Source organism: Cygnus olor, chromosome 30, assembly GCF_009769625.2.
Source record: "Cygnus olor isolate bCygOlo1 chromosome 30, bCygOlo1.pri.v2, whole genome shotgun sequence".
Taxonomy (NCBI): domain Eukaryota; kingdom Metazoa; phylum Chordata; class Aves; order Anseriformes; family Anatidae; genus Cygnus; species Cygnus olor.
Window position 1 is genome coordinate 499,549 of NC_054087.1, and position 261,744 is coordinate 761,292.

The 261,744-nt window shown below is 56.9% G+C and overlaps 24 protein-coding genes and 2 long non-coding RNA genes across 58 annotated transcripts in view; 13 read left to right on the top strand and 13 right to left on the bottom strand.

Moving 5' to 3' along the window:
• On the bottom strand, positions 1-3,506 carry ICAM1 (intercellular adhesion molecule 1). 2 transcript variants are annotated; one of them, XM_040542510.1, is made up of 8 exons: positions 3,430-3,502; positions 3,033-3,394; positions 1,808-2,083; positions 1,412-1,729; positions 1,066-1,335; positions 716-991; positions 386-628; positions 1-301 (listed from the first exon to the last, which is right to left on the bottom strand). In XM_040542510.1, the coding sequence occupies exons 2-8, from the start codon at positions 3,082-3,084 to the stop codon at positions 90-92; spliced, it is 1,647 nt and encodes a 548-aa protein (XP_040398444.1). In that variant the 5' UTR covers positions 3,085-3,394; positions 3,430-3,502; the 3' UTR covers positions 1-89. The 2 variants fall into 2 exon arrangements, with proteins under 2 accessions (XP_040398444.1, XP_040398443.1); XM_040542509.1 differs by having other exon boundaries at positions 1,412-2,083; positions 3,430-3,506.
• A 4,536-nt stretch (positions 3,507-8,042) lies between these two features.
• Positions 8,043-15,210, bottom strand: MRPL4 (mitochondrial ribosomal protein L4). Its single transcript, XM_040542463.1, has 8 exons — positions 15,184-15,210; positions 12,408-12,706; positions 10,194-10,245; positions 8,970-9,087; positions 8,759-8,865; positions 8,528-8,637; positions 8,347-8,417; positions 8,043-8,251 (listed from the first exon to the last, which is right to left on the bottom strand). Exons 1-8 carry the CDS (start codon positions 15,208-15,210, stop codon positions 8,106-8,108), a joined length of 930 nt encoding a protein of 309 aa, XP_040398397.1. The 3' UTR covers positions 8,043-8,105.
• A 4,560-nt stretch (positions 15,211-19,770) lies between these two features.
• S1PR2 (sphingosine-1-phosphate receptor 2) lies at positions 19,771-27,958 on the top strand. 2 transcript variants are annotated; one of them, XM_040542493.1, is made up of 2 exons: positions 19,771-19,835; positions 25,858-27,958. In XM_040542493.1, the coding sequence occupies exon 2, from the start codon at positions 25,915-25,917 to the stop codon at positions 26,965-26,967; it is 1,053 nt and encodes a 350-aa protein (XP_040398427.1). In that variant the 5' UTR covers positions 19,771-19,835; positions 25,858-25,914; the 3' UTR covers positions 26,968-27,958. The 2 variants fall into 2 exon arrangements, with proteins under 2 accessions (XP_040398427.1, XP_040398426.1); XM_040542492.1 differs by lacking the exon at positions 19,771-19,835 and adding an exon at positions 24,577-24,706.
• A 1,519-nt stretch (positions 27,959-29,477) lies between these two features.
• DNMT1 (DNA methyltransferase 1) lies at positions 29,478-45,368 on the top strand. Of its 11 annotated transcripts, none has more exons than XM_040542484.1 (34): positions 29,478-29,598; positions 32,807-32,849; positions 33,322-33,429; positions 33,528-33,792; positions 34,045-34,117; positions 34,301-34,391; positions 34,514-34,554; positions 34,814-34,865; positions 35,162-35,245; positions 35,331-35,440; positions 35,537-35,655; positions 35,776-35,868; positions 36,457-36,608; positions 36,702-36,889; positions 37,191-37,380; positions 37,800-37,897; positions 38,029-38,176; positions 38,262-38,377; positions 38,502-38,703; positions 38,803-38,936; positions 39,035-39,208; positions 39,721-39,942; positions 40,554-40,746; positions 40,880-40,970; positions 41,564-41,698; positions 41,850-42,132; positions 42,219-42,360; positions 42,594-42,760; positions 42,841-43,018; positions 43,343-43,538; positions 44,180-44,343; positions 44,426-44,542; positions 44,618-44,708; positions 44,887-45,368. In XM_040542484.1, the coding sequence occupies exons 1-34, from the start codon at positions 29,540-29,542 to the stop codon at positions 44,931-44,933; spliced, it is 4,566 nt and encodes a 1,521-aa protein (XP_040398418.1). In that variant the 5' UTR covers positions 29,478-29,539; the 3' UTR covers positions 44,934-45,368. The 11 variants fall into 11 exon arrangements, with proteins under 11 accessions (XP_040398418.1, XP_040398417.1, XP_040398414.1 ...); XM_040542483.1 differs by having other exon boundaries at positions 29,497-29,598; positions 38,800-38,936; XM_040542489.1 differs by lacking the exon at positions 29,478-29,598 and adding an exon at positions 32,116-32,394.
• A 104-nt stretch (positions 45,369-45,472) lies between these two features.
• EIF3G (eukaryotic translation initiation factor 3 subunit G) lies at positions 45,473-48,715 on the top strand. Its single transcript, XM_040542494.1, has 11 exons — positions 45,473-45,585; positions 45,822-45,871; positions 46,318-46,410; positions 46,501-46,589; positions 46,745-46,804; positions 46,993-47,097; positions 47,181-47,370; positions 47,469-47,576; positions 47,690-47,826; positions 48,415-48,521; positions 48,642-48,715. Exons 1-11 carry the CDS (start codon positions 45,566-45,568, stop codon positions 48,655-48,657), a joined length of 975 nt encoding a protein of 324 aa, XP_040398428.1. The 5' UTR covers positions 45,473-45,565; the 3' UTR covers positions 48,658-48,715.
• Positions 48,716-48,783: 68 nt separating this feature from the next.
• On the bottom strand, positions 48,784-54,240 carry LOC121062462. The gene is made up of 13 exons (XM_040542464.1): positions 54,136-54,240; positions 53,078-53,248; positions 52,863-52,964; positions 52,554-52,604; positions 52,304-52,474; positions 52,152-52,228; positions 51,914-52,021; positions 51,707-51,830; positions 51,518-51,596; positions 51,301-51,430; positions 51,069-51,226; positions 50,533-50,847; positions 48,784-50,136 (listed from the first exon to the last, which is right to left on the bottom strand). Exons 1-13 carry the CDS (start codon positions 54,151-54,153, stop codon positions 48,818-48,820), a joined length of 2,823 nt encoding a protein of 940 aa, XP_040398398.1. The 5' UTR covers positions 54,154-54,240; the 3' UTR covers positions 48,784-48,817.
• Positions 54,241-55,311: 1,071 nt separating this feature from the next.
• On the bottom strand, positions 55,312-60,370 carry RDH8 (retinol dehydrogenase 8). Of its 2 annotated transcripts, XM_040542495.1 has the most exons (7): positions 59,975-60,370; positions 57,212-57,345; positions 56,573-56,734; positions 56,297-56,476; positions 56,129-56,222; positions 55,867-56,050; positions 55,312-55,764 (listed from the first exon to the last, which is right to left on the bottom strand). In XM_040542495.1, the coding sequence occupies exons 2-7, from the start codon at positions 57,315-57,317 to the stop codon at positions 55,540-55,542; spliced, it is 951 nt and encodes a 316-aa protein (XP_040398429.1). In that variant the 5' UTR covers positions 57,318-57,345; positions 59,975-60,370; the 3' UTR covers positions 55,312-55,539. The 2 variants fall into 2 exon arrangements, with proteins under 2 accessions (XP_040398429.1, XP_040398430.1); XM_040542496.1 differs by lacking the exon at positions 57,212-57,345.
• Positions 58,702-77,322, top strand: COL5A3 (collagen type V alpha 3 chain). Its single transcript, XM_040542498.1, has 67 exons — positions 58,702-58,849; positions 60,337-60,504; positions 60,601-60,814; positions 60,907-61,069; positions 61,527-61,649; positions 61,757-61,903; positions 62,703-62,816; positions 62,897-63,058; positions 63,213-63,260; positions 63,376-63,417; positions 63,494-63,556; positions 63,743-63,817; positions 63,896-63,979; positions 64,057-64,113; positions 64,248-64,301; positions 64,380-64,433; positions 64,579-64,632; positions 64,716-64,769; positions 64,843-64,896; positions 64,981-65,025; positions 65,222-65,275; positions 65,393-65,437; positions 65,594-65,647; positions 65,730-65,774; positions 65,857-65,910; positions 66,022-66,066; positions 66,154-66,207; positions 66,324-66,368; positions 66,591-66,644; positions 66,843-66,950; positions 67,055-67,108; positions 67,181-67,234; positions 67,397-67,441; positions 68,750-68,803; positions 68,887-68,931; positions 69,102-69,155; positions 69,238-69,291; positions 69,375-69,428; positions 69,550-69,657; positions 69,789-69,878; positions 69,969-70,022; positions 70,192-70,299; positions 70,409-70,516; positions 70,918-70,971; positions 71,114-71,167; positions 71,326-71,448; positions 71,544-71,588; positions 71,718-71,771; positions 71,859-71,912; positions 72,031-72,084; positions 72,238-72,345; positions 72,487-72,540; positions 72,723-72,776; positions 72,913-72,966; positions 73,072-73,125; positions 73,264-73,371; positions 74,360-74,413; positions 74,492-74,545; positions 74,645-74,752; positions 74,865-74,918; positions 75,163-75,198; positions 75,328-75,381; positions 75,498-75,741; positions 75,845-75,957; positions 76,100-76,168; positions 76,267-76,503; positions 76,630-77,322. The coding sequence occupies exons 1-67, from the start codon at positions 58,783-58,785 to the stop codon at positions 76,774-76,776; spliced, it is 5,322 nt and encodes a 1,773-aa protein (XP_040398432.1). The 5' UTR covers positions 58,702-58,782; the 3' UTR covers positions 76,777-77,322.
• Positions 77,323-77,769: 447 nt separating this feature from the next.
• Positions 77,770-90,730, top strand: OLFM2 (olfactomedin 2). Of its 3 annotated transcripts, none has more exons than XM_040542536.1 (6): positions 77,770-78,006; positions 86,149-86,298; positions 87,126-87,281; positions 88,472-88,694; positions 88,997-89,103; positions 89,797-90,730. In XM_040542536.1, exons 1-6 carry the CDS (start codon positions 77,950-77,952, stop codon positions 90,472-90,474), a joined length of 1,371 nt encoding a protein of 456 aa, XP_040398470.1. In that variant the 5' UTR covers positions 77,770-77,949; the 3' UTR covers positions 90,475-90,730. The 3 variants fall into 3 exon arrangements, with proteins under 3 accessions (XP_040398470.1, XP_040398468.1, XP_040398469.1); XM_040542534.1 differs by lacking the exon at positions 77,770-78,006 and adding an exon at positions 82,480-82,677; XM_040542535.1 differs by lacking the exon at positions 77,770-78,006 and adding an exon at positions 82,483-82,677 and having other exon boundaries at positions 88,475-88,694.
• PIN1 (peptidylprolyl cis/trans isomerase, NIMA-interacting 1) lies at positions 87,774-124,257 on the bottom strand. Of its 2 annotated transcripts, none has more exons than XM_040542545.1 (4): positions 124,106-124,257; positions 122,359-122,559; positions 116,264-116,374; positions 87,774-88,121 (listed from the first exon to the last, which is right to left on the bottom strand). In XM_040542545.1, the coding sequence occupies exons 1-4, from the start codon at positions 124,224-124,226 to the stop codon at positions 87,943-87,945; spliced, it is 612 nt and encodes a 203-aa protein (XP_040398479.1). In that variant the 5' UTR covers positions 124,227-124,257; the 3' UTR covers positions 87,774-87,942. The 2 variants fall into 2 exon arrangements, with proteins under 2 accessions (XP_040398479.1, XP_040398480.1); XM_040542546.1 differs by lacking the exon at positions 87,774-88,121 and adding an exon at positions 111,804-113,087.
• LOC121062505 (microtubule-associated proteins 1A/1B light chain 3C-like) lies at positions 97,424-99,075 on the top strand. The gene is made up of 4 exons (XM_040542549.1): positions 97,424-97,526; positions 97,628-97,683; positions 97,971-98,077; positions 98,533-99,075. The coding sequence occupies exons 1-4, from the start codon at positions 97,475-97,477 to the stop codon at positions 98,750-98,752; spliced, it is 435 nt and encodes a 144-aa protein (XP_040398483.1). The 5' UTR covers positions 97,424-97,474; the 3' UTR covers positions 98,753-99,075.
• Positions 124,258-124,512: 255 nt separating the features above from the next.
• UBL5 (ubiquitin like 5) lies at positions 124,513-126,643 on the bottom strand. Its single transcript, XM_040542553.1, has 5 exons — positions 126,579-126,643; positions 126,149-126,210; positions 125,616-125,699; positions 125,466-125,503; positions 124,513-124,743 (listed from the first exon to the last, which is right to left on the bottom strand). The coding sequence occupies exons 2-5, from the start codon at positions 126,202-126,204 to the stop codon at positions 124,700-124,702; spliced, it is 222 nt and encodes a 73-aa protein (XP_040398487.1). The 5' UTR covers positions 126,205-126,210; positions 126,579-126,643; the 3' UTR covers positions 124,513-124,699.
• On the top strand, positions 126,149-128,820 carry FBXL12 (F-box and leucine rich repeat protein 12). 2 transcript variants are annotated; one of them, XM_040542548.1, is made up of 4 exons: positions 126,149-126,211; positions 126,611-126,793; positions 126,997-127,069; positions 127,160-128,820. In XM_040542548.1, the coding sequence occupies exons 2-4, from the start codon at positions 126,675-126,677 to the stop codon at positions 127,931-127,933; spliced, it is 966 nt and encodes a 321-aa protein (XP_040398482.1). In that variant the 5' UTR covers positions 126,149-126,211; positions 126,611-126,674; the 3' UTR covers positions 127,934-128,820. The 2 variants fall into 2 exon arrangements, with proteins under 2 accessions (XP_040398482.1, XP_040398481.1); XM_040542547.1 differs by having other exon boundaries at positions 126,155-126,210; positions 126,573-126,793.
• A 1,924-nt stretch (positions 128,821-130,744) lies between these two features.
• Positions 130,745-133,515, top strand: LOC121062463 (hepatic lectin-like). The gene is made up of 6 exons (XM_040542465.1): positions 130,745-130,787; positions 131,599-131,745; positions 132,007-132,081; positions 132,380-132,531; positions 132,852-132,964; positions 133,172-133,515. The coding sequence occupies exons 1-6, from the start codon at positions 130,745-130,747 to the stop codon at positions 133,305-133,307; spliced, it is 666 nt and encodes a 221-aa protein (XP_040398399.1). The 3' UTR covers positions 133,308-133,515.
• Positions 133,516-134,419: 904 nt separating this feature from the next.
• On the top strand, positions 134,420-157,425 carry LOC121062500 (LIM homeobox transcription factor 1-alpha-like). Of its 2 annotated transcripts, XM_040542538.1 has the most exons (9): positions 134,420-134,561; positions 135,061-135,126; positions 138,245-138,431; positions 152,834-153,066; positions 153,574-153,731; positions 153,825-153,902; positions 154,566-154,698; positions 155,116-155,274; positions 155,642-157,425. In XM_040542538.1, the coding sequence occupies exons 2-9, from the start codon at positions 135,069-135,071 to the stop codon at positions 155,794-155,796; spliced, it is 1,161 nt and encodes a 386-aa protein (XP_040398472.1). In that variant the 5' UTR covers positions 134,420-134,561; positions 135,061-135,068; the 3' UTR covers positions 155,797-157,425. The 2 variants fall into 2 exon arrangements, with proteins under 2 accessions (XP_040398472.1, XP_040398473.1); XM_040542539.1 differs by lacking the exon at positions 134,420-134,561 and having other exon boundaries at positions 135,041-135,126.
• Positions 157,426-163,000: 5,575 nt separating this feature from the next.
• Positions 163,001-164,985, bottom strand: CHCHD5 (coiled-coil-helix-coiled-coil-helix domain containing 5). Of its 4 annotated transcripts, XR_005815577.1 has the most exons (6): positions 164,846-164,981; positions 164,638-164,778; positions 164,276-164,427; positions 163,539-164,094; positions 163,196-163,455; positions 163,001-163,078 (listed from the first exon to the last, which is right to left on the bottom strand). XR_005815577.1 is itself a non-coding variant. In XM_040542552.1 (4 exons), coding segments are annotated over exons 1-4 (246 nt in total). In that variant the 5' UTR covers positions 164,848-164,985; the 3' UTR covers positions 163,001-163,438. The 4 variants fall into 4 exon arrangements, 2 of the variants coding, with proteins under 2 accessions (XP_040398486.1, XP_040398485.1); XR_005815576.1 differs by lacking the exon at positions 163,539-164,094 and having other exon boundaries at positions 164,846-164,983; XM_040542552.1 differs by lacking the exon at positions 163,539-164,094 and having other exon boundaries at positions 163,001-163,455; positions 164,342-164,427; positions 164,846-164,985.
• Positions 164,986-165,054: 69 nt separating this feature from the next.
• ATP13A1 (ATPase 13A1) lies at positions 165,055-179,853 on the top strand. The gene is made up of 26 exons (XM_040542532.1): positions 165,055-165,404; positions 165,945-166,034; positions 166,338-166,528; positions 166,885-166,957; positions 167,253-167,408; positions 167,816-167,885; positions 168,513-168,619; positions 169,245-169,374; positions 169,642-169,697; positions 170,331-170,457; positions 170,730-170,867; positions 171,365-171,485; positions 172,102-172,259; positions 173,025-173,200; positions 173,490-173,600; positions 174,127-174,252; positions 174,583-174,691; positions 175,278-175,477; positions 175,842-175,938; positions 176,337-176,518; positions 176,838-176,952; positions 177,239-177,435; positions 177,873-178,015; positions 178,605-178,716; positions 178,961-179,104; positions 179,454-179,853. Exons 1-26 carry the CDS (start codon positions 165,093-165,095, stop codon positions 179,562-179,564), a joined length of 3,552 nt encoding a protein of 1,183 aa, XP_040398466.1. The 5' UTR covers positions 165,055-165,092; the 3' UTR covers positions 179,565-179,853.
• A 264-nt stretch (positions 179,854-180,117) lies between these two features.
• MVB12A (multivesicular body subunit 12A) lies at positions 180,118-182,593 on the bottom strand. Of its 2 annotated transcripts, XM_040542543.1 has the most exons (9): positions 182,445-182,592; positions 182,272-182,364; positions 181,720-181,816; positions 181,511-181,637; positions 181,276-181,413; positions 181,022-181,119; positions 180,601-180,665; positions 180,463-180,513; positions 180,118-180,357 (listed from the first exon to the last, which is right to left on the bottom strand). In XM_040542543.1, exons 1-9 carry the CDS (start codon positions 182,535-182,537, stop codon positions 180,295-180,297), a joined length of 825 nt encoding a protein of 274 aa, XP_040398477.1. In that variant the 5' UTR covers positions 182,538-182,592; the 3' UTR covers positions 180,118-180,294. The 2 variants fall into 2 exon arrangements, with proteins under 2 accessions (XP_040398477.1, XP_040398478.1); XM_040542544.1 differs by lacking the exon at positions 181,276-181,413 and having other exon boundaries at positions 182,445-182,593.
• Positions 182,594-182,690: 97 nt separating this feature from the next.
• Positions 182,691-200,060, bottom strand: DSN1 (DSN1 component of MIS12 kinetochore complex). 2 transcript variants are annotated; one of them, XM_040542541.1, is made up of 12 exons: positions 200,056-200,060; positions 185,913-185,949; positions 185,775-185,820; positions 185,327-185,584; positions 184,839-184,912; positions 184,484-184,556; positions 184,010-184,097; positions 183,619-183,678; positions 183,367-183,438; positions 183,100-183,247; positions 182,944-183,031; positions 182,691-182,845 (listed from the first exon to the last, which is right to left on the bottom strand). In XM_040542541.1, the coding sequence occupies exons 2-12, from the start codon at positions 185,937-185,939 to the stop codon at positions 182,760-182,762; spliced, it is 1,020 nt and encodes a 339-aa protein (XP_040398475.1). In that variant the 5' UTR covers positions 185,940-185,949; positions 200,056-200,060; the 3' UTR covers positions 182,691-182,759. The 2 variants fall into 2 exon arrangements, with proteins under 2 accessions (XP_040398475.1, XP_040398474.1); XM_040542540.1 differs by lacking the exon at positions 200,056-200,060 and adding an exon at positions 186,041-186,179 and having other exon boundaries at positions 185,913-185,960.
• On the bottom strand, positions 186,250-201,034 carry PBX4 (PBX homeobox 4). Its single transcript, XM_040542537.1, has 9 exons — positions 200,790-201,034; positions 197,221-197,294; positions 189,868-190,109; positions 189,319-189,509; positions 188,869-189,004; positions 188,460-188,616; positions 188,157-188,263; positions 187,445-187,531; positions 186,250-187,069 (listed from the first exon to the last, which is right to left on the bottom strand). The coding sequence occupies exons 1-9, from the start codon at positions 201,017-201,019 to the stop codon at positions 186,977-186,979; spliced, it is 1,317 nt and encodes a 438-aa protein (XP_040398471.1). The 5' UTR covers positions 201,020-201,034; the 3' UTR covers positions 186,250-186,976.
• Positions 201,035-213,292: 12,258 nt separating this feature from the next.
• Positions 213,293-231,788, bottom strand: LPAR2 (lysophosphatidic acid receptor 2). Of its 5 annotated transcripts, XM_040542476.1 has the most exons (4): positions 224,198-224,933; positions 221,317-221,423; positions 219,236-219,978; positions 214,570-215,104 (listed from the first exon to the last, which is right to left on the bottom strand). In XM_040542476.1, the coding sequence occupies exons 3-4, from the start codon at positions 219,966-219,968 to the stop codon at positions 214,803-214,805; spliced, it is 1,035 nt and encodes a 344-aa protein (XP_040398410.1). In that variant the 5' UTR covers positions 219,969-219,978; positions 221,317-221,423; positions 224,198-224,933; the 3' UTR covers positions 214,570-214,802. The 5 variants fall into 5 exon arrangements, with proteins under 5 accessions (XP_040398412.1, XP_040398410.1, XP_040398411.1 ...); XM_040542478.1 differs by lacking the exon at positions 221,317-221,423 and having other exon boundaries at positions 213,293-214,953; positions 224,198-224,945; XM_040542477.1 differs by lacking the exons at positions 221,317-221,423; positions 224,198-224,933 and adding an exon at positions 231,726-231,788.
• On the top strand, positions 231,725-236,804 carry LOC121062470. Its single transcript, XR_005815567.1, has 3 exons — positions 231,725-231,849; positions 232,591-232,780; positions 234,471-236,804. It is a non-coding gene; the product is annotated as an uncharacterized LOC121062470 (long non-coding RNA).
• On the bottom strand, positions 232,251-257,187 carry LOC121062466 (GEM interacting protein). Of its 5 annotated transcripts, none has more exons than XM_040542470.1 (22): positions 254,894-255,004; positions 245,103-245,196; positions 244,952-245,027; positions 244,067-244,130; positions 243,270-243,395; positions 242,941-243,005; positions 242,393-242,503; positions 242,072-242,152; positions 241,541-241,729; positions 241,285-241,422; positions 240,702-240,892; positions 240,283-240,395; positions 239,424-239,510; positions 239,081-239,179; positions 238,856-238,995; positions 238,395-238,583; positions 238,157-238,294; positions 237,855-238,051; positions 237,005-237,299; positions 235,427-235,547; positions 234,471-234,926; positions 232,251-232,780 (listed from the first exon to the last, which is right to left on the bottom strand). In XM_040542470.1, the coding sequence occupies exons 1-22, from the start codon at positions 254,970-254,972 to the stop codon at positions 232,620-232,622; spliced, it is 3,210 nt and encodes a 1,069-aa protein (XP_040398404.1). In that variant the 5' UTR covers positions 254,973-255,004; the 3' UTR covers positions 232,251-232,619. The 5 variants fall into 5 exon arrangements, with proteins under 5 accessions (XP_040398404.1, XP_040398405.1, XP_040398403.1 ...); XM_040542471.1 differs by lacking the exon at positions 254,894-255,004 and adding an exon at positions 251,452-251,695 and having other exon boundaries at positions 232,253-232,780; XM_040542469.1 differs by lacking the exons at positions 232,251-232,780; positions 254,894-255,004 and adding exons at positions 255,035-255,172; positions 255,944-257,187 and having other exon boundaries at positions 232,788-234,926.
• LOC121062471 lies at positions 254,425-257,815 on the top strand. Its single transcript, XR_005815568.1, has 2 exons — positions 254,425-254,523; positions 257,124-257,815. It is a non-coding gene; the product is annotated as an uncharacterized LOC121062471 (long non-coding RNA).
• Positions 257,272-260,662, bottom strand: NXNL1 (nucleoredoxin like 1). Its single transcript, XM_040542479.1, has 2 exons — positions 260,046-260,662; positions 257,272-259,441 (listed from the first exon to the last, which is right to left on the bottom strand). Exons 1-2 carry the CDS (start codon positions 260,369-260,371, stop codon positions 259,144-259,146), a joined length of 624 nt encoding a protein of 207 aa, XP_040398413.1. The 5' UTR covers positions 260,372-260,662; the 3' UTR covers positions 257,272-259,143.
• A 210-nt stretch (positions 260,663-260,872) lies between these two features.
• SLC27A1 (solute carrier family 27 member 1) overlaps positions 260,873-261,744 on the top strand; it is a 10,293-nt gene continuing 9,421 nt past the window's right edge. Inside the window, exon 1 of one of the 2 annotated variants that reach the window (XM_040542504.1) lies at positions 260,873-261,174. In XM_040542504.1, coding sequence (XP_040398438.1) covers positions 261,008-261,174 — 167 coding nt within the window. In that variant the 5' untranslated portion in view covers positions 260,873-261,007. Of the gene's footprint in view, positions 261,175-261,255 lie in introns of those variants that run through there. The other variant, XM_040542505.1, reaches the window with a different exon arrangement.

Consider the following 261,744-nt stretch of genomic DNA (forward strand, 5'->3'; position numbering starts at 1 on the left):
TCCCCGCTGGCACCCGGTGCCACCACGGCGCTCGGCACCCAGGGGTGCCCCTCAGCCCGCTCCCTGTGGCAGCTCTGGCAGCGGCGCGGCTACGGTTGGCTCCCCGGTGCCGAGCCGTTGATGCCGACCGTCTCCTCTGAGCGCAGCTTCTCCATCTCCATGCGCCGCTGTTGCTTCTGCAGCTGGTACTCACGCATCTTCTTCTTGCGGTAGTAGATGCCGTAAACAACGCCGGCGATGACCAGGGCGCCCAGTACCACCAGCACCAGCACCACAATGAGCACCACGTCGACGTCGTGGTCTGTGGGATGGCACGAGGGGGGTCAGCAGCACCCACCTTTCATATCCCCCCCCTCCCAGCACCCAGCGCCCAGTCCCCACTCACACTGCACCCACACGGTGATGCTGCGCTCGGCCGTGCCCAGCGCGTTGCTGGCCCGGCACCGGAAAGTGCCGGTGTGGGCGCGGGTGGCCACGTGCCGCAGCCCGGGGGTGACGGACGTCCCGTCCTTGTCACAAGCCACATGGGGCCGGGGGTTGCCCCGCGCCTGGCACCGCAGCGTCACCTCCTCCCCTTCCGTCCAGTTCTGGCTGGGGGGGCAGCTCCTGTCGTCCATTCTGGGCAGGGCTGTGGGGACACCAGGGGACATTACTCCCCCCCCGAAATGCGCCACGACGTCCCCGCAACCCCCCAACCTGCCTCCTGCGCACCCACCAGTGACACTGAGCCCCACGGGCGTGCTCCTCTTTGTGGGTTTGTTGCCTGCACGCATCCTGGCCTCACAGACCAGCTTGGTGTTGTCATCCTCCTCCGACGCCGTCCATGCAAAGGCCAGCGGGGACGGTCCCCAGGCAGTCAGGACGCGGGGACCCGCTGTCACCTGCAGCTGCAGTTCCGGGGAGTGCCCGGGTGGCAGGACGCAGCGCCCGGTCACCTCCGTCCCCTCCATGGGGACACTGGTGCTGACGTTCAGCTGTGGCTGGGGGAAGCCTGCGGGTGACAACGGGGGACACCTGAGGGACGCCGTCCCCGCCGCGCCACCCGCCTGACCGTGATGCACTTACTGTAGACGTGGACCGACGCCTGCTGCTGCCGCTCCTTGGGTCCCACCCGCACGCTGCAAACCAGCCCAAATTGTCCCTGCTGAGCGTGGGACACCTCGGCCACCGCGCGGAGCCCGTCCTCGGTGACATGGAGCGGCAGCGGGTGGCCAGCCAGGGAAAGCTCAAAGTGCGCCGCCGGAAAGACATGCCGGACGCTGCAGGAGACGTTGATCTTCTCATCCGTCTCCAGGTAGATCTCACCCATCTCCAGCTGGGGATCCTCAGGGAAATCTGCAGTAGGGGAGCAAATGGTGAGACACGGCCACCGCCGGCTTGGGGACGCGCGGTGACACCGGCGCCAGCTCACCGTAGACGTCCAGCACCTGCGGGGAGGAGGTGGTGTTGAAGTGGACGTTGCTGGGCCACAGGTCGAGCAGCGCCTGGCAGGTGATGCTCTGCCCCTGGTCCTCGCGCCGCGCTGTCACCACGTGCGTCACCTCCACGTCCTGCGGCTTGTTCTCAGCTCTGTGCTCGAAGGTGGCGGTGTGCAGGGTGGTGGCACCGCGGCGCAGGATCACCGTCAGGTTCTGGACGGGCGCCACGCGGGGCACGCGGCACACCAGCTTGTGGCTCTCGCCCACCGCCAGCTGCGGCACTGGCTCCAGCACCGCCTGCTCCAGGGGACCTGGGGGGGGACAAGACGTGGCGTGAAGGGGACGCTCAGTGCCACCGGGGCTGGTGGCGCCACCCCAGAGCCGCTTACGGTAGGCGATGAGGGTGGCCGACACCGTCTTCCTCTGCTTGTTGCAGGAGTAGAAGCAGAGGATGTTGGAGCTCCACTCGGTGATGTTACGCAGCTCCACCACCGTCTCGCCCTGCCCTGACGCCTCAAGCCGGTGCTTGAAGAAGGACGTCTCCACGTCGCCCGTGGCGCTGGGGTCCTGGCACGTGGTCCTGCACTTGAGGCGCACCGCCCCGCCGTGCTCCACCACCAGCACCGGTGGCTCGATGAACACCTCGAAGGAAGCGTGCAGCCGCCCTGCGAGGCGAAGCGAATGTCCGTGAGGGTCTGCAGGGCGCTGGGGACCCCCCAGGAGAAGACAAAGGTACCCTCAGGTTTGTCCCCAACCCATCACCCCAGGGGGAAGCGTCCCCGTGGCGGCAGCCAGGGAGAAGTGCAGAGCTTCTGAGCTTCTCCTTTGCTGCGGGAAGTGCCCTTGAGGGCGCGTGGGGAGGGCAGGATCCATCCGTTTTCCCCCCCACCACCACCATCTGCCAACCAAAAAAAATGAGCAAAAAGGGCAGAAGGTATGCGGAGAGGCGTGGGGCGCGCCGGCAGCTCGCAGCAGCAGTCCCCAGCCGGCGGCCAGATCCTCAGCACGGTGACAGTCCCGTGAGGGTGACAAAAGGCAAACCCCTTCCTGGCAAAGCTGGGCTGCGGAGCCCCCGCTCTGGAAGAAAGCCCCCCCGGTGAGTCAGCGGCTGCGCCCCACCGCTGGGGGTTCCCCGAGGTTTTCCTCGGCCGCCCTGGGCAAAGTCCTGCCCTTTCCCAGAATAACCGGCGGAAGCAAGGGAAAAATTCCTCGGAATTGCCACAAGACAAACAGATTTCGCAAGGGCACCCGGGCTGGGCTGCGCCGCGCCCCCCGCTCTCTTCTTGCTCGCCCCCAACTCGCTTGGAGGAAACGCGCTCCCAAAGGGCTTCGTCACGGGGCAGGGCACGGTGTCACCGATACACTCGGAGTGACACACTCGCTCTGCCACGCTTGTGCTCGCTCCGACGTGCTTGTGCTCGCTCTGACATGCGTGTGCTTACCCCGATGTGCTCGTGCTCGCCCCAACGCGCTTGCACGCTCGCCCCGACGCACTTGCACGCTTGCCCCGACACGCTGGCACCCGTGTTCTCCTCCCCGGTGCCACACCCCTGGGGACACGCGGGTCCCCACCGCCCTCTCCCCACCACCCCCGTGCCCCCCAGTGCCCCTCACCTGCGAGCATGGTCACGGCGCACAGGAGCAGTGGGAGCGCTGCGGGGCGCATGGCGCGACAGCCACCGGGGTGGCACCGGCACCGGGCTGGTTCGGAGCTCCGGGAACACCGGGGAGGGACCCGGGGGGGGGGTCTCCGTGCACACCGGGATGGGGCCGGTCCGAGCAATCCGTGCGCAGCGGGCTGGGGCCGGTCGGTTTCTCGAAAATCTCGGTTACCAGGGCGATCGGGCTCTCCGTGCGCACCGGTACCGGCTCCGGTTCGGGCTCTCCGTGCACACCGGCGTGGATCCGATCGGGCTCTCCGTACGCACCGGGATGGCTCCGCTTTGGGCTCTCCAAGAACACCGGTCCCGGCTCCGGTCCGAGCTCTCCGTGCGCACCGGGTGTGGCTCCGCTTCGGGCTCTCCAAGAACACCGGTACCGGCTCCGGTTTGGGCTCTCCGTGCGCACCGGTGTTGCTGACTCAGGATCCCCGCTGTGCTCCCGCCGCCCCGTAGGCAGGCGCTTTATGAGCTCGGCACAAGCCCGGCCCCTCCTTGAGCCCCGGGGAATTCCGGTGCTGTGGGGACTTCGGCGCCGGGGTTCCCCCGGGCAGCCGGACCCCGGCCGGGGGCCGTGGGACAACCCCACAGCCCTCCAGCCCCACTGCTCTCCCACCCCGGGACGGGGCAGTTTTCCTGCTCCATTGCCCCGGGATGGGGCAGTTCTTTAGCCTCCCCCCTACCCTACTGCCTCTCCGCCCTGGGATGGGGCAGTTTTTCTGCCCCACCGCCCTGGGGTGGGGCGGATTTGCCCCAGATGGAGCGGCCCTCCTGCCCCACTGCCTGGGAAAGGGGCACCTTTCTTACTGCCCCGATCGAGCAGCCCTCTTGCCCCGCTGCCCTCCTGCCCCACTGCCCTGGTATGGGGCAGCCCCCCCAAATCTGCCCCACTGCACTCACTCCAGCCCCGTGCATCAGGCACAGGCACCAGGGCCCCCAACTTTTTTGGGGTCGGAGGGAGGACTCAGCCCCATAAGACAAATTCGGGGCTTCCTGACGCCAGCCCCCCCCCCCCCCAGCACAGGATTTTTTGCGGGGGCCTGGCCAGGGCTGGGTTAAGGAGCCGGGGGGGGGCCTCGGCGTCAGCATGAGCGCGGTGACCTCATCCCGAATGCATGGGGACAAGCAGCCAAGCTCTCCCACCCGCGCGCTCCGCTTCCTTTTTTCTCTTCGTGTTTTTGTGGAAGGGAGGGATTTTTCTCACCACGAGGAGCCGGGAGGGCGGCCAGACCCCATCGGCGCTGGGGGGCCAGGATGCGGCCGCCCCGGCTCTTGGCACGGCGGGGGCCGCTGGCTTTCCAAAGTTTTCCTTTCGGGACAAAAGGACCAGGTTGAGAAACGCCTCCAAGCAACACAACCCCGACCGACCCGGGGACGAAGCGCAGCCCACGCCGCTGGCGCTGGCGCCCCTTGTCCCCCGGGGTTTGTCTCCGCGCTGGCGGCAGAGGAAAGTCCGGGGCCAGCTCCCGGGGTTTCACTTCTGCATCCCGCAGCGAAACCCCGGAGGCTTTATAAGAACTGCGTCGGGACCGCGGAAACCACGTGGCCCTGTCCCCACCGGGGCCACCATGGGGCTGCGTCCCCTTGTCCCCCACGGGGAAGGGGGAACCCGTGCGGCGCCCCACGGCCCCGCCGTCCCCGTGCACGGCTCCTCGTCCCCAAGGCCGCCCCCCTGGAGTTGGCGGGGCGGGCGGAAGGAATTCCTTATCTTCCCACGGCCATGGCCTCACTGGCGCTGCACAAAGGGCATTTCCTGCGCGGTCAGCAGCACTGGGATGGGGACATGGGGACATGGGGCACGTGGGGGGGGGACGTGGGGGTGCAGGGAGGGGTTGGGAGGGGCATGGGAGCAGGGGGACGGGGGTTAGGGGGGGAGGACGTGGGGACGTGGGAATATGGGGACACAGGAATGGCTGGGGAGGGACATGGGGACGTGGGGAGGGACATGGGGACGTAGGGAAGGACATGGGGACAGGGACAAGGTGGAGGACTGGGGGGCACACGGGGGACATGGGGCTGGATGGAAAGAGACCTGGGGACGGGGACAAGGGGGACACAGGGATGGAAGGGGAGGGACACGGGGCACAGGGATGTGGGAAAGGACAGGGGGACAGGGACAAGGGGGTGCACTGGGGGGACATGGGGGACATGGGATGGATGGGGAAGGAGGGAAGGACACAGGGACATGGGGATGGATGGGGAGAGACCTGGGGACAGGGACACGGGGGACACAGGAATGGAAGGAGAGGGACACAGGGACAGGGACACTGGACACGGCGGTGGACTGGGAGGGACATAGGGACCAGGACACAGGGGACATCCCAAATCCCCTCCTCTGCTCCGCCGCTCCCACGGCTCCGTCACCGTGCGGCACCCTTGGGGACACTGCAGGGACAGGGCAGGACATCCCCGTGTCCCCATGTCCCCGTCCCCTGACCCCACAGGGTGGCACCCCGCAGGGTGGTGGCCGTCCCAGAGGGTGCCACCCCGTGCCGAGGGCTGGCGGCATGGCCACTGCTGAGCAGGCCGCGCTTAACGAAGGCGCTAACGAGGCACCGGAGGCCCTGAGGGACCGCGGGGACAGCAGCCACCGAGCGTCCCAGCCCTGGGACATCCCCGTTGCATCCGACCGGGACGGGCTCAGGCGCCAGCACGTGTCACCTCTGGCCCCGCGCTTCCGACGCTGGAGGGGGACAACAAGCAAATCACTGCCCCCGGGGCAGGATATGGCCCCCGGTGCAGGACGTAGGCCCCAATACAGGATACGGTGCCCGGTGCAGGATGCGGCCCAGCCCGTCCGGTCCTGCAGGACCCCCCCCCCCACACACACACACACACACACGCCGGTGGCCTCGCGCCTGCCCCGAAATGTCCGGAAGCCCTCGCGCGGGGCGGCCACGCGCCAGCTTCGCCGCAGGAAGGGGCCCTCCAGCTGCTGCCTTCACGCTCCCACCGCAGCCGTCTCGGGGTGCTGAGCCCCCTTGCACGCCCGCTGCAAGCTCCAAGCCCCGTTGCACACTCTCTGCAAGCTCCAAACCCCGTTGCATGCGTGTTACGGGCTCCAACCCCCATTGCACACTTGCTGCAAGCTCTGAGCCCCATTGCATGCACTTTACAGACTCCGAGCTGCATTGCACACGTGTTACGGGCTCCAAGCCCTGTTGCACTCTTGCTGCAAGCTCCGAGCCCCGTTGCATGCATGTTATGGGCTCCAAGCCCTGTTGCACACTCACTGCAAGCTCCAAACCCCTTTGTATGCATGTTACGGGTTCCAAGCCCCGTTGCACACGTGTGTTATAGGCTCCAAGCCCCGTTGCATGCATGTTATGAGCTCCAAGCCCTAGCGCACACTCACTGCAAGCTCCAAGCCCCATTGCACACTCACCGTGGGCTCCAAGCCCCTTCGCACACTTGTTACAAGCCCCAGACCCCTTTGAACGCTCGTTACAATCCCCAAAGCCCCTTTGCACGCCTGTTACAAACCCTAAGCCCTCTTTGCACACCCATTACAAGTCCCAACCTCCCTTTGCACACTCGTTACAAGCCCCAGGCCCCCTTGCACACCCTCTGCAGGCTCCAGGCCGTTCCCCCCTACATCCCCCCCGCTGCCTCCCTGCCCGCTGGCCCCGTCCTGGCCCCGTATCCCATGAACGCGTCCCACAAACGTGTCCCACAAACGTGTCCCACAAACGTGTCCCGCTGACGAGCCCGGTTAACGAGCCCGTGCCCCGGCCGCTTTCTGCTCAGCCACGGCACTGCCAGGAAAGGGCCGTGCCCGGGCCCGCCCCAGGCTCTGGCACTTGGAGCTGCGGCGGTGCCAGCGCCGGGAGCGGTGCCAGTTGGCGCCGTGCCCTCGTCCCCTGCGCGGCGCCCGATGTCCCCGGGGGCGCAGGGACGGCGCTGTCACCCCCCCCCCCCCCCCGAGGTGCTCTTGGTGCTCGTGCACAGCGGGGACGGGCTCAGCGCCGCTCGCTCGTGTCCCGTCCGCGCCTCCGGCCTCCGTACGGCCACCCCGCGGCGTGACAAGTGCCACCACCGTGGCCAGTGTCACCACCGCCGTGGCCAGTGTCACCACCACATGGATGAGGACGCTGCGGAGGAGCCCGCGGCAGGGGACGAGGCGAGCCGGCCCCGCACGGTGGCACCGATGTGACACCACCACCAGCCCTTCTCCATCTCTGTCCCTTCCGCGGTGTCCCCAGCCCCGCAGCGGGACCTGGGTGCCACCAGATGCCACCAGGTGCCACCGCTCACCTCGGGAGAGGATGTACGTGCCGGCAGAGCTGGCCCCAAAGCCGTTCTGGGCAGCCTGGATTGTCCCCGAGGGGTGGCTGTATGTCCCCATGTCCCCAAGGGGTGGCTGTATGTCCCTGATGGGTGCCTGTATGACCCCATATCCCTAAGGGGTGGCTGTATGTCCCCGTGTCCCCGAGGGGTGGCTGTATGTCCCCATGGGGTGGCTGTATGTCCCCATGTCCCCAAGGGGTGGCTGTACGTCCTCGAGGGCTGGCTATGTGTCCCTGTGTCCCCAAGGAGTGTCTGTATGTCCCTGAGGGGTGTCTGTATGTCCCTGTGTCCCCGTGGGGTGGCTGTGTGTCCCCATGTCCCCAAGGGGTGGCTATATGTCCTCGAGGGGTGGCTGTGTCCCCATGTCCCCAAGGGGTGGCTGTATGTCCCTGAGGAGTGTCTGCATGTCCCTGTGTCCCTGTGGGGTGGCTGCATGTCCCCATGGGGCGGCTATGTGTCCCCATGTCCCCAAGGGGTGGCTGTATGTCCCCGAGGCGTGTCTGCATGTCCCTGTGTCCCCGTGGGGTGGCTCTATGTCCCCATAGCGTGGCCGTACGTCCCCCTGTCCCCACGGGGCAGCCGTACCACGAGCCCAGGAGCCACCCGAACCCCAGGAGGGGGTCTGCAAGCGCCCCCCCCCCCCCTCCCCCCGCCCCTTCCCACGACAAAACCCGAGAGCTGGGGACGACCTCACTTTAATGGGGGGGAGGACGCGCAGCGCCCCCAGACCCCGTCCCTACGGCTACGGGATGTCGCTGTAGGGCATGGAGAAGGGGTAGAGCGGCGAGTAGCGCGTGTCGTGCCACAGCAGCTTCTTCTCCAGGAAGTCCACGGCGGCCACCGTCAGCACCAGCGTCTGGTGCTTGAGCATGCTGTGGACGTTGAGACCTGCGGGGATCACGCGGGGACGTCGGCGCCCGGCGCGGGGACACTCCGGGGACGCTTTGGGGACGTTTTGGGGACGGCGGCTGCGGGGCTCTCACCTACGACGGGGATCAGGGTGATGGTTTTGAGGCCGGCCACGGCTTTTTCGATGTTCTCCGGCATCTCGTCGCTGGGGAGGAAAGGGAGAATTACGCCTTGGGGACACCGGGACGGGGCGGGGGGACACAGGGCGGGGGGGACATGGGGGGGGGGGGGGGGGGGACACACGCGCGTGCTCACACGTCGACGATGAGCACGGAGCTGCCCCAGTGGCGGTACCGCGCCAGGTCCTGCAGGTACCGGGGGTCGGCCGTGGGCACCTCCAGGTTGTCCACCACGTGGAGCTGGTCCTGGAAAACCCAAACGTCACCTCCCATGTCCCCACCTGGGGGGGGGGGGGGGGGGGGGGGGGGGGGGGACGGGGACACACACCGAGAAGCCCCCCCCTCGGTGGGTTTGGGGTCCCCGTACCTGCATCAGCTTGACGGTGAGCGCCGTCTTCAGCCCCAGCACCCGCACCTTCATGGGCAGCAGGTAGTAGTAGCTGGTGGGGCCCCGCGGGCCGTGGGCGACGCCGCCTGCGGGGGGTGAGGGGGGGGAGACGGGACGAGGTTGCGGGGGGGGGGGGGTGTCCCCAAAACCCCAAACACGCCCCCCCCCACAACCCCTTGGGGTCACTCACCCCCTCGCCACAGCGGGGAGCGGATGCTGCCGTGGCGCGCGCGCCCCGTCCCCTTCTGCCGCCACGGCTTGCGCCCGCCGCCGCGCACCTCGGCGCGCGTCTTCACCTTGGCGTAGCTCTGGGGGGGGGGGGGGGGGGTCGGGGGCGTTAAATATCTCCCCCCCCCCCCCGGCACCGGGTCCCCCCAAATCTCCCTCAGTATCCCCAGACCCGCCTCGGTCACCCCAAAGCTTCTTCATCCTAAAAAACTCCCTCTTTGCCTCCCCGGAGCGCCTGTTCCTAAAAATGTCCCGCTGTCCCCCAAAGCTCTCCCTCTCACCCCAAAAACCTCCCTCTCACCCCAAAACCTCTCCCTCTCACCCCAAAAACCTTCCTCTCACCCCAAAGCTCTCCCTCTCACCCCAAAGCTCTCCCTCTCACCCCAAAAACCTCCCTCTCACCCCAAAACGTCGTCTTCTGTCCCAAAACCTCCGCCGCAACATCTCCCTCTGCCCCCAAACCTCTCTTCCCCAAAACCTCTCCCCCAAACCTCTCCCTCTCACCCCAAAACCTCCCCCTCTGCCCCAAAACCTCCCCGTCTGTCCCCAAAACCTCCCCCTCTGTCCCCAAACCTCCCCCTCTGCCCCCAAACCTCCCCCTCTGCCCCAAAACCTCCCCGTCTGTCCCCAAACCTCTCCCTCTCCCCCAAACCTCCCCCTCTGCCCCCAAAACCTCCCCGTCTGCCCCAAAACCTCCCCCTCTGCCCCTAAACCTCCGTCTGTCCCCAAAACCTCCCCCTCTCCCCCAAACCTCCCCCTCTGTCCCCAAACCTCCCCCTCTGCCCCCAAACCTCCCCCTCTGCCCCCAAAACCTCCCCCTCTGCCCCCAAAACCTCCCCCTCTGCCCCCAAACCTCCCCCTCTGTCCCCAAAACCTCCCCCTGTCCCCAAAACCTCCCCCTCTGCCCCCAAACCTCCCCCTCTGCCCCCAAACCTCCCCCTCTGTCCCCAAAACCTCCCCCTGTCCCCAAACCTCCCCCTCTGTCCCCAAAACCTCCCCCTCTGCCCCGAAACCTCCCCCTCTGCCCCCAAACCTCCCCGTCTGTCCCCAAAACCTCCCCCTCTGCCCCCAAACCTCCCCGTCTGTCCCCAAAACCTCCCCCTCTGCCCCCAAACCTCCCCCTCTGCCCCCAAAACCTCTCCCTCTCCCCCCAAATCCTCCCCCCAGACCCCAAACCCCCACTCACGATCCTCTTAAAGTTCTTCTGCCACATGGCCACCGCGTGCAGGATGTCCAGCCTGCGGGACACGGGGTGGGGACGTCACCCGGGGGTCCCCCAGTGCCCCCACACCCCAAAAGGGGACCCCAACACCCCAAATAGGGACCCTCACACCCCAAATAGGGACTCCAACATCCTAAAGGGGGGCCCCAACACCCCAAATAGGGACCCCAACACCCCAAATAGGGACCCTACACCGCACATAGGGACCCCCACACCCCAAATAGGGACCCCCACACCCCAATGGGGACCCTCACACCCCAAACAGGGACTCCAACATCCTTAAGGGGGGCCCCAACACCCCAAATAGGGACCCCAACACCCCAAATAGGACCCCTACACCCCACATAGGGACCCCAACATCCTAAATGGGGGCCCCAACACCCCAAATAGGGACCCCCACACCCCAAAGACGACACCTTCACACCCCAAACGAAGTACAACACCATAAAGGAGCCCCCCCACACCCTAAATGGGGACCCCGACACCCCAAAGAATACACCCCCACCCCCCAAAGGGACCCCAGCACCCTACATGGGGACCCCCGACCCCAAAAGGGGACCCCAACACCCTAAATTGGACCCCCATGCCCTAAATGGGGACCCCAACACCTCAAATGGGGACCCTAACACTCTAAATAGGGACCCCCACATCCCAAATAGGGACCCCAACATCCTAAATGAGGACCCCAACCCTAAAAAGGGACCCCAACACCCTAAATGGGACCCCCACACCACGAATGGGGACCCCAATACCCCAAAGGGGACCCTCACACCCTAAATGGGACCCCCACACCCTAAATGGAGACCTCAACACCCCAAAGGGGGCCCTAACTCTCTAAATAGAGACCCTTCACCCCAAATACGGACCCCAACACCCCAAAGGAGACCCCCACACCCTAAATGGGGACCCCAATACCCCAAAGAGAACCTCAACACCCCAAATAAGGATCCTACACCCCGAATTGGGATCCCAACACCCCAAATAGGGACCTCCACACCCCAAGTGGGCACCCCGACATGCCAAATAGGCCCTGACCCCAAAAGCCCTCCCCCTGACCCCAAAGCCCCCCCCACCACAAAAGCCGCCTCCCCTGACCCCAAAAGCCCCCCCCCCGACCCCCAAACCCACCCCCCCAACCCCAAAAGCCCCCAACCCCCCCCGACCCCAAACCCACCCCCCTGACCCCAACCCCAACCCCCCCCACCCCAAAAGCCCCCAACCCCCCCCCCGACCCCAACCCACCCCCCCAACCCCCAAAGCCCCGACATCCCCCCCGACCCCAAAAGTCCCCCCCCAACCCCCAACCCCCCCCAGACCCCCAACCCCCCCCACCCCAAAGCCCCCCCCGACCCCAACCCCCCCCAGCCCAAAAGCCCCCCTGTCCCCCAAAAGCCCCCCCGACCCCAAAAGCCCCCCAGACCCCCAATCCCCCCACCCCAAAAGCCCCCCGACCCCAAAATCCCCCCTGACCCCAACCCCCCCATCCCAAAAGCCCCCCCCATCCCCCAAAAGCCCCCCCAGACCCCCAACCCCCCCACACCCCAAAAGCCCCCCCGACCCCAACCCCCCCCCGACCCCAACCTCCCCCACCCCAAAAGCCCCCCCGACCCCAACACCCCCCCACCCCAAAAGCCCCCCCCGACCCCAACCCCCCACCCCAAAAGCCCCCCCGTCCCCCAAAAGCCCCCCCACCCCAAAAGCCCCCAACCCCCCCCCCGACCCCAACCTCCCCGTCCCCCAAAAGCCCCCCCAGACCCCCAACCCCCCCCACCCCAAAAGCCCCCCCGTCCCCCAAAAGCCCCCCCACCCCAACCCCCCCCAAACCCCCCCCCGACCCCAAAAGCCCCCCCGTCCCCCAAAAGCCCCCCCAGACTCCCAACCCCCCCCCACCCCAAAAGCCCCCCGACCCCAACCCCCCCCACCCCAAAAGCCCCCAACCCCCCCCAGACCCCAACCCCCCCCACCCCAAAAGCCCCCCCGTCCCCCAAAAGCCCCCCCAGACCCCCAACCCCCCCCAACCCCCCAAAAGCCCCCCCCAACCCCCCCAACTCCCCCCCTTCCCCCCCCAACCCCCCCCAACCCCCAACCCCCCCCCCAACTCCCCCCCTCCCCCCCCTTCCCCCCCCCCCCTCCCCAACCCCCCCAAACCCCCCCCCCCCCCCCAAGGAAAGGCCCCACCTGGGCGCCACGGCGAAGACGTCCGGGTGCAGCTGGGCCAGCCCCAGGCGCTCGGCAGCCGGGTGCCGCAGGGAGCCCAGCCACGCCTGCGCCCCGACGCGCCGCGGGGCCACCGGGACGCCGCACGCCCGCAGCACCGGGGACGGCGACGGCGACGGGGACGGGGACGGGGACGATGGGGACGGGGATGGGGACGGGGCCGGGGGCGACGGCGGCGGGGCCGGGAGCTCTGCTGAAGGAAGAGGGGACGGGGACCCCGATGTCCCCGCCGTGCGCGTGGGCTCGGGTCTTGTCCCCAGGGGCGTCCCCGACCCCACGGCCAGCCTGTCCCCAAGGATGTCCCCGACCCCACGGCCAGCCTGTCCCCAGTGTCCCCAGGGGTGTCCCCAACGCCACGGCCACCCTGTCCCCAAGGATGTCCCCGACCCCACGGCCAGCCTGTCCCCAGTGTCCCCAGGGGTGTCCCCAACGCCACGGCCACCCTGTCCCCAAGGATGTCCCCGACCCCACAGCCACCGTGTCCCCAAGGATGTCCCCGACCCCATTGCCATCCTGTCCCCAGTGCCCCCAAGGATGTCCCCAAGGATGTCCCCGACCCCACAGCCACCCTGTCCCCAAGGATGTCCCCGACCCCACGGCCAGCCTGTCCCCAGTGTCCCCAAGGATGTCCCCAAGGATGTCCCCAACCCCACAGCCACCCTGTCCCCAAGGATGTCCCCGACCCCACGGCCAGCCTGTCCCCAGTGTCCCCAGCCCCACGGCCACCCTGTCCCCAGGGGTGTCCCCGACCCCATGGCCAGCCTGTCCCCAGTGTCCCCAAGGATGTCCCCGACCCCACGGCCAGCCTGTCCCCAGTGTCCCCAAGGATGTCCTCAAGGATGTCCCCGACCCCGCAGCCAGCCTGTCCCCAGTGTCCCCAGCCCCATGGCCACCGTGTCCCTAAGGATGTCCCCAACCCCACAGCCACCCTGTCCCCAAGGATGTCCCTGACCCCAATGTCATCCTGTCCCCAATGTCCCCAATGTCCCCAAGGATATCCCTGACCCCACGGCCAGCCTGTCCCCAATGTCCCCAGGGGTGTCCCCAGCCCCATGGCCACCCTGTCCCCAAGGATGTCCCCGACCCCATTGCCAGCCTGTCCCCAATGTCCCCAAGGATGTCCCCGACCCCACGGCCAGCCTGTCCCCAGTGTCCCCAGGGGTGTCCCCAACGCCACGGCCACCCTGTCCCCAAGGATGTCCCCGACCCCACGGCCAGCCTGTCCCCAGTGTCCCCAAGGATGTCCCCAAGGATGTCCCCGACCCCACAGCCACCATGTCCCCAAGGATGTCCCCGACCCCATTGCCATCCTGTCCCCAGTGCCCCCAAGGATGTCCCCAAGGATGTCCCCGACCCCACAGCCACCCTGTCCCCAGTGTCCCCGACCCCATGGCCACCCTGTCCCCAAGGATGTCCCCGACCCCACAGCCACCCTTGGCCCCAATGTCCCCAGGGGTGTCCCCGACCCCATGGCCAGCCTGTCCCCAGTGTCCCCAAGGATGTCCCCGACCCCACGGCCAGCCTGTCCCCAGTGTCCCCAAGGATGTCCTCAAGGATGTCCCCGACCCCGCAGCCAGCCTGTCCCCAGTGTCCCCAGCCCCATGGCCACCGTGTCCCTAAGGATGTCCCCAACCCCACAGCCACCCTGTCCCCAAGGATGTCCCTGACCCCAATGTCATCCTGTCCCCAATGTCCCCAATGTCCCCAAGGATATCCCTGACCCCACGGCCAGCCTGTCCCCAATGTCCCCAGGGGTGTCCCCAACGCCACGGCCACCCTGTCCCCAAGGATGTCCCCGACCCCACGGCCAGCCTGTCCCCAAGGATGTCCCCGACCCCGCAGCCAGCCTGTCCCCAATGTCCCCAAGGATGTCCCCAAGGATGTCCCCGACCCCACAGCCAGCCTGTCCCCAGTGTCCCCAGCCCCACGGCCACCCTGTCCCCAAGGATGTCCCCGACCCCGCAGCCAGCCTGTCCCCAATGTCCCCAAGGATGTCCCCGACCCCACGGCCAGCCTGTCCCCAATGTCCCCAGGGGTGTCCCCAATGCCACGGCCACCCTGTCCCCAAGGATGTCCCCGACCCCACAGCCACCCTTGACCCCAATGTCCCCAGGGGTGTCCCCAATGCCACGGCCACCCTGTCCCCAAGGATGTCCCCGACCCCACGGCCAGCCTGTCCCCAATGTCCCCAGGGGTGTCCCCAACGCCATGGCCACCCTGTCCCCAAGGATGTCCCCGACCCCACAGCCACCCTTGGCCCCAATGTCCCCAGGGGTGTCCCCGACCCCACGGCCACCCTGTCCCCAAGGATGTCCCCGACCCCACAGCCAGCCTGTCCCCAGTGTCCCCGACCCCATGGCCACCCTGTCCCCAAGGATGTCCCCGACCCCACAGCCACCCTTGACCCCAATGTCCCCAGGGGTGTCCCCAATGCCACGGCCACCCTGTCCCCAAGGATGTCCCCGACCCCACGGCCAGCCTGTCCCCAATGTCCCCAGGGGTGTCCCCAACGCCACGGCCACCCTGTCCCCAAGGATGTCCCCGACCCCACAGCCACCCTTGGCCCCAATGTCCCCAGGGGTGTTCCCGACCCCACGGCCACCCTGTCCCCAAGGATGTCCCCGACCCCACAGCCAGCCTGTCCCCAATGTCCCCAAGGATGTTCCTGACCCCGCAGCCACCCTTGGCCCCAGTGTCCCCAGGGGTGTCCCCGATCCCATTGTCATTCTGTCCCCAATGTCCCCAAGGATGTCCCCGACCCCATGGCCCCCCTGTCCCCAGTACCCCCCCGATTCCCCCTGTCCTCAATGTCCCCATCGCCCCCCCAATGTCCCCAATGCCCCCAGTGCCCCCCTGGTCCCCCGTCCTCAACGCCCCCCCCGTCCCCATGCCCCCCCCGTCCCCCAGTGCCCCCCTTGTCCCCCCAATGTCCCCAGTGCCCCCAGTGCCCCCCTGGTCCCCAATGCCCCCCCCGTCCCTATGATGTCCCCAATGGCCCCCTGTCCCCAGTGTCCCCAATGCCCCCCATCCCCGCCATGTCCCCAATGTCCCCATGCCCCCCCATCCCCCCAATGTCCCCAATGCCCCCCCTGTCCCCAATGTCCCCAGTGCCCCCCAGTCCCCATGGCCCCCCTGTCCCCAATGTCCCCATGCCCCCCCCCCATCCCCCACGTCCCCAATGTCCCCCCATCCCCGCTATGTCCCCAATGCCCCCCCCGTCCCCAGTGCCCCCCCTGTCCCCAATGTCCCCATGCCCCCCCCGGTCCCCAATGTCCCCCCCCCGCCCCCGTGCCCCACCCCCATCCCCCCAATGCCCCCCCTGTCCCCAATGTCCCCATGCCCCCCCCAATGTCCCCAATGTCCCCATGCCCCCCCCGGTCCCCAATGTCCCCAATGCCCCCCCCCGCCCCCGTGCCCCCCCCCATCCCCCCAATGCCCCCCCTGTCCCCAATGTCCCCATGCCCCCCCCATCCCCCCCAGTGCCCCCCCGGTCCCCACGATGTCCCCACTGTCCCCACGACCCCCCCCTCCCCCCCGTGCCCCCCCCCCCGCCCCTCCCCCACTCACCGCCGCCGCTCCCGGTGCCCGCCGCCACCTGCGGGGTCGCGGCCGTTAGCGGGACCCCGGCCCCCGGGGACCCCCCCCCAAGCCCCGCCCACCTCCCCGCACAAGCCCCTCCCACCTCCCCGAGCCCCTCCCACCCCCTCCAAGCCCCGCCCACCTCCCCCCAGGCCCCGCCCCTCACCCGAGCGGCCCCGGCCCGGCCCCGGGCCCAGGCCCAGGCGGCGGCGGCGGCTCCGCGGGGCCCGGCGCGGAACATGGCGGCGGGGGGGGGGTTGGGGGGGTGGGCGTCTGGTGATGACGTCACGGAAGGGGGGAGGGGCCTGGCGGGGCGCGCGCGGCGGCTGGTGATGACGTCAAGGATTGAGGCGGGGCGGGGCGGGACTTCCGGGGAGGCGGGCTCAGTGCTCCCAGTACGGCCCAGTGCTCCCAGTATGGCCCAGTGCTCCCTATAACCCCACATCCCCACTGCTCCCAGTACGTCCCAGTGCTCCCAGTACGGCCCAGTGCTCCCTATAACCCCCCATCCCCACTGCTCCCAGTACGTCCCAGCGCTCCCGGTATGGCCCAGTACCCCAATAACCCCCTGTCCCCAGTGCTCCCAGTATGGCCCAGTACCCCCAATAACCCCCCATCCCCACTGCTCCCAGTACGTCCCAGTGCTCCCAGTACGGCCCAGTGCTCCCTATAACCCCCCATCCCCACTGCTCCCAGTACGTCCCAGCGCTCCCAGTATGGCCCAGTACCCCCAATAACCCCCCGTCCCCACTGCTCCCAGTACATCCCAGTGCTCCCAGTACGGCCCGGTGCTCCCTATAACCCCCCATCCCCACTGCTCCCAGTACGTCCCAGCGCTCCCGGTATGGCCCAGTACCCCCAATAACCCCCTGTCCCCAGTGCTCCCAGTATGGCCCAGTACCCCCAATAACCCCCCATCCCCACTGCTCCCAGTACGTCCCAGTGCTCCCAGTACGGCCCAGTGCTCCCTATAACCCCCCATCCCCACTGCTCCCAGTACGTCCCAGCGCTCCCAGTATGGCCCAGTACCCCCAATAACCCCCCGTCCCCACTGCTCCCAGTACATCCCAGTGCTCCCAGTACGGCCCGGTGCTCCCTATAACCCCCCATCCCCACTGCTCCCAGTACGTCCCAGTGCTCCCAGTATGGCCCAGTGCTCCCTATAACCCCACATCCCCACTGTTCCCAGTACGTCCCAGTGCTCCCAGTATGGCCCAGTACCCCCAATAACCCCCTGTCCCCGCTGCTCCCAGTATGGCCCAGTACCCCCAATAACCCCCTGTCCCCAGTGCTCCCAGTATGGCCCAGTACCCCCAATAATCCCCCGTCCCCAGTGCTCCCAGTACGGCCCAGTGCTCCCTATAACTCCCCATCCCCACTGCTCCCAGTACATCCCAGTGCTCCCAGTACGGCCCGGTGCTTCCTATAACCCCCCATCCCCACTGCTCCCAGTATGTCCCAGTGCTCCCAGTAACCCCCCCAATGCTCCCAGTACCACCCCCGGTGCTCCCAGTACCACACAGCATCCCCCTATCCCCAGTGCTCCCAGTACGTCCCAGTGCTCCCAGTAACCCTCCACTGCTCCCAGTACCACCCTCAGTGCTCCCATTATCCCCTAGTACCCCCCAGTGTTCCCAGTACCCCCCCAGTGCCACCCAGTATCCATCCAGTGCTCCCAGTATCCCCCAGTGCTCCCAGTACCCCACCAGTGCCATCCAGTACCCCCAGCACCCCCCTATCCCCAGTGCTCCCAGTATCTCCAGTAACTCCCAGTGCTCCCAATACCCCCTATTTCCAGTGCTCCCAGTATCCCCAGTGCCCCCCAGCATCCTAAGTACCATCCTATCCCCAGTGCTCCCAGTACCCCCCCAGTACACCTCCCCCATCCCCAGTGCTCCCAGTACCTCCCCAGTGCCCCCAGTACCCCCCCAACCCCAGTGCTCCCAGTATCCCCAGTGCCCCCAAGCAGCCCCCCACTGTCCCTCAGTGCCCCAGTACCCCCCAGTGCTCCCAGTTCCACTATTGCCACCCAGTATCCCCCACACCCCCAGTGCTCCCAGTATCACCCAGTGCCCCCCCAACACCCCCCAGTGCTCCCAGTACCCCCCAGTGCCCCCCAGTGCTCCCAGAACCCCTGGCACCTCCAGTCCCCCCACTATCCCCCGTGCCCCAAGTGTCCCCAGTGTACCCAGTGTTCCCAGTGCCTCCCCCCAGTATCGCCCAGTGCCTCCAGTATCCCCAGTACCCTGCAGAACCCCCGGTGTCCCTGTGCTCCCAGTATCCCCAGTGCTCCCAGTGCCCCCCAGTGGCCAAGTGGCTCCCAGTATCGTTCAGTGCCCCAGTACCCCCATGTCCCCAGTGTCCCCAGTGCTCCCAGTGTCCCCAGTATCCTCCAGTATCCCCAGTCCCCCCAGTATTCCCAGTACCACCAGTGCCCCCCAGTGGCCCAGTGCTCCCAGTACCTCCAGTGCCTCCACTATCCCCGGTGCCCCCAGTCCCCTCCCAGTCCCCCCAGTATTCCCAGTACCACCAGTGCCCCCCAGTGGCCCAGTGCTCCCAGTACCTCCACTATCCCCAGTGCCCCAGTACCCCGCCCAGCCCCCCCAGTATTCCCAGTACCCTCCAGTGCCCCAGGTACTCCCCAGTATCCCCAGTACCCCCAGTGTCCCCCAGTAACCCCACGTACCCTCCAGTGCCCCTGGTACTCCCCATTCCCCCCCAGTATCCCCATTACCCCCTTCCCCAGTATCCCCAGTATTCCCAGTACCACCAGTGCTCCCAGTAACCCCAGATACCCCCCGGTACCCCCAAGTCCCCCCAGTCTTCCCAGTACCCTCCAGTCCCCCCGGTGCTTCCAGTACCCGCCAGTCCCCCCAGTACCCCCCCCCCCCAGTACCCTCTAGTTCCCCCAGTACCACCAGTGCTCCCCAGTTCTCCCAGTATCTCCACTATTCCCAGTGCCCCCAGTCCCCCCAGTATTCAAGGAACCCCCAGATACCCCCAGTCCCACCAGTATCCCCCAGTGCCCACAGTTCCCCCAGTACCCCCCAGTTCCCCCAGTGCCCCCAGTACCTCCCAGTCCCCCCCAGTTCCCCCAGTACACCCCGATACCCCCAGTGCCCTCAGTGCCCCCCAGCACCCCCAGTATGGCCAGTATCCCCCAGTCCTCCCAGTCCCCCCGTTTCCCCAGTGCCCCCAGTGTCCCCCAGTATTCCCCAGTTCCCCCAGTACATCCCAGCCCCCCCAGTACCTCCCAGTCCCCCCATTTCCCCAGTGCCCCCAGTGTCCCCCAGTACTCCCCAGTTCCTCCCAGTCCCCCCAGTACCTCCCAGTCCCCCCGTTTCCCCAGCGCCCCCAGTATCCCCCAGTACTCCCCAGTCCCAGCCCCCCCCCCCCCCCAAAAAAATCTCCCTCCGGAAGCGTGAAATCCCCCGATTTCCACCCAAAAATCCGGGGGGGGCGGGGTGTGTGAGGGGGGGGGTGGGGACACACCCCCTTTCCCCGCCCCCCCCCGGGCCAACGCCCCCCCCCCCGTTCCTTATGGGGCGGGGGCTCACAGGGCCCCCCCCCCAAACCCCAAATCCCTCCCCCCCCCCCCCAAAAAAAAAGATGCTTCAACACCCCCCAAAAAAAAAAAAAAACGGGGGGGGGGGAGATGGGGAAGGGGGGGGTGGGGGGGTGTCACCGCGCCCCCCCCCCCCGCCTTGGCCTCGCCCCCCCCCCCCCCCCCCCCCCGGGGGGCGGGGAGGGCCCCGGGGCCGCCCCACCCGGAGCCGCCCCCGCGCACATGCTGGGAGCGGAGCGCAGCCGGTAAGAGGCGCCGCGAGCCCCCCCCCGTGGCCGTGCCCCCCCCCCACCCCCGACCCTTTACCCCCTTACCCCCCCCCCCCAAAAAAAAAAAACAAACAAAAAACTTGGGGTCCCCCCCCCCTTCCCCCCCTCCCGGTTTCCCTAAAAACGAGGCGCAAAGCTCGCCCCCCCCCCCCCCAAAAAAAAAAAAATCCGGCCCACGCGTGTCTACGTGGGTGGGGATTTTTTTTTTTTTTGGGGGGGGGGGGGCGGGGAGAGGAGGGGAGTCAGCCCTGGCCCCGTTTCGGTGCCCCCCCCCCCCCCCCCCAAAAAAAATCCATGCAGATTGCAGCTGCCCCCCGTTTAGGGGGGGGTGCCCAACTTTAGGGTGCGCCCCCCCCCCCAGGGAAGGATCCGCCCCCCCCCCCCGGCTCCCCGCATCCCCCCCCCCCCCAAAAAAAAAAAATTACGGGTGGCCCTATCCAGCCCCCACCCCACCACGATGGAGCGGGACCCACCCCTTCCACGAGTGTCCCCCCCCTGCGTGTCCCCCCCATGTGTGTACCCCCCCCCGGGTGTCCCCCCCTCCCCGGGTGCCCCCAGACCCCCAAAAAATCCGGGGGGGGGGGAGGGGGGAACACACCACATCCACCCCACAACCACCCCACCCCATCACGGGGGGGGCCCACAGGGACCGATCCTGCGGGGGGGGGGGGTGTCTTAACAGACCCTCATCATCTTTGGGGGGGGGTCCTGGTGTGTGTGTCCCCCCCCCCCCCCCCCCCGCGGTGCTGGGGCCGCCGCCAGCCCCCATTGTTCGCCCCCGGCCCCGCTGGGACGGGGCGGGGGGCGGGGGGGGGCCTAATCCGGACCAGCTGCTGCGGCCCCCGCCGACATCTGCCCCGCAGCTGCGGGCCCCCCCCCGGAGCTGCGGCCGTGGGAGCGGGACCCTTGCACGCCCCCCCCCCCCCCCCCCCCCCCCCCCCCCCCGTGCGTGTGTGTGTGTCCCCGCTCGGTGTACCCAGGGGGCCGTTGGCCGGTTGTGCAAGGCGTAACGGCCGCGGCGCTGGGCACTGGGTGCTGGAGAGGCTGGGTGCTGGTGCAAGGAGGGTGGGTGGTGGTGGTGGGGGCACCGGTACGGGTGTGCAAGGGGTGGGGGCACCGATATGGGTGTGCAAGGGGGGGTGGCACCCATGTGTACGGGTGTGCATGGAGTGCTGGCACCAATATGGGTGTGCACGTGGTGCTGGCAGCTGTGTGGCATCACTGGCACCGATACGGGCGTGCACGGGGTGGGGGCACCAATATGGGTGTGCAAGGGGTGGGGGCACCCATGTATATGGGTGTGCAAGGGGTGCTGGCACTGATATGGGTGTGCACGTGGTGCTGGCACCCGTGTGGCATCCCTGGCACCGGTACGGGTGTGCACAGGGTGGGGGCACCGATATGGGTGTGCAAGGGGTGGTGGCACCCGTGTGTACGGGTGTGCATGGTGTGGGGGCACCCGTGTGGCATCCCTGGCACTGGTACGGGTGTGCAAGGGGTGGTGGCAATGGTATGGGTGTGTGCAGGGTGCTGGCACCCATATGGCATCCCTGGCACTGCTACGGGTATGCACAGGGTGGGGGCACCAATATGGGTGTGCAAGGGGTGGTGGCACCCGTGTGCACGGGTGTGCATGGGGTGCTGGCACCGATATGGGTGTGCACGTGGTGCTGGCACCCGTGTGGCATCCCTGGCACTGGTATGGGTGTGCACGGGGTGGGGGCACCGATGTGGGTGTGCAAGGGGTGGGGGCACCTGTGTGTACGGGTGTGCAAGGTGTGCTGGCACCTGTGTGGCATCACTGGCACCGATACGGGTGTGCATGTGGTGGTGGCACCCATGTATATGGGTGTGCAAGGGGTGCTGGCACCCGTGTGGCATCCCTGGCACTGGTATGGGTGTGCACGGGGTGGTGGCAATGGTACGGGTGTGCACAGGGTACTGGCACCCATATGGCATCCCTGGCACTGGTATGGGTGTGCACGGGGTGGGGGCACCAATATGGGTGTGCAAGGGGTGGGGGCACCCATGTGTACGGGTGTGCACGGGGTGGGCGCACCCGTGTGGCGTCCCTGGCACTGGTACGGGTGTGCATGGGTTGCCGGCACCGATATGGGTGTGCACCAGGGTGCCAGCACCCGTGTGCCATCACTTACACCAACAGAGGCGTGCACAGGGTGCCGGCACCCATGGGGCACTGATATACAGGTGTGCACCGGGGTGCTGGCACCCACATGCCATCGCTTACACCAACACGGGTGTGCACAGGGTGCCGGCACCCACGTGGCACTGATATATGGGTGTGCACTGGGGTGCCGGCACCCGCGTGCCATCGCTTACACCAACACGGGTGTGCACAGGGTGCCGGCACCCACGTGGCACTGATACATGGGTGTGCACCAGGGTGCTGGCACCCACGTGGCACCAATATATGGGTGTGCATCAGGGTGCTTACACCAACACGGGTGTGCACTGGGGTGCCAGCACCTGCGTGCCATTGCTTACACCAACACGGGTGTGCGCAGGGTGCCAGCACCCGCGTGGCACCGATATATGGGTGTGCATCAGGGTGCTTACACCAACACGGGTGTGCACTGGGGTGCCAGCACCCGTGTGCCATCGCTTACACCAACACGGGTGTGCACAGGGTGCCGGCACCCGCATCCCGTCACCCTCCCGTGCCCTCGCGTGCCCCCATGGGTGCCGACACCCCGTTGCACACCCGCGTGCCAGCACCGTGGCCCCCGCGGCCCCGCTCGGCAAACACTCGACGGCGCCGCGCAGCCGGGGCTGGCACCGCCGGCCCGCGACGGCCCCGAGCCCCAAGGGGGGGTCCCCAGAGCCGGGGTTTTGGGGACGGTTTGGGGACACGGGGGGGTGGGGGGGGTGGGATTCGGTGGCCGTCCGGTGCCCCCCCCCGCCCCCCCCCCCCCCGGGGCCGGATCCTGCCATCTGGCCCCCGCCTCCGCCGGCCGCTTAAACCGAGGCCGCCCGGGGGCTGATCCAATTTGCCGGGCGCCGCGGGTATTTCGGGAACAAGCGGCCCTGTGTTGCGCGGCCCCGCTGACCCCGCTCCGTGCCCCCCGTAACCGGGGGGAGGTGGGGGGGGGGCCCTGACCCCTGCGTGTCCCCGTCCCCCCCCCCCCGGTGGGATGCCTCGGGGGCCAGGGCCTTGTCCGGGACGCCCCCGATCCCTTTTGTCTGGGCCCTCTGCATATAAGGTGCCCCAAATCCTGCCCAGGATCTCTCAAAATGCCCCAGGACACCCCAAAGTGTCCCAGGACCCCCCACAATGTCCCAGGATCCCCCAAAATGTCCCAGGATCCTCCAAAATGTCCCAAGACCCCCTAAAATGCCCCAGGACCCTCCAAAGTGTCCCAGGATCCCCCAAAATGTCCCAGGATCCCTCAAAATGCCCCAGGACACCCCAAAGTGTCCCAGGGTCCCCCAAAGTGTCCCAGGATCCCTCAAAATGCCCCAGGACACCCCAAAGTGTCCCAGGGTCCCCCAAAATCTCCCAGGACCCTCCAAAGTGTCCCAGGACCCCACAAAATGTCCCAGGACCCTCCCAGCCCCATCCTGCTCTGCCCCCCCTTGCTCCCAGGCCCCTCCCCAGAGCCCCGTGCCCAGTCCTGGGGTGTTCCCAGTATGGGGCCGGGCTCGTGCAGCTCAGCCCCACACCAGTATGGGGGCACGGGGGGGGACAGGAAGGAATCCTGGTGCTGGGTCCCGCTCTGGGGTCCTGGGAGAGGGAAGTGGTGGGGGGCCGGGTGCGGGATCCCGGGAGAAAATCCCAGTTTGGGGTCCTGGTTTGGGATCCCAGTTTGGAATCCCAGTTTGGGGTTTCAGGAGAGAATCCCAGTTTGGGATCCTGGTTTGGGATCCCAGTTTGGGGTCCTGGTTTGGGGTTTCAGGAGAGAATCCCAGTTTAGGGTTCCGGTTTGGGGTTCCAGGAGAGAATCCCAGTTTGGGATCCCGGTTTGGGGTCCTGGTTCAGGGTCCTGGAAGAGAATCCCAGTTTGGGATCCCGGTTTGGGATCCCAGTTTGGGGTTTCAGGAGAGAATCCTGGTTTGGGATCCCAGTTTGGGATCCCAGTTGGGGGTCCTGGTTTGGGGTCCTGGTCTGGGGATCCGGGAGAGAATCCCAGTCTGGGGCCCCAGGAGGGAGTCCCAGTTTGGGGTCCTGGTTTGGGGTGCTGGTGCAGGATCCCATTGTGGGGTCCTGGTGTTGGTCCCAGGAGCAGATCCCAGTGGGGCTCCCAGTTCGGGGTGCCAGTGCAGGGTCCCGGTGCAGCAACCCGGTCCTCCCGGGATTTTGTGTCCCGGGGGAGGATCCCGGTGGGGATCCCAGTTTGGGATCCTGCTGGGGGGTCCTGGATTTGGGTCCCGGTGCTGGCTCCCGGTACTGGGACCCGGAATTTGGTCCCGGGGGAAGAATCCCGGTGGGGATCCCGGTTTGGGGTCGCGCTTTGGGATCCCGGGGGAGAATCCTGGCGTGAGGACCCTCTTTGGGGTCCCGGTAGAAAATCCCCCTTTGGGGTTCCCCTTTGGGGTCCCGCTTTGGGGTCCCGGTGCGATCTCCGGGGCCGCCCGTTCCCCTTGCTCCGCCCGATGCCGTTCGGCGGCCGGTAACGGGGCCCGGGGCTGCCGGGAGCGGGGCAGGGGAAGGGGAAGGGGAAGCGGCGGCCCCTCGGCTCCATTTCACCGACCCCAACCACTGGGGGGGGGGTCCCCGGGGGTCCCGACGACCGAGGGGCGGTGCCCGGGCACCGGGCGCGGCTGCGCAGAGCCCGGGCGGCGGCGGGAGGCAACGCTCGGCGGGGCCGGCACCGGCACCGGGACCGGAGGTGGGGGGCACGCGTCCCTCTCCCCCCCTTTTCCCCTCCTGTCCCCCCCCACTTCACCCCCTTCCCTTGGGGGAGGTCCCAGGACCGGAGGCTGGGGGGTCCCGGGGACAGTTATGGGGTGGGGGTCCCGGGACTGGTTACGGGGTGGAGTCCCGGGGCCGGTTACGGGGGGGGAGGGTCCCAGCATCGGTTGCATGGGGAGGGGGTCCTGGGACTGGTTGCGAGGGGGGGTCCCGGAATCGGTTGCGTGGGGGGCGTGGGTGTCCCGGGACCGGTTGCGAGGGGGGGTCTCGGGAGCAGTTGGGCGGTCCCGGGACCAGCTGGGGGGGGTCCCGGTAGTGGTTGCATGGGGGGGGGTCTCGCAACGTGTCTGGGGGTCTCAGCGTTGTTCCAGCCTCGGGGGGGGGGACGGGGACGCAGCTCCCGGAGCCCCCCACGTTGCTTAGAAAGCCCCGCCCCACCCCAAAAAAAAGGGGAAAAAGGGGGTGCGGTGTCGCCATTTGGGGATGCGTGGGCCTTATCCTGATGGGGGGGCAGCGCCGTGCCCCCTGTCCCTATGGGGAGGTGACGGTCCCCATCCTAACTGGGGGGGCGCAGTGCCGCTCCCCCCTCCCTAACTAGTGGGAATGGGGCGGCGGTGCTGGGTCCCCTGTCCCTAACTGGGACCAGCATGGGGTCCCCGTGGTGGGATGGGTGCTGTGTGGGGGGGTTCTGCGTGCCCTGTCCCCTCCGGTGTCCCCATCCCCACGTGTCCCCATCCCCACCAGTGTCTCCGTCCCCACCAGTGTCCCCGCTGGTGTCCCCACTGGTGTCCCCGTCCCTCCTGTGGGCTCTGGTTCCTCTTGGCGGTCTGCGCCGGTGCCTCATGCCGGCCCTAAAATGTCACCTCCGGCGTCAACGGGGCCACCCACCGTGTCCCCAGCACCACAGCAGCGTGGGGACGGATCCAGTGGCCCCGCTCTGCACCCCGGGCAGCTCGGAGGCGCATCTCTTATCGCTGCCATCCGGATTTCCTCTCTGAGTCATTTCTGCTCCATTGCGGCCACCAGGCACCGAGCGCGAGACGCCGTGTGCGTGCCCGTACCGTGACGCTCGGCGCGCACAGCTGTGCGTCCCCGGTGCCGCCAACCCCGGTGCCTTCCTCCCCGCAGGTCTCCGCCGGGCGCCGCGTCCTGGCGGCGCTGAGCTCGCCGGGCGGGCGGGCAGCCATGGGGAGCATCTACAAGGAGTACTTCAACACGGAGAAGATCCGGGAGCACTACAACTTCACCAAGGAGGAATCGGAGAGCTCGCCCAGCGCCTCGCGGTGGGCGGTCTCCATCCTCATCGTCGTGCTGTGCTGCTTCATCGTGCTGGAGAACCTGCTGGTGCTCATCTCCGTCTGCCGCAACAAGAAGTTCCACTCGGCCATGTACATCTTCATCGGGAACCTGGCCTTCTCCGACCTGCTGGCCGGCTTGGCCTTCATGGCCAACATCCTGCTCTCGGGGGCCACCACCTTCCACCTGACGCCGGTGCAGTGGTTCGTGCGGGAGGGCACGGCCTTCGCCACGCTGGCCGCCTCCGTCTTCAGCCTGTTGGCCATCGCCATCGAGCGCCACGTGGCCATCACCAAGGTGAAGGTCTACAGCAGCGACAAGAACTGCCGCATGGTGCTGCTCATCGGCGCGTGCTGGGTGATCGCCGCCGCCATCGGCAGCTTGCCCATCATGGGCTGGAACTGCATGAGCGACCTGCACGACTGCTCCACCGTCCTGCCCCTCTACTCCAAGCGCTACATCCTCTTCGTCATCACCATCTTCACCCTCATCCTCCTCACCATCGTGGGGCTCTACAGCCGCATCTACTGCATCGTGCGCTCCAGCCACGCCGAGATCGCCAGCGCCCAGACCCTGGCCCTGCTCAAGACGGTCACCATCGTCCTGGGGGCCTTCATCATCTGCTGGCTGCCGGCCTTCATCATCCTCCTCATGGACGCCTCCTGCCCTGTCCGGGCGTGCCGGATCCTCTACAAGGCGAACTATTTCTTCGCCTTCGCCACCCTCAACTCGGCCGCCAACCCCATCATCTACACGCTGCGCAGCAAGGACATGCGCCGGGAGTTTCTGCGGGTGCTGTGCTGCTGCGGGGCCGGCCGGGGGAGCGAGCCCCCGGGGCGCTGCATGCTGCCGCTGCGCAGCTCCAGCTCGCTGGAGCGCTGCACCCAGAAGCACGAGCTGCCCACCTCGCCCATCACCCGCGAGTGCACCACCTCCGTCTGAGGGGTCCCACAGACACCCCACGGATGCCACGTGGACACCCCATGGACATCCCATGGACACGTCACGGATGTTCCATGGACACCCCATGGATATTCCATGGAAATCCCATGGATACTCCATGGACACCCTGTAGATGCTCCATGGACCCCCCATGGACACCCCATGGATGCTCCATGGACACCCAGGGACACCCCGTGGGTGCCCCATGAACGCCCCATGGATATCCCATGGATATCCCAGAGATGCTCCATGGATATCCCAGGGTTGCCCCAAGGACAACCCATGGAAACCCCATGGAAACCTCATGGATACCCCATGGGTGTCCTGTGGATGTCCCATGGATACCCCATGGACACCCTATGGATACCCCATGGAAATCCCATGGAAACCCCATGGGTGTCCTGTGGATGTCCCATGGATAACCCATGGAAACGCCATGGATACCCCATGGAAACCCCATGGACACCCCAAGGATTCCCCATGGAAACCCCATGGACACCCCTGGCCCCCCACGGCCCCACAGACACCCCACAGCGGGCACAGCGGTACGAAGGGCGCCGTTTCGGGGGCCGGGCTTCCCTTTCCAGGTACGGACGGACGGACAGATCCCCCCCACACCCTCCCAAACCCCCTCCCCGTCTCCTCACCATCCCGTGCCGCGTGCGTGTGCGCGGGCACGGCCACGCGTGCTCCTTCCCACGCCCTGCCCGAGCCCCGGGGCCACCGCCGGGACCCGTTGGACGGGTCGGCGCGGCACCGCCGGCGCCGGTGGCGAATTCCCTTCCCCGTGGGGCTCCCCGGGCTCAGGAAAAACCCAGCCCCGTGAGAAATGCCGTGGGGTGGAGGTGAGGGGGGGGTATTTTTTTTTTTGGGGGGGGGGGGGACACCAGTGTCCTCCCACCGCGTGCTGGCACGCGGATGGGGCCCCGCCGCGGACCCCCGACCCCGGCACCCGCCCACGGGCAATGTTTGTATTAAAACGTGGCTTTTCCACCCACCTCCGTCTCCTTCGTGGGTGGGGATGGGGTTTTTTTTGGGGGGGGGGATGACACCCAGAGCTTGGATGGGGGTGTTTTTTTTGGGGGGGGGGGGCGGGGACGGCACTGGGGACACGTCTTGGTGCTCCCTGGGCGCATCGTGCCGTCGCCGGTGCCGAAAGCAGCCCTGGGGCTCGCTGCGGTGGCGGGAACGGGAAGCCGGGGTTTTCCTGCGCCGGGGGGGCTGGGGGCGGCCGCCTTCTGCTTTCTGTTCCTCTGGGACCCGGGGGCCAGACGGGAACGGCCCTGGGGGGAGGCGGCCGGTGGCGGCGGGCCTGTGCGCACGTATGTGCGCGGGCGTACGGGTGTGTATGGGTGTGTGTGCGTGTGTATTCTTGTCTGAGAGTGTGTACACGCATATATGTGTGTGTACAGGTGTGTATGTGTGTGTACGGGTGTGTATGGGTGTCTGTGAGTGTGTACACGTGTGTATGTGTGTGTGTACACGTGTCTACGGGTACGTACGCCTGACTATGAGTGTGTACGGCTGTGTATACGTGTGTACACGTGTCTATGAGTGTGTACGGGTCTCTATGAGTGTGTACGTGTGTGTACGTGTGTGTATTCATGTCTATGTCTGTGTACATGCATGTGCAAAGACGGACGAGGCCCCGTAGGCCCCTGCTGCCCCACGGCCACCTCTGGCCCTTCAGGGGGCCCTAGGGGCTGCACTTGGTTGGGCCTCACCCCCCCCCCCCAACCCCACAGTGGTAGGACCCCAATCCCCCCCCAGTCCCAGCAATGGTACGACCCAGAGCCCCTCAACCCCACAGTGTTTCAGCCCATATCCCCCCCATCTCTGCGGTGGTACGGCCCAACCCCCCTATACCCACAATGGTATGACCCACGCCCCCTCCACCCCTACAATTCCCCCCCAAATCCCCCCAGTGGTACATTCCACCCTCCACAATGGTCCACCCCAACCCCAATCCCCCCCTCCAGTGGTTCAGCCCCCATCTGTACCCCCCCCCAAATCCCCCCAATGGTACATTCCTCCCCAATATCCCCCCCCCAAACTCCCACAATGGTACATCCCACCCCCGAATCCCCCCCCAAATCCCCACAATGGTATGTACCACCCCAAATATCCCCCCCAAATCCCACACTGGTACGCCCCACTCCCCCCACCCCCCCACCCCGCAGTGGTTCAGCCCCCCCCCCCCCGTGACCCCCCATCCCCATAATGGTACAGTCCACCCCCCACCAGTACAACACCCCACCAAACCTCCCCAATGGTACATTCCCCCCAAATATCCCCCCTCAAATCCCACAGTGGTACGCCCCACTCCCCCCACCCCCCCCCGCAATAGTTCAGTCCCCTCCGTTCCCCCTCCCCCCAAATATCCCCCCCTAAATCCCTACAATGGTACATCCCACCCCAGCTAGTTCCCCCCGCCCCACCCCCGAATGGTCCCTCCCGGTCCCCCCCCCCTCCCTCCGCTTCCCCACCCCCCCCGGAATGGTCCCGCCCGGCCCCGCCCCCGCCGTTTTCCGCGCGCTCCCGTCCCGGCCCCGCTCCCGCCGCCGCCCTCCCGATGCCGGCCCGGGCCGCGCCGCTGCCCCCGGCCCCGCTGCCCGCCGAGCTGCGCCGACGGTGAGTCCCCGGGGCACCGGGGGGTACCGGCACCGGGAGCACCGGGAGCACCGCCGGGGCACCGCCGGGGCACGGCCCGGGGGCGCTGCTCAGGGCTGGCTGCGGCGGGGCGGTGCGATGCAACACGGTGCGGCGTAATGCAACGGGCTGCGATGCAACGCAACGGGTGCAATGCAATGCAACGGGCTGCAATGCAACGGGCTGTGATGCGATGCAATGGGTGCAATGCAACGGGCTGCAGTGCAATGCAACGGGCTGCGATGCAATGCAACGGGCTGCGATGCAACGGGCTGCGATGCCGTGCAACACAGTGCAATGCAACGTAATGCAATGCAACACAGTGCAGCGTAATGCAATGTGCAGTGCAATGCGATGGGCTGCAGTGCAATGCAACGCAACGCGGTGCGACGTAATGCAACGCAGCGTAATGCAACAGGTTGTAATGCAACGCAGCGTGATGCAATGAGCAATGCAACGCAGCGGGCCACAGTGCAATGCAACACGGTGCGATGTAATGCAATGGGCTGCAATGCAGCGCAGCGCAGTGCAACGCGATGCAACATGGCGCCACGTAATGCAGTGCAATGCAACGGGCTGAGGTGCAACGTAACGTGGTGTAACGTAATGCAATGCAATGCAACAGGCTGCAACATAATGCAATGCGATTCAATATGGCACAGTGTGATGCAACGCAACGTAATGCAATGTGTTACAGCAAGCTGCAATGCAATGTCATGCAATGCAATGTAACGCAATGCTATGAAGTGCAGTGCAATGCAACAGGCTGCAATAAGATGCGATGCAATGTAGTGCGATGTAATGCAGCGTAATGCAATGCCTTGCAATGTAATGCGATGCAATGCAACGTAATGCAGCGGCCTGCAATGCAATTCGACTCAGTGTAGTGCCATGCCGTGCAATGCAATGTAATGCAACGTGGTATGACATAACAGAATGCAATGCAATGTGGTGCAAGGCCATGCAATGTAATGCGACATAACGCAACGCAACGTATTGCAATGCAATATGATATAATGCAACGTGATGCAATAGCATGTATGCGCTGCATGCAATGTAATGCAACACAATGCAACGCACCACAAGGCAATGTAATGCAACGCAATGCAACACAGTGACCCCCTCCACTGCTCTGTGCATTGACCCCCACGTGCTTTGCAGCCCACGCTGGGCACAGCCCTGACGCCCGGCAGCGCCCCGCACCTTGCTGTGTGGTGCTGATAGCGCCCAGCAGCGTGGTGTGGTGTGGTGACAGCACCCTGCCTTGCCCTGCACTGACAGCCACCCTGTGTTGCGTCGCACTGCGCTGACACCCCCCTCATTGCACTGCGCTGACAGCCCCCATGCTTTGCATTGCCTTGCACCGCACTGACAGCTCTGCTTTGAGTTGCACTGCACTGTGCTGACATCTCTGTGTTGCACTGCACTGCACTGCACTGCCACCCCTGCTTTGCACTGCCCTGCACTGACACCCCGCTCATTGCACTGCATCTCGCTGCATGGCTCCGACAGCCCCGGGCCGGGCACTGACCCACGGCACTGTCCTGCCCCCCCTCCCCCCCCCCCCCCCCCGCCGTGCAGAGCATCGCCCCCAGGCAGTGCGAGGATCCCGATGCACTGCACGGCCCCCCTCTTTGTCCCCCCCCCCGCACTGCATTTCCCCCATGCACTGATCTGAAGTCCCCCGTGCAGTGCAATGCCCCCAGTGCTGTAATAATACCCCCCAGCACTGCAATAACCCTCCCAATTCTCGCCCTGATCCCCCCAGGACTGCCATAAACCCCCCAATTCTTGCTGTGACCCCCCCAATTCTTGCCCTGACCCCCCCCAGCACCTCTCCACATCCCCAGCCCCAAGCACCGCCATGGGGCACGGTTCCCTCCACTGCGCCCACTCCCCCTGTTGCTCCCCCCCCCCCCCGCATGGGGCAGCCCAGACCCCCAGCATTTGGGGGGGTCACTGAGGACTGGGGGGGGCAAACGCCTGCCCCGCGGCTGGGCCCCACGTGGCAATGGGGGCGCCCGCCCGTGCCCCCACGTGGCTTTGTCCCCGCGCTGCCACCCGGGGCAGGAAGAAAGGTTTGTTGGGGTTATTTTTTTTTTGGGGGGGGGGGGGGGGGAACACGCACACCACGCTCAACCCCATCCCCTCGTGGGGTGGCAGCATGGCGGGGAGGGGGGCACGGAAATTCCTGCCTTGATTTCTCCCGGTGGGGGGGGGGGGCGGTGTTGCGGAAGCGGGACTCCCGCCTTCCTCCGGGGAGCACGGGTTTGGCGCCCGCTCCCGCTCTTGTGGGGTGTGCGTGTATATTGGGGGGTGGGTGGGGGGGCTTCATCCTGTGCGCGTCCCCCCTGCCCCCCCCAAAAAAAATCCCCGCTCGCCCCGTGTCCATGGGGAGGGCGCCCGGAGGGGCTGGCGCTTCCTGTGCCGCGCTCCCCAGCCGCTATTGTCCCTTCCGCTCTCCTCCCGGCATCCCCCGGCCGGTGGCGAGGGGGGGGGGGGGGGGGGGCCCCCAGCGTTCACCCCGCGCGTGTGTGTGTGTGCGTGTGGTGTGGCGTGTGTCCCCCCCCACCCCCCCTCAAAACCCCTCCCCGTGTCCCGTCCCCCCCCCCCCCCCCCCCGCCCCCCCCAACAAACCCCCCACCCCTTTTCCCCACCACCACCCCAACCGCCCCTGCGAGTGCCGAGCCGCTTCGCTCTCCGGTTCGGCCGCCGTTCTTCCGGGCACACCGCATCCGGCTCCCCGCGCCCCGGCTGCATGGCCGGCCCCAGCTGCCGGTGAGGGGACGCATCCTGCCCGGGGCGAGGGGGTCTTGGGGGGGGTGGGGTGGGTGGGAACGGCATCGGGGGGTCCCCCAAACGGGGGCCGCGGGGGGCTCGGGGGCGTCCCGGCGCCGCTTTGTGCGCCCGCGGGACGGCGACACGTGGCTGCTGCCCCGGCTTTTCGGCCGTGCCCGTGCCCATCCTCGCACTTTATTCCCCGTCCCCGGAGCCGTTTCGGGGCGTAGATTTTGGGGTACGGCGCCGTTTTCTGCTCGCGCACGCAAGGGTGACCTTCCCGGGGGGGGGGGGGGTTGTATGTGGGGACACGCACACACACGGACGGACACACGCGATTTCGGGGCGCAGCCGCCCGTCGTTCCTCCCCGCCGCGGGTCCCCCTTGACCCCCTGCCTCTCTCCTCTCGCAGGCTGCAAGATTTGGAGCGGGATGAAGAGAGCCTGAGCGAGAAGGTGGGTGCCGGGTGCTGCCGCCGCCGGCGGGAAACGCCTTTCCGGGCCCCCCCAACCTCCCCCCAGCGCGCGCCTTCGGCTCGCGGTCGGGCGCTCGGTGCCTCTTTCGCGCGCGGTGATTCATCGGCGTGGCACGGGAAGGGAGCGCTCGCGAGGCTCCGGTTTGGGGCCGGCCGCGGCGGCGGGCTCACCCCGGGCAGGGCGGGATGGGGACGGCGCGACGGGCAGGCCAAGTGAGAGCCCGTCTCCCCTTGCTGGCCCAGCTTTTCCCCGGACACGTGCCCTGCGGTGAGGTCGGGGTCCCGGTGCGGTCCGTATGTCCCCGCGTCCCCGTTGTCACGGATCTCGCCATCATGTCATGTCAGGAGGTCCCCCGGCAGCTGGGTGAGCGGCGCCCGGGTTCGGAGCCGAGCCCCCACGGGGAGGAACCCGCGTCCGCCCCCGGCCCACGCTGTCCCCTCCGTCCCCGCAGGAGAGCGTGCAGGAGAAGCTCAGCCTCATCCAGGGCTTCTTGCAGGCGGATGTGCAGGACCAGCTGAGCGAGCTCGAAGCCAAGCTGCGCTGCGAGGAGCTGTCGGAGGTGAGACCCGGTGCCCGGTTTCGTTGCGGGGGGGGGAGCTCGGCTCCATTTTGTTCGTGCCCCGTTCAAACCACGCCGATCCCCCCCGCCCTCTGCAGGAGAGGTACCTGGCCAAGGTGAAAGCCCTGCTCCACCGAGAGCTCTCGGCGGAGAATGGGGACGCGGCGCCGCTGCTGCGGGCGTCCAACGGGTGCTCCAAGAACGGCGCCTACGGCAGCGACGAGGACTCGGAGCGGGCAGGACCCGACGGGGAAGAGGACAGTGCGATGGAGATGGAGGAAGCGGCCGCCTCTTCCTCTTCCTCAACCCCCATGCCGCGGGCGCGCAAGGCCAGGAGGAGCAGATCCAACGGGGAGAGCAAAAGTAACGGCTCAGCTCTTGCAGCCGCTTAAAAGGCAGCGGGAATCGCCCGCCGCGATTCAACGCGGAGCGGGAGCGCGGCGGTTCCCGATGGGGTGGAAAACACAGCCCCTCCGGAAGGGGTTTTGGGGTCTCTTTGCCTTGCTCGGGGCTGGGGGTGTCAAGGAGGGGGCTGTTGGCTGCCTGGGGGCCGCGGGAGGTGCAGGGCAGCGGGTCCCGCGCCGCTAACGCCGACCCTCGCTGTCGTCCTAACAGGGTCTCCTGCCAGCTCCCGGGTCACCCGCAGCTCCGGCCGGCAGCCGAGCATCCTGAGCATGTTTTCCAAAGGGTCAGTACGCGGGGTGGGACCTGCACCTCCTTCAGGATGTCCCCGGGGAGCCTTCACCCTCCTCTCTCGATCCCCAAACCCGCCGGGCTCCCACGAGGAGCCGGAGCCCGTCGGCGCCCCGAAACGCTCGTTACGCCCGGCGTGGAACCCCGAGGGCTGACCCCGTGCATTTGAAACCATCAGGTCCAACAAACGGAAATCGGAGGAGGTGAACGGGGAGGTGAAGCAGGAGGTGAGCGCGGAGAAGGAGGATGAGGAGGAGCTGGAGGAGAAGGTGGGTGGCGGTGCCCGCGGGGGGTGAGCTCGTGGCCGGGGGTGCTCGTGCGTGCGCGTTGTTCCCGAGGCCGCCGCGTGCTCCGTCCTCATCCTCGTACACCCCTTCGTTTCTCCCTCAAGGAACAAGACGAGAAGAGGATTAAAATCGAAACCAAAGAAGGGTGAGGAGCAGAGCCTGCCGTACGAGCGTTTTCCGAGCGGACCCTCGGGACCCTGCCGCGTTGGTTCCGGCCCCGTTGGGGCTGCAGGGTCGGGGCCGTTCGGCCCCATCAGCACGGGGAGGAGCAGGGGGAAGCAGGGGGTTTCGTGGGGAAGCGGGGGATCCAGCCTGCTCCACGCTCACGCTGCCTTCAGGGGCCACCGGGGACGTTTCTCTGCTCTGTGCCTTCATCCCCCTTCTTTGTGTTTTCTTACTCCCAGGTCTGAGATAAAAGATGAAATTACTCAGGTTAAAACTACAACACCTGCTAAAGTAAGTCGCTTTTCCAGCCTGCACCCCAGCGTTTTTGGTGCTTTTTTATTCTTACGGCTCTTCCACGTGGTGGCTGGGGTTCTCTAAAGGAAGGGGGAAGCCCTTTCCAGCACGCACAGCTGCCCCAAACCAAAACCCGAGCGAGGTGGGGAGCAGCGCGGCCCGCGAGAGCTGCCTTGGCTGCTTTCAAAGAGCCTGGATGCTTTGGGAACAAGAGCACGGGGAAGGAGCTCGGAGCCCGAGGCTGGTGGAGGAGAGGGGAGAGAAGAGCTCATGCCACCTCCCGTGTCTTGCAGACCACCCCTCCCAAGTGTGTCGACTGCAGACAGTACCTCGATGACCCTGACCTCAAATTCTTCCAAGGGGATCCCGACGATGCCGTAAGGAATCGGCCCTATTTCGGGCGCGGGGTGCTGCCACGCGGGGAGCGCTCCTCCAACGCCCTCCTCTCTGTGTCTCGCCCAGCTGGAGGAGCCCGAAATGCTGACCGATGAGCGCTTGTCCCTCTTCGACGCTAACGAAGATGGCTTTGAAAGCTACGAGGACCTTCCGCAGCACAAAGTCACCTCTTTTAGGTGAGCTGGGGGGAGAGCAGGCTAGGAAAAGCCCCCGGATTCACAAATCTGGTGGAAAAAACAACACAAAACGCAACCTGGCTCCGTCCCCACCAGCGTCTACGACAAGCGAGGTCACTTGTGCCCGTTTGACACCGGCCTGATCGAGAGGAACATCGAGCTGTATTTCAGCGGAGCTGTGAAGCCCATCTACGACGACAACCCTTGCCTGGACGGTGAGCGTGGTGCGGAGGAGCCCAGGGGTCCGCGGGGCCGGCGACCCCCCCATGGGACTCAGCTCTCCCCTCTGCAGCTCCTTGGGTTTTGGGCTGACGTCTGCGGCTTCTCTCTTGCAGGTGGGGTGAGAGCCAAGAAGCTGGGGCCCATAAACGCCTGGTGGATCACGGGGTTTGACGGCGGGGAGAAAGCCCTGATCGGCTTCACCACAGGTGGGTGAGCCAAGGCGGCGGGCTCGGTGCGGGGAGCGCGCCCGTGTCAGCGTTTAAGTCCTTGCTTCGATCAGGGATGGGTCAGGGTTGCTCCCAGAGAGGCTTTTCCATTTGCTCCTGGCCTGAGCTGGGGGAAGAAGCTGCTTTTTTGGGGTTTGAAAGCGTTTCCCTTCCCCATTTCTGCAAGGAACAGGAACGTCACCCTTCCCGTAACCTGTTCTGTTCAAAGCAAAGGTGGCATCAGAGGAGGACGTAGCTCCCCTGTGCAGCAGCAAATGGAGCTTGTAGTGGCGAACAAACCTGGGGTTGTCTTTGCTTTCTAATTAGGTAGCAGCATGCCAAGAATAAAAGACAAGTCCATGGGTAGCGCGCCGCTACCCTGCTTCCTGCCTCGAGCTCCTGCTCGCCCTGCTCTGGTGTCAGTAGCTGTGAGCGTGGGCAGAGCTGTCCCTGGGCTTCCACGTGTGCTGAGGTCCCTTGTAGCCGTGTGGACGGGCTGGCTTCCCCCCGAAAAAACATCTGCTGCGGTCCTAGCTCGGTCCTGACCGCCCGGTTCCCTGGTTATTTACCTCCCGCTCTCGGCCGCAGCCTTCGCCGACTACATCCTGATGGAGCCCAGCGAGGAGTACGCGCCCATCTTCGCCCTGATGCAGGAGAAGATCTACATGAGCAAGATCGTCGTGGAGTTCCTGCAGAACAACCGCGACGTCAGCTACGAGGATCTGCTCAACAAGATCGAGGTGAGCAACCCCCAGGGGAGCGCCGGGCCACGGGGAGAGGGCAGGGGGTTTGCTCCGCCGTCCTCTCCCCCCCTAACCTGCCCGTCCTCGCAGACCACCGTGCCTCCCGCGGGGCTGAACTTCAACCGCTTCACAGAGGACTCGCTCCTGCGGCACGCTCAGTTCGTGGTGGAGCAGGTGGAAAGCTACGACGAAGCCGGGGACAGCGACGAGCCCCCCGTCCTCATCACGCCCTGCATGAGAGACCTGATCAAGCTGGCTGGGGTCACCCTGGGGAAGAGGTGAGCCCCCCGGCCTTCCCCGTACGGCCGTGCAAACCCAAAGGTTTGCTCCCCGGCAGCTTTGCGGACAGGATCCTCCCAGGATGTAGCCCGGTGCTTGCTCCCAGCTGGGAGAAGTTGGGGATTTAGCCCTGATGCCTTCGTAGCATGGGCAGCAGCGGGAGATAGCATCAGAAATCCTCCCAAAACTGGCCCAGAGGGAATCTCTTTGCTCTGTGGGTGACGGGGTGCTGAGCTGGAGCGCGTGGCGGGGCTCTCGGCGGTCTGAGGCGCGGGCTCACAGCTCTCACCTTGCCCGCAGGCGAGCCGTCCGGCGGCAGGCCATCCGGCACCCCACCAAAATAGACAAGGACAAGGGCCCCACCAAGGCTACCACCACCAAGCTGGTGTACCTCATCTTCGACACCTTCTTCTCGGAGCAGATCGAGAAGGACGAGAAGGAGGATGACAAGGAAAACGCCATGAAGCGCCGGCGCTGCGGCGTCTGCGAGGTAACGGCGGGCGGGCGTGTGGGGCCAGGCGAAATGGTGCCATCCCCGGCTCTCCTTCCACCCCGAACGCCCCCAGCCCCATTTGGGGTTGCCACATTACGAGTTCGCTGGCTCCGTCGGGACAGAGAACCGCGGAATGGTTTGGGTTGGAAGGATCCCCTCTGGCCAGGGACGTCTTCCACTAGATCAGGTTGCTCAAAGCTTCGTCCAAACCAATTCTGAACGCTTCCAACGCTGGGGCATCCACAAGTTCTCCAGGCAAAAACTGTTCCAGTGCCTCACCGCCCTGATGGTGAAGGATTTCTTCCTTAAATCCAAAGAGGAGCGATTCCTGAGGCCACCCCATAGCCCCTGCCCCTCCTGCCTGTGGCGTCCCTGCTGCTCCTGCCTGCGCTCAAGCTGATTTCTCCCTGCTGCAGGTGTGCCAGCAGCCCGAGTGCGGCAAGTGCAAGGCTTGCCAGAACATGGTGAAGTTTGGGGGCAGCGGACGGAGCAAGCAGGCCTGTTTGCAGAGGAGGTACGTCCCTACCGAGCCACCCTGGTGGCATTTGTCCCCCTCCGGAGAGAGGGGACGGGGTCTGCAAAGTGCCAGGTCCGTCCTGGTCCCTGCACAACCGGGCTGCAGCCACGGTCCTTTTGTGTCCCCAGGTGCCCCAACCTGGCTGTCCGGGAAGCTGACGAGGACGAAGAAGTGGATGATAACATCCCCGAAATGCCGTCACCCAAGAAGATGCTGCAGGGCAGGAAGAAGAAGCAGAACAAGAGCCGCATCTCCTGGGTGGGCGAGCCGGTCAAGGTGAGGCTGGGCGCACGGGGCTGCAGCGGGGCTGTGTCTCTCGTGGGGATTTAAAGCTCTCCCCGACCGTCCCGTGCTTCTGCAGAGCGATGGGAAGAAGGACTACTACCAGAGGGTGTGCATCGACTCGGAGACCCTGGAGGTGGGAGACTGCGTCTCCGTCAGCCCCGACGATCCCACCAAGCCCCTCTACCTCGCCAGGTCGGTCCCTGCTCATGGTTGCTGCCAATTAGGGAGCCCTAATTGCTCCCCTAATTGCTCTGGCGAGGCTCAGAGCAACGCGGCCCCCTCCTGGTGCCCCGTAACCCTGGCTCCTCGCCCGCAGGGTGACGGCCATGTGGGAGGACAGCAGCGGGCAGATGTTCCACGCGCACTGGTTCTGCCCGGGCTCGGACACCGTCCTGGGGGCCACCTCCGACCCCCTGGAGCTCTTCCTGGTGGACGAATGTGAGGACATGCAGCTGTCCTACATCCACGGCAAAGTCAACGTCATCTACAAGGCGCCCTCGGAGAACTGGTCCATGGAGGTGGGTGACAGCCCTGCAAACTCCGGCTGGAATCGGCGCCTGGTGGCCGCGGCAAAGAGGCAGCGGCGCCGCTCCCCGCGAACACCTCTCTCCCAGCAGGGCGGGCTGGATATGGAGATCAAGATGGTGGAAGACGACGGGAGGACGTACTTCTACCAGATGTGGTACGACCAGGAGTACGCTCGCTTCGAGTCGCCGCCGAAAACTGAGCCCACGGAAGACAACAAGTACAAGTGAGCGCGAGCAGGGCGGCACAGAGGAACCGCTCCTCGCCAGAGCCGCTGGAGCCTCCCCGCGGCCCCGTCACTGCGCCCCTGTCCCTGTCCTGCAGGTTCTGCATGAGCTGCACGCGTCTGGACGAGGTAAGGCACAAGGAGATACCCAAAGTGGCCGAGCCCCTGGAGGAAGGGGATGGGAAGATGTTCTACGCCCTGGCCACCAAGAACGGAGTGCAGTACAGGGTGGGAGATGGCGTCTACCTCCTGCCGGAAGCCTTTTCCTTCAGGTTGGTGCTCGCAGGGGGCTGGAAGCACTTCTAGGGATGCAGTTCTGTCGATCCCACAAACTAAGCACCCAGCGCCCTGATTTCCGAAAGCTTTAGCCCTGATTTCACCTCCCATTATTGAACGGAGCGACGTTGCTCCGAGAGCCGAGCTGCCGCGTTTTGGCAGACGAACCGAAATACTTCGCGTATTGTTTTCCTTCAAAAGAAAGAGCTTGGGTGGATGAAAGAGGAAACAAGACCCTGCCTGCTGCTTTGTAATTAGGGGAAGAGAAATAGCAAAGCCCTTTGGGAAGAGGGCTGCAGCGTGCAGGCACCTTGCTTTGCAGCTGCGCGCTCTCCTGGCCGCTCGTGCGTGCCCCATTCTGGGGTGGCTCGGTGCCCGCGCTGCAGCGAGGGGAGCAGAAGAGGTGGAAGCAAGCAGAGAAGCGGGAGGAGGATGCGCTGGGCTGCGGTATTTTATTTGGGGCACAGGAAAGGGGCTCCCCAACGTGTTTTGTCTGCCTGCTCCCCAGCATGAAACCCGCCAGCCCGGCCAAGCGCCCCAAGAAGGAGGCGGTGGACGAGGAGCTGCACCCGGAGCACTACCGCAAGTACTCGGAGTACATCAAGGGCAGCAACCTGGATGCCCCCGACCCCTACCGCGTGGGCCGCATCAAGGAGATCTTCTGCAACATCCGCAGCAACGGCAAGCCCAACGAGGCTGACATCAAGCTGCGGATCTTCAAGTTTTACAGGTGAGCAGTGCCGGGAGGTTCCCACCGGGGCTGCCTGGCATTTTGGGTGCCGGGAAGAGCTCGGTGGCGTCGGCACAAGGTCGCTGCGGAGCCCGCTGGTACCTCAGGCACCTCTGCAGGGCCGGGGAGAGCAGCGTGGGCACTGCCCGAAGGGGTTCGGGACCACCGGAGCCTCCACTGCGGCGTGCTGTCAGCGCCGTCCCGGGGTGTGGGTGTTTACCCAAACATTTGCAGGCTCTTAGTCATCTCCCGCGCACCACGGGGAGATGTGTGCGAGGAGCCTTGGCAGCGGAGAGGAGCGTGCTAACGCTCAGACCACGTGCTTGAAGCCTTGCTTCCAGATCTCTCTGTCTTTAAATTTGCTTAGCTGCACAGCGCTGGCTTCCCCTCTCTCCCCCAAGAAAACCCCCAAAGCTCCTTTTGGTACGAAACAAGTCATCCCTTCGGTGCTGCGCCCAGGTCGTGCTAGCAGACATGTGCTGTGGGAGGAAATAAACCCGCTTCTCTCCGCGGAGATGGAGCTGTGCAGCGGGGGAGCACCACAACCTGGGTCAGACCAGGGTTAGGGTTTGCCCCGAAGCGTTTCCCCTAACCAGGAGTTCTTTCTGCAGACCCGAGAACACGCACAAGTCCATGAAAGCCAGCTACCACGCGGACATCAACCTCCTGTACTGGAGCGACGAGGAGACGACCGTCGACTTCCGTGCTGTGCAGGGCCGCTGCACGGTGGTGTACGGCGAGGACCTGACCGAGAGCATCCAGGACTATTCCGCTGGCGGCCTTGACCGCTTCTACTTCTTAGAGGTGAGGAGCACGTCCCCAAGGGACCTGAACAGATGCACTGAGCTCTGCCAGTCCGTGCCTCCCGTTTTGGCGACAGCATCTTGGCGAGGAAAGCTCTTTGTGTTCAAGTTTCCCAAACTCCTTCTCCCCCCAGGCTTACAACGCAAAAACCAAGAGCTTCGAAGATCCTCCCAACCACGCACGGAGCTCCGGGAATAAAGGGAAGGGGAAGGGCAAAGGGAAAGGTGAGTGTCTGGGGGGGGGGGGTGGCGGCAGCTTGGGGCACCCGTTCGCGCTTGCCGTTAGGTGCTGCAGAGCGGAGATAAGACTTGCCACCAGCCAGATGTTTCTGTGCTCTTCTCCCGCTCCGGTGCTCTCACAGGATGCAGCCCTGCGGTCTGTGGCTCTTTTCTTAAGGGACAGCTGTGCAAGGCCTCACCTCTTTGAAATAAACCTCTCGGCAACAGCATCTGGCCCCCCTTGAAGTTTTTTTCTTGCTGGCATCCCTCTGCTGGGGCTTGCTGCTCTCTAGCGTAGGGTTTTGTACCCTGCCAAGGCAGGGAGCTGCTCCACGAGCTCCTGCTGCTCTGGTCTGAGCCTGAAGCTGTCTGACTGCATCCACGGGCCGTTGGGTGGAAAGGGATCGCGCAGGGAAAGAGGAGAGGCTTTCCTTCCAAATGCAAGGGCGTATTCTGGCAGTGGCAGAACAATTACGGGTAGAAAGGTGCTTTAAGCCGATGTTTTAACTGCTGCGGAGGAGGGCAGAAAAATTTGCCTCGTAAGCACTGAGAGGAGGAAATGACTTCGCCTTTTGATGTGAGCGGGGCTCTGCTTGCAGGCAAAGGCAAAGGGAAGTCGTCTGTCACCTGCGAGCAGAGCGAGCAGGAGCCGGCCGAGCTGAAGCTGCCCAAGCTGCGGACCTTGGACGTGTTCTCTGGCTGCGGGGGGCTCTCCGAGGGCTTCCACCAGGCAGGTGAGCGGCAGAGCGGGGGGAATCGGCGCTGGCCGTCTCGCTGCTCGCTTCCTCCATCCCTTATCCTGGGAGCCCCGGGCTGGATCGGGGAGCACGAAGCGGCGCTCTGCTCATCCAAGCAAGCCCAAGACGCTCTGCGTCGTCTCCCCAGGCGTGTCGGAGACGCTGTGGGCCATCGAGATGTGGGAGCCGGCCGCCCAGGCTTTCCGGCTGAACAACCCTGGCACCACCGTCTTCACGGAGGACTGCAACGTCCTGCTGAAGCTGGTCATGTCCGGCGAGAAAACCAACTCGCTGGGGCAGAAGCTGCCACAGAAGGGGGACGTGGAGATGCTGTGCGGAGGCCCCCCGTGCCAGGGCTTCAGCGGCATGAATCGCTTCAACTCCCGCACCTACTCCAAGTTCAAGAACTCCCTGGTGGTCTCCTTCCTCAGGTAAGGAGGTGGCGGGGTGCGGGCTCGTCCCCAGGAGCCTCGACCGCTGCTCCATCCTCGTTCGTGGTCCCTCTCCCTCCCGGCAGCTACTGCGACTACTACCGGCCGCGGTTCTTTCTGCTGGAGAACGTCAGGAACTTTGTGTCCTTCAAGCGCTCCATGGTGCTGAAGCTCACCCTGCGCTGCCTTGTCCGCATGGGTTACCAGTGCACCTTCGGGGTCCTGCAGGTAGGTTCGGGGCACGAGCTCGGCACCCCGAGGCAGTTAACGAGAGCAAAAACCCTTTGACTCCAGCCTGGCTCTGCTCTGAACCATCCCCTCCAAAGCGGTGCCGTTTGAGCTCTTTGGTTTCCTTCACTCCTCCGCGGCAGAGGGAATTTCCCAGCTTTTTAAGGGTGCAGACTAGACGGGGATTGCCAGACCCCGTTGCTGTCCCCTCAGGCGTGTCCCTTCCTTCCCAGGCTGGCCAGTACGGCGTGGCCCAGACGCGGCGGAGAGCCATCGTCCTTGCTGCGGCTCCCGGTGAGAAGCTGCCCATGTTCCCCGAGCCCCTGCACGTGTTTGCGCCCCGTGCCTGCCAGCTGAGCGTGGTGGTGGACGACAAGAAGTTTGTCAGCAATATCACCCGGTGAGCCTTCGGAGCGCCGCGTGGCTTCTCGAGGGGCAGGGGTAGGGTTTAGCTGCTCACGGCTTGCTCCGCGCTCCCAGGACGTACTCCGGCCCCTTCCGCACCATCACGGTGCGGGACACCATGTCCGACCTGCCCGAGATCCGGAACGGTGCCTCTGCCCTGGAGATCTCCTACAACGGGGAGCCCCAGTCCTGGTTCCAGCGGCAGATCCGGGGCTCCCAGTACCAGCCCATCCTCAGGGATCACATCTGCAAGGTACGCGGGGTGGGTGATGCTGCGCTAGCACCCGCCAGACCCAGAGATTAGGGCAGCGATGTTTTGTGGGTGCTGAGCAAACGGGGTGAGATCATCCCCAAGCAGTCCCTGTGTGTTTATCCCAAAACTTGGCAATTTGAGAGGAAAAGGAGGCTGGTGGAGCTGCTGGGATCTCTCCCTCTCCCACAGCCTTCTCCAGTGATAGGAATGGGGCCACAATCCTGGTGCTGGGCTGACCGGTGTCCCTCTGAGTCCCTTGCCCTGCCACCGAGCGCTGGGGCACTCTCCGATGGTGGGAGGTGACAGCAGGCTTGGCGTTTGCAGGACATGAGCGCCTTGGTCGCGGCGCGGATGAGACACATCCCCCTGGCCCCCGGCTCCGACTGGCGCGACCTGCCCAACATCGAGGTGCGGCTGTCGGACGGCACGACCACGCGCAAGCTGCGGTACACGCACCACGAGAAGAAGAACGGCCGCAGCAGCTCGGGTGCGCTGCGGGGAGTCTGCTCCTGCGCGGAAGGTAGGCGTCAGCACCCCAACGTGGTCTCCTGTTGCTGCCCGTGGACTGGGAGATGTTCCGCACCTTGCGTGGTGGGACGGGGGGGTTAATCCACTGCTAACCTTGCTAATTAGGGGTAGGTAATTCAGCCCAGCACCCCGTACGCCCATTCCTTGCCACGGACATTGTCCTGGTGTCCCCATCCCCGCAAAATGAGCTGCTCCCTGCTCCGCCGTTGATGTAAATACTTGCAAAGCCACTTTTCCCTCTGCGGCTCGAATGTATAAAGTAATGCCTTCTACTCATCCCGCTTCAGCTGTTATTTGCTTTTTTAAACCTCCCGAGTGCAAATTTCCCAGCCTGCTCTACGAGCTTTCATTCTTTAATTTCATCTGCTGCAGCCGGCAAAGTTATTTCATTTCCACGCTTTCCAATGACACGGATGTGGCCGTGTTCCTCAAATGCTTATTTATTATTGCTGGCATTTACGGGGCCGCCTCTGATGGGAGCTGCTTGAGAGGCGTTTTGCAGCGAGCTGTGATAAAATTTAATCGGGCTGGTGGCGCACGCGGCCCCACAGGGCCAGTCTGGGGAGAGAGAAGCTGATTGATAGCTTTTGCTGCTTTTTTTATGTTTGGATAATTGCTCCCCGTCTCCCCCAGGGAAGCCCTGCGACCCTGCGGACCGGCAGTTCAACACCCTCATCCCCTGGTGCCTGCCCCACACCGGCAACCGGCACAACCACTGGGCCGGGCTCTACGGGCGGCTGGAGTGGGATGGCTTCTTCAGCACCACCGTCACCAACCCCGAACCCATGGGCAAGCAGGTGGGTGCCGCTGGATCCGGCCCCCCCCAGACGAAGGGTGTCCCCCTCGCTCGCTCTTGAACTGCTTCCTTTGCCGCCGCAGGGCCGGGTGCTGCACCCCGAGCAGCACCGGGTAGTGAGCGTGAGGGAGTGCGCCCGCTCCCAGGGCTTCCCCGATACCTACCGGCTCTTCGGAAACATCCTCGACAAGCACAGACAGGTGAAGCGCGGCCGCTTGTGCGCAGCCCCGTGGCACCGCCGAGCCCGCGCGAGCGTAACCCTACTTCTGTCGCAGGTCGGTAACGCAGTGCCTCCTCCTCTAGCCAAAGCCATCGGGCTGGAGATCAAATCGTGCGTGTTGGCGAAGCTGAGGGAAGACACCGCGGGTAGGTGCGGGCCGGCGGTTCCTACACCTCGCCGCCGCGCCTCGCTGGGGGGCCCGGGGGGTTAGGACCGGCGGTTCTGCTCGATTGAAGCAGAAGATGGGGGAGATGGAGAATTAATGGGGGCAGTAATGGGGGCTCGGGGAGCACCGCCGCCATCGCCCACCTCCTCTCCCCACAGCGCCCAGCGCCCCGGAGAAGATGGAAACGGTGGAACCGGCTGACTGACGCGCCTCCGGCACCGGGACTCCCAAACATGCACTGATTTATTTTATCCCCTTTTATTTTTTTGTTTTGTTTTGTTTTGATTTTTTTTTGTTTGTTCGTTTTTAAAATTCTCGGTCCGTGGGACCTTCCCTGCGGCTGTGCTCGTGCCCACGTCTCTGCCCTCCGCCGCTGTCTGTGATGGTCGAACTCCACTACCCCCCCGGTTCCCCCCCCGGTGCAGCCCCCCCCCGGCCCCGGCAGGGCGCCCACGGGGCCCCCAGCACCTCCGGCAGGACCCCCCAGGTCCCGGCCCTGCCCCGGCCCCCCCCCATCTCCCGTTTTTACGCCGCATTGTATTGAAAATAATCGGCCGCTTTGTACAAGTGGGAATTGATACTTTATGTAGTTTTTATATGTTGTAATATTTCTTCAAATAAATCTCTCCTATAAATTATAGCCCCCCCCCCGCCTTTCTCAGGCTTCGGGGGGCGCAGTAGGCCTCGGCCCCCCCCACCCTGCGCGGGGCGTTGCTTAGCAACCGCTTTCCCGGCGTGCACCGCGCGGCCGGCCCCCGGCGCCGGAAGTGAAGCCGGGCTGGCCGGAAGTGAAGCGCTTCCCTTCCGGTGGGGACGCGTGAGGGAGGCGGCGGGGCGATGCCGACGGGCGACTACGAGTGAGGGAGCGGGGCCGGGGCCGGGCCCGGGGCGGCGGGAGGGGGCCTCGGGGGGGGGGGCTCGGGGCTCGGGAGGCGGAATCGGGGGCCGGGGGAGGGAATCGGGGCCCGGGGGGGGGGGCGGAAATTGGAGGGAACCGGCGGGGAATCGGGGCCTGGGGGGGGGGTTGGGGGCCTCAAAATGGCGGGGGGGGGGGGGAGCGGGGCCGGTGCCTGACGCTGTGCTGTGTCCGCAGCTCGAAGCCCAGCTGGGCGGACCAGGTGGAAGAGGAGGGAGGAGAAGACGGTGAGTGATCGGGGCGGGGGGGCGGCTCGCCTGCCCTCCCCCCGCCGCCCCCCCTGCTTTTTTTTTTTTTTTCAAGAAAAAGAGCTGTCGGGCCTCAAATCCCCCGCAGGGCCTTGGTTCGGGGCTCAAAACCTCGACTTCTAGGGCAGAGAGAGAGAGCAGGCTGTGCCAGGCCCGTGACAGGGAGCAGCGCTCCGCTCGCCACCCATATGTCGCCCATTTTAGGGGCGGAGGAAGCCCGGCGGTTGCAATTTTAAAGCTTTTTGGCTTCTTTTGTGCCCGGGAGAGAGAGCGGGGCTCTTCTCACCTCTGCTGGGAGAGGCCCTGCTTCCCAGGATCCCATAAAACCAGCGACCAGACCCCACAAAAGCAGCGGGGTGCTTTCCCCTTCTGCCGTGCTCGCTCCGAACCCTGGCAGCGACGATTCTCCGCTTCTCTTCCCGCAGACAAATGCATCACCAGCGAGCTGCTGAAGGACATCCCCCTGACGGGGGTGCTCGGGGGGAGCCTGAGCGCTGAGGCCGAGCTTCTGAAGGGAGGTAAGAGCCGCCCAAAAGCTCCGGGGGGGGGCTCTTCCCCTGCCCGTAAACCCCCCCCGGGCAGCCCCGTCACTGCTCCTCGCCCCGCAGGCCCGCTTCCCTCCCCGAAGGAGCTCATCAACGGGAACATCAAGACCATCACGGAGTACCGCGAGGAGGAGGATGGGAGGAAGGTGAAGGTGAGCGGGGCCTGGATTTAGCCTCTCCCTGCTGCCTCTCTTCCCCGGGAGAGCAGCTCCGAGGGGGCTGCTCCTTCCAGCTTGGTGTTTGGGAGGGCGTCTGCCGCGCTCGTGGCTTTTTGCGGGCGTTAGTCGTCTCTGTTGCGCTTCTCCAGATCATCCGCACCTTCCGCATCGAGACCAGGAAGGCCTCCAAGGCGGTGGCGCGTCGGAAGGTGAGAGTTTTTTTTTTTTTTTTTGTGGTGAGGGTACCAGCGGGAGGGATTTCCTTCCGCGGAGAGGGGAAAAATGGAATGCAGCGCTCCGGCGGACGCTGTTTTTTCACCCGGTCCGCGTTTGGCGCGGCTTGGGAAGGGAGCGTGAGTTCGGGGAAACTTCCCGAGCGGCCTCGTTTTGCCCCCAGAACTGGAAGAAATTCGGCAACTCGGAGTTCGACGCCCCCGGGCCGAACGTGGCCACCACCACCGTGAGCGACGACGTCTTCATGACGTTCATCACGAGCAAGGAGGTGAGGACTTGGGGGGGGGGGGACACACCGCGGGGAGCCCCTGAGCGGGGCTAAAAGGTGCCGAGCCCTCTCCTCGTGCCCAGGACCTCAACTGCCAAGAGGAGGAGGACCCGATGAACAAGCTGAAGGGGCAGAAGATCGTCTCGTGCCGCATCTGCAAGGGCGACCACTGGACCACGCGCTGCCCCTACAAGGACACGCTGGGCCCGATGCAGAAGGAGCTGGCCGAGCAGCTGGGGCTGTCCACGGGCGAGAAGGAGAAGCTGCCGGGAGGTACGGCACCCGAAACCTTTCCGTTGGGGCTCTCCCCTGCCCGAATTTTGGGGCGGGCGCCGTTTTACCGGGGCGCCCGTCCCTTTTCCTGCCCGCAGAGCCGGAGCCGGTGCAGGCTCAGCAAAGCAAGACGGGCAAGTACGTGCCGCCCAGCCTGAGGGACGGCGCCAGCCGCCGCGGGGAGTCCATGCAGCCCAACCGCAGGGGTAAGGCTCGGCCTCTGCGGCCTCCCGTCCCCTCCCCCCTCCCCCCCCCCCGAGCCTCCTGTCCCTGCCCCCCACCCCCCCCCCCCCTCACCGAGCCTCCCCTCTGTCCCCAGCCGACGACAACGCCACCATCCGCGTCACCAACCTGTCCGAGGACACGCGCGAGACCGACCTGCAGGAGCTCTTCCGCCCCTTCGGCTCCATCTCCAGGATCTACCTGGCCAAGGACAAGGCCACGGGGCAGTCCAAGGTGGGGGCAGGAGGGATTTGGGGGGGGGGCAACACCCCCGGCTCTTCCTCCCGGCGCCCCCCCCCGGCTCTTCCTCCCGGCTCTTCCTCCCGGCGCCCCCCCCCGGCTCTTCCTCCCGGCGCCCCCCCGGCTCTTCCTCCCGGCGCCCCCCCGGCTCTTCCTCCCGGCGCCCCCCCCCGGCTCTTCCTCCCGGCGCCCCCCCCGCTCTTCCTCCCGGCCCCCCCCCCCCGGCTCTTCCTCCCGGCGCCCCCCCCGGCTCTTCCTCCCGGCGCCCCCCCCGGCTCTTCCTCCCGGCGCCCCCCCCCCGGCTCTTCCTCCCGGCGCCCCCCCCGGCTCTTCCTCCCGGCGCCCCCCCCCGGCTCTTCCTCCCGGCGCCCCCCCCGGCTCTTCCTCCCGGCGCCCCCCCCGGCTCTTCCTCCCGGCGCCCCCCCCGGCTCTTCCTCCCAGCCCCCCCCAGCTCTTCGTCCCTCGCGCCCCCCTCTTCCTCCCCGCGCCCCCCTCTTCCTCCCCGCGCCCCCCTCTTCCTCCCTCGCGCCCCCCCCTTCCTCCTCACCCCCTCCCTCACTTTTCTCCCCCCCCCCCCCCCAGGGTTTTGCCTTCATCAGCTTCCACCGCCGGGAGGACGCGGCCCGTGCGATCGCCGGGGTGTCCGGTTTTGGCTACGACCACCTGATCCTCAACGTGGAATGGGCCAAGTGAGTACGGGAGGGTGCCGGGGGAGCACCCAGGGGTGCCGGGGGCTTTGCGTCTGGCTGCTCCCGTCCTCACCACGTCTTTTTTTTTTGTTGTTTTATTTTTTTTTTTTCCCTCCGCAGACCCTCCACCAACTGAACCCGCTGCCTCCCCTCCGCGCAGCTGGCACCTCTAAATAAAAACTACTACGGCACTACGCCGCCGCTTTCCTCTCTTCCTGGCTTTTAAAAAGGAAAAAAAAAAAGGCAGTTTGGCCCCAAAAGCCACGCCGTGAGGCCCACGCTTAACGATTTAACCTTTAATCCCCCGCGTCACCGCCTTCTCCGGGCAGGGAATTTCGATCCTGGGGCTCTGGGGCCTCGCCGCCGCCGTTTCGTGCTCCCGCCGCGCTCCTGGGCCGCAGCTCCAGGCGCTCGCCCCGCTCCTCGCGGCAGCAGGAGCAGGAGCAGCAGCAGGAGCAGCGCACGCTGTCGGCCAGCGCGGCGTAGAGCAGCGGGTGCAGGCAGACGTTGAAGTTGACGAGGATTTTGCCGAGCTGGGCGGCGGCGTGGACGGCGCGCGAGACTCCGCAGTCCTCCAGGGGCGGCCGCAGGCGGCAGCGGCGCCACAGGTTGAGGTTGCGGAAGGCGTGGTAGGGCAGGTAGGAGAAGGCGTAGAGGGCCACGCTGGCCCCCGCCAGCACCCCGACTCGGCGTTTTTCCAGCGGGCCGAGGCGAGGGTTGCGGAAAACCACGCGGGCCACGGCGCCGTAGCAGAAGGCGGTGAGCAGGAAGGGCAGGGCGCAGCCCAGCGCCGCCAGCAGCAGGCTGTAGGCGAGGAAGCGCGGCAGGCGCTCCCGCGACGCGCTCCCCAAGCACTCCGCCGCGCCGTCGTCCTCCTGCAGCTCCGAAAAATACAAGGTGGGGGCCGAGAGCCCCGCGGCCAGCGCCCAGACGGCCGCGCTCAGCGCCTGGGCGTGCCGGGAGCTCAGCCGCCCGCGGAGCCGCAGCGGGTAGACGATGCCCAGGTAGCGGTTGAGGGCGATGCAGGCGACGAAGAAGGTGCCGCCGTAGAGGTTGCAGTTGAAGAGGAAGCGCTCGAGCTTGCAGAGCGCCGCGCCGTAGCTCCAGCGTTTGGGGGGCCGGTAATACGCCGCCAAGGCGGGCAGCGAGAGCGAGTAGAGCGCGCCGCTGAGGGCCAAGTGGAAGGAATAAACCACGGGCACCGGCCACGGGCGCTCGCGGGCCAGGCGGAAGACGGCGAAGGCGTTGCCCAGCAGCGCCGGAGGGAACTGAGCCGCCAGCACCGGCCACAGCACCTCCTGCGAGCGGCTGAAGTTGGAGCAGGGGCTGCCCGAGGTGGCGTTGGCCATCCCGCGGGGGCTGCCGGCGTCCCCCTCCCGGAGGAGGGCGAGGGGGGCGACGGTTTTAGGGTCGCTGCCTCGGTGTGGGGCGGTTGGAGGCAGAGCGGGGGAGGCTGGGCGAGCCCCCTGGGGCGGGGGGGTCTTCCGGGGACAGGATGCGTCCCCTTGTCCCGCTGAGCACCCCGAGGATTGAGTCGAGGGGCTGCGCCTCGTCCCCCCGCAGCCCCGAAACTCGGCCCGCTCACCCCGTCGCGGCCCTGCGCCCGCTCCCCGGGCTCACCTCCGAGGTGGCAGCCGCGCTCTTCCTCGCGCTGGGGACCGTGCTCCTCTTCCTCCCAGCACGCCACCCCGCGCACCGAGGCTCAGGAAACGGGGCAGGGACGGGAGCTTCCCCTTCTCGAGCCACCTCGAAACCGCAGTCGTGAAGGCCCCGGCCCCTTCCCCCTGGCACAAGCAGGCAAATGGAGCTCCGCCCGATTAAATCACGCCCCACGTTAATTAAATTAAGCTGACCCTGCGGTTTTTCCTCCCCCCACGGCCAGCACGGCGCCACGTGGTCGTTCCAAGCGTGTATTGCCCAGGAGCAGGAGTGGGGGGTCCTCCCCCCCCCCCCCGGTGCCCACTTCCTTCTCCCCCCACAGTCTCGGCGCGTGGCAGACGGCTGCAGCCTCAGCGCTTCCCCTTCTTGACGTGCCCGGGCCGCCTGAAAATCGTTTTTCCCCTTGTCAGCAGCTTCCCTCTCCTCTTGGGGCCGTGGCCCCGTCCCTCCCGGGCCGGCCGCTCGCTTCCTCGTCCCGCTTTTCGCCCGGCTGCTCCCTGGGGCTTCGAGTCCGTCCGCACCGGACCCTTTTTTCGCGGCTTCCCCGGTGCTGCCGGGCGAGGTTTCGGGGCTCCGGGCTGCTCCTGCTGGCTGCGCCGCCGGCGTTTCCGCGGCACGGCGGAGCCCGAGGGGCCTCGCGGCTTCTTGGTGCGGTTGGGAAAGAGGTCTGGGCAGGCGGATGCCGAAAAACCAAACCAAACCAAAACAAAAAAAACACACAAAAAGGGGAAATTCAGCGGGGCAGAGGGGTTGGCCACGCGGCGCTGGCGCCGAGGGAGGTGTCAGCGCGTTTACTTGGAACCGAGATCACGGCCAGCTCAGGGTTTTCGCTTCATCAGCCACGCAGGGAGGAGAGAGAGGCTCGGCCTCGGCCCCTCGCGGACTCACCTTCGTCGGGCTCCTCGCCCACCTCCTGCCGGTAATACTCGGCGTCGCTCTCGTCCGACTGCCCGGCCGGATCCTGCTGCTCCGGCGCCCCGGGGTCCTCGGCGTCGCTGTCGCCGTCCCGCTGCCGTTTCCTCCGGATCCCCGCCAGGCTCTTCTCCCTGCCGAGGCGGGTGTCGGTGCCTGCCCGGCCTCCTCGCCTCCGGCCTCGCCTCCGCCCTCCCTCCCGCCTCACCGGTGAGCCTCCCGCTGCTGCCGCTTGCGCTCCACGGCCGCCTCCTGCTGCCGCCGCCGCTCCGTCTTCAGCCGCAGCTTCGCCTCCTTCCGCGCCAGGATCTCCTGCACCTCCGCCTCCGTTTTGTGAACTGCCGGGGAGAAAACGGAGCCTCGAGGCGCTGGCCTCAGCCCCCCCGCAGCGGAGGCTCAGCAGGGAGAAGCCCGGCGGCACTTACTGAAGCTGTGGAAGAGCACGTCACCCTGCGCCAAGCCCTCCTCCACCTTCACGAGCTGCAGCGTCATGCGGGGCCCGATCTACGCCAGGCGGGAGCAGAAAACCCGCTCAGCCCCGAGCTCCCCGCGCGGGCCGGGGACAATCGCGGCCTCCACGTCGCCGCCGGGAGGCCGGACGCCTCCCCACGCACCTCGGTGAGGCGCACGGCGCTCTGCTGCGCCTTCATGTTCCCCCGGCCGGCGTAGGCTTGCGGCAGCTCCAGGATGTTGTGGGTCCCGTCCTGCTCGGCCTCGCTCTCCGACAGGTTTATGTCTCTGCCCGGGAGGGGGGTGGGGGGAAAAAGGAGCGTTGGGGCCGGCAGGAAGGCGCCTCCGAGCCCTTCTGGCCCCGCACGCACTTCACCAGCAGCTCGCTGATGTCCTCCAGGCGGCTCATGTTGGGGAATTTCTCCTGCAGCAGCTTCTTCAGGCCCTTGCTCACGCCCACGGGCACCACCTTCACGCTGCTGCGGGGAGAGGAGGAGGAGGAGGAGGTCAGAGGAGGAGGAGGAGGAGGAGGAGGAGGTCAGCGGGGCCTGGCGGCGAGGAAAAAAACTGGGGAAAAAAGGATTTCCAGACCCACGGCGCCGCGCTTACTAGTGTCGGAAATCCAGGAGCTGCGTCTCGGCGTCGTAGCTGACGAGCAAACACCTCTTGATGCTGTTGAGGTTGACCTGGGGGCAGAGGAGGAAGAGCTGGGACCAGAAACGAGCCCCCGCGGGGGCTGCCCGGAGCCGGAACCCCCTCACCTTGTGGACGTTGATGGAAGGAAACATGTTCTGGAACATGCTGGCCATCAGCTTGACGTGGATCTGCTGGAGGCCGAAGTTGCTGAGCACCAGCAGCGGGTGCTGGGTGAACTGCTGCTCGTGCATGCGGTGCCGCTTGAGGGACGAGACCACGTCCTTGATCAGCGAGTACTGCGGGGGGGTGGGGGGAAACGGTGAGACGCTGCTCCTCGTCCCAACGGGGCCGGGACCGGCGCGTGCGGACACTCACCTGCGTCACCTTGAAGGTCAGCGTCGGGCCCCCGGGCAGCCGAAACAGCTTCTGAGGGGGAAAAGGGCAGCGCTGAGCGAGGGGGGAGAGGCGCCTCTCACCCCACCCCCCCGCAGGAGCGCCGCAGCCGCATCAGTGCGTTTACTTTGCACGAAATCAGCGCAGAGACTCAGCAGGAATTGGTCATCGCCTGCAGCTGCCAGCGGAGGGAGGAAATCCCCCCACAAAATCATCCCCCCGAACCCGTCCGTCCCCGTCCCCGTCCCCCCCCCCCCCCCAAAAAAAAAAAAAAACCTCGCAGCCACTCACGAAGTTGATGCTGGAGCTCGATTTGCTGAAGACCAAAAAATGCGTCACCCCCAGCGGCCCGGCCACGGCCACGAAATCCTTCATCGAGTTTTTCTTCCGGACCTGCAGCGGGGGTAGGGGCGAGCGCCCTGAGATCTCCTGCACCAAACCGGGCCCCGAAAGGCTCCCGGTGAGCCCGGTAACCGGGCAGGATCCCCCGTTCCCCGCGCGCTCACCTTGAGGGCCCGGGCGGTGTAAGGCTCCATCACCCTGCGCACGTCCAGGATCAGCTGGCGCACGTTCTTGCCCACGCGGCCGCGGTGGAAGACGAAGGAGTGGGGGACGGTGCCGAAATCCTGCTGCGCCTGCTGCAGAGCCGCCGCCCGCTCCTTCTTCTGGTTCTTGGTCTGCGGAGGCACCGGTCAGGACCGGGAACGGCCCGGGAACGGGGGCGCAGCCCTCCCCGGGATCCCCGATCCCTGCTGTGCCCCCCCGGAAGGACGGAGCCCCGTTTCTGGGGATGCTCAGGGGGTGCTGTGCTCCGGGGGCTGCCCAGCTCCGGGTTCCCCGTTCCCTGAGGCACGGTCCTGCCCTTTCCCCCTTTCATGAAGCCCATTCCTGGCCCGTTCCCCGAGGCCAGGTCCCAGCCCCTTCCCCGGTTCCGTGCCCCAGTTCCCTCGTTCTGGCCCCTTCCCCGTTCCCCAGCCCGTTCCCGGTCCCTTCCCTTGTCCCATGACCCCCAAGACCCGGTCCTGGCCCTTTCCCCGCCCCCCTTCAGCCCATTCCAACCCTTCCCCAGTCCCTGAAGCTGGGTCCCGGTCCCTTCCCCGGTCCTGCTCCCAGTCCCTTCCCCGGTTCCACGGCCCCCGAAGGCCGGTCCCGGTCCCTTCCCCGGTCCCCACATCCCATTCCCAGCCCCTTCCCCGGTTCTGTGGTCTCCGAAGCCGGGTCCTGGCCCCCTTCCTGGTCCCGGTCCCTTTCCCGGCTCCCCAAGGCCCGTTCCCGGCCGGTTCCCCGGTCCCCGGGGCCGGCTCCCGGTTCCTTCCCCGGTTCCCCGAGGCCCGGTCCCTTCCCCGATCCCGGTCCCAGCCCCTCCCCGCTCCCCAAGGCCCGTTCCCGGCCCCTTCCCCGGTTCCCCGAGGCCCAGCCCCGACCCCCCCCGGTTCCCCGGTCCCAGCGACTCCCCGAGGCCTGGTCCCGGTCCCGGCTCCGGTTCTCCGGCCCCATCCCCGGTCCCCCAGGCCCAGTGACTCCCCGAAGCCCGGTCCCGGTCCCGTCCCGTCCCCCCCCGGACCTTGCTGGGCCGCCCCATCTCCCCGCCGCCGCCGCCGCCACCATGCGGCCACCGCCACTTCCGGTGCCCAGCCCGCAGCGCTCCCCCGTTGCGTCACTTCCGGCCGGTCCGCCGTCCGACGCGCCCCCGCGCCGGCGCCTCGCGTTCCGCCCGCTGTTGCCATGGTTACGCGGCCCCCCCAGAGCCCCCCCAAGCCCCCCCCGGAGGCCTCCGAGGTCCGGGGGCACCGGGGGGGGCCTCAGCCGGCCCCGTCCGGCCCCGCCACCACCCCCGGCCCGGCCCCGAGCCCCCCGTGTCGCTGCCGGTGTGAAGCTCAGTGCAGAGGGGGGCGAAGTCACAGCTTTAATGGAGCCCCCCCCCCGGGGCCCCGAAACCCCTCGGGGCTCCACAACGTCCTCAGAGCCCCCCCAGGGCTCCGCAATACCCCCAGAGCCCCCAACATCCTCAGAACCCTCTCCTCAGAGCCCCCCGAAGCCCCCCCAGGGCTCCCCAACACTCTCAGAGCCCCCCCCCTAGGGCCCCCCAACATCCTCAGACCCCCCCTCAGGGCTCCCCAAACCCACAAAGCCCCCCTCAGGGCTCCTCAAAACCCTCAGAACCACCCCCCCGGACCTCCCCCTGACACTACTCCAAACACCCCAAAACCCCCAGAGTCCCCCCAGGGCTCCCCAACACCCCCAGAGCCCCCCCAGGGCTCCCCAACATCCTCAGACCCCCCCTCATGGCTCCCCAACCCCTCCAAAACTCCCTCAGAACTCCCCAAAACCCCTCCAGAGCCCCTTCAGGGCCCCCCCAACCCCCCCCCTCCCCCCGAGCCCCCTCAGGCCTGCTCCTGGCACTACCCCAAACACCCAACACCCCCAGAGCCCCTTCAGGGCTATCCAACCCCCACCCCCTCCCCATTCTCCCTCAGGGCTCCGCAACACCCCTAAAACCCCCCAAAGCCCCCCCCCCCAAGAAAAAACAGAGACCCCCCAGGGTCCTCCTAGGGCTCCCTGAACCTCCTAAAGCCCCTCAGAGCTGCCCCCCAAACACCCTCAAACCCACAGAAATGCCCCAATGCACCCAAATACCTCCAGGTCCCCCTCCCCTCACTCCCCCTAACCCTTCGAGCCCCCCCCATATCTCCCCCCACCGGTCCCCAAGCCCCTTCCCCAGCTCCTCGCTGCCCCCCGAGCCTCCCCGACCTCCTCCCCACACCTCAGGGTGCCCAGCCCCGCAGGACCCCCATCCCTCTACCGTCCATTTGTCCCGCTGCCCGCAGCCGAGGTGCTCAGGGCAGCGCCCCCACCACGTCCCCAACCCCATCCCCGCAAAGGGGGGGGCCGCCGTTGGACCGAGACCCCCATCCCCCCCCTAACCCCCCCTCCCTCCCAGCCCTTCCCCAGCAAGACGCCGCCGCGCTCAGAGCGGGGCGATCCTGCGACGGAAGCAGCCGCAGGTGAGGCACCGCAGCGCCGCCATGCTGAGGTGGAAGAGGGTCCCGTAGTGGAAGAGGAGGCGGTGGTAGGTGCGCACCGACAGGTCCCCCGAGGGGTCGGCGTACTTGAGGGCCACCAGCGGCGTGTAGAGGCCGTTGGTCTGCGTGCGGAACGCCGGGCGCTGCGCCCCGATGACGCTCGCGATGGCCTGCGGACGGAGCCGGCTGAGCCTCGGGGGCGGCGGGGGGGTCTCGAAGGCACGGCCCCGTGTCCGTGTCCCCCCCCCCCCCTCATTATCCCCGCCTCGCACCTCGGCCACGGCCGCCGGGCTCTGCCCCAGCGTGGTGAAGATCTCGTGCGAGGCCGGCAGGTAGACGTCCTTGAAGTAGCGCACCGTGGCCTCGTCGGCGCCGGGGAACTCGGATCGCGACACCTCCTCCATCAGCTTCAGCTCGAAGTCCGTGTTGACGGGGCCCGGCTCCACCATGGAGACGCTGCGGGGCCGCGGGGAGCTCAGGGGGGGCTCTGCGGGGTCCCCCCCCCATCCCCCCCGCACGCCCCCTCGTGCTCACAAGACGTTGAACTGCAGCAGCTGCACGGCCAAGCTCTCGCAAAACCCCTCCACGGCGAACTTGGAGGCGGCGTAGACGTCGTTGAAGACGATCCCTGAGGGAAGAGAGGGGCTGGGGTGGGCGAGGCCCCCCCCTAAAACCACCGTTCCCCCCTCTTCGAGGCCTCACCCTGCAGCCCCATGACGCTGCTGACCACCACGATGTGGCCGCTCCGGCGCCGCTTCATATCGGGCAGGACGGCCTTGACCATCCTCACCGCCCCGAAGAAGTTGGTCTCGAAGACGCGCTTCATCTCCTCCACGCTGATGCTCTCCACGGGGCCCACGTGCCCCACGCCGGCGTTGTTCACTGCGGCGTCACGGGGTGGGGTGGGGGGTCTCAGAGCCCTCCCCCCCCCCCCCCCCGGCCCCGCTTCCCCGTGCCCCCCGGCCCCGCCGCGCTCACCCAGCACGTCCACCCGCCCCCCGGGGATGCTGCTCAGGCACTCGGCCACCGAGGTGTCGCTGCAGACGTCGAGGCGCTGGATGCTCAGCGTCTTGCCCAGCGCCGGCCCCGCCGCCTCCTCCAGCTTCTCCTTCTTCCGCAGGTCCCGCATGGTGGCGATGACTGCGGGGAGCCCCGTTACAGGGCCGAGGGTTGGAGAGCGAAACCCGGGCGGCCTTTCTGCCTAAGCTGCTTTGGTAACACGGCCTTTAATCCTCCCCCCGGGGACTAATCCCCACCGTGGGGTCGGCGACGGGGCGCACGAGGCGAGGGGACGCGGCAAGCGGGCGGCACGGGGCCGAGGACAGGGTGCGGGGACCACGCGTGGGTCCGCTCGGGTGCTGCGAACACCGGCCCCAAGCGTGGTGAGCGCCGCAGGTGCTGTCCCCGTCCCCATCCCCACGTCCTCGCGTCCCCAGGCAGGTGGGGGACACCTCGGTGAAGGGGGCTGCGCGCTGGGGCATTAAATTTTGAGGGGGCTACGGGGAGGAAGAAGCCCCAAGGGTGCCCTGCTGGGGGTGAGCGCAGCTGGGAGGGACCCCAAACCCTTCACCCTCCCGACCCCAAAGGATTTCCAGGGCCGAGGGTCCCCCTCCTCACCCTGGAAGCGGCGCTGGGGGTCCTGCGCCAGCCGCACGGCCACGGCCAGGCCGATGCCGGAGGAGCAGCCGGTGACGAGGACGGTGCGGGGCGCGGGGCCGGCCATGGCTTCGCTGGCCTCGAGTCCAAAGGCTCTTATGAGATCAGGACCCGGCGTCACGTGGCGGCGGGATCAGCCGCCCCGAGCCCATAGCGGGGTCCCACCACCCGCGGCCCCCGTCCCCTGCCCAGCAGCCCCCCCACCCCCCCCACCCCCCGAAAAACCCCCAAACGGGGCACGCGTCGCTGCGGCCCTATAGCGAGGCGCCCACTCTGCGCCCCGCGGCGCTGGTGGGGGGAACCCCGCAGCCCCCCCGAGCGGTTTAGGGGCGCTGCGAGAAGGTGGCCACGGGGTTGGGGAGGGGGCTGCGGTGCCGTGTGGGGCTGGGGGCTCGGCTGCGGGGACAGGGGGCGTCCGGGGGGGCCCTGTTACTGCAGAGACCGCGGTAAATATTTGCCAGGAAATGGGAAAACGGGTCAGCGGGGCCGAGGCGCCGTGACTCAGGCGATGAGGCAATGGGGTGGCTGCGGCCAGCCGGGCCCCGGGGGCCAGCACGGGCGAGCGGCAGCTGCGGTGTGGGGCTGGGCGCCCCCAAATCCCCCCCCTTTAATCCCCGGCCCCCCCCCCGGGCTTTGTCATGGGGCTGGGAGTACCGGGGGTGGGGGTGGGGGTGGAGGGGGGGGGCTGTGCACCCCAAAACCTGCTGTCTTTGCTGTGGGGCTGGCAGTGGGGTTTTGGGGCTGTGTGTTCCCAATCCTGTTGTCCTCGCTGAGGGGCTGGAAGTGGGTGGGGGTCTTGCACCCCTAAACCTGGGCGTTTTTTGGGGGGGGGGGGGCGTGCACCCCCAAACCTGGCTGTGGGGGGTGTCTTGCACCCCCAAACCTGCCCTTTTGTGGGTTTTTTTTTGAACCCCTAAACCTGCCCGTGCGGTCAGAAGTAGGATGGGGGGCTCTGCACCCCCAAACCTGGCAGGGAGGAAGGGGGTGCACCCCTAAACCTGCCTGTGTGGGGGGGTCTTGCACCCCAAAATATGCCCCTGGGGGGGTCCTGCACCCCCAAATCTGCCCGGGAGGGGGCAGTGCACCCCCAAACCTCCTCATGTGGGGTTTTGCGTGCCCCAAGCCTGCCCGTGGGGCTGGGAATGGGGTGGGGGCCGTGCTCCTCTAAACCTGCCTGGTGTGGGGGGGGGGGGGCTTGCACCCCCAAATCTGCCCCTGGGGGGGGACCTGCACCCCCGAACCTACCCATGGGGGGGGCAGTCCTGCACCCCCAAACCTCCTCACGTGGGGTTTTGCGTGCCCCAAACCTGCCCGTGGCATCTCGCACCCCCAGCCCCGTTTTTGGGGCCGTGCTCCCGGACCGGGGAAGTGGGGGGGGGGGGGGGGGGGCGTTAAATTAACCGTGGGGGGGCTCCGCCCGGGGGCCGGGCCGGGCTGGAGGCGGGGGCGCTGGGCGGGCCGGGGTTCCCCCCGCCCCGCTGGGCTCGGCACGGCGGCGGCAGGGCCGAGCTGTGCTCTCCGGTACCGGGGGCATGGAGCCCCCCCCGCGCCCCGCCGCCCTCCTCGCCCTCCTCGCCCTGCTGCCCGCGGCCACCGCAGGTACCGCACGGCGCGTGGGGGGGGGGGGTGGGAAACCCGGGGGGGGGTGGGAGGTTTTTTTTGGGGGGGTTCCCCACTCCCACGCGTGTCCCCTGCTCCGCACCCCCCCCCCGTCCTCCCGTGGTCACGCGTGGGTGCCCCCCCCTTGGGGTTTGGGGGGGTCCCGGTGCCTTCAGCACCACGGACAGGGGTGGGGGGGTGGGGGGGGGGAGTGTCCCCCGGGGGGGGGCGGGCAAGCACCCATTTTTTGGGGGGCACCCGCCGGGAGGTGGCTGCGGGGGTCCCCCTGGGCTGGGCGAGGGAGCGGTGAGTGCGGGGGGGTGGGTCACCGCATGGGGGTCGTGCCCCCAGGGTTAAGGGTGCCCCCCCCCCTCTCCCCCCCCCAATTATGGGGTGCCCCCCACCCTGGTTAAGGCTCCCCCCCTGCAGCCCAAGGGACCTGGTGTCCCCAGAGACCCCCGTGTCCCCTCCACGGTGCGTGGTTTGGAGCAGGTGGGACACGAAGCCGTGTCACTCGGGGGGCTGTTGGGGCGGGGGGGGGGGGGTGTGCATTTTGGGGAGCCCCCCAGGGTGTGAATAACGGGGATTAACCTTCGGCTTTCCCACGCCCGCACCCCAAAACACCCAGGCCAGGCATCAGTGGGGCCGGGCCGGTACAGCCGCTGCGGGGCCACCCACGACTGCTGTGCCGGGAAAGGGGTGGTGGTGGTGTTTGGTGGGGGGGTCCCGGCCTGGTGGGGGGGTCCCGGCACGCCACGAACCCTCCCCGGGGAGCACGGGCAGGAAACCGGACCCATGTGCCGGGGTCAGGAGGGCCTGAGATTCGGCACGGCCGCGGCGGGGTCAGCCCGTTCCCAGCCCCGGCCGTGTCCCCGCTGTCACTTAGGGTGCCCCAGATGGGCTGAGGTGGGGGGGGGGGAGGGGGGGGCACAGCGTGGGGAGCCCCAGGAGGAATTATCCCCCCCCCACACCCCTCCTGCACCCGATTCCCCCTCCCCAGCTTGCCCGGACAGGCTTCTCCGTGCATCTGCCGCCCGGGGCGGGGGGCCCGGTGCTGTCTGATGTGGATGCATTCAGCCCCCACCCCAAATCCCACGTCCCCCCCCCCAACACACACACACACACCTGGCGGTGCCGGGATTAACCCTCAGCACGCCCGGCTCCTGCTTCCTCCCCTCGTCGCCCAGCCAAGCGGGGCGCTCACGGGGTTGGGGGGGTGGGGTGGAGAGGAAAAGGGGGGGGGTCTCCCGCCCCTTGGGGTGCTCCCGTGCCGCGGGGGCGGAGGAATGCGCCGGAGGAATCTGGCGGCCGCGGACCGGACCTTGGGCCCACACAGCTGCCTGGCACCGGCCCCGCTTTGGCAGGACGCAGGCAGGGGGATGGGGACGCGGCGGAGGTCCCTGGCTAAAAGCACCGATGGGGGGTTTTCCGGGGGGGGGGGGAGGGTCCCGAAAACCCTCAGGGGGGGGTCTCTTCTCGCCCCGCAGCCGTGCCCGTGGACGTGCTGCAGACGCTGGGCATGAAGGACGGCCGGGACGGCGTCGCCGTCACCGCCGGGATCTGCACGCAGCGCCCCGGCACCGAGGACCCCGACTTCGCCTTCCGCGTGGACAACCGCACGCAGCTCAGCGCGCCCACCAGGCAGCTCTTCCCCGGTACGACCCTTTTTGGGGGCGCTCCGGGGGCAGCGAGCATCCCTAGGGCTTGGGTTGAACGACCCCCCCCCCACCCCGGTTCCTCCCCTGCTGCAGATTCCTCCTTCCCCGTGGATTTCTCCATCCTGGCCACGGTGCGTGCCCGGCGCGGCAGCCAAGCCTTCCTGCTCTCCATCTACGACGAGCGCGGCGTGCAGCAGCTGGGGGTGGAGGTCGGGCGCTCGCCCGTTTTCCTCTACGAGGACCAGGACGGGCACCCGGCCCCCGAACGCTACCCCGTCTTCCGCAAGGTGAACCTGGCCGACGGCAGGTGAGCGTCAGAGCCGCCGGGGGGGGGGGCGGGGGGGGGGGGATGGGGCCGGATCCTGCCCCTTTCTCCCCAACCCAGCCCCGTCTCCGCAGGTGGCACCGCGTGGCGCTGGCCGTGGAGGGCACCAACGTGTCCCTGCTGGTGGACTGCCACCTCCTCGCCACGCTGCCGCTGGAGCGAGGACCCCGGCCCGTCGTCAGCACCGAGGGGGTGACGCTTTTCGGGGCGCGCCTGCTGGATGAGGAGGTGTTCGAGGTGAGTCCCCCCCCTCCCCCCCGCCAGAAAATCCCCGCGCCATCGTCCCAGCTGTCACGGCAGCGGGGTGCAGGAAAATGGGGGGACCTGGGAGCTGCGGTCGCTTCTGCTGGGGGCTGCTCCCTGTCCCCGTTCCCCTCCTTGCATTCCTGCCTGCTGCAAATGTCAGGGGCCACGGGCAAAGAGGACGCTTTGAGGCAGCGAGGCGACTGGAGCTGGTCGTCCCCCCCCCCGCTTATTTTTCCCCCCAGGGAGCAGACAAGGGTGCCTTTGTCTGCTTGCCCCCCCCATGCCTGCAGACAGGGCCAAGGGGGTGTACGTGCTGGCTGTCCCGAGCTGTCCAGGGACAGGGCACGCATCCGGGGCGTCCTGGGAGGGGGAATAAAAAAAAAAAAAAAAAAGAACAACCCCCCCCCCCGCCCCACTTCCACCCCCTTCACCCTCTCCTTCGCCGCAGGGCGACATCCAGCAGCTGCTGATCGTGCCGGACCCCGCGGCCGCCCACTCCTACTGCCAGCTCTACATGCCAGCCTGCGACCAGCCCCTGCTCTACCCGCTCCTGGCCCCCTTCCCGGAGGAGGTAGGCACCCAACCAGGGACGGCAAAAGGTCGGGGGGGACCCTCGGGAGTTCCCCTCCTGCCGATGCCCCCCGATGCCCACGTTTTTCTCTGCGCTGCCCCTTGCAGAGCGGCCCGGAGCCCAGCGCCGCCCCGCGTAGGAAGGGCAAGAAGGGCAAGGGGAAAGGCAAGCGCAAGGGGAAAGGCAAGAAGAGGAGGAACAAGGAGCTGCAGGAGCAGCACGAGGCCTCTGAGCCCTCTGCCGTGGCCAACCAGGTAGCGAGGGTGACCAACTCGGGGGAGCAGCCGAGCCCCGAATCTGGTTTAAATACGGAGCAGCGTGCGTGGCCTGAGGGACCTGGATGCGTCTCTGAGCTGGCAGTGCCTCGGCACGGTGCTCGCGCCGTGCTGCACGCAGCCCTTTGCATCCAGAGCAGCTTCCCCGCCTCGTCTTTGTGCAATTCGGGGCAAAACGGGCCGGCTCCGGCAGCGCTGGCCCCGGCGGAGCCAGACCTTTGGGTCTGTTGGACGTGATGTTGGCAGGGTGCTGGCCATGCCGGCTCCTCCCCGCGCCTGCACGGACGCCGGTCCCGATTGCACCTGGGGCTGAGCCGTCCCCACGGCTCCTGGCCTCGTCCCAGGACCCGCTGGGGGTCCCCTGGGGGCAGCCCCCTCTTCGCCTTCGTCCTCCCTTGGCTCTGGAAGTGGGTCAGGGCTGCAGCTGGAGGCCGTACGCTGGCCAAGGGCCGTGGTCCCTCCTGCCGATGACTCAGCCTTGGCCGGGAGGGAGAGTCCCGGCGAGGGGTGGCCGTGCTCCAGGTGCTGCTCCGAGCCAGGGGCTGCGCGGCCCCGACGTGCAGGGGAACGGCAGCCCCGGCTGCCCAGCCCTGCCTCGCCTTCCCCTGGGTGCCGCGTCCTCCCCAACGGCTCCGGCGTCCAAAAGCTGGGCTGCGGCAGGGTGGGGACACCCCAAAATCACGGCGTCGCTGCGGGACCCCGTGGGGGTCGCGGGCCAGCGCCTCCCTCTGCTGTAGTGCTGAGATCCTCACCCCCTGCCCTTTCCGCATCGCCCAAGGCCAGCGCGCCCACGCCGCCGCCGCCGTCTGTGGAGGACAGCTCCCCGCCGCCGGTCACCTCCAGCCTGGCCACCACCGTGAGCGTCGCCCTGAACCGCACCGACCCCTTCGAGGTACCGCCGAGGCTGGGAGCAGCAGCGGGCAGGGGCTCCCCAACGTCTGTGCATCCCCAGCATCTCCCCCTGCCCCTCAGGACGCTGGCGAGGGGCTCGTGCTGGAATCCGGGGAGGACGGAGCCGCTGGGGCTGCCAGCGCCGAGCTGCCAGGCTACGAGGACTACTACGACGGGGACCCTGCGAGCCCGGAGCGGTTCGGCCCCGCCGAGCGGGAGGAGACGGTGATCCGGGCTCCCCAGGTAACGCTGGGGACGAGGACCGGGACCCCCTCCAGCCACGGCCGGACGAGCTGGGGCCACGGTATGGGGTCCGGGGGCCGTGCAGGCAGTTCGGAGCTCTGCCCCGAGCTCGCGGCCGCGTCCCCTCACCGCGGCGCCGCGCTGCGTCCCGCAGGAGCCCAGCCTGAAGGGGGACAAGGGCGAGCCGGCCGTCGTGGAGCCGGTGAGTGGGGTACGGCCGCTCGGGGACACGTGGCGCCCTGCTGCAAGTCACCTGTGGCTGGCGGCTTGCAGGACAGGGCGCAGGGACGCGCCGTGCTCACTCCCTTCTCTTTTAGGATCGGCGATTTGAGGGGCCGCCGGGACCCCCGGGCCCTGCGGTAAGGAGCAGGGGGCGCTGCAGCGGGGAGGGCTTGCAGAGGCCCAAGCATTAACACGCCTCCGTGTCCTCCGCAGGGGGAAACGGGACCCCTGGGACCACCGGGGCTCCCAGGGCTGCCCGGGGACCCCGGAGAGCAGGTATGGAGCAGACGGGGAGGGAGAGCTGCCCCCCACCGGGGCCGGCTGTGGGGCCGCAGGCGTCTCGGCGGCCGTGCCGCTGCATGCCGGGGCGTGCGGGGCGGTGGAGCTGCAGGCCCTGACCTGACAGCCCAGCTTCTGCTGGCGTGATGGTGATGAGCACCCCTCCCCTTCCCCCCCTGACAGGGCCCCGCGGGACGGCCGGGGCTGCCAGGAGCCGACGGGATCCGCGGCCCGGCCGGGACCACGATCATGCTGCCGGTAGGTGCTGGGGCGGCGCAGGGACGTGGGGCTGGGGGCAGGTGGCTCCCCGCTGCCCTCACTCCGCTCCTCTCCCAGTTCCAGTTTGGCGGAGACTCCCTCAAGGGCCCCACCGTCTCCTTCCAAGAAGCCCAAGCCCAGGCGATCCTGCAGCAGGCGAAGGTGAGGACCCCCGCGCCCTCCCCAGCGGCTCAGCCTCCCCGCTCCCGCCTCACCCCTCTCCTCCTTTCTCTCCCCAGCTTGCCATGAAGGGCCCCCCCGGCCCCATGGGGCTCACCGGCCGGCCGGGTCCGCTGGTGAGTGCTGCTGGCATGGGGGCTGCTGCGGGGCCCCCCGGGGTGCCCACCCCACCAAGACACCTCGCACCGGGGTTTTTGGGCACCTCAGCAGACCCTCATGGCGGGGGCTCCACGCTCTCCTGTTTTTCTAGGGTCTGCCCGGACACCCGGGCCTGAAAGGGGACGCAGGGGACATGGGGCCGCGGGTGAGTCTGGTAAGGTTTGGGTCCAGGGGTCGTTGGAAGCCTTCCTCTCCTCTGACACCTCTCCTTCTTCTCCATCAGGGTCCCCGGGGACTGCAGGGACCACCGGGACCACCGGGGAAGCTGGGCAGACGGGTAAGCGCTGTGGGTTTTAATTTCAGCCCCCCCCAAAACGTCTTGCCCTGCTGTCACGTACAGCCAAAGGTGCCACCAACTGCCCCTCGCCCCAGGGGGCACGGAGCCTTTCGCCCCTTCCTTACCCCCTCGCTTCCTCTTGCAGGGTCGCGCTGGAGCAGATGGTGCCAGGGGTCTCCCGGGGGACACCGGACCCAAGGTGCTTGGGGTGCCAGGACGCCCACGTCCCCTTTGCTGACGGGGGCGGGGACGTGGCCTCATCCTGCCCCTTGTGCCCCGCAGGGTGACCGGGGCTTCGATGGCTTGCCGGGGCTGCCGGGGGAGAAGGGCCACAGGGTAAGCGCCGCCGCGCCACGTCCCCTCCTGCCACCGCCCGTCCCGTTGTCCCCTCACCTCCTCTGTCCCGTAGGGTGACGTGGGGAAGCCAGGACCAGCGGGCACCCCCGGGGAGAAAGGCGCCAGGGTGAGGAGCGTGGGGAGAGCTGGGGAAGGATCAGGCCCCGGTGGCGTGGGCAGGACGCGCTCAGCTCCTCTCTGTCCCTTCCAGGGCTCGGATGGCTTGCCGGGACCGCGGGGGCAACCGGGGGAACCCGTGAGTATCCGTGGGGGGCCTGGCCTCGGTTCTCCCCCAGCCCCAGGAGCTGGGGGGGGGCACGAAGAGCCAGGACACCCACGCATGGGGGGCCTCGGCCCATGGGATTCCTCCCCGCAGCTTTTTGGAGGGGAGATTTGGGCTCCTGACACAAATATAGGGTCCCCTGCTATAACACCTCTGTCCTTGGCCCTAGGGCATGCGAGGGCTCATCGGCTCGCGCGGCTCCCCCGGCCCCCCGGGACCACCGGTAAGGGGCAGTGTCCTCTGTCCGTCTGTCCGTCTGTCCCTACCTTGTGCCGAGGGGCTTTTTCTGCGGCGTCGCCTTTGGGTGCAGCGCCCCTGAGGCTCCCTCCTTCCCCTGCAGGGTGCCAGCGGCATTGACGGCGCGCCGGGACCCAAGGGCAACGTGGTGGGTGTCAGCGGGGGGAGGGGGGGGGGGCCCTGCTGGGAGCCCCCACCCCGAATTAACCGGCGAGAGGCTGGGATGCCCCAAGGGAGGGGAGGCACGGGAGGGTGCCTGCAGGTTTTGGGCTGTGCTGATGGATTTCCTCTGCGCCCCCCCCAGGGAATCCAAGGGGAGCCGGGCCCCCCGGGACAGCAAGGAAACCCCGGTCCGCAGGTACGTGGCTGTGATGGGGGGCCAGTGGGGTGTCCCCGTGGGGCTGGGGGTCCCTTCTCAGCACCCCACTGTTCTCTCGCAGGGTCTGCCCGGCCCCCAGGGCCCCGTCGGGCTGCCAGGGGACAAGGTGAGTCTGGAGCCAGCACGGATGAGGGGGGGGGCCCAGCTGAGGTCCCACCGCATCCCCCACACGTCCTCCTCTCGCCCAGGGCCCGCCGGGGAAGCCGGGAATCCAAGGGGTGGCTGGGGCCGACGGGCCCCCGGTGAGTACCGGCGAGGGGATTTGGGGTCGCACTGGTCCCCAGCACCGCGGGGACAACGGGGACGGCGTCACCTCCCCCGGCTTGGGGCTCATTTTTGGGGCATCCCCGCAGGGTCACCCTGGCCGAGAAGGGCCGGCCGGAGAGAAGGGCCTCCAGGTAAGGGGACGGTCCCCAACCCCGTGTCCCAAGCACGGCCATGGGGTCTCGTCTGGTTTTTTTTGCTGATGCTCAGTCTGTCCCCAGGGTCCTGTGGGTGCCCCAGGTCCCGTCGGCTATCCAGGACCCCGTGGGGTGAAGGTAAGCCCACATCCCCCTCCACCACGCGCTGCGTGGCCGTGCAGAGGCACGATGCGGGGGCCAGGGGGTGTCCCCCAGGCTGGGGTCCTCCTTCCGACCCCTTTTTGTCTCTGCAGGGAGCTTTTGGGGTGCGGGGCCTGAAGGGCAGCAAAGGGGAGAAGGTAAGGGGTGCGGTGGCGAGGGGACAGCAGGGGACAGGGGTCTTTGTCCCGTGGTAGCCCCTGGTTTTGGGGGGCACTCATCGCTGCCCTGTGATAGCCCTGGGGTTGGGGGATCAGGGCTGCAGCTGGAGGCAGCCCCTCTGCATTGAGATTCGGGGCTCAGCCCCACACTGCGGCCCCGTCCGCAGCCCCAGCCCCCCCAAAACGTGCTGCTCCCTTCAGGGTGAAGATGGATTCCCTGGCTTCAAGGGGGACATGGGTCCCAAAGGCGACAGGGTAAGCGGGGTGCTGCGGGGGGGGGGTGGTTTCTCCTCCTCAGGGCTGCATGGGGAAGCCCCACGGGGCTGCAGGATTTGGGATCATACGGGGAGGGATGGAGCCAGGGGGAGACGACTCGGGGGGGGGCAGTCGGGGACCTGGCAGCAGCCCCGTCCCGCTGGCAGCGTGCTCCCTGCACCTTTGCCTTGCCTTCAGGGCGACCAAGGCTCGCTCGGTCCCCGTGGCGAGGACGGCCCCGAGGGGCTGAAGGGACAGACGGGTCCCGTGGGGGAGCCGGGTGCTGCTGGCCCTGCGGGCGAGAAGGTGAGCACCGGCCCCGTGTCCCTGTCCCCATGTCCCCACACCCCCATCCCCGTGTCCCCACGCCCCCCGTAGCCCACGGCTCAGCTCTGCTCTCTCCTTTGCAGGGCAAGCTGGGGGTGCCGGGCCTCCCAGGCTACCCCGGGCGCCAGGGCCCCAAGGTGAGTAAGGGGGGGTGGCATTTGGGGTGTCCCCAGGTGCCCCGGGTTGTGACCTGTGCTCTCTGTCCTTAGGGATCCGCTGGCTTCCCGGGTCCCGTGGGGCTGGCAGGAGAGAAAGGCAAGAGGGTGAGTCCCCTACATCACGCCAGACAACCCCGCTGGGACGTTCCCCGTCCCCCACGTCCTTCTGGGCCACCCCCTCGTGGCCACGCACGCTCTGCCCCCCGGGGAGGCTCAGGGGGGCCACCCCGTGCGCTGCCGTCCCCCCCACCTCGTCTCTCCCCACAGGGCAAGGCTGGCCAGGCCGGGCAGACGGGACAGCGAGGGCCCCCGGTGAGCGGCCGCAGCCCCGGCCCCGAGCTGGGGGTGATGGGGCTCGCCCCGGGTGCCGTGATGGGGATCACCCTGGGTGCTGTCGGGAAGCCCAGTGGGGCCGCTTGTACCCCACAGGGACCATCACAGGGCCGGTTATATCCCACAGTGACCATTGTGGGGCTGGTTGTATCCCACAGTGACCATCATGGTGTCCGTTGTATCCCACAGGGACCATCGTGGGGTCGGTTATATCCCACAGTGACCATTGTGGGGCTGGTTGTATCCCACAGTGACCATCATGGTGTCCGTTGTATCCCACAGGGACCATCGTGGGGTCGGTTATATCCCACAGTGACCATTGTGGGGCTGGTTGTATCCCACAGTGACCATCATGGTGTCCGTTGTATCCCACAGTGACCATCGTGGGGTCGGTTATATCCCACAGTGACCATTGTGGGGCTGGTTGTATCCCACAGTGACCATCATGGTGTCCGTTGTATCCCACAGTGACCATCGTGGGGTCGGTTATATCCCACAGTGACCATTGTGGGGCTGGTTGTATCCCACAGTGACCATCATGGTGTCCGTTGTATCCCACAGGGACCATCGTGGGGTCGGTTATATCCCACAGTGACCATTGTGGGGCTGGTTGTATCCCACAGTGACCATCATGGTGTCCGTTGTATCCCACAGTGACCATCGTGGGGTCGGTTATATCCCACAGTGACCATCGTGGGGATGGTTTTGTCCCACAGTGACCATCGTGGGGCTGGTTATATCCCACAGTGACCATTGTGGGGCTGGTTGTATCCCACAGTGACCGTCATGGTGTCCGTTGTATCCCACAGTGACCATCGTGGGGTCGGTTATATCCCACAGTGACCATCGTGGGGATGGTTTTATCCCACAGTGACCATCACGGGGCCAGTTGTACCCCACAGTGACCATCATGGGGCCGGCTGTACCCCACAGCAACCACCCCAGGACCGATTGTATCCTACAGCAGCCATCCCCGGGCCAATTATACCCTGTGACAACCATCCCAAGGCCGGTTGTAGCCCACGGCATCCATCCTGGGGCCATCCTTAGGTCCTGCCCTACCCCACAGCCGCATGCCCTGGGTCCCACCTGCGTCCCATGGCAATTAGGATCGGGGGGGGGGGGGGGCGGGGGCTCTCATTTCCCACAGCAGCCAGCCTCAAACTTCCATCTGCGTCCTACGGGAGCTGCCCTGGGGACAGCCGTGTGCCATCCCCCTCCTGTCCCCTGTCCCCTGCCCTGCTCCCAGCCCCACGGCTCCTCACGCTGCTCTTTGCCTCCCCACAGGGCCTGCCGGGGGAGCGAGGGCTGCCCGGCCCCACAGGGACACCCGGCCCAAAGGTTGGTGGGAGCCTGGTTTCGGGGTCCTCCTTGTCCCCGCTGTCCCCCCAGCCGCCACCCTCAGCCTGCTTCTGTCTCCCCAGGGAGATCCTGGCCACGACGGGGCCCCCGGAGTGGTGGGAGAGAAGGTAAAGACGGGGCGGGGGGTGCACAGCCACGGGGTGCACCCCTGCAAAGGCACCCTGGGAAGGAACGGGGCCAAGCGCGGGGGTAACGGGGCACCAGGCTTGGGGAGGGCACCGCAGAGCCGTGGCGGAAGCTCCAGTGCCGCCGCCGCCGTTTTCCCTTCTTCCCACAGGGCCCTCAAGGTCCGCAGGGTCCCCACGGCTTCCCGGGCACCAAAGGGCCCCCTGTAAGTGGGGGGCAGCGTGGGGAGAGGAGCGGGGTTGGCGTGTCCCTTGTCCTCCCCCCCACAACCCCCTGCTCCCGTCTAGGGCCCTGCCGGGAAGGACGGCTTGCCGGGACACCCGGGGCAGCGCGGCGAGCCGGTGAGACCCCCGCCGCACCCCCTGCCCCCGTAGGGGACAGCTGGCCAAACCCAGTGTTAACCCCTCTCCTTTCTCCTCCGCAGGGATTTCACGGCAAAACCGGCCCCCCCGGCCCCACGGGGGTGGTGGGACCTCAGGTGAGGGGGGCAAATCAGCAGAGCTTTGTGCGGGAGCGAGCCCGGAGGGATGGGGGGACACCCGCTCCCCCCCCCCCCCAAAAAAAAAAAAAAAAATGCTCACCCTGCTTTCTGCCCGCAGGGTAAATTGGGCGAAACGGGGCCGGTGGGCGAGAGGGGGCACCCAGGCCCTCCTGGCCCCCCCGGGGAGCAGGGTCTGCCTGGGGCTGCTGGCCGAGAAGGAGCCAAGGTAGGAGCGGGGCCGGGGGTCCGCACGCCCACCCCCTCTGTGAGCTCCGGGGGGGGGGGGGGGCTCGAAGGCTCTCCCCCGGCTCTCTGGGGACGGAGCAAAGCCCTCTGCTCCTCCTGTCCCCCTCGCAGGGAGACCCCGGCCCGGCTGGCGTCGCCGGTAAGAGCGGCCCCCCGGGTGTCCACGGCTTTCCAGGCACGCGGGGGGCACCCGGAGAGACGGTGAGTGCTGCCCCAGGCGCGGGCACAGCCCGATACGGCCCCCCGGGAGAGGGGAGCGGGCTCCTTCCTAACTCCCCTGCCCTCCCGCAGGGTCCTCCTGGCCTGAAGGGTGGCGAAGGCCCCCCCGGCCCCCCTGGGCCCACGGTGAGTACAAAGCGTTTGGGGGGGGGGGGTTCATCACGAGTTTTGGGGCTTCCCTCGTACGCTCTTCGGGGAGCAGTTTTGCTTCGGTGAGGAAGAGGAAGGCCTCTTTGAGGAAGAGGAAGGCTGCTGAGCCTTTCTCCCTCCATCCCTGCCTCCCTCTTCTCCCCAGGGTTCCCCCGGCGAGCGAGGCCCCACGGGGGCTGCGGGAGGCATCGGCCTGCCCGGCCGTGGGGGGTCAAAGGGCCCCCCCGGCCCCCTGGGCGAGAAGGGGTCCCCGGTAGGTGCAGCAGGGCGCGGGGGGCGAGGCAGGAGGTGTGGGGCAGCTCCGGGACGAGCTGCGGGGCCCAGCTGGCCGCTCCCTCAGCCCTTCCCCTTCCTCCCCGCAGGGCGAGCGGGGTCCCATGGGTCCGGCCGGGCACGACGGGATCCAGGGTCCCCTGGGGCTGCCGGGGCCCCCCGGTCCCCCCGGCCCCGCTGGAGAGGATGGGGACAAGGTGAGTCGCGGGAGGGGGATGCAGCTCAGCACCTCCAGCAGTGTTTTTTTTTCCACATTTTGCTGTTGATATCTCGGGGGGGGGGGGTGGGGGGGGGGCGCTGGGGACGCGTCCCCATGCAGAGGATGCGTCCCGGGGTCTGGGGACCTCCCCGATGGGTTTGTGGCTTCCCGGGAGCGGGGACGTCCCCGGGTGGCAGCAGGCTGGCGGCGCTGGCAGGCTTCCTTGGCACCGCCTCGCAGGTGGTGGCAGGTTTCCCTGGTGCTGGGATTTTCCTTGGCCCTGCTTCCCCAGCCGTGGCCGCTTTCCCTGGCTGCGAGCGCCCCCGGCTCGTGCGGGTGAGGCGGGGACGGGGGTGGGGGGGTGGGACAGGAGTTTGTCACCGTGTCCCCTCCGTCCAGGGCGAGATGGGGCTTCCCGGACAGAAGGGCAGCAAAGGCGACAAGGGCGAGGCGGTGAGTGCCGAGGGGCTGCTCTGCCCCTGGAGGGGTCCTGGAGGGGCAGAGCAGCTCCAGGAACGGGGGAAGGTGGGAGGAGTAAGGGGAGAAGGGTTTGGGGGCTCCCCCGAACCCCACGTGGGTGCTGCTGTCCCCGCAGGGCCCTCCAGGACCGCCAGGAATCCAGGGACCCATCGGGCACCCCGGCCCTGCGGTGAGTGTCTCTGGGGACCCTTCCCACCCCGTTTCTTCCCCCCGATCCCACAACCGAGCGCTTGCCTGCACCACCTCCCTTCTCAGCTCCATCCCCTGCCCTCCCGGATCCCCCCACCGGGGTCTGCGGGGGCTTGACCCCGACCTCTTCCTTGGCAGGGAGCGGACGGGGAACCGGGGCGCCGCGGGCAGCAGGGGATGTTTGGACAGAAAGGAGATGAGGGATCGCGGGGTCACCCCGGCCTGAGCGGCCCCCCCCGGACTGCAGGTAAGGAGACCCCAGCTGGGGGCCTGCTGGGCCAGCGGGGACACCACAGCTTGGGAACAAGGGACGCGAGGGACCCTGGGCTAACCCCTGCTCCCACAGGGCATGCCAGGCCCCCCCAGGCGAAAAGGGCGAAAACGGAGACGTTGGCCCCATGGTGAGGAACCCCCCCCGGCCTCATCGCTCGGACCGCAGCCCCTTCCGAGTCCCTCACCCCCCATCTCCAGCTCCCCACGCAGCCCCCCGTTGCTCTTTGGGGTCTGACCCTGCTCTGTGCCCCCCACAGGGACCCCCTGGAGCGCCAGGACCCCGTGGGCCGCAGGGACCCAGCGGTGCCGAGGTGAGTGCAGCCCGGGGGGGCTCAGCGAGGGCTGGAACTTGGGCTGCCAGCAGGTAACCCCCCCCCCCCCCATCCTCTTTCTTTTAGGGTCCCCAGGGAATGCCGGGCGGCGTGGGACAGCCAGGAGCCGTGGGAGAAAAGGTAAGGCCGTGGCTGGGAGGGCGACGTGGGTCTCGAGGTCTGGGCAGTGGGGTGGGGGGAGCTGCGTGCACCTCCCGGCGCCCAGCAGCGTCTCTCTCCTTGCTTTTCTCTTGGGTAGGGTGAGCCCGGTGAAGCCGGGGACCCCGGAGCCCCTGGGGAGCCTGGCCCACCCGTGAGTATTGCAGAAATGGGGTGTCCCGGGGGGGCAGGACGCGGCACGGCGCGGCGAACGGGGGGCAGAAAGCAGGGGCAGACCGCCCGGCGAACCTTTTCCTGCCCGAAGCGCCCCGAACCTCGCTCTGACGTGCTCCCCGTCCCTCCGCAGGGTGTGAAAGGAGACGTGGGGGAGAAGGGAGACGCGGGGCCGTCGGGGGCAGCCGGACCCCCCGGCAAGAAGGGTCCCCCGGGAGAGGATGGAGCCAAAGGCAACCTGGTAAGCGGAGGAGCGAGACGCGGGGACGCGGCCCCGAGCCCTCGCGCACCCCGCAGGCACCGAGCCCGTTCCCTTTCCCGCTGGACCAAGCTCTGGGGCTCTCTCCCAGCCCCACTCTCGTCTCCCCTCCTCTTTTTCTAGGGTCCTGTCGGCTTCCCAGGGGATCCCGGCCCCCCCGGAGACCCCGGCCCACCGGTGAGTTTTCACTGGCCACCCCCCCGCGGTGCCCCAGTGTCACCCCCTGTCCCCACCCTGGGCTTGGGGGTGCGGGGACACCGCTGTTCTCCCCCTGGCTTTGCCTCGAGGCATCCCAAAACCTCAGGGAGGGGGTTCAGGGGGGGCAGCAGCGCGAATGCTCACCCTGCCCTGTGTCTCAGGGTCTGGACGGGGCTGTTGGAGAGAAGGGTGACGGCGGGGACCCTGGCCTGCCGGTGAGTGGGACAGCGGGGGGGGGCTTAAACCCCCCCATCCCCGGGGGTCTTGCACATCCGTGCTCCCCCCAGTCCCCATTTTGGGGCCGTTTTCACCTCTTCCCCTCACCCCAACCTCCCTCCGGCTTTGTTTCAGGGTCCGCCAGGCGCGTCAGGGGAACCGGGGCCCCCAGGCCCCCCCGGGCGGAGGGTGAGTAGGGGAAGAGCAGGAGGATGGGGCGGGACAGCGTGGGGCAGAGTGGGGCTGCAAGCGGGGCCAGCCGCAGCTCCCGGTGTCCCCCCCCTCCTTGTCCAGGGACCCGTGGGGCCCGTGGGGCGCGAGGGCCGTCAGGGCGAGAAGGGTGCCAAGGTAGGTGGCCCCCCGGCCCCCCCCGGGGGCTCCCCAAACTCACTCCCCTCCAGAAGGAGAGGCTCGAGCCTCCGCCAGCCTCAGGCAGGACGCAGCGCGGGGCCAGCCTCAGCTCTCCGTGTCCCCCCTTGTCCCCAGGGGCAGCCCGGCACCGAGGGGCCGCCTGGGAAGACGGGACCCGTGGGGGCGCAGGGGCCCCCGGGGCGGCCGGGCTCCGAAGGGTTGCGGGGGATCCCTGGCCCTGCGGTGAGTACTGGGGACGGGGACAGCGGGGATGGGACAGCGGGGATGAGGACAGTGGGGACGTTGGGGATGAGCTACAGGGATGGGGACAGTGGGTATGGGGATAGCGGGGATGGGGACAGCGGGGACAGGGGCATTGGGGATGGGCTACAAGGATTGGGACAGTGGGGATGGGGACAGTGGGGACATTGGGGATGAGCTGCAGGGATGGGGACAGTGGGTATGGGGACAGTGGAGACGGGCACTGGGGATGGAGAGTGAGGATGGGGACATTGGGAACAGGGGCACTGGGGATGGGCTACGGGGATGGGGACAGTAGGAATGGGGACAGTGGGGACGGGAATCAGGGATGGGATATGGGGGTGGGGACAGTGGGGATGGGGTCAGCAGGGACAGGAGCATTGGGATGGGATACGGGGATGGGGACAATGGGGATAGGGACAGTTGGGGACATTGGGGATGAGCTACAGGGATGGGGACATCAGGGATGGGGACAGCGGGGACGAAGGCATTGGAGATGGGCTACAAGGATGGGGACAGTGGGGATGGGGTCAGCAGGGACAGGGGCATTGGGGATGAGGTACTGTGATGGGGACAAGGGGGATGGGGACAGTGGGGACAGGGGCGTAGGGATGGGATACGGGGATGGGGACAGCAGGGACAGGAGCATTGGGATGGGGACATCATCGGGGAGCGATCAGGAGGCATCAGGAGCAATGGGGATGGGGACAGCGGGGACAGGGACATCGGGGGTGAGCTACAGCGATGGGGACAGGAGGGATGGGGTCAGGAGGGATGGGGACAGCAGGGATGGGGACAGCAGGGACAGGGGTAGTGGGGACATTCCCATGTGGCCGAACATGTCCCCGAAACCATGGCTTGGAGGCGTCCCCTCGGCCCCCAGTGCCGCAGCCGGAGGCGACGGCAGCTCGGAGGGGCGTTCCGGGGGGGCTCACCCCCGTGCCCCTCTCCCACACCGCGTCTCTTCCAGGGCGAACAAGGCCTCCTGGGGGCACCGGGACAAGCGGGACCACCCGGCCCCCTGGTAAGGCAGGGCGAGGGAGCGCTGCCATCCCCGCCGGGCGCAGCGCGGGCAGCGTGACGCCCTCTTTGCCTCTTGCAGGGCCCCGTGGGATTGCCCGGCCTCAAGGGAGACCCCGGCCACAAGGGAGATAAGGTGGGACGGGTCGTGGGGGTGGGGCGGGGGGGTCGGGGGGCTCGGCTCCAAGCCCTGCTCCTCGGGAGGTGGCTGCCTCACCGTCCCTTTCGTCCCCAGGGCCACGCTGGCTTGATTGGGCTCATCGGACCGCCGGGGGAGATGGGGGAGAAAGGAGACCAGGGGCTCCCCGGCGTCCAGGGCCCCCCGGGACCCAAAGGAGACCCCGTGAGTGTTTGGGGTCTCCCCTGAGCTTCAGGGCTGCGCAGCTTGTGGGGGAGACGAGGCACAGGTAGGGCGCAGCCCCCTCGAGTGCGGGGCTGATGCTAACTCCCCACAGGGTTTGGCTGGCCCCACCGGCCCCACCGGCCCCCCCGGGCCCCCCGGGCTCTCGGTGAGTATTTGCCTGCGCTGTTGGGGTGCTCCAAGCGTTACCTGCGCCTCCTCCTGCACGTCCCAGCCTCTCCTGCCTGCCTTTAACTCCCCTACAGGCCCTGGGGGGCTTTGTCCCCAGGATGGGAAAGGGGCAGGGGGGAGCACGAGCCCCGTGGGGGGGGTCGGGGGCAGCGCCGTGGGACCGCTGCATGCCCAGGGCTGCTCCCAGCCCGCGCCGCTCCCCTCTCTTCTCTTCCCCGCAGGGTCCTCTGGGCCAGAAGGGCTCCAAAGGCTCGCCGGTGAGTGCTGGGGAGGGATGGGGACGGGGAGGGGGCTCCCATCATGTGCTCCCATGGGACCACCCCCCCCCGCCCCCCCCGCTGGGTGGCAGCAGGGAGCGAGTGCCGTGTGGCCGACTCCTTTTGCAGGGTGCTCTGGGTCCCCGAGGTGACACGGGCCCCCCAGGGCCCCCAGGACCACCGGTAAGGGATGCTTTGGGCACGGGGACAACGGGGGGCTCTGCTCCTAAGCCCTCCCCCTCCCTCATCCTGCCCCAAACACCCATCCGCTCTCACCCCTTTTTCTGTGCCCTCCCCAGGGCCGCCCGGCTGAGCTGCTCGAGCCGCTGCCCTCGAGCCGGAGCGGGAGGCACCGGCGGGCAGCCCAGGGGGCTCGGGGCGAGCAGGGCACCCCCCCGGACTACGAGGGGCTGGAGGAGGTGTACGCCTCGCTCAGCTCCCTGCGCACCGAGGTCGAGCAGCTGCGGCGGCCCCTGGGCACCCCCGAGAGCCCCGCGCGCGTCTGCAAGGAGCTGCAGCTCTGCCACCCGCACCTGCAGGACGGTGAGGGCTTGGGGAGCGGGCTGCGGGAGGGCGGGGGGACGCCAAAAGCAGGGAGCTGGACCGGCTCCGTCCGTCCGTCTGTCCTTCCTGCCCTCCTCCCCAGGCGAGTACTGGATTGACCCCAACCAGGGCTGCTCCCGAGACGCCTTCAGGGTTTTCTGCAACTTCACAGCCGGCGGCGAGACCTGCCTCTTCCCCGACAAGAAGTTCGAGGCCGTGAGTTCGAGAGGGGAGGACAAGGGGTCCGAAAATGCTCTCCGCCAGCTGGGAAACCAGATGGGGGGCATTTTGGGGCTCGCTTTTCCCTGTGCTCTACGGGGCCGGGGGTTCGAGGCTTTGCCTCCTCTGTCGCCCCCAGGTCCGCCTGGCTGCCTGGAACCGGGAGAAGCCAGGGACGTGGTACAGCACCTTCAGGAGGGGCAAGAAGGTAGGAGCCACGGGCACAAGGCTCCTCGAGGGAGGGCGAATCCTGCGCTCGGCGTCGCCCTGGCCCCTCGTCTCAGCCCCGCGCTGTCCCCCCGGCAGTTCTCCTACGTGGACGCGGACGGGAACCCGGTGCCCGTGCCCCAGCTCACCTTCCTGCGCCTCCTGAGCGCCAGCGCCCGCCAGAACTTCACGCTGACGTGCCAGCACGCCGCCGCCTGGTACGACGCCCACGCCGCCTCCTTCGCCCGCGCCCTGCGCTTCCGCGGGGCCAACGACGAGGAGCTGGGCCACGACCACCCGGCCGCCCCCGTCCGTGCCCTCCGCGACGGCTGCCAGGTGAGGCCCCCAATTCCCCTACCCGCCCTCCAACCCCCTCCCCGCGTCCCCCAGCACCCCGTTTGCTGGGTTTTGGGGTGGGGGTGGGTGGGGTTCCCAGCCCCTCGACCCGCCCATTCCCCGCAGGAACGCCACGGCCAGGAGCGGACAGTGCTGGAGGTGTCCTCGTCCCGCGTCGAGCGGCTGCCGCTGATGGACGTGGCCGTGGCCGACTTCGGGGACGCCAACCAGAAATTCGGCTTCGAGCTGGGCCCCGTCTGCTTCGTGGGCTGAGCGCGGCCCCCGGACACGGGCGGGCGGGGGTCTCCGTGCCCCCCCCCCCGCCGCCCCCCACGCCAGGGACAGTGACCCAGGCTCTGCTCTGGCATACTCAGGACTCGGAGCTGCCGCAGCGCCGTCCCCTCCTGCCCTCGTGGGCCCCCCCCTTATTTATACTGCCGGCTCCTTGAGGCGGGAGGGGGGCAAAGCTGGGGCAGGGCACCCCAGATTGTAGGGAGGGGGGGCTCGAGCCCCCTCCCCGTGGTGCTACAACGCTCCCTTAGTGAAGCACTGGACGTGCCCTCGGCACGGCGACACCGAGAGCCCCAACCCGCGGGGACCGGGGGGCACCGGATCCGCTGTCCCCCTCCCGGTGCCATCGCGCCGTTGCCAGGCCGGGACCCGATTTTACCGTGGTCCCCTGCGGGGGGAGCCCCCTGCCCATTTTTTGGGGGGGGGGGGGGGGGGGGTTGGTGTCCCCATTTCACCGTGGGGCAGAGCTGGGGAAGCTCGGCGCCGGTCCCGGTGCCGTTACTGTACGATAAACCCGACTGTATGGAAGCTGGCTGCCCCCCCAAATCCTTCCCGATTTCCATGGAAATGGGGCGGGTGGGGAGGGGGGGGGGGCCCACACTTCGGAGGGGGGCCCCCACACACTTCGGGGGGGGATTTGCCTCGGGTGGCCCTGGGGGGGACGGGGTGGGGGGGTGAGGGGGGGGGTCGGGGAAGGCTTTGTCCCCCCGAGGAGGAAGGGGGGGGGGGCTCCAGCCTGGCCGCGGCGCAGCGCCCACCCGGTGTCCCGGGGTCCCCCCAGCCCGGTACCGCCCGCAGCATCCCGGTGCCCCCGCACCCCGAGCATCCCCGGGGGGGGGGGGGGGGAGGGGACACGGGGACACACGGCAGCCCCCCTCCCGGTCCCGGCGCCGTTCCGCCCAGCTCAGACCGCTTCGGTTCCGCCCAGCACGGCCCGGCCCGGTGCCTCCAGCCTCCCCTACCGGGCGCGCCGCGCCCTGCACCGGGCCGGTGCCGCGGCTGCAGCCGGTGGCGGCGGCGGCGGCGGCGGCGGCGGCGGGGCCCGGCCGCGGGGATGCGGCTGCGGCGGCGCTGAAACGGGCGCGGCTCCGCTCCCCGCTCCGCTCCCGGTTCCCCGGCGGAGGCTCCGGTAGCGGCGGAGTCCGCGCCTCCACCATGCGCCTCTTCGCCGGCCTCCTCCTGCTGCTCTCCGCCGGGTCCCCCGCGATGCAGGTAAGGGCGGGGAGGGGAAGGGGGGGGGGGGGGGGGGGAGAACCGGGAGCTGTCCTCCCCCCCCCATGTCCTCGGGACGCCCGGTTTGGCACCGGGGAATCCCCCAGCGCCTGCCCCCCCGGGGTGTCCCCGGAGGGGGGGGTGGGGTGGGGGGGGTGGGGGGACGTGACATCGGGCACCCCAAGGTGTGGGGACGCACGGGGTGGGTGCCGAGCGTCGCCCCAACGTCCCGCCAGCCGCCCCGCCTCGGGGGTCCGGGGACGTGGGGGACACGGGGACGGTGCTGCGTCCCCCCCCCTCGGGGTGATCCCCAGGTTTGGGACCCCCCGTAGGGTGGCAGCGGGGACGAGGCGGGGGCCACGTGGGCGACGGGTGGCTCCGCAGGGACGCGCCTTCACACGTGGCCGCCGAGCACGAGGGACACGGCGGCGGCCTGGATCCGGGTGCAAGGAAGGGTCCCCCGGCTGCCCCCCCAGCTTGGGGACACCCGTGGGGGTGCGAGCGTCCCCTGGGGATGGAGCCGGGGGTGGTGGGCGGGGGGGGTGACACCCATGGGTGCTCCCCAGTGGGGTTTGGGGACGGACGTGGGTGGCTCGGGTCCCCCGGGGTGGCACAGGACCACGTGCCATCACCCAGCCGATGTCCCAGCACCCACGCGCCGCTTGGCCTCGTGCCGGTGCCAGTGGTGGCGCCGCCATCCCCGAGGGGACGAGGACACGAGGGTGGTGGTGGGGGGGTGTCTGTAAATTGCCCCCGTGTCCCCCGCGTCCCCGTTGTGCCACCCGCAGCACCCTCCAACCCACCCTGGCCCAGCTCAGCACGCGGCCGCCGCAAGCTGCCGCAGGAAGGGACCGGGGTTTCCTGGAAAAACGGGGGTCCGGGGTGTCCCTACCTGTCACCCCCCCCCCCCCCCCCAAAAAAAAATAACCCCAGGCCCACGGGTGGGCAGCCGGAGCCTCGTGCCGGGCCTGCCTTTGCAATTAGGCGCTTCGTTATGAGCTGCTCGATATTCGGAGGAGGTTGTGCAGCCTGTTGAATATGCATGAGCCCGGCTTGCGTGGGTGGGGGGCCGCAGCCGCATCCCGAACGGGGGGGGGGGGGGGGGGGGAGTTGCTTTTGTGGGGTGCCGGGGCGATGCCCGGTGGAAACGGGGCTGGTTCCAGGTGGGATTCGGCGTCTCCGTCCCCGCTCGTGGCCCCTGCGTGGGGACGGGGCTGGGGGGGGGGGGGCCCAAAGCAACCTCGGGGTCCATCCGGGGGGGCAACGACGCACGGATGGGACATGGGGACCCAAGGGTGCGGGGGGCTGCGGAGGGTTCCCAGCCATGTCCCCAAAATGTGCCGCCCCCCCCCCAAAAAAATGGCCCCCGCCGCACCTCATGGGGTTGGGTTTGGGGTGCACTCGGTAACGAGCGGGGCTTAACGAGCGTTTTGTTCCCGGTCCGCGCTGGATGGGGACGCTGCAGCAGAGTAATAAAGTGGGGAGGATTTTGGGGGGGAGCCACTATGGGGTCTCCCCATCCCCTGGCTGCGCGATGCCCCCGGGGTGAAGCTGCCACCCCAGAGGTGAAGACCCCCCCCCCCCCATCCTGGGCGTCTGCCAGCACCGGGGCCTTGTCCCCAGACCCAGGGGACATGGGGACACGGGGACATAGGGACACGGGGACACAGGGACATGGGGACAGCCGGCCCTACAGGCGCTGCCCCATCCCCTCCATGGGGCCCGGTGTTTGCAGCGCAGAGCCCAGGAGCGCGCCCCAACCCCCCCCCGCCCTGTTGGTACCAGGTGGGGCTTTTTTTTTTTTGTTAGCCCACCCATGGGTGCCAGCGTGGGGGAGCCTGTGCTGTGCGTGGCCGTCCCCACGCGGTGGCACTGCGTGACCGTGGCGAGGCCCGGAGCCGGAGGCCATAAAACGGGCTCAGAGCCTCGGTGGGGCCTCTGCACCGAGAGGGTCGGGGCTCTGCACCACTGCGCCGAGCAGGTTGAGGCTCTGCACCACTGTGCTGAGTGTGTGAGGGCTCTGCATCGCTGCGCTGAGCGTGTCGGGGCTCTGCATCACTGCGCTGAGTGTGTCAGGGCTCTGCATCGCTGCACTGAGCGTGTCGGGGCTCTGCATCGCTGTGCTGAGCGTGTCAGGGCTCTGCATCGCTGCACTGAGCGTGTCGGGGCTCTGCATCGCTGTGCTGAGTGTGTCAGGGCTCTGCATCGCTGCGCTGAGCGTGTCGGGGCTCTGCATCACTGTGCTGAGTGTGTCAGGGCTCTGCATCGCTGCACTGAGCGTGTCGGGGCTCTGCATCACTGTGCTGAGCGTGTCAGGGCTCTGCATCGCTGCACTGAGCGTGTCGGGGCTCTGCATCACTGTGCTGAGTGTGTCAGGGCTCTGCATCGCTGCACTGAGCGTGTCGGGGCTCTGCATCGCTGTGCTGAGTGTGTCAGGGCTCTGCATCGCTGCGCTGAGCGTGTCGGGGCTCTGCATCGCTGTGCTGAGTGTGTCAGGGCTCTGCATCGCTGCGCTGAGCGTGTCGGGGCTCTGCATCGCTGTGCTGAGTGTGTCAGGGCTCTGCATCGCTGCGCTGAGCGTGTCGGGGCTCTGCATCACTGTGCTGAGTGTGTCAGGGCTCTGCATCGCTGCACTGAGCGTGTCGGGGCTCTGCATCGCTGTGCTGAGCGTGTCGGGGCTCTGCATCACTGTGCTGAGTGTGTCAGGGCTCTGCATCGCTGCGCTGAGCGTGTCGGGGCTCTGCATCACTGTGCTGAGCGTGTCAGGGCTCTGCATCGCTGCACTGAGCGTGTCGGGGCTCTGCATCACTGTGCTGAGCGGGTCAGGGCTCTGCATCGCTGCACTCAATGTGTCGGGCTCTGCATCGCTGCGCTGAGTGTGTCAGGGCTCTGCATCGCTGCGCTGAGCGGGTCAGGGCTCTGCACTGCTGCACTGCTGCACTGAGCAGGTCGGGGCTCTGCACCACTGCGCTCATTGGGTCAGGTCTCTGCACCGCTCCATTGCTGCACCGAGTGGGTCGGGTCTCTGCACCAATGCATGGAGCAGGTCAGGGCTCTGCACTGCTGCATCAAGCGGTTCGGGTCTCTGCATTACTGCACTGAGCGTGTCGGGTCTCTGCACCGTTGCATGGAGCAGGCTGGGTCTCTGCACCGCTCCATTGCTGCACCGAGTGGGTCGGGTCTCTGCACCAATGCATGGAGCAGGTCGGGGCTCTCTCTGCATTACTGCACTGAGCGGGTCGGGGCTCTGCATCGCTGCACTGAGCTGTTCAGGTCTCTGCACCCTGCGCTAGGCAGGGAGCTCGCTGGTGAGGGGACAGGCACGAGGAGGAGGTGAGGATTTGGGGGAGTTTGGGGGGGTCTGGAGCTCGGGGGGTGGCTGCAGCCTCAAAGCAAGTTGGGGTGCAGAGGTCACTGCTATCACAGCTGGGGGGGGGGGGGCAAGGGGGCTGGGGGTCCTGCTCCCCAAGTTGGGGGGTTCTGGGGGTCTTGCTCCTCAAACCAGGACCTGGGGGTCCTGTTCCCCAAAGCAGGGTCTTTGGGGGTCCTGCTCCCCCAAACCCGGGGGTCCCTGGAGGTCCTGCTCACCCTGAACCGTTGGCTCTAGGGGATCCTGCCCCCCCCCCCCCAAAATGAGGGGTCTCTGGGCTTCCTGCTCCCCAAAACAAGGGGCTCTGGACATTCTGCTGACCCCAAGTGAGGGGCTCTGGGGGTCCTGCCCCCCAAAAGGGGGGGTCCTTGGGGACCCTGCTCCCCCCAAACCATTGGCTTGTGGGGGGGAGGCTATCCTGACCCCCTCCTAAGTGGGGGTCTCTGGGTTTCCTGCTCCCCCAAACCATTGGCTCTAGGGGATCCTGCCCCCCAAAACGAGGGTCTCTGGGGATTCTGCTCCCCCAAACCATTGGCTCGGGGGGGGAAGGGGTCCTGCCCCTCTCCCGGGTGAGGGTCCCTGAGGATCCTGCTCCCCACCCCCAAAAGTGAGGGTCCCTGGGGGTCCTGCTCCCCCCAAACCATTATCTCCGTGGGTCCTGCCCCGCAAAACCATCATCTCTGGGGGAGGGGGTGTCCTTCCCCCATCCCAGATGAGGGTCCTTTTGGGGAGGGGGGTTGGGGTCCTTCCCCTAACCCCCCCCCCCCCCCCCCCCACACACACCCGTCCCATCCTTTTCCATCCCTTACCCCTTTCCCATTCCAACCCCCGGGGCGGGACAACCCCCACCCCCAAAATTTAAAAAATAAATAAATAAATAAAATAAATAAATAAATAAATAAATAAATAAAATAAATAAATAAATAAAAACGTTTTTTTAAAAAAAAAACAAAAAAAAAAGCCCGGGACCACCCCGTGCCGACGTCACGGCGGCGCTATAAGGCCGCCGAGAGCCGCTCGGGCTCCGCAAGCGGCGGGGGCCGGTGCGGGGCTGAGCCCCCGGTGCTGGCGGCGGCGGCGGCGGCGGCGGCGGCCCCGGGTTTGCGGGGTGGGGGGGGGGGCATGCGGCGGCTGCGAGGTGGGGGGGCGGCGGCGGCGGCGACATGACGGTGCCGCTGCTGAAGATCGGGGCCGTGCTGAGCACCATGGCCATGGTCACCAACTGGATGTCCCAGACCCTGCCCTCGCTGGTGGGGCTCAACGGCACCGCCGTGTCGCGGGCGGGGACCTCCGAGAAGATCGTGAGTGGGTCGTGGGGTTTTTGTTTTTTTTTTGGGGGGGGGGGTGTGTGTGTGCTCTAAAGAGTGGGGGGCCACGGATGGGGTTTGGGGACTGGGGAGGTGAGGAGCTGCCCTTGGGATGGGCAGGGTCCGGGATGCAGAGCTTCCCCCCCCCCCCCCCCCCCCCCGCAGCCCGTTTATAGGGACCCCAAAGCATCGGGACATCCGCCCCCCCCCCCCCCGGTTAGGGAGCACCGGGACCTCCCCCCCCATCCCCTTCACGGGGACCCCAAAACATTGGGACCCCCCCATTAGGGAGCACTGGGACCCCCCCCCCTCATTTCTGGGGACCCAAAGCATCAGGACCCCTCTTACCCCCCTTCATGGGGACCCCAAAGCATTCGGACCCCCCCCCAAATAGAGAGCACCAGGACCCCCCCATCCTCGTCATGGGGACCCCAAAGCATCGGGACCCCTCTCCCCATTTAGGGAGCACTGGGACCCCCCCCCCCTTATTTCTGGGGACCCCAAAACATCAGGACCCCCCCCCGGTTAGGGAGCAGTGGGACCTCCCCCCCCCACACACTTCATGGGGACGCCAAGGAATTGGGACCCCCCCCTGGTTAGGGAGCACTGGGACCCCCCCATCCCCTTCATGGGGACCCCAAAGCATCGGGACCCTCTGATTAGGGAGCACTGGGACCCCCCCCCCCCCAGTCCTGGGACCCCAAGGAACAGGGATCCCCTCCCCACCTCCAAACGTATCGGGACCCCACTGCCCCCCCCCCCGGTCAGGTGCAATGGGACCCCCCCACATTAATGGGGACCCCAATGCACTGGAACCCCCCCACCCCATGCAGGGAGTGCTGGGGACGCCCCCATATTCGTGGGACCCCAAGGCACTGGGCCCCCCCTTATTTCTCCCCCCCCGGGTAGGGAGCACTGGGGATTCCCTGAGTTTGGGGACCCCCCCCCGGGTATGTGAACCCCCCCCAGGCATGGGGACATCCCTTAGATATGAGGAGCCCCCTCTGATTACAGGACACCCCCCCTGTTATGGGGACCCCCCCCCCGTGTATGGAGAGCCCCCTTCAGATATAGGGACCCCCTCTGGGTATGGGCCCCCCCCCCAGGAAGGGAACCCCCCCCCAGGTATGGGGAGCCCCCCACTTTGGGCACAGAGCCCCCAGCCCTCCCCCCTCTTGGGCAGTGCACACCAGGACCCCCCCCTCCCCAAAAAGAAGCCCGGAGCCCACGCAGGGAAAGAACCCCCAATTTTTTTTTTTTTGGGGGGGGGGGGGGGGGGTCCTGGCCCCCTACAGGGTGTCCTGTTCCCCCCCCCCCAGACACAAAGCAGCCCCCCCGGCAGGACCCCACTGCTCCCTGCAGCTGGGGGGGGGGGGGGCTCCAGGGAGGTTGCTGGCCAGGGGAAGTGAGTGACCCCCCCCCTCCATTTTCAAGTCCCCAAGCTGGGGTCCCCCCCCCACGTGTCCCCCCCCCCCCCCCAAATTTATGGCATTAAAACCTGCGTGAGGAGCATGAAAATAAGTTGGGAGCAAAGCCGGGGGGGGGGGGGGGGGGACACGACAGGACACATTTTTTTGGGGGGGGTCTGCAACCGCAGCGACAGGGCTGGTGATGCTGCAGGGGGGACCCTGGTGATGCGGGGGGGACACACACGACCCTCCTGTCCCCCCCCCCCCGATCCTTCTTGCCACAACCCCCCCCCGCCCCCAGCATCCCACCCCTCCCCGCGCTGCACCCCACTGCGGGGGAAATCCCGCTGGGTGCTGCGGGTGCTTCGGACACCCCCTTTCTCCTCCCCCCCCCCACCTTGTACCCCCCCCATCCAAAAGGGTACCCCCCCCCCCATCCCAAAGGGTCTCTCCCCATTGCCCTCGCCCCACAACCGCTATGGGGCAGGGGCAGAGGCTCCCTTGGGTGCCCCACCTGGCCGAGCGTCTGCGGCGGCCGAGGATGAGCGCGGCGGCCTTCATCACCGCAGCCCCCCCCCCCCCCCCCCCCCCCCCCCCCGCGCGGGCCGCCTCGTGTCGCAGGGCAATTAGCGGCGCTGGGGGGTACGCGATGTTAATTGGCTAATCATTAGGCACTCTTTGGTGGTGGTGGGAGAAAAATCGGTTATCGGCGGGACCGGGAGCCGTGGGGAGCGGGCGCAAGGAGTCGCAAAGCGCCGGGAGGTTTTTCTAGAAAACGTTGGTTTTGGGGGGATTTATTATTTTTTTTTTGGGGGGGGGGGGGGGGAAGGGATTAAATAATAAAAGTGGAGGTTGGAGGTCGAGGGCTGGGTTCGGCCAGGCCGGGGTGGAGGCAGCGAGGACGCTCGTCCTCCCTAGGGGTTGAGAGGGGACCGGTGATGCTTGGGGACCCCCCGGTGTCCCCAAAAGGATGGAGAGGGGCTGGTGGCCCCCCCCGGCCCCCCCCAGCCAAGGGTGTCAGCAGTTTCTCCTCTCCCGAGCCGCGAGCAGGCAGCTCGCCCGAGGAGCTCTAATTAATAACCCTGTGACAGATTGCACAGGCCCTCGGCCGGGCTGCGTTTAACCCAATAATCCCGCCGCTGCCGCCACGATCCCCTCTGCAGCGGGCAGGCGCCGGCTGCCCCCCACCTCCAGCCCCCCCATGGGGCACGAAGCATCCTCACGGACTTCCCTCCCCCCCCCCCCCCCCCCCCCCAAGCTTTTTGGCTCTCGGGATGCTCGCGGCGCCGCGCGAAGCCCGGTGTGGCGGCAGGAGCGCCGCTGCCAGCTCGGGGTTTGGCGGCTGAATTATGCATCGAGCCCTCCATGAAGAATTTATGGCTGCTCGCTGCGGCCGGGGGGGGGTCCCGGCTAAAGGGAAACGTGGATCGCGGATGCTCTGCGTGGCAGGGGGTTTTGTTAAGTGCGTCACGGCGCGCCGTGGCATTTTCGGGGGGAGAGCGAAGCTTTCGGGGATGCTCCCTGCTCGTTGACGCTCCGCGGGGCGGGTGCTCGCCCATGGGTGCCAGCCGAGCGCTCCCTTCGCCTCCCCCTGCCACCGTTTGGGATCGTGCTGCGGTCGGGGCGATTTCACAGCGCCGCCGGCTGCTTTCTCCCGGAGGTTCGAGCGCGGCGTTCGGCCACGGCCGTGCCCAATAAATCCCTTCCCGCGGGAGACACCGAGCTCAAAGCGCCGCGTGCGAAGCGAGGCAGCGTCCCCGGCTTGTTGCAGGGGACGGGTCATTTATCTCCGCCCGGCTCGGCGCGGAAGCCGCTTGGAGAGAGCTGAGCTCGCCCTCGATTTTCATAATTAATAATTATGAATTAGGCATGAAACGCGAAATGGCCCGGCACGACAAAACGCCGCTTTGTGGCGTGAATAAATCAGGGGAATCTCCCCTTCAGCTTCCTGCCTTAAAATTTGAGGGGGGGGGGGAGGGAAGAAAAGGGAATAAATGCCCTGGCTGGTAGGCCAAGAGCAGGAGGGTGAGCTGCTGACCCCCCCTCTGTCCCGCAGACCCTCTTCCAGAGCCCCGACGAGGGCTGGCAGGTCTACACCTCGGCGCAAGCCCCCGACGGCAAATGCCTCTGCACCGCCGTCATCCCCGTGCAGGGCTCCTGCTCCCGGGACCTGCGCAGCCACCAGCTCCGCCAGCTGACCGAGAAGGTAAATAATTCCCCGTAATTCAGAATAATGATGGGAAATTTGGGGTTTCTTCTTGGGGCGGGGGGGTTTTGCAACGCCTGGGTGCGGGGTGGGCTGCGGTGGGCGCATCCCTTCCCCTGGGGCAAGGATGCTGGCGGTGATGCTCGCGCTTGGCATCCTTCGTGCTCCTCCAGGCAGCCAGGCGCAGTCACTGGTAGGGTGGCTGGGAGGGACTTCCAAGGAGGAATAGTCCAAAAAAAAAAAAAGGCAGCAGAAGCTATCAATCAGCTCCTCTCTCCCCAAACCGACCCCGTGCGGTGGGGATGGGGCCGCGTACGCCACCAGCCCGATTAAAGTTTGATCACAGCTCGCTGCGAAACGCCTCCCGAGCGGCTCCCATCAGAGGCAGCCCCGTAAATGCCAGCACTAATAAATAAACAAGCGTTTGAGGAACACGGCCACGGCCGCGTCATTTGAAAGCGTGGAAATGGAATAACTTTGCCGGCTGCGGCGGATCAAATTAAAGAATGAAAGCTCGTAGGGTGGGCTGGGAAACATGGGCTCGGGCGGTTTAAAAAAAAAAAAAACAAAAACAAAAAACAAATAAGAGCTGAAGCGGGATGAATAAAAGGTATTACTTTATACATTCGAGCTGCAGAGGGAAAATTGTTTTTGCAAGCGTTTACACGAGCAGTGGAGCGGGAGCAGCTCGTTCTGCAGGGACTGGGACACCAGGACGACGTCCGTGGGAAGGGTCGGGTGTATATGGGTGCTGGGCTGAATTACCCGACCCTAATTAGCAGGGTGGATTGGGTCCCTGGCAATTAACCCCCTGTCCCGCCACGCAGGTGCAGAACATCTCCCAGTCCATGGAGGTGCTGGACCTGCGGACCTACCGGGACCTGCAGTACGTGCGCAACACCGAGGCGCTGATGAAGGGCTTGGACTCGAGGCTGCGCGTGGCCGCTGAGAGCCAGAAGAGCCTCAACGCCAAGAGCTTCCAGGTGAGCCCGACACCCCTGGGTGCTGCTGGGGATGGCTGCAGGGGCTGAGTGCACGGCGCTGTGGGGTGGGTGCGTGGCCTGGGGGGGTCATTGGTGGTGGTGGGCCCAGATCGTGAGCCCAGAGCCCAGCATGAGCATCCTCGTGGTGGTCCGGGTGTGTCAGCATCCCCGTGGTGGTACCAAAACCGAGCATCCCTTTGGTGATCCCAAACCAGGCATCCCTGCAGGGATCCCAGAACCGAGCATCCCTGCAATGATCCCAAAACTGAGCATCCCCGTGGTGGTCCCAAAACTGAGCATCCTCCTGGTGGTCCCCAAACTGAGCATCCCTGCGGTGATCCCAAACCGAGCATTCCTGTGGTGATGCCACAATGCCACGCGGCCAGGATGAGCCGTGCCGGTAGCAGGACGGCTGCGATGGCCAACTCCCAGCCCAGCCAGCCGCAACGAGTCACCTTTAATTAAATGGCCACCTTTAATTAAACGCGACGTGGCTCTTCCCCAGCAAAGGCCCGATTCCCACCTGGTGAGGGGCAGCTGCGAGCGCCGGCTGCCAACAGATGCAGCCCACACGCCGATGCTGCCGGCCCCACGCCCCTCCAAATCCTATTTTGGGATTATTTGGGTTTATTTTGGGAACCTCTCGGCTTCATCCTGACAGCTAAGGAGTGTTTCTGCCTCGGGAGGGGCTGCTTCTTGGCACTGAATCCGGCTGGAGGAGGCTCGGGGCCCTGCCAGTTGCAGGGACAAGGCATTGATTAAACACCGGGGCTGCAGCAAAACTCACCGGTTTAATTGCTGCAGGAGGTGTTGGCCCCCGGACCGGGATGTGATCCTGCCCTAAAATGACAGGCAAGGAGGGAGAAAAGGCACAGGGAAATCAAGTCATTGCCTGGCCGAGGTCAAAGCGCCCTCAACCTTTTCCTCGGGCTAAAATAAGCAGATTTTTTTACATCCCGGACCTGGTGGAGGGGGGAAATGCTGCTCCCATTCCCGCATCCCTCGCTGCGCACAGCATCGCTCCGATCCCACCCCATGCGCGAAGTGATGGTGAATTTCCACCCACCCGTATCACCAGGCAAACTTTGGGGTGAACCGGGGGCCGTCCCGACAGGCGGACATCACGGGGCAAGCACAGCCTTAATTTAAGGGATGTTTCGCTTTTTTTTTTTTTTTTTCGTCCCCCTAAGCAGGAGCTCAAGGACAAGATGACGGAGCTGCTGCCGCTGCTGCCCGTGCTGGACCAGTACAAGGCGGACACGCGGCTGATCGTGCACCTGAAGGAGGAGGTGAGGAACCTTTCCGGGAGCCTGCTGGCCATCCAGGAGGAGATGGGCGCCTACGACTACGAGGAGCTGCAGCAGCGGGTGCTGATGCTGGAGGCGCGGCTGCACGCCTGCATGCAGAAACTGGGTATGGCGGCATCCCGGAGCTCGCCACTCTCACGGGTTGCTTCCGCTTGGGGGGGGGTTTCCTAGGGGGGATTTTGGGTGGGGGGGTTCTCCCAGCCCTGCTGACAGCAGTGTCCCCTTCCTGGTTCAGCCTGGATCCAGCTCCCCCTTTTGGCAGCTTCCCATCCCTCTGCCCCATCCCCGTGTCCCTGCGGAGCTCCAGTTCCTCGCCGCCTGCTGCGGGATGCCCTGGGGACCAGGGGAAGCCGCGGTCCCCAAATACCACCCCCCCCCCATAACCCTGCTCCCTGTCCCCCTCCCCAGGCTGCGGGAAGCTGACGGGCGTCAGCAACCCCATCACCATCCGCGCGTCGGGCTCCCGCTTCGGGTCGTGGATGACCGACACGATGACGCCCAGCGCCGACAGCCGGGTGAGTGGCAGGGACAGCCCTGGGGACAGCGGGGACAGCCCTGCCCGGGCTTCCCGTGGCTCCAGCATGGGTCTTTTGTGGGTGTCTTGCCCCAAAAACCCTCCCAGCCCAAGCAGAGGGGGGGGTTCTCAGTGGTCAGCCCCCAGCTTGGCAGGGTCGGCTCGGAAGTTTTGCAGAACTTCTGCATACAATTTGGGGTGCACGCTGCCTGTGCACCCATGGTGCAAGCTGCCTGGTGTGCAACACACCTCGGTGCATGCTCCCTGGGGTGCACGCTGCCTGTGCACTCAGGATACACGCTCTCTGGGTTGCACACCTGGGGGTGCACGCTCTCTGGGGTGCACACATGCTCTCCAAGGTGCATGCTACCTGGGTTACACCTGCATGCCCCTGCTCTCTGGGATGCATTCCCCCTGGTGCATGCTCTCAGGGGTGCATACACCCTGTTGCACACTCTCCGGCGTGCACGCCCCCTGTTGCACGCTCTTCAGGGCACAAGCCCTCTGCAACGTTGCTTGCAGGACACGTGCTGCCTCCACGGATCACCACCAAGTGCTAATGCAGGGAACGGGGCCGTGCAAGGTGCAGGGGGGCCGTGCAAGGTGCAGGGGGGCCATACACATCCTACAGCCCACCCCATCAGCTCGAGGCCAGGCGTTTGGGCCGCTCACCCTTCACCCTCTCCCGCTGCAGGTCTGGTACATGGACGGCTACTACAAGGGCCGGCGCGTGCTGGAGTTTCGGACGCTGAACGACTTCGTCACGGGGCAGAACTTCGTGCAGCACCTCCTGCCGCACCCCTGGGCCGGCACGGGCCACGTGGTCTTCAACGGGTCCCTCTACTACAACAAGTACCAGAGCAACGTGGCCGTCAAGTACCATTTCCGCTCGCGCAGCGTGCTGGTGCAACGCAGCCTGGCCGGCGCCGGCTACAACAACACCTTCCCCTACTCCTGGGGGGGCTTCTCCGACATCGACTTCATGGTGGACGAGAGTGGGCTCTGGGCCGTCTACACCACCAACCAGAACGCCGGCAACATCGTGGTGAGCCGCGTGGACCCGCAGACGCTGGAGGTGCTGCGCAGCTGGGACACGGGGTACCCCAAGCGCAGCGCCGGCGAGTCCTTCATCATCTGCGGCACGCTCTACGTCACCAACTCCCACCTGGCCGGCGCCAAGATTTACTTTGCCTACTACACAAACACTTCCAGCTACGAGTACACGGATATTCCCTTCCACAACCAGTACTCCCACATATCCATGCTGGACTACAACCCGCGGGAGAGGGTGCTCTACACCTGGAACAACGGCCACCAGGTCATCTACAACGTCACGCTCTTCCACGTCATAAAGACGTCAGGCGAGCTGTGACCCCGCGCTGGACTCCTCCGCTCGCCCCGTTCCTGCTCTTTATTTTTCTATGCCTCTCTCGGGGACGGAGCCTTCCTCCTCCTCCTCTTCTTCGATGATTTTTTTTTTTTTACATTTCTTTGGTTTCTCCCCGCGGTTCATGGCGCATGGATCTCTTCTGCCTTCATTTGAGCTCGCCTTGGTTGGTTCTGTTTTTTCTTTTTCCCCGATTTTCTTTATTTTGACGGCAAATAAAAGCAGTCTCTTTGACATTTGATGAAGCTCGTGCTTTTATTATTATTTTTTCCCCCGCTCTCTTTATGATCTGGTGCTCAGCAGCTCGGTTGTCTCTCCTGCGTCCCCTCTACAGCCGGCTGCGCTAGCGGGGCCGTCTCCTCCAGATGTGCCGGAGCCGTTGTTTACAGGCATGTTTAATGCATGCGGGTGCGGCGCCGGGGAAATGACAGCAGAGCCGAGCAAGGCAAAGAGGAAGGGAAAATGCAGCACAGCTGCGGCGAGTGGCTGGAGCAGGCTCTGCAAGGGCAGCGAGCCCCAAAATGGGCACCCAGAGGGGTTGGGGCAGCAGGAACCTGGCCCCGGGGTGGGGGGGAAGGATGGAGGGGTTCAGGGGATGGAGGGGATGGCAGGGTTCAGGGGATGGCAGGGTTCAGGGGATGGAGGGCTTCAGGGGATGGAGGGGCTCAGGGGATGGGGGAGATGGAGAAGATGAAGAGATGAGGGGATGAAGGGATGGAGGAGGTGGGGATGGAGGGGATGGGGATGATGGTGAGGATGGTGGAGATGGAAAGGATGAAGGGGAGGAAGGAGATGGAGGAGACGGATGGCGTGGATGGAAGGAGGGAAAGGATGGAGAGGATGGAGGAGGTGGGACAGAGGGGCTGGTGGTGACAGCAAGGCCAAAGGGGTGGGGGACAGGGGGGGACCTGTGGGTGGAGGTAGCAGAGGGGCTGGTGCTGTCACCAGGCCTTGGCAGGAATCTCCCCAACCTGGCAAACCTCCAGGGGTGGATTTGGGCACAGCCCAGCCCGCTCCAGCCTCGATGATCAGTTTGTTGTGCGGGGGCTGCAGCCCTGGCCCTGAGACAGCTTGGGCAGGGGGGGACCAGCAACCCTGGGACCTTCACATAATGAAATTGGGGCAATCAAGAGGTTCGGAGGTGGGCAGACCACCCCTTGTGGCACCCCTTCTGCAGTGCATCATTGGCACCGGGGTGCTCCAGGTCTGGGTGCTGCTCCCCAACAGCGCCTCCTCCCCAGCCCCAGTGACTGGGATGCGAGCGGGGGCTCAGCCAAGCCCCCCCTCCAGCCCCATTTGGCGCCGTGGCTCGAGGCTCGCTCATGCAGGGACTTTAATTTGCTGCCGGGGCCGGCGGCCAAGAGCGAGGCACGACCCTGGCACGGGCAGGGCGGGCATCAAGCAGAGCCAGGGGAGGAGGAGGAGGAGGACGGGGCTCGGCCCCGTGTGCGATGCACAGGCGCCTGGCTGCTGGCTCCAGGCAGCGGATGGCAAATCTCCTGCAAGGGTGATTTAGCAATTAATGCCTGAGCAAGGCTCCCCGCCTCGGTGAGGCCGTATCCAAGCGACCCGTGGGCCGCAGACATCAATGCGGGGCCGGGCTGCAGCACGGCTGCTGTGAGGAGCCCTCGTTTGTCAGCAGCGGCTTCCAGCAGCGCCGGGGGCTTTTCTCCAGGCTGCTGAGAGCGGGGTTTAGCAAGGCGTGCAAGCCCCATCCCATCCCAATTGCCATCCCCTTCCCCTCCTCATCCCATTCCCATCCTTATCTTGTCTCCATCCCCATCCCATATCCATTCCATCCCCATCTCATCCTCCTCCCTATCCCCATCCTCATCCCCCTGCCCATCCCATCTCAATTTAATCCTCATCCCTACCTCTGTCCCATCCCATTGACACCCCATCCCATCCCACCCTATGCCATCTGTAATCCCCATCCCCTCCCATATCCACATCTCATCCCTGTCTCCATCCCCCATCTCTTTCCCTATCTCCACCCCATATACATTCCCATCCCCACTGCATCATCATCCCTATCCCTATCCTCACCCCCATCCCATTCCTATGCCCATCCCATCCCCATCCCAATGCCCTTGCCCATCCCATCCCATCCCATCCTACCCCATCCCATCCTCATCCCCATCCCATCCCATCCCATCCCATCCCACCCCCATGCCCATCCCACAGAATCACAGAATCACAGAATCATCTAGGTTGGAAGAGACCTCCAAGATCACCCAGTCCAACCTCTGACCTAACACGAACAAGTCCTCCACTAAACCATATCACTAAGCTCAACCATCCCATCCCCATCCCCATCCCCATCCCATCCCATCCCATCCACATCCCATCCTGATCACCATCCCCATCCCATCCCCATCCCCATCCCCATCCCCATCCCATCCCATCCCCATCCCATCCCCATACCCATCCCCATCCCATCCCCATCCCCATCCCATCCCCATCCCCATCCCCATCCCATCCCATCCCATCCCACCCTACAGCCCCAGCCCCTTCTCCCCAAATTCCCTTCCACTTCTCCATGACCACCCCCGACGTCCAAACCCATCATAGATTCTCCTCCTCCGAGGCCACAAAATGCCACCAAGCCCATCAGCTCGCTAACGAAGATTAATGGGGCTGAGCGAAAGCTCTGGGGGACAGCAAGGGCAACGTGCCCTTATCCCCGGCACCAGCACCTGAGGCATGCATCCTGCATCGCTCAGCATCGCATGTAGCCCCCCTCAGCACACGGGGCCGAGCCGGTGGCCCCGTGGGAGCGGAGGCGACGCGGCGAGTGCTGCAGTGCAGCTGCCGGTGACGGCGCGTTCGGTTGGGGAGAAAACGATGCCTTGCCTCCGTGCCGTCGGAACGGCACGCTGCGAATGGGGAAAGTCGGGGGGGGGGGGGAGGTGCGAAAAAAAAAAGAAAAAAATAAATAAAAAAAACAAACGCAGGGTGTTTAATAACCTGACACGTGGAGAAAGCCTGCTGGAAACCAGCCTGTCTCCCTGCCCGAAATCACTCATCCTGCAGGCTGGGTTTTTCCAGCCGATTGTGATTCCTGCGATGGCGCAGCCCGGCCGGGAGGCGCATTGGTTATTCCACTGCCATCCCGGCTGGGGACTCAGCATCATGCTGGGAATTTTCCCCTGATATTTCCCCCAATAATAGGAGGGTTTCTTCACTCTCCCCCCTCCAATGCATACAAAAAGTGCCCCGAAACCACAACAGCCCCCCCAGATTGGCTACGAGGGATGCGAAAGTGGTGTCCCAAGGCTCGCCAGGCACCAGCCCTCCCGTTACTAACGAGCTTCGTCATTAAGCGTCAGCAGATCCACACCCCCGCACCCGCCCGAGCCGGGGATTCGGCGCTAATCATGTTTACTGCAGAGACTTATTGTGGTGTTCGCAGCCACCGCTCCCGTCATGGCCCGCCGGGGACTTTCCCCCGAACGAAAGGCAGCGGGAGCTCGATAATTGAGGCTTATTTATGGAAGGGAAGCGGGGAGCAGCGGGAGCTAAAACCGGCCGCCGAAAAAAAACGAGCGCCGGGCTCCGCTCCGCCAGCCTCTGGTGCACTGAGATTTACACCTCGGTCTCCCCACGGGACCTCCCCGCTCCCCGCTCCGGGCTTTTAGCATCCGCCGGGAGCAGGAGATGCGGCCCCGGGTGGATTTATGGCCGCTGGGGATAGCGGCGAGGTCGGGGGCTGCTGATGGAGGAAGCCATTCGTCAGCAGCCTCCAGCCTCCCCGGGTGGAGGCCTCCTCGGGCCTCCCACCAGCACCACTGCGCTCGTGGGCAGCTGGTCAGGGATAGGTGCCGTGGCTCAAACAGGCAGCGAGCCCAAGCGTAGTGCGCACAGACATTTTGTCTATAATGCACGGAGCTGCACCCTAAATTGCGTCGTTAGATGGGGATGGGGATGGGGTGGGGATGGGGGAGGAATTGGGATGGGATGGGGTTGGGATTGGGGTTGGGAAGGGGTTGGGATTGGGATGGGATGGGGGTGGAGTTGGGATTGGGATAGGGTTGGGATGGGGTTGGGGTTGGGATGGGGATGGGATGGGGATGGGGATGGGATGGGGATTGGGGTGGGGTTGGGATGGGGGAGGGACGGGGATGGGGATAGGGTTGTGTTGGGGATGGGATGGGAATGGGATGGACATAAGGATGAGAATGGGATGGGACTAGGGATAGGGACAGGGATGGGGTTGGGATGGGAATAGGGCTGGGAATGGAGATGTGGATAGGATGGAGACAGGGATGAGGATTGGGATTGGGAAAGGGGTGGGGTGCCATGGGGCAGCCAGCAGCTGCCTCTTACCCCAACGCCCCATCAACACACCCCAGAGCCCCCCAAAACCTCCCACCCCCCCCCAACCCTTGGGCAGCCTGCTCCTTTAATATTTAATGTGAGATTAAAGCCAAACCTAGGGGGATATTTTTTTTTTTAATTCCAGTGTATCACGAAATGAGCTATGAATAAAACTTAACTTGGGCAGAAGAGGATTTATTTATGAGTTTCAGCTGAAATTTGCTCCGCCAGGGCCCCAAGCGGAGCAGGCAGGAATACAGATGAGCTCCTGCTTCCAGCAACGCCTGCCAGCAGCTGGGGAAGCTGCAGGTATAAATTTTACCTCCGCCTTCCTTCCTCCCCATATCCCGGCCCCGGCGCCTGCTTTTTGTCTTTTATTTGGATTATTCCGGCGCTGTTTGCTCTCCGAGGAAATTACAGTCGGGAAGCTCGGGGGCTCCTCATGGACGTTCCTCGTGCCCCCTCAGGGCAAAAGCCACCGCCACAATGGGGTTTTTCCCCCCGTTTCCCCCAAATCGAGCCCCCCCCGTCCTCATAGGATGAGCACCCCAAGGCTGAGCATGCCCCTCCCCCCCAATCAGGAAAACCAATTTACCTCCATCTTTAATTAATTAGCTCGAGCTAACGAAAGCATCGCATTTCCACAAAGACCCAGGATCCCAGGGTCCAGCCCAGCATCACAGCAATATTTGGAAATTAAACCGATAAATAATAGATGCTCACCGTTAATGAACTGATTTTAAATGGAGATACTTTATTTTTATTTTTTTTTTACTTCGCGACTTTTCTGCTCTCAGGAAAGTCATTAGCACCTGCCTGGGAGCAGAATTAAGTCGGAGAACAGTAATCGATTCCTTTTATTAGCAAATTGAGAAGCGCTTTAATATTTATCGGTTTATTGTTCAGAAATCATCTGGGAGGAAAATGCCCCTCTCCCACTCTGAATCCCACGCAAAGTTTCGAGAATTAAATTTATTAGGGGTATAAATTTATAATGGCCTAACTCGCTACACAGATGGAATATATATCGCTAATGTAATTTTCCAAACCAGTGATGAGCGTGTCTGAGGGATTTTTTTACGGCAAAGTAATACAGTCTAATATATTGCAGAACAGCAAAATATATTAGATATGTATATGAAACACATCCAAAAAAAAAAAAAAAAGGGATGATGGATTGTGCTGTGCTGCACCCGAAGTGCCGGGGAAGCTGCTTGGCTGAGATGCTCGGCGCCCACGGGGGACCGCGTGGGGACAGCGGCAGCCAAAGCACGGGGTGGGGGAGCTGCTGATCCCCCCTGGGACCCTGAGTGGTCCATGAGTGTCCCGGGACCCCCAAACCCCAGCCCCTGGCTTCCTGCCTCCCTCCTGCTGCTCCTCCGAAGCCAGCGCCTTCCTCCCGCAGCCCGAGATGGCCTCGTTATGCCAAAGAGCTCATTTAAGTGAGGCCAATTTCAGTCCCTGGCACGTCTAAATGAGCTGGGCTGCTTCCCTCTCCTCCTCGCTTCCCAAGGTTAGCGCGCGCAGAGCGGTGGGAGCCTGCGGAGCACGCATGAGTGGCTCTGGAAAAAGCAGGAAAAAAAAAAAAAAAAAAGGAGGAAAGAAAAAAAGAAGATAAACGGGGTCTAATTGGCGTAATGGGGGCCAATTTGTTTTCAAAAGCCGCCTCTCCCCTGACCCAGGGAATTGGCATTGCCTGAACAACACCGGCAGCGTGCTCTCCCGTGGGGACCGCGCTTCAGCGTCTCCTCCTGGTGGTGCCGGCACTGGCAGCACCCAAAGGTGCGAGGCTGGGTGCTAGGGTGCGGCCGCTGCCCCCCGCAGGGACCAGCCCCAGCGCTGAGCCCTCGCCTGCTTGGAACCCCCCAACCACCCAGCCTTCCCTTCCTCCCTCCCTCCCTCCCTCCCTCCCTCCCTTCTTCTCCCTTTCCTTCCTTCCTTCCCTCCCTCCCTTCTTCCATCCCTCCCTTCATCCCTCCATCCTTCCTTCCATCCCTCCCTCCTTCTCCCTTTCCTTCTTTCCCTCCCTCCCTCCATCCATCCCTCCTTCCATCCATCCTGCCTTCCCTTCCTCCATCCATCCATCCCTCCTTCTCCCCTTCCTTCCTTCCTTTCCTCCTTCCATCCTTCTTTCCATCCTTACCTCCCTCCTTCTGTCCTTCAGTCCATCCCTCCTTCCTTCCCCCCTTCCTTCCTTTTCTCTTTCCATCTGTCCTTCCTTGCATCCATCCTTCCATTCATCCTTTCCTCCCTCCTTCTCCCCTTCCTTCCCTTCCTCCCTCACTCCTTCCATCTCTTTCCATCCCTCCTTCCTTCCTTCCCTCCTTTCCTTCCTCCATCCCTCTCTCCCTCCCTCCTTCTCCCTTTTCTTCCTTCCTTCCCTTCCTCCTTCCGTCCTTCCCTCCCTCCTTTCTTCCATCCTTCCATCCATCCATCCCTCCCTCCCTCTTTCCATCCTTCTTTCCATCCATCCCTCCCTCCCTCCCTCCTTCCATCCATCCATCCCTCCCTGCCTGCCCAGCAGAGCCCAGACCCCCCCCCTCCTCGCCCCCCCCCCCCCCCAAACTCCTCCTACCCCACGCAGCTGGGGCGGCCCCAGCCCTATATCAGCAGCAGCTGCCCCACTCCAGCAGCCCCTGCCTGCCCTTACTGCCCCTCCAGCCCTAAAATGCAGCAGGCTGAGAGCAGCACTCGTCCCTTCAAGCAGAGGAAGAGCCTCGGTGGGTCCCTGGGGGGTGGAGGAGGAGGAGGATGAAGATGAAGATGAAGGACAGGGATGGGTGGTGCTGTGCTCACTGCTCCCTCCTTTTCTCTCCTGCAGCCACCAGGATGCACGAGGTGACGGAGATCCGCATCAAGTACCCCAACAAGATCCCGGTGAGGGCTGCGCCCCGCTCCCTTCCCAGCCCCCAGTGTGAGGCTGGGGGCTTTCGGGCTCTTCCCCAAACCTCAGCTTCTCAAAGGAGTCCCCTGTGGCCCCCCCCCCCCCCCCCCCAGGACCTCGAAGCAGCCACAGGGGTGGCACCTTCTCCCCCCAGGGGGCTAAAAGCAAGCCAGGAGCAGCTTCAAAGACCGGCTCTGCTTCCCTGTGCCCCCCTGCAAGCCCCGTGAGCTGCCCCCCAGCCCCTGTCTCGCCCCCCCCCAGCCTCCTCTCCCTGCTGCAGGTGGTGGTGGAGCGCTACCAGAAGGAGAAGAACCTGCCCCCCTTGAGCAGGACCAAGTTTCTGGTGTCCCAGGACCTGCCCCTGGCCCAGTTCGCTGTCACCCTGCGGTAAGCGGTGAAGGACACAGGGGGGTCTGGGGGCTTCCTTTGGGCGGGGGGGGGGCATCGACACCCCCATCCGGATGCAGCTGATCCTGCAAAAACAGCCCGACTTGGAAGCTGCTGCTTCAGGCATTTGCCCCACCGGGCACACATTAATTAGCCTCAACCTGATGCAATTAGCCTTTGCAATTAGCCAAGAGTGTTTCCTTGCCAATGTTTCCAACCTGCCCCAGCCCTGCAAGAGAGCAGCATCTGGCCAAGAGCTTGGGACCTGCGGGGGGGGGGGGCTCCAGCCCTACAGGCAGGACACCCCCCCCCCTGCTGTGCCCCATCTGCTCCAGCTTTAGCGGGCTGGGGGAAGGATGCAGGTAAGCTCTGCACCTCCCCTCTGGGTGTTTTTTGGGTCCTGCCACCGCCAATTTGCCGCAAAACTCACCCGGTGCCTCCCCTCCCCTCACCAGGACGCGTCTCTGCCTGGCCTCCTCGCAGACCCTCTACCTGCTGGTGAACAACAGGGGGCTGCCCAACATGACCGTCACGATGCAGGAGCTGTATCGCGACAACAAGGACGAGGACGGCTTCCTCTACCTCACCTACGCCTCCCAGGAGATGTTCGGGGGGCTCCTTCCCCGGCAGACCCCGTCCAGCCCCGACCTCGCCTTCTCCCTGGCCGTGGTTTGATGGCCGTGGCTCTGTCCCGGTCCCAACCCCGTTGCCGGCTGCTCCTTAATCCTTGGGATTTAGGCCCGAATCGCTCCCCTGGCGCAGCAGGGGCTGGTGCTGGCTCGCTCGGGGCCACGCGGAGGTTGTTTTTTTCCGGGGGTTTTGTGCAAGGCTTTGCAGCCCAAGAGCAGGCCGGCTGCGTGGAAACCTTGGGCTTCTCTAAGCCACTTTGCTCTCCTAATAGGATCGGGGCTGAGGAGTTTGATGGGTTGAGGAGGTTTTGTGCTAAGCTGCTGCTGGAATAAAGAGAATAGGAGCGGGCCGGTTCCCCTGGTCATCAACCTGGCTTCATCCCTGGCTTTACTGGGGAGAAAACACAGAGAGGAGCAAGGATTTTGCTCCCCCCCACCTCCCCCATCGGATATGGGGCAAAAGCAACGCCTGGAGCAGCTCCCCATATCCCTTCCCTGCTCAGAGCCTGGGGTTGAGCCCCCCATTGCCTCCCCCCCTCCCCGACAGGGCACGGAGCAAAAAGCTGCAGCAGAGCTTAAAAATGCGCTCGAATTTTCGCGTCGTGCTGTGAGTCAGGCACCGCCGCTTCCTGCCGCCGATGCTGCAAAGCGCTGCTTAAATATTTAAGGCTTCCCTTGCGAGAAAGTGCCTCGTCACCCTGGGTGAGTATTTCATGCACGTTTTACGGTTAAAACGTTAATAAATAAGCTCTAAAACTAGCTGCCACCAGCAGCAGGAGCTGGGTCCCTGATGTGATTGGGGGGGAGTGAGTCAAGTTCTCCCCCCCCTCCTGCACAAGGATGGAGAGAAGGGGCTGGGGGCTGCCCCTTGGTGCCACCCGGGTCCCTCCGAGCCACCTCTGCCCCCCCAGCAGTGCAGCACCCGAGGTTTTGGGATGGGGCGAGGCATTTCCATGGGTGCCAGCAGCCGGGGAAGCACTTTGGGGCACTGTTTGCCTCTTGAATGCTTCAGGAAGCCGGCGCGGGGTGCTTTTGTTACAAACGTGTATTTAACCTGTCAGCCCGCAGCTGATCCAGCTCTACCCCAAACCCTGCTGAATAGGGAAGGGGCTGGCGCACCTCGCTGTGTTTGCACACTCCCGTTATCTCTTGGCATCTTGTAATTAAGACCGCGAGCTCGTCAGGGCGAGGACTCCGCTTCACCCACGTGCGTAACTCCACGGGGCTGGCTCGGAGCACCCCGGTAGCTCCGTGCTGAACCACCTCGTGTGAGCACGCTTGTCTTTTATTTTTCCAGAGACCTGCCTGGAAGCCTTCAGGCTAGGAGCAAAGCAGAAAAGCACCACGTGTGGTACGAGGGGGCTGGGGAGAGACCCCCCCCCCCCCCCTTCCATCCATCCTCTCCTTCCCTTCCCTACCCTCATCAGAGTGGGATGGATGGGGCTGGCATCTGGGAGATGAAAGCGCATTCTTCACCGCTAGCGGGGAGAATCGCTTCCCAGAAAGCGTCTGCAGCCAGGAGAGGCTGAAAGCAGGGAGGACCTGAGCTGCCTTGCAGCTGTGCTCCCCTGCAAATCCCCCCCCCACGCATCCATTCCTCCCACACCAGGTTGTGTAGTGGTTGCAGAGGGATGGGGTGCCCTTCCCTGCCAGGAAAAACTCTCAGTTACCAGCTGGAGCCAGTGCTCAGTTAAATCCAGCACCCTGGGAAGCCTCCAAACCCTTCTGCGGGGTTGCACGATGCCCTGGATGGGGAACTGGGCTTTGCTGCTTGATTTGCACGCGGCTGCTCGCAGATGTGAGCTGCTTGCGTTCTTCTGCAGTATCTTCTGCACTAATTGCTGCTTGCACTTCTGCACTAATTGCTGCTTGCAATTATTGGTGGATGCAGCCAGGAGTGAGCTCAGGGCCAGAGCACTGGAGCAGAGCATGGGGGTGAGTGCTGACACCTGGGGGGGGGGGGGGGTGTCTCACTGCTGGCCACCAGCCCCTTCCCACCATGCGGGATGTGGTTCTACCCCCAGCATCCCCAGTTTGATTTGGGAAGGGGTCTCTGAGCATGGCAGCTGCTTGTCCCACACCCCGATGCTCGCTGAGAGGAGCCCCTGGCCCCTTTAGCCCCTTTGTTCTGGCTTCAGGAAAAGGATGGGGCTGGGGGAGATGGGCAGTTCATCTCAAAATGAAAGGGCATTTTAAGGGCAGAAGCTGCCTGGAATTCCGTTTCCCTTCCCAGAACAATCCCAGGCTCCAGCTCCATCATCCCCACCCTCCCTTTCCCCTTGTTCCTTCCCAGGTGATGCTGAATCCCTCGCTCTGGCCCTGAGCTGTGCCAACCTCCCTGTTACAAAAACTCTCCTGTGGTTTAATCGTCGTTCCCCGTGTGTTTGGACCTTTTTGGTCCTGGTGTGCTCGGTGCAAAGCTGCTGCCAGCCCCATAACCGGGGAAATCCCTCCAGGGAGCAAACCACACGTGGAGGAGACGCATCTGGATATGGACCAGTGTTAACCATGCTCCGAAGGGCATGGGGAGGACGGGGGGCTTTGGGCTCTCTGCTCGCTCCAGATCCAAGCACAGACATAAAGCGCTGAGGAGCCTGGCGAGGATTACCCAAAAGTGGCTGTTTATCCTATAAAAAGGCTCCTCGGAGGGATAGAGCAGCTCAGGGAACGTGGCACATAAGCGTTTGACTTCTTCCCATTACAAATCCCTGAATGGAAGCAGCTGGGAGATGGGGTCCCCAGGGACCCTGCTCCCCAGGGTGGGTTTTCTTGGGGAAAAAAAAAAGGCATTTTTAATTTTTAGGGCCAGTGGGAGGCAGCTGATGTGCCCTGTGGGATGAGGAGCTGCGAAAGGAGCGGCTTGAAGGCATTTTAGCTGCTCTGGGTGGCCTCAAAGGGCACCCAAGGAGCGTGGGTGCAGGTGGTGGGGGAACTCGGGTCCATCTTCATCACATCCTGCAAAGAGAGGGAAGCTTGTCCCCGGGGGGTGATGCTAAAAGATGCCACCTGCCTTCCATTTGGTCCATCAGGAAAATGAAATAAAGCAACTGGCTCGGAAGGGGCTGCTGACGGACTTTTCGGCTGCTTCGTTTATTTTGCTGGATGCCATTTGTAATCATAAGCTGTCCCTCCTCGTACAAATATAATCACATATTTATTGCCGAGACAATTCTGAGTTAATTATAAGGCAACTAATTTTCTCAGCAGGGCCTTGCAATGTTTGGGTGTGAAGGAGCCAGCTGTAACGCCGAGCACTTCTCCTCCCCGTTTCTTACATGCAATGCAAGTTACTCAAGTTCCTAAAACAGAGCAAGACGAAACATGGGCCACCAGTGCCCTTTTGGGGCACAAATCCCTCAAAAAAAGTGAGAACAAGCTGGTGGCCGTGTCCTGAGCCCAAGCACCAGGGTCCCCCAGCTGCCCACCTGCACCAGCTGGGCAGGATTTTGCCCCTTGCTCCTCATTAAGGTCCCTTCGCAGCTGGTGTGTGGCTTCATCAGCAGGGAAACATCCCTGCTTGGGCTCTGTCGGGTGGGAGAAGTGACGTGCCTTTGTTTTGTAAATCGGTCTTTCATCTCTGAAGGCGCTGTTTGTGTGGGAAACACTGCTCAGCACACTGGCTCCTGATTATACTCAGCTCCTTTTGTCTCACCCTTGAAGAGATGTTTTCCATCAGAGCCGGGATAACGAAGCCATCTCCACATTGAGGTGATTAAGCCCTCGCTTACACCCGCTTCCTCCGCCTGCTTTAAGCCCCCATCCAAAATTTGGGGGCTCCGTACCTGAAGCTTCTGCCTTGGGTTTCAATCCTGTGGCCACGAAGCGATGGAGAAGGCTCAAAGGCTCCTGCACCATCCACTGTCCCCCAAACCCATTTTTCCTGCACCTTGCTGCTGTAATTGGGATGGGGGGGGGGGGGGTGAGGCTGCTTGATGCATCAAAATAGCCCCAAATGGAAAAAATTAAACCCCCAAACCCCCAGAAGAGGGTTTGCTGCCCGGTGGGACACGGCACCTCTGCGCATTTTGCAGGGCTTGAACGGCTTTGAAGGGCTCAGCGAGCCCAGCCTCGACGTTTTCACTTCTTCGGAGCCATTTATTCCCCTTTATTTATCCTGGGATCCCCCAAGGCTCTTTAATTTCAGCGCTAAATCCAGGTTGATCCGGCAGAGGTGATATTTCCTGCCTGCATTCCTCCCCTCCTCATTACTTTATATTAAAAGCGGTTTCGCCGCAGTCACATCCCGCGCTATTTATAACCCGCAGGAGGGAATATTTCAGACCGGAGCTGGCTGCACCCAGCCTGGCTCCTCGCCTGCACCCTGAGCATCCGAAGGCACCGAGCCTTTGGGGGATCGCAGGATTTTGCTCGCCCTCGTCCATCTCAGAGCTGGGTTTTGGCCGGCGCTGGCCCCCCAGCGGGATGAGTAAGGGCAATGATTCACCTTCCCTATCAAGCAATTAGCACCAGGTCTGCAACTAATGAGCTGTCCTGGCTCGCTCCGGGCAGAAGGAAGAAATTAAAGAGAGGGATAGGAGACAGCAGCGCTGCCCTCCCAGCACAGCACGGGGGATTTTTGTCGGTTACGGGAGGGCTGCGAGAGGCAGGGGCTGCAGGACCCCAGCGGCACCCCCAAAAGAGGGATGCTCCAGGCCGTGCAGGGGGGGATCCCTCGCAAATCCCTCCGCTTCCCAGCCTGAGCAGGCTTTTAGGATCGGGGGGGGGGTTGGGGGGGGAAATGCAGAAGGCATCGGCTCCTCTGATGGCATCTCGGTGGCGTTAACGTGATGAACTTCTCTAATTGACGCTCATTACGAATAGAAACCTTCTAGGAATCCAGCCTCGTCTCTGGCTGCTTTATTAGCACTGATCATCAGGCTGCCTCTCAAAATAAAGGCTTGGATGTGACGGGTGTGTGTGTGTGCGTACCCTTTTTCGGTTTTTTTTTTGCAAAACGAGAGGCAGAGGTGAGAAAGGAGGCGCAGGAGGGCAGAGCAGGGGGGGGAGCAGCTCCGTTAACACCGCCGCTAATTGCGTTCCTGCTGTTCGGCGCAAGAGCAGCCAAAAAATAAAAATAAATAGAAAATCGCTATTTTGCTCCACGATCCCGGCTTTGCCTGAATTCTCCCCATCAGCAGAGGCCCCCTTGGTGCCCGGTGATGGAGCAGAGGCCGGAGAGGGGACGCGAGGACACCCAACTGCCAGCACCCAGCCAGAGGAGCACCTGGGGGCTGCCTCTGATCCAGCCCAAAGAGCACATGAGAAAAGACGAAGGGAGAAAAGGGAGAGGAAGGGGAGCGCCCCCCGGCTCCACAAGGATGCTCCGGTGGAGCTGGAGCTGGAGAGGAAGAGGAGGCTCTTCCCAAGGACCACGCTGCCTCAAACACGCTCAGCTCCACCGCGAGCTCCATCACAGCCTCGTGCGTGAAGACGGAAACCCTGCCTGGCCCTGAAGCCTCAAATAATTCACCGCTTTCTCCGTCCGTCCCCCGAAACCAGCAGCGCTGCTTTGTTCGAATTAAAGATTTCCCCCAGGACTGCAACCTGGCTCCTGCTTTGCAGATTTACAGCTGCTGGAAAGGGATAAAAAAATGTGCTTTTTTTTTTTTTTTTTTTTTTTTTTGATGGCAAGTGCTCCTGGTAGGACGCCTTGACGTCTGGGTAATTTCGTTATCCGGGCACGAGGGGCCCCTTCCTTCTGCTCTGTCTCTTCCAGCACTTTGCATAATAAATTCGCAGAAAGCAGCAGAGGACTTTTACCTTCTTTCCGAGCGTCGGAGCGCGTGAAGGAGCAGGGAGGGAAGGGGATTCCCCACCAAACAGCCCCGCGGCGATGCCAGGTGGGAGGAACAGATCTTGGAAACAGCTGGACGGCCGCGAAGCTCGCCCTCTCTCCGCCGTCGCCTCCCAGATATCTGCAGGCAAAGCAGCCAGACAAAACTCCACCACAATAAATAAAACGCCCCGCCGCGCGGCGGCTCTCCCTCCGATGCGAGGAGGAAGGAGCCTCGTGAACAACCTGAATTACCCCTGCCCGAATCCAGCAACAAGGGGAAATCCATCGCCCGAATCCGCCGGGGCTGAGCGGAGAATCAAGGTCGTGACTTTTTTTCCCCCATTCGTGGGTGGGGGATACACTCACGCTGTGAAGCCCCTAATTAAAGCCACGCTTCGTGGCGTTGCCAAAATAAAATAAAAAAAAAAAAATAGCATTACATTGCGCTAAAATTGGAAGGGGACAAGGGGAGAGGCACCTGGCCGGAGGCAAAGCTGCTTCTGCCCACCAGGGCCTCATCCTGCCGGTGCAAGCACGCTCATTCTGCATTAGCAGCACATTCCCTGGAAGTAATAGCAGCCCCTCCGGTCATTAATATGGAAATGTATTCCCGCTCCACGGCAGCGAGATGTTTGTGCAGATTGGAAGCAGCTTGCTGAGATTCGCTTCTGAATGCGTGGACATTAAAGCTTCCCCATTACAATGTTGATGATTTCTTCCCTTTTGATGAATAGCCTGCCATAAATAGACTCTGATTAATTGCGGCTGCACTTGGAGGGCTGGAAATGCATCATTTGCCTCTACGGATTGGGATAATGGTCATCATCTGCCTTTGAGAGCCATTCAGCAGGAGAGGGCTCGGCTCTGCCGGGGAAGCCAGGTGGCTGCTCGCGAGTTTTTGCGCCAGACACCCAGCTCCCAACAAAAGGCTCGGGTGCCTCGCCGCAGGCTGGCTGCGAGCTAATTGCAGCTCTTTCCACTCTTTGCTCTTATTTATCATCCCTGCTTCGGGGCGGGATGGTCAGCGGGAAGCAGAAGGGACCGAGCGTCCTAAGGAAAGGGGCAGCTTTCGGGAACCGAGTTGCGAAGGGGACGGAGACGGGCGCAAGATCATTTTTTTCATTAGCTTGCCGGAGCCACGCGCGCGTCCTCGCGCGCTTGAATAAACCAGACGGAAGGAACGCAAACCGCGGGGCACCCCCCGAGCTGCAGACAGACACCCGCGAGCACCGCGCCGTGCCCAAATGCTGAACCCGCTCCGGGCAAAGCCACCCCCCCGCCCTAAAGGGCTGCCCCGAATTGCACGGGGTAGGGAAGTAAATGCCAAAAGGTCGGGGGGGGGGGGGGGTGATGCCAAGCTGCTGAGCCCTCCCCAGCGCGGGCGGAGGAGGCGATGCTGAGCCCCCCTCCCAGCACCGCAGCGGCAGCCTGGATGCTCGGGGAGTTGCCATGGAAACCCGGGAGCTTTGGGATGCAGCTGAGCATCCTTACGGGGTGGGACGGTGCAGGCGGCGCCCTGCAGTGGGGCGCGGAGGGCTGCAGCCCCAAAACTCAACAGGGATTCGGGCACCGGTGCTCCCCGCAAACAGGGGGACAGCCATTCCCTGCCTCGCCCACCGGGCTTTACTCCCTGCTCGTTAACGGGGCTGAAATGAGCTAATTAGGCAGGGCTCGCAGCCCTGGGGTGCTGCTCCTGGACACCCCGAAACAGCCGATGGGACCAGGCTGGGAGACAGGTCCCAGCAGGGCAGAAACCCGCGGCTCAGGAAGGAGTAATAGGATTTTCCAGCTCTGCTGGCTCAGTGGAGGCAAACAAGGGCTCAGCGATTAAAGCCCGTAAGTGAATTACGGCAAGACGGCCCCGCTGCTGGGCCCACGGGGCAGGAGCTGAGGCAGCACGACGTGCCGGGACGGCCGCTTACTTGGGGTCCGTTCATCCAACTTCAGCCTCAGCCGCTGGCTTTTCATTTTGGGGGGGGGGGGGGGGGGGGGTGAGCTACGGCAGGTTATCAGCGTCGTGCTTGATTTAATGCACCCAAACACCAAAGGCGCTGAAATAAATCGTGAGCTATGCATAACGAGGTCATAAAGGGTGAGAAACAGCAGACTGGGGCACATCCAGGGCTGGATGCATCCCAGGGTGTGTTACCGCAGCGAACAGCAGGCGCGCAAACCATCTCTGCTTTGTATTTCTCTCGTTCCAGCTCCCAGCCCTTGCATCTCACCCTGGCTTTTCTCTGCTGACCTCAGAGCCACGGGGATGCTTGCCCAGGGGCAGGAGAAGTCTCCTTCCACCCCCCCCCCCCCCCCCCCCCAAGAGAACGATCCCTCCTGGCGCTGCAGGTTTCCAAATATTTGTTTGAAGGGACCGCGTTTAATGGGCCAACTGAAGAGCGTAAAACCAGGCACTAATTGGCTCGGCGTAAAGCTGAGCTCCGGCCGTTCTGCAGCTCCCATCACTCCTGTCACCCGCCGGGGCTGACGAGGTGCAGCGTGATTCATCATTACAGCCGGGGCTGCGAGAGGGAGGAAAAACAAACAAACGGCCCACGGGGCAAACCTGCTGGAAGCTGGCGAAGTTTCTGACTCATCTGGAATGACGAGGAACGGCGGCGGCGCCGCCGCCTGCTGCGGTGGGCCAGGTTTGTGCAAAGCTGCTCCCACCTCCAGGGGCCGTTCCTCCGGCTCGTGGCTTCCCCGCAGCAGCTCCCAGCAGGGCGAGGAGGCAGCAGTCTGCAGGAGCAGAGCCCGGCCGTTATCCGTGGCCAAACCTTTTGGAGGAAGGAGGTTTAATTCAGGTGGCTGAATGCCACCGTGCACAGGAGCCGGGCAGCGCTACCCCACCCCAAAGCATCCCTTTGTAAATTCCAAAGACGAGCAGCTTGCCCAGGCTCCCGCCATCCCAGCACGCAAGCACCGGGTCCTGCCGGCCCCACGTGCCTGATTTCCAGCCACGGGGAAGAAAACCCTGGGCACTGCCACGGGATTTACCAGCCCTGTGGCCACACACGCCTTTGAAGCACGTTGGGCTGGATCCAAATAACGCCGGTGACGCTCACCCGTCGTTAGTTCCCTGCCCAAATCCTATAGGAAGCAGAACTACGAGAAGGAAAGCAGCTGTGACGCATTTGGGATGGAAAAACGGTTGCTTTTAAAAAATAATAATAATTAAAGAAAACAAAGCAACACTTTTAAAAGCAAAAGGGGAAGTTTGGCATCGCGCAAGGGCAAATGGCTCCCCACGCTCGCGGCTCCACTGCCCGCAGGGAGGCAGGAGGAGGGGGACAAGGAGACCTCGCTCTGGTGAAGCCGCCGGAGTCTTTGTCACATTTAAACTTTCTCCAAGCCCTTTCGTGGAAACAGCGACCTGAATCCTCGCCCGTGCTGCTGCACATGAATAAAGCATGCTCCCCATCCATTATAGAGCAGCCAGGCGGCACGCGGCGCCGCCGGCTCCCCACTCGGGTCCTTCCCTGCTGCTCACGTGGGCAGAGACCAGAGGTGGCGAATGCCCCAAGGAATTTGGCCTCAGCTGCGTTTCGAAGGCAAGATTTCCCTCCCCCGCTCTCCAAGCACGCAGCAGCCCCTGCGACTTGCTGCTCTCTAATAATTCGCCGCTGCAGGCACGGCTCCTGCCCTTCCAGCATGAGTTTGCAAGCCTGTTAACGCCCTGCGAGCCTGGCCGGGCTGCAGTCAATGTGTTTTGGGCTAAAATATAGAAAAAAAACCCCACCTTGGTTCTCTCTAGCCCCTTTTGGAGGAAGAGCCCGGTGCAAAACATCGCGTCCCTCCAGGCTGCACCCGTGCACGCTCCCCGTCCCGCGCCCTCCGGCCAGGCCACAGCAGCGAGAGCTGGCTGTCCTTTAAGCTCCCTAAAAATAATTAGCAGGAAAGTTCATTACAGCAGGGCTAAATGCTCCGGCGGCGTCCTTGGAAGCTGCCAGCAGCTCTCCCGCAGCTGGCAGCGGGCGCGCACGCCGCTCGGCTGCCCAGACCCGTAATGAAGCGCGGGGGGGGAGGCGCACTCGGCAAATTAGATCCAGTTGATGATCCAATTAAGGGTATGTTTGCAGAACTATTGGAAGCAAAAGATGCTCCCTGGGCAGACGCCACGCTGCGAGGCAGCTTTCACAAAATGGCCCCGCAGGGAGAGGCCTCTCGCTTCTTATTCGTTGCAACAGCTGCAGCCAGAGGTCCGGGCACCCTCCGAGCCGAAAACCGCGACCGGCTAACGAGGGAGATGGCTCCTGGCTGGAATATTTGCAGTCCGAGCAGCGCATTTCCTCATCTGTAACAGATATAATAGCTCACGTAAGCAAAACGCGAGCGCACGCAGCAGGCGAACGAGCCTGAGCACACGCAGGTCCTCTCCGGGCCAGACTTTGCCTCCCCCAAAAGTCCTTGCACCGGTGCCTTTATAAGGTTAAAGGAAAAACGTGTGGTGCCAGGAGGGGAAGGAGCAACCTGAATGTAAGGGATTAGCCAGGAAACCTAGCAGACTTGTTAAATGAACGCAGAGCAGCATCAGGGCAGCTGAGAAAGGGGAGGAGCGGGCTTCCGCGGATGCGAAGAAGAGGATTTTGCGGCGGTTGTGACAGTCCTGGGGAAAAGGATCTGAGGGATCAAGGTATTCAGGAAGAGGGATTAGTTGGAGCCCAACACAAACAAACAGAAAACGTGCACGCCTCAGCAGAGCTCCTCTGCCCCTCGGTTTTTACAGAAAACCCAGCGATGTGCCAGCAGAGCCCTGGGAGCAGAGGCACCGAATCGAGCCCCCGAGCACGCAGCCCTACCGCTTTTATCCAGAAAAGGCGATTTTTGTCAAGCCTCCATAAAAACCGAACACGTTGGGATCAAACCACTCAGCAGCACAAGCAATGAGCGCTGTTTCAACACAACCACCACCAGAACCTCGCCCCAACGTGGCCGTTATCCCCTCGAGGCTTGGAGCCATGAGCTCGGACAGCGCTCCACGGTGCGCTCGCTGCATTCCCAGGGCGAATTTTGGGCTGACCCGAGCCCGATTCCCTCCCCAAGCCCCTCTCCAGGGCTGGAAGCGGGGATCCCCAAGCCGGGCAGCCCCACTTTAATATCGGGTACGAAGCGCCCGCTCTGCCTCCAACCCAGCTCCCGATCTCCTGGGATGTGACAGCCTCCTCCTGGAGAGCAACCAGAGGAAATCCCTTAAATGATCCTTCCGGAGAAGTGAAGGCTTCAAACGCGGCACCGTCACAAGCGGTTACCGTCAGCGTCACCGCTCCGGCGCCGGCGTCCAAGGGCTGACACGCGCTCGGAGGACGGAGCCAGAGCCCCTGCGGGACCAGGAGCCGCGCCGCTCACCCGTGACTCACCCAGGAATGGTGCTGGGAAGGGAAAGGCCCCGAATCCAGGCCACGACGGTGTGCCAAATCAGGTTACTGTATCACAGATGCTCACCGAGCGCAGCAACAAGCGCGGGTTCCCTGGGGAAAGGGCAGGGGACCAAGGCAGCTCCTGGTTTGTCGCCCCTGCGAAGAGGAGAGCGGGCGCAAACAAGGCAAGGATGCGGCCGCGTCGGGATGGAGGAGCCGGGGGCTTTGCCACGGGGCTTTGGGAAACATCGCTGGTGCTCCAGGCACGTCCCCCTGGTCATCCCGAGCCTGTCCCAGCCCCTCCAAGCTGCTCCACGGCCACCCCAGCGCTGGAAGGGCTCCACGGGGGCTTCAGCAAGCACTGCCCGCTTGGGCTCGGGTTTCCCCTCTTTCAAAGGGCTGAAGATCACAAGCCGAGGCGGCAAGGGAAGAGCCACCAGGCTCCAGAGAAGCAGCAATGAAGAAGTCGTCCCCTCCACGTCAAGTGGCAGGATTTCCAGCGGAGACACTCGCGGGCAGGTCCTTCCCCAGCCCAGCCGCTCGCCTTGCTTTAGCAGCGCGTCTACAAACGGTTGTCCCCTACCCTCGTCTCTCCACCTCCTGCTCCGAAGATCCAAGAGATGTACAAACGGAGAGGAACCGCTGGGGAAAACAACGACAAACTTCAGAGGAAGAGCCTCGCCGAGCAGAAACGCCAACCCCCATCTGGAGCTGCAGGCGAGCAGCCCGTAAGCGAGGTATCGACCAGATCCTGCCCTGAACCCCTTTGGGTTTGACACCTGCTTTGTTTTCAAGCATATATATGGCGGTACAAACCACGTTTTCGAGGATTTATCCCTGGTGGCATAAATCCCGAGGACATTTATTGTCTCGTGCTGCTCGGACACCGTCGTACAGCAGAGCCCCAGCGGCGTAACGCTTTAGGGAGCTCCCAGCGGTAGGAAATACCCCGCGCCCGCTACCCGCGTGAGAAAACCCCACCACCAAGCACTTTTTAGAGGCCAGCTCCCTCTCGCACAACCTCACAGAGGTCCTGCTCCGTTACAACCCACCGGCAGCACCTTCACCCCCCACCCCAAAAAGCTCCCCCCATCTCTCTCATGGCCACTGGTCCCAGTTCGAAGCCTGTGCTGGGACTGGCACAGCACCAGCACCAACTGGGAAGCAAAAACCCCTGCAGCAGCAGAAAGGCACTCGCCTTCTGCGTTTCCAGACAGAACTGACATCTCTGCTCTCATTCATTTACCTTTGATCCCGCTTTCATGATACCGCGCGGTTATTTGAGGTAATTTCCCTTTTTAAGTCCTCACCTGCTCATCACCCTGTGCTGGATGTGTGTTTTTTTTTTTTAAATCGATGCATTGCTACGGAAACCAACTTTTATCTGATGCACAAAAGCCTTCCATTTCCCCGGCATAACCAGCAAGGGTAAAAGCAAAAGCAGAAACGCCAGCGATATTCGGATGTTTGTTTTAGGTGAGCACGATAATTGGAGAGAGTCGGGAGGAGACGTTGCCTTTCCCCAGCTCTAAAATGGGAGCTCTTTGGAAAAAAAGCACACTGAGGAGCCGTCGCGGCTGGTTTTGTACTGTGAACGGGACACCTACGTTTGCAGAACTCGGGAGGGAAGGATCAGTTATCAAATCGCACTTTTAGTACTTTTTTTTTTTTACCCGAATTAGCAGCTTATAGCGGGATTTGAACAGTTCTTACAAAACGAGACATCGACTCGACGCTAAGCACGTGAACCCAACGCCAAGGGAGAATAGAGAATATTAGCTTACAGCTTAAGACAGAAAATTTGAGAAGTTTTTCTTAATACCACGCAAGCCCCATTTCCATTTTAAGGATTAAACCAATCGGCATCAGCCAACTCAGCAGATATTGCAGAGGTTTTCATTTGCAATAGGAGCAGCGAGATCTCTACAGACAGAGGAGGAGAAATAATCAATACCAGAGCTCCTGAAATGTTTAATTGGAGAGGGCTTTATTTTCTGCTTACGAGAACGGGAACTTTACAGCTGGTTTGCACTGGACCAAAGCTGGGATTTATTTATTTATTTTTTCTGTTTTTATTTTGCTAAACATAAGCAATGCAGTGTAACTGGAAAACAATGACTTAACAGTGTCTAAACCACAAGTGGATCGAGAGGAACTTGAGAAAAAAAACAACAACAAAAAAAACAGCCTTCTAGCTAAAAACTGAAAATCCATAATACAGTCCGCCCTACAGGATGGCACTGCCTAACGAATGGAGCGACCTCGGGCTGGAAGGGGCAGCACGCAGCACCCTACGGACCGCTACGCAGCTCGGGCTGCCTACCGCTCTCCCTGCCGCGGGAACTACTGGCCGTGAACCTCTCTCAGTTGCTTTCAGGACCAAAAGGCATCTTCAAGTTTTAGTCAAGAGCGGCGGCAGGAGCCGGGGGTGGGGGGAAGCTCCGGGTGCCACCGCGGGACGGGACAGAGGGACGATCCTCGCGGGGAGAGCTGCAGAGAGGGAAGCTGGGGGGAGGCGCGGGTGCCCCACGCCAACTGGCTCATCGCTTGCTATCTTACGGTCAATTTACAACCGGCTTGAGCAAATCGCTTCTACAAACCGACGGGCTGGACTGCAGAGCAAACACAGTTTATTCTGGTTAAAACGTGTTTGAACAAACATGCAGAGGGGCGGGGAGTTCATTCCGTCATAGCACCAGAGTTCACAAGTCAGCTTCACCATCGTCAGTGCCGCGCTGCAATAAATAACTCTGCGTCTCTAACGGGGAGGAGGTGGGAAGCACTGAAGTGTGACCTTTAGCATTGACAATTCCTCGGCTTAGGAGACATGTCAATATAACTCAAGCAGCTGTGGCATGCCAGAACTGTTGTTTTTAACATTCTGTCTGCTCATGAAAGATGCTACTGTCTCGTTTTGATTGCGTTCTCACCCTTGGCTAACCATGCATCTCTGCAGGTGAAAAACATTGTGTCAGGTGCCACAGGAGATATTGAGATATGAAATGAGCTTTTTTTTTTTTTTCTGTTTGTTTTGTTTTTAAACTGGATATGAAGTTCATCTGGGAGAGTGCAGGGTTGGAGTAGGTTTTTTTTTTTTCCCTTTCTTCCCCTCGCCCTTTCCTTTCTACGTGTCACCAAGGCACTTCACTCTGTGCGTAGGATGATGTGGATCCCTGATTCTGTGAAAACTGGTCCGCTCATCTCGCCCGCCCTCAGCGCAAATGAGGCATCTTCAAAAGGTTTCTGCATCTGACCTGCAGAGAGCAGCAACGAGAAAGTTCAATTAAGCCCAGCAAAGACTGGAAGATCTTTCCGAGCAAGCAAGCTTCAAATGAAGACAGCTTCCAGGCAAACAACAAAGTCACCAATTAACAACTTGCAGGGGGTGTTTGTTTTTGTATACTCCCAGAAGATGATCCAAAACAACTCATTCACACATGCGTGTACACGCTTTTTTTTTTTTTTTCCCCCCTCTCCTTGAACAGAGATTTTGTTCAGATCCTGCAGACATCACTGCAGCAAGGGAAGATAGTCAGAGAGCTGCAGACTCGGAAGGCAGAGGAAATCTGTTCTGCAGACTCACCGGCACAAGGGGATGTTTGTCTTGCAGCCTCACGCGCCCTCGAGGTGCGCAGGGAGAGTGGATGCGGTGTGCATTACAAGCTGCGCTAAATAATTTACAAGGCACACGTGGCTAATGTCATGACCTAGATAAGAGCTGCCGTTAGGGCTCCGAGTCACCGACTTCTAGGAGGTTCAGTAACCCGGGCTCAGGAAAGCCAGAGGAAGTTCCCCACGAGGGCAATAACGAGCAGAACGAGCGCGGCTCTGCAGGGAGCAGAGAGAATAAGCGGCACGGGGATGGCATTTGTGCCTGGTTTCCTGTAACAGAAGTTAGAGCGAGGAAACTGGCAAACCCCAGCCAAAATAACGAGGCTCCGCCGTTACCGAAAAGCTGAAATCTCACTGGGGGGACTCTTGGCAAAAGCTGAAGCAGCAAAAGGAGATGCCTGTGAGGTGACAGCTCCCCGTGCAAAGGAAACCCTCGCTCTATGCTCGCAGCGCTGACCGCGTCCGTGGCACTTGCCTGCGGAGATGTACAGAGCGGTGCCTTGCCAAAAACGCAGCATAAATCTCCTGGTGGTTTACGACCCCTGCCTCCAAGCTTCAAGGCAACGCTGTGGCTTTGGATTCTGCTACACGCGAGGAGAGGGCTGCGGAAAGCTTACAGGCTGGATCACCAGCAGACGTTTCACCAAAATACTGGTCTTTTTGGAAATTAAAGCTTCCCAGCCCGCTCGGTGGCCACACATCCGAGAGGCACCGCGTGTAGCCAAGCAGCATTGCCAGAATTTACGTTTTATTTCAGGTCCTACACCCAGCCGTACCCGTTTCTCTAGCGAGGCTGCTAAGATGCCACAAGAGCTCAACAACTCCCTTTCAGGATTAGCCCGAACAGCTTCAGCTTGGTGCTTTCCCCATCCGAAAAAACATTTGATTACTGAAGTGATCCGATGCCTCTGACTTTCCCGTTTCACTTCTCTCTCTTCAGCATTTAAATTGCTAGGGGAGGCAAACAGCTTGCCTGGCTCCCAGGCTCCAGTTACAAAGCCAGTGTCAATCACCATCAGATAAAAACCACCTTGGCACCTCAGGTTTTCGGTTCTTTTCTCCTAGGACCTGAAATCTTTACTTCAGCTGAAGTAACAGCCTCTCCGCTACCCCGCAGCGCTTATTCGAGCAGAAGGCAAGACTTATTTGAAGGGTTTCAGGAAGATAAATGGAAATGTTTTAATAACTTCACCTCTGAAGAAACCAGTGTTCCAAGTTCTAACAAATTACATTTTCAGCCCAGTAAGAAAAGCGGCAGAGCTGGGGACAGCGTGACAGCTGAGGAGTTTGGCCACCGCTCATAGCTCTAGTGTCATCTAGTGGAGACTGCCTCTTGCAACATTCCTTTAGGTTCTGCTGCAGCCAGGAAAAAAAAAATACATATATATATTTTTTTTTTACTGCACTCCTCCAAAGACCACAGGGAGCTGAGAGTTTCTACTGAACCTACCCTCCCAGGGCGGATGTTTTGTTGTATGCGAACCCAGAAAATATCATCGTTTTGCCCTATGACTGCAGAAGCAAGTGCTGCTGAACTGTAGCAGCACCGGACCCTAAAAAGGAGCAGTGATTAAATAAGTGGCAAAAATATTGCCAATATATTGGCAAAAATATAATGAAAAAAGAAACCAGAACCTACACTCTTGAACACAGTTTCACCTGCAAAAACCAGGCGGGCTTCGGGCAGCAGGGGCTGAAGCAGCAGCTCTGGAGCCCCTTCCAGCATCACCCCTGCAGCAGCACGCCCACCGGTGCCTGAAATATTCTGGGGCTCCCCGCCCGCGTGGGTGACAGCCCTGGGGGGCAGCTGTGCAGGCTCCTCCTGCCAGGTTCGTGTGCTCGCCGCAGGGTAAGAGCCTGCGACGAGCTTCTGAGCGCTCCAGCCTGCTTCCCACCAACCCCAAGCGTGAGCTGGGGAAAAACACTTCCACCAAAACGACAGGCTTCGACGCGCTGTTTGCCGTTTCAGACGTGGGCAGCTCTTACTACAGATCCTCCTCTGGGATTGCTGCAAGTTCCTGCGACTCCGGGGCACGGATTATAACGACAAATATAGCGTTTTCTCTCTTTGACAGGTACCTTTCTCGACCTTCTTCAAATAAAATATGCATGGACACCCTCGCTGCAAAGATTTGGGTTTGTTCTTTAAATACTGTAGCTGTACTCATGACATCATTGCTTTTATATTTTGCTCCTAGTGGAAATTACTGCAAAAAGCACCGGTGAGATAAAGCAAGGCAGGTTTCAGTGCTCCGCTTTCCCATCCCAAAGATCATTCCTCCTGCCCTCGCAAATCTCATTAACGAGGACGCATCCACGAGCTTTTTGTTATCGCTCCCTGACTGCGCCAATCAATAACCCTGTAACGAATTCTCTCGCCAGCAACATTATTTTGGTGGGCTGCGAATCGTTCCCATTTCCACAATTTGTTAATAGCTTTCTCATTTAAGACTGGAATGCCAAATCATTTATCCAGCATGTCCTTCGCGAGGCTTAACCGCTTCTTCCTTATCCATGGCCTGTTACACTGGGAAACTGGATTTCCACTCAGCGTAACCAGAGAAATCTTTTCCTAGAGGGAAAAGCCAATTCCAACATCCCCTCTCTGCCTGGAATAGCATTATGGTTGCACTGCTAATTGGTTTAACTTCTAGGCAGCAAGCTACATTTCCTGCACAGCAGGCCGCTGAGCACACGGATCCGTTTCTGTGTTCGTTCCCCCGAAGCAGGGTGCGTTACCAAACCTTGCTCCCTGCCAGGGAGATCGGCACCCCCTCGGGAATCTGGTGCTGGTGGCGCTGGTCCGAGCTCGACTCACCTCGTCCGAAGGCGCCCAGGTCGCCGCCCGCTTTCGCCGAGCTGCAGTCGCTAAACTGGGAAGCGAGGGATTCAAAGTCTTCTTCTCCCGATTTTATCTTCTGGATGTAGCCTGTAGATACAGGGAGTAATTCGGTCAGGAGAGGGAAAACGGGGAAAAAGATAAAAAATCAACACCTCCGCCCCCCAAACCCGATCAAGAACAGTGCAAGAGAAACATTCCCAGCAAAGAAGGGGACATCATCGCTTTTCAAAGGTGCCTTAAGCATTGCATCCCACAAGAAAAGGGGCACAGAGAACCACGTCTGCACAGCGTTCGATATTCCCCGCTCCACACAAAGCCTTTCAAGCCCGAACGAAGACAGAGCCAAACTTCCCTAACACCCCAAAAGCAACTGTCACAGGTTTTTATTTTGCCGAGCACGTTTCCACCTTTGCCCCAGGGTCCATTTCTATTTAAGCTTCTGTTAAAAGAAAAAAAAAAAAAAAAAAAAGTTAATTCCACCTACTGCTACCCCTAAAGCACGGGAATTTATTATTGGGCTTCAAAACAGATGAGCTTTCGACTTCGGAAGGGCTCGCCTCGGTGGAAGACCAAGCACAAAGAATCCCCAAGGAGCGAGTTATTTGCAAAGACAGCTTTTTAAAAGGTCAGTAAAGAAATATTCGTAGCCTTAACCGAGAGCCCTGCCTCACTGATCCAGATCCATGGAAACCCCCGTGTTAGCTCACAAGACAATCCAGGAGCTGGTTCACCTGGCAGAACACATTTTCCAGTTACCGGCGTGCCAGCAGGACTGGGGAGCCAGTAATTACAGAACCTGAGCGTGTGCAGCCATGAGCGAAGCTCAGATGCCGCCGCTGCATCCCTCAGCCTTTCACGGATGGCTGAGACGAGGAGAAAACCCCGTGCAGACTCCTGAGGCTCGACCGGCTTCGGCTCCATCACGAGCGTAACCGCTCGGCCAAAGCCCAAGCCAGCGTGGGTCCAGCTGACTCGCAGCCACCCCCTGCCGAAACGCGGTTTAGCAGCGGCCGCAGGAAATGTTTCTGCATGAGGACGGTGGCGTAAGCTGGGATTTTGGGAAGCCCTCTGCCTTCCCAGGACAGCCTGTTCCTGCCAGGAGAGCTCGCTTTCTGTGCCTCAGAGCGTAGGCGAGGAATTAAGACGAAGTCACACTGAAAAAAAAAAATCACTCGTCCACATGTTTTAAGCAGGGGAACATCTCCAAGAGGAAGCCAGGAAGCAACGGAGCCACAGATCCCTACCCCAGAGGAACGGCCCCAGACCAGGGCTGGTGAAACCTGGCTAAACCGATTTCTCCTGAGAGCTTTGCTTAAATCTGAAATCCCTCCTTGCAGAAATCTCCTCTCAGCTTCCGAAAGAACTGGCAAAGCCATCTTCCACGTCTGACCAAGGCAGTTCTTCCACCTCCAGAAAGGAACACGAAGAAGTCGGTAGCAGTAGCAGCACCACTTGGCTAAAATTTTGGCTGAATTAAAAACGGAGTGAGTCTGGAACAGGGCAGTAACAGCAGCTCGCGTTCCTTAACGAGAAATCAAGAGGAAAGGAACGCAACCCCAAACACTGAAGCTGTTAAGGAGGGATCTGGAGGGATGCTCTCAGGTGGTTTCTGCCGCAAAGGATGAAGAAATCAGTATTTCCCAGCTCGATTTGATGCCACATAGCTGAGGAAATACCTGGGAGAGCAGCCAGAAAACGGGAGCGGAGGTTGCCTCTTAGTAGCTGAAATAGCAAAGCAAGTTACCTTCATTCCTGAAGTCCCTAACCTGCTTTAACGGAAATCACCAGGATTGTTACCAAAGTGAGATTATCCCACCCGCCCCGCGCGTACAGGCAGGAGATACCCAAAAGTCTGAAACTCGACAAGGCTTCAGACAACAGCTACGTATCCTGCGCTAGGAAAAGGAGGAGGATTATTTATCCGGGTGGCAGGCAGTTCACAGCAGTCACACAGGGACGCTCGAGGAAGGAAACCGATGCTGCTCATCCTATTAAACTAAGCTGCCTGAGCACGAACAGGCTACTTGCTGACAAAACAGAGTTTATCCTAAAATACATATTTGCACCACCGTAAATACACATCTAATTGCATAAAGCTGCCAGTCCCCAGCAAGTCCCCATCATCCCGGTACACATCACATCCCGAAGAGCCAGGAATTACGCTTTAAAGCAACAAAGCGCCCAAATTAAGGATCCGAGCGTCTACATTTATGCGTTTCTCTCTTAAACCGCCCACGCTGGTCGCATCAGCTGGGTCCTAGTGGTAGAGCCTTTCCCAAGCTCGCAGAGCAAACAGTCAATAACGCACTGAAAGGGAATTTGGTCGTTAAAACTTCCTAATTTTACACGAGCAACCAGCCTGAGAGCAAAACCTGCCTCTCAAGCGGATGAGGGTTTTCCTGGGTAAAGCCTAAAGCTGACAGTGCTGCTTCACGTCCCCTCTATGAGGACGAGACGCTTGCATCGTGTCCGAACTTGGGCTCTGCGAGGAGGGATTCGTGAGCCTTCTCCCCAGTTGATCTCAGCTGTTTAAAAGAAATCACCCAGAAAAAAAAAGGTACTGCCTTGAATAAATCCCCCCCTAAAAATCCCTCGGGTGTCAGTGAAGACAAACGGCGGGAGACCGGCGCAAGAAAAGCGGGATGAAGGACGGCGGCGGGTTGCGCTGAAATGGAACGGGGAGAAGTCTGGGGGCTGAAATTTTGGGGGTGAATCCTGGCGTTTCGCGAGCCGCTTCTGCAGCACGAAGCAGGGCCAGGCTAACGGAACGCGCACAGAGGGAGCTGGAGGGCGGGGAAGCGCTGTCAGCAGAAAGGAGGACCGGAATACTAAACGTGCCCTGAAATGACCAAGCAAGATTCGACGGCGCCAAGCGAAGCGACACACGCACGCGCAAACGCGGCGACAGCTTCTGCTGGGGGCCGAGAGCTCGACCAAGAGGAGGACGTCAGGTACGGGGTACGCAACCCAGCAGAAATCGGGCAGCGGGGCTTTAACGGGGAGGCACGCCGCACCGAAGTCGCGGCATCTCCACGAGAGGAGGGTAATATAACGGCAAATGCCACAGGAGAAGGCACTGCCAAGAGCTAACGTGGAATGCTGCATCCCACGACGAACCCGTGCTCAAGGAAGATTAATTGGAAGTGAAGCGCAAAAAAGGGCTAAGAGTAGAAACAGCAGAACGGATGACCTACATTGCCAGCAGCTAAAAGCCTGGCTGGCTTCGCGGGCAGGAACAGGCTGGTAAAAAGAGCAGGATGCTACAAATCCACTGGGAGGTCACCATCAGGAAGAAACTAAATTTAATTAAGTAATAAAACAGCTCTAACGCAAGAAACAACGGGGAGAAAGTGATCATAAGCAGCATTTAGCTGGAAACCGGGCTTCCACGCATCGGAGCGGAGACGTTCCGGAATAACCTTCAGAGCAAACACAGCGAGGAGAAACAAAAAGCCCTCAGTGCTTCCTAAACGGTGACTGATCAAGCTTGCGAGAGGGACCAAAAGGTTTCCTCACCCTTAATAGGGAGGCCCAGCCTCAAGTCACCAATTTCTTTCTGTCAGCGCCCATCAGAAAGCACCTGGCAAGGGCCAGGTCCTCCAGCTCTGGCAACGTGAGGCCTAACCCACGTTTAATCCTCCGCTGCCCCTTCCTTAATGGATGAAAAATTATTCGTGGCCAACGCACCCCTCCAGCTCTCTCGGCTCTCCTCCGTTTTTAGCGGAGGAAAGCCGTCAAATGGAGTATTTGACGTTAATTGAGCTCACCTACCTAAAACATTTATCTTTAGCACCGTCCCCTCTCCTGCGGGAGCGGAGAGCTCCCTAATCAAATTACCTTCTCGGGTTTTTATTGCGTAAAGCATTAACGCCAGCGCTAGATATCCCAGACAGAAGCGGTCTCCAAACAAAACACGGAAACGTGCGGTACTGTGCCTGTCAAACAAATCCCTCCCCAGAGATCTACTTAGCCAATTCCACGCTATAATTACATCCAGCAGGTACAGCACATCTGCTCGGGGAAGTTCAGCGATGCCTGACTGACGAAAGCCGTGGCAGAGCTGAGCCGTGCGTCCTCGCAGCGAGTTTTAGCTGTTCTAGAAACTCTGAGCGCTTGCGAGAAGCCGCGGAGCTGATGTTCCCTACGACCTTCCCACCAATAACGTTTACCGGGGACAAACACAGACGGGAACAAAAAAAAAGACTCCTTTCGATGCCGGCATCCCAGACTTAGGAATGAATTCCCTAGTGGCTTTTAGGGAGGAGGCAAACAGGGTGTTTACACAGTTTGAAGCACAACTTTCCCCTCTTCAGGCACCACAGAGAGGCTGGGAAACGTAAGATCTGCTAGCAAGGGGGCTCGGGAGCTGCGGAGCTTCGTCGCATCCTTTGGCACCGGGGGAAGATGAAGCTGTTTGGGGTTTTTCTGGCATCGCCTTACAGGGAGCAAAGAACCGCGGCAGCTCAGAGAGAGAAAAGCACCTAAAGGAAATAAAAACGGTGACAACTGTTGAGCCCAAAAAACGCTATCCAGGCTCCTAAAGACAGCCAGTTCACAGAACTCTAACTATCAAAAAACCTACCCGGTCACGAGCTCCTGAAACACCTCCTGATAGCTCTGCCTGAGAACCTTCCCTCCTAAAACACCACCGATTCCCTCTGCTGCCGAACCAAGTTCACCCATGCCAAGAAGAGAGGGGACTAAAAGAGTTTTGTCCTTCAAACACAAAAAGGAAGAGAGAGAGAGAGAGAGAGAGAGAGAGAGAGAGAGAGAGAGAGAGAGAAAGGAACTGCAGGCTTGCAGCTTGGCTGACATCTTTCAATCTGTTTATCTTTACACCACTCTCAGCGCCCTTGGCACAAATCTCCACGCCAGGCGTGCATCCTGCTTCATTGCCCCCCCCTCCCCGGCCACGCTTCCTCAGCCACCCTAACCTGACAGAGACAATTCCCTGAGAAAATTCCCATCTGTGCCAGCTATTTCAGCTCCCCTTCCAGAAGGCCTGCACACCACCTGCTGGTCGCTGCCTCCCTGCTTCCGATTATGCAGCAGGGGGAGATTTTCCCCACCCGAGGCTTTCAAACGAGACAGTCCTTCCATTTCTTGCTGGTCAGGATCAAGGCAATAAATAAAGCACGCTGCCTCTCTCCTTCCCCTCACTGCTGAAGCCAAAATAGAAAATAAGGCAGCTCCAGGACGGCAGAATCTGTCTGCGGGCTCGTAGGGTCTGGACAGTCCCCGGCCTTTGAAGAAGACGGCGCCGCCCACTAGAGAGCACGGGCTCATTTCTTAAATTAATCAGCGGGTGTGATTTAAACCTCACCTCGAGCCCCACGTTTCTCACCCTAAGAGGAAAAAGCCAGCAGGAAGAGCAGCGCTTTCAACGTGCCTCCAGAGGAGCAAAACCCGAGCACCGAAAAGGAACACGACATCAACTCAGTTCTACTGCCAGAGCTGCAAGGGAAGAGCCAGGCTGCGAGGATCAACGCCACCGACTGCGGAAGACGTGCAGGACCCTTGCTCCTAGACCACGCCACGAGCCAGAACGCATCGGGGAAAAGCCCGGGCTGACAAAAATCAGCCGCACGGCCTCGGCAGGGCTGACTGCCTCCTACAAGCAACTCGGTTTCAAGCGGAGGTTAATCGGAACTTAGCTGCTCTCAGGGCAAGGAGTCGAGTGACGTTAAACAAAAAGAAAATGTTTAAAGAACATTTTGTTTTAGCTTTAAATAATTTTATTTTTTTTTTAATGGAGAAGTACACGTTTACAAAGAAAATACAAACAAACCTGAGGTAACATCACAAAAAAAAAAAAAAATGAGGGGGAAGACAGATGGGCTGGGACCTATCTTTACATCATTTAATCGTGCTGAGCAAACCACAGGGCAAAAAGGGTTTCTCCAAGTGGCTGCGCCACGTGAAAAGTCCACGTTCAAGCCTCTTGGCTTAAACACTGCTTCAGTGAGTCCACGACACACTGAGCCACTTAGCTCGGGGTTAAGTCTAGCCTTAAAAGGACTTTTCCCCGACAACGGTACCGTTCTCTCTCTCTCTCTCCTGCATTTACTTGCCATTTATAAGCTCCAGTGCCTCATCTTTGGTCCGCGTGATCTTTTCCTGCCTCCACGACGAGGGCCTTCTGGACTGGTTGTGCTTCACCAAGAGATGCGAACACCGCACCTTGCTGGGCTCCCCTTGGCCGTTCTTCCCGCTGCCGCTGGGGCGCTCCCACTGGCTGGCATTGGTGATGTGGTTGAAGTAATAAACGCGGCCTGCGGACAGAGAAAAGGCTGGGGTTAGCACAAACCCCCCCCGAAGAACCAGCTCCTCGTCACGGTGGGCACCACGAGCTGCGCTGCCGCAAGCAGCCGGCCCCATCAGCTCGAGCACGGACGGAGGAAACGACGCCTGACAGCGCCGTGCTGTTTCCTACGCGAGTCGGGAACAAGCCTGGCTTTAGTCAAAGCAAAAGCTCCGCGCGGGAGCGGCTCCAGCTGCCTTTCCCGGTGCCACAGAGCGGTGGCAGAACACCCACGGGCACAGCCAGGACCACAAACGCTCGCAGGCAGCACCCTGGTGGACGGCGCCGTGGTGCTGGCCTCGGGAGGTACCGCTGGCACCGGGCGGATCTTGGCATGGCACGAGGTTTTCCTCCTGAAGTCAGCTTTCCACCAGAAAACGCGACCTTTCTGGAGCAGGAAGCTCTTGCGAAGAACTTCTCAAAGTGACTCGGTCAGCGTTAAGGCCGGGTAATGCCGGTATCCTGCCTGAAATCCACCCGCAGCAACTCAGCGCCGAGACCATTTCTGCTCTCCTCTGCCCCAGGGCTCACCCCAAATCACTCCACTGACGCCAGGGGTCAAGAAAAGAGCCGAGCGAAGCATGGTGAGGGATCACACCGGCAACTGCACCTCACGGTGGCGGGCAGAAAGCCAGGACCTAACAGCAAGGCGCAGGATTTCCTAACGAATCCCCAGCTAATGAACTGTTAATTCCACAGAGCCACAACGCTGCCCCTCTTCAGGACGCAGCAACCGCAACGCTTCTGGCAAAGCAGGGCCACGCACGCCCTTTTTTCCTCCCTCATCCCCCCCCCGCAGCCAAACGAAGGATAAAACCGAGCGTGAGCTGCTGGGAGCCCGTTTTCGAGCCCCTAAACCCTAAAGCTCTTGGTGCAGAACAGCAAACCGTGCTGGAAACGCCGCCCTGCCCCAAAACTTCCCCCAGCCACGCTCCGTTTCAGAGCATTATTTACCGGGAGCGTCTTTTGCTTTACTGGGAGCGTCTTTTGCTCTTATTTACTTTCCTCTGAGGGTGACGGAGCACGGGAATCGGTTGCTCTGAGGGCTTTTGGAGTCTCCATCCCCGGAGACGCGCAAACCCCCGCCTGGATCCTGTGCGAGGTGCTCGGGGCGATCCTGCCGGTGACCCTCACGGATCCCTTCCAACCTCGGCCGCTGCGGGACCCACCCCGGGACCAAACGGCCGCGCCCCCCCCACCCCGGGTTACCGGGCCCCGCACCCACCGCCCCCCCACTCCCCCCCCCCCAGACCCTGCAGCCACCGGCACCGCCCCACGCGGGGACCGGGAGCACGGCACCGGCCGCTCCGGGCCCGGCGGCCTCCAGAGCCCAGCTCCGGGGCCCTCCGCGGGGCTCGGCCGCTGGGGGCTGAGGGGAGAAGCCGCCCGGCCGCGGGCCTCGGGGCCTCTACCGGTGCCTCGGGGCCTCCCCCGGTGCCTCGAGGCCTCCTCCGGTGCCTCGGGGCCTCCCCCGGTGCCCGCCGCCCGCCCCCCAGTCCCCGCCGGCCGCCCCGTACCGGAGCTGCGGCTCATCCGCTTCTCCCAGCCCGCGGGCAGCTTCTCCTCCTCCGCCATCTTCCCTCGCCTGCGCCTCCCGGCCCTCATTGGTCCCTTTCGTCCCCCCCTCGCTCTTCCCATTGGTCCGCTCGGCCACGGGGCGCCGCCCACTCGCCGCGCCATTGGTGGGAGCGCGCGTCACTCCGCTGGCTACAGGAAGGGAGGGGGGTGTGCGGTGAGGTGGGACGGTACCCCGGCACGTGATCAAGGAAGGGACGGTGGCCGCCGAGGGTCAAAAAGGGTAAACGCGCTCGTTTTGCCCCCCCGTTCCCCGGGGCACCGATCGCGGTCCCGGGGGGCACCGATCGCGGTCCCGGGGGGCACCGATCGCGGCCCCGGCTCCCAAAAGCACGCAGAGAGCAGCGAGTGGAGGGAGGAGTTTATTAGAAACAAGAAAAAAAAACCACCCGTGGGGACGTTTAGAGCCTCGGTGGGGCCGGAGCCCAGCCGTGCCGGGGGAAAGGAACGGGGGATCCCATGGGGGGACACTGGTTCCACTGGTGGGGGGGAACTGGGAGCACTGGGAAGGGCCGAGGAGGCCGCTGGTGGCCCGGCTACTGGTAGTACAGCTCCAGGTTCATGCCGTCGTGGATCTCATCTGCAGGCTGGAGTTAAGGAGAGGGGGAAGGAACTGACCGTGAGCCGGCCGCGTGTCCCGGTGGCCAACGGCACCGTGGCTCGCGTCAGGGACAGCGCGGCCACCAGGAGCAGGGAGGTGATCGCCCCCCTGTACTCAGCTCCGGTGAGGCCGCACCTCGAGTGCTGGGTTCAGTTTTGGGCCCCTCACTACCAGAAGGACATCGAGGCGCTGGAGCGTGTCCAGAGAAGGGCTACGTGGCTGGGGAAGGGCCTGGAGCACAAAAGGGAGGTGTGGGGAGCTGGGGGTCGGCCTCTTCTCGCAGGTAACCAGGGACAGGACCAGAGGGAACGGTCCCAAGTTGTGCCGGGGGAGGTTCAGGTTGGAAACGAGGAGACATTTCCGCTCAGAAAGAGTGGTCAGGCGTTGGGACGGGTTGCCCAGGGAGGTGGTGGAGTCGCCGTCCCTGAGGGTGGTCAAGGGAAGGTTGGGCGCGGTGCTTGGGGACACGGTTCGGTGGGTGACAGCGGTGGTAGGGGGACGGTTGGCCCTTGGAGGGCTTCTCCAACCTTAATAATTCCACGAGGTGGCTGTGACGGGGGTGACAACGCCCCCATTCCCCGGTTGAACCTCCCCGCCTGCTAACGGCACAGAACCAGGCAGCCACCCTCACCCCCCCCCCCCTATTTAACGGGAACGCGCCCCCGGAGGGAGGCCACCGAGACGCCCCGCGGGAAGGATACAGTCCCCGAGCGTGACGTGGTCCTTGAAGATGGTGTACCTGTTGGGAACGCGACAGTGAGGCGCGGGCCGGTCGTCACGGCCCCGTCCCGAAGCGCCCCGGGGACGCGGCGGGTGCCCCACGCCCCCCCCCCCCCCCCACGGCCGCTCACCACTTCTTGAGCACGATCTTGTCCCAGCGGGTCCCCGTCTGCGCCGCGATGAGCTTCTTCAGGTCGCGGATGGAGTCCTCGGTGCTGGCGGCCCCGTTAAGGAAAGCAGAAGCAGGAGGAGCCCCCCCGGTGCCCTCCGGTGTCCCCCCAGCACCCTCCAGTGTCCCCCCAGCACCCTCCTGGTGCTCCTTGGTGCCCTCCCGGTCCCCAGTACCCTCTCGGTGCCCCCCCAGAGCCCTCCTGGTGCTTTCCTGGTCCCCTCCCAGTGTCCCCCAGTCCCCCCCCAGTGCTCTCCCAGTCCTCCGGTGCCCCCCAGTCCTCCCCAGTGCTCTCCCGGTCCCCCCTGGTCCTCCCTCTGGTGCCCTCACAGTCCCCTCCCAGTCCCCCAGTGCCCTCCCAGTAGTCTCCTGGTCCCCTGGCACCCCCCTGGTCTCTTCCCCGGTGTTCTCCCGGTCCCCTGGTGCCCGCTGGTGTCCCCCCCCGGTGCCCCCCCGGTCCCCCGGTGCCCCCCCGGTCCCGGTCCCTGGGGATACTTGCATTTCACCCGCACCTTCTTGCCCAAGCGGTCGTTGCAAACGACTTCGATCATGGTTGCTGGGGGAAGAGAGGGGTCACCGGGGGGTGCTCGGGGGAACGGCGGCGAAAGGGGGGGGGGGGGGGGGGCTACCGGAGGGGGAGTACCGGGGGGAGGGGTTACCGGGGCTGAGGGTTACCGGGGGTGGGGTTTATGGGGGGGGTTGGGGGTTACCGGTGGCGGGGGGTACTGGGAACAGGGGTTACCGGGAACGGGGGTTATCGGAGGGGGGCTTACCGGGGGAGTAAGTTACCGGAGGCGGGGTTTACCGGGAACGGGGGTTACCGAGAAGCGGGAGGATTGCTAAGAGTGACGGGAGAGACCCCGGGAGGGTTTATCGGGTTTATCGGGGCTAACGGGGGACACACGGGGGGGGGGGGGGGGTCCCAGCACCCACCGCTGCCGTTCCCTGCGCAGCTCCGCCGCCGCTTCCGCCGCACCGGAAGCGGAAGTGCGCGGGGCCGGAAGCGCCGCGGCGCCCCCTAATGGCGGCGCGCAAAATGGCGGCCAAGATGGCGCCCAAGATGGCGGCGGAGGTCCCCGACTCGGTGCTGCTGCGGGTCCTGGCGCTGTTGCCGCTGCGGGATCGGCTCCGTGCGGCCAGGTGGGGCCGGCACCGGCGACCAGGCCTCTCCCGCGGCCTCCTGCGGAGTCCTGGCCGCTTCCTTCGGTCTCCAAGCCCCGACTGCCTCCTTCCCCGAGGGTCCCCGGTCCCCCGGCCGCCTCCTCCCCGGTCCCCCGGGGGCTCGGCCGCCTCCTCCCCGGTACTCCGGCCTCCTCCGTGACTCCTTTCTCTTTTCCCTGCAGGGTCTGCCGGCGTTGGAGGCAGCTGGTGCAGGACCGGGTGCTGTGGGCAGACGTGGACCTAAGCCCGCACAAGGTGGGCTTCTTCCCCGGCTGGGGTCCGCACCCCTCCGGCCCCCTTGTGTGATCGCCCCCCTTTTTTTATTTTTAATTTTTCTCCCCCCAGCTCAGCTCCAAGATCCTGTGGCAGCTGGTGCGGCACCGCCTGGGCGACAGCCTGAGGACGCTGCGGGTTCGGGGCGCGCTGCTTGCCGGCGGCAGGGAGCGGCTGCTGACCCCTGCGCTGCTGGCCGCCCTGGCAAAACGCTGCCCGCGGCTCACAAGGCTCTGCCTGGCCGAAGCCGACCTGCGCCCGCTGCCCTACGAGAGCTTCCCCGATTCCATCACGGTCCTGGAACTGAGCTGCTGCGAAATCCCTGCTGCCTGGTTCTGCGGCTCTGAAGCCCAAGCCCTGCCCCGGCTGCAGCACCTTGTGGTCCACAAAGTCCCTGCGTTTTCCAACCAGCACCTGCTGAACATCTCTTCCCGCAACCGCCTGAAGACGCTGACCCTGTCGGGGACCTACCGCGTAACAGACGCGGGGATTCAGAGCGCAGCTCCGCACCTGGAGGAGCTGCAGCGCCTGGTGCTGCGTCACTGCGTCGTTACCGACTCGGCCCTGCACTTCATCGGGCGCCACATGAAACATCTCCGGTTCCTGGAGATCAGCAGCGCTTACTCCCTGACAAACATGGGCCTGGCTTGTTTAGCAGCCCTGAAGTGCCTGGAGATGCTGCACCTTGACCACTGCGATAAGTTTTCCCCAGACGCCATTGCCGCTTTGTGCCGAGCGCTTCCCCAGCTGAGGAACCTGAAGCTGGACGGGGCTGACTTTGGAGATGAGGCAATGGGTAAAATTCAGGCGAGCTTGCCCAACTGTAGCTTCTCACACACTCTTTGAACAGCCCAAAGCGGGAGGGCGTTCACCACTCATTGCTGAGCTTCCAATTCCACTTTTTTGGGGTAAAACCTTATTACCTGGGAGCTGCTGTTCACATTTTGGGGAACAGAATTATTTAGGGGCTGAAACAGTGAGCCAAGCTGGTCTGGCTGAGGCTAGAGGGTGTGTGCGTGGCCAGTTTACAAGCTAAAGCTCTGTTTGCTCCTCTTCCCCCTGCTGCTGAGCATCAGGCAGCAGCTTAACCCATGCCGAATTGCAGGAGTGAAGCGAGGCGGCCTCCTGCCGCAGAGCCCAAAGCCCAGACGTCCAGTTAATGCCTAACCCGGTTGCCTCACCGCCCCGCATGTAGGCTGCAAGCTGTGCTGAGGAAGAAATATTTCAGCCACACGTGCCAGGGCTGTGTTCTTGGAAGAGCTGGGGTGATCTGCCCAGACAGCGTTGTTGTCACAGGCCAGGCTATCATCACACTGGTGCCTTCCCCCAGGACTGGTGTTTGAAGCTGTTCTCCAGGAAGTTTTGGTCCTGAGGCTTCCTAAATAGTGCTAAGAACAACATGTGGCCACAGGTGGACTGGCGTGGGCTTGCAGGCATCGTCGAGGCTGCCATCGCCTCTCTTGGCTGTCCTGGGAGCAGCCACGTTGCCCTGTCACTTTTTATTGTCCCCGATCTCCTCCCACCTGCAGTGTTGTAACCCCAGGTAATGGACGTTGTGGCTGTAGCGCTGTGACATTGCTATTCTTGGATCCCGGAGTCAGCCAAGGGCATTTTTAAATCAAGTATTGTATTTATTAAATAAATAAAAAATATTTTGACTTATGTCTCCTCCCTGCTGCAAGGTTTTAACTGAACTAAATAAAATAAAGAAGTCAGGCAGCTTCTGACACCAAGCAGTGCACTCGGGTATTAACAAAGCTGCGGTGAGACAAGGTGCCTCGGGGACACCCAGGGATTTGTCTCCCACTTTAGCCACCCTTCCAGTCCTAGGGAATATTTTCCTTTATGGTAGGGACAACGCATGGAGATAGCTCGAGCAAATGTCCAGGCCCAGGAACCTCTAAGAGATTCTCTTGGATGTTCACATCCCCTCTGATACGAACCGGTTTCCTGCAGAACACAAGTACCTCAATTTTTTTCCCCACTGGGAGCCAGGAGAGACAATAGAGAGATTTCCTAGGAAATGCAGTGGGAGGAAGGATTAACGGCTCAGCTGAGCCTCTCTCCTACCAGGTGCTGCTTCGAGACGCGGCTCTTTTCACCCCCTGCACCCCCTCCCCTCCATTCAGCTGCGGGTTGTGCAACGAGCTGCTAGGTTTTGGCCAGCCCTGGATGGCACTGACCCCTGTGACGAAATCCTCCTTGCTGTGCACCTCGCTAGCAGCCGGTCTTTGTGCCCTGGCCTCATTCTGCTTTCCTGTTCCTATACACAAACAATCTTGCTGTAGCTTTGGGGCAAATAAACAGTGGTAAATGCCCCAGCTCTGCTTTGGAAAGCATCCCAAGGCTGCCAGCTTAATAACCGCTGCTACGTGTTTATCGCAGGCCCAGAGATTTACGCTGGAGTAATTAGCGTTATTAAAACTTCAGCACTATCTGTCCCAGCACTCTCTGGGCTCAGAGAGCGAAGGTAAAACAGCAAAAGGGAAAATTAAAACCAGCCAAATTTGTCAGTCAGTCAACGTGCAGCCTGATGCCGGGAGAACCTAAATGTTCTCCCGATGTTTGCAGTGGGATGTTTGCGAGCCTGATGGCACAGCGCACCAAACAACGTAATTTAATATCTGATGGTCCCAACTTGCCCGTTTTCCATCATCTCTGCAGAATGCATAATTTCTGAACGTGGAATAGCACAGAACAGCAATTGCAAGTCCACACGCCTCAGAGCAGCCTTCCCGCTGCATTAAGTTTTGGCTGCTGGCTATCGCCTGAGGGGAACTGTGAATATTGGGTGACCAGAGGCAAAAAGTAGGAGTAAAGGACTGGACGGGCCCTCTGAAGTCATCCATCGATGCCCCAGCAGCACAGCATTGCCCCTCCTCATCCATCACCTGAAGCATTTTCTCCCCACAAGCTTTGGGGAGCTCTTCCAGGGCCTCATTTCTTCTCAGTCCCAAGCTCGGAGGGGTCTGGTCTCCACGTCATCTTTGGCCATCACGTAACTCCTTTAGCTTGCATGGTTCTTCCCCCAAGCCCACCTCACTGTGTGCACACCCCAGAATCAACCCCCTACGCTTCTTAAATGAGGGCCGAAAGACTTGCAGAAAGCCAGCTACAACCCCAGCAAAGCCAGCGTATGGAACAGGAGACGGGGTTGTGTCGGGGCTCAGGGGAGTGAAGGCCACAGCCCCCAAAACAAAAAGAATTCACCAGAGAGAGGCCCTGAACTCTGGGTTATCGATGAATTCAGGGAGCAGCGCTTCATCAGAAGGCTGACGTTCCCAAGCAGCTCCTTCCCAAACCGGAGTCTGTTTTCCAGACCTGCTCTGGAAGCGGCGCGTTCGTTCCCTTCCACTCGAGGGAACCGCCACAGGAAGCCGACAATTTGCCCTTTTCACTCCACAGGGATGTTCAACCCAAACGGGCGCCCAGCTCGGCTGGCCGAGAGCCCCCAGACAGGCGGGTTATTGGAAGTGGACGCGATCCAAGCTGCTATTTTGAGAGCAGGAGCCAATAAGAGGCAGCTCGAAAACCTGCTGGTTAAATGCTAACCTTTGGACCGAACGTCCCCAGAGGCACTGCGCGTCCTCTCCTCCAAACACTCTGATGACCAAGCTCCTACCTACGTGCTCCTAGGGCCAGCCAAAGCTCGTGGCGATGGACGAGGAACATCTCCACGATGACCTGCACATCTTTAAAGGTAAACCTCAGCCCCGCTAAACCCTTCGATCCGCTGCTTCATGGAGAGAGGCACCGAGCCCCGATCTCCCGGCCTGGTCTTCCCCTGCCAAGGCGCCTGGTTTGTGAGGAAGAGGAAGGTCTGGTCTTCAGGGCACCCGTTAGGGACTTTGGCTAATTGGATCTAACGGGCTTGATTGGTTGGTGTGAGGAACCCTGCCCTAAGAAGCTGCTCCCTGAGTTGAGGCTCAGCTGGAGAACGGGCGAGGGGGGCAGTGAGGGGCTGTGGGTGCTGGGGAGGAGCCGGGTGCCCACCCAGCAGCACCCGAGAGTGGGTTCATTCAACCTGGAAGGGACCTGGGGCCCCAAAATGGGCTCCCAGCACCCTCACAGACCTCCCAAGGGTGGCTCTGACCCCCCCTCCGAGCCCCCCAGCACCAGTAAGGGACAGCAAAGACCCCCCAGAGGGCTGTCACTAGGGAAATCCATTTTGCTTTTCCACCAGGCAGCCAGGAGGGTCTAGAACATGTCATATCCCAAAATACACAGCATAAAAACATCATTTCTGTAGAGGAGGCACTGGTTTGGTTCCGTTTGTGTGATACCTGGCAGAAAATCACCTGCCCTGCCCCATAACACGGGGCAATGCTAGCACAAGGCACCGGCGTGACAGCCGTTGTGCCCATCGCTGTGCCCCAGAGGGGTCGGGACAGGAGCTACCACCCAAATTTTGCCTTCTGTAGCAAAAAGTTAACCATTCCAGGTTATTCATTAACCCTTCTATCAATGGAGCCCGAGGAGCTATGAAACTCAAATTAATCCGGTGGCCAGAGGGGAACCGTTTTTCACATCTCTTGTGTTTTATTTTAAAGACAGAAGCTTCTTCCAGCAGAAGCTGAGGTCCTTTCTCACGATTTACCTTCTGCTGGCGCTCTCCTTCTTGCTGATGATCACCCTGTTTGCGGTGTCGCTCTCCAGAGGTACCAAAGCCCCTCTGAGCGGGTGGATGCTTCATGCTAATTCACGCTAATTAATTAGGCGGGTAGGACCAAGAGATGCATGAGGTTGTGGGGCTGGGGGCTGGCACCATGCTGGGGGCTCGGACCTCCACGGAGACCTCCAAAGGATGAGGCATGGAGCAGGGAATGGGTTAAATGCACCAGAACAGAGCTCATCCTCATCCCTGGCCGATACCAGTACAACCAGTACCCCACCGTGTCTCTCTCCCTCTCTCAACGCAGTTTCTGCCGTCTCTTCTAAACTCAACGAGGTGCACACAGAGAAGAAACTGAACTTTTCCAACAGGGATTCCCTCTGTAAGTCCTGCATGCTGCCCAGACCCACGGCTTCGTACCCCCCTTCTGCGCTTTCCCTAAGCTGGCACCTGCACAGACAGGGCTCCAGGAGGGCTGGGTGGTCCAGCGGGGTCTGCTCTCCTGCCTTCTGACAAGTCTTTTTTCCATTGGAAATAAAAATCCACCTTGTAGTAGAGGCATCTTTTAGGTGCTTTTGTGGGAACCCAATATACAGCTGCAGGATTGTGCCCATACCAGTTTGGCACTGGAGCACTGCTGGGAAATCCCTCCTGACTGCCCCCCATCCTTCTTCCCCCAGTGTTTCCCTGCGGACCTGAAGCCAGGGAGTGGGAATACTTCGATGGCAAATGCTACTACTTCTCCATAGACAGAATGAGCTGGTACAAGGCAAAGACCCAGTGCGAGGAGATGCACTCGCGCCTGGCCATCATTAACAGCTTCGCCAAGCAGGTAAAGACCCCAGCAGCCACCAGTTAGACCCAGCTCCTGTCTGCATCCTTTGCTCCGTGCCCCACGGCCCCAACTTTGGGATGCCGGAGCGTCCCAGAGCCTGCTGTTGTCCTCGGCAGCAGCCAGCAGAGAGCAGGCAGAACTCGCGCTGCCTGCCCGCCAGCCCGGGCTCCGCAGCTCTGCGGGATGCTCTGGTCCCCATCCCGCTCCTCCGCGACCCCAAGGAGCAGCCAAGCGCAGGGCTCGGCTGTGCCCCGAGCCCGCTCGCTCCCGGAGCCCTTTCCTGGCGCTTTCCCTCCTGATCCCTCTCCCCGCTGCAGAATTTTGTCATGTTCAGGACAAGGAATGAGCGCTTCTGGATTGGGCTGACGGACGGGAACTCGGAAGGGGAGTGGGAATGGATCGACGGGACCGACTACAAGAGCACGTTCACGTGAGTGCCAGCCTGCCCCGCTGGGCACCCCAAAACCGCAGCCTGCTGGCGCACCCCTGTTTCACATCAGGTCTAACACAGTAGCAGAGCCAAGCACAGCATCTAAAGGCGCCCAAAATCATCCAAAATCATCCAAGACAGGCGTAGCTAGTCCCCACCCCACGCTCCCTGCATTTCCCTCACCCAGTTTGATGTTTCTCTGCCCAGATTCTGGAAGGAGGGCGAGCCCAACAACAGCGGCAACAACGAGGACTGCGCCCACGTCTGGACCTCTGGGCAGTGGAACGACGTCTACTGCACCTTCGAGTGCTACTACCTCTGCGAAAAGCCTGTGCCCAACTGAGCGGTGCCGAGCAAAGCGGCGTGCCGGTGCCCTGGCACCCCAAATGTTTCCTTTCTCTTCTTAATTTATACTATCCTGCCCGTTTCCTGCCGGTTCCTCTCGACCGCCCTGTCCTGCTGGGGACGGGGTTGGACTTCCATGGTCCTAAGCAGGAATCCAGCTTCTCCATGGGGAGCTCGGCCGAATAAAGGAGGATTATTGCTCTGGAGCAATGGTTAACGTGGCCTCTCTGCTCTGGGGAGGCCGAGCTGGGGCGGCGGCGGGCACAAAGGGGATGCAGGGTGCGGGTCAAGAGCTGTGTCTGGGGAGTTGGTGCCAGCTCAGTTTTCCTATCAGGGGAAAAAAAAAAATATCGTCATTTTGGGAACTTTTCTTTGTTTTTTTTTGTTTTTTTTTTTTATAATTTGGATACCACTTTGCAAAACTGCCCGGCCCCCGCTTGGCATCGGCTGAGCCCAGCTTTGCGCTGTGCCAAGAGGGGCTGCTGGCACCAAAGGGTGGGCGCCCCCCCCCCGCCATGGAGCCCCCCCGCCATAGCGCCCCCCCCATAAGGACACCCCCCCCCCCATAGGGACACCCCCCCTACAAGGAACCCCCCCAACAAGGGCACCCCCCCGCCGCGCCCCATCCCGGGGGTCCCCTGCCTCCTTGTCGCCCCGGAGGAGCCCCCGGGGTTCAGGGGGTGGCCGGGCCGGGCAGCCCCCGGGGGGGTCCCCACCGTTCCCCCCCTCTCCGCGCTGCCGGGACGGTGCCGGCGGCGGATTCGTTTGGAAGCCGGGGGAGGGCCGGGGCCATCGAAGCGGGCCGAGCCCGGGCACCGCGACCGCCCCGACGGCGGGAGGACGCGCCGCCGCCTTCCCTGTCGGCGACACGGCTGTCGCGACAGAACCGGCAGCCCTTCGGGGAGCGGTAAAGCGGCGGATTAACGCGCCGGGCTGCGCGGAGCCCCACGACTGCCCTATTCCCACGGAACCCCGACCTCGGCGCCAGCGGGGAGCGCCGCCTCTATCGCGACAGTCGCCGACGGGGCTCCGCGAGCAGCGGGCTCCAGCTCGGGGGGCCCGGCGGGATGGGGCCCCCGACGCGCTCCCGGCTCAGGCGCGCTCCCGGGGGAGGCGGGGGGCGGCGGCGCTCACGGGCACGGGCGCGGACACGAGCGGGGGCTGCGCGCTCTGCCCCGCGCACACTCGCGCCCCGCTCCGCTCCCCGAAAAGCGCCGGTGCCGGTACCGGTGCCGGTGCCGCCGGTGCCCCGGTAGGTGCCGAGCACGGCGGGGGGGGGGGGTGGGTCGCGGAGAGCCGGTACCCGGTTGACGGCGACCCTGGGGACGCGCTCCCGGTGCGCCCCGTCCGGGCGCGGAGAACCCAGCACCGGGCACCGGGAACCGGGCACCGGACACCGGGAACCGGGCACCGGGAGCCGGGCACCGGGAGCCGGCCCGCGGGTGTGGGGAGGTCCCGTCGGGTCTCCTGGACGCGGAGCTGGGGATCGGGGGAACGACCCCCGCCGCGGCATCCCCGGGACCCGGAGCGGACGGGGAGGCTCCCGGGGATCCCGGGGGCAAGGTCGGGGCTTGCCCCAACGGGACCGGGAGGACCGGGGCGGGTGCGCGTCGCCGCCGCCGGGATTTCGTTGCCGTTCGTTTACCGGGACGCGGAGAACGCCGGAGGCCGACGGGACCCCCCCGGGGCTGGGGGGGGGGCTTTGGGCTCGGTCCCCCCCGGCCGGTCCTAACGCTGCTCTCCGCCCGCAGCCGCCGGGATGAAGACGGAGGAGGCTCCGTCCTGCCTGCAGCAGGCGACGCCGGTTCTGGGCTTCGGTGAGTGCCGGGGGCGGCGGGGAACGAGCAGAGCCCGGCCCCAATCCTCCCGTCCCGTCCCGTCCCGTCCCGTCCCGTCCTGTCCCCCCCCCTCCCGCTGTCCCCGCTCCTCCGTCCCTACCGGCTCCGGTCCCGGTGCTCCGGGAACGGGAGCGGCCCCGGGCTCAGCCCGGTTTTGCGGTTTGATGCTTTGGAGGCAGCCCAAGCCCCGGTAAAGCTGCGAAATGTCCCCCTCGTCCCCCTTCCCCTGCGACCCCAAAACAGCTCCGGGGGGCCGGTGCTGTCCTTAGGGTGCTCGGTGACTCCAGCGAGGCACCGAGCACGGGATGGACGGGGACAGCCCCAGCATCCGACCCTTCCTTGCCTGCCCCGACCCCAAAAAAAAGCCCCTTCGCCTCCTCTGAGCCCCGCTCCCCCCCATTTCCTCGCTGATTTTTACGCACAACCCAGCTGCGCACCCGCACCCTGCATGGGGTTTGCCGCTCCCCAACGGAGCGAGGCCGGATCCGGCCACCCCAGCAGGGCCTGGCCGGGTGGGGGGGGTGGGGGCACAATTTAGACCGAGGCACCCGAGAGCTGTCCCCCCGGGCACGCCGATGCCTTCGCCCCCTTCTCGCAGAGCTGTGGCAGGGTGGGTGGAAATTGCTCTTCGTTAGCACAGCGGCTGGGCCAAACTGTTGCATTTCTACGGCCGCTCGTAAAAGGCTGAGGTCTTTGGGGCAGCGAAGGGCAGAATCTCCTCAGCTTTCGGTTCCCGCTGGGGAATGGGAGCAGCCGGCGTTCTCCCGGGACTTTTCACATCCCCTCTGCCCCGCGAGCTCGACACCGCTCACGTTGTGCTAAGGGCATCGTTCGGGTTCGTGTCGTTGCACCGAGCGAGGCTCTGGTGGGAATCACAGCCTGGCAGAGCTGCGCTGCTGTCCCTGCCCCTGCATCCCGACCCTTCCTCCCCCCAGCCTCAATCCCCAGCAGCCTCCTTGCCCACCCCCTCCGCTCCCAAGTTTTCTGCCTCTCCCTTTCACAGCGATCCTCCTTTTGCTATGAAACGGTCCCCAGCTGTTTAAATATCCGCCCTGGGCTAATTCGGCGTGAAACGATTCCCTGCTTTTTCCCCCAAAATTAAAGAGGAGTTCGGGGTTGTCAGCCACACACCGTAACCCACTGGAGGTTTGGTCCCTTGGGATGCAAGAAGGGTGAAAATGTTTGACTGCAGGAGTTGCTAGCGGAGGAAAAAGGGGGAGCTGGACGGAGGTGGGATGAGCACCCACGGTCCCACCGTGCCGGTGCTGCAACCGTCACAGCCCTCCTCGTGGCCCCGGTGCCGGCGTGCTGCTGCTCCGGCACGGCACACCTTCATTTGTCACCTTCCTGAGCTCAAATCCCCATTTCCACCCCCGAGCTGCTTGCAGGGGCTGCAGCGAGGACAGATCCGTGCCTCTGCCCTTGAGGAGCGAGTTTTGGGCTTGCTGCAGCACCAAGAGCCCCGACACCAGCTCTGGCCCCAGCCGTTCAGGGTGGCTACAAGAAGCATAAGCTTTCAGGATCTGTCCCCCTCCCACGGGAGCTGCTGTCCCATTTCCAAGCCCCAGCACTCGATTAAGAAACTGTGCTGAGCCCGGGAGCCGCGAGGGGCTGAAGTCAGCTGGGATGGGATGCCAGTGGTGCAGGACCCCATGAAACCTGGCAGAAGCTGCTGTTCCCCAACACACCCCCATTTTTGGAGGTGCTTGTGGGTGTAGCAAACCCAAATTACTCAAATTTACTCCCTGCCGACATTTCCTCCTGCCTTGGTGTAATGGCAGCAGTGCCCAAAATGCAAAGAGGATCACCTGCCTTTACCCAAATTTCCCAGAGCCACCCTCGCATTTGCTGCGGTTTCAGCTGATTTCAGGACGTTGTGGCTTCTCCGTCTCTGGCTGCAGCTAAACTTGGGCAGAGCGAGCGCTCAGAAAGCTTCCTGCGTGCAGACACTTTCTGCCCACCTGCATTTTGTCCCTCCAGCAGCCCTGCCTGCTCCATGCCCCCTCTGCACCCGGGGCACGCAATTCCAGCTCGCCGATGCCCACGAAGCTGGAAAGCCAGCTGCCGAGGGGCTGGGTCAGGGCTCCTTCGTGTGTCCCAGCCCGGTTTTGGTGCAAATCTCTCTTTGGGCAGAGGCCAGCACAACCCCTCTCCACTCCTCGCCCCGGAGCAGTGACCTGCATCTGGTCCTGCTGCTCGCCAAGGGCTCGAGTCCTCCGAGCCCCCCGCTCTTCCGAGACCTTGCTTCCCCTCGGCAGCTTCATCCCCGTGAAGCCACCGTCCCCCCCCCCAGCCCTGCTGGGGCAGGTGTTCCCAGGCTGGGGAGGGAGAGGACGATGATAAGCTCTTGTAAAAGCCAAGGAGCTTGGCACCGCGGAGGCTGTGCGCATCGGAGGGGGCGTCTCTGCCTGGCTCAGCCTGCAGCCCAGATCCAGCGCAGCAGATAGCGCATTTATTGCTCACTCCTCTACCTTGAAGCTATCATGACGAAGCCTTTGAAGAGCAGCCATAGATTTGCATGTTGATAAAGCTGAGGGGAAAAAAAAATTCCCAAATCTCTGCAGCCCTTCCTCTTTTAAGCAGCTTAGCACCGAGTGTAGGGTGAAAGTGGGCAAAATTCACCCCCGGGGCTGTGCCCTGGCCTGGGTCAAGGTTTGCAGCCCCACCACCTCCTGCGTGGATCTGCTCCACGTTGGCTCCCCGGTTCCCATTGTGCGTGTTCCCCATGTCCAGCTCGTGCGACGCCGAGAGCACAATTCCCCTGGAAGTCACCGCACAGAAACCCTTTCCTCTGCTTTCGCAGGAGCAGCTTTGCTGCTGCTTTCGCAGGGCCAACTTCTGCCTTCATTTTCAAGGCTGAGCTCCATGCCGAGCCTCCCTTCTCGCCCTCCTGTGCGTGCTCAGCCGCTGACACCAACATCACGTGGTGCTTTTTAAAAAAAAAAAACAAAAAAAAAACCAACACCCAAACCAGTAGATAATCGTGCAAGCAAACAGTTGTGCAAGGCTAAGCGTCACCCCCTCCCAAAAGACACGGAACATGCGTCCCGGGGCAGAGCCCAGCTCCTTCTCACGCCGCCTTCTCCTCGCCGCCCAGGTTCCGACCCCAAGATGCGGGAGGTGTGCGCCGGCTGCGACACCCCCATCTCCGACCGCTTCCTCCTGCGCGTCAACGAGCGCTCCTGGCACGAAGGCTGCGTGAAATGCGCCGTCTGCCTGCAGCCCCTCTCCGGCACCTGCTACTGCCGCAACCGGCAGCTCTACTGCAAGCACGACTACGAGAAGTAAGTGATTTTTTTTTTTTTTGGCCGGGCTCGGTGCTGACCGTCTCCATCCCAGGCGGGGAGGGAGCAGGTGCAAAGTGGGGTCCTGGAAGCATGGCCACTGGTGGCACGCAGGGCGGTGAGCAGCAGGTGAGGTGAGCAGGGGCACGGAGGCGTGCTGTCTCGATTTTCCGCCACGACATTGGGATCGAACGCTCTCCTCGGCTGCTGGGATGGAAGGAGGGAGGCTGAGCCTTAGAGACACGCGGTCCCGGATGGATGCTTTGCGTCCTGGTGATGGGGCAGGAGCCGGACCCCGCTCCTTGGTGCAGAGGAGCCCGTCCCAAAGGATGCGCCGTGGGGCTGTGCCGGTTTTCTTGCTGTTGCTTGGCTCTGCTCGTGGTGGCAGCCCTGGCCCTTCAGCAGGGCGGCCACCACCAAGTTCTCCTTCGGAACAACTTGCCAGGGCTTCCAAGAGTAGAAGGACTTCTGCCTTTCTCTGCTTGTTGTTTCGTTTTAATGGTGTGGATCAAATGAGGTGTTAAAGTGCGAATCTGGAGGTGCAGCATGGAAGCAGGCACCCCAACATTAACCCGTGGCAGGATCAGCTTCCCTCTACTGCGGGGCTCTGCCTTGTGTGTTGGATAAAACACAGCCAGTGCTGCGTGCAGGATTATTCGGAAAAAAATCTGGTTTTTAGATTGATTTCGTCAGCAGGGGCAAAAGCTAGAGTGGGAGGGTGGAGGTCGTGCTTTGTCATGAGAGTGTGTAAGCAGAAATGAGAGAAACGGGGCCGCGGGCAGGGTGGCATCTCTGCAGTTAGCGAGTCAGGGCATCCGTCTTGCGCGTGTTTCCAAGAAAACCGTATTTATCCCCAGCTCAGCCTTGTCTGCAAAACTCAAAGATACGAACACTGGCGTAATTTTTGGGGTGTCTGGTGTTGGCCAGGGAGGTGGGGGAGACGCAGCGGTGGCAGGCCGCACGGACACCCCAGGGCATTGCTGGGTTGCTGGAGTTTGGCAGCATCCTCTAAAGGCTTTTCTGACCGGCCCGATCTTATCTCCTCCGTGCTTCATCAGAGGGCGCAGCCTCCTCCCCGCCAGTGACGCAGGCGCTTGGCAGTGATGGGGATGGCAATAAAAGCACCAGGACTTGCCCGCTTCCCTGGGGTGGCTGGGAGAGCCAGGCAGGCATGAGGAGGCTTCTCCCTCACCCTTCAGCCACAAAGGGTGGGCACCAAAGGCTACTTGGGTCTGAGCGGGATCGGCCTCTGCCAGGTCTCTGCTTTGGCCAGGAGGAGCCGGTGGCCGGAGGGGATTTGGTGGCTGCGGTTGTGTGTAATCAGACACAAATGTGTTGGCAAAACCCATCTGCGCAGAGCCCCTCGTCCCTCCGAGGAGCTGGGTGCCTGATTTGTGATGGGATTTCCATGGGGTATCGTGGAAACCCCAGCCTCCACGCTGCTTTTGGCCAGAAAGGGAGGCTGTGCGTCCTCAGGACAGCATGGCCGTGCCATTTCCCCTCGCCCTGCGCTGAATTTGACCATGCTGCCGCTGCTCGGTGCTGGACCCGGTCTGCTCCGTCTCGCTGCAGCGCTTGAAGGACCTCAGCCTGATTTGCAAAGACGCCTTTAGGGTCTGCAAGTCCTGAAAGTCGGTCCTCCGGGTGCTTCCGATGGCGTCCGCTCAGCACCTTTGTGCTCCCAGCATGGGAATTTCCAGGGAGGCAAACTCTCAGTCCTGCTGTTTGGAAATCCGCTCCCCCCAGAGTCCGCATTCTTGGCCTTGACTCTCCAAAAGTTCCCGGGTTTGGCCAACGATTAATCCCAGGCTGCAGGACCCAGCGTCGCCCCGGGGCCGCGGCGCAGACCGTGGCTGCAGCAGGGTGACCTGGAGGGGAGACCCATCTGGCATTTATTCCCCCTCATGCGAGCTGCGCAATAAGAGGAAAATGCTTTAATGGCGAGATAAGCCAGCAGCTGCAGCTGAACGTGGGGGAAGGAACGGGCTGTTGATCTAGAGATGAAATGTTAAGCCCGAAGATGGATGTTGTTCTGCAGTCCCTATCATATAAAACCACAATCTGAAGGCTTTTGGGAAGCTTTCCTCTTCCCCTCTCGCCTGGGGCCCCGCCAGCTCTCCTGCGCTTTGCTCAGGCACCTGCCCTGTAAATCCCGCTCCGGGCAGCTCGCGTAAATGCTATCAAACAGCAACGGCTCGGGACGGGCCGGGGGGGAGGAAGGAAAATACTCCTGAAGGATGATAGAGTGGCTGCAACGGCCCCGTCCTGGGCGCCTTGTTTACTTTGAAGTTTGTTTTGTGGAATGACAGGCAACGCGGGGGCTGCCGGGGAGCTGTCGGGAGGGATCTGAACCGCGGCCGCGTGCTGGCAGCCGTCCCCCTCTCCTCCGCGCTCTCCTCTTGCCCATGTGGAGATGATTTCGCTCGTCCTCGCTGGAGATACGGGGTGAACTCGGCTCGAACCTGGCTCGCCGGCTCCCCATCGCCACGCTGCCGCCACGTGATCGAGCGCGGGCTCCGTGTGCCCTTGTGCTCCCCGTCTTTGCGTGAATCCCCGCGGCTTCTCCAGCTGGATGCTAGGGGATGAGGAGGGGGCCAGCGGCACAATCCGTCCGTCGACCCCCCACGGGTGCCTTTGGGTTGTTAGCATCCCGGCCGGGCATCACGCAGAGCCCAAGATGACCTCGAGCCCACCCTAAGCAGCCTCTTCCCCACCTATTGCTGTGCTCGGAGATCATATCCACAGCCAAAAGAGTGGTGTTTTTATTCTGAAAGCTCCCCCAGTGAGCACCCGGGTGGGGCACGGGCAGCCCTGCTCGGTCAGATCCTGAACCAAGAGCAGCAGCGGTTCGCTTCGCCTTTTGAAGCCTCAGACACCCCTGAGCAGCGGGTAGGGATGGCCAGAGGCAGGGAGCCTTGCAAAAACGGTCTGAGAGCGGCAGGCTGGGCGCACACCTCCAAAATAGTGATGTAGGTGCACTGCAGGGACACCCGGCATCGTCCTGCTGTGTCCTGTAGCGCAGGGTGGCATCCAGCACCGATACTGGCATCCAGCACCGACCTGGTGTCAAATTTTGGCCAATTTTCTGGATGGAGCAGGTTGGGAGAAGTCCAGCAGCCAGGGTGGGAGGTGAGAAATGAGAGACGGGGAGGCAAAGGTGGCAGCGAGCTGCCTTGTTCCATCGGGGAGGGGGGGGACCCAGGCTGCAAATCCAGGCTGGCATGTGGAGGGGGGGCAGAGGGGACCCAGAGGCAGCTCTGCTGAGCGGGCTGGGTCATGCTTAAAACCCTGCGGGAGGGCTCCCCCCAGGCATGGATCCCCTGGGGAGGAGACGCCGGGACAGGGCTTTGAGAGCAGAATGAGCCCAGGCTCTGTCTGCAAACCGCACACATTCCAGGCGCGGGAGTCAGGCCCTAAAAATGATGAAATTGGTGTTGAAAGCAGAAGGATTCGGGATTTTTTTTTTTTTTTTTTTGGCTTTTGAGCATAAAAACTTTGCCTTGTTTGGGACGTTTGGTTACAGCCAGCTCAGAAATTATCAGCGCGCTTCCTAGGCCCGAGGAATTTCAAAAATGATGCTTGAGATGCGCCTGAAATGCCAGAACCTGACGAGCGGGGACTCAAGGACAAAACGTGATGGATTGCAAGAGCTGCTGACAGGCGCTGCTCTCGGGAAAGGGCTTCTGGCTGCCCCCTGCTTGGCCCAGCTCTGCTTTGCGGAGCGTTGAAGCTCCCAAAGGTGCTGATTTTTCCCCCAAAGGCTGCGGGCAGGGACGCCAGCCCCGCTCGGCCACATCCAGCTTCTCCATCCGCAGAACGCCGGGGTCCCCCCGTGTCTCCTCCTGTCCCCTGCCGCCCATGGGGCAGGTAACGAGATGTGACAGAGCTCCGAGAAGTGAGCAAATAAACAAGATAATGAGCACCGTGACAAGGCAGTGATGAATGGGGGCCGCCCGCCCAGCGAGCGGACCCTGCGGGTGCCTCTGCAAGACCAACGGGAGATGAAGGAGGAGGAAAGGGAACGTCCCGCAGCTCCTTCCAGCCCCCCTGGGCAAGGAGTGAGGATGGTGCGAGGTGCACCTGATGTTTCAAGCCCCCTTTCTGCTCCCAAGCAGCCTGTGCTGGTCGCAGATGGTTGCCACTGTCCCCATTGTGCCAGTGCTTGGGGTCTGCAGCAAGCGTGGAGCTGGGATGGAAGGAGCTGGGATGGAAGGAGCTGGGAAGGAAGGAGATGGGAAGGAAGGAGATGGGAAGGAGCTGGGAAGAAGCTGGGAAGGAGCTGGACACACAATTTGCAGCCTTACGTCCATGGTTTATGTGGAGCAAAGCAGCTCCCCAAAGCTTAGGGCACGGCCAAACCATGGGCTCACCGCGATCTTTTCCCCGTCCCAAGCCTTCCCTCTCTCCTCGTCGGGTGGGTGGCTGAGCCCCGTCTCCCACCGAGAGCATCATGATTAATGACGTTAATTACACAAAGCTATTCCTACCCCAGTTCTCACTGTTCCTTGCCTTGGTTTGTTCACAGGGCCCAGGAAATTAAACACTAACTCTATAATCACCGCAAAATGAAAGAAATATGCAGATGCGCCTTGAGCGTGATTAAGAAACCAGCCACCACGTGCTGTCTGTTCCCCATCGCTGTTGGATTGTTTTTTTAATGGGGGAATACATAGGGGAGGAAGAGCTTTTATTTTTTTTTTTTCTTGTGCCACACATTATTTTTCTAGTTTAATTAAATGTAATTTACTCTGATAGATTTCTCTCTCTTTTGGCCTGTAGTTTCCTTCCTTGCTTTGTGTCCCATGGCTTTGAGCCTCCCTTAGACCCACGTCACCAAATTCCACGCCATGAGTGGGCACAGCTTTCTTACCCACCAGCTGACCATGGTCCGATAGCAGCTAGGCCTGCCTCTAAAATCGTTTGCTTTCTCTTGTGCCTGGTGAGGAAAAGGAAAATATGAACCCCAAAGGACTTGGAAATCAAAGTAAACTACCACAGGTCAAGGTAACAGCCCCCTGCAGCAGAGAATACAGATGTAAATTAACAATCAAGTGCTTGCAAATGCTTTGGATACTTGGTGCTTCCAGGATTAGTGATTTCTCCGGGATTAGTGCTTCCAGAAGTGGTGGAGAGAGCGGCAAGGGGATCGGTGGCAGTTTAGGGAGGATGTGCGAGCAGGTAAAAGGTTTGCACCAAGGTGCAGAGCCCACGGCTGGTGAGATTGCAAGGGCTAAAGGGGAGGTGGTTTACGGAAAGGTCGCTTGTGGTTAGCCCTGAAGTGCTCGGGCAGTTGGACTCGGTGGTCTTTGTAGGTCCCTTCAACTGAAATATTCTATCTCCTTCCCTTCCCTTCCCTTCCCTTCCCTTCCCTTCCCTTCCCTTCCCTTCCCTTCCCTTCCCTTCCCTTCCCTTCCCTTCCCTTCCCTTCCCTTCCCTTCCCTTCCCTTCCCTTCCCTTCCCTTCCCTTCCCTTCCCTTCCCTTCCCTTCCCTTCCCTTCCCTCTGCTGCTGTCCCCATATTTCCACAGTTCTCTCACTTCCAAGCCTGGCCAGCACTGGAAGGGCAGCGCTTGCAATCCTTCATCCCATTTCTTCATCCTCTCTTTCCTTCCTCGAGGAGTCCACGTGGAAGCAGGCGATGGGGGCAGCGGGGAGCCCCCCGACCCATCCTGCCCAGGCTCTGCTCATGACAGGTCCCCACCTCCCCCGGCTGCCCCCTTGTCTAAAATGCTGAGCCAGGCATCGCCGTCACAAACTCCTCACGGGTGTTTTAGCAGATTTTTTTTTTTTTTTTTAGCAGTATTTTCCTGCGTTCTGCTTTCCAGCCCTGCGTCCCTCTTGCTGCTTCTGCCCACGGGTCGTCTTGGGGTCCGGGGAGCTCCACGCCCCCCGCAGGGCCAGCACGGCGCTGGGAACGTGGCTCCTTCTTTCCTCGTGGCCCCTTCTTTCCTCGTGGTTCCTTCTTTCCTTGTGGCCCCTTCTTTCCTCGTGGCCCCTTCTTTCCTCGTGGCCCCTTCTTTCCTCGTGGTTCCTTCTTTCCTCGTGGCCCCTGCTTTCCTCGCGGCTGCCCAAAGCGAATTACAACCCAGAGCCATCGAGTGCTTCCTCCTTCCTTTCCCCCGCCCCCTTAATGCAATTAGGCTTCCATGTGGCTAATTGCAGCTTACCCTAACTATCTCGGCAGCAGCTCCGCACCTCTGCCTGTTCCCACGCCGTCGGGATCGCGCTGATGCAGCCGCGGTCAGCCCTGCAGAAGCCCCGTCCCGAGCCTCTTTCCCAATTCCTGTAAAATCAATGCACAACTTTAACCGCTTCTTACTTTTTTTTCCCACCACTTTGAACTTCCCTTCTCTTCCCTCCTGCCCCCGTGTCACAGGCTGGGGGAAATCTCCCTCCGGTGTTTCTCGAGCTAAAGGCTGGGTTCCTGTTACGGGACGGCTTTCACTGTTTAAAAAAAAATCTCTTTTAGACGCCTGATACGAGCTGCCCTATGTTTAACTCACATCTGCTGCTTAAGGGCATCCCCACAGAGGGGCTCGGAAGCTGACTGCGCTGGCTTGGTGTGCTCTCTGTCACAGACCACTCATTAAGGCAATTTTCCTTCGAAAATCTTTCCTAAGGTGGCTGCTAGCAGACGCGCACCTTCTCCATTCTCCGTCCGTAACACGGTGCTGAAATATTTTGGGGCCGTGGTCATGCCGGGTGGGCATTTGCATCATTTCCAAAACGAGTCCTGTTTTAAAGGACTTTAAGGGGGCATTGATCCCTTTGCTGCGGGGATCTCCGTTCCTCCCGACCCGCGCAGGGAACCGCAGCACAGGGAGCCTGTGGGACGTGCAAAAACCCCGGCAGGGCACGGTCACATCCGAGCACCCTCGATGGCACCGGAGGCGTTTTGCTGGAGGCGGTGCGGTGAAGCTCGGTGTCACCCACGGTGGCCCGGCCAGGGACGCGCGTCCTGGTGCTGCTGCTGGCTGCCGAGCCTCCCCCCGTGCTGCCGCACGTCCCCTTCCTCGCTTAAAACGGAGAGGAGAGGGAGAAAGCCCGGAGTTTAATTTAAATCACATCTCCCCAGCTTGTTCTTTTCTCAATCAATATTGCTTTTTACATCATATCTAATCTCTTCTTTTTTTCTTTTTTTTTTTTTTCTCCCCTCTTCCCCCTCCAAAGTAAAATTTAATTAAATAATTCTAATGAATGTTTAATGATGTTCTTTTGTCATTATTAAATCTGTAATAAAAGTGTCGGCAGCCCTTCTGCCTCCCCTCCCCAGCTCCCCCCGTTAATGCCCCCCCCCTCCCCTCCCCGGCACACACTGTCCTGCTGTCTCCCCCCACCCTTGCCTGCCCCCCTCGCGCTGTGACAACGCTCGCATTCAGACCTGCAAACAGGAAATGAGAAAAGGAGAAACAGGATATTGAGCCGGGATACTATCGGGGTGGGTAATATCACCCCTAGCTACTAGCGCAGGAGCCCTTCTCCTGCCGGGCATACTAATGGAGCTGCCCGCCGCCCTGCAATAAGGCAGGACAAAATCAATAGGAATTGATAACTCCGGCGTCGAGCCCGCGTAGCCGGGGCGAGCTCTCGGGTCGTGTCTCGTTGGCTGGAGAGGGGGGAGCGGGAGAGGGAGAGGAGCCTCCTCGAGGGGGTGTCTCGCCACGCGGGGCTTTGCACCATCCGTCAGAGGTGCGGCGCCCATTTTTTGGAGCTTCTTCAGAGCTCGGTGAGAAGCAGGAGCCAGGCTGAGTATGAATGTCAAGCTCTACACTTGGAAGAGGAACTGATTGCCTAAGGGAGAGGAAAGCACCCTTCCTGGGCATGCAGGCAGGGGGCTGGGCTCACCTCTTCTGTGCTGCAGCAGCATCGGGCTCTGCTCTCTTCTTTAGACAGCTGGCAGAACATCACCAAGTGATAAAAATACGCACCAAGTGATAAAAATATGCACCAAGTGATAAAAATATGCACCAAGTGCAAGGCCCCACCAGAGCTTCCGAGCTGCAGCAGCAGCTTTAAACGAGCTACAGGAAAATAAACGCTGCGCCTGAGCTCTGTGCGTCCGGCAGACCACTCTGCCTGCCCCTGGTCAGCCCAAGATGTGACCCCCACGATCTGCATTAAAAAAAAAGCATTAAAGCGTGCTCCAGAGGACACAAAAGCAAAGCTGCAGCCTAGTGCCAGCACAGCCCAGGTGTGCAGAGATTCAGCGGCTGCATCCCACCTTCCCACAGCTCAGAGATGGCCTGGTAGGGGATCCAAGCCGGGAAGGAACCTTTTTGCCGCAGCATGGCAGAGGTGAGGGCGATCACAGAGGCTCGGGAGTGGCCAAATCCCCCGCACACATCACCCAGAGCATCCCCAGCTTCTCAGGGCGCTCACAGGGCAGCTTGGATGCCCGGCAGGGCGTTAGGGGCAGGAGGCAGCAGCTCCAGGCACCGTCCCGCTGCCGTCCCTCTCTCCTGGACCCGTTTTCAAGGTGTGGTCCTACCCTGCTCCTCTCACCATGGGGTGCCTGCATGGAGATGGGTTTTGCAGGCAAAACTCAATTTGGGGACCAGTTTTCCTTGCCACCGAGCTGTGCCCGTGGGGAGCACCCGTGGGGTGCGGAGGGAGGTTTTCCTTCGCCTTTCCCACTGCCTTCCCCTGCCACCTCCCCTTCACCTGGCAGAGCCACCGCAACGCAACCCTCCCCGGCGGTCCTCGGAGGGGGGGGGAAAAAAAATAATAAAAGAAGAAACACGCATTTTTTGTTAGCATTCAGCAGTGATATGACAGGCGCCCTATGAATTCTGGGAGATTTTAATAAAGAAGACAGGCCTGTGAAATTTAATAAAAGAGTTCATCAGATTATATGGTGATGGCTCGGTGCCACCGTGCTGGCAGTAATATCCTCGCAGTGGGGGGGTTAACCCCTTGAGGGACAGAGCAGCAGCACAGTATTAAATCTTTCAGTAGCATTTCACTCGTGTCACTTTAATATTTATGAATCTCTCCGGCTTTGGGAACCTCTTTGGTGTTGTTTTGCTTTTTGTTTTGTTTTGTTTTGTTTTGTTTTGCTTCTGGTTCGGATCTTTTTCCAGCATCGGTTTCCATCTCTGGCATGAACAGAACCAAGGCCCAGGAGCAGGGCTCCTAACACCTCTTGGCTCCTGGATGGATGCTGGGTGCACTCACGGGGTCGGGACAAGCCAGACCACACTTGTGAGATGCTGAGGCTTGGTTGCTTTTCATAACCAACATCCCCAAATCCTTCTGTTCTCCATGGCCGTGGTGTTGCCCTCATCCTTCCAAGTTGTGTTCCCAGTGATGGATGGCGAGGGTCAGGTTGGAGCGTGCCTTGCACAATGTGCACAAAGTGCCCTTCTGGGGGTAAATCTACTCACCTAGCCCACAAAGAGCTTTGGAGGGAGCTGAGAGCAGCTTGTTGTCCCCCAGTTTCCTCCCTCTCTCTGACCCAAACGTTGCTGCAAGAAGCCAGAGATTCAGCACGAGGAAATTTTTCCCCACCGTGCCCCAGTGCCACTCTGTATGGCCGAGCCAGGGGACATGGCTGGTGCAGGAGGGAATGAAAGAGCATATTGTGCTGTCATTGCCTCCTTGTTTCCCCTGTGTGTCCCCGTCCCCGTCACGCCCCTAGCCCCCAGCCCCAGCCCGAAATCTGGCCTGCGGCTTTGCAAGCTCCACTTCAATATTTCAGCCAGCTACAATGGATTTTGCAGCTCAGTGTTAAGTAAACAGACCTTGCTTAAGCCTGGACTGCTTCATTTTGACTAAACCCTAACTAAATAAGCTAGTTTCATGAAGCACAGGCCTCCCAGCTTATTCCTTGCTTCATTAACACCTTTTAATCCCATCGATGCAATCGTATGCGCTCCAAATTACCCTTCCCAGGCATGGGTCAGCATCTCCTGTGCTGCTGCTGCAGGTCAGAGGCTCTCATCCTGAACTGCAACGGGGATGCTCAGCGAGGATTAACAGACAGCCAGGCACTGGGGTGGTTTACCAGGACTGGAATCTGATAAACACAGTCCATGAAATGTCTGAAAAGAGGTGGGAAGACCTCAGGGCAGTTTGCAGCTCCTTTGGCAATATGCAGGGGTGGACGCAGAGGATGCTTTGCTGTGATGCCTCTTGCCTGGGCTCAATGCTTAGAAACTTTAGTGAACTTCCAAGGGAAAATGAACAAGGTGCTGGTTTCTCCCAGCTGTTTTGCTGGTCTATGTTATTAAAAGAAAAGCAAATTAATGGTAAAGAAAGAGTGAGGACACTTGTTTGAAAGTGTCAGCAGAGCAAGGGAATTGAATAGTGGAAACAAACTGTTTTCCATAGCACATAACTCCTCGATACATGATGCTGAGCAAGATTTCAGCTTCAAAAAGGTGCTGGGCATTGCTCGAGTGCCCAGGCATGAAAGGAGCCATAGCGCAACATTGCTGGGGCTTCCAGACTGCAAATCAGTGTGCTGCTGCGTGTGCTCCTGCAGGCAGCGTTTGGGGTTTTCTGCAGCTGCGCCAGCCACGCAGCCCTGCTGCTGGTCTCCGAGAGCTCCCTGCAGAAACAGCGTGGGCAGCCGGTGAATTTGGCCTCCAGCAGCAAAGCTCCTAAGATGTGCTGTGTCTTCATCATTGTTGGGTGACAGACATGCTGCCTCCGAGCCATGAAGCAGTACAGATGTGCTTGCCCTACATCGCGTGGTCGCCGCACGCTGCTCTTCTGCCCACACTGCTCTTCTTGCATCCAGCATCCACCAGCTTCAGGAGCTGGCTGCCAAAATCTGTCCCCAGAGCCCCAAGTCTCTCTCACGATGCTGACCTGTGAGCAGCCATGCAGCTTGCAATCCCCAAAGACATTCAGGCTTATAAACCCATCCGCCTCCCAGCTCCTGATGGTTTTTCCATCAAGGTGAGCCTTTCCCCAGTGGGAAAATCCAATCCTATCTTTTGCAAAGGTAATTAATCTGAGGCAAGCAGGTAAGGATGTGGGATACATGTCTGTATGCATACTGTGAATGCTGTGCGCAGGCACGTGCCTCTGCTTGCTGGATGGTTTCTGAACATCCCCAGGAATAAAAATTGATAGCGTTATCACAGCTCCCGTAAGGAAATCTTATCAGACTCAGCTTCTTGAGGAAACGTGGGTGTTAAGGACATGGGAGTGTGGAGACCCAGCCAAAAAGTGGGGTCAGCAGGGGCATTTTAGGACAAACAGAGACACACGGACCGCGAGGCTGACAGTGCACAACGGTTCTCCCAGAAAACTGGATGCGGCGGCAGCGAGCTACGAGCCCTCAGAAGGGCTCCTGCTGCTGCTCCCTCTCCGTCAGCTCGCAGACATCCTGCTCGTGTCGCTGCTGCTCCTCAACGCGCTTTTCATTACGAAGCCAGGAACCCGCTTCGGTTTTGGACCATCCCTCGGCGTGGTTTCTCCAGGCAGCCGCTCCCAGACGTCGGGCAGCCGCGTTCGCCGCTCAGCCTCCCCAGCCTCCTCGGAACCCACTGCCAGCCACGGAGATGTGTTTTGTTCCTATGGCAACCTAAACAATATTACCTTGACTTAAACGGATTCAGGCAATATTAAAACCAGCCTCTTTAGGAATTCCTGGTGTTGGAGGGGCTGAGAATTTTAATTTTGTGTAATGCGAGCTGACACCGTGTTTATGAGCTGCTTGCTGAATGTTTTCTTCAATTAGTACAAAGCAGAGTGGATTTGTTTTCGGGGCTTAGCTGGGAGATGGAGTGTGCGAGCCTCGCAGTGCCAAAAGCATTATTGAGTTACGCTGCAGTAACGGCACTTCCCTCACCTGGTAGCTGCACAAAAAAACCCTTTTTGGGGAAATCTGGCACATGACAAGGTCTTCACATGAGGCTTGCTAACTGCCTGGTCCCGACAGCGGCAGGGGGAATGGGTTTGTTGCCTTGCAGGGAAATGGGTCTCCTTTCCCAGCCCCAGCTTCTGTACCTCCATCTCCTTGCTCTGCTCCACACATCCCACTGCGCCCAGGTTCAAAGCTTTCCTTTATTTGCTGTTTCTGGGCAATTTTCTGGGTGTTTTGCCCAAGCAACTAGCAATGTCACCGAGGGTGGAGATATGAAAGGCCCCAGGAGTGCTGGGCACCTAACTGGGTACAAATGATTGAGGAAACACAAGCGTGGATCCATACAGAGTTTTCAATCAGCATCTTCCCAAACTGTCCCCTTCCTTGCTTGGAGGCGGGCCAAAATGTTGAAGTAAAGCTCTGGTTTGATGGGCCTGTGGTCTTACCGCCTCCCTCTCTGGATTTGGGGCTCTTGGGCTGAACCTGGGCTCCCTACAGGAGAAAACCTCTGAAAAATTCATCGGGACCAGGTGGGAGCGTGGGGCCGGCTTGTCTCAAAGTCGAACAGTATGTCTGGCACAGCAGATTCAGCTACACAGCAGCATACAAAGAGGCAAGGCAGAGCTTTCTTTGGGGACAGCAGTTCTGAAAATCAGCACTCACTCCTAAACTGGTTGTTTGCAGGATAAGGGACAGGAACTTTGAAAGAACCGTGTGATTTCCCACAACTGGCATAACAAATTATAAGTGGCTCTCAAGAAAATAAAGACATGACAAAGTCTAGCCGCTGGGCACGGAATAAAGGCAGATTCAAGTTGGAAATAGGGGCTGAGGACGTGGTCAGCCCCTGGAGCCTCTGCCAGCGACGTGGGCAGATCCTTCTCCACTTGGAGCCCTCCACCTGCAGCTGGCTGGGTGCCACAGCCAGCGAGCAGGATCAAGGTGGGAACCCCTGGGTGAGAACACAGCAGGAAAGGGCTCTGGCTACACGATCGTTACGCTCCAGCCGGGCTTGAAGTCCAGGAACATTAATAACCGAATGGTTGGTCGCATGTCACTTGTTCCTGGCCGGTCCCAGAAAGCCATGATCACGGATTGGCTCTCTTGTTGGGTTGGGTTGGTGGTTTTTTTGGGTGTTGTTTTTTTTTTTTCTTTTTTTTTTTCTTTTTTTTCCTTTTTACTATTTCACTTCTGCTGTAACAGAAGGATGTCGGTGTTAGGAAAGGGACAGGTTTGGACTCAGCCCAGATTTGGGCTGGGCTTGTGCCTGAAACACTCTCCCAGCTTGCTCCTTCCGTAAGACACTGAGGTTATGGCTAAAAGGCTGCTCTTTACTCCCCACAATTCACCTCAAATTCAGTTATTATTTTTCAAGTGTGAATTAGAGAAAGACAAAGAGGAAAGGGAGAGAGGGAGAGGGAGAGGCAGGGCGAGGAACGTGCATGCAAACGCACTGACACAAAGGAGAGAGAAATCCCACACCATTCCAGTTGGAATGTCCCAGACACCGCAGCCGAAAGCCACTGCACAGCACAAATCCATGGTGGTATTTGGAAGGGATGAGCCCACCCCTGTAAGCCTCTTCATCCTGCTCCACAGAGTTTGCCAGGAGGATTAACCTAGTCTTGTTCTCAATCCCAGTTTATGAGTTCCCTGCTGGTGGGGAAGATCCTGTGTGTTTAAACAACAGCCTAATTAATCCCTATTTTATTACTTTCTCTTGTCAAGTGGCTAAATAGAAGCTGTCAGCCGGCAGCCACCGCCGCTCACATTTGTTTAGATCCCAAATTACTTCATCAGAACCATCTGCTCGGTGCGCGGGGCGCCCACAGTTGTTTATTCCTCTCTCTGGACACAGAGTGGGGCACAAACACCTCCCGGTGGGACTCCCCGCGCCAGGCTCTGCCAAGCCCTGGGGACTGTCCCGGAGGGGTCCGCAGAGGAAACCTGCCATGAACCTGGCGAAGCCAGGCAGCCAACAGCCCTAGAGAGGAAGAGGGGACACCCAGCTCTGTCCCGATGGGCCAGGCACGTTTGCACTCCTCCCTGGGGTTACAGGTGGTCAGGAAGCCCCTGAGAAGGACATTTTTTGCTGGATACGAGGCTCCACACATCCGCTTCCTTCCTTGGCTTCCTGAGCCCCTCAGGGATGGAAGGAGTTGGGTGTTTTCACCCCGGAGAAGAGCAGGCTCGGGGGGGACCTCATCACGGTGTTCTGGTACTTAAAGGTGGATACGAAGTGGATGACAGCTCTCTCTCTCCGCAAGGAGCCACGTGGAGAAGACACAGGGCAATGGGTACAAGCTGTACCAGGGCAGGCTTCATCTTAATGCAGGAAGGAAATGGTTTAAAGTAAGAGCAATCCCTGGAGGAACCTCCCCAGGGGTGTGGTGGAGTCCCCATCACTGGAGGATTTCAAGGTGCAGTTGGGCAGGGTGCTGGGTAATCTCATCCAGGCTCCCTTTTCCCACCAAAAGCTTGGACCTGGTGAGCTTTTGGGGTCCCTTGCAACCTGGGCTATTCTGTGGTTATGTGATTCTGCCCCGGCAGCCCCGTGCAAGTGCCTAACCCCAGGACCTTCCTTGCAGGCTGTTCCAGACCAAGTGCAGCAGCTGCCTGAAGGCGATCGCCCCGTCCGAGCTCATCATGCGGGTGCTGGAGAACGTCTACCACGTCCACTGCTTCTACTGCTGCGAGTGCGAGCGGCGCCTGCAGCGGGGGGACGAGTTTGTGCTCAAGGAGGGGCAGCTGCTGTGCCGCAGCGACTACGAGAAGGAGAAGGAGATGCTGAGCGCTATCAGCCCCGCACCCACCGAGTCTGGTGAGGGGCTGGAGCAGTGCTGAGGGTGGGGAGTGGGGCAGGCAGGGTGGGCTTGGGGGGTATGGTGGTATTTGGGAGGGGTGAGCTCATCCCCGTGAGCCTCTTCGTCCCGCTGCCAGTCCCTAATTAACTCCGAGGAAGGCTCCAGAGGAGGAGGAGGAGGTGGGTGGAGGTTGTAGCGCCTTGTCCCCTCGGTGAGGGCAGAGGGGCAGCCCAGGGTGTACCTCGATCTGTTTGGTGTGTCTGGAGAGGGTTGGTTGGGCTGATTTGAGACATTATGGGATGGAAGGTGCGGGGCCAGGCTGGTCCCTCAGCACCACTGCTTATTGACCGTGTCCCCGTGAGCCACAACTCAGCCCATGAGCTCTCCTGGCTTCGTTCTGCGCTTCTGGTCCAAATTGCTCCTCGTGAGGAGCAAAACTGACCGTTTCTCTGCATCCTTGCCCTGGGAGATGGCCTGGAAAGGCCACTCTCTGCTGAGCCACCGCTCCCGATCTTCCATTGCAGTGAAAAGCGAGGACGAAGACGGCAGCCACTCACACGGCAAAGGCGGCGAGGAGAGCAAAGACCACAAGCGCTCCAAGCGCCCGCGCACCATCCTCACCACGCAGCAGCGGCGGGCCTTCAAGGCTTCCTTCGAGGTTTCCTCAAAGCCTTGCAGGAAGGTATAACGGGGCAGTTACACGATCGCAGGCTTGGACCCTTTTAAGCGTAATTAATTTCTGATTCAGCTCTCCGCCCCTTCGTTTTGCGGACAGGTGAGGGAGACCCTGGCAGCTGAGACGGGCCTGACCGTGCGGGTGGTGCAGGTCTGGTTCCAGAACCAAAGAGCCAAGGTGAGCAACGGTCCCTGCCCCACAGCTGTGTTCCCAACACGGCTGGGATATCACACACTCATCCAATTCAGAGGAAACACAGAATAGCTTAGGAAAAGAGAAAATGGTCAGAACAGAACAGCTGCGCGGGACCAAACCACGGGTCCACCTCGCTGTGTAACAGGGATCTAATAATAGCAAAAGCCTAGAGAGGAATGTAAGAAACCTATAGATGTTTGCAGAGCTTCAATGTTATCCTTTTTTTTTTTTTTTTTTAATTATTCATTTGCTACTTGCTACTTTTTCCCCCTCACTGTGAGACTGGGAAGACTGGAAGGATTTCCCACTTTTTCCCCCTAGAAGCTGCAGGGAAAACGTTTCCAGCGCTGCAGAATGTACAGGGTGAAAGCAGAACCTGCCTTTGCAGTAAACCTAAGTCCTTTGCTTTTTAAATTGTGCGTGGCATCTCCCGCAAAGATCCTACAGCCTTTCCTGCCAGCCCCGCTGCTCACGGGGCTTGTCTTGGCCGGGTGTAGAGGATGTTGACTGCACAGGAGTCGCCCCGAGCAGCCTGGCAGAGATATACCATGGCAATGCTCGGTGGCAACGAAAGGCAGGTGGCAGTCATATGCGGCCTCTCCCCCGGCTCAGAGCCTCAAATCTGGGGTCTCGGTCTCCTTGCAGATGAAGAAGATCGCTCGCAGGCAGCAGCAGCAGCAGCAGCAACAGCAGGAGCAAGACCAGCTGGGCAACCCTCGCCTGGGGAGCGGGAGGGGGACCGGCCGCAACAGCAGGCAGAGCAACGATGACAGTGAAGGTGAGGAGCTGGGGGGCACGCCGACAGCGCTGGGGGCTGCAGGCTGGGGCGGGGGGATCGGCTCGAACAGATCGGAGAGGGAATACACACGGGGATTAGCAGAGAGCAGGCAGGTTGTCGCTGAGTTGGTGTGCAAGTTGTCGGTGACCACAAAGGTGGAATGATGCTGGGTAATGCTCGGCGGGACTCGGGGTACTCACGATGCAGCACGCCTGTCCTCTTCTTGGGAAGAGGATCCTTTTTACAACATTGCATGGATGTTTATAACCTTGCATCCATGTTGCGTGGATGCCCTGAGCCTCGTACAGTGCTGACCCCAACTGGGACTGCCACACACCGCTGCAGCAACGTGAATAACGTTCCTCCACCTGTGCTGCGCGCCCCTTCTCCAACCCATCCCACTGCTTGTGTCTTTAGACGGTGCAAGCGTTCACGGCCTGGACGGGCTGATGGTTCCCTATCCTCGCATCCCCCAGCAGCAGCTGCTGCCCCTGGATCAGAACGGCTACAGCACAGACTTGTACAGACAAGGGCTCACACCGCCCCAGCTGCCAGGAGACCATCTGCACCCCTACGGTAGGAGAGCGCCGGGGAGCTTGCACCGAAGCCATGTCCCTGCACCAAAGCTGCCCAAGCCATGAATCCAACCCTGCCAATGGTCCACGGGACTTGGACGTAGCTCAGAGCCTTTCTCAGAGGAAGTTTGGCGAGGCCACAGCCTCGGGCTGAGGTCTGCTGGAGGCTGGGGAGTGAGCCTGGGGTCTTCTCTCCAATGAGGGATGTTTGGGTGAGGGAGGGAAGAGCCGTGCCCAGTGCTGGTCCCGGCGTGGGGTCCCCTCGTGCTCACAGTGGTTTGTCTTTGTGATACAGCCACACACCAGCTCCCCCCACGGAATGTGCCCGTGCCACGTCCCCACTTATTTCCCTCTCCTTCCTCTTCCAGACTCAGAAGGAGTTTTCCACGACATGGACAGCGACAGCATCAGCCACCTGGGAGACTGCCTGCTGTCCACGGCTGAGGCCAACCTCCTCCAGGCCCGTGTGGGCAATCCCATCGACCGACTCTACTCCATGCAGAGCTCCTACTTCACCTCCTGACCATAGAAAAGCTCCCGGCTCTTCGCGAGGATCTCGGGTGGATGCTGCTCCAAATTCAGAAGTGGGGGTGAGGGAGGAGAAACCAGACTGAGACCGTCGGAGACATTCCTCAAGCACTGCACAGCGGAGGAGGCAGCTGGGTCCGCCACACACACGAGCACTAACCCGCAGGACCTTTCACAGCCTGAAGGACTTTGGATTGTCTCTCTCCTTTTTTTTCTAGCCACGAGTAGATCAATGGTATGATGTTGTTTAGCTGTACCTTTAGCAGTTTGTCCAGTGTTTAAGCTTTTGAGCATTATGTCCTTCAAACAAAGACTGGCCAAGCTAACCAGGGTGGCCCCCAGAAGTAGCAGGTGCCCTTCACACACAAACTCTGTTTATTTAAGTCCTGGTTGCAGCTGAGCTGCCCGCCGGGCTGTTTTGCTTCATTTCCCAGCCTATGGGACAAGGTTAATTTTCAACATCAAAAGCCAAGGTCCTGAGGCATCTCTAAGGGATGCCACTGCTGCTTCGGAGATTCTCTTCATGGCTGTCGATCAGTTGGCACGGTACGGTTTTTTAATGGTTGACATTTCAGAAATGCACGACAGCCTGGCTCCGGAATGAAACGGCTGTGCTCGGGTATCTGCTTCAAGAAACAGCAGTATTCATGCTCTGTCATGCTCAAGGATGCCAAGAGAAGTGTAACACATCCACAGCGAGCTTTCTATTGCCTTTACGTCTGTCTTTCTTTCTCTAAAGGGGCACTTCTACTCCCTTTATGGGCGGAACAAAGACTATCTTCTGTTTGTTTCCTTTTTAAAATAGCAAAGTGAAACGGTTTTACTCTAAAAATATTCCTGCTAGAAAGCCCCTTCTCTATAGCAGGATTTCCCACTCTGGCTCCTCTTTCAGGCATCCTAACACCCCGCTTCCTTCCAACAAGTGACGGGAGAAAGAAATTGCGTCGCATTATCTCACTTACCTCCAGCAGGCTACATCTGGATTATGCTTTGAGGACAGCCCAGCGGTGACAGCAGGACTCAACCAAGAGAAAAGCGTGTCTCTGCTGTGGGTAGCGAGCAGAAATCCATTTTCTCCCATTTTTTTCTCATGAAAGAATCCATTTCTTTCATCACGATGCCCTCCCGCATGAGGCAGGCAAGAGTTACGAGAAGCCGACGGGTGCCGATGTGAATATCCACAAAAACTAAAATGGGCAAGAAAGAGAGAGCAGAGACTGGGAGCCTGAATTATTACCAAAGGGAAATCCTTCAGTCTCCTGCCCAGGACCCAAGTCCGGGATTCTTTGTATTTGTGAAGGACAGCCAGTATTCCTAGAAAGGTCAGGTTTCCCCAAGAGCATGCCAGCTGAAGGGACAAGGGCCTTCAGAACTTCAAACTGTCTGTTTGAACAGTGACTAACTGGCAGACAACTCCAGAAGGAAATGACGACTTCTTTTCACATCTCGATCTCCAGGGTTGTGAGCCTAGAAATGCAACCTGAGAACCTGGCTGGCTGCTGTTTCTGTATGTGGTGTTTTACTTCTATGCCTCCACAGGCTTGCCGGTCTGATTGTAAAGGTGTGTATCCTCTCAAATAAGGAAAAAAAAAAAAAAAAAAAAGGAAAAAAAATGGCTAATTATTGTTGTCTGTGGTTATGGAGGAAGATACCCAGGAACTATATAATCCTGGCTTTGGGGATGAAAGGAGATGCAGTCCTGATGCATTTTGCTTCTTATCAGGAATTTTTCACCTTCTCAAGACTACTTATAGAGAATGGACATAAAGATGCTGTGTAACAGAACCGCAGCCCTATAAAGCTCACTCCACCATTGCTTCACCTTTAATAAAGCTGTGTGAATGTGACACGTCCCGTTGTGTTTGCAGTGCCAGATTCTGTAGCTGGACTCTCCTTTGCTCTCACCATCAGCCTGTGTACATAGTTTACAGACACTTTGGCATTTCTTTTCAGGAGGGAAGGGGGAGCCTTTTGCAGAAACAGACGTTTCTGACATATGTTTGCCCACAAAGACAAGTTCTAGGCCCAGCTACTGCAGTTGGTTGGCTTCCACCTTTGTTGTGTGGTCATCCACCCGTAAGAAATGAAACTGAAAAACTCCTGAAGCTGTACGTTTCTTTTTGCACAAAGACGGTCTCAGCTTAGATTAAGTTTTAAGAGAATGTTACGGTGAACTCTGTGCAAATTGGTGTTTCTCCCGGACGCTGGAGCCAGCTTCACCCACTGAAACCCTCCCTTCTCTTCATTGTGATCTAGTGCTGTGATGTGCCGATGTTTTTTTGCATGTACATTTGAAAATAAAAAGCAAACCGTAAGTGGAAACCTGAAGCTTGCCTCAGCACAGTCAGACAACCTGCATGCACAGGCAGCCCCAGTGAAGGCTGGCCTGGACTCCTCGGATGGCCCAGCCCTTCCCTTCCCCAGGAGCGAGGTATCCTGGAGCAGCTGAGGAACTCGTGCTGGCAGCTCTCCACCTCCCCCAAGCAGCCAGCTCAACAGCAGGAGTCCCAGGTAGCTGCTAGAATCCCAAGGCGAATAAATAAATACGGTGAGCTGCTGTGAGGAGCTGTGCTAGACCCGGAGCTGCTGAGAAAAGGAGTCTGATGGTGACGAGAGATCAAGTGCAAAAGCCACTTCAGAGTTATATCCTATAGAAACGACCAGCTGTTAGCGTGCAGGTGCTCTCCAGGTCTGGATTCTGCCTGAAAGGAGCAGAGGGAAAGCAGAAAGGTGGGCACCAGAGCCACAGCTGATGCTGTCCGTGCCTGGGGAGCTAACGGGCTTGCCAAGCGAGTCCTGACGCCTCTCCTGGCATCAGTCCGAAGGACAGGGCTGCTTTTAGCATCACCAGCATGGCCAGGTGTCCGAGTTCGGTGATCGCAGGTGAACCTGCTCTCTCTTGCAGCTCTTGTGTCTCCATTCTTGCAGACACAAGGGGCCGGGGGAGGCACGGAGAGGAGCGGCAGCAAGCACCGACCCTGACAAAGGGGAAGAGGCAGAGGCAGCTTTGTGACCATCGCCCACCGTGGCGCAGAAGGGATCTGACCCTTCTGCACCTCGGGGATAACAGCGTGCATCCCAAAGCTCCTGTGGACGTCAGGGAGCTAAGTCTCAACGGCTATCACGGGACCTGGAAGTAATTCCAGGAAAAGGCTCCAGCCACTCGTTGGCGGAGCGAAAAACAGAGCCACCTGCACCCAGGCTTTCCGGCTTTCCCTTTTGCTCAGCATTTTCGGAAGATTTGCTCTCCTCACACAGGGAGACGCAGGCCCTCGGCTGCAAGATGCCAACGCAGGAGGGTCGGGGAATGCCCACAGCATGCTGAAACACCCGGACGTCCTCTCTTTTCTCTCCAGAGAGAATAAAGATGAATGAAAGCAAATCAGGGTGACCACCGGATGAAAAACGTTCCCCCTCTGCCCATCCAATTCCCCTCGTGCTTGCAAGGGACTCAAAAACCGACTGGACAACAGCCAAGCAAAGCAAACGTGTGTGTGGATGGAATGTGGCTCTGCACAGCTCCCTGCCCTCGGCTGCTGCCCATTTCAGCCCTGGCCCTGCCAGCAGCACTAAATCTCTCCCGGTGACTGCAAACACCAAAGGAACACGCTGATTTATGGCTCCTTTAAGTAAGAGAAGCAGAGTGTAAAACGAGAATATTTTCTGGATGAAAAATTAAAGAGATGTTTTTGTTAGTTCCTCATTCTAGGATCGTGTGTAATTTACCTTATTGGTTTTAGAGTTCCACTTGAAAGGAAAAGTGACATCAACAGGAGTTAAAGCAACAGGCTGAAAAAAGCCCTGACGTACTTAACTTCGTATTCTGAGATCTAAACCAAAAAGAAATTGAGCAAAAATAAAGGAGAGAATGAACCTCGTGATTCTTAGCTTTCTCTTAGTTAAGGACCTCAGAATTCCTTGCATATATTAATTAATTATCCCTCACTACTACCCAGCCAGGTAGGTGTTATTTATTTCAGAGGTGAGTAAACAGAGGCACAGAACATGTCGTGATTAGCATCCAAGACCCCACAGAAAGACAGAGGGTAAGTGAAAACAGAACTGACGTCCAGGTCGCTTAAACTACCAGCCAAAATGCACATCTGCCTGAAAACAAGCGTTGAGAGCAATTAAAAGCGGAGAAAGCACAGGACCAGGAGAGGATCACCGAGTGAGAACGGAAAAGCCCATGCCAGAAGTAACAGGACTAGAGACACAAAGACTTGGTGAATGACGGATCGTTTGCCCTCAAAAGTCTGACACTGCCTTCATGGTCCTCAGGCATCTCAGAACTTGGTCCTCTGGGTTCTTCTCCTCGCTGCTGCAGGGGTTTCGTGTTTATTTCGGCTATTTTACGTTTGTGAGGATGTGAGAGGTCCAATCTAGCCAAATCCTGGTCTAAATCTTTTTTTTTTTTCTTTTTTCCCTAAGCCTCCCGCTCTGGGAAAGACGGGCTTATTCACTTATTGATTTCAGCCACTTGGCTTTAATTTAGCCGAGTCTTTGCAGCCTTTGGAGATAAAGCTGAACCTACCAGTTTGATTGACTGCCTGAAGTCTTCTTCCCCTCGCTCGGCTTTATGTCAGTATCTGTCGTGCCTGTAACTGCTTTCTGCGCTCGTTTCCACACACCTGGCCTAACCAAACCCGGCGGTGTGAGGTGCTGTCATCTTCCTGCGGTACAGGAACAAAGAAAACGCTTCCTGGGTCCCTAATTCTTGTCTCACTCTCAGGTTTTTCAGACCTCTCCCTTGGCAATTTGCACCTTGGGAAAGGTAACGGAGCAACTGATGCTCCTTTTAGGACGTGTTTGTATGGCTGCGTTTCCAATGGCAGGACTAGAAAACTGGATTTGGAAGTAAGAGCTTTTTCCTACACTTCCAGGGACTTGCCCTCTGCATCTGGCTTTGCCCTATTTCCAGCCTCTATAACGCACCCACAGCCCTTCCCTCACATTTGCCAATGCCAACAGCTGCGGTAATTGCTACTCCATTTTTATTCCAGCAGCCAGCAAGAACAGGTAGCCCATGCAGTTAGAAAAAGAGCTGCAAAACTCCTGCTCCGTGCTCAGGAGAGGGCCTAGACTTAGCCTGCTCCAGCATGCCCGTCAGATTCCTCGGCTTCTTCCAGCCATTTTCTGGCGCAGCCCGTTGCAGGAAAGAAAATTGCTGATATTCCCTTCACTTTTCACGACATTCGCCAAATTTGACAAGGCTACAAATTGATTTAGCCTAGAAACTCTTCCGAGGGCGCTCGTAAACTGAAGAAAGCACCGATTTCAAACAGCAGCCGCCACCCCAAGACTTCCCTACACGGGGAGGTTCTGTCCCAGTTCTCTGTTACGTGACATTTGTGTAGTGGAAGCTGTACGTGGACATTCTTTATTCAGAGCAAAACTTGCAGCTGCCTCACCGGTATGTTCTCAGAAAGCCTTTATCTCCCCGACTGCACACAGAAGCGGGATGGAGCAGCATCTTCCTCTGCCCCCTCTCCCTAGGAACGAGTTTATTGAACCCCACGAGCGTTTGGCTGGTCGATGGCAATGGCAGCTCAGCGGTTAACGCGCCCGAGCAAGTAATAATAGAGCGGCTCAGGCTCCTGAGAAGGAGGAGACATAACCGGGCTTAAGAGGGGGCCCACTGCACCTTGAACATAATGAAAAATGGCTTTTCTGCTGACAGGCTGACATTTCAATACAATGTCAACAACATGTAAAGCACCTTCGCTCCCGTCTAACGGCACCCTTAATAAAGCCATTCACGCCACAGACATTTCTGACTAATAGGGTCCTGCCCAGAACAAATAAATTTCAAAAGATTTCTCCTCCTTTTCTGGTAGCACTTGCCTCCTCTAAATTCACTTTGAAGCAAAGCCACCGTCACCTTTTTCTCTCAGCTTTTCCACCAGGAGATAAAACATGCTTTATCTTTTTTTTTTTTTTTTTTTAAAAACATTTGCAGCATTTGATTAAAGGAAACAAAGTGTTTTTTTGCAAGTATACATGTTGTTAAGACAGGGCCCCAGCATCCAGACACGCTTTGAATCCCATCACAGCTGAAATGCAGCCACCTCTGTGCGGCAGACAGCAACGCCGACGGCCAGCCTCGTGATTCAGGCTCTGCTAGAAGCTGGAACAGATCAACTCCAATCTGCTGTCCCCCTCCCCAAAGGAGTTAAACTCTGCCCAACTGGAAAATGCTAAGTGATGTTTGCCAAACACCACAGGCTCAAAGGCAAAAGCTTGGACTTGTGCCTGGCTGAAGCACGGCTAAGGATTAATGCGTCCCTGGAAGGGGGGTACGAACCCCTGGGAACCAGGTCAAAGCCAAGTTTCCTGCTCCATGCCTCACCCTTAGGGGGACAAAAACCTCACGCTGAAAACACAGCAAAGCTGCGCTGTGCTTTCAAAGACTGCTGGTGCTGCACACGACACTTTCTGCATGGGCTCTGCCGGCTGCACGCTTCTGGAAATTGTTGGTTTGCGGTTCCCTGTAACTTTTCTGGAAGCTGCTACTCTGGACAGCAGCAAAGCCCTCGCTCCCAAGCTCAGCAGACGCTGTGTTGTGTAAGCAGGCCGTAGCAGCTCGTTTCTCCTTCCTTGTAGCTGGCCTGCGATTATCCCGAAGGACTTTCTAAACCTCAGAGGCCCGTTTTTGGCTGGGGGGGAGCGGTTCTCAGTCCCACCTCACACACCGCACGTCAGCAGACCCACAGCAGGTTTGAGCCACCGGCATGCTGGAGTAGGGCCACAGCTTGCAGTGCCTCCGCAGAGCGCTCACAGCTCTCACGAGCCCTGGCTCTTAATTCACTCCTTGTAAAACCAGCTATTCTTACACCGTCGTATATTTTTCCCCCCACCAGTTACAGCCCAGAAACCACCTTTCCTTCCGGCTGGGCTCTTTGCTCCCCTGTGTGAGAACACCGGTGGTGGCCCCCCCCTTGCACTGAAAGATCGTTGTGCTGTTGATAGAGCAGCAGGGTTTGAGGAGAGCTCTCGGGTCCACAGTTATTCTGCCGTCTCTGCTGGCAGGAAGACTCCCTCTGCTGTTCTGAAACAGCAGAAGAGCCAGGGCACCCCCAAAACTGGGAGCTGCACAGCAAATTTTCAAGCGGGAACCTTTGTGGTCAAGGAAACGTCACCGCAGGCAGTCCAGCTCTGAGGGCAGCTTCCATCATCAGTGGGAAAAGCCAGAACTGGCCTTTGATCTTCAGGAGTGATTTTTATTGGGACGAAGGAAAATACTGTGCTTAATTATCAAAGAAATTGTTGAATACAGACTGCAGAAAAAGAGGTAAAGGCTGATTTTAGCTTTTGGTTCCTATTCAAGTACATCTGCAGGTTGCTCGCTGATCCTTTGGTGTTCAGCGCAGCTCTGTGAATTTTTTTTTACTTACAAAGTTGCTAAGGGCATGGAGCACCAGCAGCGAAAACCCAGCATTAGCAGCACACAAGTACCAGCAGATCAGGAATGCTCCGACAGCCGTGTCAGAGTCCAGCTGGTTGTTGAAGACAAGCACCAAGAGAACCACATCACAGGGCTGCACTCAGTTTTTCAGAGGGGAGAAACAACCCAACTGTGCATTGGAACGAGACTCCAGAGTACGGAAAGAGTTTTCATTCACTCCTGAGGATGAGCTTTAATTCCAAGGATCCCCTACGGAAAAAAAAAAGAAATAAAACAGCACAAATAAAAGAATCAGGTATGCAACACCCCAGTCGTGAGGCAGAGTAAATTACCTTTCCAGGTGGCGGGCAGATGTCACAGTCAGTCTGTTCCTATATGCTTAGTGGCACATTATTTGCTTTAATGTAGCTCCACAGAAGTTTACAGGATCTTTATCCCAGTGCTGTAGCCTGACCCACCCAACAAACCCATTCTGCATATACTACCACGCAAACCTGATGAGCCAGTCGATTAATAGAGTTGTACCAATTAAACCAAGACTTTACGTCAAAACAAGACTGCTTTCATCCCAGGGTCTTTTACCGCAGGGCAGCGCCTTAGTCCAACGCAGAACGACCATTCGGAAAAACACGCTGCTGCGCTTGTGGTCACAGAGGAAATACTTCCCCTGATGAGCCATGCCAATGCGTTTAACCTTGATATAGTTTCCCGCTATGTTTTCAGAGTAGCTGGGGTTGGAAGGGCCCTCGTAGATCACCTGATTCCAACACCAACGCCAATTCCAACACTAGATCAGGTTGCTCAGGGCCTTGAGCACCTCCAGGGATGGGGCATCCACAGCCTCTCTGGGCAACCTGTTCCAGTGCTTTATGTTTTTCTGAGAGGACGCTAGGTCGGAATTTACAAGGGGCGGGAGAGAAACATGGGCATAAGCAGAACTTGGGCTGGCCTACTGCGATGCTGCTGGGCTGGCCGATAGCAGCGCGGCCGCTCCAGCTGTTTAAATGAGAGAAATGAAGTGCGGAGAGCCCCGCGCTGCAGGTCCCGAGCGAAACCAGCCCCCGCTCACCTCACGCGGCGACCTTCACCTGCTCGGCGCAGCGCAGGAAGGCGGCGACGTGCTCGCTGCACTTCCCCACGGCGGCCTCGTTCTCCTGCAGGCACCTCTCGAAGGCGGCGAAGGGCTCGGCGCAGTCACTGCGGATCCTCCTGACGATGGGGCTGCGGGGACACCGCGGCCCCCTCAGCCCCCCTGGCCCCCTCGGCCCTCCCGGCCCCCTCAGCCCCCACGGCCCCCCCCGGCCCCCACAGCCCCCCCAGCCCCCCCGGCCCCCACAGCCCCCCCGGCCCCCACAGCCCCCCCGGCCTCCTCCTCCTCCTCCTCCTCCTCTCCCCCCCCCCCCCCGGCCGCCCCCCTCGCCCCTCACTCACTGCGCGGAGGCGCACCGGGAGATGCCGAGGCGGAGGCTGTGGCAGTCCCGCTGCCACGAAGCCGGGCTGGCGGCCACGCAGCGCCCGTACTGCTCCAGCTCGCTGCGGCAGTACCGCGCCGTCACCTCCAGCGCCGCCTCCCTGCGGGGCGACACCGGAGTGAGCGCGGCCCGGCCCGGCTCCCCCCCCACCGCCGCCCCCTACTCACATCCCGCCGCTTCCTCCTCACTGCGCACGCGCCGCCACCTCCCCCTCCTCACTGCGCATGCGCCGCCGCCTCTCCCTCCCTTCTGCGCATGTGCTCTCTCCTTGAGCGGCCGCCAGGCTGCCAACGCGCATGCGCAGCCCCCGTTTCTCCCCGCCCGCTGTGCCCCTTCCCGGTTGTGCGCACCGCGCATGCGCGCCGCCTCGCGGCCCACGGCCGGAAGCGGAAGCGCGCCGTTGCTAAGGGGAAAATGGCGGCGGCCGGCCCGGCTGCGGGCCCCGCGGACGAGCTGGTCTCGTCGGTGACGCTGTACCGCCGGCGGCCGCGGCTCCTCCACGGCACCGTGCTGCCCTTCGTGGCGGGGCTCTACCCGGCCTGGCTGTGGCTGTGGGGGCCGCGGGTGTGGGCAGCGTGGGGGGAGGAGGCGGCGGAACAGCGGGAGGGCCCCGCGGCCCCCGAGGCCGCGCTGCTGGCCCTGGCCGCCATCGGCGTGGTGCATCTGCTGACGGCGCTCTCGGGGCTCTGGTCGGTGCACGCTCACTGCGCGCTCACGTGCGTGAGGGTGAGTCCCGGGTGCGGTGCTGGCCAAGGGGCCGGGCTGGGAGGTTGGTCCCGGGGACCCCACGGAGCCGCCTCAGGCACCCAGGGAGGTGCGGTGGGTCGCTGTGCACCGAAACGTCGCCGTTTTGCTCGGTCCGACCCAAATCTGGGGTGATTTGAGCGTTCAGAGCAAGGCTGGCTGTCTTTGCGACCGTCAGCCCTTCTGCCCTTCCGTGAGGGGTGATCTCCACGCCTTCTTGGCGGTCGTTGTTGCAGCTGTGCCTCACTGTGTGTGCTGTCTGCCAATAAAATATTGGTTTATAATTTCTTAACGTAGTCATAAGCTGGGGACAAGCCTACGGATAACACTAGTTGGTGGGGTTCTGTTTTGAGGAGGGATTATAATACTCAAAATGTCCTCAATTGTCATGCTTTTGGTCTGCAAAAACACCTTGCTGCATGGATTTCTTTATTCTGTGTGTCTTAACATAGTCTAAAAATGGTTCTTCCTGTCTCTCAGAGTATAGTCTTCTTTGCGATGTGTGTATTGTCTGCGTTTCAGGAACCTAGTCCTAAGAAAGCCACATTGGCTAAAGTTGTGCCAACCCCAAATAATGGATCTGTAGAACTAGTGCCGCTCCACAGAGACCAGGTAAGGACGTGGCCGTTGCAAGCAGAACTGAAATCTGTCACGTGCCAGGAAATGGCATTTTCATGGCAAATAGGCAGACTCTTGGTGACATTTCTTAGCTCCTAACTTAACTTCTTAGGGAAATGTCAGCTGCAGTCAGTCACGGGTGGGGATGTTGAAGATTGCATGTTCTTTCATGTTGTCTGTACCACAAGCAGAATTGTACAAGAATTAGAGATGTGAGGGATTGGGATTTCTTTCCTTTTTCAGCTGTAAAGTGAGATTTTTGATGTGTATTCAATTGTTGTTTTTTCCTCTTTGCAGGATGAGGATGGGCAGGAAGCTCTTTCCTTTGAATTTCAGAAAATCAAGTACTCGTATGAGATAAACGGCAAGAAACAGTTTCTTCCTGTAGCTTTCCCCGTGGAGCATCCCTTGTGTTATTACCAGAATGCCCGAGGCTATCAGGAAGACAAAGAGATCCGAGCAGCTGAGAAGAAATACGGCACAAACAAGTGAGTTTTCCAGGCACAGATCTGTCTTTTCGGAGTGAGAGGGGACCAAGGTATCTCAGCGTGTCAGTAACCAAGGTGTAGAACTACAATCCTGGTGCTGATTTTCAAATGCTTGCTCCTGGCACTCGCTTTGCACAGTGTCCAGCTTCTTTAAGGCCCTAGAACAGTGTCAGAGCAGATTGTAGATGGAAAATAATTGTGTGTAGCAAAGTGACTGAGACAAAGTAGCTGAGAAGAGGGAGATTGTGCATGGATACTTTGAAACACTGCTTGGACTGACACCAAGTGGCTTTGGGGTTGGGCTGTTGTTGAGAATCCAGAACTTCTAGCCTAATAAGGATTAAATTCTTTCCCAGGGCTGAGATGGTGGTGCCAGAGTTCTTGGAACTCTTTAAAGAAAGAGCTACAGCTCCATTCTTCGTCTTTCAGGTAAAATGAGCAGACGTAAAGGGCTGTAAATACTTTGTCCTGTTACTAAAGGAAAAAATTCCTTATAATCCTGGTTTGAGCATCGGAATCAGTTTTCTAAAATCAAAAGTACGTGCTGTTCTCACACCCTTAGAATGATTTTATTTGCCTGTTGTGGGAGTGAGCCTGTTTTTCCCTAATGAGTTAATACAATTAAACGCATACCAAATTAGCTGGAAAAAAAATAACTGGAAATGGAAGGCTTTTGTTGTCTGAGTGAGATTAGAACAACTTCTGCATTGTGTTCTCCCTGCAGGTGTTCTGTGTGGGTTTGTGGTGCCTGGATGAGTACTGGTATTACAGTGTTTTCACCCTCTCCATGTTAGTTGCATTTGAAGCTTCCCTGGTCCAGCAACAGATGAGAAACATGTCAGAGATCCGAAAAATGGGCAACAAGCCATACATGATCCAGGTAATCAGAATGAGAGAAGAAATGGTCACAAACACTGGAAAACTGGGTACTTGGCAGTGAGACCAAGAGCCTAGAAATGGGAAAGATCGTCACTGGCTGTGAATCTCCTTTCTAAAAGGGGCAAAAGTCCAGTGTAAATGGAATAAATTCTTGCTAGTTTAATCTGAAATTCTTCATCTTTTCATTCCGTTAATTCTTATAGGTCTGGCTGTATTTTCTATTACACGTTCTGTCATGGTTGGGTTGGTGTTTTCTTTTGGATTAGCTTGCTTTGCATAAAGTTCTTGACGGAGCTGTCTTTCAGCTGGCTTGCTGTTTCTTTTTCCCATCTTTTTCCTCTGTCCTTTTTGACTACGCTGATGCACGCAAGGCTTCTCAAAGTGCTTTTTTTTTTTTTTTTCCTGCAGGTTTACAGAAATCGGAAGTGGCGACCCATTTCCAGTGATGAGATTATTCCAGGGGACATCGTTTCCATTGGTAATGGCTTGCATGATGGTTGTAATCAAATTCTTGTTTAAAATCAGATTCCTTCTGGTGTGTGAGGTTGCACAGTGAATAAAAATGTAACAGTCTTGGTTAGGTGCTTTTGGGGACTTCGGTTCGTAAATGTCACGATTCAAGGGTCTGAGGGATTGATCCTTGGGCTGGATCTCTTGGACTTTCTACTGTCTTGAAGAAAGGTAAACAGCTAGATCAATCAGCTGCAGGTTCCTACCTCAGCTTAGGACTGTGAAGGTAAAGAGTTCCCTTCCTCCCAGCAATATCTTCCTTGAAGGGAACAGGGAAGGAAGTGCAGGTCTCTGTCTTAACTGTACTTTCTTTTTTGAGGTTGTATTACCTCAGGATGCGTTCCCAGTTCAATGGGAACTAAGTGACTTCATTTTGAAGCTTTCCTAGCCTGAATAAAGTCCTAACCTTCAAGGCCTCTTGGTTCTCAGCAATGTGGAGTCAACTGAGAGACTTGTCAGCCCTTGAGTGGTTTGAACCTTTAGCAAACTTCTTTATCTCAGCTAAACTGAAGGAGATCTGTTCCCTTCCAGTCAAATAGCCAAGCAGTAGTCGTTTCTGCCTTCAAACTTCTGCGTTCTCATGTATTAATTGCAGGCCGATCTCCTCATGAAAATCTAGTGCCATGTGATGTGCTGCTGTTACGTGGAAGGTGTATTGTAGACGAAGCTATGCTGACAGGAGAATCCGTGCCACAGATGAAGGTCTGTGTGAAGCATCTTCTATATTTTTCCCTTTGTTACAACCTGGAAAAGTAAAAATATTCAAGCCGCTGTAGTAGTTGTGAATGCAAATGAATCTCTTTGTGTGAATGCTGGCCCAGGCAACCTGGTCTGTTTGTTATCAACTCCCTATCAGTGATTGATGGTCTCTGGTAAATGAGAAACAGAATGCCTGTTTTGTCTGGCTGGGTCTCCAGCCTTTGAGCCTGAACTGCAACATGTGGGCATGGCATCGCCCTCCTACGCATTCCCCCAGTCTGGATTCTTTTGGCTGGGTAGAGGTGGGAGGAACAAGTGTAAAGCACTTCAAAACCCCGCACCTTCCTTCTTTTTGTGCCAGTGAGTGACTTAAAAATGATAAAGTAGTGCTTACAGAGCCTCCCTTGCTAAATTCACTGTGCCAAGGGTGAACTAGTCCTCTGAAACCAGAATTTCCACATGAACCAGGCTATAAATCAGAAACTGAATGGCACGTTCACGTCTAGATTCAGTTCAGGCCACCTGTGGCTGAAGTGAAGCTGAGAGCATCTCGTGCGAGATAAAAGAAAGCAATGCGTGAAGATTACTTTAGATAGCTGTGAATCTGAGACCGATCGTTGTCCTGCAGGAGCCTGTGGAAGATCTCAGTCCAGAGCACATCTTGGACATGCAGACAGACGCCCGGTTACACATCATATTCGGGGGAACAAAGGTGGTGCAGCACATCCCGCCCCAGAAAGCCAGCACAGGACTGAAACGTATGTACCTGCACAAATTCCCTCCAAGAGGGCACGTAGTATGCTCGCAGGTTTATTTCATGGGGCTTGGTGCAACTTTTGAAGGTGGTTATTGAGTTAAGTCTCCTTGGCCCTGCTTACTGTGATTATTAGACTGGTTTTCTGCTCAAGTTGACTATATCCCCTTGTAAGTGAGAGGAGGCTGTAATTTCAAGTGTATTCTCTCTGTGATAAACCTGTAAAAGATTTGCAGTAAACTTACTGTCTTCATTCCTGCTGCTGTTCCAGCTGTCGATAATGGATGTGTGGCATATGCTCTGAGGACAGGCTTCAACACATCTCAGGTAAGATGTGAACGTGCCTTCTCGCCTCTGTCTTGTCTGTGATGTTGGTTCTGTTGTTTAGTGCTTTGCTATAAGGAAATCCTCACGAAATACAGCAGTGGAAAATAGAAATCAGGGCATCAAAACTGCTTGTTTGGTTGGAAGAGGAACAAATAAAGTTGGTCTCTGGCACTCTGTTCTGTGTGCGTCAAATTAGTGGTCTGATGTTTGATGCAGAAGCCTGGGAGTCAGCATTCAGGGCTGGTTTTGTGACTGGCAGTGTTATATATACGTACTTAGCTCCTGGTTATCCCTGTTTGTGTAATGAGAATTGTCAGGAAGGGGTAACTGGGGTGTGTTTGCAGAGGCTAGAGATGTGAATGTGAGCTTCTTAGAAGTCAATTGAAAATTTAAGACTGATTAAAAGATGTAGTGAACTTAAGTGGCTTAGGAGTGGGTTTATTTTTTAAATAGATTAATTGTGGGTGGCTCTAGGCTGATGGCTATTAAGAGGATCACAGAACTGGGAATAAGTTTCAGGCTCTGGCACCAGCATACCAGAGCGTAACTTTAAAATGGGGTTTCAGACATATTTTTAACAAACCACTGCATGCTGCAGAGATACCTTCTTGCACTGAAGGCTGTTCTTCTCAGGGGAAATTGCTACGTACAATCCTCTTTGGGGTGAAGAGAGTGACAGCCAATAACTTAGAGACCTTCATTTTCATCCTGTTCCTGCTGGTCTTTGCCATTGCTGCTGCAGCATACGTCTGGATTGAAGGTGAGCTTTCTTCTTGCCTCTTCCAGGTGTCTGCACAGGAGTTGTACCAAAGCTTGTGGGAAGGACAGTTGACGTAATTTCTGAGAGTTACAATAGCTGGGTTGGGCTGCTCCAGTGTTTCAGTGTAGGGGCCCAGACTGCATTCTGGATGCTTTTCTTGCCCTCCCACAGCTCTTCCTAGGTAGGTGCGCTTCTTTGTGCTATTCGTCTTAGTTCTGTGGGGCACACAGTCCAAGGATGAGGAGTTACAGGTCTCCTGTCTCATCCTATAGGCACGAAGGATCCTAGCAGGAATCGTTACAAGCTCTTCCTCGAGTGTACTTTAATACTGACTTCGGTTGTCCCACCTGAACTTCCCATTGAACTCTCTCTGGCTGTCAACACCTCCCTCATTGCCTTGGCCAAGCTCTGTAAGTACCAAGCCTAAACACAAAACCAAAAATCAGACTGCTTTCTTGCGCCTGGAACTGTGGGGATATCGGTGAGAAAATGGGTGTGAAATTCCTGTAGTCTCCTCATTTCTATGCAGCAGCAGTATCTGACGTGGGTTTTGGAGCTGGTGTATGAGAGTGGGGCGTAAACCCCAAACGCAAGAGCCTAGGAGGGGTATGCTTTGAAGTGGGTCCAAAGTAGCTGAACCAAAATATTTACATGAAAGCCTGCTTGCTCAACAGTCGTGCAGTTCTGCACTGAGCAGGTTCCTGTATGCGGATTAGGAAGGTCAGTGGCTTCTGTGTTGGACTATGCTGCTACAACTTCGTGTCTGTTGTGGTTTTAAACACTACAAGATTTCAGAGCGGAGAGCTGAACGCCATGTTTATAGCTTCTGTCCTGTGATAAGAGCTGCTGATCTGTCCTGGCGTTGTTGTAGCTGATCTGTCACGGCCTTTCCTCTCCTCTCTTCTAGATGTGTACTGTACAGAGCCCTTCCGCATCCCCTTTGCAGGCAAGGTTGAAGTTTGCTGCTTTGACAAAACTGGAACGTTAACCAGCGATCACCTTGTAGTGAGAGGAGTAGCTGGGCTCAGGTAGGTGATTGTCGTTAGAGTGACTTGCTGTGTTCTCAGCACTCCTCAGGCCCCGCTGAAATCACAGTGGGGAAGGGAAGATAATCGGGGATTCAGAGAGTGAAAGAAGTGGCTTGAACTGGAAGGGGAGAGGGTTGTTAGTCTCTGGCAGCAACACTCAGAAAAAGGCTTTCTGGCCTCTGGATTTCAAAATGTAATTGTCTCGGGGATTTCTCACACGCAGTTTTTATGTAGCTGATATATTTGCAGCCTTTCCGTGTGGTAGCATCCTGCCTTCTCGTTCGCTGCCTTAATGAACTGTGCTAGAAAGCTAGACGCCACAGCAGGGGGATCTCTTGGTCCTTTGATTCTACAGTTATTTAAATGTGTTCAGTCTTCTGTTTTGCGTGTTCTGCTTGAATCAAGTTTGCTCTGGAGAACTGGCAAAAATTATAGGGTTTGGCGCTGTTTGCAGTTGAGACAGAGCCAGGTTTCCCATGGCTTTGATCTTGCCATGAGAAGCTCTGCTGTTTACTGTGTTAGAGTAGATTTTTTTTTTTGCTGGGAAAAATTCCAGGGTTTGTTTGAGATAATGTGAATGGGTCTGTTAACATGGGCAGTCTCTTTTATGTCGCAGGGATGGGAAGGAAGTGACACCAGTATCTGACATTCCTGTAGAAACCCACCGAGCGATTGCTACTTGCCATTCACTTGTACAGTTGGATGACGGGACACTGGTGGGAGACCCGTTAGAGAAGGCAATGTTGATGGCTGTGGACTGGACCCTGACCAAAGGTAAAACCTTCGTGTGTTTGTTTTGGGAGGGTTGATGGTGATAACGCTGCCTTTTGTCAGTTGGTTTGAGCATGAAATTATCTGGTCTCTGGAGATCTCCTGTGCCTCACGCCGGCTTTCTGCAAATTGTGAATTTGACCTAGTGCGGTCCCAGGAACTGGCTTGGGGCAGTGGAAATCCTTGCACTGAGTGTCTCAGGGACAGCAAATAGTAAAAGGCTGTTCTCAGGACTGCAGATAATGCATTCTGCAACCAGTATGCTTGGGTTGGTGCCTTTTGGTTCTAATTAAGCAAACTGCAAAATGGGGGTGTGACTGGCTAGTGCAGATCGCAGTTGTGAAAACACGACAGTGTGCGTTTTAGCACGGTCTGCATGCAGTCTCCGGAGGTTTTCTGCTCTGCTTTCTTGGCTCTGGCACACACAAATAACTAAAGTAAGAATCCTCTAGAAATCCTGAATGCGTATCTCACTGAAACCCATGCTGTTGTGTTTTCTGCTTCTGGATTTTGACCAGTGATAAAACTATAATGGTGTAAATGCACCTTCAACCTGCTGCGTTGCTGTTCATATTAATGCACTTAGACGTTCTGACTGGTTATGTCCCTTAATCCCTGGCATTAGAATTTCCAGCTTTGTATGCTTGTATCTAAGGAAGAAATTCTTATGATCTCGGTGATCTGTGGGTTCCTTTGGGACCTGAAGGGAGGGGTGTTGCTTTTGATACCGAGAAACCTTTCAGGATTTCCTGATCTGTTTGTTTCCAGATGAGAAAGTTTTCCCCAGAAGTATTAAAACTCAGGGACTGAAAATTCACCAGCGCTTTCATTTTGCCAGTGCCCTGAAAAGAATGTCTGTCTTGGCGTCGTATGAGAAGATTGGCTCGACTGACCTCTGTTACATTGCAGCTGTGAAAGGGGCCCCAGAGACGCTGCACAAAATGGTGAGCGCAGCTCTCTAGGAGAGGAAGGGCCTTCTCCAGCACGTGTGCTCGTGCCCTTACACCTCAGTTTGTCCCTGCAAAGTCTGGAGCCTGAATGCAGGACATAGGAATTTCGTCTTGCAAAAGAGCTTGCTGAACCCGTGCCTGAGAACAAACTCCACTGGGGAGTTTCAGTGTGCCCAAATGTGCCTCTTTTCCCTCTCAGCATATTTAATGTGAAATACTGGAATGTGCTACTGAATTGTGTTTGGAACTGTCTTAACATGACTTTTCCCCACATCTTCTCTAGTTGTCTCAGTGCCCAAGCAACTATCATGCTGTCCACACAGAAATTTCGCATGAGGGGGCGAGAGTGCTGGCCCTTGGCTACAAGGAACTGGGGCACCTCACTCACCAGCAGGTATGCCTCTCTTCTTAAGCCTTCAAATTGAGCACCTGTCAAAGGAAACAGATGGCGTAAGCAGGGCTGCAGAAGAGTGAGATCTCTTTTGGTTTGCTGTTGCCCAAAGCTGCAATAGTTGTGTTGATTTTACAATATGGATCTTCTGGGAAGATCGCAGCCTCTGAGTTGTGCTCCCAGCTTTGACTCCCACAGTGCTTCATTGATGCATAATTTTTTCCCCAGTTTGTAAAGCAGGGTCAACTCTCTTCCTTGTAGCAGCTGGGGAGAGGCTTAGCACTGAACTTCTTAGCTGTGAACCTGTTACTGTGTGGGGATGGGCACATGTAACTGTTCTCAGGGCCATCTCTGGAGCTTTTTTCCAAAGAATTCTTTCTGGTAGAGCAGCTGACGGGTTGCTCTGTGCATCTCAAAGCACCAGTTGTCTTTCTAGGGATGCTTTGATTGCCAGGAAGCACCTACTGGAAGACCAGATTGCTGCTCTGAAGCACCAGGTAATGCTGCCGTTACTGATTTGCTTTGGCAGGTGCGAGAGATGAAGCGTGAAGCTTTGGAGTGTGATCTTAGATTTGCTGGATTCATTGTGGTTTCCTGTCCTCTCAAAGCTGACTCCAAATCTGTCATCAGGGAGATCCAGAATGCATCCCACCACGTAAGCATCAGCAGCATCCGAGCCGTTCTGGCAGACTTGGTGTTCAGGGAGTGGAATTTCAGTGCCAGAAACCTTTGTGGAGTGAGGGCAAAGGCTTCCCTGTGATGAAGGCAAGGAAGCTTTGTGGATGTGATGTTACTTTTGTGACGGGATTTGCCTTGATCTAGAGAGAGAAGGCCTTTCTGCAAGGTGCTGCACAGAGCTACATCTCATAGGGAATGTGTCCAGCATGCCTGCTAGGCGGAACTCTTTTCAGTGTAAAGGAGTTTCACTGAGAATGGCCGCTTGCCTTCCCGGAACTCATTTTGACCTCTTGTGCTTTCCCCTCAGGTAGTGATGATAACAGGAGACAGTCCTCTCACTGCCTGCCATGTGGCCAGGGAGCTCCACTTCCTCCAGAGGGAACACACCCTCGTTCTGCAGCCTCCTGTGAGCAAAGGTGACTGATTCCGTGCAGGAAAGGGTTCTGCATTTTGGGGGACAGCAGCCAAAGCCCTCCTGGGACTGTATCCAAGTTAGCCACGTGACGGCAGCGTGGCTGCTTGATGCCGATAATGGAAGCTGCTCACTTGCTTTCCAGAGCCCCAGACAACCCTCTGTTCTTTGCCCTTTTCTTCTCTGAGTGCTATGAGAGCTCTGCCAGCTCCTAACCAAGCCACCAGAGCACCAAAATTAACAAAAACAGCAGCTGGAAGGCCTCTATCTTGTGCAGATTCAGAGGCCAGAGCTGACACAACAGGAGTGAGCTTGTCCATCTGTTAAAGCACGGTGCAGCCTGGGGAAGCTGAGAGCGCTGTGTCACTGTCACTGACTGCCAGGGGCCGCAGTGCAGGGAGTCCACATAAAGACTGCAGCTGGATGGGAGGCAGGGGGTGTCACTGTCACGAGAAGCAGAGGGACCTCATGTCTTTAATGGCGAGGGGCTGCAGACAGCAGGGTTAGCGTACGTTGGGTGTCTGGGAGCGTTACTGACAGCCAGGCACCTCACAGGCGCGTTCATGTCAAGCTTGTGCTTCTCTTTCTAGACTCCAGCTGGCAATGGCAATCCATCGATGGCGCTGTCGTGCTCCCGATCTTGCCAAGCTCCTTGCGAGAGCTGACCCAGCAATACGACTTGTGTGTGACCGGGGAAGGTCTCTCTCACTTGCAGTCTGTGAACAGACAGCAGCTGCTGAAACTTATACCACACGTCCAGGTGTTTGCCAGAGTGGTGCCAAAGCAGAAGGTGAGGGGTTTCAGCTCAGGTAAAACCCAACTTTGGCAGGTTTGCCAGCAGGGCTCACCTGGTGCCTGGGAGCAACACAGATACTAGCACATGATTAGTGCTAAAGCTGTTTTCAACAAACCAGTGTAACCACTCCTGATATCCATGCCAGCTGGCAGCGAGAACCAGAGATCAGGATGTGTCACATAGTGTTCCTAAAGACTCTCCAGCCCATTCTAGCTCTGCATGCATAAAACGAAGCCTGAGGGTGAACCTTTTGGAGGCTGGGTGTGAGGCCAGCAAGTTCCTGCAGAACAGAAGCACTTGACCAAGACAGGTAGCTCAGCCCAGGCTGCCAAGTCTCACTACACAATTCTTCTTGCAGGAGTTCGTGATCACTACATTGAAGAGCCTGGGCTATGTAACGCTGATGTGTGGGGATGGGACCAACGATGTTGGAGCTCTGAAGCATGCAGATGTGGGTGAGTGTGCATGCGGGACTCGTGTGCCCTTGTCTGAGGTTTGCTGGTGTTCCTGAACACAAAACTAGTGTTCATTTCTCTGGTGGTTTGGGGGCTGGGATTGATCTGACCAACATCATTTGAAGAAGGATCTCTCTGCTGGTGGAATACTGCTGTGCATATACAAGCGGGTAGCGGGAATTAGCTGCAAAGCATTTTCCAGGGAGAAAGATTCTTCGTGATTTTTTTTTTTCAAAGCTTTGCTTCAGCAAGTGTAACCCGTCTGAAGTCTCTGTGTAAGCAGCCTGCTCAGCTGGCTCTAGGTGTAGGTAGCAGTTGGGATTTCTCTGTGGTGAAAATGCTCTGCCAGCAAAGGGATTACAACACTTCTCCCTACAGCTAACGTTTTGGTCTTTCAGGAGTGGCTCTGCTGGCAAATGCTCCTGAGAGACTGCCCGAACGGAAGAAGAGACCTCGAGATGGACCCAGTGATGGGAGGCCTGCTTTGCTGTCAATGGGGAGCGGGACTGTGAAGCCCACGTCCCGTGGTGCTAAGCACAGAGTCATGTCCCAAAGAGAGGAACAACTGGCCATCCAGAGGGTTGGTAACTAGATGTTTAAACGCCTGTTAACTTATCCTTGCTCTTGGTTCTTCCTCACGTTTACTGCTAATTCGTGAGAACTGGAAACGGTAGGATGTACTGGGAAAAGACCAGCCTCTCTGGTGTCTTGTTATCCTGAAATAGAATGATTTGGGCAGGGAAGATGCTGCTTTGCTAGGCAGCTCTCAGGCTCCAAGAATGAAGATTTCTCAGCCTCACCTTGGAACTGGGGTGTGGGGGGAGGATAGGGAAGACTGTCATCAGTCCAGGTTGTGAAAGTGGGGTGTGAATGCGTGTCTTTCTCTTACTGGCCTGCAGGAGCGGATTAGTCAGGTCCTGAAGGATTTGGAAGAGGAGCGTGTGCCAGTCGTGAAGCTGGGTGATGCCAGCATTGCAGCCCCCTTTACCTCCAAGCTCTCCTCCATTCAGTGCAGTAAGTGCAGGGGGGTAGCTGAGCAGTTGGCGTGGATCTCCATGTGTTCACATTCCTCAGTGAGAATAAGTCTGGATTTGAAAGAAGCCCCAGAGGGCGTGGGGTGGTGAGAAATGCTCCCAAACCCATGGCTTTGCCAGTTGGTTGCATGGAGGAACCTTGTGGAGGGTTCTCAGATGGGGATGCTGTGTACCGCGCCTCTCTGTACTGCTGCAGAAGAGGAGGAGACTGAGGGACAAAGCCCCCAGACTTGTTTTGTTTCCAATCGCTTCTTCTTGCTCCTTAGTCTGCCACGTGATCAAGCAAGGTCGTTGCACACTAGTGACAACACTCCAAATGTTCAAGATCCTTGCCCTGAACGCCCTGATCCTTGCCTACAGCCAGAGCGTCCTCTACTTGGAAGGGGTGAAGTTCAGCGACTTTCAGGCAACTCTACAGGGTCTGCTGCTGGCTGGCTGCTTCCTTTTCATCTCCAGGTCAAAGGTACGGGGGGGGACATGCATTAGGACAGTGGCTGGTTGGCATCAGTCATATCAGAAATAACGGAGGAGTCTCTCTCTCCAAAAAAAAAAAAAAAAAAGCTGTTTTAATAAATTAATAGCCCAGAATGCTCCGGGGGTGAGGGTTTTAGTTCCACTGCGCTTGGGAAACTCCCAAGGCCAGTGCTTGCTTAAGGGAACATCTTGTGGTTGTGGGCGCAAGCAGCTTTGTTCAGCTTTGGGAAGAAGAGGTGGGAAGGGTATTGCAGATAAATGGTTCAATGGAAGCTGTTACCCACACCAGCCAAGCTGTGAGCCTTATGTTCGTTTGCATGAAGTGGAATCCTTGCAGGCATTTCCTGAGAAATGAGATTGTGCTGGACAACTGCATAGGGGTGGTCAGAACTGTTCTAGTCAACCCTGCTTGGTTTTTGCTCCCAGCCTTTGAAGACGCTGTCCAAGGAGCGCCCGCTGCCAAACATCTTTAACCTCTACACGGTCCTGACGGTGCTGCTGCAGTTCCTGGTGCATTTCCTCAGCCTCATTTACCTGTACCGCGGTGCCCAGGTGCGCAGCGATTCCAAGTAAGTGTCTGTTCCTCCGGCACAGAACACATTTTCTCCAGCTGCTGCTAAGCAGGAGGGTGGAAAAGACACCACAGTGCTCTTTCTCTGAATGCTCTGTTGAGCACACTGAGCATTAGGAGTTTAAAACGCGCAGAGAAAGCGTGCTGTGCTGTACGTTGAGTGTGCTGGCAGCAGCCCAGCAGGGCAAGGATGATAGAAGTGGTGGGAATATGGTCTGTGATACATTGCAGTTCCAGTGGTCTCCTGGCCCCAAACTGATGAGGTGGGTTACTGGAAAGCTTTTTTTTTTTTAAAACAAAACAAAACAAAACTTTTCCACTTGATTTTTGTTTTGTGGCCAAGAGCCCCATGCTTAATTGTGCTTGCAGCACATGCAGCTCCGCTCTCAGCTGTGCAAGCATCCTTGTGTCAGAGGGAGGGCTGCTGCTAATGGGAGCCACACCAAAGTTTGGGAACAACCTGCTGCTGGCCAGCAGAAGTTGTGCGTAATTTAAATAAATCAATGTCAGTGGGGCGAGGCAAGGGAAGCTCTGTTCCCGGTGATCCTGAGTCTGGTCCGCTGACGTTCAGCTTTGTTCTCTTTCAGACGGGAGGAGTTTGTGGATCTGTACAAGGAGTTTGAGCCCAGCCTCGTGAACAGCACTGTGTACATCATGTCGATGGCAATGCAGATGGCCACCTTTGCTATTAACTACAAGGCAAGCCGTGTTTACTTGCATCTCTAGTAGAACTGGAGGAGTGATTTTACAACTAAGATACCATAGAACAAAGCAATGCTCTTGCTTTTCTGCAGAGAAAAGCTCCCTCTCTTTGCACCAAGTCAGAATGAGCCACGTGTCCCAAACCATGTCAGGAACTGCTCTGTCCCCTAGCGTGAACATGCCGCCAGCGGGCGAGCAGAGTGTCACTTTTGCTCATGTTTTTTTCCCTGCTGTGTTTCAGGGCCATCCTTTCATGGAAAGTCTGCAGGAGAACAAGCCTTTGCTGTGGAGCATCATCCTTTCAGGCCTTGCCATTGTGGGCCTGCTCACTGGCTCTTCTCCAGAGTTCAATGAACAGTTTGGCTTGGTGGAAATCCCTACTGAGGTGAGCAGGCAACATTTCTCTGTGCCTACTGCATTTCACACACAGTTTCCACAGGGAGGACAGGAATCGGTCTGTTTTCAGAAACTCTGAAGGAATCTAAAGGGTTTTAGCAGACAATAACTTACAGGAATACCAGCTACCTGGATAGCTTTAAGTAGAGAATGTGGTAGCAATCTTCCTGGAGCACTGGGGTACCTGTAGCATGGTGCAAAAGCAAGTTCAAGCTTCTAGTTAAGCAGTTGCTGCAGAGGTACTCTATTAAAGCGCCTCAGAGCAGAGGTTTTGTTCTGCTGGGAAAGTCACTGAAGTGGGGGGAGGAGAAGGGGCTAATCACTTGTTTGTTTCCTAGTTTAAGATTGTGATCACGGAAGTGTTGCTGGCTGACTTCTTCCTCGCCTTGTTAGTGGACCGAATTCTTCAGTTTCTGCTGGGGAGCGCAAAACTTAAAGTGCCTTCCTGAAACCAATTACAAGGTCCTCGCCCCCAGCAGTGCTACACGAAGGACAGCACCCAGGGCCGTGTTTTGACATCACAAGAATCATCTTTACTGTTTTAACAATAACTCTGATCCTGTTCAGAAACAGGCATGGGGAAGCTTTCTTCCGTATCCCGTGGAAACCACCTCTGTGAAACAAGACCTGACTTTTTAATGTTTCCGGGACACGCCACCACCTGTCGGGAGTTTTGTACTGCCCTGTTTGAGGAAACGTTTACAGAATTTGGTTAACTAAATCAAAATCGCTGTATTTTGAAACATGTTTGGAACTTCCTTTTGGGGGGCTGAAAGCTTTGTGATGTTTTTAATAGACAGCGAGACGAAGCACAGGAGTAAATCAGCAGTAAACTAAAGATTAGGCTCAAAGGCAAGAGTTCTTACATGACAGTAACGCTAAATGCTCTTGCACGAGCTAATGTTCAGAATAAAGGGTTGACAAAGCATAGGAGAACACCGCCAGGAACTCCTATAAAGAGACTTTGGTGAAGCCCTCTAATTCAAAAGCATTACAAAAATATTTTGGCAGTTGAGAAGAGAAACGCATTTATTTTTTCTTCCTCAGTGATTCCTGTAATTGGATATCGATTAGGTTTCTTCAGGTACCCTGAACTTTAATCTGTGAGAGAGAGGAGCTCAGACCAGCTTGGATGTTTGTGAGCACTTTACATCCTCACGGGACTGGTAGATCCCGGTGCTAGCAAATGCTGGGTGGGAGTCTGGCAGCAGCTGTCCTTTCCACTACAAAAGCATAATTGTACTGAAAACAACAACAAAAAACAATCAGTCAAGGCAAGACACAGGTATTCAAGAAATTCAGAATGTTGCCACCAAAACGGGGGTGTGGTAAAAGCAGCCGGCTTACCTCTTTCTCAATGTCAGCAAGTGACTTAACATTCAGCTCTGCAAGAAGAGCCTAAAATGGGCATTAAATGTTTCTAGGTAAGCCTAGTTAGGAGCTGGGACTAACCAGCAGCACGTCAGCACCTTAACCAATACTCACGTTACTGCCAAAGCTGAGGGAGCTTTCAAATTTGGGATGTAGTGTGAAAGGTACCCCATCCATAGCTGAAAAGAGAAGCGAGCGGCAGGGGCTTTAATAACGTCAAAGGAGACCTTCTGAAAACACTCAGGGTGCCACACTGAGCAGCCGAGGCCATCTTAGCACCTCGAGAAGAAAAACTTTGCACGAGAGGCCAGTGATGTGTCTTAATGCGAGCCAGGAACAGCTTTCAGGGAGAAGTCTCTCACTAAAAGAAGCTTCCTCTAAAGATTTTGCTCAACTGCAACGCTTAAAAGGATCAGCTGTGCAGAAATAACAGTGCATGAGCCAACACTCTGATTTCAGTTGAAGTTCTCTTAAATAGGGGTAGGCTTTGCTTTACGCAGCTCCTCAGTGCGTGGCAGATGAAGGGCGAGCTTACCTGAGAGGTTGTAGATGCCGGAGCCGTCATCCACCGAGTTGGGTAGTGTGAAAGAAGCTCGTTTGGTGCCACTCCGAGCCAAGGGCCTCTCTGGTGCCCTGTGGGACACCAGAATTAACTAAAGGCTCACCTGGACGCTGCATTAAAACGCAGCTGACCCTACAGGGTGGGAACCACGAGGTGGCAGCAGCAGGAGCTGTTCCCAGCGCCGGCCAGGTCCAGGTAAGACTGGAACCGTTTAAACGCATACATACTTCTGCTCCGAGTCCGCAGCCGGCTGCAGCGAGAGCTGCTTCAGCCCCAGGCTGACGGTCCTGGGGCTGGGGACCGGCGCGAGGCTGGATTTCGGCACCGGCCCTTTTTTACACCAGACAGCAAAGCCACCCAGTTCTCTAGGGAGGGGGGGGGGAAAAAAAAAACAAGAAAGGGCGTTTTGCAGCAGAAAGCTGGGAAGGGTGGGAGCACGGGCGAGGGGCGCAGCCTCCCTACCCGATCTTCATGTAGTGCGGGATGGCTTTGCTCTTGCTGCTCAGCTTGATGTCGAAAACAGCCGTGTCGGCGGCACTGAGCGGCTGCAGCCTCACGTACACCCGCTTCTTGCGGGACACCCCGGCGCCTGCGGGGGGGAAACAGCGGGCAGCAGGGGCTGGGGGCTGAGCTCCGGGCCCCGTTGTCCCCCCCCCCCCCCGGACACTTACGAGGCTCCGGGAACTCGGGGACGCGGCTGTAACCGGTGGGCTGTGGATTCCGCTCGCTCAGCACCTGCACGTCGGTCACCACGGGGCCGGTTGCTGCCTGCATGGGATGGGGGGGGCTCGGCACCGGGATTTGAACCGGGATGGGGACCAGGATCGGGACCAGCTTGGCACTGAGACCTGGACTAGGACCGACTCGGCCCCAGGATGAGGACCGGGGCCTCAGCACCGGTACTGGGATCAGGATCGGGACTGGCTCAGCCCCAGGATGAGGACCGGGGGCTCGGCACCGTTACAGAGACCAGGATTGGGACCGGCTCGGCCCCGGGGCCTCAGCACCGGGACCATGGGAGGCTCGGGACAGGGACCTGGACCGGGGGGGGGGGGGAACTCGGCCCCGGGACTGGGACCAGGATCAGCACCGGGTGCTGGGTCTCGGGCCCCGGCCCGGGATCGAGGGCTCGGGACCGAGACCAGCTCGGCACCAGGACCGGGGGACTTCACCCCCCTCCCGCCGCGCCCCCCTTGCCCCGCAGCCTTGCCCGCTCCCCGTACCTGCCCTCCGGTGCTCACGCACAGGTACCCGCCGCCCTTGTGGCCGAAGCCCTTGCCCAGGTTGGCCGCGGCGCCCTCCACGCTGGTGGTGAGCTGCGGGCACGGGGAGGGTGAGGCCGGGGCCGGGCCGCTCCGTGCCTCCCCCTCGCCCCCTTCTCCCCCCCCCAGCTCACCACGCTCCACCCCGCGGGGGCCGCCTCGGGCGTCGCGGCCCAGCCCACGCCGCTGAGCGGGGCCGGCGGCTCCTCCGCCGCCGCCGCCGCCATGGCCGCCGCCACTTCCGCGTTGAGGGGCGGCTCCGCCCCCACCCCGCTTTACCGCGCGGCTATTGGCTGACACCGAGCGCGGCGCTGAGGCGATTGGAGGCGGCGCTTTGAGCGACGCGCAAAGCGACCAATGAGCTGCGACAGACGCCGAAGGCGGAAGAGAGCCGTGTTTATTGAGCGGCCCGCGGCCCGCGCCTGCTCCCGGTCCCGGTCCCGGCTCCCTCAGCCCTCCGGCGGCGCCGGCCTCCGCGGGTCAGCGAGGAGCTTGCGCACCGGCGAGTCCTCCAGGCGCCGGAAGGTCCGTGCCGCTGGAAGAGAGGGGCACAGAGAGGCCGTCAGCCCCCGGTTGGGTGGTAACGGTCCCGGTAACGGTCCCGGTAACGGTCCCGGTGGAATCGGCGCTTACCCAGGTGCTGCGACAGTCCCCGCAGGTACTGGCGGCCGTCCTCACCGAAAGCCCGCAGCAGCTCCACCGCCTGCCGCAGTTCGTCGAGCTGCAAGAGGCCGCGGGGCTCAGCGAGGAGGGGCGGAAAGGGGCACGGGGCGCGGCAGCGCAACTCACCACCAGCTCCACGCACTTCAGGACCTCGCCCTGCGCGTCCAGGATCTCCTGGTAGTTGGGTTTGCTGCTCAGGACCTCGGCCTGAGACGTCTCCAGGTAGTTCGGAGGCTCTGCGAGTCCTTGATTAGCCTTGCACTCCTCCAGCTGCCTGGAAAACAAGGCGGTAGCGTCGTGCGCTGCCTGCGGCATCGCTCGGAGCAGGCTTCTGTGTTTCTTTTCCTGCCAGAAAGTTCTCAGATACCAACGAACGTAACAATCCGCACGCACCTGGCTATTTCTTCAGCGCCTTTCTGGTAGCGCTGTAAGAGCTCATCCCAAGCCTGACATTCAGCAGAAAACCTAGGGAGAGAAGAAAAGAGGTCTGCACGCGACCGGCGTTCCCTTTGTAAGGTTAAATTACAACACTCGCCCCCAGAAAGCAGAGCCAGAGAACTAAACACACCACAAACGCACCCTAACCCTCTATGAAAACCCGTTTTGGTCTTTATACAGTCTCAGAGCGCACACAGCCCATCTTACCTGGCGATATGCTCCTTGGCTTGGGCCACTGACTCGTCTGAAATGGAATCCAATGAACCCCTAAAGCAGAGAAGTGCAACACCAGTACGATATACAGAGAGAAAACACTTGTGTATCATCACAGAGGGCTCGGGCGACTGCTTAGTGCTTACACAGCAATGCTTTAAACTGCACAGCACAAAAGAGAAAAGCCTCTTGGACCTCCTGAAGGAAAATAACACCCCTGTAAATATTCACTGGACTGTTTGCTCGGCCATGTCATTGCCCCCTAGGAAGCCTGGCACCCACAGGCAACAGGTTGTTCACCGTTTGCAAATTGAGACGTCTGGGCAGGGCCATGAAGTAAAAACAGAAAAATAATAAACTAGAGATGAGCCAGGCGAGTCCTTACATTTCAGTCTTCTCTACGCAGGTCTTCAGCGTTCCATCTAGTTTCAGTTTCTCTATGTATCGCTTCAGGTCTTCTGAAACCGAGTTGACTGGAGAGGAAAACAAAGTAAGATGGAACAACGCTTGTACCTACAGAATTCGTAATACCGAAAAGCAAAGCTGCTACCTAACCTGCACAATACCAGCCTGATTCCTCGTCAGAAGGCATTCTAGTTATTACTCATGCTGCCTCTAAAGGAGTAACTCATCTCTGTGACCATAGTTCAGCGTGTCCATTTGTCTTCCCCCCCAAAAACCGTGGTCGTGCGCTGGATCTTACAAAGACCATCATTCAGGTAATTTTGGCAGCACCTGACCCCTCCAACCCCTCTTCTCAAAGGCATCTGGTTTCATCTCAAGACAATGACAGCGAAGACTCGGTATTTAAAACCTTGGGATTTTACCCCTGCTTTGTGATGCACATAATGCAACTTACCGTTAGCTTTGAAAGCCTCAGGACTAAAACCCTCTGTCTGCTTCAAGACGTGTTCAAGTTTCTGCGCAGAAAACTACAAGAACATAGAAAAGGTCTTAGCACCCTTTAATGTGCTATATGACAAAGTTAAACAGGTCACCCCTAAGCTCTATATGCTGTATGACTGCTCTTTTTTTGCCCCCTTAAACACCTGTGTAAGGTTAGACCTTCTGCTGTAAGCTTGTGGGATGACTCGTTACTGAAGGACAAAGGAGAGCCTCCTTCCCTGCCCCTACCTCACAGCTCGGTTACAGGAATCAGAATGTCAGAGAAAGTTAAGAGAAGAATAACGCACTTCTACAACAGAGAAGCTTACCTGGAAACTGGACAGCAACAGCACAGAAAGCCGATCTGTCTCTGGCAGATCAAGGCTAATTGACTCGCACAATTCTGAAAAATAAAATTTAGAAACAACTTTACGCCAAGCCACAAGCAGCTGAAATCATTCCACAAGACACTTGTTGTACATGTGTGCCATCTGCAGGACACGGAAGGAGAAGGGAAAAGAGGCAGAAAGACCTCCTAGCAAGAAAAATCCTCCTTAAGGCTCAGCCATAGAAGTAAAAAGGCAGAGACTGCAAACAGGGGTTTACAGAAGCCATTAGCACGGCAACCTCCTTTTAACTTCAAGTACCTGGACCTCAGAGGCCATTGCCAACACAGCCATAGGCTAGTAGCTTGGAATAATGCAATTACTCTGTAATTACAGTAAAAACCATTCCATGAAATCAGATTTCAACTTGCAGCAGGCTACCGCATGAGTTTTTTGAGAGAGTTCAATAACGGGAGGCAGAAGAGCATTACCAGTGACATCCTGGTGAAAAGGAGGCAGAGATTTCCGACGTTTTGTCCCCTTCAGGCTTGAACGACGCCAAGAGCGACGCTTGGCTTGAGGACTGACAAGGAGCGGGCTTTTCCTGGGGCTTGGACTTCCACGGGATCTTTTCCTTGTACCTGCTCCAGCGTTCACAAGGGAACTAACGTTCTCCTTGCTAACAGCAGTTACGTCAGGTGCCTTTACGGGTTGCTCAGCATCCCCTTTCTTTTCTCCAGGGTCAGGTTCTGAGAAAAACGCGCACGATCACCACATTGCTAACGCCAGCAGGAGAAGGACAGAGAGAAACGGGCTTTTCCTGAGGGTTTAAACGTACAGGGCCTTGCTCAGAGCAGCAGCAGTGCGGCGTGTGAGGGTTAGATCAGCACCTTTTCCTCACAGCACCCCAGGACTGCTGCTGCCCGCGGCCTCCCCTACCTGGCACAGCACCGTCAGCCGCACAGGGGGATCCACCGGGGGATGTCTGAGGGAAAAACGGTCCCGCAAACGTTACCACACGCTGCGGGGCGGCCCCGCCGCCCCCTCAGGCCGCCCCCGCATCGCTCCAGCGCTCACCTCCTGCCCCGCCGCCCGCTGCGGCATCTCCTCGGACCTGCAAGAACGCTGCGGTCAGGCTCACAGCGGCCGCGCCCCGCTGCCCACCCCTCAAAACCCCCGGTTCCGGTCCCGGTCCTGTCACTCACCGGCACCCGGTGGACTCCTCCGTCCGCGCCAATATGGCGGCCCCCGCTGCCCGCCGTTGGGCGCGGGGCACGTCGGGAAATGGCGGCTCCCTGAGGAGGGCGCATGCGCGCGAGCTTCTCTCAGCGTCCTCCCACCCACCCCCCACCCCCAGCCCCTCACGGAAAGGCGGGAAAGAGGAAAAATAAAAAAAATAATAATAATAAAAAAAAAGGCTTTGGAAGTTTATTATCTTTGATAAAATCTCAACTGAAAGTGGTGGTCTTTGTATTAACAGCGGCAGAAATGCACAGAACCAAGGTGGGGGGGGGGAGGGGGGGAAGGCGGTTTTACACTAGACATTAAATTAGGATTAGGGGTGACACAGGATGGAAGGGGCTACCCGAGAGCCAAGTCCAGTGAGAGTTTTGGTAAAGCAACGTTCTGATTAATCAGCTCAGAATGAAGTCTAGGTAAGAAAAGCTTATTTTCCTATACAAAATTACAATACAGAGAACGCATACAATTACAATACAGGGGGTTTAATCGTTAGTATCTATCAGCTAGAACAGAAATCTCAGAGTAAAAAACTTTATGGAAATTAAAATAAGTCAATTTTCTTAAGCTGTAAAACTTGAGACAAACGCCAAGTTCTAGAAGAGACACTTTCAGATTCTTACCATAAAATTGATATTTAAAAAAATGAATTTGGTTAGGAAAATGAAGCAAGTTCTTTTAAAACAATTTCACATCCCAATGGGCATAAGTAAAAAGAACTCAACTGCGTGAGGCTGAGAGGTAGAGAGGTATCATTGTAATCACAATCTTCTATTGGTTCCAGGGTTTTTCTGAGGTAATTAGCTGTGTGTCAAGTTGTATAAACAAGAGTATTGGCAAAAGAGCAACATTGACAAATTACACTAATGACCTCTTTCCTCTCATCAATAGGTCCTAAAAACTTAATTAGACGCATCCGAATTAACACTTCCAGGATCTCCAGCAGGTGAAGTGATTGATGAAGGGGTGGTAGCATCCTGCCAGCTGCCATTAGCCTGAAGGTAAAATAAACATCATTTAATTAGATCTTTTAAGAAACTACTTGCAGACAATAAAGTATGCCTTTATATGCTTAAACCTTACAAGTAACAGTGCTTATGAAATCAAATAGTTGTTATTTCCTGGCAAAGAACAGTCCAGGAACATCCCATAACACCTCCTCCCCACCCCACCCCGATTTTACAGTAGCATTCTTACTGCCATCTGTTTGTGGCAAGAATAAACCCAAAACTTCTACTTTCAGCTTTTTCCTGTCCCCACAACAGACATCTCAGGGGGTAGGAAATGAAGTTAATGTTTATTTACAGATCAGTAGCCAATCTCAGGCATGAGTTTTGCTTCTACTAAAGTAATACTTGAGTACACCTTACATCTATGCGCTGCGTCGTGTACAAAGGATTCCCCACAATTGTGTCATATCTTCCTGTCTGGTGTATGACATGATGCAAGGAATCCATCTATAACAAGATCCCACAGAATAACAACAATAAGAGAGAAAAAAAAAAGTCAAGTCAAAGAAATGAAGTATTATGAGTGGGATTACCTATTTTATTTTAAAACTTTAAAGTTTTCTTTGCAGCTTCTTGCTATTAACTGAGCTATACTTAACTAGGTCATTAAACAGAATTAGAACCTGGTATCAAGCCTACTGTCACATACAGCTTTTCATAGAACAACTAGGGTTCCTGTGAGAGGAACAAATTCTGTGCAGTTCCAGTGCATTTAGGAATTCATAAGAAATTCATAAGAAACAGTGCATCTGACAATACCATTAATCAGAAAAACTACAATGCTACACAAAGTTCTACATATACAGAGCAAGACTGACTCTAAAATAAGGAAAAAACAGTTCAGTAATGTAAATTTGAAGGATGGAAGAATACCAGTAGGTTAATATAGATCTTACTCATTTTAAAGGGTCTGGTTGCAGCAGAAAACGTACATTTGAGCAGGTTTGTTTCTTGACTCATTTCAGCATTTTGACTCTAGTCACTTCTTGCATTCTGGTCAGTGCTAGCTAGTGAACCAAAAATCCATCCTTATCTGATATTAAGAGAATCTAGTTTTAAAAAACCTGCTTACCTGCGACTGCACATTGCCTCCCACTGGGGAGCTCTGGTAGGAAGTCAATGACTGCAAGTTTATAAACGAATCTCCGGAATTTGTCATCTTAAAAGAGCCAGAGGAAGCTTAAGAAAAAAACAAACAAAAACCACTTTGTAATGCAAAAGCATAGATACTGTAGTACTCCTAGACAAACTAAGTTTAACAGAAAAAGAAATCCTGTGACAGGTTCAAAAAACAGTAGTTCATGGTACTTGTCATCATAGGAAATAAGTAGAGACTTTTCAAGCAGACACTCTCCTCACTAGCACTCTTGCTTACCTGAATTTGGTGTAGATGGAGAATTTGCCTGGTTGCCTTGAGCCACAACATTTGTTGCATCTACAGCTGTTTTTGCAGCATAAATATTGGCTTCTTCTTGGAACTTCCCCATGTTTTTTTTGTATCGAATTCTTTTGTTACCAAACCAGTTGGAAACCTGGAGACATATATCCCTGTTAGCATTCGATCAAACTAATAGATTTACACTGTATTCACAAGTTACTCAAAGGCAGCATTTTAAAGCAGGCTTCAAGCAGAAAATGCACCATACTAAACCCTTCAGAATAACCTAAATGCTGTGTACTATTTCACAGCAGTGAGTGAAGCCTCTTGCTAGCTACTGGGGACAAAACAACACTATTTAAGAAAAGAAGGCACTTAATTTAACTCCAGATAAAATCCTTCATACCTGTGAAACTGTGATGCCACCTTTCTTTGCTAGCTCTTCTTTGGCCTCTTCACTGGGGTAAGGATTACTCAGATGCGAATAAAAGTATTCATTCAGTACTTCTGTTGCCTGTTTGCTGAAGTTACGTCGTTTACGCCTATCAAAAGAGCACAATTATTCCTACTTAGACCACGTGACAGAGTAGACCTGACAGAGAACAACAAGCCAGTGGTCTACTCTAAAGTATATCCCATTTGAAGGAGAACATAAGAATTGCACGGAATTAATCAGATGTTAATGTCAAAGCAAGCATACTTTAGCAGGCAGAACAGGTGGCAAGTTGTCAATACTTGAACTAAGTCAACACTGGGAATGACAGACTCAAGGCTCCTTATGCAGTCATTGGCAGCGAGCAACAAAGAAAGTCCAGACTTAAACATCTGTTATCGCTAGATTGTGTTTTCACAGTACCTTGCATCAAGAAACCGTGAACGCAGGATCATTACTGCCTCGCACGTGCTCTGCTTCAGTTGCATCTGGATGGTGCTGAATTTGCCATGGATTATGTTCACCATGCGCTCTATTTCTTTTGGCGAAATTGGTCTTGTTCTACTCTGTTCCCTAAGCAGGTTCATAACGTGGGTAGTAAACTCACTGCAGGCCTGAAAATAAATACATTTGTATCGACAAACAATAAAATACCCCGGAATTAATTTCCCCAACAAGAATACATGTCCAAAAACTTTAGAGGAGTTTCCATGTTTCAGTTTTACTTTTATTTACTCTTACAAAACGCTGCAACAAAGATAAACGAGACATTTATTATCTTTAGTTTGATGTCCAGTCCCTCTATCTTCACCTTACTTCTGTAACACTGAGATAAGTTTTCAACCAAATTTGATATCCTTGCATTCATCTGAATTTATTATGCTTCCTGTTCTGTTCTTAAAACCAACACCAAAGGAAAAAACGGTTATTTTTAATTGAGATGATAAAAACTCTTCCATGCAGAAAGATCACCTGTTCATATTTCTCTAGCTCAGAGTGGTATATCTGTCGGATCTGTGACAGCTTGGCCCTGTAGTCAGAGTGTTCAATGCTATTGTCATTTGGACAGCCACCTGATGTTGCTGCTACAGCCATTGGTCCTCCTCTTCCTCTTTTCTCGGGCCCGGAGACACCCTCTGCCAGCAACATGTTATCTAGTCTCATTAGTTGAGCATCGGGGGGATCTTCTTCCTGAATACCACGAATACTTAACACTAGATAAATATAAAGAGGGAATCAAAAGATTATTTCTGAAACAGGAAAGAGCATCCACTTCAGATCTGGTAGAGCATTTAAACACCCTTCACAGGCTTTAGAGGACTTCTTGAGGTCAAGGAAAAAAAAAGGAAGCATTAACGAAGCCAGGAGACAGCACATCAGAAGAAAACATCGGTCAGATCGAGAGACATGAAATCACAAGGTGAGTTTTCCAACGCATGCAGATAATAAGACTACTCGGGGTCCTACTAGTTTACACTCCATACACATTTAGAAATGATTTTAGGGCTCACGGACTAGCACTCCTGGCAGCCTGTAAAAATTAGGAGATTCTTACAGAGCAGCTGACCACCTATCAGCCTGCTGCCTGGCTGCTTGCATGGTCCTCAGCAGTAATCGGTACTGGATTATGAAGACAGACTGCAGTAGGTGGACAAAAGCCCTGAACCACTACAGCTGCTACATTTCCAAGTCCAGGAACTGAAAAGAACACCACACCACTGTAAGGTCCTGCTGAAATCTGTCCACAGGGGACAAGTTTGACCTGGGCTGCTTAATATGCCAAGGACACAATTATAGTGTACAACAACAGACTACGTTTTGTCCTATTAAAATCTGAAAAAATAAGAAAATATGGACGAGAAGCCAGTTTCATTACGCTTATATCCAACAAAGCCAGACTCTGTGCTCAGATTACTCAAGACTGATTCTGAGCAAGTTTGTTTTGAAAACTTAATTTCCCAGTTTTTGACAATTTATCATGAACTCCCTTAAAAAAAAACAAAAACTCATGAGATACTGAGTCAATTCAAAAAACGCCAAGAGCTCTTTGCCTTTTAATTGGATTTTAATTGCTAGACAATTTTAGTTTAACGAACAGTTGGTCTTAATCTTGTGAAGCTACAAAACTCAAATGACCTTTTCCAAATTTTAATCAGCAGGTTAACAGGAATATTTTATTCCCTACCAAAGCTAAGCACAAAACATCTCTTGTTATGCATAGATGCTAGTATGAGGGCACAAGAACAATGTGTATGTACAGAGACATTTAACATAGGCATTTATAGTAATATTCAGCATTTTATAGGCAAACTAGCACGTTTTGAAAAAAAAGCAGCGCGCCAGGTGCACAACTTTGAATGCACAAACAGTCTGAACTTACAATCACATTGCTGAACGTGATTTTTTATATTGATAAATATATTATATGATAAAATATTATATTTTGCAGGCCATACAGAAATTACTACACAGTTCTGAAGAAAAGAGAGCATTTGGGGTGGCTGCAGATCTTCTCTCTGTCACAACAATTAAGGTCTTCTCCAGGACACCCCCGAGCTCTTTGCAACCAGAACAAGGTAAAGCAAAAGCAGCTAAAATGTAGCACAAGGGATGGCCACTAAATATAACTGTTGAACTCCAGTTACAACAACAAGGGAGGTGTCCTGGTTTTGGCTGGGATAGACTCAGTTTTCTTCACAGTATCCGGCACGGTGCTGTGTTTTGGACTTGGAAGGAAAATAGTGTTGATATATATTGTTGACCCAAACTGACCAAAGGGGGGCTGCTGTTGCTCGTAGACTGGCTGGGCATCAGTCAGCTGGGTGTGTTTTACATCACTCGGTTTGGTTTTGTGTTTTTTTTTCCCCATTTCTTCCCCCCACCCCTTTTCTTTCTTAACCTTTCTTTATCTCAACCCACGAGCTCTCACACTTTTCCCTTTTTCAGTTCCCTCCTCCATCTCACTGGGGGGCACTGAGCAAGTGGCTGTGCGGTACTCAGCTGCCTGCCGGGTTAAACCACAACAGGAGGGGCCTGTTAAATATGTAAAATGTTAGTTGATTTTCTAACCATTATGTAATTAAAATGAGAATATCTTAAAAATAATAGCAGACCATCTACAGCATAAACCCGATGGTACCGAATGAACAAGAAACAGAACAGAGAAAGGGCTCTTTTTTCCAGAAGGCCTTGGCACAGCAGAGAATGCTCCTTGTTTTTTGCTTTATTTTTTAACAAAACCCACTTTAAACTGTTTGGACTGGCAAGTGTAAGTTTGGAGGAACGGGTATTTTGGTGCGGTGTTCTTATTTGAATGCGTTTCTGCCAAACACCTTTTTATGCACATTATGATGCATATCAGCATACCTCATGTTGAAGTCAAGCTCCCAGCTGCAGCTTAATTTTATGTCACTTGTCTAATTATGGTAATTAGACATTAGTTATCATCAATTACACATAAGCTCATCTCAAGCTGACTGCTGAAAAGCATGTATAAAGCACTTCCACAATCTCAAGGGAAGAATCCGGTTGGCTGGAAGAATCTGGTAAGTCACAAGAAACTAGAGAGGAGTTAACTACCACTAACATGCTGTAAACTGCATTTTCAACCCAGTAGTTCAAGGGTTTATTGAATGAACTCTTTCAAAGATGAACAGAGCTAAGGATCAATGAATGCAAGCAGCTCAGTCAGTCCGACCCACTCTCTCGGGTTGATTTCAAACTTTTTTTGGCATAACTGCATCTTAATTTGCCTGACAGATAAAATACAAGTTCTACAGAAATCATTAGCACAGATACTGCCTTTAAAGTAATGCCATCATCTCCTGGAATGGATACCTCGTGCTTGAACTTTATCTTTACCCCTAGCATCTTCACCCGGTGATAGTATTTGTACAGATCATAACTTACATGAGATTCAGTCAAAACTACCTAGTCAGTGAATTCATAACCGTGTTTGCTGCGTGCAGCAGCTGATTCTAATTTCCGAGTACAAGAGCTGCAGTCAGTTGTCTACCCGCCTCCCAGAGTTGATGATCTCAACAAAGTGACAAAATGGGAGAGTAAAACCTTTGCCACTGTAGGAATGCCGTGTTCACACCAGCTTCTGCAAGTCTCTTTCGACAGTCTAGCAAGAACAATTCCAGAAGTACGCGCTGTACCAGTAAGCAGTTTGTCAAGGGAGCTTCCTCTGCCCTGTGAGCTTTTGGCATGCTCTGCAGGTCAGGCATCACCCCCTTTCTGCACACAGTCCTGATACATGGCAAACTCCTGCTGGCATTGTGGCTTCTGTAAAAACTAGATTGGATTAAACAATAAGGATTCCAAAAGGAGAGAGCTTACCACTTTTAACCAAGCATACTAATCGACAGACTTGTTAAACACGCGTGTCCTTACCTACTGATTGTTTTCTACTGACTCACAATGCTTAGAAGGCCAGAAAGAAAACTTCCCACTCTCAGCAGCCTTCTGACCATCAGATTTTTGAAGTTCCCACAACACTTTAAGAACATAGCATATGACAGCTCTTTACTAATACTCGGAGCTTTGAGTCAAGATGCTAAGACACTGGAGCATGGGTACAGCAAAAGCATCAGGAAAAAACACAGCTGCTCCCAACAGTTCTGGCAAAGGCACAAAGAAGCTCAGTAACTATGTAATTCTTTGGCTGCCTTTAAATACAAGCTTTGAGAAAATACAAATTATCCATTTTATTTCCTACCTGTTGAGGGGACAGCTGAACACTGGGTTTGCCCTTCCACTAAACCAGTTACTGCACAGTTAGTGTTTTATAAAGTCCTCGTGTAATGGTATGTTTAAATATTTCACAATATTTCACTTTTATGAATGCTTAAGAAAACCCTAGACTGGATCAAAACGCCTGAAGAGTCGCTCCTGTCACAAGCACTAATATAATATTGTGCATTCTCTTGCACATCACCTACCAGATATTCATCAAATATGTAAAATAATTATACTAAGCAAAATGAAATTCCCATCATTTCTAATTAATCTTTAATTAAAATACATCACAACCTAAGGTGCTGAAGCCTCACTCAGTATGCAAATGCAATCATTACAATATATTTACATATCATTAATTAAAGATTTGCAGTTCTGTAATGAACTGTACAAGATCAGTGGTACCAAAATAAGTGACGCACACTTTGCTTAGACTTGCTTTCCTTTCCAGATTTTCCTTCAAAGAGCAAATAATGCAGAAGAGCAAGATAAATGCATCTAGTGGGTATAGAATATACTAAGTTAAAACCAAAAATTATCATCTTAGGGCCAGAAATGAACAGCCCATACTGTATTTAGCAGAAAATACCTACGCAGAGTGCGAAGAAGTAGGCAGTTGGGTCCCATGTTGGCCACCATTAGTTTGCTTTTGATTTTTGTTTGTTTTTTTTTTCAGTGAAAGCACACGAACGCGTCTCGCCAGCACAGCACCAGCAGTGCAAGCAGACAGTAACTTGCACTAATGCTGCGCGTGTCCAGTTCCACAGACCTGCATGCCGCCTCCTCAATGGCTCAGTTTTCCCCCCAAATGATCCTATCACCTACATTACACCTGCAAACATTTATCCTATAAATACTGCTAAATACTGACTTGTGATGTTTTATTCAAGGAGAAGGGTTTCCTCCATTTGGCATTCCATGTAGCAAATCAAACTGTTAGGTGAGAAGGCAGCATTTTTTTTAGTAGCAGGTCACCTTAAAACTGGCTTAAACCATCACAAACCCCTTCCAAACCACTTCTCAGTGCTAACATAACCCCGCACACACATTACCAAACAGATTTTTCATCCAGCAGCCACAAGAACAATCTACGGGCATACAAAACACCGCATTTTTCAGTTAGTTAGGATACCAGCTTCCCAAGAATCCCAGCACAGAGAATGACAGCGCTGTTGGTTCAGCTGGTCTCAAAGCATTGTAACAGGAGAGCACTTTCTCAAAATTCAAGGCAGTCTTGCTCACTCAGAGGGAGGGAGGGGGAGAGAGAGAGAGGAAAGGGAATTGAAACAGAAGACAAAAGCCAGCAGGGCTCCGAGTGCTGAGGAACAAGGCACAGCTACGTAAGAATGTCAACAAACCCAGCAACAAAGAGAAAGCGTGTTCTTCGGCCACACCGTTTGCCAAGTTTTATGACCGAATCAAAAGGTACCCATTGAACGAACCGAGCTGAGTGCCAGCACATTAAAAGGAAGGCCAGCGGATTGCAGCTAGCAACGGCAACAAAAAAAGAGAAAGAAAAGGCAAGGGGAGGCACGGAATGTGTTTGTAGAGTACCACAGGTCAGAAATACAGAATCTGGGTCCCACTGTGCAGCATGTTCCACAAAAGTGTGCAGAAACACACTTTCCCTGTGCCAAAGGTCAGCAAGCTCCATCACAGCCCAGCATTCCCTCAGCACAGTACAGCCAAGACCTCCAAAATGTAATATTCAGCACCAAAAACATGCATCTTCCACACTACAGACATTTAATTCTGATTTTTATTATAGAATTAGGCCATGCTTGAATTCATATAGCTTGAATCATATATCTGAAGCGTAGCCCCATCAGCAGCACACCAAAGCCCTATTTGCTGCATAGATTAAAAATGCTCCTGCTTCTGTGAGTTCCCAAAAAAAAACCTAAGTAGGATTTATTGGATTAGATGCCTCTTCAAATAGCTACATATGCTCCAGGCATACATATTTAAGACCTACCTGAAAACAAAATACCCATTTTCCCCATAACTGAATAGTTTAAAATAAAAAAAATATATAAATATATATTTTTAGAGGAAAAAATAGGGCTTGAACAATTATTAAATGTGGCCAAATCAGAGTCATTTGTATTTTTTTTAATTAATATACTGCTGTTGGGCAGAATTTTTCAGCACCTTTCAGCTGGCTGCCCCTTGCAAAGGCGTACGGCTTATCCTGAGCTATTGTGAATGATACTAGCACTCCAACAAAGGACGATAGAAAGATGGGGGGGAGGAACATGTTTTAAACTGATTTCAGAGCTAGAAAAGAAGCTTGTGTGCCTGGGTCACAAAGAAAGCCCAAAACCTTGTGCTACAGTATGTCCAGGCTTTTGTTTGCTTGAAGCCGTAACATCTGCTCCCCATAATTTAAATAAGGAATAGACAGACCATCAGACATTCAAAAACCTATGAGACCAAAACAAATCCAGCATAACCGAGATATCAGACTCTGTTCCTGCAAGTGCATTTAGCTCGGAGAAGTCACAGCTTCAATCAATAAAGCACAGAAGGCAGCTTTCAACGTAGAAAGGAAAATCAGATGAAAGACCCTCTTTTAAGGATACCGGCACTCAAAGTACAGACAGAAAAGCAGATCCAGACAGCACATTCACACTTATTCCTACGTTTTTCTTCCGAAACAAACTGCTACCGTGAGAATGGGATATATGCAACCAAACCCTAAAAAGGGAACATCAGCGTCTGCCTTAAAGCTGCCTCGGATGACAAGGGCAGCGCAGAGGACGTAACCGTATGGTCTTCATTTGGTGGTGTTATGAAATGTACTGCGAGGTGCAATACACTTTTAGAAGAAATAATGCAAACACAGGTTTAGGTTGTCAAGCATTAATACAGCTAGAAGCTGAAAAAGCACCAATTTAATTACAGATAATGAAAATAGATATTTTCTTTTAAAAAAATCAAAGTTCACTACACCTTATAGAAATTAGATATTCAAGCAACATTGCTTAAGAGGTTATGTATGAGTGTACACTGAGTGATCCAAAATTGAAATCCGTTTGCTCCCGATGCTTCTGCTCTTCAAAAAGACAGTTGCATGATATACCCAACAATTCCACTTCCTGCCACTTCTGTGTTTTCCAATATCCCAAAGCTTTCTCTCTTACTGTCTCCTTTCCTCTGTAATACCATTATTTGTCAACTTAGAACTCTTACTACCACCACAACTTTGGTACCAATTCCTTAAAGGAAAAAAAAAAAAAAAAAACAGCACAGTAACATTATTCAGGACAGTCATTCAGGTATTTTGCCAGGTATCAAAAAAGAAAAAAAATCTATAGATTTCCTCCCTCACCACAAGCAAAACACTTGTGCAAAACAAACAAACAAGCATTGTTTTCTCCAAATGAAAACACTAACAGCGTTATGAAAAACAAATCAAAACAATTCCCAGCTTACAGAACACTATTAATCCCCAAAATAGCCTTAAGTAGTAGAACCAATAAGGGAAAATATGGGCCACATTAAACAAGAGCAAAGCTAATCACCGACTGTTGGTTGGGTTGGTTTTTTTTTTGCAAGTTGAAACCAGAAGAGACACCAACGCACCTGTTTTTTCCTTGATCTCACACAGCACGCTGAAAAGAGCAGGCTTCATTCTGTGGCAGTTCAAGGCATGTTTTCTGAAATGAAAGAAGAAAGAGTGAGTGAATGCCAACAGGAAACACAGAGAAGATGCCAAGGCTTGCAGAGAACTGGATCGTGCTTCAGTAATAGCAGGTTAGCGTATAAGATTAAGAAGTACGTTTGCAAGTTCTGCTGATATATTTCATTTAAGTGCTACACTCATTCATCACTGGGAGCAAGCTGTCATAAAAACACACAGGCCTCTAAATTCAGAATTTTGCATAGCTTATATGAGCCATAAGCAACTTCAGTTCTACCAAAAGAGTATTTTATGTGGGGGCAAGAAGTGCAGTCTTCACAGAATTACATCTCTTGCTTAGTTGAAAACAAACGTGAAGTGTGGAGAGCAGCGTATAAGAGAGGAAGCTGAAGTTGCTCACAAAGCGTGAGCAGCATTTTCCAGAGATACCGGCTGTTATCAATTTTAAACAGCAGCCAGCAGGTAGGTGCCTCGCTTGGTTAGTGCCTTGCTTCCACTAACTGGCAGTGGGAAGAAGTGCCTAGCTGCAACATACGCCTCAAAGAGTCTCTTTTGCTTCTCCTGACCTCTTTTGTACTTCAGAAATAATATTTAAATCACCCTCACGCCTAGGTTTCAATGCTTTTGATGGTTTTTATATAAACAAATTGGCCTTCAGTCTTGCACATCAGCCAGTTCTCAGGCTATTGGAAAAAGCACAAACGCAGGTGCTCAGCTTCAGCTTCCTTACAAGCTTGCACCAATAACATTTACAGCAACTGAACCACCAGTGAACGTCAGAACACAGGCTTTTAACAAAAACAGCAGAAGCTGAAGTCAATTGGCCAGTTTTGTTCGTTACACGGCCAAAAGAAGCATAAACCCAGTTCATCTATATAGATGTTTGATAATATCAACCCAAAGACAAACAGCCTGAGAACAAAGGCAGCTGAGAAGACAGCCTAGTGGAGTCTATTGTCCTTGCCTGATGAGGGAAAAAAAAAAGGGGGGGGTTAGGGGGGAAGGGAAAGGGAGAGAGGGAAAATGAACACTAAGCCTCAAGACTGTACTCTCCACCTGGGTTTAAAAAGTGGTGCTTTACATACAAGGCAGGAGGGTAGAGATACTAGAGCCAAGAAGCTTCCCAGGAATAACTGCATAATTAATAATGCCTCTAACTCTTGTCAAGAGCTGTAAGTTGATAAGGTAACACGTTTAATAGCAGTGTTAAACTTATCCTTGCTACATTAATTTTCTTTAAATCAAACTTTGACCCAAGCTTTCATCTTACGGTTTAAAAATCCGAGTTATGTGCACTGAAAGAACCTTGGAACTCAGGAGAACCCTCGGACATTCAAACATACATATAAATAATACAAACAAAGTACAGCAACATGCATTTTTAATACAAAAGAATAAAAGTAATGCCCAACAAATAAAGCCGTTAGTCATAGCAATGCTGTTCCACTGAGGTATGAGAAGTCCCAAATGCCCATTTGTGTCCCTGGAGCAATGGGTTTAAAACCAGGCCCCAGTTTTACTTTCTCAGCATTAAGTCCTCTTAAGGACATGCAGATTTTCTGAGTAAACCAAACAAACTTCTTGTCCAGAATACAAAAGCCTCTGTTATGCACATAGACATGAAAATATGGTAAAGGCACTGTAAAATTTTGGGGCCTTCAAAGTCTGCAGTGCTTCCAGTATATTTTGACAGCATTTCTAAGACAATGAGTGCAGATAAAGTAACATCATTTAAACAAAGTTCAAGCCATTTTTCCAAGCCCATTCTTCAACCGTTATTTGGATCTGAAGTTCCCGACAAATTTCTTTTGCTCTCAATTACCTTAAATATGAGGCTGTAAGAGCTGCAATTTTCTTTTATGCTACCTATAGGCCATTCTACTCCTAGAGAAACTATATGGGAGCTGCACACAGTTATTTCTGAGATCTGGTGTCAGGTAGAAAAGAAAATCATACTTGAGCGTTGGGATGACTTCCTGCATTACCAGTGGTCATATGCTTGACCCAGAACAAGCACTGCTTTCAGTTGTTGTTTCCCTACACCCTGCAGTTGAAAGTTAACCTGGAAGAGTTTTCTTTAAGAACAAATGATGACCTTTGTTGAAAGGACCATTTTTGCTTATATTCAGACAACCCACTCAAACTGCCAGGAGCCTAGCATCTGCCTGGGCTGCATCAGTCACTGACAGCATCTGACAGCAACAGGTGTACCTGAATAGGGCTAAACTTCAGGCAAAAATAAAAAATCAAGCCGCTAGTTATCGGCACCATTACAACTGGACTCGATGGGGAAAACTGGGGGCAGGCAGGGAGGGTCAACTGCGCAGAATGCCTGGGCTTCACAGCGGAAAGTCCGAGCAGCACGCGACTGACTGGAAGAGGAGGCCAGAAAACCATGTCGCCGATTTCATAAGCCCGCTCTGTTACAGTCTCCACCTTCTTCCAAACTGCCTCATCATCGGGGCTGCCCACCTCTCGTAACCAGCACACGCCAAGTAAGCAAAGCATGTAATTACACAGCGCCAATCAGGGCCAGACGTACCTCTAGGGCAAAGAGAATACACAAGAAGATGCTGAATTATGGTGATTTCTTTGCAGCACGTTATGTTATTCTCTGCAATTATTTACATCCCAACGAGGTCAACGAGACACTACAGCGTGTCCAGGAAAAGAACGAATACAATTCTTTTCCCTTTTAATGTGATTCTAGCGAAACTCAGAGCAGCAAGGAGGTGGTGACAGATCTTTGGGTGCAGCTGCCCCCTGGCACCTTGCACCTGCACCGGGCTGGGCTCCCTCCTTCCCTGCCAAGCAAACCGTGATCGAAGCGCCAAGCGCCTCGACACTCAACGGCAGCCACCGCTTCGCCGCTCCAGGTCTAGGTCCCACCATGCAGAACAACCCCAGTTTTACTGGGAGTGGTGGCTACAGTCCGAGTCCGAAGCCCAAACCTGAATTTGTTAGTGGGCTATAACGAAAAGGAAGGGGTCTGAGAAGTAGAAGTGAAGAACCCGTGTATCCTCCAGGCACTCCATCCAACTATTCAAGCACATCCCAGCGGAGGAGAAGCAAGGATGCAGGAAGACGTGGGGAACTTTGTGCCTCCGGACCCTGGCTCCCCACCAAAGAGCCTTTAACGCCGACGAGCCCAGCACAGAACCATGGCACATCCCGAGCCGGACGGGACCCCGGAGGAGCAGACCCCAAATCCCAGCAGCGTTTCCAGGCGGCGTTCAGCGGCCGTGCCCCCCAGCTCTCAGACCCAACAGCCCCCCCTCCGACTCCCATCGCGACATCCCCGACACGACCCAGCGGCCCACGGCCCCCGGCACCCAGCTGAGTCACGGCACCGGGCTGCGGGGGAAGGGGACCGGCACCCACCCGAGCCCCCCACCGCCGTACCGGGGGCGTCGGGGGGGGGGGGGGGGGGGAATCCCGGGGCCCTCCCCACCCACCGGGGCCGCTCCCTCCCCACCGCCGCCGCCACGGGCCCGCCGCAGGCCCGCGGTACCTGGCCTGGGCCTCGTCCAGGCTCTGGTCGGTGATGGCCATGATCTGCTGCAGGACATCGCCCGTGTCGTGAGGAGCGGGCGGCGGCCCCGGCGGCGGCGCAGCGGCCGGATCCCCGGCGGCGGCGGCGGCGGCGGCTCCTCCAGCGGGCGGGATGCCCCCGGGCAGAGCCACCCCGGCTCCGTGAGCGGCCGCCGCCGCCGCCACCAGCAGCCGCGCCGGGTCCTCCATGGCGGCGGGGCCGGGGCCCCAACGGCTGCCACACAACAGGGCCGCGGCGGCCGCAAGCCCACCCCCGCCGGGCCGCTCCGCCCTCCGCGACGTGGCCCGCCCCTACCACCGCCCCTCCAACCCCCCGGTGGCCGCCGTCCCCTCCCCGGTGACCGCCGTCTCCTCCTCAGCCGCCGCCGTCCCCTCCCCGGTCGCCGCCGAGCTCCGCCCCGGGCTCCTCCGCCGCCTCCCGGCCGGCCTCGTCCTGCGCGACCCTCCCCCGCCCCCCCCGGCGCCATCACGGGGCTGGCCCCTGAGGCCTTCCCTGTCGCCGGGCTGCTCCCCGGTGCTGGAGAACGGCAACGGCACCCCGCAGGGCGATGGCCCCTTGTCCCCGGCCCCGGTGTCCCCCTCCCCAGTGTCCCCAGCCCCGATGTCCCCATCCCCAGTGTCCCCAGACCCGGTTTGGCCTCCCCCCCAGAGCGCTGTGCAGAGGAAAAGGATCTGGGGGTGCTGATTGATGCTCGCCTAAACACGAGCCAGCATTGTGCCCAGGTGGCCCAGAAGGCCAACGGCATCCTGGCTTGTATCAGGAATAGTGTGGCCAACAGAAGCAGGGAGGTGATCGTCCCCCTGTACTCAGCTCCAGTGAGGCTGCACCTCGAGTGCTGGGTTCAGCTTTGGGCCCCTCACTACCAGAAGGACATCGAGGCCCTGGAGCGTGTCCAGAGAAGGGCTACGAGGCCGGTGAAGGGCCTGGAACAGAAGTCTTGTGAGGAGCGGCTGAGGGAACTGAGGGTGTTCAGTCTGGAGAAGAGGAGGCTCAGGGCAGACCTTATTGCTGTCTACAACTCCCTGAAAGGTGTGGGGAGCTGCAGTCAGCCTCTTCTCACAGGTAACCAGTGATAGGACCAGAGGGAATGGTCCCAAGTTGTACCAGGGGAGTTTCAGGTTGGAAATGAGGAGACATTTCTGCTCAGAAAGAGCGGTCAGGCGTTGGAACAGGTCGCTCAGAGAGGTGGTAGAGTCACCATCCCTGGGGGTGTTCAAGGAAAGGTTGGACGTGGTGCTTGGGGACATGGTTTAGTGGGTGACATTGGTGCTAGGGGGACAGTTGGACCAGATGATCTTGGAGGGCTTTTCCAACCCTTATGATTCTATGATTCTTCATCAGGGGGTGTAGTGATGGCTTAGGCTTTAAACTAAAAGAGGGAAGATGTAGATTAGACACGAGGAAGAAATCCTTCACCATGAGGGCAGTGAGGTGCTGGAACCAGTCTCCCAAAGGAGCTGCAGATGTCTGGCCGTGCCCAAGATCAAGCTAGATGGGGCTTTGAGGGGTCGTGCACGTGGCAGGGCTTGGAATGAATCTTTAAGGTCCCTTCCGACCCAAACCGTTCTGTGCTTTTATGATTCCCCAGAGCCTGGCAGGAGCAAATTCATGCCATGTGTCAGTGCGACAATCAATCATTTTACAAAACTATATTCAAATAAGCTGTGGGATTCACCAGCTAAACGTCCCCTAATTTGTCTGGAATCACAGTAAGCAATCTAAACATGCAAATCCACACTTAAACGGGATGCAAGGATTTTGGAAGTGTTCGAGAGGCATTTGGATAATGCCCTCATTCCTTTAACTTTTGGTTAGCCCTGAAGTGGTCAGGCAGTTGGACTTGGTCTTTGAAGATGCCTTCCATCTGAACTATCCTATCCTGTCCTATCCTATCCTTTGCTAAGCTGCCTTGGTTTTCACACACACCTGATATCAAGCCAAGCATTGAATAATCAATACTTCATCCTGATTCTCCACTGTTTGTGCTCAAAAGAGATGAGAATGATTCTGATCAATGTTCATGGAGTCTCATCAGTAAGAATCACAGCTGAGGAAAGAATTATATATTTCTTCTTTGTTACTATTCAGTTTTTAAGTAACCTGAGGAAATTGCCTCACCTTGAACTAGTTTATTCTGCCCAGTTGGTACTAAACTACCAGTTTCCTGAAACATCACCACCACGAGCACCAAACGACACCAGAATTGACATCTTCCATCAGCGGGCAGCACAGAGGGCAACGTGGCCTCAGCTGGGACTTTGTCATACTCACTCATGGCTTTGTGACCTTAGAAATGGGCTTTAATGTGACCGCACACGGATCTACGCTTGCAGAGGCTTCAGCACAAAAGCTGATGCAGATCTCACGTGCTTGCAGCTACTTAGCAGGGTAGGAAAAGTTGCTCCTTGCAGAGGGTCACCCAGACAGCTTTGTATGAAGCCTGGGCACCTTCCTAAGCTGCTACTTTAAAGTCATTGCATTATATCCAGACCTAGGGTTGAGTAAAAATATAATTTTAAAAGAGGAAAAAATGCAGATTTAGATTATGTATTTCCATGCTTATGTGCAAGCACAGAGCTCTCTGACTGTCAGTTGTCATTTATCATCTTTTTCAAAGTTTTCCCTCCCAGTAGTGTAATGTGCTTCCAGGATTTATGTCCCTTTACAGCTGCACTTCAAGTAGAAGCATCTTCCATGCTCCCGATTGCTAACGATCCAATGCTTGAATCTTCACCTCATAGCCAAGGGTAATTTACTGTTCAGTGTTGCAGTTTTAGAGCTATTTAAAATAACAATGATATCAATTCTGCAAATACTAAACATTGCAAGCAGGTGCTCAACGTTCCTCTGCTGCTTCAGAACACAAAATCCGGATCCAACCCCTCCGTCAGATGCCTGGAGCCCTGGTCTCTGCATCAGCCTGGAACACCAGCCTCTCTGACTGCTCAGCAAAACCTTGGTAAAGAAAACATTCCCTCCTAGACAAGATGATGAATGATGAATGTGCTGCAAAGTGATCTGGAGCTTCCCCTCTGGGGATGTTCCACGAGGAGCAAGTGCAGCGTATGGGCAATTGTTCAGCTGAAGTAGCTGAGCTCTGACAACATTAAAGCACCTTTTCCATTTCTCCAAAGCAAGCACATGGAAGTTGTTGAGCAAAAAGTTTATTAAAAGTGGCAATTGCAGTAATGTGCAGGGGCCTTCTTATCACCCTGCTGCAAGCCCTGAGTTCACCACACCTCGATTGCCTCAGCTTTCAAAAGCGGTGACAAGGTTTTATTTCTGCACTGGGCTCCTACTTAGAGACCTTTTATTCTTGGAGTTAAGCAGAACGAGTGCAGCGCTTGCTTCATTGCTCTTTTTGATGAGTGACCACAGATAATGATCCTCTTTCACCAGATAACTCCAGAAAAGATACAGTGACTGTGACAAGTATTTTACATCCAGCCTTAATCCTATTTGATAGCAACTTTGCTCCTCTCCCTCACAGGGAAATGGTCTAATTGATTTAGAGGAAGGAGGATGGATGACCATGGCTGGCTCAGCCCCGTGCTGCAACGAAAGACTTCATTTCCATAAAATTAATGGTGATGACATGAAGAGGGTGTTTCTCCACTAAATTTTTAAAACCTTGTTGATGCTGTTAATTTTGGCACTTTAGCGTTTAACAGCTCAGAAGACTATACACACGCACACACATTTTTAAGGAATGAGGGGACTGAAAGCATTTAACATATTTGTTAATACCTGTGTTTTGCTGATATCTTTTGGAGGGAGGCAGAGGGAAGTACACCATAGGTGGCTCTTCTGATCAGCAAACAACTGAGAGCAGGAAGAAAGTCTTCCAGAATTACCATGGAGGGAACACTCATCCTCCTCCCGTTCTCAGTTTAGCTGACTCTCCCCTATAACCTCATATACTTAAACCTACTGCTAAAACTAGAATCAAACGTTTTAACATACCGCTGCTCCTGGGGGGCAACTATTGTATCTAGAAGAACAGGCAAAAAATGTCACTTCAGAAAGTTTCCAAGAAATTGCCCTATCAGCAAACACAAACATGTAAGTACTGAGTTCCCAGAACTCTGCTGGCCTCTGTACAGATCATGAAGTCTTGTTTCCAGGCAGAGCCTTACCTTTCTCTTCGTATCGGTGCATTTATTGATTGAACTGACTGAAGCCTTAAATCTGAGGGGAAAACAATAACCCCCCCTTAAGACTCTCAATCGACCTGATCTTTTTATATTTATCTTTAAAAAAATCGTTGGGCGTTGTTTGGACCATAACCAGCATTAATGTCCAGAAACAGAGCAGCTTCTTGCTATTTTATTTATATATATATATATATATAGTTATGGTATCCCATTTACAGTGATTACAAGGCTTCAAAGCTAAAGCAACCCTAGCTTGACACCTCTCTGGATCCAGTTGCACGTGGATGATGCTTACATTTCCAAACAGCACTTTTGCTCACCCTAATACTTTCTACCACATTTCAAGATTAGCACCAAACTGCAGCTTATTTGTTAAAATTTCCAGATATGAATAATTCAAACTGAGCTTTAACATTTACATATGAGGAAAACCAAAATTTATTCTGGTTCCTGACTTCAGGAATGTTATGGTATGTTTTTTGCCTTAATTATGGCAATGGTATGTTATGTTTTTTTGCCTTATGGTATGTTTTTTGCCTTAGTTATTTCAGGTCAGAAGTTTTAGCTAAAACTCCAGTGGAATTATACAGAGAACGTCACGAACAAGGAACAACTTACTTGGAAAGGCATCATAGTGGAAGTAAGAGGATGAAAGCAGGTGAGAAAGAGCAAAGCAGGGATAAAAATGACAGTGAGAAGAAACAAACACTGCAAGTCCCTGGGCTGTGGCTTGGCTCAGGTCAACCCCTCCTCCTTCGTTACCCTAGCTGGGATCTGCAGGCTGGCCCTGCTCACCAGAACACGTGTAAACGCTCAGCGATCATCCCACAGCACAGCTTCTTGGTGGAGTTCTGCAGCATCTGGGGATCTTCCATCTGCTCCAATGTTGTAACGGATTTAGAACTCATTTTAGGCACTTGCCCGGCTCAGTATGACAGTGACCCCCTGCTTTGTGATGCTGAGCACGTGCATATGTTTTTTCAGGCTTTATTGCAAGCAGCATCTTTCATAAAACACTTGGGCCAAGTCCAGTTCTGAGTAACACCCATTAAGAGCCCAGAGAAGGCAAAACCCAGCTCCATGCATTCACACCTGTCAGGTTTTCACAATGAGAGAACTAATTTTCCCATGTCACAGGGTTGAATGTTTATGACCCTGTGGCTCTCTGAGTACTTGGGGAATGCTGACTGATGAGATATAGAGCAAGCACCGCTGAAGAAATGCTGTATTTCTCAGCCTTTTGCTAAAATGATTAATAAACCATCTTTTCTCATTCACAGGCTGACTATAGGGGGAAAGGGAGCTGGATTAAAAGATGACAAGAAATTAAATTGTCTCGCAAAAGTTCTTGCTGATGCAGCCAAGGGAACAGGGAGAGCTGTCTCCAGCTCTCTGATAAATCGCCCTGTGCATTTCGATAGGAAATGGACTGGGGTATAATTAGCAAGTGAATTCTCTCCTGTCAGCACAAAAAAAAAAGGGGGGTGGGGGAAGAGTTCATTTTAAAACTAAAGCCAGGACTTCACATGTCAACCGACAATTTATAAACTGAGCCTGAAACCCACAGAGCATAAAATTCACAGGGAGATTCACCCCCGCTGTAATCCATGCCTTATCTCTCGGCATTTCCATAGCAAGAGCTGAAGCCCAAACAAATGTTTGTGTTGTGATGGGATTAGATGAGCTGCTAGACAAGCAATCACTGCTTTTCACAGTCACGAGCTCCCTCTGGAGAAAGAGAAACAGCTCAGTTTGGGAAGGAAACTTGACCCTGGCTGTGTCACAGAGTCCACCTGGACAAAGAATGGGCTTGCTTGTAAGGGCAGTGCCCATAAAATGGGTAAATTATATGTACACATGCGAGAAGATACCTGCACTCCATCCCTGTATGCTGTTCATTCATACAAACATCAGCTTTGTTCTCACATCTGCATCTATCAGCACATGGACTGGGTTCCACTGATAACATTTTTTTTCTGCCAGAGGTTTCGCTCAGCCCCGAGCCCAGCAGGGAAGCTGTAGGAACCAAGCTCACTGCCTCAACAAGCTGTCCAGTCCCTACACTCGCATCCCACAGACAGCATGGGTGGCACAGCCCCCCGGGCAGCATTCGGAGTAAACAGAGTACTAAAAAGTGCCAACAAAGCACTGAGTTATTCCCCAGCTAGCTACCAACTTCAAGAGCATAAAGTATCAGCTTCAGTCTTCTGGTCTCTCTGCTCTTGGGCTTCTACTGGGAAGTTTTACAAGAGCACCAGTACCAAGTCGAGAAGATCTGCAGCCAGAAGCAAGTGCTGGGGTAGGGGATAATGCATTTCCATTATGAACATCTAATGTAAAGGAAAAATAATGAAAAAAGCTTTCTTACTACATCAGAAGAGAAGTTTTATGTGTGGATGATGCACTGCAATAAGTATCTGACATTACGACTCACACTCTCTAATAGTTTTGATCCAGATGAAGCCATCGTGAGACACTTTGTGGCGTGGTTGGTCTGCGTGTTGGCTGTTAGCACCGCACTCATCAGGAGCAAGATGAAAGAACTGAGAGAACCCAAAAGGATTTCGTTGGTCTCTGAGTGGTGTCAGAGCCTCAAGGGGCACAGCACATGCACAGCATGGGCCCTCCTGGCCCTAAAAACACAGCCTTGTGAAAACCCTGTGTGCTAGATGGTAAGTGATAAAGATGTCTATGCAAAAACCCTTAGTATTAGGTTCCTCTCCTGGATGGGGTTGAACAAGGTCTGTTTTGCCAGAGCACAGCCAATTTCTGGCAGAGACGGGGCTCCAGCAGCCTGCCCTCACCCCATAACACAGCAAGGAGCAGCAGCACCAGGAGTTACACACCCGTGTAATGAAATCCAGCTCACAGCGAGCCCGGTGGACAAGCCCCCTCCAGTGGCTATTTACTCCAGCTTTTCTAGAAGTGGGGACAAGTTCCAGGAAAACGCCCAGTGCAGGTGAGACGAGAGCTGCCGAACTCAGCAGGCTGTGGCTGTACAAGTCTCCGGGGACAGCTGGCTGCCAAGGCTGTGCATCCCCTCCTCAGGGGAGGAGAAGGGACACGAAGCACCAGGCAGAGACCAGAAAACCCACGGTGAAAGAAAGGCCTGATGAAAGAAAAGCTTGCCCTACATTGCCTCCCGGCGGAGGAAAGCTACAGCACATTGCACACAGCTGCTTTTCCAACCAGGAAGGGGCCCGACGAGCTACTGTAAGGAGAATCTTACACTCACCATTTCCAAGCACCCTCTGTAAAGATCCCCGTGGGCTCTGAAGAGCTGCATCCTGCTGTCACACTGGTCCTGTGGCTGTTCGCACACGTCCTGGGGCTTCAGCCTCAAATTGCTCACATATCCCCGGCTGCTGCTGCAGTGGCCCCGGTGACACCAAGCAGAGCTACAGCATACGAAAACGTTTGCACAGCCCATGCAGCACTCCTGATGCAGGGCACCACTGGCACCCCCAGGGCACCCCCAGGATACCCCCTCCACGCTCTGGCTTCTGGGTTTTTGAAGTGCCTCCTGGACTCGCAGGGATCTGCTAGGGCTTTTGACAGAACCGTTTCCAAGTGCTGATATGGGTTTCGCTTTGATTGGGCTCTGCATTAAATGGTTTCTTAGAGCTAGACCAAGCAAATAGTGACGTAAAGCACTGAGAGCTGCAGTACACACTACAGACCACAGCAGAAACCACCAAGATACAAGGATGCACCTCTGAACCCTATTGGTAATACTGCAATTTCCCTGATAGCCAGCAGCAAAGAGCAAACATCGCTTCAGTGAAGGTTCCCAAGCCACAGACAGAAGGGAGAAAGGCAGCAGTACCAAAAGCAGTTCTGCTCCTCTGTCCCCATACAGCACAGCAGCCAGTCAGCCTTGGACAGCCCCAGATCCTACTGCTACCCCTTGCTCTACCACCCACGTTTATCCTGGCAGAAGCGCTAAAAATGAGAGCTGGGTAGCACCAAAAATTGTTCTGTGACAAACAACACCAGGGCAAAATTCATCGTGAAAGTTCCTCTTACCTACGGGTTGATGGCACATATCTAGATGACCTTATGATTATAAAACTTAAATTCTCTTGCTGCCTTTGGACTTTTCCATGCAGTACTCAGACCAACAAGGGTGTGACGGGGACACTGCAGCGTCAGAGACATCTACAGGCACATTCTTGTGTAATGCAAGGCAGAACTTCCTGAGAAACCCTAGGCACAATTCTTGTGCGTATTCCTTGATTTCAGTGAGCAGAGAAAAACCTGAAGAGTAAGACTGGTTCTACCACAAGAAGGGGCAACGCAACACAACCAAATGCTCTTTTTTGGGTGCGAGCCAAGCAGGAGTCAGTTGAATGCTCTCTGTCACCATTGCAGAGGAGACTCTGACGTGAGATTTATCAGCCAGTGGGTGTGAACAACTAAAGGACAGCTTTATTTTCCCTGCTGGGGAACACATGCGAATCAGAGCTCCTCCTTACCTCTTCCTTCTGGGGCCTGCTGCGATCTTGTTCTGTTCACCCTAAACTTTCTGATCGTCCTGCCAGGCGATAGGGCAGGCAGTGCTGGTTGCAGTATGCACAGACAATGCAATTTGGGCATCATTTGGCTTGAATGGTGCACTCATCTTTGAGAGGATTATATCCAAAAAATCCTGCACTAACGGCAACAGGTCCAGAAGGACTCATTGTGCAGGAATACTTACAGCATCAGCTAGAAACACTGAATTTCCCTTGAACATCCCAACAGTCGAAAGAAATTAGCTTATGCCAAGAACTATGAAAATAACTGGCTAAAGGATATGAGGTTCACATTCACATCAGATTACCGACTCTAATGACCACAGAACAGCTAGGGACTCTGAAAAGTAGCCTCGTTTTCAGAGCTGCTGAGCATGCAAAATATCGAGCCCGGTCAACGACTGGAGCTACAGCGTGGTAACTATCCCCAGGACTACTTACCCTAAATTTAGGGAACATCTCAAGCTAGCAGCACTGAAGTGTGATGACTTGGAGACTTACCTCTCGCTGTCACGATGTACTTGATATTCTCTGTGACAGCCACAGCCTAAGGACAAAACTTGGTAAAGACCAGTTAGAAAGGTAGCATCATCTTCCAGAAGCTCAGTTTGAAGCTGGACCGAGCTGTAACAGCCTTCAGACGAGGTGAAACGTGGGCTCTTCTCACTTTTGCTCACAGAAGTCACGCTCATATTGTGCAGGAGTGTGGACTCACAAAAGCCAGCTGCTGCTGCAAAGCACTGTGCTTTCCATAGAAAAGCTCTCACAGAAATACCCTGGGAAGTAATTACACCATCGTTGTGACCTTTCTTTCCTAAATTTTCTCAGCTACATATGCCTTCCAGTGCAGAAAGGAACCAGGCTTCGCTTCCCACCTGCATTATCGTGCATCTGAGCCAAGAAGGACTACTCACCCCGTGAGCTTCCAGGTGCTTGCTGTCCTCAGCCTGGGGAGCACAACACAAACCAAGGCTACCATGATCATGCAGACCAGGGGCCACAGGTGTTACGCCAGCCATCCTTGCACATTAAAAATAATCCCTTAGCCCTGGTATTCCAATATTGTCCAAGACCCAGAAGAGCCCAACTGATTCCAGAAAGCTTAACCGTAAGCATGGCCAATGCAGAAGTGCATCAGCACGTTTGATTTCCATTTTCCATGTCTCAGTAGGTCAGGAAGAACTGAACCTTAAAAGCAAAGAGAAACACACCATCACCAGCTTCCCCTAATTAATCTTACTTTCCCCCTTTATTCTGTCTTCCCCCTTCCTGCAGACATTTCCCCCCCCCCCCCCCAAAAAAAAATAAACTTTCAAAGTCTATCAGTCTCTACAGTATTAGTCCCCAGGGTTACCCTCCCCAAAAACACACACCAAAATCCGTATTACTTTTGGCAGCAGCTTGCTTCAGGAATTTCAACCAGTCAGCAAGGCATGACCTCTCATTCCTGGAGCCGTACGGCCTATCTTTGATCAAGTTGTGTGTTCCCACTTGTCCCACATTCGATCCCTTTAAAATAGTTCCTAGGTGTCCCTTCCTTCCTCCCACCCAATGCAAAGCGAGTCTAGAACAATCACATGCCTGAGAATAAAATAAAATAAAAATGCTAATTTCAGCCTCCAGGGAGATTGCCTCAAAAAAAAAAATGGTGAAACCAGCAATGAACCTTAAAAGGCAGTTTCATACTGTGATTTAAAAAGAAAAGGAGGAGGAGGCTTCTCTACCTGAACATGAGAGGGATTAAGGTAGATAAATGTGGTATATCTACCTTAAATTAAGATAGATATACCAAAGGCTGTGGATCATGCCTTTACAAGTGAACTATCCCATAAATCTGGCAGCAGCCAGCTCCTTCCTTACTCAACGACAGAGTTATACTTCAGGTCTTCTAAGTAGGTTTGGAAAATTAACGTGTAATCAGTAGCACCACACCCTTTTCTGCAGCTTCTTGTTTAGGACACAAAACAGCGAGGGGAAAACAGAGCGACGTGATTCCTGCCTCCATACAGTTAAGCCAGGCTGTGTGTTTCAAAACAAAACTAGGATGAGAAGTTGTCACAATACTGAAGAGCTTAAACCCCCCTATTCTGCACTGCAAGTTCTTTATACACCATTTATATCTCCCATTCTTGCTTCCCCCATCTTCAAAGCTGGGAGGGCTATTAAAATCCTTCTATTGCTTCTGTTTCATTGAGTCACCATTTCTTTCCAAAATCCCACTGAAAACAGCATTCTCCAGGCTAGCTTCTATGCCTCCTGATTCCCTGTTCTCTTGTCTATTACAGCCAGCTGGAAACAACTGGAAATCAAAGGGTCCCAAGTTACCCAGCAAGAGCAATCTCCAAGAATTTCAGCTCCATTCCTGATGCACAGCAGCCATCACTCAGGAGCAAGCTCCAATAAAGGTTTGGGACTTTTTTCTTCCTTATACTCATGAGTTTCTATTCACCTTTCTGAAAACATGCATTTTGAAGACTGCTAGACCACAAGCTGCATTGGTACATTCAGCTTTCATTATTAAGCAGACTATTTTTATAGAAAAAACATTGACCTCGTCTGGGTTCTGCTTGGTACAACCTGGTCAAATCCTTGATACACTTTCCAGCTTTGCATAGAGTTTAGTACTTAAACCAGTAGGGCCATCAGCCTAAATTCAAATAAGCCGTTTAAAATATTGGGGAAAAAAAGATGATCCCCTCTATATGGTGATCATAAAGCATCAGGAGTCAGTCATCAGCAATCACATCTGCCTGTGTTGAGGGTACCTGCATGAAAGCACTTGTCAGAGTGGGATCACATCGCTGGAACACAGCTCAGCAGCCAGCCAGCAGAAGGGTGAGGTAAGGCTAGTTGCAAAGCCCTCAGGGAAGAACATGTGCAGCCCATTAGAGGCCCAATTGGGCATAAAAGCCAATTGCAGTGCTTTTGGGAGCCAAGTGTCATCTCACCCACTACAAAGATTTCATTCACAACTAAATTCAATTCCATTTTACAGTTCAGACTAGTACTAACCCCACATACAAGCTGTCATTTTCCTCCCCACCCCCTTTCCTTTGTTAAGGAGAAGCAGCAGCTTGACATGTATTTATTTGAAAAATTAGCTTCGCATGAAGTAGGACTCATGCACTTCCTGCTTTGGGGATGTTCAGAGAAACAGAAAGAAAAAGTCCAAGTTTGTTCCATCCCAGCTTCACTCCCAGTAACAACTTTCCAGGTGTTTCACTATTAGTCTTCCTACAGCTCCTGCAGATTGACCACCTGCAGTATGTACACACAGCCTGATACCCGAAATCAATCTTTTCCAAGGAAAATGAAACTAGAATTCTTTGGCAATAAAAACCATTATCCATTCTCTTAGCCCTGGTGCCTTGTATACTTTAATGGTGAGTCATTTTCCAAAAAACAGACAAGCCTGGTATTTGCAAACAGAGGACCAAGACTGTAGTCTTATCCTCTGCTCTGGCTGCAGTTACTTCCTCCAGTTCTCTTCCTGGTCTCTTTCTGGAGGCTATAACCCCTCCAGACACCTTCTGGAGGCTATGACCCCTCCAGACACTTAGGCAGAGCCCTGCAGCCTACCTAGAAGGCAGAGCAGTGGCAGGGCAGTCCCCCGCACAGCACCTTACAGTGGATGCAAGCATCAAGGTTGGTATTTGTCCCTTCCAGCACCACAACACAAAACTGGAGAAGGGCACTTTTCCCAGAGCCAGGACTTTGGGGGGGGGGGGGGGGGGGGGGGGGGGGGGGAGGAGGGAAAGCAGGGGAAATAGGGAAAAATTCCAAGTCTTGTTTCTAAAACCCAGGACAAAGTATTTATTCAAAAAGTCTCTGGGACACAAAGACAGGAACCATATTCCAAGGCTGTTTTAGTCAATCCAAGAGTGCGTCACCTTAACACAGTCACTTTCCTGACCATGTTCTGCAAGAAAGTCCATACATGTGCATTTGAACAACAATCCCTCCAGTAAGTTGTCTTCTCTGCCACGTCACCTGAGGTGATCAATCAGGAAGCTGGTCATCTGACAGAACCAGGCCATTTTATTGAAAAACCCTGAAATTCCAAGTTTAGACTTCAATGCAAATACTCAAAAAACTGCCTTCTCTTAGCCTCTCCGCTCTCACAAAAACCCATGACTATAGATTTTGGACTGATGCAGGCACATTCACACCATTAAAAATTTAAGTGAAGGTGAGGGAAACCTGCAAAATGCATTTACAGTTCCTTGGCCATGAATATTCTTCTGCCAGCAGAGCATCTGCTCTCCAGTCAGGGCCTCACAATCAAGAGGGACTGTTTACATTGCGTGTCAGATGCAGCAAATGGATTTGCTCAGAAAACTAGATCCTACTCGCATTGATATTAAATAATACTGCTAACTTCTTATGGTGCTTTGCTGAGAGAAAGACTACATTTGAACAGACTTAACACATTATTGGCGCAGTTGAATATTAAGGTACAAACTGCACATTAAAACCTAAGGCAAAAATACTGATTGCCTTGGAATCTAACCTAAACCTGTCCCAAAGGGCTTTCAGCGAGTAGAAAGATGGTTTAATGGGAACATGACTCACTCCACATTTATGAATAGGCAATGAACTTGTGCATACCACATGGTATCACTTAGCAGAACACAAACACAACTGCAGTTAGTTACAGCACCACTCTCCATTTTAGGGAAGAATTAGGTGCTCTTAAGACACCCTCCAGCAGCCCAAAATACTTTGAAATTCAGTAACAGACACTTCGGAAAGCAGGAATCTGCTTCTCAGGAAGCAATTCAAACAGATTCCTCTCTGAAGAGGCTTTAAGAAGAATACGACTTCTGAAAAGTGTGGAACACAACCCGAATAAGACCCTCTTGGGAAACACTAGGCAGCTCTGTTTAGGAAGCAATGAGTAAAACTGAAGGGCTTTGGGTCTTTGAAGCACGCTACCACCGGAATGACTATTTCTGAAGGCAGTAATACTGAAGTACCACGAGAATACTTTCCTTGTGGAGAGATCACACGAGATTCCCGTTGCATACAGCATGCTTCTAGAAGCTGCTAAATTAAATCAACCTTGCTTTAGAAATAGCAGTCTTTAATAACAATGCTACTCAAAGTACGTTTGTCCTAAACAACGCACCATTCAGCAGTTCCTTAAAAGCACCTCGTCCTTTATCGATGACAAGCATTCTATAGAAACATTTATGCTTGAGCACAACAGAGAAGTCTCTACTGCTTTAGAAGCAGGTTGCTCTTAGCCTCTGCTCTTTTTTTAATCCAGAAAGTGGCCACCGCAGAGCAGCGATGCTGAAGAGCTAAATAGAGGAGTCCACGGTAAAGTGCCCGTTCTGAGAAAGTGTTCTGCGGTCTGTGGTGTTTAACTTCACCACCGTGGGTGTGTATTTGGAATTCCTATAACAGATGAAGCAGAGGATCCTCCGGAATGTGCTACGCATCTCGTTGTCCCTGTAAGAGTAGACAATAGCGTTTATCAACGAATTGATCTCTGCCAGCAAAAGGACGTATTTCTCCACCGCTAGAACATTGCAGCTCTTGCAGCCCAAGCCATCCAGCAGGAGCACAACTTGTCCTGGAGTCCAGCAGATAACAAAAGCACCTGGGAAGAGAAGAACCCCCGTTAGAGAAAAAGCAGGTTCCTGGCCCTGCCCAGTCACTCACCACAGGGATGCTCAACGGAACCACTGGTGTTTTACGTAGTGGAAAAAATGAACAGGGAAAACACCAGTTTCCCCTCTAAATTTTTGCTTTGTGCTTGGGAGGAAGCCTGAGGATTCTGCCACAAACTACTGAAAATGGAGACGTTGGCTTTTCTTCTCCCCTTTCCACCACCCCGTTCATTCACAAACATTTCCAAGTAGCTTGACTTACCTCCCCTCACTGCACTTACAAAGCAGAGATGAAGTGCTGGTGTGGTTTAACACTGATGGGCAGCCAAGTCCCACACAGCTGCTCTCCCACTCCCCCTCCTCAGCAGGAGGGAGGTGGAAGAAAATGAGATGGAAATGGGGAAAAAAAATTGCAGGTTTGAGATAGGAAGAGCTTAAAATCAAAGAAAAGCAAAAGCCACATGGAAGCAAAAGGAGAAAAATTATTCTCTACTTCCTATCAGCAAGCAATGCTCAGACATGTCCCGGGAAGCAGGGCTTCAGCGTGCCTAGAATCTGCTTGGGAAAACAAAATGCTTTGTAACAAGAGCCTCCCCTTCTTCCCGCATAAAAGTTCGGGAAGAGCCAGAGGAATACAAATTGAATGAAGTCATCCTCATTGTCCCTGCAGTTTATGGGGATTTTGGTTAACAGCCTGAGTTTAGAAGAGCCTTGGCCAACACTAGGGCAGTGCGATGGAGTCCACCTTGCACAACCACACGCTGAGCAGAACACAGCCGAGCAATGGGCCGGCCAACACGAGGGCTGAACCGGACGGACTCCACCACTGATTCAGTCTGTTCTTGCCACCACCTGCAAAGCTCTTGGGCAAAAGGCTAATTGCTATTTGGCATGGAGTGGGAGGTGCCTGCAGCTCCTAAACCCCTTTTTACGGTCACGGCTTTAACTCTCAGGCTGACGTAAATGGAGCACTCGCCCAGCAGCGCGCCGGGAGCTCATGCAGAAGGTTGTGTCTTGAAGCACGGGAGCTGCACCCTGCTGCGTCTCCTGGGAAGGGGTGGAAGAGAACCAGGCTTGCCGAGAACTTCACAACTACACCCTTTACTGGAAAACATCTGAGACGGGAAAGAACAACAGCCAGAGTCCCACCAAAACGAGAGGCTGAATTCAAAGCTGTCATTAAATGAAACGCCGCACTGGTGAAGAGCCAGGGGAACACATGTAAAGGATCTCCAGGGTTTCTTGAAGCGTTTGGGGCTGATTATAGGCAACTGCATCCTGTAACCCTTTTATTAAGCAAACTGTGCTCCCAGAAGGTCAGCACAGCAGCCACCACATCTGGGCCAGGCAGCTTTCCCTGCACTCGCAGCCAGCACTCTGCTTTGCCCCCTTTAAAATTAACAAAACTATAAAATAGATGCCTGACTGTCACGAGGGAAAGTCCAACACTTCTCCTTTAAATCGAGTCAATCTGCAGGAAAGGGACCTGCTTGTTTTGTGATGCAGCTTTCTTTTTCGGCCAGGTTTTCAGCATCTGCAATGAAAGCCAGATTCTCTGGAGAGACCGGCTCCCAGCAGCACTAAGTAAAGCCAGGCGAATATTAAAGATGGAAGGGGGAAAAAGAAGTACCTAGGAAGTTTTAGCTGCTTGCTTTGCTCCTTAATGGAAACTAAAGTATGCCAAAAAGAAGTCTGAACTCTTAATAATCCCCTCAGCATGGTCATAGCAACTCAGCCCCGTGGTTTACTCATCAGGGGATCCCATCCCGCTCAACTGGCCTGTGGGAAACTCCCTACCACCTTCCAGATGTCCCTTGAACTTCTTATTGATTTCCAGGTCAGCTTCTCAGTGCCCAGGACCTGCAGGATTTCTACGCTGCGGGTACTTTGCCTTGCAGCGAGGAGGCATGCAGCCTCTACACCGCACCCTCTGCTTCCTCCACGCTCACCAGCAGCTACACCCTCTGATGCATAAGGCGCAAAGCATTCCTCTGTGCAGAGTCCAAGTTTGCAGAAGGCCAGGGAGCTAGGGTGGAGAAGGAATTACACCAGGGCTTTCACAGGGAGAGGAAAAAACCCTCTGCAGTCACAAGCACACGCCGGGGCTGAGCTGGAAGGTGTCATCCCTGTGTTGGGGAATTCCTCCCCTTGTTCCTACCCGTGCAAGTGACCTGTATGAAACAGTCACTTCCTTCCAACACTGCAGGAACGGGGAAAAAGCCCTCGGGTTATGGGAGTCCTAGAGGCCCGAGGAGCTCCTCGCTCTCCCTCAACTTTCCACACGAGTTTCCTCCCCGCTCTGTCCAGTCCCAGCCACCAAATTCCTCGTGAAACCACAGCAGCTTTTCCAAGCCTCCTGTGACCCAAGCATTTCTCACTCGAGGGAGAAGACAAAAGCAGGCAAGCCAAGCCAGGAGTGGGGACAATAAGAGGAAAGGGATATCCCAAAACAAGGCGATGCACCAAGCATGAATTGCATTTTTCCTTGTAGCCCAGCATTCCCACCCTGCCAACCCTCTTCCAGAGGAGACTGAAGTGCCATAAAATTAAGTAGTCCTGCTGTTACCATGGAATGACCCTTCTGATACTTTTCCAGAAGAAATGGAGGAAACAAAGCTTTCCCCTCTGCTCTGGATTACAGAAAATAAAAAGCAAATTATTCTTTAGACCCTCTACACTGCATCTGATCAGCTCCGAGGCAGCTGGAGCTCCCAGCTGCGCACAAGGGATGGCAAGATTGCGAGGCAGGCAAGGAGGCATCCCGCAGAAGGCAGGAACAGGCACGACCCCCCCAGTTTCGGTGCCTGCAAGTCACAACAGGACGCAGCAAGCAGCGGAGTGCCCCCGAGCAGGGACGCACTGAGCAGCAGAGGCTGCTCCGCTCTGCTCCCCCCACTGCCGAGCCCGACGCTGCCAGCAGGAGTTTGCAAGGGAGTAGTCTTTGTTTGCAGCTCCGAGGTTTCCCTGACTGAGCAAATTCTGCACTTATCAGGCAAGATTTACAAGCCAGGGGTTGTGACCATAAGCCCAGAGTCGAGCAGGGTTGCAGAAAATCCGAACGCGTTGATTTATTTCGCTCTAAAGGAACATTGCTAGACCAGTAAAACAGATTTTTAAATGTCATGGAGTGATCTGCTGATCAACTCGCGAGCACGCCAGCCTGCCTTGTTAGATCTCTAGTATTCCTCGGAGGTGTCCTTCAGAGACACCCGCACACTCGCTGCTGTCTGGAGATTGCAGACAGAAGCCTCTGCACAACTTAGAGACAAAATGCACAAAATGGTGTTTGAAAGCAGCATTTACCCATTTATCTCGGTAGCCTTGCTGGCCTACCGAGACGCACAGCACCCTGCAGAACAGCATAAGGTTAGGTATCTGGATGATGTTAAAGAGCTTGGAGAGGCAGAGCCTCAGTGCCAACCACTTCCAGTCACTGATCTGCTCCTATTTGCACTACAAACTGAACCCAGCCGGGCTAACTCGCAGGCACTTAGCGCTCTGCTGGAGACCCCGCTTGGACCATGAGCTGAGATGTCCCAGTAATTTATTTACCAGCGCAGACAGACCCAGCACTAGCTGCTTAAAAAAAAAAAAAAAAATCAGAGCAAAGCTTAGTGCTTTGTTCCAGTAAACAGTCGGAGGAATTTGGACAGAACTCCCTCATTGTCTTCCCTGTCACCTTGTGATGTCTGCCCCAAACCTCCTTCCATCCTTTAAAGGATGAATCCTTCTTGATAAGGGCTGACTATGGGCTCTAGTGCCATGCAACGGTTGTGTGCTTCCTCCGTGGAAGAGCAGAGGGCTTTTTGCTTGCCTAAAGCACCTGAACGTAGTCAGATATTACAAAAATGACATTAGTAACAGCCCCTTTTCTCTCTGCTAGCCAGAGAAGGGATTCGGGAGCTTGCATTCTCTCTGCCTGCCTGCCCCGACCACGGCTCACACAAAATTCAGTCCCAAAACCATTGAATTACCCAGCAGCCAAACCCAACGAGCACCCCAGCAGCTTCAGAGAAGCAGAGGGGCAATTCCCCATCCTCCCTGTCCCAAGGGCATTCACCTGCAGCCCCATGCAGCCCAGAATGGAGGATCGGGGCATCGACACGAGCAAGGGGACTTACTTAGGATAATTGTGACTGTCTTGACGAGGCTGATCATGGTCTCCTTGTAGCGGGGGTGGAAGCTGGTGTGCTTGGACATCCGCGTCATCTTCCTCTTCACGTAGATGAAGATGTGCGTGTACACGACCACCATGATGAGGAAGATGACCAGGTTGGAGATGGCCCAGAAGGTCAGGTAGCTCCTGCTGTAGAGCGGCGCCATGCTGGAGCACTTCTCCAGGGCACAGAGGCAGTGCCAGCCGTAGGACGGGATGAGCCCCAGCAGCAGGGCCGTGACCCAGATGCAGAAGATGAGGATCATCACGCGCTGGTTGGACATTTTGCTGTGCAACTGCATGGTGAAAACAGTCTGGTGCCTCTCCACCGCGATTGCCAGCAGGTTCACCACGGAGGCGGTCAGGCTGGTGTCCAACAGGCTCTGACGGATGAACCAAGTCTTCAGGGAGAGCTCTGCAGTCCTGGGCCCCGTGTGGAACATGAGGAACATGTAGGCGATGCCAGCGAAGAGGTCAGCAGCTGCCAAGTTGCCCAGCAGGTAGTAGATGGGGTAGTGGAAGCGGCGGTTGATGATGATGGCGGTGATGACCAGCAGGTTGGTCAGCAGCACGATGACGCTCACCGTCAGGCCCAGGGCAACCACCAGGACGTCCTTCGTCCTCCAGTACGTGGTCAGCTCCTTGCGGCTGTTGTTGTAGAAGAACCCCACCGTCTCATTGTAAAAGCAGTGCTTCATCGCTGCTGTCCTGAGGAGGGAGCAGAGTACCGTTAGCTCGTCGTGCCCCCACGACTCTTTACCAGCCCAGAGGATGCTGAGCATCGCCTTAGTGCCCTTGACACACACACAGACAGGGGGTTGAGCTCGACACACGCAGAAACAGCCTCCAAAACAAGAAACCACATTCTGTAAGAGAGAAAAAACTACACATCTCCCGGGCTGGATCCTCATCTGTCCTCAAAGCCATGCTGAGGATGCAGCGAAACCTTGAATGCTCCCGGGAGATGCCTGCCAGATCTGATAAGAGATTCTCCCTGCCTGCCCCATGCAGCCTCGCAGGGATGACAGACAAAACTATTTTTGTTGTCCCAGATGTCCCGCTTCAGAAATGCACAAACAAAGCAGCAGCAAAGGAGGTTTATCAGGCAATCACTAAAAAACACTGATGGAGAATGAGCCTCTGCAGCTGTTGCAGTCCCCAGGACTGCTGCTTCTGGTTCAGGAAGCACGCATCTCATCTCGCCTGGGGTAGCTTTATCGCTTCAAGGCTGATATAAGCCCACCGTTGCTCCTGAACACCACTACACACAGCATTTGCTGGTCCTTCCAGACCAGATGAGCACTCTCCAAACTCAGAACCAAGAGGAAAAGTACCTAGAGCCGGGCCCAAGAAAGTAAGTGGCAGCAAGAAGCCTGCACGTACTGCCGTGGGGCTGGATCTTGATGAGCTGGATCATCAGGAAGAGCTGCAGCACTTCTAGGCTACACACCAGTATGTGGGTCAGCATCCCACGCTTCCGAACATCAACCAGCAAGTCACCTGTGCAGGAAGCAACTCCCTTCCAGGTCTGGAACAAGGCTGCAATTCAAGACTCATTATACTTGGTGACAATTTGATAGGAAGAGATGTGCAAGTCTCAGGAAGGGCTTTCCGCATTTCTCTGAAGCACTGGGCATTGCTGGGAGCAAGAGCAGGCAAGCCATTTGTCTGGACCGTAACAATAAGTCTTAATTTTCAAAGCCCACGTGCCTCTCTGTCCTGTGGACAACCAAACACGAGGCAGCACGTTAAGCTGAAAGATGCTTTACATCACAGCTTTGGGGTCAGAATTTAAACCTGGTAATTGACACATCTTTGCTTGTCTGTGGAAAAAAGTGACAAATGCAGCAACATGAACAAACCCAAGGGATGAGAAGCCCAAGCATTACATCCCACAGCAGATATTCGTGTTCCTTTCCTAACCAAGAGCTTGGAAATCTCAAGTCAGGGCTGGCTGCAGTCCCTGCTGGGAAGGGCAGACCCAGCCTGCAGCCTCCTTCCTTCCAGCACCGCGAGGTGCTGAAAAGTGACATCGTTTTTCCTTACCCTCCTGAGCTCTGCTCATGAAGTCACTGGTTCCTGTCCTCTCGTGAGCTCAACCACCGCTCTCATTTTAGAGAAAGCCTGAGACCATGCAGCAAGAGCACTATCCTCTCCAGACAGGGGAAAAAAAAAAAAAAAAACACAAAGTTACTGACTTGCAATTCATTTTAATCACCCTGAACCCGCAACAGAGTTCAGGAGTCTTAATTACATCTTCCTCTGCTCTCTTGGCAGCAACCTCCCCGTGTTCCTGGACGCTTCAGCAGCAGCTCCTGGCACAACAGCAACGCTGTCGCTGGTACCAGGGAGGAGAGGTAATCGCAGGCAGGCTGGCTCATTATCACCTGCACCGCACCCAGCCCTGCCTGCGCACGCCACTGAGCTGTGCAAACAGGACGGCTGGGTCTGGAAAGCCTGCCGTGCTGCTGAACTTCTGATCTCCACTGCCTGGTGGGCTCCACATCAGCCTGCTTCAGCACGTGGCTGCATCTGCCACGAGATGGAAAAAAAATGCACAACTTTGCTTAAAAAAATCCCATCTCTGCTGCTGAATAGGGAAATATCCTTATAAATGCTGGTGAGGAAAAAGGATAAAGAGAAATCCACCGATCCCATGGGACACTTGTGGCATAGTAAAGTAATTCCATCCTTCTCCTTTCAGGTAATGGTGTTTGTAGATGTCAAGCTGTAGGGCTGTTTGGGCGAGTAGCGTGGTCCAAGCTCAGCACAGGGGGTGAAAGCAACCAAGTAGGTTCTGCCGAGATACCACGTGGAGACTTAGCAGATCGCTGGTAAGGGTTTGGGTTTCAACAGCAGAAAGCGATGGAAGAATGAGGAAGGGAGGAAAGCTAAGGAACTGGATGAACACAACCGCAGTGAATCACAGGCAAGTAGATGACCACCTGTGCAGGGTGTATCTGGGGAGGCACCGGCCACATCTCCACGTGGAAATCATCTACGTGAAATCCAGGGCTAGGCCATTCTTATTGCAAAAGAGTTTTGAAAGCACAAACCCCAAACCAAAAAGGAAACTGCTGCCGAAGTTAGATAAATCACTTTGTTTTTAAGATTACGTACAAGGATTGCCCAGGGAGGAAGGCTGGAAGAACCTGAAGTGGCATCAAAGTTCAAAGCGCCCCATGCGCTATCCACCCATGTAAACAGGGAGCAAGTTTCAAGGGCCCTTTAATCCCATTCACATTTCTGCTGGGGAGCAGTGTTAAGCGCTCCCTCCCTCAGGACACAAGTCTGAAGATCATCATGGCACGGGCGCTTGCCTGTGCACGCTGTAGCACAAAGACAGCTCATACCATAGTTAAATTTAAGAAGCCTTACAATATCAAAGTGAAATAACATTGTGATGGATCTAGGGTTTTCCTCAGTGATTTCCGAGTTGACACTAAAACAGATGAAATCCAGATTAAACTACCCTTAAATCAGATTAAATCCAGATTAAACTACCTTTAGTTGCCACTATATTACAGAAACCAATCTGATTTTGTTGCAAAAAGAAGTTCAGCAGCTATGATGTGACTCGCAAGCTTCCTGAGTGCTCGCTCCCAAATTGTGAACTTTTTTCACAGCGTTGCACAAGTACTTCAGTGGTACACAGACAGGGGGAGGGGACTACAGAGCTGCACAAACCCACAAAGGAGCTGTGCTCTGCATGCGTAAAGCAGCAGCGTAGAAAGTTCCTAATCCTAATGACAATTTCTTAACTGCTTCTGTAGGCAAGACCCAGTTGGAGCACAACAAGAAGCCGGAGAGCTGCGATCCCTCTGAAAGGTAGCGAGGTCACAAGCTGGACCTGTGCAATTCTGCGAGCTGGGTGGGGTAAATGACAGGTAAATGCCTGTGGCAGGCCCTGGGAGCTGGCACACCAGCTCATTGCCACTCTGCAATTAGAAAACCGCCCTTGGAGCTTGGCAGCAAGGGCAGACAATGCTGCAAATCAGAATTTAGCAGGCCAGGGAAAAGAAACACCCTGCCCACAGCAGCAAGCAGACAGAAAGGCAGGCTGGGGCCATGATGCACAAAGGAGCTGGAGGAGCCTATTGTTCAGTGTCCGAGCAACCCCCGTCCGTGGCCTTACACTCTTTAACGGGATCCTACAAGATTTTTCCCTAGCAGTATTGCTGACTTGGTAAAACAAAACGCTAGCTACACACTGCAACAACTACAGCGGCCCTTTGAGCAATGCACAGACCCGTCCTCTGCTCTAACCACGCTGCCTCAAACTCAGCTCAAGTCTCTCCCCCTTCACACTGAGTCTGGCTTTGCAGGCAGTCCTTGGTAGAAACCACTGCCGTGTGAACACACAAAACGAGTGCAGAATGCCTTTTCTCCCTGCCCGAGTTATCCGTACACACACGTGCTCTCCCCCTTCTTACTCAGGTAGTCTCTGCTCTAGGTTCACAGTAAGCTCAGAGTTTTTACACAGAAAGTAAAGGTGCAAGCGTCCTCCCTTCTCCATTTCCTCCTGCTTGCACAAGTGGAAAATGCTGCTCAGCTCCTCAAGACCTGGGAGGACGTTCAGCATTTGTGAACAAGCTGCCAGCCATCGATCGCAGCGTGGAAATGAACAGGGACGAATGGCTGGTTTTATGCCCCCCCCCCCCCCCCCCCTCCCCCCCCCCCCCCACCCCCCCCCCCCCCCCCCCCCCCCCCCCCCCCCCCCCCCCCAATAACCACAATTAGTGTTGATTAAAACAGAACAATGGATATAGAAGTCAGCTTACAGGGACTCTAATCCAATTTGTTTCTACCGGTGTCCGCTGCACATAAATTTATGTGGCCAAACGTTCAAACCGCTGCTCCTTTTTTTGTTGTTGTCATTTAAGCCATAAACAGTACAAGGTTTTACTCTAAAGAATAGTGTTCTTACCTGGAAGCACAACCACCGCATCCAAACCTGACATTTAGCATTGGTCCCCCCACCACAGGAAACCAGGCCAGCTCTTCAGCAAGGAGATCCCCATCTCGGGAGGGCAGAGGTGCTTCCCAAGCCAGAAAGAGCCAAGTGCCTTCCAAGAAAAGTTTCAGGCAAGCTTCGGTCCGTGATGGGCTGCGAACCACGGGCTTCTAAAGGCAAGTTTGCAAGAGCTCTGCGAGCCCGTCCCTCCTTGGGTCCTCCCCTAGGCGGGCCCTTGCAGGAGCCCCGATCCACCCCGGAGCTGTAACCCGAGTCCTTTTCGCCTCTCAGAGGTATTTTCCAAGCATCTCCGGTTCTGGAGGAGCTGGCCCGGGTCTGGCTGGAACGAGTCTGCTCCGATCTGCTGGCATCAGCCTGGTGGGGCAGCTCCGCTGCTGGCAGGAGGAGCAGCGAGGTGTGGGAACGGGCACCCTCTGGTCCTGTTCACCCCACGCCAACCCCTCGCCCGCTGCCCCAAAACCTTCGCACCGCTGCAGGATGGCAGATGAACAACCAGGTGTGTTCCTGGGATGATGCGTTGCCTCTGGACCAGAAAGTCTCGTTTTCATAGCACAGCTCTGCTGCATGCTATTTCATGCTACAGCTGAACACCCACATCTCCAGCGTGCTGCTTAGGCAGGATCTGGTCACCCACATCTGCTGCAGCAGACACTCACCTCACACCACACAGGAAGCCTTGATGGACATGAGGACAGGGGGGGCAGCAGCTTTTTCAGTAGGGTATAAGAGATGTCATGAGACAGAAGGTAAACTGAGGCACAGGCTGGGAAGAAAAGTTACCCCAACTTGGTTAAAAAAAAAAAAAAAAACACATGCCACTACTAGAAAAAGTGCTCACATTTCTAATACGTCAAGGACTGTCCAAGATTGTCTTACCTCAGTGCCATACAAATACAGACAGCACACCTCGTGCTAACAAACCATAGCTGTGAAAGTTATGAACAAAAAACCTAGAACACCAGATTTGCAACACACATTCATTTTGATTTACGCCTCTTGAAAAGGCCCCAACAATTTCCATTCTGCTCCAATTTCCTATTCTCCCACCCTCCTCCTACCATCATCTGTTCCCCAAGGAACAATGTTATCTCCAAGCGCAACCCTAATCTACTGCCAGCCAGATACATGGTAGAGCTTGGCAGAGCCGAGTAATGTTTTGTAAGGCAGGCAGAGATTTACAAAGAGCTGAACACAAAGGGGAAAGAGATAGGGCCAAGGATCCAAGAAATCATTAACAGATGAGGACAGCCAATAAGTGGAAGCAAGTCAGTACGAGCACTAGCAGAGGAAAAGATGGAAAGGGGCAGGCTGAGATATCAAAAGGGCAACTACGGAATCCTACGGAAGCTGAAAATCGCACCAAGCTCCCTAAGCTCCCCCTCCATTCTGTCTCTATGTCCTGCAGCCACCAAAGGTCAAAATCATGCCAGAAAGCTCATGCAGGCTACAAAGAGATTCAGAAGGAACTGATCATTGCCACTTGCTTACAAATGCTGCACCTTCAGACTGGCAACGCAACCCACAAGACAGCACCGGGCACAGGGCCTCTCACAAGATTTCTACGTGCATTTTAGAAGCAGCAGAATGCTGCACGAATGACCTGGAGTCCTGTCTTGGAAACGCTGAATTTTAACAGACTTGCTTTCTCATAGCAGAGAACAACTGAGGTACCAAGAAGTCAGGTCCTGACACGGGGAGCCAGAAATCCTCGCTGTAGCTAGACCCCTTAGTCACAGATTTACGACAATATAGTGGTTACAAGAAGTCATTTCAAATGATTTCTGTGATTCTATGTGACCTGTCTGAAGTGACACAGGGCTGATCCTCCACCTTCCCCCAAGGCATTTCTTAGCCATTTGGTTGCACGATGGCTTTAACACCAGAGAGGCAAGTGCAAGCTGGAGTAAAGGAGCCCCCCCATTTCCCCAGCCCTTCCTTTGGTCTGCTCCAGCCCTTGTGCTGCCAGCGGTGGGTTTAAGCCTCTGGTCCAACCCACCACAAGAGTGCACAGGCAGCAGAGAGGAGAGGAGCAGAACCCAGCTTGGGGCAGCCCTTTGGCAGCAGCAGAGGCATCAAGACACCGAAATCCACACGCTGCAGCTGCCGAGTGGGATGGCAGCAGGCTTTCAGGTTAAACTGGCACTCACCGAGCACTCTGGAGGCGATGTTCTCATAAACAATCAAACACCCAGAGCAATCAGGAAAGCGGCCCAGCATAACTGGTTTCAACTGAAGTGTCAACAATCCGCCACAATAGCCCAGCACGTCAGACAGACCCAGCAGGTTCGCAGCACCAAGGGCTGACAAAGGGTCAGGAGCACGTTTGCAATTCTGGCCCCACACACGCCAGATCCAGGACAAAGGGGGATACAAGAAACGTCAGGTTGGATCAGGCCAGGGCTTGTGTAAGCCTGTCACAGACAGTGTCTGCTTTCATATGAAGGTGAAGGAATATTTCTGACCTTAACAGCATTTTTTTTTTAGTAGTTTTGTCTAGTTATAAAGAAAAAAATAACTTCGTTGCATAACAGAAAAATAGGGAGTCTATTTTCAGATTTAGGGGATATTTAACAGACAGATTTATTTTGTGTCTCTAACCTAGCTGACTAGACCCTGCACAACCTCACCTTTCAGGGTGCTACCTCCAAAATCAAGCACACCTGAAAGCCTCACGCCAGCTTTTGCAGCTGTGCAACTACTTCAAGACTGAGCTCAGGCATCTCCCAGCAATAACGTGCTGGAGTGAGCACGAGCAGGACCAAGGAGACCAGACACCCATCGTGTCCAGCCCCTCCGTTACCCCCTTCCCCTCCCATCGCTCTGGGAGTTTTCCTGTTTTCCCCATCCAGAAGGGGCTCGCAGCGCCTTGTGCAGCGTCTGGCCACCAGCAGAAAGGCCACTCGAGCACAGTAACCTGATCTCGAAGCAGCCTGCAGATCCGATCACATCCTGGTGCCCAGCAGAGAACCGGTAGAGAAACGTTTCCGAAGTCAGACGTTTCCCTCCCTGTTACTACGCTTCTGTTTTTCAAAGCAGAGTTAATTGCCTTTGTAGATTTTGCATTTTCAAACAGACTTAAAGCCAAGCTTTTTCTTTGAGCCTCATAGCTGTGACCGCTCCTGTTGATGACAATCTGAAGGTTTTTTCCCCTCCTCTTTTCTGTGACCCCTCTCCTGGAATCCCTGGAATGTTAAAAAGCTCCTGGAAGGAGCATTCCCCCCCTTCCCTCAGCCCCCCCAGCAGCTCTCTGCAGAGAACCAGTTCCTCAAATTAATACCTCCAAGTTCCAACTGGCCCAGAGATTCCCAAACTCAGTGAGGAGCACTCCCTGGAGTGCAACAAAACCACCCCACGGTTCCTACAGCTTCAGCTCACAGCCACATCTTTCGCTGGGAAGCAGCGCATGCATCAGCCTTAGAAATGCAGGAATTTCATAACACCCACTGCTGCTGAAATGCTGCCAACTCCGAGGTGGAGCAGAGCTGTGTTTGCAAGCCTGCAGCATCAAAGAACAGTTTTCAACAAAGGTGTGGAGAAAAGCAGTGCCCACCGCAGCCTTGCCTACACCAGGAATTTTCTTTCGCTCTGGCAAGTTCGCAACCACTTACGATCAATTGCTGCAGGACAAATCACAGCGAACCAGGAAAATTCTTCTCCTCCTTCCACCTCCCTGAGGTTTGCCCTGGCTGCGTTTTGATATTTCAAATCAGGGCATTTCCATAGCGTAGGCAACACCTTAAATTTACACGGGGAGACCTTCGAAGCAAAACATAGCATTGGACCTTGCCACATTTGCCTTGTTAAGCAAGATGGAGAAACAGCTGAGTAAGAATGGCCTGGATATTCTCTCGAATGCATCTGGGTCCTGGCAAAACACCCCTCTTACCTTCGCCAGGTAACTATCCTGGAAATGGGTTTTGTGCGCGTAGGGCTAGCTTCCTCCTGCACAGTTACTGCCTGTTCGAGCCCTCTCCAAGATGAAAACATTTGCTCTGCAGCAGTGGAGAGAAACCAGGGCAGGGAGGGAAGAGAGGGTTATTTGCAGTGGTGTTTTGTTTGGAGTCGGGATGGTCTAGGGGCCCCTCTGCTGCTGCTCCTCCTAATTCACACAGGAAGAAGGAGATTATCCTGCACAGAGACAAGCAACGCTGAAGGCAGAAGCAGCAGTTCAGAGAAAGAATAGCTTGGCCCCTGCATGATGTCACATTATTAGAAGCCACAGCGAGGTTAAAATCGAGTCAGGATGCTGTGTTTATGAAGCAGGACTCGGCCTCATCTTCGCCCAAAGATAATTTCATCTGGCGCTTCGCACTATTGTCAATAAAAACAGAACTGGATGGAAATTCCCTTCCCATGAGCCACATGCAGGCAGCCCCCAGCTCAGCCTCCTCTTGCAAGGAGGCTGCACCCTGCCTTGCTCTGAACCCTGATCTTGGCTGGCACCCAGCAAGATCGAAGCCTCCCAGTTTAGTTGGCACTCGCCAGAAGAGTCAGGGAACTTTACAGGCACTCCAGCTCCACATGCCTCAGCCTTTGCTTTTACAGGGATTATTTCTGAAAACCCACTTCCCCCGTGTCTCCATTTGGTTTCATGTCGGATGCCTGCAGCTTATGGCTGGAGAGTCATAAAAAGCATTTAACATGCCTTTCTGCTTAAGTCTGGAGAGAAAAAAACAAAACCAATTCAGAAAAGCCTCCAGCTAGAGAACAAGCAGATGCAGCACAACTGCAGCTTTATCTCGAGCAAGAGCATCAGGGACTGACACATAGCTACTACCCCCAGCAAGGAAAGGGAGAATCAGCCTCTTCAAAGACGTGTGACTTTCTCCTGCGAGCTAGCCTTTGGGGTGGTCTTGGTCAAGCCGAATCCTTGGTGAAGGCAACGCGGCTTTTCCCCAGTTCAGCGAAGGTTTCAGATCACTCCAGGGATATTTGATTATGCCCACAGTTGCCTTGTCAATGCACTGAACCATGCTACCACGTCTTGCATTTCTTAAGGATCAGTTCCCACAAGAGGGAGGTCATGTAACAGGCACAGATTGCAACACCGCTACTTTTAAAAATAAAATAAAATGCAAGTTCGTGACCCTTTTGGTGCCCAGACGACCTGGCAAGTGCAGCTGCTAACACCTGAAAACAAACACCAAAAGCAAAGGAGCCCAACACCGATCATTTTAATTTTATGGGGTTCCCACAAATAGTTGTTCAGCAGTGGAGGACCAGCAAAGTGGATTTTATGATGCAAAGTCCCCTTTGTTGGTGCATCGGGAGCTCTATAATCAGCAGCTCCCTCTGCCAGCAGCCCAGAGCAGCCTTCTTTAGTACAGATCCTGACCTTCTGATCACTTTTGGTGACATTTTTCTAACTTTATAAAGCCTTTAGCTTTTAAGCACTTTTCTAATGGAAGATTACTTCCATTCTTACTCCCATCCCTTTTTCTGTTGCAAAGGCTTCAAAAGCAACAAGAAAGTTAAAGGAACATTTATCTTGCAGCAAGAACTAAGTCGTTCTTGTAAAGGGCACAGGAAGCCTACAGGTTCCATCTGTTAAATAGATTTATACTGAGAAATAAACTGGCTTCAAGAGAGTTGTATAAGATACCTACAGAACTGACTGCCTCTAGGGCCTCGGATGCCAAGTATCTGAAACCCGCTGTATAAGCAAGGCTTGAATTACAGCTCTACAAGTCTTTTTTTAAAATAAATGATAGAGGAAAGCAGCCAGTGCCCTGAAAGGACTCTAGCCACAAGCTGTGGGCCTGGATGGATGGACATTGATTTGGTTTAGCTCATCCCAAGCTTTCTGTTGCACATGCTTTTCTTGAATGTCTTAAAGTGCACGACGCCTGCAGGTATGTCTGTACTGCAATACAAAGGAAGGGATGGAAGCACGCTGTCTCAGCGCCTTTTAGCAAAAATTCTCAAAGCAAACTGCTTTCTGAACCGCAGATGGGTGAGTTCTGGCTGATCAGATATGCCTGGCTTACTTTCTCTCCCAGCTCCCACGTGGTTATAGGTACCGTTACTCTGTGCAGTCACAAAAGCAAGAACATCACAAAACATCCCAGGGCAGAGGGGGAGAGAGAAGAAAATAAAAGCTGTTTGTCTCCAGCAGCATGAACTCCCAGCAAGAGGTGCAGAGCAGCTCACTTTTCACTACCTCATCTGCCCAGCACTCTGCTGCATCCAATCTGCTAATTAATTGTTGGAAGACAGCTTTTAAAAATAAAACAAGAAAGTAGTGATGCTGACATGTCTTATACCCTGCAGTACTCCAGACGTGTTAAAGCTATAGATAGAAATAATTTCATTCACTGTGAAATAACAAAAAAAAATTACAAGGCTCTCCTGCTGCGAGACATTCCGCTGTAATGCAAGACAACAAAACAGCTTCAAAGAAGGAATTAAAAATAAGCTTTGTACCTACTGGTGACTGCTGGAATAGCAAGGCTGAACAGAATAACCTACACTGATCTTTAGCTACAACTGGGCGAGGAAGCATCCTGCACAAGGGTAACGTTAGTGCTTCTCACCCTAAAGGAATGAAACCTTCCATCCAAATATAACAGACCCTAAACACAACCCCGAGTTGTGTCTGAACTAGCCTCAGGAAGACAGCAGAGGTGCTGCTTTATAAATAGCTTCACAAAGCAACCCCAGCTCGACTCACAGATTCACAGGAAGACATTTGCTATCTGGTCACAGAAACATTCAGTGACAGTTTATCTTCTTGGAAGCATTCACTCCTCATACTCTTAGGGCATATTGCACGTACACACTACACAGACTGCTAAATTTTGGCATGTTTTAAGTCCCTGTGCCCCAGTGACTCCTCTCGAAGCAGGCAGCAGGTGAGCCACAAGGAGAACCCAACTGATAAGTCAGCTTCTTGTACCGCCACCTTGTATTCAGGTGGCTAAAGTAAAACAAAAACTCTGTCTCATTTCACATTCGAAGAAGGGTAACCAGTTAATCAAATGCTGATATGCTTCTTACCCTTAGAAAAGGGTTTGTGAATCATAAAAGCTGCCAGAAAAAAACTACTTCTGGGAAACCAGCAGCAAACCCCAAAACCACCCATATTCCCCCCACCGCAGCCTCAGGCCATAAACAGGCCAGCAGTCCCTGTCTTTATGCTCTAGGGTCACTGTTACACATGCAAACAATGACAAAGTGTCAAGGTTCAAAAGGTAACACCTGTGAAGGAAGCCTGTTTTCAGCTAATAAATGGCCTGAACTGTCTTTTATTTTCTTTATTTTTTTCCCACAGACTCTCCTGCTGAGGGTAATTTTAAGATATATCTCACATGCGTGCTTTAATCTCCATTTAGCTTCTCCAATTAGATAATGAGAAACAGCAACACAGAACAAAAGTTAAAATGAAAAATAAAAAATAATTTAAAAAGGAAAAGAGAAGATGAAGAATGGGACCAAAGCCTTGAGCTCCCTAAAAAAAGGTGCTGTCTGTTGCTTTGCTCACCCTTGTTTTGTTGGAACACGGTAAAGGTAAATCCCTCAGCAGTCTTTACTGGAAAAACCTGAAAACCCTTAAGAGTTGTAGTACTTGCAGGTTTATTTGCTTTGAGCTTTTTAGAAGGATAAAGGTAAGTTAAAGAGCTCCGTTATTGGAGGGCAGGAAGTCTGGGGGGGGGAATCTGCTGAGTTTATCTGAGATGCACTCTCATGTAGCCTGCTCGCAATTAAACACTCAGTGATTAGCAAATGACAAACTCCAAGGGGCTTCTCCAAGAAAAGGGCATCTCTGCTCCCTGCCTAAAATTAACTGGTGCTGCAATTTCCCTAATTGAATTCAGAGGGCAGCGTACACAGCCCAGCTGCAATCCCTGTTTGGGGAGTCCTGGGGCCTTTGACCTGCTCAGTGAGGGAATGGAATAATTGGGGGGGGGGGGGGGAAGAAAAGAAAAAGAAAAAAGCTTGAAATAGATTGGTTTTGCTGATTAAAAAATAAACAAATGAGAAGATTGCTCTGGTTTCATGTTATCAGCTGCATGGCAAATGCTGTGATGTGGCAGCTCCACAAGGTGCTGCTGTGAGAACAGCTGGCTGCAGGCAGCATTAGGAGCTGACAGGAGGTTTAAAAGAGCTTCCTTGCTCCAGCTTTGTAGTAGGAATGAGGAAAAAAAGATGATGAGGTGGTTCCTTGTCAGCATTTCCCAGGATTGGTGCCTGTCCCTTGCCATATGTATGTGTGGCTGAGGTTCCTTTGAAGTGAAGATAGAGTCAAGGAGGGGGGGGGGGGGGAGAACATGAGGAAATGATGTTTCCCCTCCCTGCCAAGCTTGTTTGAAATTCAGCATTTCACTTTCCAAACCAAACCATGTTAGCTGTGGCTGGATGACAGAAAATCCTTATCCTAAGCAGGAGGAAAAGGTTTCTGCCGCTGCGTCCAAGCTCTCCCCGTGTGAGTGAGACCTGGCAGCTGTACAGCTCCGGCTGGAAATGATGCTTTGGCAGCTCTCAGCCCTAACAAATTACCAGCTCTGCAGAAAGCAGCAAGTAACGAGGAGTTACAAGGTAAGAGTCTTTTTTTTTTTTTTTCCCTAATAGCCTTTTTGTATACATTGGACTGCTGGAAGGAAAAGCAGAGGGCAGAAGTGCTGTATAAGCCCCGAACATTTCTCCTTCTAGAGCAGCCCTCCTATTTAACTATTTAAGTGTGCAAAAGGAAACTAGAATTTTAACAGGGAGCCTATTTTGGCTCTGCTGGTTCCTCGGATTATGAATTCTTGTGGGGAAATGACACTTTGGTTTACAGAGACCTGAGTGCAGCTGGCACCCATAATAATAGTCCACTAAGTGTTTACTTAAGCCTTCACTATGCTCGTTTAGCAAACACAGGATAAGCTCATAATAAAACACCCAGTCATTTATTACAGAAGCTCTACAGTAAAAGATAACTTAGTATGCAAGAACTCAAAGCAATATATTAACAAATGTACATTGCTCCAGAGATGCAAACTCTCTTTAGGCTAAACTGTAAAAATGCTAAGAAGAGATGCTGAAGAATTAGCATTTCTTCTATAACTCTGCGAAGACCAAAACGTATCTGTTGATGAGATGAAAGAGATCTGGAAGGCAGATTGTTTAACCTCTTCAGCTGGCTGGGAAAGTGTAATGTTTTCTTTTAGCACTTAGCTCTTACACCTTCATGCACGTGCTAGTGTCTTTGCAGCTGATGGTAATCACTGAAAATAACCCCAGTGCAGGGTTGTTTTCCAGAGTAAACCCAGAAGTTTATATTGTATTTATATTTACACTGTATACACAACAAAACACCGAGGGAACCTGTAACATGGCCCATCGTACAGTGCAAAGCTATCCCCAGGATGAGCCGTCGTGTGTCGCGAGGTGGCACTGTAGGACTGAGATCTCTCCCGTTGCACTTTGGTGGGCAGAAAACCTGCTGCAGGGGGCAGAGAGAAGCCTTGGGGTGAGCCCCGTGCAGGTGAGATGGAGCCCCAGCACCTCGGGGTAACCTCCTTTTAAGAATGATCTTAAGGTCTTCTCATCTGCTGGGGGTTCAGCCCCTCTGTGACAGCACCAGCATCACAAGTACTGCAGAAGCTCGAAATGATTCGAGGGAAAGAGTTAATGTTTTGGAGAAGTGGGTCTGGCTCAGGGTATGGCAGTGTCTTTCCCCTTTATAAAACGTCTTTGTGCTGACCAGCAAGTGGAAGTTCCAGCAACAGAGGCATCCGGAGTGCATGTGCTTTGCCCATGTACCCTGTTTTATTAGCATTACGCTAAAAAAATGCTGTGAAATAAAACCAAGGAAAATCAGTGCTTGTTGCAGCTGCCAGAAAATGGCCACTTGGGGATGTTTTCTGCCCAGTGTCCTACATTTCAGTTACCTCCTGCCAGGCTACATCCTTCCAGCCAGACAATCTGTGTTTCCTTTCCTTCTATTGTGCTTCGTGCTAACCTGGGCACGTTCCAGAGAGAGACACTAGGCTCATGTGGGTTTGCTGACAAATAAGCAAACCCTGGGCTAGCTCAAATTCCAGGTAGTTCCCAGCAGAAGCCTCTTCTCCAGCCTGCTTTGTAAATGCAACTGCTAGGATGTTATTCTCACCCCTGTTGCTATTCCATCCTTCCACAAGAATTGTGGCATGGGATTTCAGTCCCTCTGCTGCTGCTTTTTGCTGTCACCTTTAGGGGCTTTGCTCCGGGAGTGTCTCTGGGCTGAGTTTCACTTCTTTCTCAGCAGACCCCAGGCTCTCCAGAGAACCCTCGGGGGATGCTGAAGTGTCGTCGGCTTTAAGCTTCGAGATGATCCTGGCGGTTTCCTCCGTGATCTCAAAGTGTTTGAGTTGCTGTTTGCTTCCTGAGCGGCCCCTGAGCGTGCTGGTGTCAGGCGAGCTGTTCCTGCTCCGAGTCCTCTCCCCCAGGACATCCTTTGCCGTGGAGCTGCTGTTGGCAGGGCTGCCTTCTGCACCGGCGTCCATGGCCATGCTGGATAACGTGGTAGTCCTCAAGGGCAAACTGGAAGGCTTGGGAATGACTGGTTTCGTTTTTGCCTGCACGCGGATGTATTTCACGGGCTGCCGACTGAAATGGCACCTGGGCTGGGTGCCGAGGACAGTGTCCGAATCGCTGTCGGTCTTCTCCTGCACGGAATCCTCCAGGTCCTCCAGCTCGGAGCCAGTGCTTGTATTCATCTCTGAACAACAACAACAAAAAATAGACAGTTATCTTAGAGCAGTGAGACGGGGTTACTGCAGCAAATAGTTCTGGCTGAGGATTTCTGTTGCTGTTAGAAAGGATGCTGAAAGTCCTGCTGTACTACCAGGCGAAAACTCCTCCCTCTAACAGCTTTGTTCATTGGAGGAAATGTGAGATGCACGCTTGGAAGAGGCACGAGGAATGAATCAGGTTTATATTCTTAGAGCTGTCCTCGGTACACTGAAGCCAGCAGAGCTGGCGGGTGGCTGTGGGCCTGGGAGCCGAGGCAGCACACACTTTTCCTGTGAGCACCAGAAAACGTGCTTGCGCTGCCAGGCAAGCTTCATGGTGCTGTTCTGCACTCAGCTATGAATAATTATGATGAAAAAGGCCTGGCTACACTTCCCCTGCTGTGTACCATAGAGGTAGGAGGTGCACGACACAGCCAGCGTGGTACCAGGCAGCCTACACCAGCACCACGACCACCGCTTCGTTTACCTAGGGCATCCGTGCTTAATGGGCTGGGGGCTCCCTCCAGAGTCAGCTCACTGACGGCTTCCCTGGAAGACGAGTTATCAGACACACAGTCCACGCTTAAACCGTGCTGGGAGGAGAAATTCTGTTGGAAAAAGCCAGGAGCGTTTATACAGGACACTCATTTTACATGAAGATAGTCAGCTCCCACTTCACCCCGACTGCTGCTCTAGCCCAGTGAATGGAAGCAAAAACATAATTAGAAAATGCCCTGATTTGTCTTAGATTATCTATAATGCCTGGGGGAGAAGGGAGGGAGTGTGCAGAAGGTCCCAGGGCTGGGCCAGAGGAAAATATTTTGGTTCAAGAGCAGTGTCCAGGCTGGCAGACCCCAACTGCCACAAAACCCCCCTGGAAAGCGGTTGTGTGCTGGAACTGAGGTTCCTGTGCCCCGTTTCAGGACAGAAAGGGGGAAATGTCTGAATCCAAGCAATTATAGCACCAAAATTATGATTGAATGCAGATGGACAGGTGAGGGAAGGACACGGGGATGCTTGGGAGCTGGAGCTTGCGTGGAACCAGTGTGAGTCTGCACAAGGACCAGGACACCCGGGCAGGGGCTCCAGAAGTTGGTTTTATTAATCACAAAATGAGTGCCCTTAGAAGCAACTCCCCTTCCTAAAGGCTTGCGACACCTGTAGGATTCAGTCATGCTGCGGACGTTTGTAAAATGCCCTTAAAAATAGTCCAAGGCAATAGCTGTGCACATCTCAGTGCTTTCTTTATGAACGCTGTGGGATTTCTGCACACAGGGATTGAATTGTGTCTATGTTGGTGATTTCTTTCATTGTTTTTTTCAGCTGTCTTCACAGTTACTCCGGTTTCTGCTTCCTCAGTGTTTCTACACGGCAGGCATGGGTGTGATCGTGGCAGACGGGCTGTCTTGCAGGAGGCAGAGAGCCCCAAACCAGGGCTCGACTGCCTTTGGCTTAACTTTAGGAAAGTAATTTCCTCTTTTTTCACTCATCACACCAGCCTTGGAAAGGAAAGAGCAGCCATGTCTGGCTCGGGGGTGTTATGCCAATTCTTTTTAAGTGCTGTGAAGTATGTGTGAACTATTGTGAGGAGAGAGCCCTCAGGAGAAAAAAAAAAAAAAAAGTAAGGATCCACGGCCAGGGATCAGGAATGCAGCAGAGCCCTGTAGGGTTCCACCAGGGAACCCGCTGGCTCTGATGTAGCTGCTTCCAAAGTTGTCGAGCTGTTTACACAGGGAAACAGCAGTGTCCCGAGTAATTTAGCATGGAGAAACCCACAGTTTTTCAGAATGACTGGGATATAAACCATGGAGCAAAACCCGCTGTCCAGAGTGGGCTGAGAAGCTGATGAGTGATCTCTAGCCTATGTATATATATAAATAGATGTATTTTCTAGTTCTCCCACTCCATGTGTAACAGGCTCTCTGCTCCTTCCTCTTGGAGTAACCCCCTGACAGTGAACACTTTTTTTTTTTTTCCTGTGAATAAAGTTCTCTTTATCTGCCAGTCTGCCTTCCTGTCCCTACAGCAGGGTCAGCAAGCCCAGCTCAGCGTCTGGCAGCTCTACCTCTAGGGTTATTTTCTGGACTGTGCTTGGGCTCTGGTGTCCTTCATCCTTTTCTGCCGATGCTTCTTGCGAGGGGTTTTCACAGCTGAGGGATAAGGATGGAGGCAGGTCATCCATCCCGAACACCCTTTCATAGTTCTGGATGAGAAACTCCACGATCTGGGCTTGGTACCCAGAGTCAACGAGGCAGGACATCGAGACGTCGCTCCCTGAGCCTGGCCGGATCAGGGTGGGCCCAAACACTATGCCCAGGTTGTTTGGGGACATCTTGTTCTCTTCGTATTTCTCTGCCACCCTGAGGAAGGGAAACAGGACTGTGAGGGGCTTCCCAGCTCTCAGGCCCAATATACTGACTACATAGAGGGAACGCACCAGCTCCACGTCTCCTAGTAGAGAGAGAAACCCCAGCTTTTACAGGGGAAAAGAGCTTTGGCCTGTGCACAAAAACAAGAGAAAAATCCCCAAGATTGCCCAAATCTGTCCGGGCAGCTCTAACGAGAGGTTTTTTCTTGGGATCCCTGCTCTGAGCTGCACGAGAGAGCCCTGATTCATGTTACGTGACCTCTTGCTCTGCATTTAAACTACAGAGTGTTGTCAGCAAGGAGCTTCTTGTATTTTTTTTCTTGTATTTTAATGACCAAGCTTGGTCATTAAGACTTTCTCCTAATTGCTGCAAGTCTCTCCTTCCCACAAATGACTTTTTACCCTCCTCACAGCCTCCTGCTTGGCTCTAGCCCAGGTCGAGGAAGCCCAGGAGCTCACCTTGGATGCTTTTGGTGCTGAGCTGGCAGTGGCGTCTCAGCAGTGGCCCCCCAGGGTCAGCACCTAATGCCCCCAGCACGCTCCTCACCTGTACAGGTGGGCGATGAGGTGCCGCAGGGTGTTGTAGTTGCTACCAGGCAGTTTGCTCAGCAGGTCCTTCATGCTCTGGATGGGGTCCAAAGGGAAGCCGGCGCAGTCCGTCCTTTCTTCCCCGGGTTTTTGCAGCTCTTTGGCGAGTGCGATGAGGCTGTTGTAGAGCTGGTACAGCAGCACCGGTCCCGAAAGCTGCAGCGAGAAGGGGGGGGAAACTGTGTCACTTCATCCTGCTGGCCTGGTGCTGAGGAATGTGGAGGGCTGAACGTGGTGGTCTGGCGGAGGTTTGGTACCCACTTCCTTCAGGAAATGCTTCAGCACCCCGGTGATGTCGTGGGGGGAGTGCTCGGAGAGCTCCACCAGGCTCCTGCCGTTCTCAAACGCCTGGCACAGCTTCTCCACCCGGGCTTTGGACCCGCTTATCCGATAGATCCCCTGTGTTGGGGAAAAGGGAAGAGGTCAGGAGCTTGGGATGGAGCGAGAACAGATCGGAGAAGGTGATGACACAGACAAAACACCCATCGGAACAACTCACCTGCACTCCGAGGGCACGAGCTTCGATCTCCGAAGTGCATTTCACCACGATGAAGGGAACCTCCTCGGGGAAGTCTCGAGGAACTTGGGTGAAGTCGATGCCAAAAAGGGGCACTCGGTTGGGCAGCTTCCTGTGGCCACAGGTGATCAGCAGGCTCTCCAGGCACTTCTTGTGGCAGGCCAGGTAGCACTGGAAAGGCAGAAATCCCCCCGCGTTATGCTCTAGCTGTAGTCCAGGTCTCCTTGGAGGACTTTTCCTATTCCCACTCTACCAAAGTCCCTTCCTGGGGTACAAGGGGGCTGTTTTGGGCAATGGGCGGTGTACCCATGCACTGAAAAACGTGCCTGGTGTCGGGTGAAAAATCACGTAACTTTACAGGGGGGCCTTTCATCCCCTCAGACCTCCAGTGGGACGATCACCGGCTGCTCACAAAGTGTCTGTGATGAAGGCTGAGCTCTCACCTCCTCACACTCAAAGCCGTTGACCATGAAGGTGTCGCAGTCCCGGCACTTGGATGGCCCCCGCAGCTTCCTGAGCCGGTGGGTTTGTGCTGCGCTGGAGAGGAGGATGTTCCTGAACTGCTGCTGGGATGAGCCGTTTTCTGCAGAAACAGCACGAAAAGGAACTGGTAACTGGGCCGGAAAGCACGGTGTTCAGCTCCTGAGTCAGATATCCAGGTCGCTCACCATTTTCAAAGGTTTGCAGCGAATCTCTTTCCTCAAAATCGTCTGAGGAGGACATGGTGCCGGTGGATGGAGCTTTCAGCAGCTTCCTGTTAGAGTTTCCTGGAGAAGAGAGAAAATGCAAAGAGCTGGTCTCATCCTTGTGATCCTCTTTGTGGATCAGCATGTGCTTTATTTCCATCCTAGTATGCATGGAAATAAAACAAACTTGTAAAACAAACACAAACTATTAAAAAAAAAGAAAAGGTAAAACAAACTTGTGTTTACTTGTTTGTTTTACTTTTTTTTTTTAATAGTTTACTTGCATCTGTTTTAAATCCTAGGTAAGAATCTGTGTAGCTCTCACCTGGGCTGGAGTTGGGGGAGTCCAGGGATCGGGACTCACAGCTCCCACCGAGGCTTTCTGTGTCGCTGCAGAGGGATCTGTTTGTACCTGCAGGAGATGGGCACGGTAACCAACCATCCCCAGCACTCCTGGGGTAACTGCTAAGAATTGCCTTCAGCTGAAGCAACCTGTGAATGCCTCTAACTGGATGTTTATTGTTAGCAATTATTTCTCAAAACATCTGCTTTTTTATCAGTGAATGTCCTTTAAAACAAGAAAAACAGGCAGGTACTCAGTAAGCCAAAGCAGCAATCTGTCCTGAACAAGTTAGGCTTCAAAAGACAAATATAATAGATAAAGACATCTAGATAATGCCCTTCTGTATTAGAAAAAATAAACTAAAAAAATAGACAGCTTCTACCCTAGAAAGGGATGCGTTACAGATGCTGTTAGATAGCGAAATACATTTTTAAACCTGTAAAGAAATGTAATTTTCCTTGCTAGAATGATAAAATACACTTAAAGAAAGGCTGAGCTGAAACAGCAGCTGTGAAAGTCTCACGAAGCTCCCAGCTGCATCACCGTTCATCCTCTGCCACGATTCCTGCCAGCAACAGTTGAGCCTGGGTTTACGAATGTGCTACTTGCTGTATACAGGTTTGGGTCAAAATTCAAGCCAAACTCCCAGAAAATCCGTATTTTTCAAGAGTAAGAAGCAGCAGCAAGATCTCTGTGCTCTGTTCTCTCCCAGTTTGAGCAAAGCCTTAAGCATTGCCCTAAAGATCTGAGAACATCTCCCACCTCTTTTTGGCTACACCAGTATCTAAATTAAACTACGATGACTCAAAAAAAAATTACGTCTTTATTAAATTCAACCTACTCTGTTCACCATTTGGGGAGAACTGCCTTCTGGACGTGTCTTCTGGAGTGCTCGCGTCCTTGCTGCATCCCGTGTACTGCAGTGACATCTTCTTCCTGCTGCTGGGGGGAGACCTGGGAAGGGGTCGCAAAAGATTTTCCAAAGATGAAGAATAATGAGCAATATTGCATCACAGAGGTGCTTCGTGGATGCCAAAAGACATCTGTTTCAGGCAGCTTTTGGGTATAAGCCAAGTTTTCAAGGAGTAAACACTTGTGTAAAACTAGGAAAGCATTTGTTCAATGCAATGTCACCTTGTCTATCCACAGGAAAAAGTAGGAATTAAAACAGCACCCGTCTGAGAACAGAGAGATTCAAACCTTTGGCAAATGATAGAAATAACCACTTTTTTGTCTTCCACCTTTTTTTTTTTCCCTTACCTCTGCCCTCCAGAAGCAAGAGGCTCGAATTCAAACACTTCCATGTGAATGTCTTTCTTCTGCAGAGCCTGAATGAACTCCAGGTACTTCTCACCCACTTTGTACGGCTTGCAGACCTCGGCCAGGTGCTGGTATCCCACCGGGATGTGTTCTGACTGAGCCTGCCGCTGTTTAAACATCCTTAATGTGACCTTACAGGGGGGAAAAAAAAGTAAAGGCATTGCATTACCCACCTTGGTTACCTGTACTTCTGCTTAATGTCATTATTCTGCTCTGCAGGATGGACAGGACAAATTATTTGTTGCTGTTTCTTTTTTTTGCTATGCAAGCCTTTCTCTCTGGATATCTGTCCTGCAAGCAGTAGTAATTGAAAATATTCTTATGTATCTGAGAAGTGTTTGAGTAGCAGGTCGGTGACAAAGCGCTGTCCGGAGCGCTCGTCTGATTTCACCTGCTGGAGAATGGTCAGGCATCAGGTAAAGAAAAAAAAAAAAAAAAAGAGGGCAGTGGTCTTATGCCAAAGAGGATTTTCTCTGAAACGAGGGCTGGAGGAGAACTTATGAGAAAGAGAAATTACACGTACCCACGTCAGCACCTCGTCTCCCTGGTAAATGAGTTTCCGAATGTGGGAGACGATGCGTGCCCGCACTTTCTCCAGTTCCTGCCGCCGAAAGTTGGCGTCGTTAATGCACATCTTGTACAGGGCTTCTGTTTCCTGGACCTGTGCGGGGTGGGGAGCAGAGGAAAGGAGGAGAAAGTCACCGGGATGGGAAGGGAGCTGCCGAAACACAGCTCACGGGCTGGATGGGGGTAACAGCAGCTGGCCCGGAACTCATCACCTTGGCTTGTGCCTCCTCACAGGAGCGGCGCCGCTTCTCCAGCTGCTTGCTGGCACTGCCGGGGTTGACGACTGCTGCGCTCTGGTATTCGTCCTCTGCCTTGGCACTCAGGTACTTGGCTTTCTCCAGCTCCTCGCAGCGCTGCACGTACTGCAGGCGGGACTTGCGCAGGGATGACAAGGACTCGTTCTTGGACAGGCAAAGGAATAGGGTTAGGAGTCCACTTGGGGCCGCAGGAGGAACAAATCACAGCAGTGCTCCGCTTGCGAGGAAAGCACCTGCCTCTTGCTTCAAGGGACTGTTACAGATACTATCCTCCAAACACTCCCCCTTCCTCTCCTCCCAAAGCTCAGGCACTCCTTAGGAGTCCTTGGCAGGATGCATATTACACTATTTAGTTATCGCTTGTTCACAAATGTTTTCGTTTACAAATTACGTTTACAAATTTGCAAAATTGTTACATTTTCATTTGTTTTCAGTGTTTTGAGCTGTGACCAGCGTAAAGGTCAGGCCTATCTTTCAGCCTCTTACCATTCTCTTTTGCTCCTTTGTCCACTGGTCTTTGAATTCCTTCCTCCACTTCTCAATCTCATTCTTCTTGGCTGACAGAGGCTGCAGAGGAGTCAGAGTTAGGATGGCAAGTTTCTCAAGAGGTAGGAAAAAGTATCTGGCAGATGAGGGCATGACATAGAAAGCAAGCCTTGCAAAGTGCTTCCTTCTCCCTTAATCCTGGTGTGCATTTCCATCTCTCCTTCCCCCAGCCCCACTCCTGTTAGGTTTCTGTAGCGCTCCGGCAGCTGCCACTGCCTGATTTTCCAGCGAAGCAATCTGTTCTCCGCAGAAATCCAGTACCTGGTAGAATTCCTTCTGTTGGAGCAACCCCACAGTCTCGCTAGCTGAATTTCCAACCTTAATGTCGTGTTCCAGGACCATTGCATAGAGCGCTCGAAGAGGCATGTTGAACTGCAGAAAAAAACAACAACAACAAAGGTATAAAATGACAGATAACCACTCCAGCTTTCCTAAATTCACGAGCTTTTGTTAGCTACGACCAAGCTTTATTACGGTAACGCTAGAGCTGTGTGCACTGGTTAAATGAGCAGGCATTATGTTTTATTTCAAACACAGATTGCAGAGTGCTGGAAGCAGAAGAGTTTTTATGCTGCACAGCATCGTGCTGACTTCCTGCCCTCTGATTCTCCAGACAATCACTCCCTGTGTTGTAAGCCCACAGAAGAAAAAAAGGAACTGTTCCAACACTGAGAAGTTTAGGAAGGTTTTTGGAGGGTTAGTTCCTGTAGGATTTACGTTCACGTGTGTGGACAGCCTCACGTTTACTCCGTGTAGGACTCTGGAGGAAACCCCGCGCAGCAAAGCAGGAACATCCCGGGGACCCATACCTGCTGGATGATGGCATTTCGTCCCGATTCTGCTATCTTCACAATCCCTTTGGCAAACTCTGTTTCTGTAGAAGGATCAGACACCGCGTTAACAGCCGCAGGGGTGGCTGTGAACGCCGGGCTGTTGCCAGGTAGGATTGTTCAGGTAAGGAAAAAATCTGACTCAAGCTCTTTGTCTTCTTATTTGGGCAAAGGAAGTAAAAGGTAAACGTTTGGCTTGGTTCTCACTGCTATAATTTCATTTCCAATTTTATGTTCTTAGCTACGATTAAAAAAAAGCTATCAGACAGTGTACGGGCTCCCAGCTGGTACCGTACACACTGACTCACCGTAGCTCAGACGTTTTTCAATCCAGTTGAGAAGCTCTTTGACATATTTACACCACATTTTGGCATACTCGAGGGCTGCATCAATGCCACCTTCACATTTGATCAGCATTTCATCTGCCTCTTCAACTGGGAAAAAAAGAAATCCAGATTCAGCGTGGCTCTAGTGGATGGACAGAGGCTCCCCCAGGAGTGGCAAAATTTGGAGTTGGTGCTCTGAATACCCAAATAACAGCCATAAAAAGAGGTCTTTCCCTGAACAATCGTCATGACCTATTTCATGGTAATCTCATGCTGTCCTACCTGTCAAACCGTACAAGTTCCAGGCAGTTTAGACCTGTGTATTCCTCTACCCCCGCTTTTAATTAGTGCTTTGATTTAATTTGAAAACCACAAGTGGGGAACTCAACGCATTACTGGGTGACAATGTATGGAGTCGCAAGGATTCCTGTTCCTTGGAAGCAGATAATTATATCATGCTGCAGTAAGCAAATCTAAATACATTTTAAGTTGAAATCTGTGAGAAAGCAGCTTAGAAAATCTCATTTTTTTTTCCTTTGTGGGGACTTCATATAAAAAAACAATTTAGTGTCAAGTTTGATGATGCCAGTGACAAGCACAGACCCAAAGAGAATCGTCCCAGTGGGCGAAAAAAGTGCTTCAAAGGAAGATCTTCACTGTGCCTAAAACCTTTTGGGACTGAGGTCTCAGTATTTGGAAGTCAGGACCTCACAAGCGCCTTCCTAATGAGACGTTAATTGATGAAATATTCACATCATCGTTTTAATTTGTGATCTTACCTGTCATGTCTGCCTGCGCTTGTTTTTCTGAACTGCTTTTGCTCTTGCAGAAACTTTCGCTCAGCTGTGGGGAGGAAAAAAAGAAAAAGAGGAAAATGGTGAAGGAAAAGGAGTAGCGAGAAGTTGGGAGGATCCTTCAAAAAAGTATAAAAAAGTACAAAAGTCTGCCATGAACAGAAATGTGGAGGAAGCACATCCTTAATGCAGAGAGATTAGGGCTGGAAAAGGACTTCTATGACTGAACGCTGGCTGCTCTTATTTTATTATGAATCACAAAATATTTGATTATTATTTTTTTTAGTTTAGCTCTGAGGATAATATGATTACATGAGGACAGTGGCTGTCAGAGAAAAATTAAGTTCCTCGCCCCTTTGTTTACACAGAAGGGCATGAAATGAGGCCAATTACCCCCAAAAGACCCACACTGCCCAAAGCAAGCAAAAGAACCATTAAATTCTATTTTAAAGGGCTTCTGTTTGTCAAAGCCAGAACTTCAGAAATTTTTGATGCATGACTCTCATATGTATTTTAGGTCTGTTCTCTTGTCTGGTCTTTTTCTTAGAGTGCAGAACTTAAACCAGCAATCTCCACATCTCGTTTTTCAGAAGAAAAAATATATATATAAACCCAAATAATCTTATTTATGATATAATCCTAATTATCCTATTTATACTATATGTCTGAATGCTCCCACTAAATATCGTCTGTTCTTTTGCAGCCACCATTACTGCAATAACCAAATGTTATGCAATTCTTTTCTGTCTACTCAAGTAAAAGCCATAACTATTTTTTCAGATGGTCACCTAAAAACCAATTTGAGTAACGTGCACTTTGGCAAAAGACTTTGCTAATTTTTTTATTAAGTTGGTCTCGTTCTTTGCCTACCGGAACAATCTCTCTTTCTGCAGGCAGGTCTGTGTCGTCAGTGCTGTCAGCATCACCAATGAACAAATCAACTGTCCTGTAAAATGAAAGGAATGACAAGTTAGGGCTGCAAAGACCCAGAGAAGTGGTTCTGCCCCGTATCTCTACGTACGCATTGCCGATGGAGATCTCCAAGTCGTCCAGGCTCCGGAATATCTCACTGTATCGCTTCTTGTTTTCAGGTACCCTTTCTTGACTATCGAGACCTGGGGTTGGAGAAGAAATTGTTTCACTGGAGCACTTAGCCCAGAGCTCCCTGAGGTCTGCAGGGTGGTTTCCAGAGCTGCAGGGGGACACGGCTGAGCTCTGCTATCCTGAGTGGATTCATAGGGAAGTGACAAACTGCAATGGCCAGGCAAAGCATAAGGTGAGGCCAAAAGTAAGATGGGATTTAAAAGAAAACACTGAGCAATAAGTTTATCGGGGTTCCTTGGGCAGAACCCCCTGGAAAATGAGCCTGCTGACGTCCCCAGGAGATACCTGTGCTGTTTCAGGGCTTGCAATCAGACCCAAGCTGTGAAAAGTGCACAGAAATCTTCGTTACAGCTGCTCCGAGCTGAAGCCAGGGCACTGTCCTTGGTTCGGGGCTGGCAGTGCACTGGCAGACCTGGTGGAGGGGCTCACGGGGTGCAGAGGGGTGCTCTGAACCTGGAAGGGGCACAACATGCCCCAAAGAACCATGTGCAGGGCAAAGCAGCAGAAGTGGCTGCAGTCCAGCGGTGCGCGGGCTGAGTTGCACAAGTCGCCTTTTCCTTCTGTATCATGCGTGTGTTGCAATGTGCAGAGCTTCCCCAATATTACACACGTGCTTATTTATGGTGATAATCCACATTATGAAATACTGCATCTCGTTCAGTCCCCAGCAGGTACAACTTATTGGTCATGCAAAACATAAATTGGACTTGTTCCCACACGAGGGGCGATGGGTTCCTGCCACAGAACTTTGTAAAGTCTAAGCGTGTCCTGCCTGCAGTCACACACAAAGCACGGAGGAGATAAGCACATGCAATTTACATGAGGTGATCGGTGCCATTAATCTCACTTTCCACTCAGTTATACATTTGTCACTGAGGGCAGGAACTAATGTTGAGTCAGGCTGAAAGCCTGACTTGAGTCAGTGGCTGAAAGCCACTGCAAAAAAAAAAAAAAATAATAAAATATATATATATATATAAGAAAAAAACTGGGTACAAGTGTTAAAAAACAAAAGAAAACTTCACTATTCTTTGTCCTTTTGACATTCCAGGAAACAGGATGTGGTTGACCTAAATCTAAAGTTGCTTCACTTGTAGTTGAGTTCGCTGTCAGAATGAGCAAGTGCTTGCAAATGTCACTTGAATGATGCTTGGTGGAAAAGTCAGTTTGTGTTTCATTTAGCTATAGCTACTCCTGGGCCTTGTGGCAGTCCTGAAAAATACAGATTTTTTGAGCCAGGGTTTGATTAGGAGCTGCCATACCATGAAGCCTACAAACGTGGTGGTTTAAGCCATGATTAAGCAACAGCAACAGGAAGAAAAGAAAAAAGAAAAAAAGGGGGGTGTGAATTAAACCCATCTATGAGCCTGAAAACAGAAATAAGTGTGAAGAAGGCTGGGTGGGACGCTGAAGGTGTGCTTCAGCACAGAGGGGTGCAGACCAGATGCCATGCTCACTTCTGCACCCAGAAATGAGCTGGAACACTCCTAGCTTTACTTGCCTTTGAGCGAATAATTCAGATTTTTGCTGGCCTTGCTCTTTAAGAGTTTTATGAGCATTTTACTCCAAAAGCGAATGGGACACTGAAAATGTGTGAAGACGCTCATTTTTTACCATAAACCTGAAGGAACTGCAACAAACCACTCAGAAAGACCTGGGGAAGGGATTAAAAGCACCGGTGGTGCTAACACTGTGAGCCGTACCCAGCGCATGTCCTGGTTAATCGTGATAAACCCACAAAATCCACGTCTCTAAACCCACATCTCCCACCCTGCTCAGCCAGTGCCCAGAGGGGGTTCACAGAGAGTTTGGCAAACCCCTCATGCTCTTTCTCTAGAAGAGGCACAAATGTTTCATAATCCAAGGCATAACAAATCCAAGCATGTTAATTTAACGTTAATAAGACCCTAACGGGTCTTATTACTTTGTTTGAGCAGACGGACATCTTCAAGTTCTTGTTTACCACTAGTGGAAGGTTGTACAACAGGAAAGAATGACTCAATTTAGCAGTGCTGGTGACGAGCAGAATGAAACATTTCGCTTTTGAAAGCAGTCATTGTAAGGCACAGTAAGATAAGCCAGAGCCTCGAGTTCTCACAAATCTTTTGCTTATCTTTTTGCTTACAGAAGCAGGATGCTAGACAAGTCGGACTCAAGGAGTTTAGCTAGCCTTGCTGTAGCCGATGTCACTAGCTGCATTCTCATGAGTTTAAACGTGTGCTTCCCCATATGCAGCCCCTTCCCTATATATTCCCTTTGTCCTTCACCAGCAGCACCAAGTTGCACTGATCTCTACACACCCCCTACGTATCTCTCGAAGGAAATGAAGCGCCTCGCATGTATCGCCACAGCTGAGCTGTCAGACACCGTCCAGATGTCCCTTCCTGCAATCAAGCCCACCCGTTAAATGTGCAAACATCTGTATGCCTTTTCCTGTACCGCCTGGCAGGCTTGCAGGGGCTCCCATAAATATTCACAAATTCATCTTTCAAATCCTGCTCACAGCCCTGACCAGGGAGGATCAGGTCGCAGGTTCACAGAGCATCTGGGTCATAGGACTCCAGGCCAGAGCGAGAAGCAGGTTCAGTCCTTTTTGTCACTTCCCTGTGACTCTGTTGCTTCACTTAGAGATGGAAGCTTCATTTTGAGGCCAGTTATCTCACTGGACATCCCAGTGACAACTGATGCTGATGCAGAAGCTCACTCTTCTGGTGATTAAAAGCCCACGTTCCTAGCCGTTTCTCTTGAAGGACCTTATTCTCCTTATAATCCCTATATTCATCCTCATTCTCCTTCTTCATCTATTCTTTATGCAGCTCTTCAGGCTCCCTGATGCAGTTTTCTCACTGAGAAATGCAATAACAGCTTCAAATGCTTTGCTTGCACACCATATAACTATTTTTAAATACTATTCTTTAACAAGAGCTACCAAGATAATCCGAGAGAGCGTGGGTTCTGACAAGGGATTCTCTCTCAGGTGTACACTGTGCACTGTTTTTTTCCTGTTCCTGCACTGGTTTTTTCCTATAACCTGCACTGTTTTTTTCCTATTCTCTTGAGAATATATACATAAAGATATGGCAGTTCTTCACCACGTCTGTTAGCTCTTGGGCAAAGAGTTAATTCATGAAAGTGGGAAAAAAGGTCTGCTTGGATAGCAAGTTGTTTGCTTTCACCTGAAAAACTCAGAGTCCTGAACACAATTCACTGTGATGGACGTGGTTATCCCAACAGCAGATAAAGAGACTAAGACTGAGCCTACCCAAACGTCTAACAATTTTGTCCTAAAGCAAAAGGATGGTTTGAGAAATTAGTACAATATTGCCCCTGGAATATAAAATGGATGTTATCACATTCTTCCAGTCTGCAAATATTTTCCTTTCTGTGTCCTCTGATTATTGTTTAATCCTCCTTATTCTCCCTGACATCAAGCAATTCCAGCAGCAGGGCAGAAATCCCTCCCAGCACCAGCACTGGACTTGCGTCCTGGAGAAAACCTCACGCCGGAGCCGAGCAGCTGTCATGCAAAGCTCTGCCCCATCTGTGGGTCTCGAGGGAGATGATGCTGTCCTCTGATGTGCATCGACCATCTGGGAAGCCTGCTGCTCTTCGTCCTGTGCTGCCATCGCGGGGAGAACAAGCTCCCGCAGAGGTGGGTGTGCAAAATGCCGCGGGTATTTTTGGAAGCCCTTGTTCTGCAGTTTTAGCAGAAGCATCACTTCCCTCTCAGCTAGGGTTATCGTGAAATGAGATAAATGTCTGAGCCCGAATTCAGCATGGCACTGTCGACCGAATATCACAAGTCTGTCTCAAGAGTTCCTGGTAGCGCCTTCCTCCTCCTCTGCGCTCAGCTTGGCAGTTTGCAGCGCGGCTTCTGAAGTTCTCCACCACAGCAAATCCCCTGCATGAGACTTGCACATCACAGCAGCAGCTACATAAAATGCACTCTCTGTTAAGTTACAGCATGGCTTGTAACAAATTGGGCCAAATCAAAATCTCAGGTCTGAAAACTCAGATTTTCATTATCTCTTTCTGTGTGAAATCCTCCTTTTTTACCCAGGCTGTTAAAGGCTGCCTAGGTCAGCATCTCTCTGCCTGGAATTAGAACAGCCTTGGAACACCAAGCTTCTCGACAATGGTTTTGCAAAACCAAGACCACTTCCCATCTGCTGCTCTGATTTCTCATGTTATCTCTGTACAAAAGCCCTGGAACAAACTGAATTTACAAAATCAGCTAATTCTTGAGTAGATCAGAACTGCTGCAGAACAGTGTGATCACAGGAAATACCCGCAAAGACAGATGTCTTAAATAGCAGTATGTATTAACAAGGGGATTAATGAAACATGTCAGTGTATAAAAAGGAGAATTTCCACTTACTACATCAATTCATTTAAAAAAAAAAAGTGTGTAAACTGCAAATGTTTCTGAAATGTCTGACAGCAGAAATTTAGTGCAGGTGCATTAGCTTGCAAAATAAAAATGAGATTATTTCATCAATATTTTCCTTTAAAGCTGGCAGAGCTGTGTCTTGATAGATCGCAGCACCGTGCAGTGTTCAGCTGCTTACTAAGCCTCGCTTTTTAAGTGATCAAAGAGCTGCATTAAACTTCTGGCTTCTTGTTTTTTTAATATTAAGAATAAGGAAAAGTCAGCAACAGTTAAGAAGGATTTAGGCTGACAGTGAAGCCCATTAGACGTTTCCAGTACTGGAAAGCAGTAGAAGGAACTCCCTGTTAGTAATAGAAGAATGAATCTAGGGCACTTACTGGCTAAAAAGCTAAGACTGAGCAAAATAATTCACACCAGTCATCTTGGTTTTGCAGAAGAGCTGTCGAACAACCCCCCCCTTTAAAACAGGAGGTTCTGCTGATAGAAGGGATTCTGTGGATACAGCTCGCTTTGATTTCTCAGAGGACTTACAGACATACCCCGTTCTGGAGGGGATTCTTGGTCACAGGTTTGTCGGTGAAACCCTTTTTAACATAAAAATACAGCTTTAATCAATGCATGGAGTTCTAGAGAGGTCTCAGAAACAGATGCCTGCTCCTTGTGGTCAACGAGATGATGATCGTAAACCAACAAAATAAGGCAGACAGCCATTAATTGCAGTCTTTAGTGACCTCAGAAATGGTTTTGCTTCCACTGGGGAAAATAGCTGAGCAAATTAGGCGTGGATGCCGTTCCTCCAGGCTGGAGGACTGCCTTGAGAAGCAGAGAGGGACACAGCAGGTGGTTGCCTAACAGGAGGTTCACATGCAATGCTGTGCAAAGAGGACCTCTGCAAGCCCTGGGTGTGTACAAAAGGGGAACTTCAGGCAGAAAAAAGCTCATGCTTCTGCACAGTGCTGTATGGTGAGCACGTCAGATCTTAATGTCACTTGTGGGGCCCATATGGAGGTGTTGCTGAAGACACCAAAGCAGTCTGTGGGGCAAAGATGCACGGAAAGCTACTCTCACAATACAACCTGTAAGCAAACTCAGCTTACCAAAGACATTGAAGCATCCCTTCACTATCCCTGCACGTGGTCACGAGATACAGAAATCCTATTAGCCATTTTTTTTTTCAATTTTTATGACAAAGACATGACAAGACCCAGCTGCTGGAAGGTGAAAGGCAAGCTGAAATAACGAATTTTCTAGCTACAAGTTTAATGCAGCATTTAAATATAATAGCAGGGAAAGGTCTAATGTTTCTTGTTGTGTTTCCTTGATTACAGAGCCAGGGAGCTTTTTTCACCTCTCTCCAAAGTGCCAGGGACTGGCCCTTGCTGAACATGGGCCTCTGGCAGGAGGGATTCATGTTTGGTACAGAAAACTCTTACATGCTCAGTAAGTGTTACTCAGATTCATGCTGATTACGTTCATAATTTAGGCTGACACCTTTAAGGACGAGGATCTATAGCAAAGTTTTGTCAGAGAGACTTGAACAAATGATGTGCAAGTACCAGCATGATGTACCAATCTCTTGAGAGAAAGCTCTATCTGCTGCCTCCTGGGAAAAAAAAACTCAGTTTGCATCCTTGCCTCTTAAGTAAGTCAATGTCCAGCACAAATGCATCAAATAATTTCATCCATCAGAGAAAGATTCAATGAGCTCAGCATTCAGGATCATCGTGGAAACCCCATTATCACCTATATTTGCTAAGTGGCTCGCAGGCTGATCTGCCACTCACGTCACATCATGCCCCCAAAAGCTTACATTATAACGAGTATAAAAGGTTGTATAAAAGGTTGTATAAAAGGTTGTTTCAATGCCATCACATACCACTTGGTTCTGGGTCCCCCATGGCTGAATCTTCACTGTTTTGGTCTGAAAGCAGCAGAATCCCAAACTACCCAGCTTTGAATCGCGGCGGAATTAAGCAAAACACAAATTCCTGGTCAGATGAGATGCTGTGAGACGATCCGGAGGCTGCATGTGAAGGGGACCTGCCCGAAACAAGTGGCAGGGGCGCCACCGGCGAGCGTGTGGCCGCTGCAGCCAAATCTGCTTCCTGCAGACACGCTTCCGTGTGGGGAAGCAGTGCACAGCATACATTTATTTGATCATCCCATTTGCATAACTCATTTCAGTCTTGGTATACAGCACAGAAAGGACCATTTCGGGGTCCGTTTTTCACTCGTGCCCACGAACTTCTGAGTCTCCGCTGCGTTGCTGAGTTTCACCCCAAATGGTTCGCCACAGGCGTAGGATTTTTCACAAAAATGTGGCCACTGCTTTAAGGTGCTCTTGATCTCATCCCAAAGGTGATGCCAGGCCACGAGGGGTGGGTTTGGGATGGGCAGGTGGCCAGGAGGTGGTGGAAAGGGGCCAGGAGGGATCCTCCACCGCTCCTCCACTCTATTCATGTGTGGTGGAAGAGTGTAAGGGAGCCTTCTCGAGATCACAGCCCACCTCGGTTTTAGCCCAGCAAAACTGAAACCTAACCTTTCTGGGGGTTGTTTCTTTAATAAAAACAAACCCTGATTTTGTAGCTTTTTGATAAGCTAAGGAAAAAATCTATCGCTTGTATCATGTTTTTCAGCCTGGGAGCATTCTCCAGACCCTGGGCTGGGGGGTGAACCTTTACATCCCACCCGTCCCCCTTGCTGGATGTTTTGCTGCACCTTGGCTACAAGATATTGATTTACCGGGTGCGAGAACCTAGCTAGCACTGCTGCTTTTAAAATCAGTTAATTTCACCTTCAGTTTTGTGAGGATTTAGGGATGAAGCTGTGATATGGGAAATAGAAAATATTTATTCAAAGATTCAAGCGAGCAGAAATTTAAGGGAACTTTATCTTCTGCAAATATTAGTGTGAGAAAACGATGGCAAAAATGTGACAGCCAAAAAAACCAAACTTGTGCTCAGCAGCGAAGCTATTTTTCTTGACTAAACTATGAATAATTAAAACAGCTCTGTTTTCTTATGCAACCTGAACATATATTGATTCAAATCTGTTGAAATCACAGTGCTAAATCCCTTTCGTTTTATCTTCCTTCTTAGCGTGAGCTCTGACCTCCAAGGCTGTTTGGTGCGTGGAGAAGAGGAAAGCACTGCCCATTTTTGGGGGCATTAATCCTAGGCCCTAGCTACTTGCAGGTAGGTAAAAAGGGGTAGGTTTCCTGCAAATCTGAGTGAAAATGGTATTTTTAGAGTGCAGGGGCTAACTGTTTTTCACAAGTTTCTGTGGTTTTAAATACACAATTGGGGACACAACACATGACAGTTCCTCTAAGTCCTCCTCTTCCTCTTCCTCCTCCTGAACTCTGACTTAATTTTGTGATCTTTCTTTCTCTTATTGTTGTCTCTGGAATGGGAAGTCCAATCCTCTAGCTGCTGTGACAGCGCAGGGAGCTGATCCAAAGGGATATGCTGTGGGCACATTATGAACATTTTCATTTGAGCTCCCAAAAATCGTTTCCCTTTCTTCAGCATCTGCTGGAGGCTGAAATAATGCCGCTGAATTTCTTCTGCAAAATTTCTCCCTGTGGTTGTGCTTTGTGGCAGACAGATCTATAGGTTTCTCCCCCAAAACTTAGCTGCAGATAGCCAGGAACAAGTCATAGCTAAGGCTTAGCTGACCTTTCTGTCATTAACACTCGTTTAAGATTAAAAAAATAAAAATTCCTGGAATCCTTGAGTTACTGCTTCTGTGTTGAATGTTTCAGGCTCAGGTGGACATGGCATGTGTGAACTCTGGTGATTTCTGCTCAGACTCAGGAATTAACGATTGACTTTTAAAAGGCAGCAGGAGAATGAGGATGCACAGCCACAGTGAGGTGCTGCTGGGATCAGCAGGCTGTCAACGCGATGAGTTTCTCCTATCAAAGCTTTCCTAGCCCGTGTCTCAGTTCCGTATATTCAATCCATGTAATTACAGGTAGGTTTAGTCAGTGTAATTATCGCAACCAGTTTGTAAAGGGCCGTATTTACAGATAAAAGCTATAAAAAGCGTGTTTGTAAAGGTATTTATAGCCAAAAGGGTTGCAACAGAGTATGTCAACACCCCCAGTCCCTGATTAATAAAAAAGCTAATAAAAGCTAAAATAGGACAGGGGGTGTGACTCCTTATTTTCCAGAAATACAGCTCATGATCCAAATTCCCAGTTTCATCACTCTGTCTCCTAAACATTCTTGCTGAATGAGTGTGTCTCACCCTTTTTTTTCGTACGTCTCAGCCTTTTTTCCTTGTTGTAAGAGTAGGTATGGTAAAACTCCAAACTTTCTTTTGCAGATCAGAGGTGCATAAAAGGGAAACACAAGAGCTTCTGAGATAGGGCTCATCTTCCACTTCCAAGGCAGCGTGGGGTTTTATACAGCATAATAACACGGTCCCTTAGCAGTAATTTCCACTTGCTGGTGTAGCCAAATCACCATTGATTGTGGAGCAGAAAGCTGTTTCAGCTCTCATGTGACTAAGATCCTCCAGAGCAGCCTGCAAACTCTTACTGCTTGTCTAAAGAATTAATTTTATGAATTACTATTTTAGAACAAGTACAATGGCAAGCTACTACTGTGCACTCTGACAATACCCAGGAGCAGCCCACCACCAGATCTCATTAGACTTCCTTTTACGTCACCGTTGCTATTTTATAAGTCAAATATATTTTCACATCAGCAAGGCTTTTGAAGATGGGGGAGGAAAGGAACCGCAGAGTGAAAGCAGCTGTTTGCTTGGTGCACTTTCTTTTTTTTCCAGTTCCCTGACAAGAACCTCGTGCCAGTGCTAGCTCTGCTCTGTGGGGCCCATACGGCAGAATATTGGGACAGGACATTCAATATTCCCTCTTGAAGCTCACCTGGTCCCAAAACAAGGGCAGAAACCATCGTGTTTTCAACCAACTAGATTTCAGGTGAGGTTTTCCACTAGATTTAAGTATATCTGAGCTCCCAAGAAAGTAATATGCAACACAGGAATAGAAAGAGCATTAAAGACTCATATTCCAAGAAGGTCAGAGTGGAGTAGAACAGTAATTATTCTTATTTCTTCTTTTATATATATATATATATATTAGTATATTAGTAATTATTATTTCTTATTTCCTAGAGGCTGTTATCAGTATTTCTTAATTGGTGTGTGGTGCCCTGGTGACCTCCAAGGGTTGTGTAAAGAAACTATCCCTACAGTTCTGTGGGTCAATCTAATTCTCCTTCTGCCATGCTCTCACAAGCAGACGTGTAAAAAGCATTTTGCATGGGGTTATGCAGGAATTCAGCACTTACAGTTGAATTCAGCTTCGGTAGTGGCATGTGCTTTATACACCCATGTACATGTGCTGAGCCTGGTGTGAAAGCTTTCCATTAGCACTGAGCAGAAGGCAGTAACTACAGCAGCTGTCAAGTTCTCTAAGGTTACGGATTTACCATGGATTTTGGTGATAAGGGTCGCTACGGCGGGCTGGATGGCATCCCCGGTCAAAGCAGGGTACGTGTTCAGGAAGGAGGAGATGGCTTGCAGGAGGTCTGCCAGTCTGGCTTCAACAGGGCCTGAAAAAACTTCTCCTAAAATCAAGAAGGGGGAAAATTATGATTTTTTTGCATGCATAAACTCTCATCCTCACTTCTCCCAGGGACAAGTCGCTTCAGCGGTGCAGCAGAGGTACCCCGTTCTTCCTAAATACTGAAGTTCTTTGCAAACCAGAAAATAACAAACCCTGCAAAATAACAAGCCAGCAAAGCTGAGCCAGCCCAGGCAAGTCCAATTTCCACGTTCAGCTGGCACAGTTTGGGGGCTGTTAGAAGCAAGCTATGAGCATCACCGCAGCTAGGAGCTGGCTGGAGAAGCATCACCAACCCAACTCGTTTGGCATGCCTGGGGTACGAGTCCTGCAGGAACGGAGCTGTTCTGGGAAGGAGGGAGGACAAAAGTGCTGGTGTGCAGGGCAGGGAGGCACAGCGTTTCTGACAAATCCCAGTTCTCTCAACAGAGTCACCGCAGACACCCTTTTTTTCAGCCAGTTTAACTCACTTGCAAGTAATTGCAGTGTTGTCAGTAGCACTTGGGTGTTTTTTTGCATTGCATTTGAAGGAAACTTGTGCACTTGGATGGCTAAGTGCTGTGAAATTTGATCTGCTGATGCAATTCATTACAGGAGAAGGCATTTGAATAATTAAATATCCATACAGAGAGAAGCCACCCTAAATTATCCGAGGGCCATCTAAATTCATCGTTTTAAATACTGCAGCAAGAACGACGCTGGGTTGCTTTTGCCCACGGTTGTGATATGTTGAACGTTAAGCTGTAAGCAAATAAATGGAATTTTAAAGGTTTACCTTTTCGGAAGAGCTCCCTTAAGTTCTGAAATCTCCCGTCGATGTCCCTCAGGTGTTTGGCGACGCGAGACACCTCGCCGGCCATGGGGTCCCTGCGGCTGCCCTGGTCCCCAGGGACAGGGCTCTGCACCGAAGCCCAGACAGCAGCCAGGAATTCGGAGTCGTGGCCCGGTGGAAGGAGCCTGCTGTGGGGCAACCTGCCCACGGTCCGAGCAGAACCGGCGTCATCCCAGGCACCCGTCCCGTTCATGGCACAGCTGCGGTGCTGCGCTTCCCAGTCCCCCGGGTGAGCTTTTTTTCTCGGGCTATGTTTTGGGGAGCAGATTCCCAAAGTCCTGCAGGTCCTGAGCACGCCTCTCGCTCATCGAAGGGAAGAGGAGCAGCATTCTGTAAAAGCCGCTGGAGACGCAAGATGAAATACATGGAAAGAGATGGAGGGGGTGAGATGAATCCCCATGCTCTCAGCATTTATTCATTTTCTAATCCAGGAGAGCTGTATCCAGTGTCTTTTAGGTTTCTAGATTCTTCATCCTGCTAGGTTTTAATTATCGAATTTCCTTGTACCCTTTTCAGCAAACAGAAACCTGAGTTTAGGAAACTTTTTCCTAGCAAAACTTGGAAATCAAAACAAGCCCCAAATATCCGTATGCAAAGGCACTGCATTTCCATATTGGTCTCTCTTATTTACCATACCTTTATCTGCAAGTAAAAATGTTGTCTTGGGCAACCTGTAGAGAATATTTTCCACCTCTTCCATTGCCTGTCTTCAGCCGAAAGATGGATCAGGAAAAAGCCATGACCTCTCCGAGGGAGAAATCTCTTGGCCATTTACTCCAAGTCCCGCGGCATCTCGGTGTCTGCTGATGGAGCCGGAAAAGTGTCCTCGTTCCCTCCCGGGGGGTTCAGAGGGGCTCTGGAGACTTCGCCGTGTCCTGCCCCGTGCCAGCCCCTGCAGGGGAGCGGAGCTACGTGCTGTCTGCGTGGGGTGAGTCTGAAACCCCAGGCAGGTGTCAGCCGATGCGGATTTTCCACATTCCTCTCGGGAGTTATGAAATTACTCACTTCCCAGGCTATCTCTGCCATCTGTAGGATCAGGCTGATCCTCCTACCTGGCTCTCATTAACTCTTTGCTTTCTAAAGCCTGTGAAGCATCTTCGTGGTTCTGCACATTTCTTCCTAGGTTATAGGTACAGTGCAGCATGGCCTTTTGGGGGAAGTATTGTGTGACATGAGAAAAAAGTAAAGCAAGAATTACACAGCCTTAAAGTATAACTTTTGAAGAGAATAAATATATCTTTTTTAAGTAAAGCAAGAATCACACAGTCTTACTGTAAAGTATAACACTTGAAAAGAATAAATATCTTTTTTTTTTTTCACTAAAGGATACTTAGATACAACCATAAGCATTCAAATACCTTTTGTTCTACACCCTATACATATAAACCATGAGCATGACACATGAAACCAGAGCTAAATGTCTTACAACGCCATGCAACGCTTCCATGCAGCGAATTGGTCGGGGTGATTTTCATATCTGATGGAACTTGAGAAATAATGGTCGTGGCTGATTGTTCTTTGCAGGATTTTTCTCTCACCCGCGGCCAGCCCTGGGTGCAGTGCTGTGTTCACTCACTAGGCAGAACATCTGTGGTCGCCGTCCCCCATCGTTATCAGATCTCCGGAGCGGCTCCTGCCCACGATGTGGCTTGAAGATCTGGCTTTGTTGGCTTCCGACGTACTGCAAAGCCTTCTTAGTTATAAGACAGGAGCATCTCCAGCTCAGCTTTTGTCTGAAGTACATGCGAAAGCATCATGGCTTCTTTTACTTGGCCAAAAAAAAAATAAAAAATAAAAAATTGAAAGAAATTGAAAGTAAAAAAAAAAAAGAAATTGAAATTGAAGAAGAGGAAACAAAGCTCTAGTCTCTCTTTAGTAGAATGATGATGGTAGTAGCACTTCCCAGTGCCAGCAGCTTCACTTTTCACAGTTGCTCAGTGGCCCTTTCTTGGCCTGTATTTTTTTTTCCTCAACACAATAAACCAAGAAAAGAGTAACTTTTGGTTTTGAACCCAAAATAATAAAAATACCATGCTTTAAAAAAAAAAAAAAAAAAGTAGGGCTGGTAAAAGTCCCCATTTTATATTATTTTACGTAAATTTTGGTGTAGCGTGTCCTTTTATTGACATCAGAGTCCCATGGGGATGAGAAGCACAAGCTGAATGCCAGTTAATAGCCACGGTACTCACATGGGCAGCACTTACAGGTGAAAACATTGCCCTTTGCCTCCCTCTTATTTCTCCATGTTCCTTTTTTGTGATTTATTTACTTTTTAATACAGCTGTAAGCGTTTGCCCTACTAGGCAGACGTTGCCCCAGGTAAATGGAGTACTGCTTTATTACTGACCATCAGAGCACACCAGACAGGGGAGTTTCACTCGTCCAGCAGGTGTGTGACCCAAAAGGACTCTCAGATTTTATTTGCATCCCTTCGTGCGGTGTCCATGTGCCATACAAAATACAGGGAGCGTCTTGAAAAGGAAGTACCCTTCTTGCTGTGCATAACGCAGCGTCCCTCCCATCCATTTGTTTTACAGGACTTCTCTCATCTACCTGCCAGACTTGCTGGGTAAAGAGAAGGGAGGATTAAGTGAGAAAACGAGTTGAACGAGCTGGCCCTGCACAGCCTCTCTGTCTCTCTTCAATATGCACATTACTTCCCAGGTCCTTCATGCATCCAGTAGAGCTTTTTCAAACTCTCAGCTCACCCCCCAGGGATATTATGGAGAACCCAGAAAGGAGAAAACGAACGAATCCCTTCCATTGTGCTGCTACCCTTGGGAGCCCTGGGTTACAGACAGGAGAGGGTGGGTGCTGCACAATTCTCTGCAGGCTCCATAAGCAAATTTTTGGTTACCGAGCGTGCACCCAAAGGTGTAAAACTGCCCTCTTAGCTGCTCAGAGAGTCACCTTGATACCAATCTGTTGAAACTGAAAGGGTGAAGCAGAGAGCTGCTTGCTAAGGATGTGTGCTCAGGAAAAGCTGTACAAGGGAGTCGAACTCCTTTGTCCTAGAACAATTTACCTTTCAGAATACTAACGCAATTTTAGCAGATTTTTATAACACGGATGTTGGTGTTACTGTTGAGAGGCAGCCAGGCTGGGGGCAGCAACCCAAGGGACGTCCCCAGCCAAGTCAGCCCCTACGAAGACTCCTCATCCTCCCCTTTCCTCTCTTCATCCTTGGCCTCCGTCCTCTTGTCCACCTTGTACTTGAGGCGGCGGAAGGGGTCAGTGATGCTTCTCCTAGTCCAGTCGTCGAAATCCTCTGCCAAGAGAAAATTCCTGTCCACCAGCTCGGCAGCCTCCTGCCAGTTTCGGAAGCAGGCAGGGCCCAGGCGGCTGATCTCCTCCACGGCGTTCCCAGCGATGACCTCCCCGTTCGGCTTCAGCACCACCACCCTGGGCACGTCGGACACCGCGAAGCGCTGCTCCAGCTCCCTGGGAAGGGAAAAAAAAACTCAAATCAAGACACGTCACGGTCCTCCCGCCGCACCCTGAGCTCCTTATTTTGTTCATTAGGATGGGTAAGAAAAAGGGAGGCTGCATACACGCTGCAGGATTATGTGCAGGTCCCGTATAGAGTTAAGTGATGCTTGGCTGCTTGCTGAATATCTGTCTCGGGCAGAAGTGGCCTTTGGAAGCAAGACAGGATAAAAATCACCTTTCTCATTTGTTTAAGCGCTGGTAATTATGCAGAGCAGAGCCATATGCAGATCTCTGCAGGGCCAGTAAGAGGGGAAGGGATCCAGGTCCTCGGGATAACTGCTGCAACTCGTTTTACACGAGCAGTGCACGACTAACCATAGCAGCAAGAACCCCAAAACTGTGACATGCTCCTGTCGGAAAACGAGCTGGAAGTAATCCCGAGGATTAACCGCAGCTCGCCTCGTGGCTGACGAGATTACGGTGAATCCGTGCACGTCTCCCACCCTTCCCACCACACAGGTCAGTGACCGCTGCCGTTTTATGTGCCCTGCCCGGGGGATGCTTCACGGCCGGAGCTCCTCGGACGTAGAGGCACGACCGAACGCCGTGACCCTACCTTTTGAACTGGTCCCCGAAGGGTAGGGACAGCCACCTCTTGGGCATGGTCTTGAGGAAGGCGTCCTGCTGCTGGGCGGTGGCATCCCGGGAGACGTAGACGAGGCCGAGCTGCGAAGCCCGCTCCACGTAGAACTCATCCGTCAGCCTCACGAAGAAGTCCCTGAGCACCGGGGCGAACCGCCGGCACCGCGGGCACCCGGCCGCCCCGAAGTACAGCAGCAGCACCTTGTTCTCCAGGGCCTGCCCCAGCTCCCGCTCGGTCTCCACCTCGTCCCGGTCCCCGTTGTTCACCACCAGCACCTTCCCGGCGAACAGGGAGGCCATGGGTGGCCTCGGCGGAGCTCCCAGCGATTTACCGACCGGTGAGTGCCCGGTTTGTGCGGGCTGGGAGGATGCAACGTTCCCCCCCCCCCCGGCTCCCAGCTATTAATAGGGGCGGATTGTGCCCAGCCTCCCGCGATCCGCTTAAACCGGGAGGCCAGCGCTTGGAGGGACTTCGGTCGGTACCGGTGCGGAGGCCGGTACCGGTGCGGAGGCCGCACCCTACCGGGGCTTGCACGGCGCAAAAACACCGGAGACAAAGAAGACAACGACGGTTTTTATTATTAAAATTAACCCCCCGACGCCCCCTCCCCCCCCCCGGGGACGCCTCCACCCCCCCCCGCTCCCGGCGGCACCGGCACGGAGCCTCCGCTCCGCGGCGCTCCGGAGGCTGCGCCTCCCCCGCGCCCCCCCCCCGCCCCGGTGGGCCGCGAGCCCTCGGCCAATGGCGTCGCGAGGCGGAGGGGAGGCCCCGCCCCCCCCCCCCCCCCCCCCCCCGGCGGCACCCCCCGGGACTCCGCCGGCTTCGCGGAGGCCGGGATCGCCGCGGGGCAGCGGGGGGCAGAGGCTCGGCCTCCCTCCCGGCCTCCCTCCTTCCCTTCCCGGCCTCCTGAGAGCCCCGTTGCCCACCCCCGCAGCATGCAGCCGGTGGGGGTCTGCACGGCCTCCCTGGGCTCCCTCGGGCTGATGAGGTTCTTCGGGGTGCCCTGGTCGTGGAGCCTCGCCGCCACGCTGGGCGTCTGCCTGGGCAGCGGAGGATGGAGGCTGCTGCGCGTCCTCTGCAAGACGGCGCTGAGGGACCTCTTGTAAGTGCTGCCGGGGCCTCCTCCCGCTGCCTGCGGGACGCATCCCGCAGCGCGGGGCGAGCGCTGGGTGCCAGCCTCCTTCGCTGCCGCTGAGCCTCCGCTCCGCCAGCTCTAAGCGGAGGCAGCGTTGCTCGCCCCCTTCTCTGCCCTCAAGGAGGAAAAAGAGGAGGGATCGGAGAGGCAAGGCCTTAAACGGAGCGGGCGAGGGCTGGGAAATTGTCCTTAGGTGCCCCGGAGCAGCGCGGTTTGGCCCCGCGAGCGGTGGCGGGGCGATGGAGGCCGTTCTCTCGCTGGCGGGGTGATGGAGGCTGGCAGGGTGATGGAGGCCGTGCTCTGTCGCTGGCGGGGCGATGGAGGCTGAAACGCGGGGCGTGAAGTGGTCTCCGGGGGCTTGGAGGTCTGCGGGTCCCTTCGCGGGGAGCCTGCTGCCACCGCCGTCTCGCGGAGGTCCGCGGTTTCCAGGCCTCCGCGAGGCTGTGCCTCCATCGCGGAGGATTTAGGGCTCCTGCCGCTGCCAGGGCTGCCTGGCTTTGCTGCGGCTGTCACCGCGCTTTGAAGAGCTGTTTCCTC

What these genes read in the sequence shown, in the direction of transcription:
- UBL5 (XM_040542553.1), bottom strand. Translation starts at nt 126,204, where the DNA reads ATGATCGAAGTCGTTTGCAACGACCGCTTGGGCAAGAAGGTGCGGGTG. An exon ending in AAGGTGCGGGTGAAATGCAA is followed by an intron (nt 125,700 to 126,148) that starts GTATCCCCAGGG and finishes CGGGGCCGCCAG; the next exon opens with CACCGAGGACTCCATCCGCG. An exon ending in AAGATCGTGCTCAAGAAGTG is followed by an intron (nt 125,504 to 125,615) that starts GTGAGCGGCCGT and finishes CGTTCCCAACAG; the next exon opens with GTACACCATCTTCAAGGACC.
- FBXL12 (XM_040542548.1), top strand. Translation starts at nt 126,675, where the DNA reads ATGGCGGCGCGCAAAATGGCGGCCAAGATGGCGCCCAAGATGGCGGCG. An exon ending in GATCGGCTCCGTGCGGCCAG is followed by an intron (nt 126,794 to 126,996) that starts GTGGGGCCGGCA and finishes TTTTCCCTGCAG; the next exon opens with GGTCTGCCGGCGTTGGAGGC. An exon ending in TGGACCTAAGCCCGCACAAG is followed by an intron (nt 127,070 to 127,159) that starts GTGGGCTTCTTC and finishes TTCTCCCCCCAG; the next exon opens with CTCAGCTCCAAGATCCTGTG.
- EIF3G (XM_040542494.1), top strand. Translation starts at nt 45,566, where the DNA reads ATGCCGACGGGCGACTACGA. An exon ending in GGCCGAGCTTCTGAAGGGAG is followed by an intron (nt 46,411 to 46,500) that starts GTAAGAGCCGCC and finishes CTCGCCCCGCAG; the next exon opens with GCCCGCTTCCCTCCCCGAAG. An exon ending in CATGCAGCCCAACCGCAGGG is followed by an intron (nt 47,577 to 47,689) that starts GTAAGGCTCGGC and finishes CTCTGTCCCCAG; the next exon opens with CCGACGACAACGCCACCATC.
- LOC121062505 (XM_040542549.1), top strand. Translation starts at nt 97,475, where the DNA reads ATGCAGCAGGCTGAGAGCAGCACTCGTCCCTTCAAGCAGAGGAAGAGC. An exon ending in AGTACCCCAACAAGATCCCG is followed by an intron (nt 97,684 to 97,970) that starts GTGAGGGCTGCG and finishes TCCCTGCTGCAG; the next exon opens with GTGGTGGTGGAGCGCTACCA. An exon ending in CAGTTCGCTGTCACCCTGCG is followed by an intron (nt 98,078 to 98,532) that starts GTAAGCGGTGAA and finishes TCCCCTCACCAG; the next exon opens with GACGCGTCTCTGCCTGGCCT.
- LOC121062500 (XM_040542538.1), top strand. Translation starts at nt 135,069, where the DNA reads ATGAAGACGGAGGAGGCTCCGTCCTGCCTGCAGCAGGCGACGCCGGTT. An exon ending in CCCCGCACCCACCGAGTCTG is followed by an intron (nt 153,067 to 153,573) that starts GTGAGGGGCTGG and finishes CTTCCATTGCAG; the next exon opens with TGAAAAGCGAGGACGAAGAC. An exon ending in GAGCAACGATGACAGTGAAG is followed by an intron (nt 154,699 to 155,115) that starts GTGAGGAGCTGG and finishes TTGTGTCTTTAG; the next exon opens with ACGGTGCAAGCGTTCACGGC.
- RDH8 (XM_040542495.1), bottom strand. Translation starts at nt 57,317, where the DNA reads ATGGCCGGCCCCGCGCCCCGCACCGTCCTCGTCACCGGCTGCTCCTCC. An exon ending in GGGGCGGGTGGACGTGCTGG is followed by an intron (nt 56,477 to 56,572) that starts GTGAGCGCGGCG and finishes GTGACGCCGCAG; the next exon opens with TGAACAACGCCGGCGTGGGG. An exon ending in CAGCGTCATGGGGCTGCAGG is followed by an intron (nt 56,223 to 56,296) that starts GTGAGGCCTCGA and finishes CTCTTCCCTCAG; the next exon opens with GGATCGTCTTCAACGACGTC.
- OLFM2 (XM_040542534.1), top strand. Translation starts at nt 82,540, where the DNA reads ATGACGGTGCCGCTGCTGAAGATCGGGGCCGTGCTGAGCACCATGGCC. An exon ending in TCAACGCCAAGAGCTTCCAG is followed by an intron (nt 87,282 to 88,471) that starts GTGAGCCCGACA and finishes CGTCCCCCTAAG; the next exon opens with CAGGAGCTCAAGGACAAGAT. An exon ending in CGCCCAGCGCCGACAGCCGG is followed by an intron (nt 89,104 to 89,796) that starts GTGAGTGGCAGG and finishes CTCCCGCTGCAG; the next exon opens with GTCTGGTACATGGACGGCTA.
- MVB12A (XM_040542543.1), bottom strand. Translation starts at nt 182,537, where the DNA reads ATGGCGGCGGCGGCGGCGGAGGAGCCGCCGGCCCCGCTCAGCGGCGTG. An exon ending in CCCCGAGTTCCCGGAGCCTC is followed by an intron (nt 181,638 to 181,719) that starts GTAAGTGTCCGG and finishes TCCCCCCCGCAG; the next exon opens with GCGCCGGGGTGTCCCGCAAG. An exon ending in CCGCACTACATGAAGATCGG is followed by an intron (nt 181,414 to 181,510) that starts GTAGGGAGGCTG and finishes CCCCCTCCCTAG; the next exon opens with AGAACTGGGTGGCTTTGCTG.
- ATP13A1 (XM_040542532.1), top strand. Translation starts at nt 165,093, where the DNA reads ATGGCGGCGGCCGGCCCGGCTGCGGGCCCCGCGGACGAGCTGGTCTCG. An exon ending in AAGAAATACGGCACAAACAA is followed by an intron (nt 166,529 to 166,884) that starts GTGAGTTTTCCA and finishes ATTCTTTCCCAG; the next exon opens with GGCTGAGATGGTGGTGCCAG. An exon ending in CATTGCCTTGGCCAAGCTCT is followed by an intron (nt 170,868 to 171,364) that starts GTAAGTACCAAG and finishes CCTCTCTTCTAG; the next exon opens with ATGTGTACTGTACAGAGCCC.
- ICAM1 (XM_040542509.1), bottom strand. Translation starts at nt 3,084, where the DNA reads ATGCGCCCCGCAGCGCTCCCACTGCTCCTGTGCGCCGTGACCATGCTC. An exon ending in GCAGGTGCTGGACGTCTACG is followed by an intron (nt 1,336 to 1,411) that starts GTGAGCTGGCGC and finishes CCCCTACTGCAG; the next exon opens with ATTTCCCTGAGGATCCCCAG. An exon ending in CATCACCGTGTGGGTGCAGT is followed by an intron (nt 302 to 385) that starts GTGAGTGGGGAC and finishes GCCATCCCACAG; the next exon opens with ACCACGACGTCGACGTGGTG.
- LOC121062462 (XM_040542464.1), bottom strand. An exon ending in CGAGCTCCAGCATCAACTTC is followed by an intron (nt 52,605 to 52,862) that starts GTGAGTGGCTGC and finishes TTTCCCCCTCAG; the next exon opens with AAGCTGTTTCGGCTGCCCGG. An exon ending in TGACCTTCAAGGTGACGCAG is followed by an intron (nt 52,475 to 52,553) that starts GTGAGTGTCCGC and finishes ACCCCCCCGCAG; the next exon opens with TACTCGCTGATCAAGGACGT.
- LOC121062463 (XM_040542465.1), top strand. Translation starts at nt 130,745, where the DNA reads ATGGACGAGGAACATCTCCACGATGACCTGCACATCTTTAAAG. An exon ending in TGCGGTGTCGCTCTCCAGAG is followed by an intron (nt 131,746 to 132,006) that starts GTACCAAAGCCC and finishes CTCTCAACGCAG; the next exon opens with TTTCTGCCGTCTCTTCTAAA. An exon ending in TTCCAACAGGGATTCCCTCT is followed by an intron (nt 132,082 to 132,379) that starts GTAAGTCCTGCA and finishes TTCTTCCCCCAG; the next exon opens with TGTTTCCCTGCGGACCTGAA.
- NXNL1 (XM_040542479.1), bottom strand. Translation starts at nt 260,371, where the DNA reads ATGGCCTCCCTGTTCGCCGGGAAGGTGCTGGTGGTGAACAACGGGGAC. An exon ending in TTCGGGGACCAGTTCAAAAG is followed by an intron (nt 259,442 to 260,045) that starts GTAGGGTCACGG and finishes TTCCCTTCCCAG; the next exon opens with GGAGCTGGAGCAGCGCTTCG.
- PIN1 (XM_040542545.1), bottom strand. Translation starts at nt 124,226, where the DNA reads ATGGGAAGAGCGAGGGGGGGACGAAAGGGACCAATGAGGGCCGGGAGG. An exon ending in GCGGATGAGCCGCAGCTCCG is followed by an intron (nt 122,560 to 124,105) that starts GTACGGGGCGGC and finishes CTCTGTCCGCAG; the next exon opens with GCCGCGTTTATTACTTCAAC. An exon ending in CCTGGGCGCCTTCGGACGAG is followed by an intron (nt 88,122 to 116,263) that starts GTGAGTCGAGCT and finishes CTGTCATTTTAG; the next exon opens with GGCAGGATCACATCCCGGTC.
- LPAR2 (XM_040542474.1), bottom strand. Translation starts at nt 224,238, where the DNA reads ATGCTAAATGTCAGGTTTGGATGCGGTGGTTGTGCTTCCAG. An exon ending in TGCGGTGGTTGTGCTTCCAG is followed by an intron (nt 219,979 to 224,197) that starts GTAAGAACACTA and finishes CTCCCTCCTCAG; the next exon opens with GACAGCAGCGATGAAGCACT. An exon ending in GACAGTCACAATTATCCTAA is followed by an intron (nt 215,105 to 219,235) that starts GTAAGTCCCCTT and finishes TTCTCTTCCCAG; the next exon opens with GTGCTTTTGTTATCTGCTGG.
- PBX4 (XM_040542537.1), bottom strand. Translation starts at nt 201,019, where the DNA reads ATGGAGGACCCGGCGCGGCTGCTGGTGGCGGCGGCGGCGGCCGCTCAC. An exon ending in TCACGGTTTCTTGATGCAAG is followed by an intron (nt 189,005 to 189,318) that starts GTACTGTGAAAA and finishes CTCTTTTGATAG; the next exon opens with GCGTAAACGACGTAACTTCA. An exon ending in GAGGCAATGTGCAGTCGCAG is followed by an intron (nt 187,532 to 188,156) that starts GTAAGCAGGTTT and finishes ATCTTGTTATAG; the next exon opens with ATGGATTCCTTGCATCATGT.
- MRPL4 (XM_040542463.1), bottom strand. Translation starts at nt 15,210, where the DNA reads ATGGGGTCGGGGACATCCTTGGGGACA. An exon ending in GTCTTCGCCGTGGCGCCCAG is followed by an intron (nt 10,246 to 12,407) that starts GTGGGGCCTTTC and finishes CGTGTCCCGCAG; the next exon opens with GCTGGACATCCTGCACGCGG. An exon ending in CTCCCCGCTGTGGCGAGGGG is followed by an intron (nt 8,866 to 8,969) that starts GTGAGTGACCCC and finishes CACCCCCCGCAG; the next exon opens with GCGGCGTCGCCCACGGCCCG.
- LOC121062466 (XM_040542469.1), bottom strand. Translation starts at nt 256,193, where the DNA reads ATGAACGGGACGGGTGCCTGGGATGACGCCGGTTCTGCTCGGACCGTG. An exon ending in CAGAAAGAGAGATTGTTCCG is followed by an intron (nt 244,131 to 244,951) that starts GTAGGCAAAGAA and finishes TCCTCCCCACAG; the next exon opens with CTGAGCGAAAGTTTCTGCAA. An exon ending in ATTAAGCACGGATGCCCTAG is followed by an intron (nt 234,927 to 235,426) that starts GTAAACGAAGCG and finishes GTTGTTGTTCAG; the next exon opens with AGATGAATACAAGCACTGGC.
- DNMT1 (XM_040542480.1), top strand. Translation starts at nt 29,540, where the DNA reads ATGCCGGCCCGGGCCGCGCCGCTGCCCCCGGCCCCGCTGCCCGCCGAG. An exon ending in CGGAGAACTGGTCCATGGAG is followed by an intron (nt 38,704 to 38,799) that starts GTGGGTGACAGC and finishes CCTCTCTCCCAG; the next exon opens with CAGGGCGGGCTGGATATGGA. An exon ending in CCGGAAGCCTTTTCCTTCAG is followed by an intron (nt 39,209 to 39,720) that starts GTTGGTGCTCGC and finishes CCTGCTCCCCAG; the next exon opens with CATGAAACCCGCCAGCCCGG.
- DSN1 (XM_040542540.1), bottom strand. Translation starts at nt 186,145, where the DNA reads ATGCGCCCTCCTCAGGGAGCCGCCATTTCCCGACGTGCCCCGCGCCCA. An exon ending in GAGGAGTCCACCGGGTGCCG is followed by an intron (nt 185,961 to 186,040) that starts GTGAGTGACAGG and finishes GCCTGACCGCAG; the next exon opens with CGTTCTTGCAGGTCCGAGGA. An exon ending in TGAGGCTTTCAAAGCTAACG is followed by an intron (nt 184,098 to 184,483) that starts GTAAGTTGCATT and finishes TTTCCTCTCCAG; the next exon opens with TCAACTCGGTTTCAGAAGAC.
- S1PR2 (XM_040542493.1), top strand. Translation starts at nt 25,915, where the DNA reads ATGGGGAGCATCTACAAGGAGTACTTCAACACGGAGAAGATCCGGGAG.
- CHCHD5 (XM_040542551.1), bottom strand. An exon ending in TCCCGGTGCGCCTCCGCGCA is followed by an intron (nt 164,428 to 164,637) that starts GTGAGTGAGGGG and finishes GTGTCCCCGCAG; the next exon opens with CCCCATCGTCAGGAGGATCC.
- COL5A3 (XM_040542498.1), top strand. Translation starts at nt 58,783, where the DNA reads ATGGAGCCCCCCCCGCGCCCCGCCGCCCTCCTCGCCCTCCTCGCCCTG. An exon ending in CGGGACCCAAGGGCAACGTG is followed by an intron (nt 65,438 to 65,593) that starts GTGGGTGTCAGC and finishes CGCCCCCCCCAG; the next exon opens with GGAATCCAAGGGGAGCCGGG. An exon ending in CCGGGCGCCAGGGCCCCAAG is followed by an intron (nt 67,109 to 67,180) that starts GTGAGTAAGGGG and finishes CTCTGTCCTTAG; the next exon opens with GGATCCGCTGGCTTCCCGGG.